We start from the raw sequence: 288,358 nt of genomic DNA, 5'->3' as shown, positions 1-288,358 counted from the left end.
TTGCCTCAAACCCTTGCAGTGTGACTTCTGCTCCCACCTCTTGAATCTGCCCACTTTGAAACTAGCAAGGACTTTTTTCTATTCATAGCCATAACCTCCCTGTAGCCTTTGTGGCTCTGATCTCACACAAATACTTTCCGTTTCTGGTTCTAATGCTCCCAACATCACCCTGTGCAGGATCCTCACTCATTCCCTGGCTTTGAATGCCACTCCAATGTGACCATGTCCTTATCTCATCTGTTTCTCTGGGCTCCACCTCTCCACTTGGATCCCAATTAAATTTCTTTTTTTAAAATTTTTTTTTATTTAAGGCAATGGGGTTAAGTGACTTGCCCAAGGTCACACAGATAGTGATTGATGTTGGATTTGAACTCAGGTCCTCCTGACTCCAGGACCTGTACTCTATCCACTGCACCACCTAGCTACCCCCAATTAAATTTCAAACTTCTCCCTCATCCCCCATCCTGAATTGGTCTGTGGCTCCTCCTCCCCACCCCCCCCACCCCAATTCTTCTTGTCTCTTGTTTAAAATCTTTGGATTCTTTTGGAATCTCTAGCTCACTTCTATACATGGGGATTCCACCTTAACTTTGTCTATCTATTCCCACCTCCAAAATGTAAGAGTTCACCATTTGCCCTGGTTATTACTGTAGATTATTATTACTTCCTTCTTTCCCCTTTCTGTTTCTTCCTCTCTTTCTCTCTGTTCATCTGTCTTTCTCTTTCTCTGTCTTTTTGTCTCTCTCTTCTCCCTCTCCCTCTCCCACTCCCACCCCCCTTTCCCTCTTCCCTCTTCCCTCTTTCTCCTCTCTCTCTCTCTCTCTGTTTCTATGTGTGTCTCTTTGGGTCATCTCTTTCTCTCTCCTCTCCCCCCCCTCCCTATTATAAAGAATGGCTCACTGGATAGGAGAGGGGGGAGATAGGTTAAGAAACGGTGGAAAAACATTATCAGTAAAACATTTTTTTTTATGTTTTTGCAAGGCAAATGGGGTTAAGTGGCTTGCCCAAGGCCACACAGCTAGGTAATTATGAAGTGTCTGAGACCAGATTTGAACCCAGGTACTCCTGACTCCAGGGCCACCTAGCCACCCCCAAAACATTTTTGAAAATAATGACTAATGGCAAGGTTATCTAGTTTCTAGTGTCTGGGGACTCAATTACCACCCAAAGTTGCCCATCATACTTTTCAAAAGCTCCAATTGAGAAGTTTTAGGTATTTTTTACCTCATGGTAATCAGAAACTTAATTCTCTGTAAAACCACCTATTACTTTTTTTGTAGCTGATCCCCGCACCCCATCCCCCCATCTAATCCTTCTTCCATGTTTCAGCTCTCACCCTTTGTTCTCTTTTCAGTTCCTTTAATTGGGCAGCTAGGTGTTGAAGTGGATAAAACACCAGCCCTGGAGTCAGGAGGACCTGAGTTCAAATGAGACCTCAGACACTAATTACCTAGCTGTGTGCCCTTGGGCAAGCTACTTAACCCCATTGCCTTGCAAAAACTTAAAAAACCAAACAAACAAAAAAGCAAACGCAAACAACTCCTTTAATCATTTCTGGAATGATATGGTTGTTCCCCCATAGGGCTACCTCTTTCTCTCCACCAACTGCTCTGTCAATATCCTCTCAAGTAACAATAACCAACATTTATACTTATTCTAAAATTTGCAAAGTACAATATGCTATCTCATTTGATCCTTACAACAATCTTTTGAGGTAGTTGAAATTAGTATCTCCACTTTACAGATGGGGAAACTGAGGTAGAAAGAAGGAAAGTCATTGGTTCAGGGTCCCTCAGGAAGTAAATGTCTGAGGCAGGATGTGAATCCAGGTCTTCATGACGCCCAAGCCTGGCAATCTATTCACCACGTTGTTTAATTGTCCTATGGCTAGAGTTGGTCCCAATATTCTATAGCCCTGAGCTTCACCTTCACTCAATCACCAGGTGTTTTTTAGTGTAGATCCCGAAGGGAGATATTGCCAGGAAGAAATGACAAAACCCTTTCCTCGCAGAGAGCCATTGGTAAAGGAGAGACTTAGATTTGGCTCTGGTCCTTTGGTCTTTGGGGACAAACAGGCTTCTCTGAACATTGTCCCAAAGCAAATGGATTTTTCTTCTTGTCCATGGTCTGATAGAGGAGAGTTGGGAGGAGTGGAGTCCCTGCCCTCCCTGCCCAAGGAGGTCCCAAGAGTCTACTTAAAACCTTCTCTAAGACTTTGGGAACCCTGAGGGTGTGAACTGCAGCAACATCAGAAGCTTGAGTCTAGAGGACACCGGATACCCTCCCCCTTCCCCTTGCAAAGCCTTCCCACTTCCTCTCAATTTAACTTCCCACCACTACAGTTTCTACTCCTCCCCATACTCATTTCTTTGCTAAAAGCACCTTTTACTCCCACCTTTCAATTCAGTGAAATTAAACATTTCTGAAGCACCTACTGGGTGTCAGATTCAGAAAATACTGAAAAACAGTAGTAGTTCAGTGTAGGTGACTTTACTTATATGCCTTCTCCTGCCCTCCTTCCCACTTGGTTGATCATATAGTCCGTTGTTCACACATGTCCCGTATTCATCCTTCCTTGCTCCCCACCTCTATTCAGAACTTTTCTGACACACATACTCTTCTTACAAGATACACTCTCAAGGGGCTGCTAGGTGGCGTAGTGGATACAGCACCGGCCCTGGAGTCAGGAGTACCTGGGTTCAAATCCGGTCTCAGACACTTAATAATTACCTAGCTGTGCGGCCTTGGGCAAGCCACTTAACCCCGTTTGCCTTGCAAAAAAAAAACAAAACTAAAAACTAAAAAAAAAGATACACTTTCCCATGTGGATGCATTTCCACACATAAGCACTTGGGACATAGAGTGATGATGGTCAAGTGACAGCTTTCACTGCTTATCCCAAATTTTCTTCCACCACTTCCTATCTCCAAACCCCTCAGTATCTTTAACCATTGAATGGGCTGCTCCAAACAACATGCAATTGTTCTATTCAGTGGAGAGCAGAATTTTATTGTTCTGCATCATACCCCACCCTCTACACCTCCATATTCTGTGCTTATACCTCACTGGCAGTACCATTCTATATCCTTTCCTGCCTTTGGGTAGAGGTCTATTCTGACTACCTCATCTTTTTATTTCACGACTTGAGTAGGACCTTAAATGATATGTCCCCCTAGCTAGAATAGAAACTCTCTGAAGACGGAGACTTTATCTTTTACCTTACCACCAGGTAAGAAGCTTAGGTCTGGGAAACATGACCACTGAATTTGATGAGGAAACACTTCAATCAGACATTCTCACTTCCTGTCTATACAGTGTAACACTTGGGTCCCAAATACCTTTGTGATACAAAAGGGACTAGAACTACCTTGGAGGCATTTCCCTCTCTGATGTGGTCCCTGTAAGAATGTGTGGTGCCTCCTCATACACTGAGACCAATTCCCCCTCTACAAGCAGGAAATTCACAGTATTCCAGAGAAAATAAAAAGAGTTTCAAGCAAAGCTGGGAAAATGGCTCAGGGGCGGGGGCTTTAAGGATCAATAGGGGTTTGTTATGGGTGAAGAAATCACACAAGGCTCTCTGACCAATGAGAGTAAGAGAAGGCTTAAATTTCAATTCACAGGCTACTGCAAAAAGTATACAGGTTAAGTTCTTTAGCAAGGTAAAGGAAATGAGTTTTTAAGAAGATAGTAAGTTTAAGCAAAGAAGAAACAGCTACAAATTGGGCTGGCAAGAACATCAAAGACAGTTAAGAAAGGGAAAAGGGATGGGGAAATTAAACAGGAAAAAGGTAGTTGGGCTGGGATCATATGAATCCAGCAGCATGGAGAAGAGGGTGGGCAGTACTTTTATAGGGAGCCTAGCCTACCTCCTGTGCAGGGAGGACAAGGTGTGGGTCAAAAAGTGAGTGACCAGGGGCAGCTAGGTGGCATAGTGGATAGAGCACCAGCCCTGGAGTCAGGAGGACCTGAGTTCAAATCTGACCTCAGACACTTAATAATTACCTAGCTGTGTGGCCTTGGGCAAGCCACTTAACCCCATTGCCTTGCAAAAACTATAAAAAAAAAGAAGTGAGTGACCCACCTGGATATGACTGCAGTCAGGTATATTCTCTGGAAGATTAAGACCCAGACAGGTGGAAGAAGGGTAGGAGAAAGGGAATGAGGTTGCTTTCTATTATCTTAGTGAATTTATATTTAAGAAGAAATCAGAAATCCAGAAAATGCTGGACAAGCGCAGATAATAGTTCCTTAATATTATAGGAAAGACTAGACAAATATTTCTCTAATATTTCTCCTTCATCACTAGGACACCAACTATTAGTTCCAAAGATGGGTGTAGAGCCATGAATGCCAGTTATCCCCTTGGTTGAGTACCTTTACAAAAGTCTTGCTCCCAGGATGCCATTTAAAGGGAGACAGAGTTGGGAGGGTGACATTTCCTCCTCTCTCTGTCTCCTTTTTGCATGGCCACTATTTATTTCTTTGGGTCAGATCATGTCAAACCATGGAGGATTCATCTTTTTTTAAATTTCAGACAAAGAAACCCCAGGACATCTCTTTCTCCCACTTGTTTCAATGGCCCTCAGTTCCCAGCCTTACCATCAACATATATATATATATATGCTCTTGAGATATGTAGGATCTATTTTCTTAGGGAAATGGGAAAGGAGAGAGTATCCCCAGATGTTTAACCTTAAATCATAGTTAATTTGGCTTCTTTTTCTAAGAGCTCCTTCTTTCAGAATTGATCCTTGGGTCCTTGCCATTTGATCTCAGGGCTTTCAAGTATCTTTATATTGGAAGTTCTTCCCCTGAACTGAGCAGTGAACCCCAACTAAAGTTGTTGAGCCTACTGACTTTGCTGAGTCCCTGAGTTTGCTTGACTCCAGAAATCTGGTGGTCTGGATTTTCCTTCCCCATGAAACTTTGCCTGATACCTCCTCTAGCATGTCTCTTTTTTTTATAATGACTTTTTCTCCTTTAACCTCCTATAGCACTTTGCTTTCCTCTCTCCTTAGTTTAATTAAATTAAAATTGTAATTTAATTTAAATAAATCAAGAAGCATTTATTAAGAGTCAACTCTACACAGGCATGATGCAGGAACTGGGGAAACAAAGGAAAAGAGGAATACAATCCTTTATCCCTTATCTTGCTTCAATCCAGGCTTCTACCTCACCTCCCAGCTTCCATTTCCTTTCTACTGGAACCTTGAACTCTACCCCTGGATCCGTCCTGGTCTTTTTTTCTTTATTTTGCCTAGATCCAGACCTCTACCTCTCTTTCTTTTTTTTTCAAATTAAGTATTTATTGATTTTTTTCTTTTTCTTAAATCATCATAGTTACCCCATATAGTCCTCTCCCCATCTCATAGAGCCATCCTATATAACAAATACTATTTTTGAAGAAGAAAAATATCGGCATAGCATTGAAAAGTCTGAAAATCTGTGCCATGTGTAACACCCATAGACCTCCCACCTCCATGACAAGTAAGTTGGAGGTGTCCTCTTATATCTCTTCATTAACGTCTGATTTGATCTTTGTAATTTTATTACATTTACTTTTGGGTGAGGAATTGTTTCTTCCATTTATATTGTTGCAGTTATTTTTATAGTGTTTTCTTGACTTTGCTTACTTTATTCACCTAGAGATCTTTCAATACTTTTCTGTAGTCATCACATGTATCCTTTCTTACAGCACAGGAATATTCCATTACATTCATGTACCACAATTTGTTTACCCATTCCTCAATCATTGAGCATGTATTTTGTTTCTAATTATTAGCTTTCACAAAAAGTGCTGTTATAAATGTTGGTGAACATGGATCTACCAATATATATATATATATATATATATATTATATGTTATTATATATAATGTATATTATACATATATGTATATATAAATATGTAGTGCTTCCTTAGATTATAAACACTTTGAGGATAGCTATTGCCTTGCTTATTTTGTATTTGTATTTCCTGCATTTAGTAAGCCTTAATAAATATACTGTCTGTTTCTGCCCTCAAGGAGTTAACCTATCTTGTACTAATCTCCACTGCAGCCATAGAGCTGTGCTTTCATTATCATAGGGATTCTTCTGATGATGCTCCTATATTGTCCCATCAGATATGGTTTTCGTTCACACCCTGCTACAAATCTGTCACTGGGAGTCCGCCCAACTTGTTGGGGATCTTCCTATACAAACTCAGAGATAATACAAAAAAGTAAGAAATTAGAAGTGTGTAGAAAAGAAAACTTCCTAATCCTAATCTTGGATTTTAAATTTCCCCAAATTCGTTTTGTACCCACAGTTTCATAAGTCCAGCCTGGCCCATATTCATTTGCCCTAGACAGACTTCCTAGAGCTGTTTTTAGGATTTTTATCACCTAGATGAATTTGTTGACTGGTTCTATAATTTCTGGTTTCCTCTTAGCCAATCAGGAAGCTCTTGGTGGCTTAACCATGGTTTTTTAGTGCTTTACCTATAGAACCACAAAGCTACTGTGCACTCTGAACCATAGGGACATAGACCTAGATCTGGAAGAGACCTTAAAAATCATCTCCAGGGGTTTTTAATCTGGGGTCTGTGAACATGGTTTTTTTTGCATTGAATATATCTATTTTTGTGATCATATTTGTTTTATTTTATTCATATAAAAACACAATGCTGAAAAACAAACCATATGCTTTGCCCAACTGCCCAAGGGAGGTCATGACACAAGTAAAAGTTAGGAAGCCATGATCTATCCCAATTCACCCCATTTTTACAAGTGAGGGAACTCATACCCATGGAGGGGAAGTGACTGTGCCAAAGGCACACCCAGTTCCTCTGACTTTCAATCCAATACCCTTTCCATTACATCATTCTTCCTCTGTTTTGAGCAATGTTGGTTTGGGGTGTCTTCTCAGGGAAACTGCTAGGAAGGACCATTTTTGCATACCTAGGAGTTTTGCTCTATAATTGGAAAAGCAAGCAAGCACCAACACAAATTCACTAATCACTTTCTAGTTACCCTGTTTGGCCAGGAAGAAGCAATCTCAGAACAATGGAGAAAAATGTTCTGACTCCAGACTGAGCCCATATTTCAGTAGAGGTTCTGGGAGTGTGTTCTCCTGTAGAACTAGGAGAACTAAGAGAGTTAGTTTTTAAAAAAAATTTTTTTAAAGAAAAGAAGCCTGGTATTTGAGTATGATCCCATATAATCAAGAGGCAAAGAGAAATGGGTCAGGCTCTAAATGACTCAAAACCCTCCTATTCTCTTCCTTTCCCCCGTCACTCCAAAGTCCCCCCAGGAGGGGCAAAGGTCTCTGGGCCTCACAAGCTTGTGTACTGGGTCCTGATGGATCTATACCACACTGCCTTATACCTGCATTGCTATTATATCAGGTGTTATTAAAGTTATTACTAAAATGCCACAGCTTTCATATACTGTTTTCTCAATTCATACATATTAACTAGTTTCTCCATCAAGAGATGAAAGCATCTTCTGCTGCTTCATTGTAGCATAGAGAACCTGAGATCCTGGAGGGCTATGCTGGAAGAGGGCAAGCCCTGATATGCAGGGAAACTGAGTCACAGAAAAAGGAAAATTATAGAGGTTCCCAGAGGAACTATGAAGTTCAGTTCTAGGCACCCAAAGTCCTTGCCTTAGAGCCAACAATAGCAATGATATTTTACTATTCCCTGGACAATTTTTTACATCTCTAGTCTCCAAAGCTATTTTCACTGTCCACCATGCCTCCAATAACCTCCTGGCTCCCTTGACTTTCTTCTTCTTCTTCTTCTTCTTCTTCTTCTTCTTCTTCTTCTTCTTCTTCTTCTTCTTCTTCTTCTTTTTTGGCAAGGTAATGGGGTTAAGTGGCTTGCCCAAAACCACACAGCTAGGTAATTATGAAGTGTCTGAATTAAAATTTGAACTCTGGGACTCCTGGACCAGTGATCTATCCACTGCACCACCTAGCTGCCCCTCCCTTGGCTTCTTTTAAGAAGCAACTAAAATCTCACAGGCAACAAGAAGTCCTTTTAGAACCCCCAGTGCCTTCTGCCTTTTCATTTTCTCCACTTAATCCCATATACATTCTGTTTGTACATAATTACTTGCATGTTGTCTCACACATTAGACTGTGAGTTTCTGGAGTTTCAGGACTGTCTTTTGCCTTTCTTTGTATCTTAGTTTAGCACAGTGCCTAACTTGATTGACTGAAATGACTTGCCCAGGATCACACAGCTAATAAGTATCTGAGGTAGGATTTGAGCTCTGGTCTTCTGCCCACTGAGCCTCATAGCTGCCTCTAGGTCAGTCACTTCATCTTGGGCTGGACTGGCTTATGGTTAAGATCTCTTTCATCTCTAAACCCTAGGATGCTCTGACATCTCCATCTGATATCTATCTGAAAGAAGCTGTGAGTCTATATACTATTAGTCACAAGAGGGCAGCACACCCCTGGTTTAATCTCAACACAGATCCCATAACGAGGTCTCCCTCGTCTTTTCCCAGGCAGACAGACACAAAGGGCAGAGATGGATAATGGTCTGCCACCTTCCTCAAAGAAGCCCCTTATTGGAAGGTTGGACACTGGGTGGGGACATCCATCAGCCTGGATCTCATGGAAATATCTACTGATATGTGGGAAGGTCACAGTCTCTGGGGTGGGTTGGGGGGGGCAGGTGGGGGTAGGAGATCCAGGATTGTCCACTCCACCACCCCCAATCGATCAGTTAGAATGCATTTATTAAACTACTACTTCAGCACTAACTGTACTGTTCCCATGTTTGCTCAGGGAAGATAACATGTACAATATGTAAATATAAAAATGCATATAGATACATAAAATATAGATATATACAACTATATATTTACTCCTGTATGTACACACATGCATAAACACAATTATACTATATTATCTATTATATTTAGCCACCCATATACTTATATATATATTTATTTATATATCTTTATAAATTTATTTATTTATAAATCTAAGGACACAGGTTAACTCAGTGATAGAACATGAGTCTTAGAGATAGAAAGTCCTAAGCCCAAATCTTGCCTCGTATACTTACTAGTTATGTTATTCTGGGCAAATCGTTTACTCTCTGCTTGCCTCAGTTTCTTCATTTGTAAAATAGGGATAATAATAGAATGTTGAAGTTTAAATGAGATAACATAGATTAAATATTTTTGCAAGAGATTAGCATTTGAGGAAAGCTCTGAAAAAAAGCCAGAATTCTAAGAGGTGGAGCTGGGGAGGGAGTGAATTCTGGGCTTGGGAGAGCAGTTGGAAGGTGAAGAGGATAGAGATGAAATGTGATGCTTGAAGAGCAAGTAGGCCCATTACCTGGCCCCTGGAGTGTGCAAAAGGAGATTTATGTGTAACAAACCTGAAAGATGTAGAATGGAACCAGATTGTGAAAGTTTTGAAGTGCCAAACACTGGAATTAGAAGGTTGAGCAAGGGAGTGACTTGATTAGAATGGTGCTTTAGGAATATCCCTCTGGCTGTTGAATCCTGCAAGGCAAGGATGGAGCATCAGGGATCAGATCTCTGGCACTAGCCCCTCTTCCTCTTTCTTTTTTCCTCCATTTTTCCTCAAAGGGACACATACTTCATTGACCTCCAGGGTGAGGAGAGAGAGGGCCCCCTGGGACAAATGCTCCACCCATTCTAATTCCTGCTGTTCAAGCCCTGGTCTTGGGCATAGTGCTTTTACCTGTCCTGGGTAAAGCCTGGTTCTGTGACCCCTGTCTCCCTTTTTTGTGCCTCGCATCCTATCCCTCACAGAATTTCAGGGTTGAAAGAAGCCAAGTAGGGCAGCTAGGTGGCAGAGTAGATAGAGCACCAGCCCTGGAGTCAGGGGGACCTGAGTTCAAATGCAGCCTCAGACACTTAATAATTGCCTTCCGCAAGTCATTTAACCTCATTGCCTTAAACCCCTCATTTGATGGAAACTTAGAGACCAAGGACATGACTCACCCAAAGCCCCCAAGGTTTCAGTGGCAGAGCCAGGATTCATCCTCAGGCCTTCTAAGTCAGAACTCAGAGTTCTTTCACACAAAACTGGCCCCTCTACTTGAACAGATCACCCCCAACAAGTGGTTAGCCAGTCTTCAGTGGAGATCCCTGCACCCAGGCAATCATCTCCTTGGCATTTTCCAAGAATTCCCTTCCTTACTCCCTAGTCCGGGGAAAATGACTAATTCATATGCTAGCCCTGTGATTTATAATAAAGCTGTATCCTTTTCATTTTTAAATTTTTAAATTAAATTAAATTAAATTTATTTTATTTTTAATTTTTTTTTTTGTCCTTCAATTTCAAAGAAGACCACAACATCAGGGAGGTGATGCCATAACAAGCACATGAATTGGATTTGAGTGTGTGTGTGTATGTGAGACTGTGCTAAGTTGTGAGCCTCATTTTCTCCTTTGGAGCTATCTGGGTCCAGTGGCCAGAGAGGAATCCAGATAGGACTGGAGATGACTCTGGATGTTAGGCAATCAGGGTTAAGTAACTTGCCCAAGGTCACCCAGCTAGTAAGTGTCAGAAACTGGATTTGAACTCCCATCCTTCTGATTCTAAGGCCAGTGTTTTCTATCCACTGTGCTATCAGCTCTCTGATTTAACTCACCAGATGACCATGGGCAAGTCTCTTTCCCTCTCTGTCAAATGGGGCAAGGGTTGGACCTGATGGTCTGGATTGTCCCTGCAGGCTCTAACATTCTTAGAGTCTGTAATCAGTTCCCTTCCCTGAGCTGGGAAGGACTAAAGGTGCTCCCCTTCTCAGGGGTCTTTAGGTTCAAGGGCCTTTTGTAGAGACAGCTTCCTCTCTGTGACATTCTGATGATATTCTTTACCTTGCCACATCACACCAGGGTTGGTGGCTATTTACTTGGCTATACCTTTGAACCCAGAGCTTCTTATCTCACCCGTTCTTTTCTGGGAAACTGAGGCATGGGGACTAGGTACAAGGTATTTTGGAGAATTCTCCCCCAAAGGAGAGGTCTCTGATCATTCCACACTCTTTGCCCCATGGAAGGGGAGAGAGCCATTATGGATGTGAAGTAGATAGAATTGTGTGTAGCACCTCTCCTCTCTGGGTCTCTTTTCTCCATCTCTAAGAAGGAGGAAGGTCTGTTCCAGATGTTCCAGGCTTGACCTAGTTCTACTGGATTTGTGAGAATGTAAGTGGTTTAGATTTCCTGGTCTGTGCTGGCATGCATTTCCCATACATGAGATTGCAGAGATTCCCTCAAGTCAGAACACGTATATATGGGCAGAGGAAGGACATAGGCCTGGCATCTGATGCTAGATCTGGTTTCGAATCCTCTCTCTGCTCTTCATGTGGTACTGGAAGATTGGCTTACCTAATCTGAGTCTCAGCTTCCTTATTGGTAATACAAGAGGGCTGAACTCCAGGGATTCCTAAATCCCAAGGTCAAAATAGTATGATTTTCACCCTCTCTTCATCTGCTAGGGAAAAAAATGATCTGGACATGTATGAGCCTCTACCCTTCCCATTCTCCCCTCAGGAAGCCATTCCACATTTCTTCCTACAAGGTCTTGTTCTCAGCTATTTACTACCCTTCCCCTAGAAAGTCCCTACTCAGGATTGGAGCAGCAAGTGGGTCGAGTGTAGATCCAAGTTGATCCCACCACTCTCTGATACTCCTTCTTCTCGCTCAGACCTTGATGCTCTCTTTCCTCCTTCCCAATTAGACCTTGCATGAGGAGAGGTTCCCAGATCAGTCATTGACCCCCTGAGAATCCCAGGCATAGGCAACCCTTCAGCATCCTCTACTTGCATCATCCTTTGTCTTCTGCCCCAGAAATGAAAGGATCTGTCCCCAAGGGATCTTGGGCTTAGTCTCTGAGAGGTGGGCCCCAGAAGAGGACACCCTGAAGGCAGTCTCACATGTCCTAGCTCCAGATACTCAGGGCTCCAGGGTTCCTCCTAATTGTCAGGGTCCTAGCATCCTGAGAACACCTGCTTTCAGCTGCCTCCATTGCCTGCCAAGGAGACAGCTCCTTAATCAATCTCAGCAGGTGTGACCCCCTAGGGGCTGCAGGGGAAGGGGGTGGAGAGGGGCCTCCTCTGAGATCTGGATAGGGGAGGCCCCCAGAACAGAGCCCCACCTCTCCCCAGGGTGTTCTGGGCTGGCTGGGGCACCTTCCAAGGGAAGGGAAGATGTACCTTCTTTTTAGCAGGAAGTTTGACAGAAGCTAAAGTCTGAGAAGGCTCAAATGGGTGGTGTTGATGCCTCTTTTATTTGACTGGAACCTGTTCTTTCATGCTGAAGAGAGTTCCCAGTGGGGAAACTCCCACCAAATGAAACCATTCCCTGTTTTCCAAGACTTAGCACAGTGCCCCCAAAACAGTAGGTGCTTAATAAATGTGTATTGACTGACTGCTTTAGGACTTACAGTCTTAGAGAGTTGTTGGAGACACTGTGAGCAACTTACCTAGTATGAGTCAGAGGTAGAATGCAGAATTTGAACTCCAGTCTTCCTCGTTCCAAGACCAGCTCTTTATCCATTATGTCACATTGTCTCTGGATGATTCTTACCACTTGATGGTTTAGGATGATGTTTTTATACACATTAAGGTTTCCAAAACTCTTTACACATATTATTTCATTTTTGTTAAGTAGTTCCAATAGCTACTAAATAAATCTCCCAGTTTGATGGGGGGGGACTAAAGCTCAGGAAGTCTGATGACTTATTTGTGGTCACAGAGATTGCTAAGTATCTTAGGGAAGGCTTCAAGTGCATCTTGGTAATCATTTGGTACTGTTATGAGTTTCCTCAGTTTCAGATTGGTGGTGATGAGTGGACTTTTCAGATTCCTTACTGTTCTCAATCCTATGACTTGGGACCTTGGGATTTAGGGCTGGGAAGGATCTCTTTGATCATCTCATTTGATAGTCATGGATGCTGAGAGAGTTTTCTATTCATTTGTTCTGGATCACATAGGTAATGAGCAGCAGACCCCAGATTTAAGCTCTTGACTCCAGATACTGAGTCCTTCCCCCAATACCACAGCTGGACTTTCAAACTCTAGAGTACTTGCCAATGAATGGGGAATGGTCTGAGATCATCTTGAAATTCTACTCTATTCCACTCAATAAAAACTGCTTCAGAAATATTCCCTGAGCCATACTAGGGTAAGTCCATGTTCTAAGGTCTAAGAAACCTGGTCTTTGCCCTCTTGGAGCCTCCCTTCTAGCTGGGAAGACAAGAAAGGAATACCAATGATCATAATAGCAGGCAGAATGTGGTGACAGCAAGAATGAGGGATGAGGAAGAGGAGGGAAGAATCACAACTTTTGGGAGAATAACAGAAGAAATAATGGGAAAGGAATGAGCATTTATTAAATGTCAACATGTACCAGCCACTATGCCAAGTCCTTTACAAATATTATCTCATTTGATGATAATTTGAGCTAGACCTTGAAAGACATTTAGGACCTTGCCAGACAGAGATGAAGGTGGGTATTCCAGGCAAGGGACATTTTTTTTAAAATCTTATAAATATTTTATTTGATTTCCATTTACATATAATGGTAGTTTCTACCAATCATTTTTTTGCAAGGTTTTTGAATTTTACAATTTTCCCCAGTCTGTCCCCTCCCTCCTCCCTCCCCCCAACAGAAGGCAATCTGGTATATAGTTTTTACATTGTTTCTATGATATGCATAGATCAAAACTGAATGTATTGAGAGAAAAAAATAGATCCAAAAGGAAGAAAAATTAGAGATAGCAAAATTATGTTATACATAAAACAACTTTTTTAAAAATTGAAGTTAATAATCTTTGGTCTTTGTTTAAGCTCCACAGTTCCTTCTCTGGATACCAATGGTATTCTCCATCATAGATCCAAGGGAAATATTTTGAATGAAGACAAGCAGATAGGAAAGTACAGGAGGTGTTTATGAGGCAGGAGGGTCTCCAGTTTGCTTGGAATATGAAATATGTTTCAGAGACGAAAAGGACAGAAAACTGGAAAAAGTAGATTGGAGCAAGATTATAGAAAGCCTTGATCACCAGACTGAGGAAATTGGACTTTACCTCATAGATCTTGGGGAGTCATGGGAGGTTCCTGAGCAGAGGAGTAGCATCCTAAAAAAATGAGACATTTATATAGTGACTTAAGACATTTATATAAGTGATTTACAAAATACTTTTTAAATGTGTGAAGTAGATACTTTAGATATGACATGATCAGTCTTGTCATGAGAAATATTTACCTGGCCACAGGTGATTAGCTGGAAAGAAACTGAAGATAAGACCAATGAGGGGGTTGTTCCTCTAAACTAAGCAAGAAAAAAAAAAGGACCTGGCTGAGGTAGTGACCATGGGAATGAAGAGGGAGATGGAGTTGAGAGGTAGGGTAGAAACAGAACCCAAGATTTGGCAGTTGTAGAGGCTGAGGAAGAGGGAAGAGGCAAGCTTGGGTGAATAGAAAGATAGAGGGGCCATCTACCAAAATGAGGAAGTCGAGAAGTGTGCCTGGTTTTAAAAGGAAATCAGTATTTCAGATATATCCATTTTGAGGTATTGATTGGATATCCAAGAGATGACATCCAGTAAGCAGTTGGAAATGAAGTTCTTGGGTTGAAGGAGAGGTCAAGCAGAGCCAGAACTAACCCTGGAGGAATGGGGCTTTGGCCTAGGGAAACAACATCCAGGAGCAGCTGTTTCCTCTCTGTATGTTCTAAGGTCTAAGAAACCTGGTCTCTGCCCTCTTGGAGCTTCCCTTCTAGCTGGGAAGACAAGAAAGGAATACCAATGATCATAATTAGGGAAGCTATGAAGCTCTGATCCACAGACTCTCCTCCAGGCTCATTCTAATCAATGAGTCAATAAACATTTACTACATGTTAACCCCTTTGCTAAGCAGTGGAGCTACAAAGAAAGGCAGAAAGAGAGAGAGAGAGAGAGAGAGAGAGAGAGAGAGAGAGAGAGAGAGAGAGAGAGAGAGAGAGAGAGAGAGAGAGAAAGAACTTTGAATGGGGGAGATAGCATGGAAATAGCCAAGTACAAACAGAGAGGGTGGCAGGTAATGGGAAAGGGGAACAAAATAAGCAGCTGGGGAGACTGATATAAGGTCTTTTGTAAAAGAGAGGATCTTTTTTTTTTTGCAAGGCAATGGGGGAGGGGTGTTAAGTGATTTGCTCAAGGTCACACAGCTAGGTAATTATTAAGTATATGAGGTTAGATTTGAACTCAGGTCCTCCTGACTCCAGGGCTGGTGCTCTATCCTCTGTGCCACCTAGTTGCCCTGAAAGATAGGATCTTGAAAAGAGTCAAGGAATCTGAGAGGCAGAGGGGAGAAAGCAACCCAGACTGGATTGGTGGGAGTACAGAATTGAGGATGTTTAGGTGGCCAGCCTGGGAGGACTGGGACGACGGTGTTGTCTTCAGTAAAAGGTAAGTTATGAGGGAAGGTTTAGATAGAAAGATAACAAGTTCAGTTTTGGACATGTTGAGTTTAAGATGTCTTCAGTTGAATCACTGGTAATGATCCAAGGGGAGGGCAGTTTCCTGTTAACTGAAGTCAGAATGTCCATTACACAGGGAACCAATGGAGGCATCGATCATAGATGGCTTTCTTCAAGGGGTTGAGCTGAGAAGAGGGGAGAGATATGCAATAATAGCCACAGCGGTAGATGGTCGGTCGAATCAAATGAAGATTGTTTTTAAGGAACAATGGAGGAAAGGAGGAAAGGGGCCAGTAGAAAAACAAGAAGAGAAGACAGAGAGAGAAAGGATAAAATGGAAGACCATGGAGAAATCAGGAGGGGATAGGATCAAGAATAGAAGTAGAAGTCAGTCAATCAACAATCATTTTTTTCTCTTTTTTAAAATTTATTTATTCTTATTTTTGTACAAATGATTTTTTTATACATTACTAAAAAATTCTTGTTTAAGAGTAAACATAATATCCCCTCTCCCCCCCAAAATATAGACCTGCATGAGCGATAAAGGAAAGAGAAAAAAATTAAAATTAATAATTATAATAATAATAGGGGCAGTCAGATGGCACAGTGGATGGAGCACCAGCAACAATCCTTTCTTAAGCACCTACTATGTGGGGGTTTAAGAAGAGTAGTTTGCTTTTGCAAGAAGGGCTACCTCTGCTTCTGAGACGAGTTAAGAAGGAGACAATGGAACTGAAAGACATTTAACTGATGTGAAACAAAGTAGGGAGAGATTTGGTATCTTCCAGTTTGAAATCAGCTACTTTTTGCTCACTACGATCCCCTCCAACTCTGGTTCCATTCTCATCCCATGTCCACAAGCTCATGTAGAGGTTCACATTCATATGCTGACACACACACACAGATCGATTATCAAACAGGCACATACAAATTCACATGCACAGATTCACATGAAGAGAAGATCTACTTTCTGAGGCTCTATTTCCAGAGGAGAGGAAATGTGATCATTCTCTGAACTAGAACACGCTTCCTTCTTCTTCCTGTACTTTAGAGGACTTAGGTTCTTCTTCTTCTTCTTCTTCTTCTTCTTCTTCTTCTTCTTCTTCTTCTTCTTCTTCTTCTTCTTCTTCTTCTTCTTCTTCTTCTTCTCCCCTCCTCCCCCCCCTTCTCCTTCTCCTCCTCCTTCTTCTTCTTTCTTGGTGGGGCAATGGGGTTAAGTGACTTGCCCAAGGTCACACAATAATTATTAAGTGTCTGAGTTAAAATATGAATTTAGGTCCTCCTGACTCCAGGGCCAGTGCTCTATCCACTGTGCCACCTAGCTGCCCTACTTGGCTTCTTTCAAGGCTTGGTTAAGGAGCCACCTCTTCCATGAAGCCTTCTCTGATGCCCCCTCCCCCAGGTTTTAGTTCTCTCACCCTATCTTATACTGATCATAGATAGATTCAAAGATTTAGATCTGGAAAGGATTGTAGGGAGTTTTGTTTTTATTTTTAGATTTTTGCAAGGCAAATGGAGTTAAGTGGCTTGCCCAAGGCCACACAGCCAGGTAATTATTAAGTGTCTTGAGGCTGGATTTGAACTCCTGACTCCAAGGCTGGTGCTCTATCCACTGCCCCACCTAGTCACCCCTGTAGGGAGTTTTTTAATCCAGCATTCTCATTCTACAGAGGAGGTCCTATAGATCGCTAATGTATTTGGTAATTTTTTATTTTATGCCTTGTGGACTGTAAACTCCCTGAAATGGGGGAAGATTTCATTTTTGTCTTTATATCTTCAGTGCTTAGAACAATGCTGGAAATTAAGAAGGCTCTTAATAACTACCTGTTGAATTGAACTGTATTATTTAATTACTTCAGTGGATGGGCACTCTCTCCAGCAATGAAGTCCTACTTTTCTCCACACTTTCTCAACCTATGTGAGTCTGATCCATGGCTTCCAGAATACTCCTGAGAGTAACTGCCTAGAAAGACCTTTTTTGAAAAGCACACTTTTTAAATGCATCTGTTAATCTTTGCTCTCACCAATTAATGAGCCTAATTTTTTTGACCCTATATTTCCTGGATGATATTTTCAAGGACATATCTTTGAATGTCATCATTGGCAATATGCTGCATTCTACCTTAAACCCACCATGCTCTTCTCTTTTGCCTTTTGGGTTGCTTAACTTTCTGTGAAAACAAAGACAACAAATGAATCTTCCTCCTTCACGTCCTCTCTCCTTCTCTTCTTCCCTCCCTCCCTTCCTTCTTTCTTCTCCTTTCCTTCCCTTTCTCTGCTCTCCTCTCTTCCTCTCTCCCTTCATCCTTCCCTCTCTCCTCCTTCCCCTCCTCCCTCTTTTTCCTAGCTCTTTCTTCCTTCTTTCATTCCTTCCTTCCTTCTTCCTTCCTCCTCCCTCCCTTTCTTTTTTCCTTCCTTCCTTCCTTTCTTCCCTCCCTCCCTCCCTCTCCCTTCCTTCCTCCTTTTCTCTATTCCCTTCCTTTCTCCCTCCCTTCCTCCCTTCTTTCCTTCCTTCTTTCCTTCCTTTCTTTCTCCCCTTGCCCCTCCTCCCTTCTTCCCTCCCTTTCTCTCTCTCCTTTCTTTCCTCCCTTTCTTTCTTCCTCCTTCCCTCCCTTTCTTTCTCTCCCTCTCTTCCTCCATCCCTTCCTTCCTTCCTTCCTTCCTTCCTTCCTTCCTTCCTTCCTCCCTCCCTCCCTCCCTCCCTTCCTTCCTTCCTTCCTTCCTCCCTTCCTCCCTTCTTTCCTTCCTTTCTTTCTCCCCTTGCCCCTCCTCCCTTCTTCCCTCCCTTTCTCTCTCTCCTTTCTTTCCTCCCTTTCTTTCTTCCTCCTTCCCTCCCTCTCTTTCTCTCCCTCTCTTCCTCCATTCCTTCCTTCCTTCCTTCCTTCTTTTCCTCCTTCCTTCTTCCTTCTCCTTCCTTTCCTATTGTTTTATCTAAGAAGACTTTACTGAGGCCTCCTATGTGCCAGACTCATCAATGAATGAGAAGTGTCTGCTCTTTAGAGCTAGCTAATAAGTCTGGTTGAGCAGACACTAACAATATCAAGCTATATTTACCTCAGAATTTCCCAAGGTTTACAATATACTTTTCTCATAGTCCTATGGGGGCGGGAGGGGGAGGGGGAGACATGAGCACACCCCATCATCCAGATGAGAAACAGAGAAGTGAACTCCCCAAAGACAAAGCTGGCAGATGCAGGTTTGAGGCTAGCTTTTCTGACTCAAAGACTATTGTTTTTTCTACTGCATCATATTGGGGAAAATTAGAACAAAATTCAAGGCATGAAATGATTTGGTACTAGAATGCTGGTTCTGCAAAAGGGGAGCATCAGGGTGGGTGGGTGTGAGCAGGGAAGGCTTCGCAGAGGAGATGATTTTCAGCTGGGGCATGAAGGATGCTTGGCAAAACGTCTTGTATATAGGCACCTAATAAATGTTTATTGGGATTCTCTTACCTACTAGAATGCACAAGGACAAGGGGGTCTGCTTTATTCACATTTAAACTAACTTCATTTTCCAAATATTTTGTTGATATAGCCAGTGGTACATTGGATACATTAAAGGACCTTCAGCCAAGAACACTTGAATTTAAATCCTGTCTCGATACAGTCTCCTAGCTATGTGATCCTGGACAAGTCAATCATTCTTAGCCTTAGTTTCTTCCTGGGATAATAACATCGATGAACTTGTAAGCAATCAGATGAGATTATATACGTTAGACACTTCACAAATCTTCAAGTGTTATGTAAGTGTTAGCTATTATTATCTTGTCTTTTATTTTTTTTTAATTTTATTCATTTAAGGCAATGGGATTAAGTGACTTGCCCAGGATCACACAGCTAGGCAATTATTAAGTGTCTGAGGTTAGATTTGAACTCAGGCTCTCCTGACTCCAGGGTCAGTGCTCTATCCACTGGGCCACCTAGCTGCCCCTATTTTTTAAATTAAATGAAATTTGTGTTACATCTTAAGTTTCAAATTGTCCTTTCCTCCTTCCCAACCAAACACTAAAGAAGACCATCATTTGATACAGATGCATAAATGTATGTAAAACCATGCAATGCAAACTTCTGTTTATCAGTTCTTTCTCTGGAGGCAGAAAACATCTTCTTTCATGGGTCTTTTGTGGTTGATCTGAATATCTTTAATACTCAGAATAACTTCGTCATTCACAGTTATTCTTTGAACAATATTGTTACTGTATACAACATTCTCTTAATTGTGCTTATTTCACTCTTTGTTCTTTCATAAAAGTCTTTCCATATTTTTCTAAGATCAACTTTATCATTTCTTATAGCACAGTAATTTTCTATCACAATTATATACCACAACTTATTTTGCCATTCCCCAACTGTGGTTCAGTGAATAGAGCACTGGTCCTGGAGTCAGGAGGACAGGAATTTGAATCTAGTCTGACACTTGTCACTTATTAGCTGTGTGACTTTGGGCAAGTCACTTAACCCTGATTGCCTCAAATCCAGGGTCATCTCCAGTTGTTATGCTTCATACTGGCCATTGGATCCAGATGACTCTGGAGAAGAAAGTGAGACTGGTGACTTAGTACAGTGCCCCTCACTCAAAACCAAGTCACCTACTTGTCATGGCATCACCTCCCTGATGTCATGGTCTTCTTTGAGAATGAAGGACAAACACCCACGATTCTCTGCCACTATAAAGAGAGCCGCTATAAATAATTTAGAACATTTAGCTTCCTTTCCTTCCCCTCCTGTCTCGTTGGAAAAGAGACCTAATAGTGTTATTAAAGGGTATACACAATTTTATAACTCTTTGGTGTCATTTCAGTTTGCTTTCCAAAATGGTTGATCAGTTTACAGTACTATCAGCAATTTATTTAGTGCCTCAATTTTTCCCCCACAAACATTTGTAAATTTACCCCTCTATCATTTTAGCTAATCTGATAGATGAGAGTTGATATATTAAATTTGTTTTAATTTGTATTTCTCTAATCAATAATGATTTAGAGAATTGTTTCATATGTCTCTATATAGCATTGATTTCTTCATTCAAAAGCTGCCTGTTCATGTTCTTTGACCTTTTATCAATTGGAGAAATTCCTATAAATTCAACAACATTCTCCATATATTTAAGATTTGAGAAATTTATCTGAGAAACTGTCTATCAAAAATTTGTCTTTTATATTACAGTCATTTCGATCCCTTGGACTGAATCTCTCACATGAGAAACAAGATCAATCAAGCAAAAATATTCCATTGTGATTGAATCTGACACTGTATATAACACATCCTGTCCTAAACTTCACTCCCTTCCTCCTCCAGCTTCTGTATAGAGTCCAAGGAGGCATGTTTCATTATCTATTCTCTTGACTTTCACGGGGACATGCCATCTCCTATCTCTGCTTTTGTACACAAGGCTCTCACATTCCTCACAATTTCCTCATCCTCTCCTCAACCTCATACAGAATCCCCTACTTCCAGATTCAGCAAAGATACTGCCTTCAACATGAAGCTCTCCTGACCTTTCCCCTTCCCAAGCCCACTCTGCATTTTTTTGCATGTTGCGTAGTTTCTGTATATCTTTATATATATTCATGTTGTCTCTCCTTTTAGAATATAAGCTCCTCAAGGGCAGCACTCCTAGCATTTAAGGACAGTACCATACATGTTAGGGACTTACTAGTTGCTTATGGATTAATCTGTTAGTGGGAAGGGGCAGGCTGATCAAAAGACTGGATCAAGTAATCTCCCAAACCATTTGATGAAATTACGAATTGTAAAAGGAAGTAACTGAAAAGGAAGCATGTCAGAACAAGTGAATTGATGCAGGTCTAGGGCTGTCTTCATGGTCTCTGCACCAATTTCTTTGGTCACTGGCTCTGCTTCCATTCTATAGCTTGCTCTGATTTCTTGCCTTTCTTCCTCCCCCTCCACTGAAGGCAACCTCTTCTCTCAACTCATTTCTACCCTGCTTCTCCCTCCCTCTCCCCTCTCCATATACCTTGTGTATCCTGAGAACAATGATAAAATCTCATGTATATGTAGTATTTTCTCCTTTCTTTAATACTTACTTCTTCCATCTAGTATTGAAGCAAGATCCTTACAGTTATCCCAAAAAATAAGTGAAGATAGGTATTATCAGTCTCATTTTACTGAAGAGGACATCTGAGAAGTGAAGAGACTCATCCAAGTTAGACGACAATGCCTGTTTTTTTGTATGCAAGGCAAATGGGGTTAAGTGGCTTGCCCAAGGCCACACAGCTAAATACTTATTAAGTGTCTAAGGTCAGATTGGAACTCAGGTCCTCCTGACTCCAGGGCCAGTGCACTATCCACCGCACCACCTAGCCACCCCTTCAGTCAGAGGACAATGGAACCTTTATTGGTTCAGACTTCCCTGATCTCCTGGGTAGCTGGGCTTTTGAGATGATAAATAAGAGTAGGGAACTTTGAACTAAAGATTATGAGAGTTGTCATTCTACATGAAGGGATGAACTCATCAATGAGGAGTAATAGCAATGATAGTCAACAGATTACAGTTGTGCTTCACATCCTTAGACTATTAGGTGAGATCAAAGTAGACTTCTCAAGTTGGAGTAAGCTTTCTATGGGAGAATATGGATATATAACATAGCAGGAGCAGCTGTGGATAGTCACCATGTGCCTCACTGGAAGGAATGACCACTTGGGTAATCTGAGGGAATGCAGACAAATCAATCTAAGAAGTATATGAGTTATAGGGGCTAGAGACCGGACTTGTTCTTTCATTGATGGAACTGGTGAATTTTCTCATAAGTTCTCTCCCAGAAGAGGAAAAGTGCTCTGTAGTCTTAATACAATTTATAGTCTTAGAGAATTAATGAGACATGATTTGATTTACCCAGGGTCACACAGTGAATATGTGTCACACTTGAGTTGGCTCTCTATCTTACCATTTGAAGAAAGATGATGGTGATGTCAATAAATCAACAAGCATATATTAAACACCTGCTGTGTACTAAATAACATGGGCAGAAAGACCAAATGAAAGCAGTCCATGCTCTTAAGAGACTTGCATTCTATTGGGAAAAAGCAAAATATATATAAACAGAGATTTATGGTAATTTGGGGAGAATGAGAAGATTAGGAAAGGCCTCAAATTGGAGGTGGTGTTGGGGGATACCCCCAAATACCCTTGGAAGAGTCCAGATATCCTCCTTCAGTTCCCAGCGCTAATGTAGGGGCAGAGAGAAGGTTCTTCTTAGGAAGGATATGCTAGCTAACTAGAGTATATGCTCACAGACCAGCCAGGTGTGGATTTGCATGTATGTACATGTTATCGTGTGTGCTATGTGGCCCGGCCAGATGTGTGGGCTGCTTAGACATCTGTGGTCATGACTTGGCTGTCTTAAAGGCTTGTTGACTTGCAAGGATTTGAATTTGACCAGGTGTATATGGCTGTGTGTGTGTGTGGGGGGGTGCTACCTCCTAACACAGTGAGACCTGGGTTGTGTGGATGTTTTCTCCCAAGTCTGCCCTTGGGGCCAGGAGCCAGCTTGCGTGCCTTGGAGTCAGTGTTGCCGTGAGAAGGCCAAATCTCCCCTCCCTGCAGAGATTAGAATTTCCTTCCAGGTTGGGGGTGGGAGGCTGGGTGGGGGAGCCCTCCTGCACCTGCCCCACCCTGAACCCAGACTGTTGGTATTCGGGTGCGTGTGTGCGTGCGAGGCTCTGTGATAAAGCCAAAGAATCTGTCACAGCTTAGAGGCATCCAAAGCGGACAGCTCCCACGGAGGAACTCCGCCCACCTGCCTTTCCCACCAGTGCTACCCTCTCCTGGACAGCTCCCATGGGGGGGCCTTGGGGGACCAGCCCAGCCGAGTCAGGAGGCCTGCTGGGACTTTACCTTTCTGTTCAGAAGGGTCAGTCAGCCCTGGTCCTTCTTTCAGAAGGTGCTGGTTGAGGGCAGACTAGGGAGGAAACATCTCTGGGTGTGCCCTTGGTTCTTGGGAAGACTGGGCAGGGCTGAGTTCGGTGGGATCTTTCTGTCCCCAAACTTTTCTCGAGCACATCCACACCCTGAGATAGTCCTTTGTCACCCTGAATGTTGTCCTCATGTGCCTAGGTCTGTGTTCTGCACTCTGAAGGGATTCCAAGAAAGGAATAGACACAGTGCTGCTCTCAAGGACAAGTCTAGGTTAAAATCCGTATGATGTAGCACAAGTCTGGAATTTGATGAGAATATAAACTGCTAGAGGGCAGGAAGTGTTCCATTTTTGTTTTTGAATTCCTAACATCTAGCTTGATATGCAATGGGCTTTTTTTTACATTTAGAAAGATTTTATTTATTTTGAATTTTACAATTTTCCCCCAATCTTGCTTCCCCACCCCCCACAGAAGGCAATTTGTCAGTCTTTACATTGTTTCCATGGTATACATCGATCTCAGTTGAATGTGATGAGAGAGAAATCAAATCCCTGAGGAAGAAAAATAAAGTATAAGAGATAGAAAAATTATATAAGATAACTGTTTTTTAAAAAATTAAAGGTAAGGTCTTTATTGAAACTACACTTCTTTCTCTGAATACAGATGGTATTCTCCATCACAGAAACCCCCAAATTGTGCTTAATTGTTGCACTGATGGAGTGAGCAAGTCCATTAAGGTTGATCATCACCCCTATGTTACAAGGCTCCTAATAAAAACTAATTGACTTGAAGTGATAGAAGCAGGTGATAAGCCCTAAGCTCCCCCGACCACTACATGGGGAAAGCTGCCTGTGTCTCCATCATTCCCATCCAACAGACTCTAGACTCAGTCTTTTTCTTATCTGCCAGGTGAGAGGGCTTTACTTTACCATAACTTCTCTTCTAATGAGTTTTCTCTGATGCCTTATACCCCAGTGTCTGGATCCAGAGATTAAGGGAGGGTACCATGAAGGGGGAGAAGGTTCTAAGTCATTCAAGGACAGCTTTCTCTTCTCCCTGGGGTCCCAAAGCTTTGAAAGACAGAGCAGATGCCTGCCCCCAAGACCCTCCGGAGTGTGATGTGAGAAGCTGGAGGCAGGCTCTTCTGCCCAGAGATCTCCCCATGACCTACCAGAGAGCCTGGCATGATTCCCCCATCAGACTTGTCATCCTTGGGGTTGGCTATGCCCTTAACAGGTTCTTCTGCATGACAGTAACACCCCAGGAAGAGAGACTCACTTAGTCCAGTCACTTGAAGGGAGGAGAAAGCTTATCAGACACTTTATTCTGTCAATAACAATTACAAAATAATATTTAAAAAACCCAAACTTGGATCCATAATTTCCTATTCACAAGATTTCCGCCTTTACCAATGGAGATAAGTGCCAGCTTTTCCACTTTGAGTCACAGAGGTTATGGGGGATTAAGTGAAAGGATTCACTCAGGGTCACACAACCAGTGTGTCCCAGAGACAAGACTTTTGAACCCATGTCTTCCTGATTCCAAGCCAACTATACTTTCTAATCCAAGCTACCTCTGTATAATAGTGATAGTATTTTATATAATAAAATATAAACCATATACATGTATGATATATATATGTATATATATATATATATATATATATATATATATATAGTACACATATATTCAGGGTATCCCCAAAGACTTTTGGGACACATTTGTTTCTATTTATGTATTTATTTGAGTAAAGAAACAAGTCTTTATGTAGTATTTGCCATGCCTTTTTATACTGTTCTAGAAACTGGGAAAACAAATGAAAAGAATGAAACAATTCCTACTGCCAAGGAGCAAATAGGAATATTTGCAGAATAAAAATAAAAAGAATAAAGCCTCTGGGAGGAAGATGGTGGCAGGAGAATGGGAAAGGTTATGTGGTGCCTATATAAGCTAGTAAAGCTTAAAACTGCCCTAAGTCTTTTGGGACACCCCATGTGCATGTATGTGCATGTATGTGCATGCATATGCATGCGTGCAGGTGTGGATGGATGACTGGCCAGATCTCCTTTAACATGTCTCTCTTATTTGATCTTTGGTTCTTGGGAAGGCAGGGGCAGGGCTGAGGGCAGTGGGATCCATCTGTTGCTAGACTTTCTTCTGAAAGGGTCCACAGTTTGAAGTGGGCGTGGGGGTCCTATGGAGCCAGTCCTGGCTTGGACACTGTGAGGGAATCCAGAGGAACTGAGGAAGAGGACGATCCTGAGAAGTAGGTGTTAGTGTTATTTGCGGTTTCATAGATGGGGAAACTGAGGCTGCCATTGGAAGGGGAAGCAGGAAGGCAGAGCCCAAGGCCACTGAAGTCGGGGTATCAGGGTCCATGCAGGAGGGGGAGGATGGACTTGGGGCGCTCAGAGGCGAACCCCGAGGCAAGGCCACCCTCTCCAGCCTTTGATCCAGGGCGTCCCGCAGTCCACGATCCTGCCTTGGCACGGGCCCCTCAGCGGGCACGGGCACCCCGCCTTGCTGACCAGCCCAGGCTCCCCGGCTGCCTGAGGGGGCGGGGGTGGGGGCCCCTCCAGCCGCCCCTGACCCTTGGCCCAGAGGGGGCGGGGGAGGTGGAGGTGCCGGTTGGGGCCCCACCCAGCTCTGGCCCGGGGATGGGTTTCCGGCAGTTCTCACGCGATGGGGACCGGGGAGGGGCTGGGGGGGCTCCTCATTGTTCACTGGCACGCCAACTCTCACCCACCCTCCCCTTCCCCCCACTCCTGCTCCCTGGCCTCCTTCCAGCCCTTCCAGACTGTGGAGGTTGTGGGGGAGCAATGGGGCAATGGAAGATGGCCTGAGCAGGGGAGCGAGTCAATCCCCTCCCCCCAAGGGTAGGGTGAGGGGTCCTAGGCCTTGAGGTCCAGGCCGATGGGGGGAGGGAACCCGGAGAAGAGGACCTCGGCATTCCTGGTGGGCTGGATGAGAAGGAAACTTGGAGGTCAGCTCAAGGTGAGCTCTGGGAGCTTCGAGTAATAATAATAATGATAGCAACAAACATAATATTTATACCAGACTTGAAGGTTAGCAAAATAATCCATTAGTGAATTGGATCCTAGGGACAACCCTCTGAGGTAGGCACTTAAGTATTTTGCCCATTTTCCTGATAAGTAGTAAATCAAGGCTTCCTGAATGTCTGACTTGAGGTCACACAGGGAAGGACAAGCTCAATGTACTTTACTTGCTGATACGCACTAATAATATTAACTAAGATGGCAACAATGATAATAACGATGATGATGATGAAGCAACATGAAAGAAGTGCCTGGCCTAATTGAGAGAGAGCCAAGAAGACTACTGGGTTCAAGCCTAGCCTCTAATATTTATTGGCTGGGCAACCATGGGTATTTAATCACTTCAACTCCCAACACTCCAGGCTAGACAGCTCTAAGACTGTAAGAGAGAGTGGCAGCCTGCATTGTTGGAGGGAACTTCCTCACCTGGGTGTTCCCTAGATCTATGAAACCACAAGATCTTGAAGGTTTACACTCTGTAAACAGCTTTGGGAATATGAGTCTAATTTCCTCCATTTTATAGATGAAGAAACTAAGGTGGGTGAGAAAGGTTAAATGAATTGTTCCAGGGTTACAATATACTGTCAGCAAGAGGCAGAGGAAGGAATCAAATTCAGGGTTGGCTTGATTCCAAGTCTCTGGAGTCTTCTGAAAATCAGAGTGCCACAAAAACAGAATCATGGGCAGACCCACATGGACAAATGCACACACAGATCCACCTGACTCCACCTAGTCAAACTTTGGTTCAGCCTTTCATTTGCTACCTAGTCCTTGCCCCCAAGACTTTTTAGAGGAGAAGGTAGTCTGGACTGGGATTCATTGGGTTATTTCATCCTTTCAGTCATTTCTGACTTCATTTCATTTTGGGAATTTCTTGGCAGAGACAAAGGAATAGTTTATCATTTCCTTCTCCAGTTCATTTTATAGATGAGGAAACTGAGACAAACAGGGTTAAGTGACTAAGTAAGGCCAGATTTAAACTCAAATCTTCCTATTATTCACTTGCCACTAGCTTCCCCTTCACTGGGCTGATAAGGATCATTCTATTTCATTGCAGATCGACTTTGGCCTAACTTAGAAATCACAGAGAGTTACCATGATCAAGAGAACAGGATCACATAGTATGTGAGACAGAATTTGAACCCAGATCTTCCTGACTGCTTACATTGCCTCTCAGAACCATCCATTTTTTTTTTTGTTTAATACTATCTTATTAATATCTATGTTCTTGTGGACATGGCCCCCAGCAGTTTGAGAGTCTGAAGTAATTCTCCTACCTCTCTGTTAGCCCAAATATCCCTGGGAACACTGGCCTTGAGGACCCTCCTTCCCTCCTCCCTAGTTTCTGATGTAGCCACCCCAAGTTTTTCTTTCCCTTTCCGAACCATAGGACTAGAGGGCATTTTTGGAATTGTCCAGTTCAACCCCACATTGTATGATTAAAAATAGCTTACATTTCTAGGGCAACTTGGGAATTTACAAACCACTTTTCCTCCAAGTAGATGGTCACTTCTCTTTCGCCATCTCTAGGGCTCACTCTCTCTCCAAGGCAAGTTTTTCTGGTTTCTTAGGGATAATGTTATTTGATCCGTTCCTTAATCCCCTTGCCCCTTCTAGTCTCTCTACCTGTTTTTCTACTCTATCTCCCTGGGAATATTTAGTGACAGTTAATACTAATTCCCTGATTGTAGTCTGTGGAGGTGAAAGGTCAGGTAGGATAGAATTCATCTGAGAATGACTGGGAACATATGAACAGGAAGATAATGATCTCCCTGGATCTCTGGTAGGAAAAGTCTCCTGAGATGGATAGATTATTCACTGAATGGAATGGGGAGTGGGGAGAGCCAGGTATTAGGGTTCTTCTCTTTTCTGTGATCTTAACAGTTCTGTGGCAGTTCAGGGGTAGTTAAGTGATGCAGAGGTTAGAGCACTGGTCTTGGAGTCAGGAAGATGGGAGTTCGAAACCATCCTCAGAAACTTGACATTTGCTACCTGTGTGACCTTGGGAAAATTACTTAACCCTGAAAGCCTCTTATCCACAGTCATCTTCAGTTGTCCTGATTCATATCTGGTCAATGGAACTAGATGGCTCTGGAGGAGGCAGTGAGGCTGGTGACGTAGCACAGTTCCCCTTCACTCAAATCTAATTCGGCTGCTTGTCATGGTATCACCTCCCTGATGTCATGGTCCTCTTAGAGAATGAAGGACAGACAGAGGAAATGAATAGGCAGTTTTCAAATGAAGAAATTAAAGCTGTATATAATCATATGGAAAAATGCTCCAAATCATTGCTGATTAGAGAAATACAAATTAAAACAACTATGAGGTATCACCACACACCTATTAGATTGGCTGAGATGACAAACAGGGAAAACAATGTTAGAGAGGTTGTGGGAGGATTGGGACATTGATGCACTGATGGCGGAGTTGTGAATGGTTCCAACCATTCTGAGGAGCAATATGGAGCTATGCACAAAGAGCAATAAAGCTGATCATACTCTTTGACCCAGCAATGCCCATACTAGACCTATATCCAGAAGAAATCATAAAAAATGGGAAAAGTCCATAGGTTCCAAAATATTCATAGCAGTTCTTTTTGTAGTGGTAAAGAATTGGAAATTGAGGGGATGCCCATCAATTGGGGAATGGCTGAACTAGTTATAGTATATGAATGTTATGGAATACTGTTGTTCTAGAAGAAACCATCAATAGTCAGACTCTAGAGAAGCATGTAATGACTTACAGGATCTGATGCTGAGCGAAGGGAGCAGAACCAAGAGAACATCATACACATTAACAACATCTTTGTGAGTTGATCAACTTTGTTGACTGCAGCTCCTCTCAGAAGTTCTTAGAGCTGGGACAGCCCTGGGAGACCTGTTGAACAATGCCATCCTTATCCAAATGAAGAAAAACAAAACAAAACAAAAAACAAACGACAGAATCTGAATGAATACTATGTTAACTTTTTAAAAGTTTCTCTTATGTTTTTCCTTCCTATCCATGATTTTCTTTCTTTTCTCTTAGCCCTAAATCTTCATACAGAAAATAACTTATTTGTAAACATGTTAAACACAAATGTACATGTAAAGTGTTCACTAGACTGTTCACCACTGAGGGGAGGGGGTGGGAAAGGAGGGTAGAAGGAAACTATGTAACTTTTAAATATGCATGTGAACGAATGTTGAAAAACTTTCATAGCATGTAACTGGAAAAGTAAAATTTCAATTAGAAAAAAACAAACAAAAAAGAATGAAGGACAAAAACATCACAGCCAACAGTTCTGTGACTGTTTTTTTTTTTTATCTCTTCTGTCTTTCAAGACTTTATCAGTTCCTTTCTCCTTTACTAACTCGTAACTCTTCTTTGAGGCATATTTTTCTCATACAAGAATTGTTATCTTTCCACTCACCTGCTCAAGAGCTTTCTTCATCAGCTCCCTATTACTTACAGGATAAAGGTTAAACTCCTGAGCAAGGTCCTCCACAACTGGCCCTAACCTACATCTCCAGCTGCATTTCTCCTTCTTTCCCCACACCTCTACCTGGCTGATCTCCTCTTTGTGTCCTGCACACAATAGGTTCATTTTATTTTATTTTTTAAAATCTATGAAAATCTATCTCCTCTCTTCCCATCCATACAAAAGAGGTGGGGTGGGGAAGCCCTTTTACAAACATATATATATAAACACAAATTCTTGCATTCACCATGTCCCCCAAAGAAGTTTTAATCTGTTGAGTAGACATTTAAAAGAGATAATTTCCACCTTCACTCTCTTTTCTCTGGGAATTTCCTTCTCTCCTACCACCTCACAGGACCAGGGGGGGAGGAGAACAAAGTCCCACCTACAGTGTCACAACCACCCCTACCCCTTCACTAGTTCTTGGCCCCAGGATCAGAAGCTTGTCAGTCCAGGTTAAAGATTGGCCAGATATTCGTGAGAAGCCCGCTGACTGGGAATCTGGTGTCTTCTGTTCAAATAAACATGATGAGACAAAATATACATGTCAAGATAGGGGATGCTTGGGGGCGGGGAGGGCTCCCATGGAAAAACTGAATGATTAATGAGCAATTTTCCTCAAGGAAGAGTCAGGGAGCTCCTGAGGGCACAATGCCCCCAAATATTCAGCTGTTTCACTTCTGCCCATGGAAAATGTTTTCTTTTAGGTTTATTCTGATACTGGTTTCTCTAGGAAGGGCTTTGTCTCTTCCAGCATCAAAGTAGCAGTTACCTATAGGTGGGAGCCTGTGTCTTCCTTCTACCCCCACCCAAAACACACGGAATTCTTTAAAGGGTCAAACTGTGCCTCTACAGACAAAACATTGTAGGATCATTATGCTTTGTCCTCTCCACCGCCCCCCCCCCCCCCGCCCCCAGCTGTGTTTCTCTCTGGATAGATCTTGGGGCCTGCCAAGCATGGTTGCTCTTGGGGAAGAGTTCTCTTTCCCACATACGCATGGGGTGCTTCACCTACAGGATTCACAAACATATCTTTTCTGGATTCTTCTAGTTTCCACCTATCCATAATTATTGGGTTGAGTAATTCCCAGACTTCAGTTAGCTTGACAATTCTTCCTTTATCCTGGAAGCACCTCTAGACCTGAGCATTTTCAGGGCCTGTGGATTACATTACTTCATTCAGCTCACTTAAGTCACTTTTTGCTTGAGGCAGCTGATGGTAAAAATGGAAAGAGGATTATACCCTAAGATAGGAATAGAATAAATATAATATATAATATATATAATATAATATAATAAATATAACACAATATAACATAATAATATAACATAATATAATATAATACAATATAACAAAATATAATACAATAAATATAACAACATATATATAATATAATGTAACATAATATAATATAATAATTACTTATATATTACTATATAATGGAAAGTAATAGGAAAGCAGGACTCTTTTTTACAGAAATCTACTCACAGCTCAAATTTGCTGACATGTCTAAGTTCTGGGGTTTTTTGTGGGTTTTTTTTTTTTTGCAAGGCAATGGGGTTAAAGTGGCTTGCCCAAGGCCACACAGCTAGGTAATTATTAAGTGTTTGAGATCGGATTTGAACCTGACTCCAGGACCGGTGCTTTAACCACTGTGCCACCTAGCCGCCCCCTAAGTTCTAGAAAGTAAGGGACAAGCTGTTACTCTGTCACCCATCCCCTCCTGTCTATGGTACTAATTTCTGAATCTTTTCTTGCTGCTTTCCAAAGATGAATGTCATCTGATTTCTGCTGTCTCTAGATGCCTGAAGGAAATTCTTCTCCTCTTTTTCCTCCCCTCAGCTCCCCTCCCCTCATTTCTCCTTTCTCTCCTCCCCTTCCCTTTCCTTTCCTTCCTTCTCCTTCCATCCCTTTTGTCTTCTCCTGTTATTCTCTCCTTTCCTTTTCTTTTTAATAAGAATACAGATGAAGAAAATAATTAATACAATAAATTATGAGTAAACATTTCCCCCAGAGAGGACTGGGAAGGATCTGGCAATGAAGGAAGAGGCTTAAGGGTTGGAGGTGAAGGTGGTCATCTCTCCTTGAGGTTATAGTCTTCATCCTGTTCATGATTTTTAAAGATTTAATATTATTACGCTACATGACTCATCAATGCAATATTCGATTTAAAAATATAATTGATGACCTCTTTAAATCCTGTGCACTTAAGATATTATATATTTTTCAAGAGATACTCTCCAACCATTCTCAAAAGCAATCCTACACATTAAGACTATGTTTTATTAGCAAGAAAAGGCAATGTATAGTCCCATTACTCATTGACAATGGGACTCCTTAACTGAGTTTTGGTTCAGAGAAGTACCACTACAAAGCAGTAAATGTCCCTTCTTTTACTTCTACCTCCCATTTAGCAAATAAAATTAAAAAAAAAGAAAGTTAAAAAGAAAAGCAACTCTCAACACACAATTGCTTAGTCTAGCAAAACAAATTCCCTCATTGGCTGTTCCTGAAAACCCATGTCTCTCTCTGTATTTTTAGGTCATCACATCTCTTTCAGAAGGTTAGTGGCACATTTTACTGCCATTCTTTTGGACTCATGGCTTATCATGACATTGATCAGTTTTAGTCTCTCAAAGTCTTTGTCCTTATATAAATTATTTTCCTAGTTCTGCTTACTTTGGTCTATGTCATATCATATTGGCCCTCCCAGTGTCCTCTGAAACTGTTTATTTTATAACTTCTTATAGTGTAATAAGATTCTATTATCTTTATATACCATAATTTGTTTAAAGATTCCCCAATAAGAGAATATTCCTTTAGCTTCTAATTTTTGGCTTCCTCAAAAAGAGCTACTATAAATATTTTTGGACATAAAAATCCTTTTATTCCTTCTTTAGATATTGACCTGCTATATAGGGTTATAAACAATAAAATACTATATAAATATTAATTTGATGATTCCTAAGAGTTCCAAATTACATTTCAGCAATCATTATAAATTTAGAATCAAAAATGTCAGGAGAAATTAAAGATGGAGCATGTTAGAGCTAAAAGGAATCTTAGAAAGTAGAATGTTAGGCAATTTTGACAAATAGCCATTATACTAGAAGATCAATGATGAAGCATGTTACACACCTCCTGATAGACAGGGTATGGCTTTAAGATGCTCAAAGAGGAAGACATTTTTGGACAGGAATTTGTTTTACTTAACTAGACATTTCTCTCCCCTCTCCCCTCTCCCCTCTCCCCTCTCCCCTCTCCCCTCTCTCCTCTCTCCTCTCCATTTTTCTTCTCTTCTCTTCCTTCAACTCCCCTCCCCTCAATTCCCTTTCCCTCATTTCCCCTTCCTCTACCCTTTTCTTTCTTTCCCACTTCTGTTTTCTTTCTTTTCCTTTCCTCCCCTTCCTTTTCTATACATTCTCTTTTTTCCCCTTCTTGTTCTCTCCTCTTATCCTCCCCTTTCCTTTTCCTTTTAATAGGATATACAGATATAATATAATGCTAATTGAATATAATTGCTAATTGAAAAAATAAAGAATGTAGAGTGTTAGCATTGGGAGGACCTTTAGTCTAACCTTTTCACTTTTACAAAAGAAAAAACTGAGGTCCAGAGGAAAAGTGACTTGTATAAGGTTATACAATGAATTAGTATCAACCAATGAATAGATGAATGGGTAGGTGAAAGAATAAATGAATGAATGAAAATGCATTTATTAAGTGCTTACTGTGTGGGAAACATAAGTGATACAGAAATAAAAGCTAGCTAGCCCCTGCTCTCAAGGAATTCACAATCTGCATGGGAGACAAGACATATAGGAGATTTCAGCACAAGTCAAATGGAAAGCTCCCTAACTTGCAGCAGCTGGGAAGATAGTGATGTCTCCTTTTTAATATTATTTCCACTGATAGCATCATATCTATTTTTGATGTTGAAACATTTGAGAATGCCAGGGACCTTGATGTTGAGAACTATCTCTGGTAGTTGTGATTGCTGAGAAGGAATAGGCTGTGGAGTTGATTCTCTAGATGATGGCTTTAGGGACTAAGTCTGTGGGGTGTGTGCAGAGGAGGAGAGGCCAAGGCTTGCTGCTGTTCCTCTGGTTTACGTGATGGGGTAGTTGGTCTGTAGTGCATGTTAGTGGGGGTTAGAATAGCCTCCTTCAAGAGAGAATAGAATAAATGGGGGTGGGGGAAAGAGGAATGGAGAGACATATAGCTAGCAATAGCAATTGTGGGAAAAAAAAGAGTGAAGCAATTTCTCTGATGGACTTATAACAAAGAATGCTATCCATCCCAATGCCAGAGCTGATGGTGTCTGAATACAGATTGAAGCACACTCTTCCCGCCCCCCCCCCCAGCTTTATTTTTCTGGAAATTTATCTTTCTTTGTGGGGAAAGGGATTATGTTTATTTTTACAATGTGACTATTATAGTAATGAGTGTCATGGCTACAAATTTTTAACCTATACTAAGTAACTGGCTTGCTCAGTATGGGGAGTGAGATGGGAGGAAGGGAGACAATTTGGAACTCAAGGTTTTGGAAGTAAATGTTGAGATTTGCTTTTGTATGTAACTGGGGGGGGTAATGTAAAAAGAAAAGTAGATATAAGAGAATTTGAGGAAGAAAAATAAAGAGACCCAGAAAGGCTTCTTACAGGAAGTAACACTTGAGCTGGCCCTTGAAAACAACTAAAGATTCTTAGAGATACATTGAGAGGTCAATATGTTCTGTGCCAAATTTATAAAATAGCAAATAAACCTATGTAGTTAGAATGTAGAATTTTGAAAGTAATATGAAATAAGTCTGGAAAGGAAGGATGTATCTTCACTGTGAAGGACTTTTGAAAATGTTCTTTTATTATCCCTAGTTTTATATCATCTTTATTTTCAAAAGTATTCTCCCCCTCCCCTCTACCCAGAAAGTCATCTCTCATAACAATTTTTTAAAAGTGGTTAATTAAAATAATGAATATATCTATGGAAAAAAAGAGAATGGTCTCTTTCTCCATGGGTGTTACTTCTTTCCATGATATTCATGGAAACTAGACTGGAATCAGGGCCAGTAATCTAGGTAAACACATTATTCTCAATAATCTTCTGTTCAGGGTCCTTGGCAGTCTCTATTAGGGTTCGAAGGAGGTGGGATGGGGTCTGATGTGAATAGCATATACATTTGCCTGTCTCTCCCTCAGGGTTCCACACTCTGTCCACCACCCTTCATTCAGTACATTATTATTATTATTATTATTTTGCAAGGCAAATGGGGTTAAGTGGCTTGCCCAAGGCCACACAGCTAGGTAATTATTAAGTGTCTGAGAGAGAATTTGAATTCAGTTACTCCTGACTCCAGGGTTGGAGCTCTGTCTACTGTGCCACCTAGCTGCCCCCCTGTACATTATTGATTTTTATTTTTATGTTAATTTTCCATTATATATTCCAATGAAAAGGAACAAGGACCTAAGTAATATAAAACTGAATAATGAAAAATAAATTTTGACTTGACTTCCAAAGCCAAATCTATAAGATGATTTAAAAACCATAATACTTTGCCATTTCTAATCCAGAATAGCAAGGGAATTTATGTAGATGATGTCTGCTAGAATTTTTTAGTAAATCATTTGATAAAATTTTTTATGCTGTTCTTTGTACTGGAGTCAAATTGAACCAGTTTATGTAAAATTTTCAGTGTGAGCATTTACAACTCAGAAATTGTCAAATACTATGAATCACAGCTTGATTTATTGTTCTGCTGATTGTTTGAACTTAACAAAGTGATAGAGAGAATGATAATGATGCATTAAATTAAGATTAAACTTAGAAGTGTATCATTAGAAGCTCCTCTACCCTTGACTTGATGATAGTATAATTAGCTGGATTTGACTGGATCCAAAGAATAGTCAGTAATGGCTCCATGGCATCTTGGAAGGAGGTCTCCAGCAGAGTGTACCATAGATCCGGGCATGGCCTTGTATTATTTTACATTTATCTCAGTGACTTGGATAAAGGCCTATCCAATCTGCAGAAGCCCAAAGTTGGGAAACTAGTTAACAAAGTTGGTTAGCACAAAGCTAACACAGTTGATGAAGGATGGGAACATCACACCACCTGCATAAGATGAAGTTTAATAGAGATGAGTGCTGTCTTACACATGGATCCAACACCATCTTCACAAGTACAAGGTTTCAGAGGCTTGGCAAGAAAGGAACTTGTGTGCAAACAATCTGAGTGATCTTAGTGAATTACAAACTTAGGATAAGTCAACATTTGATCCCATTGTCAAATTTGAGCTGTTCTGACAAAGGTTTGATGAGCACTAAAAGTCTGTGCCCCACCTCCTTTCACTAATTAATAGATTTGAACGACAGAAGAAATGAAAATCAACTAGAGAAGCAATGTATACAACTGCCAAGGACATGACTCCTTGGCCTAGCTCCAATATGAACTCAGAGTAAACTGAGGGAGAAGAAGGAGCCTATACCTAGCTCTGGACAATGACTGCTCAGCCATTCCTGGAGCAACGAAGCCGGGCCTGGAAGTGCTCACAGCGGGCATGCTTCATGGTCAACCCATAGGTTGGAGTCATATCCACCTTCACTCCAGATGGTACACTGAATTCCATCTGATGCAGCAGGTTGGCCAAGAAGAGGAAGACTTCCCACCGGGCAATAGTCTCCCCAATGCATCGCCTCTTTCCCAGACCAAATAAGATCACCTTCTCACTTAGGACCTTGTTGATAGTGCCATCTGCACTGAGGAATCGTTCTGGCCGGAACACTGATGGGTCTCCCCAGATTTTCCTGTCACAGGAAGAGAAATGGGATCTGAGGAGATAGAACATAACCTCCAGACAGCTGTCAGAGCCTCAGATCTGGCCTGAGGTTCAGAGAATGGGGGAGCAAGGGCAATCCTGCAGGTGACCTATGAATGGGTGTCCTGCTCTGGAGACACTTTCAATTCCTCAGCCCAACAGGGACCTCAGCTCCAAGATCCAGCTTTCTGAGACCAAACCAATTGGCTCTTGACACATGTATCTTTCACATGGCCAAAAGCAGACCCCAAATTTCCCACATGATAGACAGAAACTAGAAAAGGTTTATTCAAGTGGGTCTCAGATGGTTCCTCAACTACATGCATCCTCAACTTGGCTGATAGACATAGTCAGACAAACCAAAGCCTCCCTGTCCAAACTCCACCAGTTCCAAGGAAGACTCACGGGTCATGGTTAACCTGCCACTGGTTCATGAATACACAGGTGCCCTTGGGGATGTAGAAATTGTTGAGAGTCGTGGCTCTTGTTGTGCTAAAAGGAACAAGAGAACTTCATCAGACAAGAAGATAGTGGGGTAAGGGTGGACCAGGACATGCTTCATTCCTCTACCCTTCCCTAAGTCCTGTTTGCTACAGTTCCCCAGCCTCTGTAGTGGAAAGGAAGGTCCAGACATGATTTCTCTTCTACCCCCTTCTAGTCATATCCTGGATTTCCTTCAAGTACCTTTCCTACTGCTCTTAGCCACTTTTCACAGTAGTCTGAAGGAGAAGACACTATCTCTGCCTTCAGGGAGCTCTCTATCTAGTTGGGAAAAAAGGCTCTCCTTGTGTGTCTTTGTCTCTATCTATCATCTTTCTTGTCTCTCTCTTCTTTTCCACCCTCTCTGTCTATCTCTGTTTATCTCTCTGTGTCTCTGTCTCTCTCATCTGTCTCCCTTGTCTCTCTCCCCCTTCCTCTCTCTCTCTCTCTCTCTCTCTCTCTCTCTCTCTCTCTCTCTCTCCATTTTCACCCCTTTTTTCATCCTTCCACCCTCTCTTTCTCTCCTTCAGAGTTACAAAACAAAGCTGCTATGTCCTCCCCCTTTCAGATTTCCTTCCATCTATTCTGAATATATCTACGTGTATCTATGGGTTGACCCTGAAGCATGTCCTCTGTGAGCACTTCCAGGCCCTGCTATGTTGTGGAAGGGCCCCACATCAAGGCAAGGTAGGGGATGACCAGGAGGTTCAGGTGCAGCCATGGAATCCAAACAGATAAGACCAAACTCAGCCTCTTGAAGCCCAAAGTGGTCACGGGAGCCAGAACCTTCCTCATAGGTGGTGAGAGAGTGGAGATGATGGTCTGCAGAGCAGTGGGATGAAGAATGAGAGAAAAGGGAAAATCTGTTCTGGTCTAGGGAGGTGGCAGTGAGGCCTCTATGAGGAGACCTTCTGTAAGTCTTGGTCAGGACTTGAATCAGAGAAGATGGGGGAGACACAGCAGAGGGATAGAACCCTGAACTAGGCTAGTGGCAATGGTGACAGAGAGGAGGGGATTGATGAACTAGGAATCCTGAAATACCTAATGGGTCTTACCTGTGGGGAATGGTGAAAGGGACAAAGGAGGTATGTCTGAACATCTCCAGGATAAAGGCTTCCAAGTAAGATAACCGAGGCTTGTCTGCCAGCAGAGGTCTTCGATCTCTTCCGATCACCTCATCTATACAAGAGAGGAGAGTCAGAAGGAGTAGGAAAATGCCTTTCCCCTACCCCTCTCCAACCCACCCCCAGCACCTCTCAGTAGATCATGAAGAGTTTATGGTGGTGGGCTACAGGAAACTGCATTTTGGGTGTGCAATCTAGAGACACTGAGGTTGTTTCAACCTTGGACATTTGCTATGTGACTAGAAACAAACCACAACCTCATCTCCTCACACCTTGGTCTCCTTGACTCTCTAGTCTAACTCATCCTCTCCTCAGTGGTCAAATGGATCTGCCTAACCCCCAGTTCTGACCTGTCATTCCCTAGTTAATAAACTCCACTGACTTCCTGGTGCCTCCTGGATCAAAAGAAAATTTTTTTCTGCCTTATAAAACCTGTCATAACCCTGCCTCTTCTTAACTTTCCATTCTTCCTATACCTTACTTCTTTCATATACTCTGTGATCCAGTGGCACTGGCCTTCTTCCCATTTCCTTACACATGGTGCTCCCTCTTCCAAATCAGGGCATGATCACTAGCTGTCTCCCAGGTTTGGAATTCTCTCCTTTGTCATCTCCATCTCCTGTTTCCCTGGCTTCCTTCAGGTCCCAGTTCATGCTAATGCCTCTCACTGGGGATTATTTTAAATTTATCATCTCTGTTCCCCTCTCCTCTCCTTCCTTCTCTTCCCCCTTCCTCTTCTCCCCCTCTCTTTCCTGCCTTCTCCTCTCTCTTCCCTTCTCTTCCCTTCTCTTCTTTCTTCTATCTTCTCCTCTCTTTCCTCTCTTCCCTTCCCTTCTCTTCTTTTTCTTCTTCTTCTTCTTCTTCTTCTTCTTCTTCTTCTTCTTCTTCTTCTTCTTCTTCTTCTCCTCCTCCTCCTCCTCCTTCTCCTTCTTCTCCTTCTCCTTTCTTCTCCTTCCTCCTTCTCCTTCTTCTCCTTCTCTTTCTCCTTTCTTCTCCTTCCTTCTTCTTCTTCTCCATCTTCTTCTTCTTCTTCTTCTTCTTCTTCTTCTTCTTCTCTCTGTCATCTATTATCTATCATCTGTCTATCTATCTATCTATCTATCTATCTATCTATCTATCTATCTATCATCTATCATCCATCTCTCTCTCTCTTATCTATTACTATCTATCTATTCTCTCTCTCTCTCTCTCTCTCTCTCTCTCTCTCTCTCTCTCTCTCTCTCCATCTATCCTTTTTTTTTATGCAATTATTTACATGTTGTCTTCTCCATTAGAATGGAAGTTCCTTGAGGGCAGGGACTGCTATGGTTTTTTTATGGATATGCTATGAATCTCCCAGTGATTAGCACAGTGTCTGGCACATTTTAATGCCTGTTGATTTGACCTCTACAAAATGACTTCCTTCATCAAAGGGAGACAATAGTGGGGCAGCTAGGTGGCACAGTGAGCACTGGCCCTGGAGTCAGGAGGACCTGAGTTCAAATTTGGCCTCAGACACTTAATTACCTAGATGTGTGACCTTGGGCAAGCCACTTAACCCCATTTGCCTTGTAAAAAAACAAAAGCAAACCAACAAAAAAAGGGAGACAATAACCACAGCAGTCTTCTCACAGGGTTGCGGTGACAACAATATGAAAGAGATGAGTCACGTAAAGCACTTCACAAACGTTAAGATGCTATGTCTATGGGCCAGTATCTTACTCACTTACCCAGCTCCTCCTGGATCTTCTTCTGGACTTCAGGCTTTGTCACAAGGTACAGGAGGCTCCAGGAAATGATTGTGGTGATTGTGTCAAAGCCTGGACAGAGTGGATCGGGGGGAGGGAACCATCAGAGAACGAAGTGAGCTTAGCACATGTGATCTTGGGGCTTCTTCTGCTCTCCTGGGCAATCTCCAGAGAGAGAACCCCCCATGCCCTTCAAAGGAGCCCAGAACTTAGTGAGTATCATCAGTTCCTGTCTTTCTAGTATGTTACAGGAGTCAATAATAAGGAGAGATGGAAATTAAAGGAAATTTGAGACTTCAACTTTCAGCCCTAAGACTGAAAAATAGAAAATGACAAATTTAAAGGAACTTTGAAAAAGCAGGCATTTTAGGATCTAATGGAGCTGTAAAATGGTGTTCCAAAGTTACTAAACTGTACCTTCCCTTTTGACCCAGCTATACCACTAGTAAACCTAAGCCCTAAGAAGACCAAAAAGAAGAAGGAATTAAGAACAAAAATGTTTATAGCATTTCTAGGGGTTGGTCTTCCTATTGGAGAACAGCAAAACCAATTATACTATATTATATACTGGGATAGTTTTCTGGCATAAGAAATGACAAAATGGTCAGTGTCAGAAAAAAATTGAGAAGACTTCTGATGCAGATTGAAGTGAAAGAACAATTTGCAAAATGACACTGTAGAGAAAAACAACTTTGAAAATAGCTTTGAGGGGTGGCTAGGTGGCACAGTGGAGAGCACTGGCCCTGGAGCCAGGAGTACCTGAGTTCAAATCTGACCTCAGATACTTAATAATTACCTAGCTGTGTGGCCTTGGGCAAGCTACTTAACCCCATTGCCTTGCAAAAAAACCTAAAAAAAAAAAGGAAAAAACTTTGAAACTGAAAAGCTTTAGAAATCTCCTCAATGCCATGAAAAACTCCAAGTCCCAAAGACTCACCAGCTGATAGAGACACATGATGAACTTACAATGCAGAGAGTGAATTGTATTTCCAGGCATGGCCAATGTAGCAATATGTTTTTGTGGAATACATGTTTTTATGATGAAAGTTTTTTTTGTTTTATTTTTCAGGCTTTTAAAAAATTGTTGTTCAATGGGGGATATTAAGAGGAATAGATTATACATTCATATAAAATATTTTTTTTAAAGTGAACATTTCAATGGGAGTTTATAAGCAATGATTTTTGACACCATGAATCTAGGGCAATCTCATCTGGGATACCCACGTGAAGGTTGGGATACTAAAGAAGAAAAATTATTTAATCCTAGTCAGAGTAAGGGAAAACTGACTCCTACCAGCTCCAAAGATGTCATTGATGAGATTGGTGATCAACCTCTCAGGTATATTGGTCCTCATGTTCCCCTGAGCCTTTTCCTGGATGTGTTTGAACAGAGCCCCAGTGATGCTTTGAATATTATTCTGAAAGAAAGGACAAACAAAGAGGTCATATTATAATTACTCTCTCCTCCATGAATCTCAAAGTTGGTGGCACCATTTGTCTCTCCTGGGGATTCTGGACTCAGAGGCAGTTTTGTGAACCCTACAAAAGATAATCCCCAAGGACGGACCCATTCAAGAAGAGGGTCATAGGGCAACATACCCCTAATCCAGATGAAGGGACCATATGTGTGGTCAGGAAATCCACTGGCATTTCTTTCTGCAATGTACTTGAATATAGAGATTCTGTTTCAATTCCAAGAACATAGATGAAAACTAACACTGACTTCCTCCTCTACCTCCCAAAGAAGACAATTAGCCTTTTGGATATAGAGTTTCAGTGGGTGAACAATGACCACTCACAATCACCCCTGATATGCACAGAGCAGTATATATTTCTTCAAAGCACTTTCACCTTCTATTTAATTCTCAAAATTCTCCTATACAGTAGATAGGGCAGGAATTCATAACTTCATTTTATACAGAAGAAAATTGAGGCCTAGAGAGGAGATGTGAGTTATTCTATGTCACAGAACTTGTTAGTAGGAAGGAAGATAAACATGAAGAAGTAACCATATGGGACTTGATAAAGTTAAACTATTCATTACTCTACAGGATGATGATATAATAACACCTAAGAAATTTATCAACAGGGCAGTGAAAAGTGTCTACACAATAGACAAAGAGTTAACATATAAACAAAAAAGTTTACATATGGATGGGAACTCTTTTTGTGATAGCAAAGAATGGAAAAGCAAGGAGAAGCTCTCCACTGGGGAGTGACTGAACAGGCTGTGGTTTATGATTGTGATGGAGAAGTGTTGAGCTATAAGAAATGACAAGGGGGTAGCTCAGAAAAAAACATGGCAAGGTCTCTATGAATTGGTGCAAAGTGAAATGAGAAAAACTGGGAAATTATTATACATAGTAACAACAATATTGGAATGATGACCAATTGTGAAAAAGGTGCTTACTCTGATCAGTAAAATGATTCATGATTAAAAAAATGTTCTTTACCTCCAGAGAAAGAAATGATGAACTCTGAGAGCAAATTGAAGTATATTTTTTTCTTTCTTTTTTTTGGAAATATAGTTAATATAGAAATGTTTTATATGATTTCTCATGTATAATTGGTATCATATTGCCTGTCTTCTTAGTGGGTGTGGTAGGGAGTGGGAGGGTGGGAGAAAATTTGGAATTCAAAATTTAAAAAGAAAAGAATGTTTAAAATAAATAAAATGATTTAAAAAAAAGAGAAATGGTCCTGGGACCAGGATGCTAATTAGCTGTGTGAACTTGGATATATGTCTGTTCCTTTCCCTAAGCCTCAGTTTCTTCTTCTGCAAAAATGAGGAGCTTGGACTAAATGATTTCAAAATACCTTTCTATGCCAGAGGATTCGTGATGAAACATATTACCCACCTTTGACAGAGAGCTGATGGGTTTAGAGTATAGACTAAAACACATTCTTTTTTTTTTCTTTCTGGACATAGCCAGTATGAGAATTTGTTTTGCTTGACTATGCATGTTTGTCACTGGGGTTCTATTTTTTTTCTCTATAAGAAGAGGGAAGGACAGAAGGCAGATTCTCACTTTATAAAAATTAATCAATTTTATTAGTTTACATTAATTTTAAAAGAAATAAAAGAATGTTCATGTGGGAAAGCAGTTACCAGAACCACAACACACTTGTATGGTCTAAGTCGCTAGCATGAGATTTTGATTCTATGACTCAATTTCAGATCTCTTGACTCCCATCCCAAAACTTTTTCAGGATTATCTGTTACCTTCATCTTTCTTATTTCAGAGCTTTGCTTCTATTCTCATGCTAATAGAGAAATCCTTCGATTTAGAGTCAGGGAAGCTGTGTTGGGATCTGAGCTCTGCTCCTATTTGTGTAACCAAAGCAAGTCATTCAGATTCTTTAGACCTCTCTTTACTCTCTTGCAGGAAAAAAAGAGATAATGATATTTATTTCACAGGGTTGTGAAGGTCATTTAAGAAATGTAAACTCACTAATAGGTGATGACTAATATTCTAACTCTTTTGTAAAGAGCTTTACAGAGTTATTTCATTTGATCCTCACAATAACCCTGAAAAGTAGGTGCTTTTATTATATCCATTTTCCCAACTGCACAGCTAAGTGGTCTCCAAGGCTAGATTTGAACTCAGGTCTTCCTGACTTCACTGCTCATACCCACTATGTCATCTAGGCTAAAAGTAAGAAGTCCTACACTCTGAGATTAAGGAGTGAGGGTGCATTTACCTGATCAAAGTCCCTGTAGTGTTCTTGGACGGTTTTCTGCATGAATTTTAAGAATCTCTGGTTGAAATCCTTGAACCTTTGCAACTTGGGATTTGGAAAGTAGCGAAGGATGGGGAAGAAGTCAACAGGATTGCCTGAGGAGGCAGTCTCAACAAATTCATGACTCTTGGTAATGATATTCAGCAGTTCTTGGTTCTCATGGGCACTGCGCTGGCCAAAACACATGGCGCCTATGACGTTGGCCACAGATTCCACCACATGATCATAGGGGTCAAAGCGTCCTGTCCCATCCATCAGTTCTTGGAATTTTTGGATCAAACATTCAGCCTCCTTCTTCACATGCTCCTCCAGGTAACAGGAGGAAGAGGATGGGGAAGAGGACACAGAGAAGGCCTTCAGAGCATTCTGGGCCAGCTTTTTTCGAGCTGCCCATACTTCCCCTGAGTCAGCACCAAAAGCCATGGACTCGCCATCCGCAATTAAGGAGAAGTTGTAGAGGTCAGGTCGACCTTTGAAGTCATCCCCTTGCTTCACCAGGGCCTGCCGGATAGTTTCGAGGCCACTCAGCACAAGCACTGGGGTGGAGCCAATCTGAATCTGCATCACATCCCCATACTTCTCTCTCAGTTGGGTCAGAGCCAAGTGAGGATTCTTCCCCAGAGTCAAGATGTTGCCAATCAGAGGCCAAGCCCAGGGTCCAGGTGGGCTCTTGAGTCCTTTGGGGACCCTGTGAGTATAAGACTCAATGATGCAGAAGATCAGGCAGAAGACAACAAAAGCCAAGAGAAGCTCTGTAATAGAGACGAAAGCCACCATCTTCACTGTCTAAATGGAAATAAAAAGAAAGAGGTCAAAGTGAGTTTTGAGGGAGTCAAGAATGGGAGTAGGACTCTCCAGGAGACCACTCAGTTTATGGAACAGTTTATGGAAAGAGCTGCACCTTGGATCTCCAAAGACATATTGGTCCCTCAAAATAATAGTGAATCCTTTCCAGTATTGAGAGATGAGACTCTGGGAGTGTGGGAGAATTGACTCCTATGTACAACTAAAAATAGGATGGACAGGATGAATTTTCTCTAAGGTTCATATTATCTTTAGCTCAGAACCTCTGCTTCCCAAAATAAGGGCCCAGACCTGAACTAATATCAGGCAAGAGGGTCCTGGAACAAATAGGAGATGACTTTTAATCCTGCTCTTGTTGGAGGGTTTCCAGCTTCATGGGTAAGTGGAGGTCTTCAGATGCCACCTCTCCCTTCCATTTCATGGATATAGGCAAATCATGGAATATTAGATTTGGAAGGGGATTGAAAAATAAGCTAGCCCATAGGTTCTTAGCCTTTTGGGACTCTTAGACCCCCCTGGGAGTCTGATGAAATCTTTGAGTTTGTTCTCCAAATAATAGTTTAAATATTTGAAGGAAGTGTTAAATTTCTGTTCAGAGTTGGTGAAAATAAAGATATATCTTTTTTTTTTAACCAAATTCACAACCCCCTGCACTTTATCCACAGGTACATGAATTTCAGTGATCTAGTCCAATTCTCTTATTTTCTAGAGGAGGAAACTGAGGTCCAGACAGGCACAGCAATTTGCTCAGTTATCACAATGAATTAGTGGCACCATCAGAAGCAGAATCCAGGTCTCAGTACTCTTGGTATTCACATACAAACATACCCAAGAGCACAGCACATACACATAGCACATATCCAGGGTCCTTGTCTGCCTACACTGGTAGAACCACCAGTATCCCTTGTGATGGGGGTTTTAGAAGGGAAGGGTACCCAGAGCTTGAAAAGTACTGAAGGAAGTTACCTGCAGATCTGAGTACCTAGAGATGTCTGGGATTGGAATCAGCTGCTTTGGAGTCTCCTCAGCCAGCAAGTGAACATGGACCATCTCTTTTTATGTAACTCCTCCTTCTGAAAATTGGCCCTGAAAAGCCCATCAGGTGATCAGAAAAACCTTTCCAGTCAAATTGAAAGGATTTGAACTTGGACGTGAGCCCTTAGCTCCTCCCTGAAAACAGAGTTCCAGTATAGGTACTGGGGCAAGGTCCAGGGGCAGAGAGGGATATTGAGTTGGAGACTAGGGAATCCTTTTGCTTCTCTGGGTCTAAATTGGAGTAAACTCCAAAAACACTGAGCCAAAGGTAAGTGTGGCTACCTTGGAGAAGGAAATGGAATCACAAGCTAACACAAGCTATTTATTAAGCTCCTGTTGACTTCAGGGGAAAACATAAAGGAAAGTATGACATTCTCTCCCCTCAAGAGACTTACAATAAGTTCTTAACATTTTTTCCTAAGTTATGGCTCCCTTTGGCAGTGTGATGAAGCCTAAGGATCCCTTCTCAGAATGATGATTTAAAAATTTTTATATTTAATATTTTCCAATTATAGGTAAAAACAATTTTTAACATTTATTTTTAAAAATTTTCCTTCCCCTTTCCCCCTTCTAGAGAAGGCAAACACATTGATATAGATAATACATGTGAAGTCATGCAAAATATATTCCCATGTCAGTCATGTTGGGGAAAAAAAAAAACAGACAAAAAACAAGCCAAAAAAAAAATCCCAAGACAAATAAAGTTAAAAAAATAAAACAATGCTTTAATCTGCATTCGGACTCCATCGGTTCTTTCTCTGGATCTAAATAGCATTTTTCATTCTAAGTCCTTCCAAATTGTCTTTGATCACTACTCACTTCACTTTACATCAGTTCCTATATCTTTCCAGGTTTTTTTGAAACATTAATCACTTTTTTAGAGACCAATCATATACCACAACTCCATCAACAGAACATTCTTCTAATTTTCCCACATCTTTACCAAAATTTATGATTTCCCTTTTCTGTCATATTAGCCAATCTGATAGGTATGAGGTGGTACCTCAAAATTGTTCTAATTTGCATTTCTCTAATCAGTAGGGATTTAGAGTATTTTTTCATATGACTCTAGATAGCTTCTATTTCTTCTTTTGAAAACTGCCTGCTCATATCTTTTGATCAGTTGGAGAATGATTTATTTCCTTATAGATTTGACTCATTTCTTTACATATTTGAGAAATCAGATCTTTTTCAGAAAAATTGCTATAAAAATGTTTTCTCAGTTTTCTGCTTTCCTTCTAATCTTGATTGTATTGAATTTGTTAGTGTAAAACCTTTTAAATGTTGTGCAGTCACAAGTATCCATTTTACTTCCCGTAGTGTTCTCTGTATCTTTTGTCATAAACACTTCCCTAATTTATAGATTCACCAGGTATGATATTCCCTGATTCTCTAATTTGCTTATGCTATCTCCCTTTATATCCAAATCATATACTCATTGAGATCTCATCTTGATATATAGTATGAAATGTTGATTTATATGCAGTTGTTCTGATAATTACTGCTTTGTAATACAATTTAAGACTTGGTACTGGTAGGTCACTTTTCTTCACATTTTTTCCCAACTAATTCACTTGATATTCTTGATCTTTTGCTCTGCCAGATGAATTTTGTTATTATTTCTTCTAGTTCTATAAATAATTTTTAGTAGTTTGGTATGAGACTGAAGAGTAATTAAGATGAAATTGTCATTTTTGTTATATTGGCTCAGTCAACCCATGAGTAATAAATATTTCTCCTGATATTTAGATCTGACTTCATTTTGTGAAAAGTGTTTTGTGAATGTGATCAAATAGTTCCTGAGTTTGTCTTGACAGGTAAATGCTCAAATATTTTATATTGCTTACAATTATTTTATTTTATTTTTTACTTTTTTTGGTAAGACAGTGGGGGATTAAGTGACTTGTTCTAGGTCACACAGCTAAGTAATTATTAAATGTCTGAGCTCAGATTTGAAACTCAGGTCCTCCTGACTCCAGGGCCAGTGCTCTATCCACTGTGTTACTTAGCTGCCCCTAGCTATTTTAAATGAAATTGCTCTTTCTATTTCTTCCTGCTGGACTTCATTGGGAGATATAGAAATACTGATGATTGATGTGGATTTATTTTATATCCTGCAACTTTGCTGAAGCTATTATTTCAACATGATTTTTAGCTGATTCTGTGTGACTAAGTATATTATCTGCAAAGAAAGACCCTTTTCTTTCTTCATTTCCTCTTCTAATTCCTTTTAATTTGTTTTTTCTTCTCTAATTGCTATAGTGCAATATTTTCTGGTACAATATTGGGTAATAGTGGTGATAACCGACATCCTTCTTCACCCCTGATATTACTGGCAAAGCTTCTAGCTTATTGCCATTAAAGATAATGCTTATTGATGATTTTAGATAGATAATACTTATCATTTTAAGGAAAGTTCTATTTATTTTTTTTTAATTTAATTTTTTTTTTATTTAAGGCAATGGGGTTAAGTGATTTGCCCAAGGTCATATAGCAAAGAACTATTAAGTGTCTGAAGCTGAATTTGAACTCAGGTCCTTCTGACTCCAGGACCGGTGCTCTATCCATTGTGCCAACTAGCTGCCCCAGTTCTATTTGCTTCTATGCTTTAACAATTTTTAAATAGTAATGAGTGTTGTATTTTGTCAAAAGATTTTTTTTGCATTTAAGGAAATTAGTCTATAGTTTTCTTTCCCTGTTTTGATATGTGTATCATAAAAGATATTTGATAGGAGTCTTTTGCCAGTTTTTTTCAAATAGTTTATATAGCTTTAGAATTAATTATTATTTGAATGTTTGGTAGATTTTACTTGTGATACTCCTGGTCCTGAGTTTTTTGGTTCTTAGGGAGTTCATAAATGGTTTATTCAATTTGTTTTTCTGAGGTTTTTCTAAGGTTATTTAAATATCTTTTTCTGTTAATTTGAGCTATTTAATTTTTTAAAAATATGTATCCATTGTAGTTAGGTTGTCAGATTTATTGACATATCATTAGGCAAAATAGCTCCTAATAATTCACTTTTTCATTTTTGATATTGGTAATTTGGTTTTCCTCTTTTTAAAATCAAATTAACTGGGGCAGCTAGGTGGCACAGTGGACAGAGCACCAGCCCTGAAGTCAGGAGTATTTGAGTTCAAATCTGGCCTCAGAAACTTAATAATTACCTAGCTGTGTGGCCTTGGGCAAGCCACTCGCAAATACCTTAAAAAAACCAAATTAACCAATGATTAATTTATTTTATTGTTCCCCATCCCATTAAACCAGTGCCTAATTTTACTTATTAGTTCAATTGTTTTCTTACTTTAAATTTTTTAAATCTTTTCTTTGATTTTCAAGGTTTCCAATTTGATGTGTAATTGGGGGTTTTACATTTGTTCTTCTAATTTTTCTTTTTTTTGTTGTTGTATGCCCAATTCATTGATCTGCTCTTCTCTATTTTATTGATGTTTGTATTTAGACATACAAAATTTTGTATGTACTGCTTTGGCTGCATTCCATAAATTTTGATGTTGCCCAATTGTTATCATTCTCTTTGATGAAATTGTTGATTGTTTTAATGATTCATACTTTTGCCCCACTCATTCTTTAGGATTAGATGCAGTTTGCAATTAATTTTTAACCTATGTTTTCATGGCACTTTATTGAATGTAACATTATTATATTATGATCTTTAAAGAATGCCCTCAACATTCCTGCTTTCTGCTTTTGACTGTGAAGTTTTGATGCCCTGATACATGGTAAATTTTTGTGTAGGTGCCATGGAGCAAAAGAAAAGAACATATTCCTTTCTATTCCCATCCAATTTTCGTCAGAGGTTTATTATTTCTAATTTTTCTAAAATTCTGTTCATCTCCTTAACTTATTTATTTTTGTCTTAGATTTATGTAGTTCTGAGAGGGGACAGTTGAGATCCACATTAGTATAGCTTTATTGTCCATTTCCTCCTGTAATTCATGCAAATTTAAGAATGCTATACAATTTGGTGCATATATATATATATATATATATATATATATATATATAGTATTGTTATTACTTCATTGTCTATGTTACCTCTTAGCAAAGTATATTTTCCCTACTTATTTCTTTTAATTAAATCGTGCTTTGTTTAAGATTATGATTGCTAAACCTACTTTTTTATATCAGTTGAAACATAAAAGAACCTACTCAAGTCCCTTATTTTTATTCTGTGTATGTCTCTCTGTTTCAAGTGTGTTTGTTGAAAACAATATATTGTCAAATTCTGGTTTTTAATCCACTCTGCTATCTTCTTCCACTTTATGGGTGAGTTCTTCCCATTCATATTCATTGTTATGATTACTGAGTATTTCCCTTTAACGTATTTTTCCCCATTTATCCTTCTCTGTCTCTCTGTCTCTCTCTGTCTCTCTGTCTGTCTGTCTGTCTGTCTCTCTCTCTCTCTCTGTTTCTCTCTCTGTCTCTCTCAGTTTCTCTCTGTCTCTTTCTGTCTCTGCCTCTCTGTCTCTTTCTCTCTTTCTGTCTCTGTCTCTCTGTCTCTCTCCTTTTACCCTGTCTCCCCTCAAAAGTCTGTTTTGCTTCTAATCACCACTTTCCCCATAACACTCTCCCTTCTATCATTTTCCCTATTTCTTCTTCCCTCCCCCCCACTTTCCTATAGGACAAGATATATTTCTTTACCCAAGTGAGTATGTTATTCCCTCTTTTTAGCCAATTCTGATAAGAGTAAGATTCAAGTATTATCCTCCACTCCCCATCTTCCCCTTCACTGTAAAAGTTCTTCCCTTTGTGTCTCTTTCATACAAGATAATTTTACCCCATGACCTCTCCTTTCACCCTCCTCTCTGTACATCTCTCTCATTCAGTTTTATTTTTTGGCAATCATTCCATCATAGTCAACTCATATCAGTGCCCTCTACATATATACTCTTTCAAGCTGTCCTTATATTAAGTTCTTTGGAGTTATAAGTATTACCTTCCCATATAGAATGTAAATCGCTATTGAATCCCTAATGATTACTCTTTTTTACCTTTTTATGTTTTTCTTGAATCATGTGCTTGAATGCCAGATTTTCATTTTAGCTCAGAAATGTTTGGAAGTCCTTTATTTCATTAATATACATTTTTTTCCTGAAGGATTATACACAGATTTGCTGGGAAGGTTATTCACGGTTGTAATTCCAACTCCTTTGCTTTGCAGAATATGACATTCCAAGACCTCCAATTCTTTTTTTTTTTTTTAGGTTTTTGCAAGGCAAACGAGGTTAAATGGCTTGCCCAAGGCCACACAGCTAGGTAATTATTAAGTGTCTGGGACTGGATTTGAACCCAGGTACTCCTGACTCCAGGGCTGGTGCTTTATCCACTGCGCCACCTAGCTGCCACAAGACCTCCAATTCTTTAACATGGAAGCTACTAAATCTTGTGTTATTCTGACTGTGATACTATGGTATTTGGAATATTCCTTTCTGGCTGCTTGCAATATTTTCTCCTTGACCCGGGAGCTCTGAGGGTTGCCTACAATATTCCCGAAAGTTTTCATTTTGGGGCTCTCTTTCAGGAGGTGATTGGCGTATTCTTTCAATTTTTATTTTACCCTCTGATTCTACAGTATCAGAGCGGTTTTCTTTAATAATTTATTGAAATGTGATATCTAGGTCTTCCTTTGATCCTAGTATTCAGGAAGACCAATAATTCTTTTTTTTTTAATTTTAAAGATTTTATTTATTTTGAGTTTTACAATTTTTCCCCCTAATCTTACTCCCCTCCCACAGAAGGCAATTTGTCAGTCTTTACATTGTTTCTATGTTGTACATTGATCCAAATTGAGTGTGATGAGAGAGAAATCATATCCTTAAGGAAGAAACATAAAGTATAAGAGATAGCAAGCTCAGACAATAAGATATCAGGTTTTTTCCCCTAAATTAAAGTTAATAGTCCTTGAAGACTAATAATTCTTAAGTTATCTCTCCTCTCAGACACCTTCTATTTACTATCTGTGTGACCTTGGTCAAGTCACTTAACCCCATTGCCCCACAAAAAAAAAAGGAAAGCAGAAAGATGGGAAATTTTTACAACCAGTGTCTCTGATTAAAGTCTTTTAATATATAAAGGACCCAGTCAAATTTATAAGAATATAAATTGTTCCCCAATTAAAAAAATCAAAGGATACAAACCGGCAGATTTCAGGTGTAGAAATTAAAACTATCTATAGTCATATGAAAAAGTGCTCTAAATCACTGTTGATTAGAGAAATACAAATTAAAATAACTATGAAGTACCACCTCATATCTATCAGATTGACCAATATGACAGAAAAGGAAAAATGATAAATATTGGTGAAGATGTGGAAAAATTGAGACACTAATGCAATTGTTGGTGGAATTGTAAAGTGAGGCAACCATTCTGGAGAACAATTTGGAAGTATACCTAAAGGGCAATGAAACTGTGCATACCCTTTGATCCAACAATAGGATTACAAAAGGCAAATATTTCCCAAAGATATCATTAAAAATGGAAAATGAATCTACATGTACAAAAATATTTATAGTTGAAGGACTCCATCAATTGGGGAATGGATGAACAAGTTGAGTTAAATGAATGTAATAGAATACTAGTACGCTATAAGAAATTATGAATAGGTAGATTTTAGAAAATCTGGAAAGATTTGCATGAACTGATGCCAAGTAAAGTGAATAGAATCAGTATAATATTGTACAGAGTAACAGTAATGTTGTATGATGATCAATTATAAGTGACTTAGTCCTTCTCAGCAGTACAGTGATCCAAGATAATTCCAAAAGACTCATGATGGAAAATGTTAACCATATCCAGAGAATGAACTATGGAGTCTGAATGCAAATCAAAGCATGCTATTTTTCACCTTTTTTGTTTTTTGTTTTTCATTGCTTTTCCCCTTTGTTCTGTTTCTTCTTTCATAACATGAGTACTATGGAATTATGTTTATGATTGCATATGCATTCCTAATATTAGATTGCTTGCCATCTTGGGAAGGGGAGACAGGCAAAAGGGAGGAAAAAAATATTTGGAACTCAAAATTTTATAAAAAATGAATGTTGACAGAGTGGCTAGGTGGCACAGTGGGTAGAGCACCAGCCCTGGAGTCAGGAGTACCTGAGTTCAAATCCAGCCTCAGACACTTAATAATTACCTAGCTGTGTGGACTTGGGCAAGCCACTTAACCTCATTTGCCTTGCAAAAAAAATGAATGTTGAAAACTATTTTTACATGTAATTGGAAAAAATTACTATTTTCAATTTCAATTCACTATTCAAATTCACTATTTCTTTGATAACTTTTTCAGATTGTTTCTCCACTGAGATAATTCATATTTTCTTCTATCTTTTTAATTTTTTTTGACTTTTTAAAAGTTGTTTCTTGATTTCTTGCGGAGAGTCATTAGCATTCACCTGCCTGATTCTAAGTTTTTTAAGCAATATTTTCTCTTGTGAGATTTTGACCCTCCTTTATCATTTGACCAATTCTACTTTTTAAGGAGTTTTTCTTCAATGAATTTTTGTGCCTCTTTTACAATCCGACTAATTCTTTTTAAGGTGTTATTTTCTTCAGCATTTTTTTATCCTCCTTTATAAAGCTGTTGACTTTTCCCCAACATTTTCTTGCATCATTCTCATTTCTTTTCCTATTTCTTCCTCCACCTTTGCTATTTGATTTTTTTTTTTTAGGTTTTTGTCTGAGACCAGATTTGAACCCAGGTACTCCTGACTCCAAGGCTGGTGCTTTATCCGCTATGCCACCTAGCTGCACCCTTTGCTATTTGATTTTGAAAATCCTTTTTGAGTTCTTCTAGGAATTTTTTTAGGTCTATGCCCAATTAACATTTTTCTTTGAAACTTTAAATATAGTTATTTCTTCTACAGCATAACTTTTCCCTCCTTGGTTCTGATATATCACAGGTCAGCATAATAAATTAAATTGGAGTTTTCTGAGAATTCTGTGAAAGCTGCAAATGAAATTTGAAGACCAGTTGTCAACACAAAAGGTTTATAAACTCAAAAAATGCATAAACTATATGTATAGCTGCCAGGGGCCAAGAAGCCCCATGTCAGGAACTAAGATAAGATAAACGAGCATTGCGAAACCTCAAACAAATTCCAGGAAAGGGGCCTCACCCTCCGTTATCAAGAACAACCTGACCACAAAATATCCCTTCTCACAGTCCAAGGCACACCAACTCCACCCCCAAGCTAACTTCCTTGTTCCTTCTCTACAGTATATAAGCATGTACTTTTTTCAATAAACTCAGACCTTATCCACCACCCTTGGGTCTCACTCTCCTTATTCTCACCCATTCCTTTTCAGGCTGGGTCCTCCTCGACACCCCACCTTGCTGTCCTGCAGGTCGGGGCAAGTGGCGCCCAACATGGGGCCCGAGGCACGGACTCTTGCCAGGCAGACCCTGTGAAGAAGAATCATCGCGACTCCCTCTGATCGCTCCGGAGAGCCCCACGAACAGGTAAGTGACGCCTGCCTCATTCCTTTCTCATGGGTTCCAAGCTGTCTAAAGAACAGGTCTTTATACGGGACCTCAAACTGGCACTTAAGGACAGGGGAGTTAAAGTAAAGAAAAAGGATCTTGTTAGATTCTTCCTTTTTATAGATGAAGTATGCCCGTGGTTTCTGGTAACGGGACGTGAGATCCACCCAGGCAAATGGCAGAAAGTAGGAAGAGATCTTAATCAGAAATTGAAAATAGAAGGACCCGATGCCGTCCCTGTTACAGCCTTTTCTTACTGGGGTCTTATAAGAGACATAGTGGAAAGCACCACCGGGGACCCCACAAAACAACAGCTTCTTTCAGTTGCAGAGTCCTGCCTCTGCCCTCTTTCGCATACAGCCTCTATAAAGTCTTTGAAAGAAGAGGAAGCGAAACCTCCTAAAACTCCATCTAGATCTCCCTCAGTAGTTATTGAGATCCCCCCAAGCAAATCCCTCTATCCTCCTCTCCCTTCTGAGATAACACCAGCAGAGGAGCCCATAATCTGCCCAGTATTTACAAGAAATAAGAATCTCCGGTCCAGGTCCAGAGACAGACCCAGATTCAGAGCCTCTAGACCCAGGCGATGAGGCAGAACTTGAAGAAGAAGCCGCTAGATATAATAATCCAGACTGGCCCCTAGCTTCCGCTCCCCCTCCATACCTAACCGCCCCTGCCTTCCTGCCCCTGGGTCCTAATATGACCACACTCACTGAGGCACGGGAGCAACTATCCGCTCAAGTAAAAGAACTCCGTGAGGTTTTAGACCTCCAAACGCAATATGTGCAGGTCTCCGGTGAGTTGTCTGCCCTACAGGATTCATTACAAAGGTCCCTTAAAATCCCCCTCTTAAAAAACCAGTTTAATTCAAAAACCAGAAGTGAAAGCAAAACAAAACAGAGACACTCTAAGGTGGGAGCTGCCACGAATCATAAAAAACAGATGGCGTTCCCCGTCATGACAAGATCCCGCCAAGATGGTAGTGATCCAGGTACAGGGGATATTGAGCCCCCCCGAGTCCTCTCATAGTGAGGAGGAAGAGGAAGAGGAAGACAAGAAAGGGGAGGATGAGGGAGAAGAAGCAGATAGTCAAGGGAGGCAAAAATCACAGGAATACAGAAAAATCCATTTCAAGACTCTGAAAGACCTACATGCAGCCGTTAAGGCTTATGGGCCTAATGCCCCCTTCACTCTCTCTGTGCTGGAAGCCATATCTCGTGGGGGATATCTTTTACCCTCTGAATGGCTCAGAGTCGTCCAGGCAGTACTTACACGGGGACAGTTCCTCACCTGGAAGGCTGACTTTTTTGACCGCTGTCAAACTACTGCCACGGCCAATCTCAAGGCCTCAGAGCATGCTACTGCAAAGTGGTCATACAAAAAACTCACAGGGCAGGGCAAGTACGCTAGTGAAACCCGGCAGTGCCGTCTCCTGATCGGACTGCTTGCTCAGACAGCTAGTGCTGCCATTTCTGCCTGGCGGGCCCTTCCCAACACTGGCTCCCCTTTTGCACCCCTCAATAAAATCGTCCAAGGAAACCAGGAGGAATTCTCAGAATATGTAAGCAGGCTCCTGGAAGCCACAGAGAGGACCTTAGGGCAGGAAGCGGCTGATGACCAGCTTGTTAGACGCTTAGCCTACGAGAATGCCAATGCCACTTGCCACTCCATTTTACGGGGAAAATGGAGAGACAAAACCTTGGACGAAATGATAAGAATCTGTAGAGACATAGACCCCCTTAAATCAAAAATGTCGCAGGCAGTTCATTTAGCTGTTGGGGCAGCCCTTCAGCACTCTGACCAATCTAAGACCTGTTTTTGGTGTGGCCAGGAAGGCCACTTTGCCCGCCAATGCCCAACTACCATCACCAACACAGGAGGTTTTTACCAAAAACCTAATCAACCACAGACCCTCTGTCCCAGATGTAGGAAAGGAAAGCACTGGGCCAACACCTGTCGATCCACCACCGACACTGAAGGCCAACCCATTGTCCCGTTTTCGGGAAACGCAAGAGGGGCCAGCCCCGGGCCCCTCAAACAACCCCCAACCCGCAAGCCTCGGGGAACAGCTTGCCCGCCTGCCATTACGCAGAGCCACCACAGGGAGTGCAGGGGTGGACTTGTGTTCCTCCTCCTGTACAATATTAAACCCAGAGGATGGTCCCAGTACGATCCCCACTGGCGTCTATGGGCCCCCCCCCCAGGGATTCTTTTTTCTTATCATTGGCCGCGCCTCCTCCACCTTGGGCGGCCTTATCATCCACCCCTCTCTTGTAGACAATGACTATACGGGAGAAATTAGAATAATCGCATCTGCTCTTAATAATCCCATTACTATTCAGAAAGGACAACGCCTTGCCCAAGCACTCCTGCTCCCTCTGCAAACCCAATATCCAGCAGTTACACAAAGGAGGGGATCTTCCAACCCAGGGTCTTCAGATGTTTATTGGGCTCAAACCATTTCACGGGAATGCCCTACACTTAAATTGACCATTCAGGGCCGGATCTTTTCCGGCATACTAGATTCTGGGGCGGACTCCACAGTCCTCTCCAAAGAAAGTTGGCCGCCCTCCTGGCCCCTTCAGCCCTCTATGACCCACCTACAAGGAATAGGACAATCTCAAAATAACCTACAAAGTTCTCAATGGCTCCCCTGGAAAGATGAGGAAGGAAATGTAGGTACTGTTCGACCCTATGTAGTCCCTGGACTCCCTGTTAATCTCTGGGGAAGAGACATTCTCTCCCAAATGGGAGTCATTATGTTCAGCCCTAATTTTACAGTAACCAGCCAGATGCTTGCTCAAGGATTTCTCCCTGGACAAGGCCTTGGAAAAGAAAAGCAAGGCCAACCGCTCCTGTTGTGTCATATGTATTCCAGGCTAAGAGCTATGAAGGGTTAACACAGAAATAGTTATGTGCTTTAACGAGCAAGATGTGCTTCAGAGCTTAGACAAGGGAGTAGCTGCATGTGTGAGCTAGGAGGTACATTCCCAGGCCCAGATAGATAGCACATTCTGAGATAATTACCTTCTGCACTTTGTTTATCAAGTCACTGTTTGGTTCTCAAAACAATCTTCTCTCTGTTTAGCAAAACACTGTTTGGTTCTCAAAACAATCACCTAAGACATACACAAGGATATGCATGTGAAAAAAATGCTTGCTAAAATGCTTATGTAATTGGTTACGTAAATGTAGAGTATAAAAGTATGTATCCTGTGATCAATAAAGGAACCAGCTTATGCGTCATATTGATGTTGGCCTGGCTTCCCTCCTCCGGACTCGGCATATGGTGACCCTGACGTGTGAGGAAGTGAGTCGAATGGGGAGAAGACATCCCAGTTTGAGTTGGTAGGGAAGTGCTTGACACCCCCTCACTCAGCGCTAGAAGAAAAGCGGACTTGGCCAAGGCTGACCAGTGAGTCAGGTATTTTGGGATGGGAATGGCTGCATCAGCCACGGAGCGCACTGCGTTCAATACCTTAGAGGATTTATCAAAAAAATATGACCTGCCTGTTAAGAGGCCAGAAATTTCCTGGGTATTACACTGGGGAAGAGACAAGGGCATAATTACTAAGACTGATGAACTCTTCTCCTTGGAAAAATGGGATGAGCTGGGGAAAAGCTTATGGGAAGCAGTCCAAACTAAGAACAAGGAAGCCCAGAGACTGGCAGAACCGTATGGTACGCTGTGTAAAATTATGCAAAGAGTCCATGGGGAAGCTCAGGTCACGGCTGCTGTGTCATTGCTCTTTGAGGGGTATAAGAAACTTATAGATGATCCCCTTGATCCCCATGGTCATAATAAAGGACCTGATTCCCCCCTGTGATGACGATGGAACTTTGTGGGCCTGTCCCGCTGTGACTGATGCTGAGAGAATAGCTCTTGGAGGAAGTTCGGATGATATGCCTCCCATGGCAGAAAAAGACTTACTTAACCCTCTCCTGCTTTCTCCCTCTTCTGGGGGAGAGACTCTTTGTGCAACACCCAGTGCTCCTGCTTTAGATACACCTATGGAAATAGATCCAACCTCCGTTCCTTTGCCCCTTGATGAGGAGGAGGTGACTAATACAAACCCTTATGCTGAAATATTGGAAGAATTGCGCCGTATTGATGAGCACTCCTCCAAAAAAGAAAGGAGGGAGGCATATGATAGGGCTATTAAGGCAGTTAAAAATGGACTTGTGGCACTGGAGGGAAAGCAAGAGGCTGCACAAAGTGCAGAGGGAGAGGTGCCTAATAGACCGGTGGACTACAAGTCTATTACAGATGTTGAACAGGATCCCCAGATCCTGAATGATAAGAGACTAGCCTGGGATGGTATCAGGCAAGGAATCATTTCTATGGAAGAGGCTAAGAATTGGCTAGAGTCAAAATATGGTATTTTTGGAAGGTGGACCACAGAAGAAAAAAGGGTAATGGGAATAGCTTCAGAGGCTGAGAGTAAAGGCTTAGACTATTACAGAAAGGAAGATTTAAGACACACACAAGACAAGATGAAAGGATGTTTTCAGGAAAAGAAGGAACCACCCCCTCAAAGGGATCCTTCTTATGACTTTTCTAAACGGTGGCATGCTGTGTTAGAAAATGCCACCTTAACAGGGGAATCTATCCATTATCCCGGTGTCTTATCCAGTAATAGTGAGGAATGGCAATCAGAGGCAATGGGAACCTCTAGACTGGAAGCTTGTGGCTGGTATACAGAAATCTGTACTGCAGTATGGATCAAAAAACAAGCTTGTACAGAACCAGGTTTCTGCCCTCCTTTCTCACTCACACTTTGTGCCGACAGACACTAAAACCTTGATGGAGCTCATTCTAACACCCACAGAATATATGTTGTTTCTTGCAAAGTGGCAAGAACGTTTGGAAATGAAACAAGCTGAAAATTCGCAATTGCCAAATGGGGACCCCCTGCAGCTAGCTACTATTGATATGCTTACGGGACGGGGGCCCTTTGCTGACCCCCAAACACAAGCTCGTCTGCATGAAAGAATTTTGCAGCAATCACAGAAATGTGCTCTGGCCACTTTTCGAGCGCTCCCACAATTAGGCTCCCCCTCTTTGCCGTATACAAAAGTACTTCAAAAGCCAGACGAGCTGTTCATGCAGTTCGTAGACCAGCTAAAGGAAGCTGTTGATCTTTCCCCTAACATTCCCCCTGAAATGAAAGCTTTGATGATTAAGGAACTTTCAGTACAAAATGCCAATACAAACTGTAAAAAACTTATTGCTCCCCTGGGGCCCTCTGCAACGTTAGTGCAGATGATAGAAGCCTGTTCTGGGGAGAGACTTCTTTGGGAAGAGGAGAAAGCGAAAGTACATGGTGCTGCTCTCGCCGGGGCTTTACAGCTGCAGAGGGGGAATGGACAGAATAACGGAGTTTGCTATCACTGCAATCAAAAAGGACATGAAAAGGAACTGCCCTAAAAGGCGAGGGGGACCCCCGAGAAATGGTGATGGTCCAGGACTGTTTGCTGGCACATGCAACAAGTGTGAAAAGATTGGACACAAAGCGTCTATATGCCGTTCAAAGTTCCACAAGGATGGCAGCCCCCTCAATCAGGAGGGAAACAGCTGGCCCCGCGGACCTGTGGGTGCGGGCAACAAATACCCACGGGCACTGGCTGCCTCAAGGACCTCCGCTCAGCCACAAGAGGATCAGCTGGAATCGACCTGGCAGTGGCCAAGGATATCATCATAAACTCCTCAGAGGTACAATTAATACCTACGGGGGTGAAAGGCCCCTTAGGTAATGGACTTGCAGCATTGTTGATAGGGCTATCTTCTGCGTCAAAAATGGGAATTTTTGTGTTACCTGGTTGCATTGATGCTGATTATACTGGGGAAATCTTGATAATGCTACACGTCTTTGCTCCCCCTGTCTCCATTAAGGCGGGGACTAAGATTGCTCAATTGATTCCTTTTGTTCCCTGCGTACCATCCCCAGGGGGAGGCAAGAGAACGGGAGGTTTTGGCTCCACTACACCGCTTACTGTGGCTTTTGCAGAAAAAATGACCATAGCCCAACCTACCCGGCAAGTAGACTTTGTAGGGAAGGATGGCACCTCAATAACATCCACGGCTAAGTTAGATACCGGGTCTGATGCTACTATCATACCTGATCATACCTGGCCACCTCATTGGCCCACCCACCAGGTAGCTGCGGTGCAAGGGATAGGGGGAACGACCTCCCCACAAACCACCTGCCAGTCTGTAGATCTGATCGAGGTGCGCGATGGGGAAGGGCATGTTGCTCTTGTTCGCCCATATGTGTTGTCGACCTCTCTCTGGTTACTGGGGAGGGACACCCTGGCACAGTGGGGTGCGTATCTTGCCACGGCACCCCCTTTCCCCTAGCGGCCTCTGCTATCTCTGGCTCCTGGCCCACATTGAAATTGACTTGGAAAACTCAGACTCCCGTATGGGTCTAGCAGTGGCCGCTTCCGAAAGAGAAGCTGGAAGCCTTACAACAATTGATTCAGGAACAACTGGGAGCGGGGCACATATGCCCCTCCACCAGCCCTTGGAACACCCTGGTGTTCTGCATCCGTAAGAAATCCGGCAAATGGAGACTCTTACAGGATTTAAGAGCAGTGAACAATGTGATGGAGCCCATGGGGGCATTACAACCGGGCATGTCCAACCCGTCTATGCTGCCACAAAACTGGATATTAACTGTGGTTGACTTGAAAGACTGCTTTTTCACGATTCCCCTAGCTGAAGAAGATTGCAAACACTTTGCCTTTTCTATTCCCACCATAAATCGTGGGGCACCTATGCGACGGTACGAGTGGGTCGTGCTCCCACAAGGAATGAAAAATTCCCCTACAATTTGTCAATGGTTCGTGGATCTTGCGTTACTAGAATGGAAACAGAGATACCAGGAGGCCATAGTCTATCATTACATGGATGATATCCTGATCTGCACCCCGCAACCCCTGCCTCCAGTCACTTTTCAAGATCTTGAAAAAACCCTGTCATTTTATGGGCTCATCATTGCCCCAGAAAAAATTCAGACTGCTCCCCCATGGAACTATTTAGGACTTCAAATAATGGCAGAACGAATTTATCCCCAGAAAGTCTCTATTAGAAGAAATGTTAAGATTGTAAATGATTTGCAACACCTCTTGGGCGACATCCAGTGGTTAAGGACATTTGCTGGCATTTCAGTGGTTACACTGAAATGTTACAGCCTTTGTATACCTTACTCCAGGGGAAAAAGACCGTCACAGAACCATGTGACTTGTCCCTGGAAGCTAAAGAAGCCTTGGACAAAATAGAGGAGAAAATCTCCTCGGCTTTCCTTGATCACTTTGATGAACATTGTCCGATCCATCTGTATGTTTATCATAAAATAGATGCCTTGGCTATAATAATTGGGCAGCAAAAAGAAGGGTCATTCGCTATTTTGGAGTGGGTTTTTCCCACTACCCCGCGCCGGACCACAACGCCTTTGTTTGATTTTCTGGGACTCTTGATCTTGAAAGCCTGCCACCGTGTGCATGTTCTGGCGGCATTGGACCCTGTTGTGTTACATTTGCATGTCGAAAACATGCAAGAAGACTTCCTGCAGGAGATTATGCTGCAGCATCCCATCTTTGCCACCGCCGTGCATGACCTGCCCATTTCTCCTCATTTCCCTGCTAACCCTATTTTCTCCACTGCTCTGCCTCTCCAATATAGAAAGCTGTGTCAGGACCATCCAATTACGGATACCCTGACTGTATTTACTGATGCTAGTCATAAGACTCAAACTTATGGGTACGCTTACAAGGGAGGGGAGGATTGGGTGATTCAGACTTATACGGGAAATGGGTCCGCCCAGCTTTTGGAGCTACTGGCTGTGGTGCAAGTATTTGAAACATTCTCTACTCAGCTGTTGAATGCAGTCTGTGATTCCTCCTATGTTGTTGGCATCCTAACCCGCTTACCTTATGCTCTCCTCAAAGAACAGATACGGTCTTCTGTCTCCCCAGCCTTCTTCAAACTGCAAGGACTTTTGCACCTCAGAAACCACCCTTACTGGTGTACACACGTCCGGAGCCACACCTTCCTGCCAGGACCATTTACTGAAAGAAACAATGTCATTGATCATGCTGTAGGCCACCCTATGACAGCTGTAGCCGCTGTACAGACTTTACATCAGCAGGCTCTTGCCTCACATTCATTTTTTCATCAATCCGCCAAAGCTTTAACACAGACCTTCAACCTGCCCCTGGCGCAGACGAGAATGATTGTTGCTTCTTGCCCTGACTGCAGTAAAACAACCCCTCTGCAAAAGGGCGGAACCAATCCCGGAGGATTGGAACCCCGCCAGATATGGCAGACCGATGTCACTGATTTTCCACCTTTTGGGAAACTGAGGCACATACATGTGACAATTGACACTTGCTCAAAGGCGATATGGGTCACAGCTGCACCCTCTACTAACTCTAAACACTCTATCCGACACTGGCTGCAAGCTTTTGCAGCCCTGGGCATTCCCCAGAGTATCAAAACTGATAATGCCCCCAGCTATACCTCCCAGAGAGTATCTCATTTTTTCCAGTTGTGGGGTATTGACCACAAATTAGGCACCCCTTATAATTCCACGGGACAGGCAGTAATTGAGAGGGCTCATCAGGATGTTAAGAAATATTTAGCCTTGTTTTTTAAAGAAAAGGGGGAGGTTGGGGGATCACCGCATAACATAGTGAGTAAAGCAATTTATGTTTTGAACTGGCTTAACCCTAAGCATTCCATCTCAGATAACAAGCCCCTTTATTTTCACTTTTCAAAGAATGTGGCACACTTTGCCGATATTGACATTTCTGTCTCTGTTTTTGATCCTAAGACTGCCCAATGGGACAATTTCTATCGGTTACTAACCTGGAGACGAGGGTATGCTTGTGTTGTTTCAGGTTCATCAAAACCACAGTGGGTTCCCGCGAAGTGGGTGAAACCTCACCTGAAAAATGATACTTCTTCTGCTGGTGCTTGCATCCTGCCCTGACACGGCGCTTGTGACTCATCTGATTCCTAAGTATCTACAGCATCAAGAAAATATGTGGCTTTCACTGGCTAATGCTACAGGACAGCAACAAATGTGTATATCCCTGAAATCAGCTGGTGATCCCTTCAAGACATGCTTCATAGGGATCCCCCCAGACCCAGAGAACATCAAACAGAGACTGAAAGGGCACTATGGACAGTTAAAGGAAATATGTAGGAGTTTTCATCAGTATAGTTCTTGTGCATATATGTGTGATAAACAGCAAGATTATACCTGGCCATCCCTGAAAAATAGTTGTAGATTAAGAGCTATCCTGGAGGCTTTAAATAAACCAACTACACAGGAACCACAGGAAATAAATCTCTTATGAAGTGTCCCCCCTGGAATAAAAGAGAATATCACTTATCTCCCACATTGTAGTCTTGTGAGCTCCCCACAACTTTATAATGCTACAGGAGTTTTTGTATTTGGAGGTTTAGACTATTTTAAAGAAAACGCGCCTTGGGATTCCCCTAAGTGGGAACGATTCACTAATGTATCAGGTCATTTTCATTATTGGAATTTATCTAAAACAGATTGGGGGCCCCTTAAGGTACAAATTGAGGGAGCGAAGTCATTACCCCCTGGAGTATTCTTGATATGTGAAGACAAGGCATACAGTTCTATCCCATAGTGTCCTATAGGAGGACCTTGTTACCTAGGCCAATTAGCACTAGTGTCCACACCATACCTTAATTTCTCCAGAAGCCCTAGGAAAACAAGGAGCATTCCCCTGGCTTCCAACTGTAATAAAAATGTTAAATTTCTATCAGTATCAGAAACAGTAGCTGCATCCTTTTTCACACCAGGGGTAATGGTATCTATTAATTATAATACCTTGCATGTTGGGCAAAAGCTCAGGCTGACATTACATCCATGGCTTTAATGGATATAATTACGGAAGTACAGAGCATTCACAAGGCTACACTACAAAATAGAGCTGCAGTAGATTTCTTGCTTTTATTACATAATCATGGTTGTGAGGAATTTGAAGGCATGTGTTGCTTTAATATTTCAGATAATAGTGCTTCAGGCTATGCTAAAATCAAAAAGTTACAAGAAAATCTTGATAAAATAACTGTACATGAAGATTTCTTTAAGGATTGGTTAAAATCTTTAGGATTACCTGCTTGGCTTTTGGCAATTGTTAAACCTATAATTGTAATTTGCTTTATACTTGTTATATTCTTGTTGTTTGGACCATGCATCCTTTTGTGTTGTCAGAGATCTCTAACAAACATGCTCTCCCAGGCCTTTAAATGAAAAGGGGGAGATGTTGTGTCATATGTATTCCAGGCTAAGAGCTATGAAGGGTTAACACAGAAATAGTTATGTGCTTTAACAAGCAAGATGTGCTTCAGAGCTTAGACAAGGGAGTAGCTGCATGTGTGAGCTAGGAGGTACATTCCCAGGCCCAGATAGATAGCACATTCTGAGATAATTACCTTCTGCACTTTGTTTATCAAGTCACTGTTTGGTTCTCAAAACAATCTTCTCTCTGTTTAGCAAAACACTGTTTGGTTCTCAAAACAATCACCTAAGACATACACAAGGATATGCATGTGAAAAAAATGCTTGCTAAAATGCTTATGTAATTGGTTACGTAAATGTAGAGTATAAAAGTATGTATCCTGTGATCAATAAAGGAACCAGCTTATGCGTGATATTGATGTCGGCCTGGCTTCCCTCCTCCGGACTCCGCATGCTCCCTTTGCAAATTACAGGAAAAACAGGGCACTTGGGATTAGGGTTTGAAAACCATTTTTTATAAGGGCCACTGGTCCCCCTGCACTACAGGCGGAAAAAATATCATGGAAAGACGACCATCCCGTCTGGATTGACCAGTGGCCCCTTCCTAAGGCTAAATTGGATGCAGCCTTTAGATTAGTGCAGGAACAACTAGATGCAGGACACATCGAACCTTCTGTGTCCCCCTGGAACACTCCCATTTTTGTCATCCGAAAACGCTCAGGTAAATGGCGACTTTTACATGACCTCAGAGCGGTTAATAAAACAATGATCCTCATGGGGGCAATGCAACCTGGTCTTCCCTCGCCTGTAGCCATCCCTGAAGGTTTTACCAAGGTAGTTATTGACCTCAAAGATTATTTTTTCTCAATCCCTCTCCATCCCGCTGACTGCAAACGCTTTGCCTTTAGCCTACCCATCACCAATTGCCGTGGCCCATTCCCACGCTTTCAATGGAAAGTCTTACCCCAGGGCATGACCAATAGCCCTACACTCTGCCAAAAGTACGTAGCCCAGACTATTGACCCCTTTAGGATGCAATATCCCTCACTCTATATCATCCATTATATGGATGATATCCTCCTTGCGGGACCTACAGAAAAAGAATTGGTGACTATCTCTCAGAAATTTATAGAGGCACTAGAAAAAAGAGGACTCCGGATCTCCCCGGAAAAAAGTTCAGACCCGACCCCCCCCAGTTATTTCTTGGATTTGAACTTTTCACTAACAAAATCTTGACCCAGAAAGCCCATATTCGTATTGATCATTTGAATTCCCTCAATGATTTTCAGAAATTACTAGGAGACATCAATTGGCTCCGACCCTATTTAAAACTAACAACAGGGGAACTAAAGCCATTATTTGACATCTTAAAGGGAGACCCGGAGCCCACCTCCCCACGCTCCTTGACACCAGAAGCCCGCTCAGCCCTGATGCTAGTCGAGCAAGCCATAAAGAACCAACGTATAGGATATTACAGCCCTGAAAAGCCTCTCTGGCTTTTGCTCTTTCCCACAAATCTCTCTCCCACTGGCCTGCTTTGGCAAAATCATCCGCTTTTCTGGATACACATGCCAGCCACCCCCACCAAAATTCTCCCATCATACCCACACCTCACCGCTGACCTCCTTAAAGGAGGAAGAGAAGCTGCAGTAAGACTCTTTGGCAAAGAACCTGATCACATCATTTGCCCATACACAGCATCACAAATAAATTGGCTCCTATTAAACGATGATGACTGGGCTATGAGCTGTATCTCATTCCCGGGGGTCATAGACAATCACTAACCCCCTGACAAACTTATTCAGTTCCTGCAAATAACACTTGTAGTCTTCGCCAAAATAACTAAAAGGGCACCCCTCAAGGAGGCCCATCTCATCTTCACAGATGGCTCAGCATCTGGGAAAGCCACAGTGAGCGTAAATGGGAAGATCACCTCCCTCACCTTCCCATACACCTCAGCACAACTTGTAGAGCTTGCTGCAATCATCTGGGCTTTTGAGGCAGTCCCTGATCCTTTAAATCTGTACACAGATAGTGCCTACATTGCCCACTCGGTACCCCTTTTAGAAATTGTCCCTATATACGACCATCTACCAATGCCTCCCCTCTCTTTGCCAAGTTACAGTCACTCATACTTTCAAGAAGTCAACCCTTTTTCATTGGTCACATTCGCGCCCATTCCGATCTTCTGGGCCCCTTATCGAAAGGAAATGCACAAGTAGACCGTGTGACCCAGGAAGTCCTAGCAGCACTTTCTCTGAATCTCCTAGAGGCAGCAACGCAGGCTCATAAGCTACACCACCTAAACTCACAGACGCTCAGGCTCAAGTATAATATAACCAGGGAACAAGCAAGACAAATTGTTAAGCAGTGTCCAGGGTGTCTTGTCCTACTCCCAGAGCCACACCTCGGCGTCAACCCCCGGGGGTTGGTTCCTGGTGAAGTCTGGCAGATGGATGTCACCCACTATGTGCCTTTTGGAAAGCTTAAGTACATCCATGTTTCTGTCGACACCTTCAGTAGGTTTATTTTTGCCACCCCCCAGAGCGGTGAAGCTACCCGCCATGTTATTAACCATGTTCTGGCCGCCTTGGCCACACTCCCCAACCCTAAGATTATTAAAACAGACAATGGCCCCAGGTATGCAAGCGCCTCCTTCCGTAACTTCTGTCAGAGTCTAGGTATCAAACATATTACAGGAATTCCCTACAACCCTCAAGGACAGGGCATTGTAGAAAGAGCCCACCAAATGCTCAAGAATATGATTACCAAGCTGCAAAGAGGTTCGGAGGCGCTCTACCCCAAGGCCAATAATGCCAAAGCCATTCTTAACCATGCCCTCTTTGTCCTAAATTTCCTCTCCCTTGATGCTACTACCAAATCAGCAGCCGATCGCCTTTGGCATCCCACTACCGAACACAACTATGCACAGGCTATGTGGAGAGATCCCATCTCCAACAAATGGCAAGGACCTGACCCAGTCCTTATCTGGGGTAAAGGACATGCCTGTATTTATGATTCATCAGCTCAAAATGCTAGATGGCTACCCGAGCGTCTAGTGAAATTACATAATCCACCCAGGGAACCCCCTGAGAAATCTCCCTCTGTGCTCTCTTGTAGATAAAAGATCTAGCATGAAGGCACTCGTCCTGTGCCTGCTCCTTCCGCTGTCCTGCTCATACCAACTACTTAACTACACTTGGACAGCCGAAGACGCTCAAGGATTCCGCATCTGGAGTACCTCGAAAGTTGACTCCATGACACCCTGGCTTCCCCTGTACCCAGATCTTTGTCGATTATCCGAATGGGACAGTGGATGGGACGCAGTATGGGGGTCCGATGATCGCATGACAGGCTGTGGCTCTCAAGATAGAAAGGAGAGGCTTGGGACCCTCTCCTTTTATGTTTGCCTGGGATACCATCGCTCATCAGCCCCACAATGCGGTAGAACGGAGGACTTCTATTATAAAGAATGGGATTGTGAGACGACAGGAACTGGGTACTGGATCACGAACTCAAAATCAGATTTCATTTCCGTAACTACCAACTATACTACCCGCATTTGTAACTCATATAGATGTGACCCCCTGTCCCTCCCCTCTTGCAAAAAGAATCAATGGTGTAACCCCCTAAAAATCCAGTTCACGACAGAAGGTAAAAGGGCGTCTGGATGGGGGAAAGGATACACCTGGGGACTCAGATTGTAGAAGGAAGGATATGATGAGGGTCTAATATTTACCATAAAGCTCACTCAAACCATCCCCACACCCCCCCCCAACCGGTGGCCATTGGGCCTAATGCTAACATCTATAATACCAGACCCTTGGACCAACCTACTCCTAGCACCCCCGTCTCCCTCGACACCGTCCCCTATAGACCCACCCTCCCTGCTAGCAATCCCTCTACTGCCCATACCATACTTACTCTCATTAATGCCTCTGTACAAGCTTTGACCCAGATACAGAATTCTGGAGGAATGCTGGATCTGCTATTCCCCTTCCCCGCCCTTCTATGAAGGTATTGCTCAATTTGGGAATATCACACACTCCAACAAAACAGATGATCTCAGATGGGGCACTGGGAAATCCCAAGGCCTCACTCTTGCAAAAATCTCCGGTCAGGGAAATTGTCTCCTTGGCCCACAAATGCTCCCCCCTCTTCAGCTAGACACAGTATGTAACCAAAGTACCCTTATTAATACTTCCTATAGATATGCTGTAGCCCCTCCTGATACCTATCTTGCCTGCTCGTCAGGACTAACCACCTTTGTGGACACCAAACAATTCCTTGAGAAAAAGGACTATTGTGTCCTTGTCTCTCTTTTTCCTCACCTAACTGTCCACTACCTGGAGAAATTCCTCCAATTTTGGGAACATGGAAGAGGTACCCTTATCAGAGAAAAAAGAGAACCCCTGACAGCAGTTACACTCGTGGTCCTGATTGGACTTGGGTTTGTTGGCTCTGGTACAGGTATTGCCTCCTTAGTCTCCTCCAATGCACAGTACACCCAGCTTAGCACCGCTATTGATAAGGATCTCTCAGAACTTCAAGCAGGTTTAGAACACCTGAAAGACTCTGTCGCCTCTTTAGCTGAAGTGGTGTTACAGAATAGACACGGCCTTGACTTATTGTTTTTACAACAGGGGGGACTCTGTGTGGCACTCAAAGAAGAGTGTTGCTTCTACAAAGACAAACTTGGCCTGGTAGAAGACAGTCTGCAGAAGGTTAAAGACAGCCTGGAAAGGCGCAAGAGGGAGAGAGAGCAGAAGAAGGCATGGTATAAAAATTGGTTTTCCACATCCCCCTGGCTCTCTACTCTGCTCCCAAGCCTTCTAGGCCCGTTAATTGGCTTCCTAATTCTAATTTCTTTTGGACCATGGGCCTTCAGAAGACTGACCAACTTTATCAAATCCCAAATTGACTCAGCCCTTGGAAAACCAGTTTCGGTCTTATATCACCAATTGAAAAGCCAAGGGTCCTGTGAGGACCTCCAAATGGAACCCTTGAGGTTCGCTGCTCTTACACCTCGCCCACCTTGGTATGCGCGCATCTGCCCAAGGAAAGGCACCACCCAAGACTAAACCCCCTAAGGGCTTCAGTGATACCCAATGACGGGATTTAGTGCGACTCCATGACTTGGGAACATCAGATCCTACAGGAGATAACAAGGACCTCGCTAAGGTCCCCTCCTGGTCACGGATACCAAGCATGAAAAACAAGTTGCACAGCCTAAGACAGGGATCCTGCCCATAAATTTAAAACAAAAAAGGGGGACATGCCAGGGGCCAAGAAGCCCCATGTCAGGAACTAAGATAAGATAAACAAGCATTGTGAAACCTCAAACAAATTCCAGGAAAGGGGCCTCACCCTCCGTTATCAAGAACAACCTGACCGCAGAATATCCCTTCTCACAGGCCAAGGCATGCCAACTCCACCCCCAAGCTAACTTCCTTGTTCCTTCTCTACAGTATATAAGCATGTACTTTTTTCAGTAAACTCAGACCTTATCCACCACCCTTGGGTCTCACTCTCCTTATTCTCACCCATTCCTTTTCAGGCTGGGTCCTCCTTGACACCCCACCTTGCTGTCCCGCGGGTCGGGGCATATAGCATTTCATCATTAGGTATTGTAAATATCTCATTAAAAAAAGAAAAAAAAACATCAGATCTCTTCTCTGGTATGAAGGAAGGGTCAAGAATTTTTCTTGGATCCTCCAGATTGCATGGGGTACTATACCTCTAATCCCCACCATGTTGAAGAGATAACTATAACTTGAATTGTCATCTTCTTTTGAGATTTTGTCTTAATTTTCCCTTTCAACATGGTAACTTTTCATGGTTAGATTTTTCTTTTGTTGTTTGCTCATTTTCTACCCTACTTCTTGACATAGCTTTATGTTAAATTTGGACCTGCTTCTGGGTTAAATGAGACACTGTCCCAAGCTTCAGGTGTTTCTTGTTTGTTTTTTTCAGGACTAGTCCAGGGGGGTCTATAGATTTTTAATTGTTTCAAGATGGTATGACCTAAGGAAAGGTAAAGTCATTGCTTTCCTGACCTAAACTCTTTGGTCTATGAAAGACCATAAGCATTCTTCTCCACTCTCCAGTCATTGAACATTTAGCAAAAGGAGGTTTATTTTGTCCTAACACAGCAATGATAGGCAACCAGGATACAGGGACTCCTAGCTCCTCTGGGTGCAGCTCTTGTTGCCTTTAGATCAGGCAAGATAAAGTCATTCTCCTGTGCTTCAGAAATCTACCAGTCTGAGAGGCCCACATACTCCTCTCTACTCTGGACCTGGGCCAGGCCCCTTCCCCTAGGACTACAAGCTCTAGTGAGCTAGTGTTCTCTTATCTCTGGACTGTGACTCAGAGCTTCATTTAGGAAATGTGACAGTCCTGCATCCAGTGCCAGAAAAGAAATTTTTGACCAGTTGCACAACTCCCTTATTCATAGAGTTCAGAGCTCTCAAAGCTGCTGGCACTCCAGAATTTGATATGAGGGGAATTTTGGAGTGCTCAGGTGAATCCCTGCTTTTGCTCCACCATTTTGGCTCCAGATGACTAGGATAATGGTTTTAAGTGCATAAACTAAATACATAAGATTACCAAAGAAACAATGATATTGAAAAAAAAAGATGTATTTTGTTCTTACCAAGTTCATGGATACTCTGATATCTATCTATGGATCTCTTGAAAGTCTATGACCCTTAGGTGAAGAGCCCCTGATCTAATACAAGGAAGAATATAATAAAAGTGAAAATAAGATACTAAGAGCTTTGTTAAGAAAAGGGAGGGAAATCACATTTGAGTTTCAGGAGATGATAGTACTTAATTAGGTCTTGAAGGATGAATAGGATTACAAAAGGCAAAGGCAGATCATGGAGAATTTGGAAGGCATGGGGAAGTAGAAATTAAGAAATCGAATGAAAAAGGCTTGTACTCGAGCCAAACAAGGCCTGGCTTGGGTATCAGGAGAGATGGGCTTTAGTCTCAGAAGACCTAAATTCCCTCTCAGTTGTGTCACCTTGGGCAATTAACTTCCTCTCAACATAAGCTTCCTCAATGGAAGACTAAGACTTCCAACAAGAACAAAGGTGTCTTGTCCAAAGAGGACCAAGCTTTCCCTTCTAGCTCTTCTTCTTGGAACTAGAAAGCATCTTACAAGTTATGGAGACCAATCCCTTCAACTTTATGAAGGAGAAAAAAAACAAAGCTTGTTATTTTGCCCAGGATCTCACTGGGCTATTAAGGTTCAAGTGAGATTTTAGTCTTAGTCTGCTAGATTCTACACTGTAGTTGCTTCCTAGCAGAAAAAAATGTTTTTAACTTGTACTTTACTTTTTAAAATAAAAAGCATTTCTTTTCTCCCCCTTTCATCTTCCCCCCCTCCAAAAAAAAAGGGAAAACAAATCCTTTGTAAGAACTATGCATAATCAGGCAAAACAAATCTTTTCATTAGCTGTGTCCAAAAATTTTCAGTGGAGAATCTCAAGTTTTGATCCAATTTTCAGTCTTATGATCCTATAGCCTCACCTTGTTCTGCCTTCTGGCTTCTTGAATCATCATTTGCTTCCCTTTTCTATTTGGGTAGGGAAGACCTTCCAGAATAGACAATATATAGCTGGAGGCTGTCTCAAGGAGACTCCCCAAGTCTCACTGGCTGGACTCTGTCCTGAAGAAGGATACTGACAACCAAGGAAAGCCAGAGAAGGGTGATGGGGAAGATGAGGGCCTCGAAATCATGCCACATAAAGACTAGCTAATGGAAGGAAACACAAGAGGGACATCAGAATTGATTTATAAATACTAGAAGACATACATAGAAGAAGACTTTCATTTTAGCCCCAGAGCACAGAACTTAGAGTGAAATAATAGAAAGTATAGGAAAATAGATTTCTCTCTAACAATCAGAGCTATCTGACACGAAAACCAGAATTCTGGGTGCCCAAACCTCCCTTCTCATCTGGGAACTTTGCTTCATAATTCATGGGGAAAAGAGAGGCCACTTGGATGTTACTCTTTCCTCCCTCATCCCTTGCCCACTCAATGAGGTGGCCCTTCTCCATAGCCAAGGGAAACCACTACATGCATAAGCAATCCTATCCCATCCTGAATTCCATAAAAAATTGCTTCCTCTGTTATGCCCATTCTCTTACTAATCTTCATCCTGTCTACTGGTTGTTCCCCTGCTTCCTCTAAATAGCCTTATGTCTCATCCCTCCTTAAAAGCAAAAACAATAACAAAAACACCATCAGTAGATCTAACTATTCCCATTAGCTATCATCCTATATATCTCCTTTCTTTTGTGGCGAAATTTCTTGAGAAAGTTATCTATGATTGGTGCCTACATTTTCTCCTCCCTCACTCTCTTCCAAACAGTTTGTAGGTTAAAGTTTTCAATTTCATAATTCAAATCAAAGTTTTCAAAATTACTCAATGAGCTATTAATCACCAACTCTACTGGTCTTTTCCAAATCCTTATCATTCTTCACCTCTCTGCAGCCTTTAACACTGTTAATTACCTTCTTTACTTTGATAGTCTCCCCTATCTAGGTTTTAGTTACTGATCTCTCCTGGAACATAGAATAGGTAGAGGGAGTAAAGTTTAAGCAAACTGAGAAGGAAGAAAGGCCAGGTGGTGAAGAGATTTGAAAAAAAGAAGATTTTGTATTCAAAGAGAACAGGAAGCTACTGGAGAGGTTCTGGGTGGACTGCTTCTCCTCAGGCTTCTTGGCTGAAGCTTCAACCAGGTGGCATTGATTCCTCATGAGTTTTCCTTAAGGGTGTCCTTGGATCTCTGCTTTTCTGCCTTTATATTAACTCCCTTGGTGATCTCATCAGCTCCCATGGATTTAATATGTCCGTGAAATCTAGTTATTCTGTCCTAGCCTCTGGTCTTTAAACATCATCAACATCATCGATATCTCAAACTGAATGTCCCATGGAAATCCAAAATTCAATCTGTCCTATCTTTTTTCCAAAACCCTTCCTTTTCCAAATTTCCCCGTTTCTGTAGAACACAACCACAGTAGTTACAATAGATTCACAACCCTAGTAGCACTCTCATTCATCCCATGTATCTGATCTGTTATGGATGAATCTTGTTTCTACGCTAACAACATTTTTTCTTTTTTAAAAAATTCGAATATTTTATTTATTTGCTTTTTCAACTACAAGCAATGGTAATTGTTACCAATCATTTTTTGCAAGGTTTTGAGTTTTCCAATTTTTCTCCCTCCCTCTCTTCCCTCCCCCCTCCCCTGACAGAAAGCAATCTGATTTAAGTTCTATATTTATAAATATGCTAAACATCTATCAATATTGAACATGTTGTGAAAGAATCAGATCCAAATGGAAGAAAGAAAACGTTAAAGAGAAAAAAAATGACACAACACATAAGACAACTTTTAAAGATTGAAAATAATAAGCTTTGGTCTTCCTTTAAAGCTCATAGTTCCCTCTCTGGATATGGATGGTATTCTTCATCACAAAGTCTTTTAGAATTGTCTTTGATTATTGTGCTACTGAGAGCAAGTTCATCAAGGTTGATCATTACTCCATGTAGTTGTTAAGATGTACAATGTTCTTCTGGTTCTGCTCACTTCACTCAGCATCAATTCATGCAAGTCTTTCCAGGCTTTTCTGGATTTCATCCCTCATGATTTCTTTTCTTTTTTTTTTTTTAGGTTTTTTGCAAGGCAAATGGGGTTAAGTGGCTTGCCCAAGGCCACACAGCTAGGTAATTATTAAATGTCTGAGACCGGATTTGAACCCAGGTATTCCTGACTCCAAGGCCAGTGCTTTATCCACTACACCACCTAGATGCCCCTCCCTCATGATTTCTTAAAGAACAATAGTGTTCTATCACATACCTACCTATACCACAATTTGTTCAGCCATTCCCCAACTGATGGGCATTCCCCTCAATTTTCAATTCTTTGCCACCTCCAAAAGAGTTGCTGTGAATATTTTTGTACATGTGGGATTTTTACCCTTTTCCATGATCTCTTCAGGATACAGATACAGTAGTGGTCTTGCTGGATCAAAGCATAATTGCTCTCCAGAAAGGTTGGATCAGTTCTCAACTCCACCAACAATGCATTAGTGTCCCAGTTTTCTCACATCCCCTCCAACATCCTCACACCATTTTTCATAGAAATATGTCCTGTCCATTCATACAACCTGTACCTTGGGAAAATCTCTCATTACCCTCCACTTGACTTATTGCAATAACCCAGGAGTTGTTCTCCCAACCTCAGTTGTCTCACCACACCAACCGTTCCACAGTGCCAAAGTGATTGACCTTTCCAGGCTTCTTAACTTTATTTCCTCCATCTACTCTTTGATATAGCCATGATAACCCACTTAGGCTTTCTCACATGTGATACTCCATTTCTAAACTCTGTTTCTTTACTGACTGTTCCCTGTCTGAGATGTCTTGGCTTCCTTGGATTCCTTTAAGAGTCAGCTTCTACTAGCTGTGTGGCCTTGGGCAAGCCACTTAACCCCTTTTGCCTTGCAAAAAAAAAAAAAAACAACCTAAAAAACAAAACAAAACAAAAAAAAAGAGTCAGCTTCTGCCAGAGGCCCTTCCTGTTCTCCTCTCTACCCCACTAATAGTATCTTCCCTCAGAGGTTACTTTTCCTGTAGATTTGTAATAAAATTTATATGCTCATAGTTGTTCTAAGATTGTCTCTCCCATTAGATTTGAGGGTGGTCATATGATTTTGCCTGTTTTGTAGTATGTAATCCTTTGATCACTGTTTCCTCTTTCTGAGGACAGCCTAACCCCATTGTCCCTAAGAATGATCTCCCTATTTTTCATTCCCACAAAACAGTTCCTTATTAGTATGCATGGTAATTAATTTCCTTAAATGATTTCTCTTTGGTGGTATCTTTCTCCTTATAAAATTGATCTCCCCTATATTTCCTCTCTTAACCCAGAATAACTAGAGGTAAGAACTCCCATTGTCCCCCCATACAAATAAATACAAACACTTCTCTCATTTAGTAATATTGAGGTTTTTCCTTTTCAGTTTGGTGTAGCCCAAAGAGGACCTGGACATATAATTGGGGGGGGGGTGGGATTTGGGTTCAGATTCTCACATAGACATATCATTTTACCTCTCAAATAAAATCTTTGTTTTTACATCTATAAAATGGTTGTAATAATAGATGTAATGTTGTTGTTTTGGTGTAAAAGGGGATTTGATACACAAGGATTAAATGAGATAATGTTCATAATATACTTTGCAATCTTTAAAATGATATATACATGTCAATTATGATTATTTCTACTATTTTATTTTATTTTCATGATATTGGGCTTTTGCCTCTCCTGGATCATCACTTTGTTGTGGTGTAGCTAAATGAAGCTATAGTTACACTGTGTAGTGTTACCCAAGACAGACAGGTCATAGTGGAGAGTTTTGACAAAAGGTGATACACTAAAGAAGGAAATGGCAAACTACTCCAAAATCTTTGCTAGGAAAACTCCATGGACAGTTGTTCAGCAGAGTCATGAAGAGTCAGACACAACTGAATGACTGAACATCAAATAACTTTATAGATCTTACTCACTCCAGATGTAAATAACTCAGTCAACAAAGAACACATCTGATAGACCTTTAATCTCTTTAATCTTCTAATGATTAATCCTTGCGTGTGAGAGGACTTCAGTGTTTATAAAACATTTTGTTATGTAATATGGACAAATTGAGTGCCAGTAACTATATCTCCCCCTCTTTGCAAATTTTATTTTCTTTGGTTTTGACTTGTGATTTCTTCTATATAGGAGACCTGGTATAGAATCTCCCTCCACTAATTGATACTACTTTCTAGATTCTCATTAGCAATTCTTTAAGTAATATGTTCTAGAATGTTTGCAGGGAGCCAAAGTCAAGTTCACCAGTCTAGATTTCAGACCATTCTCTTCAATTTTTTTTTTTTAGATTTTTCAAGGCAATGGGGTTAAGTGGCTTGCCCAAGGCCACACAGCTAGGGAATTATTAAGTGTCTGAGGCCGGATTTGAACTCAGGTACTCCTGACTCCAAGGCCAGTGCTCTTATCCACTGCGCCATCTAGCCGCCCATCTTCAATTTTTTAAAATGAGGAAAATACCATCTTTAATCCTTTTAATTATTCTTAAGAATTCTTCAAGGGGGAGCTAGGTGGCAGAGTGGATAGAGCCCTGGCCCTGGAGTCAGGAGGAGGACCTGAGTTCAAATCCTGCCTCAAACACTTAATAATTCCCTAGCTGTGTGACCTGGGGCAAGTCACTTAATCCTACTGCAAAAGCAACAACAAAAAAAAGTTCCCAGCAATGCCATTTACTCCTTCTTTTAGTAGTTCTTCTGGACCTTGTGACTTGAACACACTGAGGGCATCTTGTTAATCTCTTTCCCCTCACATATCCTGGCTTCTAGCTGCCTCTTGAGTATTTGTTCTGTCCTTTCCAATCTGAAGACAATTTTCCTTGGTAGAGAAAAAAGAGCCAAAATGCTAGTTGATCAGTTCTGCCTTCCTGTGTTCTTCCTATCCATAGGTAAAAGATCCAAGTCCTTTTTGGATCCTCTCTCCTCAGCATAATTAAAAAATCTTTTTTGTTGTCCAGAATATTCATCACCAAGTTTAGGTTCAAGCAACTGTTCTTACAGGACTAGGTCAAGATCTTGTTTCCATCCCCCATTCCCTACCTCTGTTTCCTTTCTTTACACGCTTATTTTTACTTTGTTTTATTTCCCAATAAACTTGTATTTAAGACATTTTTACAACAGCATCATTTTCCAATAGCCCCTCCAAACCACCACCCATTGAATATTCCTTTGGAACAAAGAAAAATTTGAAAAAACCCAAAAGACAAAGCCATATACTGCTACATGCAATGGCTACCTTTATTTTTGCTATTAGGGTCTATAATAGGCTTGGTAAGAGGATGATTAGGTCAAAGAATATGAACAGTTTAGTGACTCTACATAATGTTTTCCATAATGGATTAATTATTGATTTTTAATTTATCATATTTGTCAATATTATGGCTAGGAGGTAAAACTTCACAGTTATTTCATTTTGAATTATGAAGAATTTGGAATATTTTTTTCAGATGGTTGTTGATAGGTTGTATTTCTTTGGAGAACGTTTATACATATTTTTGACTACTTGCCAACAAGTTTTGATCCTATGTAAAGGTGATGTCTATTTATCTTAGATATCAGATGTTTAGCAGATATTTGATAAGAAAATATGTTCCTGATCAATAATATCTTTTAATATTCTAATTAAATAATTTTTGTTTGACAAAAAGCTTTTCAGTTGAATGAATTAAAATTGTCTTTTATCTCTTATAGTCATGCCTATTCTTTGCTTGGGTATTATTGTTAGTTCCCCTTCAGGTATTCTTCTCTAATCAGTTTTTGCTTTCAATTTTTTTAAAATTTTATTTATAAGGCAATGGAGTTAAATGACTTGCCCAAGGTCACACAGCTAGGCAATTAAATGTCTGAGATCATTAAATACCTCATATTTAACTACTTTTCATTTATTCTCAATATACTTACATGTGTACATGATTTTTCCCTGATAGAAAGTCAAGTTCTTTGAGAGAATTACTTTTGTCTTTGTATCTCCAATATCTAGAACATGGTAGGGGATTCATAATTATTTGTTGATTGATTGATATAACATATTAATAGAATAGAATTCAGATAAGAACAGAAGAGTAGAGAAATAAAGAGCAAAGCAAACAAAAACTTCTTAGAAAAAGGCATCACAAAATAATGTTACTAAAGCTAAGAGGTTGTATATGAGATGATTTTGAACTACACACTCATCAGGGTCAATGAAAGTGAAGGCCAATAGAGTGGGAAAATAAATGAATGAACAAAAGAGAGAAAGAAAAATGAATATGAAGGTACAGTCAACGAGTTTGAGATAGAACAAGCACATTTGATAGATGGTTGGAATGAAGAATTTTATGGCATGAGAAAAATAAATCAAAATTCTGGCTTTACAGAAGAAGAAATCAAATATAAATAAACAAGAAATTGATGAAGGAAAAAATAAACTCAACCATCATAATTTTAATTATAAATTGACTAAACACCACAATGAGTCAATGAGATCTAAGAATGGATAAGAAAAAGAAACCAACAATTTGGTGTATACATGGAAAATATAATATACAAGAATATATAATAATTTTACAAACAGAATTCTATGACAAACTGGAATTAAATTTACTAATATAGGTGAGCACAAATTAGTGAAAGTTATAATTATCTTATCAAATATACCATAGACAAAGAATCAATATCATTATTTACTATGACATTTTCAGGAGAGAAAAAATAACTGAATTGCAAAAAGCTAAAGATAGTAATAATTGTAGGAGCCTTTACCATTCTTCTCTCAGAGCTAGATAAATTAAACAGAGATCTAAATAAAAGGAAAATTATATTTAAACAGACTGTTGATAAAGTTTGGATAGAAAAACTTACAACATTTTCTGATTGGGAATATTTAAAGAAAATACTCTAAACATTATATCTTCACAAAAATAGAGCTGATAGCTAGAGGATAGTGGAAATTGTAAATTAATATAAAAAGTCAAGAATATTAAATACATTCTTACATACCAAAATAAGGAACACAGGCAAAAGATACAAACCTAACTGGAAATTTAATAATGATCTCATATGTCATTATGTCAAAGAAAAGAACTGTAACAACACAACAACCCTATAAAAGAAAACAATAAGATTGAGATAACATAACAAAATTTTGGAAATTGAGCTAAAATAGTTCTCAGAAATGTTCATATTTGAAAACATACATTAATAAAATAGAAAAAGGGGGATATTTTTATTAAGCACACAATTTGAAAAAAATTATAAATCAGCAAATAAGCTCAATAAAAGCACAATGAAAACAATTATCAGAAGTAGGTAAGGATGAAATGGAAAATAAAAAGACTAGAAAAATGATTTTAAAAAAATCTAAAAAGTGGTTCACTAGAAATAGTGACAAAATTTACAAATTTTAAACCTTAAAGAGAAAATCAAATTAAAAAAAAAGTAACAAAAAGAATTCCCAGCAGAAGAGAAAACTGATTCAGATAACTAGATGGCACAGTGGATAGAATGTTGCTCCTAGAGTAAGAAAGTTCAAATCTTTTAGACATTTGCTAACTATATAAACTTGGACAAGTCACTTAACTTCTGCCTGTTTCAGTTTTCTCATCTATAAAATGGGAATAATAGAACCTACTTTCCAGGATTGTTATAAGGATAAAATGAATTAATACTTATAAAATACTTTTCAAACTTTGAAACACCATATGAATAACTGTATTACCACCAGAACTATCATCACTATGATTTATAGATTAACTGTAAAGAACCTTAAAATTTTAATAGCTAAACTGTACAAATTATTCTCAATAATTGAGAAAGAAGTTTAATATACTCTATTTTTGAGACAAATATTATTTTAATATTTAAAACAGGGTGGGATAAAATAGGAAAAGAGGATTATAGATTGATTTTTCTATTGAATGACAACAACAGTTTTAAATAAAAACCAAACAAAAATACCAATAAAAAATGTTCACCATGAGACAGTTGGATCCATACTAAAAGAATATGAAGATAATTCCACTTTAGGAAAACAATCAACACAATCATATTAAAAATAAAAACAATTAAACTATTTTATATAGAAAAGATAAAGAAAAATGTCATTAATAAAACATTGTAATCATTTCTCCTAAAAGCCCTAAAAAGAATAATCATAGGAGGGTCATTTTTTAATAAATAAATATATCTTAAACCAAAAGCTGAGATCTGCAGGAGAAAAACTTTTACAAAAATTACAAAGGTAAAGCAAGAATGGTTTCTCTACCCAGCATTATTTTTCCTGATATTATTTAACATAGCTCTAGAAATACTAGCCAATCAATAGGACAAGAGAAAAAAAATTAAAAGTATAAATATATTGGATGAGAGATTACATTTCTTTTTCTTTTCTTCTTTTTCTTCTTTCTGCAAATTGGAAGATAGTTTATTTTAAAAGTGTCAATGAATCAACAAACTAATATTTCTATATTGCAATGAAGAAAACTAGAGGGGGCAATAGAAAAGGAAATTCTATTCAAAATATTTTAAAATGGCCAGTCTCTCTCCCCATTTGAAGGCTTACCTACTACATCTTCTCTCAGATTCAGCCAACAAAAAAGGTCCCTAACTGCAGGCTGAGAATTTTATATATGCTTTAGGGATTGGGTTCCTATTGACCAAGCTCCTGTTGCACTTTTTTAAAGTAGGAGACTTCAGTGTGAAAACAAAGAAGAAAAAAAAATTTATTAGGTTTAGGTTAATCCTGCCTAATTTCTGGAAATTAGAGTATGGAGGAAAGTCACAGAAATGCAAAACTGGAGTCCTTCCCTCACTCTAATTAACCAACAAATGAACTTGATGAGATTCATATAGATGTATGTGTGTATATAACACATAATTTCCATATATTAAATTGTAAATATATATATGTAATTTATACCATGTGATCTCTTTCAAGATATGAATATATTTAGATTTTTAAAAAAGCAATGTGATTGGTTGAGAGGAGAAGTCACAACTATTGAATTGTGAATAAAGTAGCAATCATAGCTTCTTTGATGAGCTCAATTCAGGGGGGACTGTTTCAGGGATATAAATTTTCATTTCTTGAGTTAAAGATTCCAAAACAAACTAAGCCTTGCTCCCTGCTCTTGGAAAGAGGGAAGAGTTTCTTCTTTTCTCTCCTCTCAACTTCCATCAATGATACATTCAACCTAGAATGAAGAGGGAGATTGACTGAGTGCAAAGCATTCAGGAGAATAAATATCCAAGGGAGAAGTCAGCTTCAAGGAATGCAATTTACCACCATCCCCATAGTGGAGAGAATTCTGACAATGAATTTCAAAAATGTACCAATCCTCAGAATTCAACAGAGAGTTACAACTAAGGGGACCTTTATGAGGATTGAACAAAGGGAGAAAAAACTTGCAAAGTGCCTGTTGTCCACATGTGTTGCCTATCTCAATGTTCAGGAGGTAGGGTGAGAGGCCCTTTTGGGGGAGAAGGAAAGATTCTTATTAAACTGTAGCAATTATCTTTTTTTCTAAAAGCTAATTAAATTGTAAAGACAAACAACTTTGAAAAACTTAAGAATTCCAATCAGCAAAATGGCCAATCACAATTCCAGAGAATGTGGGGTAAGACATGCTGCCCACTTCAAGCTAGAGAGGTAATAAATTCAGAGTACAGATTGAGGCATATTTTTTTAACATGGCTAATGTGAGAATTTGTTTTGCTAGACTATATATGTTTGTGACAAGTTTTTTTTTTCTCTCTGGTGGGAGAGGGTTAGGGGAGAGAGAGGATTTGAAGCTGAAAATAAAATTCAATTAAAAAACCAAATACTTAAAAAAAAACTAATTGGAGCTTCTGATTAACAACCAATGGAAATCACATGGAGGGGGGAGGGTGTGTGATGCATGACTGACAGTTCTAGGAAAGTCAGATCTCTGTGATTATCTGCCTAGAGCCTAAAAGCTAGCTTATTGCAAATAGGTGTTGCAAGAATGAGACTGGGTGGGGGGGGGGGGGTAGCAGTGTTACTCGAAGATGAAAGAAAGACATTTAAACTCTTATCTAAGTAACAGATATGAGGCTTTTCCTAAAAAGGATGGTTGCTCATTGGTATAGCAGCAAGACAAATTATCAAGAAAACTGGTGATGGCCTGGGATGCAGTGCAAAGATACCTTGGTATCTTTGATGTGTCAAGAAACTCTAAACACTCCACAAAGTCTGCTTCAACTGTCTTGATGAGCATTGGCACAAATTGTTCTCATATGCCCACTTGGTAAGGGGAAGTCTTCACATGCTTTGGGTAGATATCCCCTGAACTTATGGACAGGCTTGTAGCCTATCAGTTATCCTTAGCCTGGCTTAACTCTTGTGTCAAGATGATTTTACCAGGGTGTGACTGCTGCATATGCTATAAGCTTCTTGTCACCACAGGCCAGAGTTGGGTGAAGATGAACCGTTCAGAACAGGGCTCAGGGAGATGTGCTAGTCCTCCTTGAACGACTATTGAGCAAGATATGGCTATTTCTTTGCCAAAGATGGATGATATGGACCCAACAGTGGAGTTAGGTGAGACTGTGTTGGGTCAGAGGCATGGTGGTAGTTTGTAACTTCTTACTGAGAGATACTGGGGCATCTCAATTGCTCTAGTGGCTATTGCTTTTTGGTCAATCTAAAGAGATGCTGGTTTTCTTCCAGAAGCAGGAATTCAAGAGGAAAGGGAATTTCTTCCCACTTATCACACCAGACGACTATTACTCTTTTCTGGTGATTCATATGGATACAAATGATGCCAGAAAGAATTCCAAAACTCATTACTAGTAGTTTAGGAAATCTTGGGCAAGAAACTGAAGACCTCAAGACACAGGTGGTATTTTTATCACTGATGTTGATGATGAAAAGTGAGGACTTCGGAATAGAAAGGTAGATTTGGGAAGTGTACAGTTGCTTTAAATGGAGTGTGCCTGGAAGAGGATTTAGATTTCTAGACATAGTTTAAAAAATAGGAACAAGGGGTGGCTAGGTGGCACAGTGGATAAAGCACCAGCCCTGGACTCAGGAGTACCTGGGTTCAAATCCGATCTCAGACACTTAATAATTACCTAGCTGTGTGGCCTTGGGCAAGCCACTTAAGCCCATTTGCCTTGCAAAAACCTAAAAAAAAAAATAGGAATGATGGGCTCTAAACCAGGAATAAACTGTACTTTTTTTCACTTGGTAAAATATATTTTTCTAATTGTCAAGGAAACATAAGCAAAAAAGATTTCAAATGAAATAGATTCATAGAGATTAGGTACAATAAAGGAAAAAGAATAATAGCAGAGATAACCAGATATTCACAGGAGACAAAGATCTAAGAAAGGAGCAAATAAAAAAGAACACTGTCCTCATTTATCTACTTTTAAAAGGCACAAAGCATGAATAGCAAGTAAGGTGAACTAGATGTCCTACCAAATGGAAGAAAATTTGACATCATTGATATCTTTGAGAATGTGTGAGAAGAGATCTTTTTGGAAGGATGTACCTAATTCAAAAAGAATAGGGTAGGCAAAATGAGGAGGGAATTTTTTTCATTTTTAGTCATATCCAACTTTTTCTGACCCCATTTGAGGTTTTCTTGGTGAAGATATTGGAATAGTTTGCCTTCCTTCTCCAGTTTATTTTACAGAAGAGGAAACTAAGACTTATAGGGTCCCAAAGTTGGTCAGTGTCTGAGGCTAGATTTGAACTCATGTCCTCCTGACTCCAGGCCCAGCTCTCTCTATATATACCACCACCTAGCTGTTCCTTAAGAGGGAATAGAAAAGTATTATAATCGTTATAATGAAAAATATACATTTAGGCAAGGAAATCCAGGAACTAGAGGAGAAGCATAGTGGTAGACATTTGGATGAACCTAAATGGAGGCAAAAATAGAAGCCATATTGTCACTGAAATATAGCACAGAACATCTATACAAAATGATAAAGAATCCAACTAAACCTCACAAGACTTGGGGAAACTTTACTTCTCCAGACATTTGCTGGAATCTTCACTCAGGACACCTAACAATTTCTTTACTTGAAAATGATAATTTCATATTTGTAGAGCTTGTTAGACCAATGAAGGAAACTTCTAATATGGGCTTGATTTTCACCAATAGAGAATAACTCATTGATGGGATAGAAATGATGGGAATGAGGGATAAAGTTATTGCTCCATTTTAGAATTTGTGATAGAAGAAGGTTGAACATAGTCTGCCATGCACCAATACATTCAGAGTGAACAGATTTAATAGGATTCACAGGAAGGCTAGGCAGGATCCCAAGAATGAAAATTCTTTAGAGGATGCCAACCACTGAAGGATGGAGCTTTCAGGGGTGAAATTCTAAGGACAAAGAGAAAAAAATGTTGATGAGAAGCAAAAGGGAGAGTTGCCCAAAAAAGGCTGATGTGAATATACAAGGAGCTCACAGACTGTGTTACACTTTGACAAGACACCTTTAAAAGATGGAAAGCAAGGGCAGGAAACAGAGGATAAACACAAAAGCATCTTGAAATTCCGTAACAGTAGTGCCAGGTAATTAGATAGTCCAATGAATAGTGATGGGCTTGGGAGGACTCGATTCAAATCTGGTCACAAACCCTAATGATGATGAAGAATGCTATCTACTTCCTACAAAAAGGTGGTGAAATAATATGCAAAATGAGACACATATTTTTGTACATGGTCAATATGGGAATTTGTTTTGCATGATTATGTTTATTTTACTGAGGGTTTTGTTTTTCTTTGAGGTGAGGGAAGAGAGGAAATGCTCAACAAATAAAAAACAAAATTTAATCCAAAATAGAATGATATTAACAGCATTAAACTGTTTATACTGTTTATACTTTATACAATAGCATTACACAACAGCATTATACAATAGCATTATAACATGAGTTAAGATCCATGAGGAAAATCACGAACAAGAAAAGTTCATTTAAAAAAACCACACACTTTATGGGAGAGGGATTGAGAATCCAAAAGAGTGAGGACTATTGATTCAGGTCGATGGGTCAATGATAAGCACCAACAAAGATAAGGTTAGAAATGCTCCGTTTCTATTTGCTCTGATTAGAAAAGAGAAAACAAAAATTGGTAATAGCTGATATCTAAGAGAAGTAGAAAGATAGTAAAGGGTCACTTTAGCCAACCTTGAAAAGTCTGAGTCATTTGTGACAGATGCACAACATCCAGAATACTGATTCTCCGTGATCTTTGAAAGATTGTGAAGAACTACACAATACCTGCACAAACGAAAAGGATAATGCTATCTCAATTTTTTTTTTAGTTTTCAACATTTATTTTTTGTTAGGTTTTGATTCCACATTTTTCTCCCTCCCTCCCTCCTTCCTCCCCTTGACAGTGAACAATCTATTGCTATCTCAATTTTTAAAAAAAGGAAGAGAATGAAACCTCCAAACTATCAGCTTGACTTCAATCCCTGACAAAATTCTAGAAAATTGTTACAGTGATAGTTAGTGAACATCTAGAAAAGGAAGCAGTGACCACAAAGAACCTCCATGGTCTCATCAAAAGTAGCCACATACCAGACTAATCTTGCTTCTTTTTCCATGGGGACACTGCTGACCTGCTAAATCACAGGAATTCTAGGGATATAGTTTCTCCAGATTTTAGCAAAGAATTTGATATCATCCTATTTTCTTTTTTTTATGAAAAGGGGAATTTCTTGGATCATGTCTTGGGCACTCTCTCATAAAACTTCTAAACTAAGGACTCTAACTAAATTTTTGAGAGACAGAACCCACAGAGGGACCCAGTGAGGCAGTTCTCCTACTCAAGGTAACCTGGAAAAGAGCAGAAAGGCTCTGCTCCCCGGGGTTGGAGGGGCGGCCTGCCAGAGGGTTGGCCCCCCAGAGCAAAAGATAATTTAAAAATTATTGGAATACCTGAAAGTCATGATCAGGAAAAGAGCCTTGACATCATTTTCAAAGAATTACTGTAGTAAAATTGCCCTGATATCCTAGAAGCAGAGGGCAAAATAGAAATGGAGAGAATCCACAGATCCCCTGAGAAAAAGATCCCAAAAAACCAACCCCCAGGAATATTATAGCCAAGTTCCAGAACTCCCAAGTCAAAGAGAAAATATTACAAGCAGCCAGAAGGACACAATTCAAATACCATGGAGCTGCAGTCAGTATCTCACAGGACTTAACAGCAACTACATTAAAAGCTCATAGGGCTTGGAATATAATATACCAGAAGGCAAAAGAACTTAGAATGCAACCGAAAATCAACTACCCAGCAAAACTGAATGTCCTCTTCCAGGGCAAAAGATGGACTTTCAATGAACCAGGGGAATTTCAAATGTTCCTGTTGGAATGGCCAGAGCTGAACAGAAGGTTTGATCTTCAAATACAGGACTCAGGTGAAGCATAGAGATTGGAGGAGAAGGGGAAAATATGAGGGACTTAATGATGATGAACTGCATGTATTCCTGCATAGAAAAATGACACTGATAATACTCACATGAACCTTCTCAATTAACAGATCAGGTAGAAGGAGCTGTTATAGATGAAACACAGGAGAAAGCTCAATTTGAAGATAAAATATGGTGTAAAAATGGAGTCAATAGAAAAAAAGGGAAATGTAATGGGAGAAAGAAAAAGGAGAAGGGGAATAGGCCAAGATATTTCATATAATAAGATTTTTCTTTATTACAATGAGCTATTGCAATGATATGGAAGGGGAGAAGACAAGGTGGAATGAGGGAATCTTTGCTCCCATCAGAGGTGGCTAGGAGAGGAAACAGCATATATACTCAATGGGGTATGAGGCATCTGGAGTAAGAAGGGGGGGGACAGGGCAAAGGGGTGGGGATGTGAATGAAGGAGAAGAGGATGGACCATGGGGGGAGAATGGTCAGATATAACACATTTTCCTTTTTCATTTCTTGCAAGGGGCTGGGATTGGATGGCCTGTCCAGGACCGTAGGGCCAGGTGGATGCTGGGCTTAAGGGCTGGTAGGGGGTTCGGGGCCTCTTGGCCCCAGGACCAGGGATCTGACTGCTGTCCCACTCAACTACCCTATAGCAGAGTCAGAGTGAAAGGAGAGAGAAAATATAGCACATGGTAGTGGAGAAATAAGAAATGAGGGAGTTGCGATCAGCAATGGCAACGGTGGAAAAATATGGAAGTAACTTTTGTGATGGACTTATAAAGAATGTGATCTACCCGCGACAGAGTTGGTGGTGTTGGAACACAGACTGAAGCACATTTTTCATTATTATTATGTTGGTGGGGGGGGTGCAGGGCAAATGGGGCTGGGTGGCCTGCCTGGGGCTGCATAGCAGGGTGATTGTTGGGTGTTTGAGGTCGGATTTGAAGCCGGGTGCTCCTGGCTCAAGGGCCAGTGCTCTATCTGCCACCCAGCCACCCCTACTATTGTTACTATTTTATTTTATTTTAGGTCTTTTTTTCCTTTTTTTTTTTTTTTGGTTTATTCAGGGCAGTGGGGTTGGGGTGGCTTGTATGTCACACAGCTGGGTGATTGTTGGGTGTACGGGGCTGGATATAGGCTTGGGTGCTCCTGGCTCCAGGGCTGGTGCTCCATCCACTGCACCAACTGGCCATACCTACAATTATTACTATTATTTTTTTAATTTTAATTTTAATTTTTTTCTCTCCCCTTTATTGCTCAAGTGAGTCTATATTTTTTGGGGGGGTATTTTGTTTACTCTTAAACAAGAATATTTTATTAATGTATAAAAAACATTGTACAAAATGAGAATAAATAAATATTAAATTAAAAAATGAAAAGGTGAATTTTATCCCCGCAAAGTGATTTGAAAATATGGGGATACAATTGGTTACTTGTATCAAGGACACATTCTTCCCTCCACTTCAGCACAGATTCAGGATTCCCTACCACTTCTCTTCACCCACTATCACTCCATTTCCAGTGACTCCCTGGTCCCCTCCCCCAAGCAGATTGTCTCCATTGATCTGAGTTCATACTATGGAATCCTAGCCAAAGAGCTTCTCACGCAAACCTGGACAACCTTTGACCCAGGATTGGACATTCTGCTCCAAGCCAAAGGCCCTTTAATCTCCTGTCCTGGTCACAGGTGCTTAAATTCCTTTCCTCCCTTTCTTTTCCCCATCCACACACCACCCCATACCTTGAACTCTCTGACCAAAGAACTGTGGAAAAGAGAGAGAAGCAGAAGCCTAAGCCTCTGGCCTCAGGGCCATGTGTTATTGGCTCCAGATAGGTTGACTGAAGAAGTTGTTTTACCTCGAATTGTAAAGAAGAACAATGATTGGGGGGCAGTGATCCTGCAAAAGACTATACTTTAGGAGACTCTAGATGGGCCTGAGAAAGGGTTGGGTTTCTTTAAAGTTCTACCATCATCCTCAAGTACCATATGATCCTATATAAGATGAGGAATCTGGGAGGAATATGGGAGACTGGACAAAGAAGGCAAGTCCTGGAATAAGCCATAATGTAGGGTCTTGGGCTTAGGGAATCATGAGAACATAGGTATAGAACTGGAAAGGCCTTTAGAGTTCACATAATCCAACCTCTTTTGTTGTTGTTCATTTTTTTAAAAAGATTTTATTTTGAGTTTTGTCATTTTTCCCCTATTCTTGCTTCCCCCCCCCCGCCTCCACAGAAGGCATTCTGTTAGTCTTTACATTGTTTCCATGGTATATACTGATCTCAGTTGAATGTGATGAGAGAGAAAACATATCCTTAAGTAAGAAAAATAAAGTATAAGGGATAGCAAAATTACATAATAATGGTTTTTTCCCTAAATTGAAGGTAATAGTCTTTGGTCATTATTTAAAAAAAATTTGCAAGGCAATGGGGTTAAATGACTTGCCTAAGGTCACACAACTAGGTAAGTATTAATCGATCTGAGGGCGGATTTGAATTCAAGTCCTCCTGATTCCACTGTGTCATCTAGCTACCCCCATTCTTTATTTTTGAAGATAATCAATGACATCATGGGTAATGAATTGTATTTAAGTGAGGCAAAACTGCACAAAGTCAGCAGCCTCATTCTCCCTTCCAGTCACCAAAGTCTAATGGTAAGACTAATGTCAAGATAACTAGTGATGCACCTCTCAGACTGGTCAAAATGACCAGAAAGGACAATGATCATTGTTGCAAGGGTTGTGGGAAATCTGGGATACTATTACATTGCTGGTGGAGTTGTGAACTCATTCAATCTTTCTGGAGAGCAATTTGGATCTGTGTCCAAAGGGCAACAAAAATGTGCATACCCTTTGATCTAGCAATACCACTACTGGGTCTAAACCCTGAAGAGATGATGAAAAAGGGTAAAAACATCACTTGTACAAAAATATTCATAGCAGCCCTGTTTGTTGTGGCAAAGAATTGAGTGAATGTCCTTCAATTATGGAATGGCTTAGCAAACTGTGGTATATGTATGTGATGGAACACTATTGTTCTATTAGAAACCAGGAGGGATGGGAATTCAGGGAAACCTGGAGGGATTTGCATGAACTGATGCTGAATGAGATGAGCAGAACCAGAAAAACACTGTACACCCTAACAGCAACATGGGGGCGATGATTAACCTTGATAGACTTGCTCATTCCATCAGTGCAACAATCAGGGACAATTTGGGGCTGTCTGCAACGGAGAATACCATCTGTATCCAGAGAAAGAGCCTTGGAGTTTGAACAAAGACCAAAGACTATTTACCTTTAATTTAGGAAAAAACTGATATCTTATTGTCTGATCTTGTTATCTCTTATACTTTATGTTTCTTCCTTAAGGATATGATTTCTCTCATCACATTTAATTTGGATCAATGTATACCATGGAAACAATGTAAAGACTGACAAATTGCCTTCTGTGGGGGGGGGGGAGGGAGGGAAGTAAGATTAGGGGAAAAATTGTAAAACTCAAAATAAACAAAATCTTCATAATTAAAAAAAAAAGATAACTAGGAATGGCCCAGGATGCAATGGATGACCTTGGCACCTCTGATATCCAACCAAGTTTTAAGGACTTCATGGCTATTGGGACAAAGTGTTCTCTGCCCATTCTATTGAAGGAAGTCTTCACATACTTAGAAATTCCCCTATTTCCCAGAAGAGGAGGCTGAGGCTTAGAAAAGTAAAACGACTTGTTTTAAACCTCACAGCCCATACAAAATAGCATGGTATGAGGAAGTGAGGATTGGCCATAACATGAGATGGGACCAGAGATCAAATCCTTCTGACATTGCATTGGTGAACAGGGACAATTCATTTAATATCCCTTGGTCTCTGTTTTCTTTTTTATAAAATGAGGATAAGAATAACCAAATTACTTCACAGGGTGCTGGAATTCAAACAAGCTAATAAATGGAAGAATGTTTAAAAAATCAAATTTAAATAAGATCTATTGAGACTCAATTCTTCTCAATCCCAGTCTAATGAGCTGAATGTCTCCTGTACCCAGTGCAGGTCTTGCAACTGTTCAAGATGGGAAAGCCCATTTTCCTCATTGGTGTCAGTGTAAACCTCAGGCTGTTCTTTAAGCATATAAATAATTTGTGGATTTATTGAATTCTCCCAGAGCTTATATTTGGGCAGATTATTTCAATGGTTAGTCACAGTCTGAGTCTTAATTCTTGTCATAAACTAATTCCTAATTTTGTCACTAATTGATCCTAAACTTTGGCCCATCCTAAGTCATAATGCCCATTAATTCTGACCCCAGTTTCCAAAATCCATTGTCTTTATGAAACAGCCTGGTCCCCCCAATTGTATCTGCAAGTCTGGGCCTTTACAGTTGTGTAAACAAACTGAATAAAGACCATCCTGAGAAAGCAAGAAACTGGTCTGGCTATCTCTCTAAGAGAACTGCCATTTTGCTAAGGGAGAAGCCTCAATGTTTTATATGTCTCAATCATATCTAATAACATAAAATATCAAGTCAAAGTAGGAAACAGTTGTCTTGCTGGTAATTGGATCCTTGTCAGTTCTGACATAGAACAGACCTTATGGTAGTAATCAGTGACACCTTTATGCACTATTGTGTAACCTGATTGGTTGGCTGCCAAAATTTTACGACCCTTTGTGAGATTTCTATAAATACTTTTTCCTTATTAAGCTCTTGGCATCTTTTGTGATATCATTCATTCATGGGCTCAGCAAGATCCTAAAGATAAACTTTTTGATTTTTCTTTTTTAGCCAAAGGAAATCATAATTAACAATAGACAGACAGACAGATGGGACAGATGGAACAGATAGATGATAGATGGACAGGCAGACAGAAAGACAGATACACAAATAGACAGAAAGGTAGGTAGGCAGGTAGATAGGACAGATAGCTAGCTAGCTAGCTAGACATAGACAGATTGATAGTTTGTGCAACCAGGTGGTGCAGTGGGTAGAGCCCTGGCTTTGGAATCAGAAGGATGGGAGTTCGAATGTGGCCTCAGACACTTGCCACTTACTAGCTGTGTGACCTTGGGCAAGTCACTTAACTCTGATTGCCCTTAATCCAGGGCCATCTCCAGTCGTTCTGATTCCTATTTGGCCACTGGACAAAGATGGTTCTGGAGGAGAAAGTGATGCTGATGACTTAGCACAGCCCCCCCCCCACTCAAGTCATGGCATCATCTCCCTGATGTCATGGTTTTATTATAAATGATAGATTGGGGGCAGCTAGGTGGTGCAGTAGATAGAGCACCAGCCCTGGAGTCAGGAGTCAGGAGGACCTGAGTTCAAATTTGACCTCAGACAGTTAATAATTGCCCAGCTGTGTGACCTTGGTCAAGTCACTTAAGTCCATTGCCCGGCAAAAGCTGAAACAAATGATTGATTGATAGATGGGCAGACAGATCGATAGACAGTACAGTCAGCAGCCAGATAGTAGGCATGGCTAGATCGGACAGGCAGATGGGGAGGGACTTACATCCCAGTGTGGCTGTTGCTTGCATGTGTGACCCGCACTTATGGCATATGCGTCAGCAAGCACTTATGAAGCGCTTACTGTATACCAAACCCTGCTATTGCCTGTGCCCGGTCTCCCTGGATGCCAGTACGTTTAGGAGGCCCCTCCGCCGCTCCCCGGGCAGCCCCTGCCCCGGCCTTCCTGGAAATTCTTCGCAACTTGCTGACCTGGCCCTTTAAGAGCGGCCTGCCCGCCCCTCCCCCGCCCTCCTCCCCTCCCTCCTCCTCCTCCCTCTTCCTCCTCCCCCTCCCCTTGCGTGACCAGGTGGCCGGTGCCCGCCCTCGCCGCGGCTTCTCACGCAACTTGGCCTCGCGCGTGCCAGAGGTCGGGCCGGCCACCGCGGGGCACGGGGGCAGGGGCGCGCCTTTCCAGCGGTCTGCCGCCAAGATGCCCACGGCGTGCGTGTGCACGTGTGTGCGTGTTTGTGTGTGTATGCGCGTGTGTATGTGTGCGTGTGTGTGCATGTGTGTGCGTGTTTGTGTGTGCATGTGTGCGCGTGTGTGTGCATGTGTGCGTGTTTGTGTGTGTGTGTGGCTATGTGTGTGCATGTATGCGTGCGTTTGTGTGTGCGTGTGTGTCTGTGTGTGTGCGCGCCCCAGCTCTGGGGGGCTCCCCGAGGTCTTTGGGGCGAGGTGTCCTAGAGGGGCCCCGTCCGCCCCGCCAGCTCTTCCCGCTTGGAGATCCTTCCCGACTCCCTCACGCCCCCTCCCCAGGTGCTGCTTGTCCCCCAAACACAGAAAAATCAGCTTTTTTTTTTTACCAATGTGTTGTGAGAATTTCTATTCGGGAAATGTCGGCCCGGCCGTCCCCGGGCCCTGCCCAGACCCCGGGTGCTCTTGGACGTGGAGACCTGCGTCCACCCGAGGGGGCCCCTCCGGGTGAGGGGCCCCGAGAGGAGAGTGCCCCAGAGTTGCCTTAGCAGAAGGGGCAGACTGCAGGGGCTCTAAGAGGGGGGCAGCGTCGGCCTGGCGGGGGTGCCCACCCAGCGCAGGGGTCACGGGGAGCCAGCTCCTTTGCCCTCCTTCCTCCCCACCCCCCAGGCTGTCTGACTCCGGGGTCGGGGGTCCCGGGTCCGGATGAAGCTCTCAGGCGAGCCTGCGCGCGCTGGAAGCCGAGCCATGCTCCGGTCGTTTCTGGGGGGCGCCCCCTCCCGCTCTGGCCCGGGGGCTCGCGACGTGGAAGGGAGCAGCCTCGGCCCACGAAGAGCCCACTGTGCGCCTAAGCCCGTCGCATCTGCCCCGTACCTGGGGGTCCTCGTGGCTGGGCGAGGGGCCGGGCGGCGAGGGTGGTGCTGATGGACAGGGACAGAGGCGCTCCTTGGGGAGCGCTGGGGAAAGGATCCCCAGAGATCAGCACCTCCCGCTTCACCCTAAAACTCAAGAAATGTGAGGGCGATGCTTCCACCGTACCCCAGGTTGCACTGCCACCCCGCACCCCCCGAAAACTTGGAGGTCTACCTACACTTGAGGGTTCATTCTTAGTAAGGGGACCCAAGAGAAGGGGATCCTGAGAGTGCCCGACCCCTGCCCTGGAACCAGGGCGCCCCCTAGTGAGAGAGGATGCCCCCCTGCCCCCTGCCAATAATTCTAGAGGGATGCCCAACATCCCTGTTCTCCAACTCGGGGTACAGACGCCTCTCAGCCGACCCCCAGCAGCTCGCCCCGCCCCGTCAGAGGGCGTAGCCGAAACGTAGCCGATCGCCCCAGCCAATGAGGATGAGGCGGGGTGCATATAAAGTTTTGTTGCACGCTCCCTTCTGCACATCTTCTAAAGAGGTGACTGCTTCTTGGCATCCTTCGGTCAAGACTGAGGAGATCGAGCCCTCGGGCATACACTTCTCCGATTCTCAGCCCAGGCTGACCCCCGTCAGGCCCAGGTAAGTGCTGGGGTCCTCCCCACTTTCCCTCAACAATGCCAGAAAACAGCTCTCTGATTCATCATTGCAGGGCACCCAAGACTGGGAGTCATCAGATTTTAGAGCAGGAACTGCTCTAAGAGAAAAGAGAAGAAAAGCAAGTTTTCACACAGGTCAAATGACTTATCCAAGGTCATTCAGGTAGTCCCATTGGGCCAGAGTCAAAACATGGCTGTCCTGACTCACAGTCCCATTCTCCTATAACTCTAAAAGACAGGGTTTTGCAGTAAATCTACAGATAATAGAGTGGAAAGAATACTAGATTGGAATCTAGTGAGGTTGGGGATTGAATTGGGGGTGGGGGGGAATGAATCCTAGCTTTGCCCTTCACCAGCTTCCATGATCCTGGGCAAGGGCATCAGTTTTTCTTAGACTCAGTTTCATTATCTGTAAAATGGAGGTGATAATACCTACATTACTTATTTCACAGGGTTATTGTGAGAAATGGATTTTCATAAGCCTTAGAGCTCCATATACATGGGATATTATTACATCATTATTATCAATCAACATGGATTAAATGCCTACTGTGCCAGGCATGTGTCTCAGGCCTCCAAGGTACCCATTCCAGCTGTGGCACAGCCTCCAAGGATCTCTGAGGGATAATCCTGTGTTTTTTTTCCTAGTCCCTCTGTTCTTTAATTGGCTGAGGATAAGGATACACTGGGAGTTCTGCCTTTCCCAAGTGTTAACTTAAAAGAGGGTAGGGGTGGCTAGGTGGTACAGTGGATAGAGCACTGGCCCTGGAGTCAGGAGTACCTGAGTTCAAATCCTGTCTCAGACACTTAATAATTACCTAACTGTATGGCCTTGGGCAAGCCACTTAACCCCATTGCCTTGCAAAAACCTAAAGAAAAAGCAAAAGCAAAAACTTAAAAGAGGGTAGAGGAGCTGGAAGAATCACATCTGCCAGATTATACCTTCTTATCCCTCTTTTTTTTTTAAATCAACATTATTTTCCTGGTCTAAGCTGACAGTATAATGTATTACAGTAGTTAGGGACACTGTTTTAAAGGGAAGCCTTAACTAGTTAGAGCACATTAAAAGGCATATATTTGGTTTGGTGAGGGATCTCAAGTCTATTTTATAAGGATCAAGTGATTGTCTAGTCCAATCTCCTCTCTTTCCCTGATATTGTCATATATTGAACAGTATCTTCAGGCAGTTGAGGGGATGTCATGTAAAAGAGATTAGACTTCTGTTTGACCGAAGAAGACAGAAGTAGAAATGATGATGTATATGGAGGTTGCAGAGGCAGATTTAAATGATGTTAAAAAAAATTTTTTTCTAACAATGGAGCTGTCCAAATGCAGAATATGCTGCCTCAGAAAGGAGCCTCCATTCCACCCTACTCTATAACTGTGGGTCTTTAAATAGAGAGCTATATGACAATATCAGGGAAAGAGAGGGGATTCCATTTAGGTACCTATGGGACATTTGAGCATCCTTCCAACTTTGAGATTTCATGAGTCTTTGTAGTGTAACAAAATCCTCTAGAGTAGGAGTAATGAAACTTAAATTCTAGTCTCATCTTGGCCACTAAATAATTTAGAGAGTCCCTGGCTTTCTCTGAACCTCAGTTTCCCATACCAGTAAAAACGAAGCAGTTGAGGGGAAGCTAGGTGGTACAGTGGATAGAGCACCAGCCCTGGAGTCAGAAGTACCTGAGTTCAGATCCAGGCTCAGACCCTTAATAACTTAATAACAAGCCTAGCTGTGTTGCCTTGGGCAAGCCACTTAACCCTATTGCCATGCAAAAAAAAACAAAAACCAACTAAAAGAAAAAAAGAAAAAATGAAGCAGTTGGATTCAATTATCTAACATTCAACTTCATTTAACTTCAATAAGATATCAGGCTAAATAAGTGTGTGCATGTGGGTGCTGATCTTACTATCCTCAGAGCTAGTTACATATAGTAACATTCATAAAAATGAAAAAATTCATAAAAATGAAAACATCCCAACTCTTAAAGATGTTACCAATCTATTTCAAAAAAGAAATTACATGCTTTAGAGTAAAGGTGATGAAGACTTGATGCTTTAGAGAAGAACTCACCAGTGTCTATACTTATTCCCATATACTGGGTTTAACCATGACCTTTAGTGGATTGTTGTTATTCAGTCATATCATTCACACCCAACTCTTTGTGACCCTATTTGAGGTTTTCTTGGCAAAGTATTGGAGTGGTTTGCCCTTGCTGAGGCAAAATTCTGAGCTTAGAAATTTCTTCCAAAAAAAAAAAAGATTGGCTGTTATCTGCCATGCCTAGTCTGAGTAGGATCTTAGAGGCTTTCTCTAACACAATTCCTTGGCCATCCTATTCTCAACCAGCATCTTAACTTTTGGGAAAGAGTTAGGGGTTTTTCACTGGTCACTGAACTCTTTGGGTTAGTCCTATGACTTAAGATCATCTGTGTCTTAAAGTCAGATGCCATGTTCCTAAGAATCCATTGTGTCTCCTTTTCTTCCTACCATGATGGAAAAACTGAAAGGGATGGCATACCTATGGTCTAGGGGGGCCACTGAGCCAGATCTAGAAACTAAGTGAGGCTAGGAGGTTTCCCAACTTCTCAAATGGTGCTGTTTCTACAACATTCTACAACAAATGAATCTTCTGCTTGCAAGTAGGCCAGATACTCAGACAGATTCCCAGGGCTGTGTGCAAAACTGGCTGTCTTCTGATGTCTGCCTCTTTGTTGTTGCTCCTGAGAGCCTGGTAGCTGTACTGGCATTCACTTCTGTTGAGTTTTTTCTTAAAGTAGCACCCTTTGTCCAGAATTCCAAGCAGGAATTTGCTTGCAGCTTCAATCAGCAGAAAACTTTTAGTGGATTCCCTTTCCTTTGGTGACTGGTTGATAGAGTAATATCTTTTTTTTTTTTTTAGATTTTTGCAAGGCAAACAGGGTTAAGTGGCTTGCCCAAGGCCACACAGCTAGGTAATTATTAAGTGTCTGAGACCGGATTTGAACCCAGGTACTCCTGACTCCAGGGCTGGTGCTCTATCCACTACGCCACCTAGCCGCCCCTAATTAATTATAAGATGGTTTTTTTTTTTTTGTTAGGTTTCTGCAAGGCAAATGGGGTTAAGTGGTTTGCCCAAGGCCACACAGCTAGGTATTTATTAAGTGTCTGAGACCGGATTTGAACCCAGGTACTCCTGACTCCAAGGCCAGTGCTTTATCTATTAAACCACCTAGCCACCCCTGATAGAGTAATATCTTATCATTCACTCATTTATTTAAGCAAACTATGGACTGGATTTCTCCACCCAAGGGATTGACTCATCTTTTATTTTTTTTAATGAGCTCATCAGATCATCCTCTTTCACCATCTTTTCCCCATATTTCCACCCTGACCCCACTAAAAGGGAGCTAGCCACAGATTTTGTATTGTGCTTTACATGCTGTATGACAAGGATCATGGCCCAGTTTCAAAGTTTTGGTAAATGCAATGGCCCCCATTTCAATAGAATTGAAGAAAACTGAGTGCAGCTACGTGATGTAGTAGATAGAGCACTGGCCCTGGAGTCAGCAGTACCTGAGTTCAAATCCTGTCTCAGACACTTAATAATAACCTAGCTGTGTAGCCTTGAGCAAGCCACTTAACCCCATTTGCCTTGCAAAAACCTAAAAAAAAAAAGCTGGCTAGTTCAGCTCTTAATTTCTCTTGGTATACCCTCATTCTGCTCTTACTAGGGTAGTACACAGTACAGAATAGGTCCTTAGGAAACATTTATCATTTAATCGAGCTACTCTCCCTTTTACAGATTGGACTTTAAACAGAAGTGCATATAACTCGGGGTTGTATCTGAGCAGACTTTCCCCAAGGGATCAGGAGTTCAGACTCTTATTCTGTCTCTAAGATATCTCCAGAATAGATTGTTGTTTTTCAGTCATATCAATCACATCCAACTCTTTGGAGACCCCATTAGGGGTTTTCTTGGAAAATATATTGGAGTGGTTTGCTCTTTCTTTTTTCCAGTTCATTTTACAGATGAGGAAACTGAGGCAAATAGGGTCATAAAGTTTGCAAGTATCTGAGGTCAAATTCAAACCCAGAACAATGAGTCATCTTGATTCCAGGTCTGGCACTCTACCTGCCTCGCCATCTAGCTGCCCCCTAGGAGAGATCACATGGGACATTTTGTGTTCCTAACTTCCACAAGTCTCAATATCCCAGGACAGGTTGTTTAATGCTTGTTTTCAGATTTTGGTGATGAGAAAGGTCTCATTTCTTTCCTGACTAAAACTTTGTAGGGATAAGGAAACTGCTTCCCACCTAACCCCCTAGCTATTCCCAAGAGGGCAGGCTACTGGGGCAAGTATCCTGAGGCTGAGGGGAAGACATGTCCTCACATTGAGGAAAAGGTCTCTTGTGTGTTCCCCTGCTTGTTATCCCATTTCCTATTATCTGCTACAGCATCTGCCTTGATGCTATCTCTTAACTGAATTGGAGCAATCAAAGCTGACTGATTTAAGTTCTGGGTTCCTGAATGCAAAATCCTTAGAGTCTCTGAGTCCAGTAAATTTTGAAGTCTTTCATGTGGACCCAGCTCTGTATCTTGTTATTCTGCCAAAGAAATAAGGAGAGAATGGGGGGAGGAGGTGGGGGAAGAGGCAGAGGGGGAGGGGGAGGGGGAGGAGGAAAGTGAGAGGAAAAAGGAGAAGGGGAGATATAAAGGAGGGAGAGAAGGCAAGTCAGAGGCAGAAGGCAGAAGAGGAGGGAGGAAGGGCGGACAGGGGAAGAGGAAAAGGGGGAAAAAAGAACACAGTCTCTTGACCTGGTTAGAGAGAGAGAAAGAGACAAGGCACATATGTGGGAAAATACGTGGGAAAGGTAGAAGACAGTTCCAACCCAGTGGTCAGTTGCTTCAGGAGCCCTAGGTTCCAAGCTTGTTTCTGCTCCTAATTTGTTATGGGATTTGAAACAAGTCAAGTATCTCTAGGACTTTATTTCCTGTTCTATAGGTAGAAGGTCCCTTCCATTTTTGTCATTCTGGGATCCTAAGTGCCAAAATAAATGATGCTATAGTCAGTCAGGAAGGGGTCAGATCTTCTAGGTAGACATTATCAGGGAGGCTTGAATTTGGATTAGGAAGAAAGGAATGAGGATATTTGGGAAGAAGGAAGAGCATGAGCAAAAGAAGGCAGTGTGGACCAGTGGACAGAGCCACAATTTCTAGTCAGAAGACCTGGGGTTTTAAGCCCCAGTTTTGCTACTAACTCAATGGATAATCTTGAACTTGCCTGGTCTTGGTTTCTTCATCTGTAAATGATGGAATTGGACCAGACGAGCTTTAACTTTCCTGCAAGCTGTAAAATTCTATATTCCAAGACTTCTGAGAAGGTGCAGAGGGAGAGGGTGGAAGGAGCCTGGCTTAAGCAGTGGAGCCACTAATTTCAAGTCATCTAAGAAGTCAAGCCCATGGACCTCCCAAGGGGGCAGAGACCACTTGGGCAACTTTTCATCCTCTAAGGGTCACAGGCTGCTTTGGCATTCTGAGGAACCTTCACTGCTTCTGATATAATCTCTACTTCCATTTTTTTTTTTTATTGAGGGAAGCTCAGCAGTAGAAGAGAGTGAAGAGGAAGGGGACTACAGAAATCAAAAGACTTTCCACAATTTCTTTCCTTTGTCACCTTGGAGGGATAGGCCTCAATATTCCTTAGTCCTTGTTCCATGTTCCATACAGTCCTTCTTTATCTGAAGGAATGACAAGTCAGTATCACTCCCTCTGACTTAGCCCCTTTTTCCTATCACTGTTCATCATTGAGTTCATACCATTAGATACCTCCTGAGCCCTCCCCCAGTTCACCATTTACATTGATTTTTCCTACTGCCTTTGTTTCAACAGCTACAGTTTTTGCTAAACACCAAAGATGATGACAAGTGTACTTTCCATGCTGGCATTCCCCAAAGCCTTCACTGTCACAGAGTTCCTTATAGCTTCTACTGTTTTCTGCCTGGTCTTCTGGATAATTGGATCTTACTCTCAAAGGGTCCCCAAAGGACTCAAGAGCCCACCTGGACCCTGGGCTTGGCCTCTGATTGGCAACATCTTGACTCTGGGGAAGAATCCTCATTTGGCTCTGACCCAACTGAGAGAGAAGTATGGGGATGTGATGCAGATTCAGATTGGCTCCACCCCAGTGCTTGTGCTGAGTGGCCTTGACACTATCCGACAGGCCCTGGTGAAGCAAGGGGATGACTTCAAAGGTCGACCTGACCTCTACAGCTTCTCCTTAATTGCAGATGGCGAGTCCATGACTTTTGGTGCTGACTCAGGGGAAGTATGGGCAGCTCGAAAAAAGCTGGCCCAGAATGCTCTGAAGGCCTTCTCTGTGTCCTCCTCTCCATCATCTTCCTCCTGCTACCTGGAGGAGCATGTGAACAAGGAGGCTGAATACTTGATCCATAAGTTCCAGGAGCAGAAGGGACCGTTTGATCCCTTCAGATACATAGTGGTTTCTGTGGCCAATGTTATCTGTGCCATCTGCTTCGGAAAGCGCTATGACCATGAAGATAAAGAACTATTGGATGTTGTCACTCTGAATACTAAGTTTAGCGAGGTTGCTGCCTCTGGGAATCCCGCTGATTTTATCCCTGTACTCCAATACCTTCCCAGCAGCAAAATGGCAGCCTTCCGGGACGTGAATAAGAGAGCGACTAACTTTACTGAAAAGTTGGTGAAAGAACATTACAAGAGGTTTGAAAAGGTACCAAAGGGGAGCTGGGCTGACCTCAAATTTAGCTGGGAGGAAATAGGAATAGAGTATCTTATGAAGTGTGTATGGGAAGGAGGTGATGGGGGTGGTGACAATAAGGAAGTAGTAAAGTCCCTAAGAAACAGACTAGGCTAGATCTTTACCATCTTTTCTGACTTTCCAAGATTTGGGAATAATGTCAAAGAAAGTTCAGAGGGCAGACTATGTCTATAGAAGCTATAGAGTGTAAATATATTTCTACAATAATGCTTTTTCCCTCTGTGATTTCTACCACCATGTCTCTGAGATCAGCTAGTCCAATATCTTCACTTCCCAGAGAAACTAACAAGTTCAGAGAAGGAATTTGATTTGATCAAATCCACACAGAAAATCAAGGGTAGATCTGGGGTTTCCCATATCATTGCCTTGGAATCCTCTTTTCAGAACTTCAGGAAAAAGGCAAATTTTCACTCGAGTGAATTTATGTTTCTACCTCTACCTCTCCAATTCAACTCAAAAAGTGTTGAACATCTTACCTATGGGAGAGATCAGCACTTGAACTCCCTTCCCTATTCCCAGTTCAGAGGACCTGGCTAGCATTCCCAAGGAGCAGTGATTATGTTTCCTGGTGGAGGAGCTCTTATTGACCTTCCCTCTGTCATTGGGAGCCTGAGAGTTTGGGTCAGCCAGTTGAGCCAAGCAGTGAATGTCTATTGAGCACTCTGGGGAATTTCAAGAGGTAGAAGCCTTAGTCTTTGCTATGTTTGAGTGCACATATAGTCTGGTTGCAGAGAAAAGACTAGCAATTAATATCAAGTATTCTTGGGTAGAGCATCAGCCCTGGAGTCAGGAGGGTCTAAGTAAGTACAAAGATGGCCTCAGACACTTATTAGCTTTGTGACCCTGGACAAGTCACTTAACCCTGATTATCTCTTTTTAAAAAAAATTAGGTATTTTTACATACAGCCATATGAGTGCATCCTAGAAGAATTTGGAAAAGGACAAGATTGTTGAAGGCTCAGAGAGATGAGAGAAAGTGTTCTAGAAGTAGTAGGAACTTTCTTGGACTTGGGAGGATAGGTAGGATTTAGTTAGGAAAGGAATATACATTTCTTTTTTTTTGTTTGTTTTTGCAAGGCAAATGGGGTTAAGTGGCTTGCCCAAGGCCACACAGCTAGGTCATTATTAAGTGTTTGAGACTGGATTTGAACCCAGGTACTGCTGACTCCAGGGCTGGTGCTTTATCCACTACGCCACCTAGCCGCCCCCAGGAATATACATTTCAGGGAGGGAGGCTAGCTTGAGAGAAGGTTCAGAAATGAGAAGGAAAGGAGAGGAGCAAATTGGTCAGAGCAGCAGCTGGATGCTTGCCATCTTGTTTACCCTAACTCTCCAGCCTTGTCTCACTAGGGCTGCATCCGGGACATCACAGATAGCTTAATTGAACATTGCCAGGAAAAGAAGTTGGATGAGAATGCCAATGTCCTGCTTTCAGAAAAGAAGACTGTCAACATTGTCTTGGACCTTTTTGGAGCTGGTAAGAGACTCCTTCCATCCTGCCTCCACATGGCCAGTCCCACTGCAACCTTAGTCACAGCTGGGAGGTTGACCAGGATTTCCTTTGGTTCCTCCCCTCCTCTGAGATGTCAGGCACTGTCCTTCACAGTCATCTATGACTCCTTTATCCCATATTTCTTTCTACCCTCTTCTCTATCAGAACATACCTGTGTTTTCTATCTTTCCTGACCTACTTTTAACTGATCCCTAGCTAGAAAAGATCTGGTAGACTGGGTCATCCTAAGGTGCTCATGTCTGATAAGTACTTCATTTGTTCCCTCCTCCTAGAGGTATGTACTTATATTTGATCTAGAGAAACAAAGCCCCAATGGTGAAATTCCAGGCAGGTCAGGTTGGAAATATTTGGAGGATAAAAGAATTCTTTCTGGTATTCTTAAAAGCATATATATAGTATTGGCAGCCCACTTGTCTATGGATAAAGCTGGTCTTTCCCAGGGTCCATAGAACTTCCAGCCTTGCTATTTTTCAAGACTTCCAAATCTGAATTTAGAGGAAAACCAGTCATCTTAATATCAGATTCAGCCATGGCTTTCAGTATATGCCTATAGTCATCAAGACACCCTTATTTAGGGATAAGTTCTGCCCCAGCAAAGTCCTAGGGGAGTTTTGTCTCATACCTTTGGGCCTCAGGGATCATGGAGCAAAATTTTCCCCACAAAGTCTTCTTGAGATCTTGCCATGGGAACTAATTAAGAGATATATGACATCCAACAAGGATCTGAAGATGGCAGACTTTTGTTGTTCCATACTTGGGAGGCCCTTTAGATAACCAGTGCCAGTTCTACCATGAAGTACCAGTGACACAAGACAAGTCCCTTAGTCTCTGTGGGCCTCAATTTTCTCCTCTATAAAATGAGAATAAGGACTATTCTCCTTATGTCATAGGAGTGTAGTAATAATCTAAGGGCCTAACACTGGTGTAAGCCTTTGGAAAGATTATACCATATCACCCAAAAATGGAACTAAGTGTCTGAAGCACTGGCCTTGGGGTCAGGAGACAGAGTTCAAACCTTGTTTTAGACACAATTAACTAATCTCTCTCAGGCCCAGTTTACTTATGTATAAAATAGGGGAAATCCTAACACAGTGTAAGGCACCACAAGCTAATATATGTAAAACTTTGAAGCTCTATGGATGGTGGCTATAATTCTTGTGACTATTATTTCCCTTCTGCTCTATCCAGGCTTTGACACCATCACCACAGCTATTTCCTGGAATCTCATGTACCTTGTGGCAAATCCTGAGGTGCAGAAGAAGGTTCAGGAGGAGCTGGGTAGGTGCTATGGGGGGCAAAGCCTTCCTTGACTCTGTCTAGGGAGCCCCTCAGGACCCAAAGGGAGTTTTGCCCCTTTGACTCTCCTTTGTTCTGCAGACACAGTGATTGGCAGAGATCGGTGGCCCAAGCTCTCTGACAAACCTCAGCTGCCCTATATGGAGGCCTTTATCCTGGAAACCTTCAGACACTCTTCCTTCCTCCCCTTTACCATCCCACACAGGTGAGACCTTGTAAATTAGAGGATGGGCTAGTCACTCCCAAGTTTCACATTCTCCTTAGTATCTAGAAGTCACCAGGAACAAGACAAAAAGAGGCCACTGTGGGAAGAGGGGGATTATGGGAGGAGAATCATTTCCCATCCATAAGTCTAAATGTTTCTGGGACAGAATGAGGGAGGTCAGAGAAGTGGGTGCCATGACCTATGTTCCCTGAGTCATTATCAAGGGGAGAGGAACAGTGGTAATGGCAGTCAGGGGTGTCTGCAAAGAGAAGCAGTGAGGAGCCATAGGAACATACCCATGTCACCTCCCCAACTACCTCTTGAGTCTAATAAGAGGTTTCTTGCCCCATTCAGCACCACCAGAGACACAACTTTGAACAATTTCTACATTCCCAAGGGATGCTGTGTCTTTGTGAACCAATGGCAGATTAACCATGACCAGTAAGTGAATCCTGGGACCTGATTGGGGTATTGGTGGAGAGCCTTGGGCCTGTCAAATGATTATCATCATCAGTAAGGTATAAAGTTAAGGACCTCCTCAGTGCAAAGTCTCCTGGGTCACCCTTAAGAGGTTAGGCCTTGAACCTGGAGTCTAGACTGGGTCAACCCCCCCCAACCCCCCCCCCAGAAAAGAGCTTACGGGGTGGGTACCCACTCACAAGCGTAGCCCTTGCTTCCCAGTTCCACAGATCTCAGTCTGGCTCTATATCTCTCAAACCCTTGTTTGGAGGCCCTGCCCTATCTCCCAAATTCCCATTTCATCTGTTGTTCCTCCAGGAAAATATGGGGGGACCCATCAGTATTCCGACCAGAGCGATTCCTCAGTGCAGATGGCACCATCAACAGGGCCCTGAGTGAGAAGGTGATCACATTTGGCCTGGGGAAAAGGAAGTGCATTGGAGAGACTATTGCCCGGTGGGAAGTCTTCCTCTTCTTGTCCATCCTGCTGCATCAGATGGAGTTCACTGTTCCCTCTGGAGTGAAGGTAGACCTGACCCCAACCTATGGATTGACCATGAAACATGCCAGCTGTGAACACTTTCAGGCTAAGCTACGTTCTTAGGAGGACTGAAGGCTCCGGATATTATGTTGTCATTTTCCCTAGCCTGCCCCAATGGACAAGAGGGAGACTTCAGGCTGAAGCCGATGAATACTTGCCCAGTTCCTGATGTCCCTTAGAGAGAGGTTGTTCACCCTGCAATCCCTGACTTTTCCTCCTGAATCCCAGGATCCTACCCTCTCTAGTGGGGATTAGGATTCCCACTAATAGAATGCTTTTATGCTGTTCTTTGCTTTAAGAGGCCTGGTTGGGGATGGGAGAGTCCCTGGACCTCTGAAAACTTCAGGCAAGGTCTTTGAGATATGAGAGAAGACATGGGACCAGTCATCAGAATTGGCCCATTCCATCAGAGTTTGAGCAGATTTGTAGGCCCTTTTGTAGACAAATCAAGATGGGTCCAACAAAGACATCTGCCAGGTTGGAACTCGGTAGACAAAGCATGCCTATGTATGGGTCAATCCTAGCTTCAGAAAAATGCTCTATATCACCACAAGCTTGAGCAAGTCATGGGCAGCACCTTTCTTACAGTAGCATGGGTCCAGTAAGCTCCTACAAGACCAGTTTAGGTCATATTGGTCCAGTGAGCTCCTCGGGGAGGACCATCTTTCTTCCACCTTCACCATAAGCACTTGTCTTTTGGTGACTCTTAGACATTTCTCTGAAGAGCAAGTGATTGAGAGGTACTAATAAGAAGTTGGAAGAGTGAGAATAGAAGGTCCAGGGCCCTGTGACCATGTCATCTTTTTGGGTCAAGCCCTCAGAATCTTAGTATTAACATACTGCATATTGTTTGGGAAAGGACCATTGGTACAATGGAAGGATTTGACTTTTTTCCCATTGGGTCCCAGAATGGAAGTTACAAGGAGGTGAATTTCAATTTAATATAAGGAAGAGCTTCCATATGATCAGGAATAGCCCAAAGTGGAATGTTCTAGCTCAGGCAATTGGGAGCACACCGTAACTGATGGTTAGATGACCAATTGGTAGAAATATTGAAGTGGGGATTCCTGCTCAGGTATGAATTGGACTGGATGACTTTTCAGCCCTAAGAGTCTATGGTGGAGAAAAGAGTAACTCCAACATCTATATGATTTATGTTACCCGTTCATGTAATAATAAAGATGCATCCAGAAACACTGAAGCAGAAGTTTGTAAACCTCAGCCTTAAACATGTAGTCCTTTGAGTTTATCACTATGTTTCAGTTCCTGCACTGGCAGGGTTTGAAATAAAGAGAGAATTTTTCACTCTGAACTTATAGGGAGCTTATAGTTTTACGGTGGACAGAAGACCTATGCACGTGAAGCAGTTAAGATAACAATCTGTTATTTGACTGTGTGGTGTACAGTGGCTGCTGAGAGAGAACAATGACAGATAATACAGTATATCACCATTTTATAAACAAACTACATTCTTAAAGTTTTCATCAATAACAACAATAACCAACATTTTAAGGTTTGTACAGCACTCTCCCCACAATCCTCTAAGGTAGGAAATAGGAGGGAAAACCTAGTTATCTCTTGCCTGTGATCCTTAGACATCTCTTAGGCAAGATTCAAATCCAGATCTTCTGATGCTTAGTCCAATGTCCCATCCCATTCTACAACACTGCCTCACGAAAGACGTTTCCATTCAAACAATCTGAGGTATGTGGGTACCCAGCCCTCATAAGCCTATTTAGCCCATAATATACCCGAAGAATAATGGTGATAATAATGATAAGTATAATCTGACCTAGAAAGGACTGTCATTCTACAGATGAGAATCCCACAATATACAAAGAATCCCACAATATACTCCAAGAGTCAGCATTAACCCCTATTCCCCTCCCCCCCTTTTCCCTTGAGTATTTAAGTGAAAGGAAAGGGAGCATAAGAGAAAATCTTTTAAATTTCTGTTCTTTCCATTACTACTACCACTGAAATCCCTTAGAGAATCTTTCCTGGATTGCATAAATTCTTCAAAGATAAATGAGTGTGGGACTGAGAGGGAGAGCACTTCAATTCACCAAAACAATAATCATCAAAACTACTTAGTATGGCCTAAAAACCATACATATGGACCACTTATTTCACTTTTTGCTATACCATAGGTGGTTTTCAAGCAGTTTCCTCCTCTATCCTACCACAAAGTAGAATAAAACCACATATTTACAAATGCCTAAAGTCAAATTCTTTTATATTTAAGAAGAAAATCAGACTCAGGATGTCTTCAGCATTTCATCTTGGAAGTGGATGGTAGGGCTCTCAGATTAGGAATAGAGTAAGAGATGGGATGGGATTGAGGATGTTGCTAAATGAAACTAGTATTGGGCTGGAGAACAAGTGCCATTGGAGGAGGTGGAAGCCTTGAAGACAGAATGAAGAATTACATATTCATGAGATTTAAAGATGAAAGGAGTCTTGATCATTTATTCCTCAGGGTTTGGACCATTGGGGTAATGGACCTCTTTGGAAGTCTGATGAAGTGACTGAACTCTTCAGAACTGTGCTTATCAGTGTGTAACATATTAGATTACACAGAAAGTTAATGATATTGAAATATTTATCTGCATATTTTAAAAATAAGCACAATAAATAAACAATAAACACAAGTTTCCAACATTCACTGAAATCTTTTCATAGACCCCTATGGGGTCCATGAATTCCAGGTTAAGAATCCCTGATCTGGTCATTCCCTTTATTTTATAGACTCAAGTCTCATAGATTTAAGGTCAGAAGGGACATCAAGTTCAATTCCTTCATTTTATGCTCAAATAAGTAAAGTGACTTGCCTAACATCACCGAGTTAGGTACTAGCAGAGCCAGGATCTGATCTGGGATCTTCTGAAACCAAATTTAGTCCTCTTTCTACCAAGAGGGAAATTTCCTTTTCTTCTTTCCTTTTCTTATTACTACACCCTGTGGTAATGTTAGAGACTGGTTGGGTTGGAGGCTGAGGCCCTTACCTTTGGTAAGAGACAGAAAAGAATAGTCATCTGGATTGACTATTCTAGGAAGAGAATCTTTGTAAAAAAATATTCCTAAATTGGAGACTAGTAATCTTTGATTGGACTTCTATAGTTAAAGGCTATCTTGTAAGGTTGGGAGCCTACGTACTTGTAGGACTCTGAGTTCAGAGATTGAGAACCAGAATTATCTTTCAAGGTCATTAAGTGCAATCCCTTCATTTACAGAAGATGTCCAGAGAAGCTATTTTTTCTCCCAAAATAATCCAGTAGTAAATGGGTCTTCCTGAATTTAGTTCCAGGGGATTATGTACACCCCTTACAGGCCACCTTCATCTTACTGACCTTCCTCTGGGGGCTTCAGCTAACTAGGAATCAACTGCTGAATGATAATATATGGCTTACCAGCATCACCCTGTATTTTTAGAGCTGAAAGGGTTAAGAATAGAATAAGAGTGTATGCACCAGCACCATGGTACAGATGAGGAAACCAGTGAAGCTGAGAGTGCTTCAGGGACTTGCTTAGTCACATCATTAACAAGTGAAATAGAAAAGATTCCAATTTAATTTGAACCCAGGTCTTCTCACCCCAAAACTCTGACATCACCCTGGTCGAATAGCAAGTGACAAAGCACTTCTAAAGTGTGTCCATTCCCTATAAAGAGAAAGACCCCCAAGAACAACTGGCTGGATTGGAAGGGGAGATCATTTGGAGACCCCACCCCTGCCCTTGGCAGCTAGGTAGCACAATCGCTATTGTGCTTAGATTTCAGTGAAAGTAGAAGATGTAGAAGGATGTATAAGAAGAACTCAGCAAAACCTGAGTTCAAATTCAGATTCAGACACAAGGTAGCTATTGACCCTGAGCAAGTCACTTAATCCCTATTTGCCTCAGTACTTCATCTGTAAAATAAGGCCATAACGGAGAAGGAAATAACAAGCCACTTCATTGTCTTTGCCAAGAAGAACCCAGGGAAAAAAGTTCATGGGGATACAAAGAGTCAAACATGGTTAAGTAACCCAAAAGCAATAATCAAACATACCTATTTCTTAGAAGACAGTCAAACAAGGTCATTATGTCATCTATGTCAGTGAAGTGGGGAAGGAGCCCTGAGATCTGGAGGTTTTGAGCCCTTTGTAACCCTGGATAACTGGAGTAGTAGGTAGTATGCTGTACTTGGTCTCAGAAAAACCATGGGTCCACTTTCATATTAGTTACTTACCAGGTATTTGAGGGAAGCTAGGTGGTTCAGAGAATAGAACACCAGACCCAAAATCAGGAGAACCTAATTAAAATCTGGTTTCAGATACTAGCTGTAAGATTCTGGGCAAGTCACTTAACACTGTTTGTCTTAGTTTCTTAGCTTTCAAATGAGTTGGAGAAGGAAATGGCAAACTACTCCAATATCTTTCCCAAGAAAATCCCAAACAGGGTCACAAAGAGCCAGATACACCTGAAATGAATGAACCACAAAGTTGTTTTTCCCTGGAAGGTCATATAATTTCTTTGTTTCATCATCTGTAAAATGAGGTTAAATTTGATGACTTCTAAGGCCTTTTCCAATTCATGATTCTTTTCTGGAGCCCTGTAATTATAAGAATTGTCTGCTGTGGTCCACATATAGTCCTACGGGGAGGCAGGAAGCTGGATGAGATGACTTTTCCAAGGCCCTTCCAATCTCTTTAGCTCTGGCTCTAGCTTAAGTCCCAGTTCCAACCCACTGGAAAACTCAAAGTGACCCAATGTTTATAGCTATGGCCTGTTCTATCTGAACTTGGAAAAGTCCTGGAACCCATTCAATTTGATCTTTCTTACATCTAGAAAATTTTATTTAGTGAACAGTTGCTGAAAATGTAAAGCAGAAACTATAAAACATGACTTTGAAGTTGGCCCTGACCCAGGAATCAATCTGAGCAAGCCACCCTTTCCATCAACACCTGGATTGCCTCATAGGTGGGAACAATGACCTGTCTACACAGTCAGAGGCTCAACTAGCTAAGGACACTAGAGCATCATACATAGGGGTCAGGTTGACTGAAGATTTTACTTGAATCATGATCAGAGGTACAAGTCTCCCACCTGCTACCTGTTTCTTATTATTATACTTTGAGCATCTTAATATTCCTTATCATATGGTTAACAAACCAAAAAATCACGAGTTAGGAGTTCAAATTTATACAGGAGTTTTAACAAGATGGTTTCCACCTAATAAACTCAAGAAAAGGGCAGTGAAAGTATTGTCCTTATTTCACAAAAAAGCAAAACTATCGGCTAGGTGGTGCAGTGGATAAAGCACTAGCCCTGGAGTCAGGAGTGCCTGGGTTCAAATCTGGTCTCAGACACTTAATAATGACCTAGCAGTGTGGCCTTGGGCAAGTCACTTAACCCTGTTTGCCTTGCAAAAAAAAAAATCATGAAGAAAGGACAACTAGCTCAGGAGAGACTTTTTGACTATACCAGGACTCAAAAACCAAGTATTTTGACTCTGAGTCTAGTGTTTTCTGTTGCCACCAGCATTAACTACTAATCAACTTCTACCAGTGGTCACATAAGCCCAGGAATGCCACCACCTTGCAGATCACTGATCTTACTTCCAGCAGTTTCCAAAGTCTGGCAGCAGCTTCTAGGGAGATACAAATTGGTATCTATAGCCCTCACTTCTACAGCCAACAAAACTACTGATGGACTCCCAAAACAAAGCTCTCAAGACCAAAATTCCTTGACATGTTGGAGGTTCAGGATCAGGAAAAGATAAATTTTTTTTTTATCAGTGGCAATGATATGAAAGATCTGCTTTTTTAGAGTACCCCCTTAGAGTGCTTTTCCAATTACTTGCAGCTGAGATTTACTGGTAAAGACAATCTTGCATTTCTTTTTTATATCTCTAGCACTTAGCCAGGGTTTTGCATATATTAAGGGATAATAAAGGCTTTTCCATTCATTCATTCATTCACTACATCTCATCACTGCCACCAAAAAACAGTTGAATCCTCGCATTCAACCTAGGGGAAAACTCCCTTATACAGACTAAACTATCCAACAATGTGATATGAACATATACTGTCTTTGGAGCCTGGTAGGAGAGAAAAGTTTGCTTGCTGGAAAACAGGCAGTTAATCTGAAATTTAGCCTTTAGGAATTCTGCTTCTATTTGTTCTAGGACTCAGGCTAAAGTGCTGGGTGTGAGCTCCCTGTTTTACCCTCTGCCCTCAGGCCAGGAACAGATAATAGCTTATATTTATATAGGCATGATGGACTGCTATCTATCTATCTATCTATCTATCTCATTATTATTATGTCTTTCAATCTTTACAACCACACAGTAAAGTAGGGCTTGCAGGATTATTATCTCCATTTTACAGATTAAAAAACTGAAACTCAGAGAAGACAGACCTGACCACAATCACTTGCCTTATAAGTATCTCCTCTCAGGGTCTCAATTTCCCCACCTCTAAAGTGAAGAAGTATGATTAAATGACCTCTAAGATGCCTTTGAATGATAAATTATCCCTTTCACATCAAGGGGCTGGTGCCCCTGTGATCTGGAAAATCCATGTAAAATATGCTGGTATTATACAATACTATACACCTATTTTATGCACTTGAGTCTTTATAAACTTTTTCTGTCATCTTCTGAACTTCAATTATTGTCTGTAGCTGCTGCAAAACTCTCCCAAATTCCCATTTTATATATTTTGCCAAACTCCAATATATTGAAACCTTGATGACTGAAGTCAAGATATAGAAGATATAACTATTGTGATTCTATTATTTTAAACCCAATTTTTCTGATGCTATATAAGGTGCCCTCTGTATTATGTTATCTTAGAAAAGACTGGATTTTTAGACAGAAAACCTTGCTTCAACCCTTCTACTACTTCTACTAGCTGCAAATTCAGTAGTTGATGAATGAGTCATGTGACCTTGGTAAATTACTTCATTTAGTCTCAGTTTCATTATCTGTAAAATGGGGGCAGCTAGGTGGCACAGTGGTTGGAGCAATGGTCTTGGATTCAGGATGATGGGAGTTCGAATCCAGCCTCAGACACTTGCCACTTACTAGCTGTATGATCTTGGGCATGTTACTTAACCCTGATTGCCTCACATCCAGCGTCATGTCCAATCTTCCTGATTCATATATGGCCACTGAATCCATATGGCTCTGGAGGAGAAAGTGAGACTGGTGACTTAGCACAGCATTCCTTCTCACTCAAATCCAATTCATGTGCTTGTCATGGCATACCCATTTGCTGTCGTAGTCTTTTGTAAAAGGAAGAATTAGATTTGCGAAGATTTCCTGGTCTGAACAGGGTCTTGGTATTGGTCTATCAACTGAGCAAGAAGCATTTATGAAGGATTTACTATGGATCAGCTATACTGCTAAGAACAGAGTAATACACACACAAAAAAGGTCAAAACATGGCCTTTCTCTCCAAGAAGCACTGAAGGAGACAACATTCAAATAACTATGTATAAATAATATGCACACACATGTATGATACATATACATACATACATATAGTGTAAATGGAGGGTTATCTCAAAGAGAAGGCACTAGAAGTGGAGGGTGGGTGGTTGGAAACACCTCCTGTAGAATAAGGGACTTAAACTAAGTCTTTAAGGAAGCTGTGGAAACCAGGAGACTATGGTAGAGTGAGTGAGCAAGCATTAGAGGCCTGCCAGGGAACAGCTGGCACAAATGGATGAGCTAGATGAAGTGTTCTGTGTTAAGGAACAGCAGGTTGAATCCTAAAGTTCTTAAAGGGGGTAAAGCACACTACAATGATGAAGGCAGAAAGGGATCAGGATGTGATGAACTCTCAGTGCTAAACAGTGAATTTTATATTTGATCTTGGATGTTATAACTATCAGGAGCCATTGGAGTTTACTGAGTATTGGGGTGACTTCAGGAAATTCACTTTGGCAGTTGAATGGAGTTTGGATTGGAGTGGAGAGAAATTTGAGGCAGGGAAATCAATGAGATTGTCATGTTTCAGGAGAAATGATGAGTGCTTGTCCCAGGTGGGTAGCTGTGAGTGAAAAGAAGGGGACATTTATAAGTGATGTTGTGAAGGTAAAAATGAAAAGAAAAAGTGACTAGATATGTGGATTGGGTAACAGTGAGGAGTCAAGGATGATTGAAAGGATAATGGTTCCTTTGAAAAAATGAAAGGAAATTTGGGAATTGAAAAAAAGGGTATGTTCTGTTATAGAATGTCAAGATACTTAAAAGGACATTGAATCTGGGATTTCCAAGAAAGTTGCTGAGGGAGGACTCAAGTTCTGGAGAGAGATTAGAACTGAATGTATAAATCTAAAATTCATCATATTTAGATGATAATTGAACCCATAGGAGTTGATGAAATCTCCAAGAAAGATGATTCAAAAAGAAGAGGGCCTAGAACAGAGTGTTAGGAGTTTATGCCTAATTAGTGGGCAGGATCAGAATGAAGAACCAGCAAAGGAGACCAAGAAGAAGTAGTTGGAAAGAAATATTAAGAGTCAGGAAGGAGAGAAGGAGAGAAGGAGAGGGGAGGGGAGGGGAGAGAGAGAGAGAGAGAGAGAGAGAGAGAGAGAGAGGGAACTGGGGAAAAGAGAATATCCTGGAAGACATGGTGATCAAAAGTGTTAAAGACTACAGAGATGCCAAGAAGGATCAATATTGAGAAAAGACCATTAGATTTAACTAATCAGAGATCATTGGTAATTTTGACTTGAAAGTTGAAATCCAAAGCCAGATTTGCAGGGGTTTAGAATGATGCAAAAGAAGTAGAGATACTGAGTGCAAATGGCTTTCTCAAGGACTTTAACTGAGAAAAGAGCTACAGGACAATAGTTACCATGAATGGCTAGATCAAACAAGGGTTTTTTTTTTTAATGGATGGGAGGGTACTTGGAGATGTTTGGAAAGATTCAGTAGATGAGAAGAAATTAAAGATTACAAGAGAAAGTAGAGGTAATTTGCTGGAGAGTTGGGGATGGGAATAGGATCAAGGTTGCATGTTGGAGGAGCTACCTTTCTCAAGAATAGATATCCCTTCATTTGAGCCATAGGTAAAGGAGAAGATAGAGGGAGGTGATGTCTGAGTGAGGTGAGGAGAGATCTTGGCAAATGGCCCAAATTTCTCCATTGAAATGTGAATTGAAGTCCTAAAGAGAGAAGGGAGGGGGAAAGGTACTATGAGAGGACAAAGGAGGAATGAAAAGGCTTGGACTAATCCCTATAGCTCTGGTCCTAGCCTAGGCCACCACTTATTTTTTCTGCTACATTTATATAAAAACCAGACAGACTCAGGGTTTAAGGAAGTGACAAACTTGTTTTGACTAATGGGAAACCTGGACAGAAAGAAAGATTTCAAGATGACCAGGGAGAAGGAGGAAAAAAAGAATGAGGAAGAAACCTAGGGAAAGAAGAAGAGGAAAGGAAGAAAGTCCTTTTTTTGTTCTTCCCATTCTGTGGCTTCATGGTGGGGCCTGCCTGGGAGCTTAGACCTCCCTGGGCTTCATGGTCTTCATTCCATTGCGTGTCTAGGTGTAGTAGGAATGTAGAACCATGTAAGTTTTTAGGGGCACCAAAATGTCAACAAGCATAGTCTGGTGAAAATCCTGTGGAGACCCAGAAATGTGCTTCACCAGTAGGGGTAGGGCTAGGTGGTGAGTGGGGCAGGTTAACCCTGACAAGGGACCCAACTGGCCTATCCTCAATAAGAGTATTTTTTTTAAGGTTTTTACAAGGTCAATGGGGTTAAGTGGCTCGCCCAAGGCCACACAGCTAGGTAATTAAGTGTTTGAGGTCAGAGTTGAACTCAGGTACTCCTGACTCCAGGGCCGGTGCTCTATCCACTGTACCACCTAGCCACCCCAATAAGAGTATTTTCAATGAAAAGGTCAAAGATTTGGGGATGGTTGTTGGAGATTAAAGTTATGGAAGAGAGGATGAGAGCATAAGTAACCAGAGGAAGTGGCTGCAGAGCATTGGATTTGGAGTTAAAAGACTGCTTTATTTTCCTACTTCTTCACTCTATGATCTAGGGTGTTTTCCAGAACCTCATCTTCCTCATGTATAAAATGGATGTTTTGAACTAAATTTATTCCTTAAGGACTAGTAAGTCTCTGATTCCTCTCTGCCTCTGCCTTTCTAAATCATGGCTTTTAAAAACCGAAATAAGTCCGTGATGTCCTTGGTTCACCTCTCAAAAGATGCTAGGAGGAAATAAATTGACTAGAAGCTTGGGGGAGGATATAAATAAGTTCAAAATGGCTATTATAGTCAATCTTCAATAAACTATGTGTGGATTATTGATGCCATTTTTTTTCATTAAAGAATATTGAAAGGATCATTAACATTTATATAACCCAATGTCCTTTTGTTACAAAGGGGGATGACAAGGCCCAAATTTGCATACAGGTCTTCTGACTCCAAGCCTACCTCTCTTGTAAGGATGAAATGAAAAAGGAACTATGTGTCTTTCACCTATTGACCATCAGTCAACATTTATTTAGATCATACTATATACAACGTATAACATAACATGCATCGCAATAAGATTTGGGGAAGATGGGGCAGCTAGGTGGCACAGTGGATAGAGCACCTGCCCTGGAGTCAGGAGGACCTGAGCTCAAATGTGACCTCAGACACTTGATAATTACCTAGCTGTGTGGCCTTGGGCGAGCCACTTAACCCCATTCATTGACTTGCAAAAAACAAAGAAAAGATTTGGGGAAGATATCTCAGAGACTCTCTGACTTCCTGGAATATTCTGTCTCAAGTGTCTCTGGATCCATAAGCATCTCTCTCATTAGTATACATTGTTGCTTCTCTTAGCTAGTCAGTCCAGCCAGGAGTCCGTGCAAAATGCCCCCTGCTTTATGGGCAGCCTGGTTCAGAAGTATGAAATACAGTCTGGATTCAAGAAGCAGCAGATAGGATTAAGCAAGTGCTTCAGCAAGAATATGGAGGTAACAAGGATTAAAGATATTATATTAAGAATGGGAAGAAGCTTAGAGATCAATTAGTCAAAACCATCTGCTTTATAAATTAGGAGACAGAGGCCCCCAAATAAGGGCTAAAGATGGCTATCTAACATATACTATTCAATACACTATTTCATATTCTAAATTATATTTATGTAAAATGTGGTGATTGATTTTGGCCTAATGAAAATAGGCAGTGTGAATTCAATAATGTGACCACTATATAGCATTCATTATTTGCACTAATTCTGACTTGGCTGGGGTTGTAGTTGGTGGTAGAGCCAGGTCTAGATCTAGGGTTGTTCTGTCACTCAGTTGTGTCCAACTTCTTGTAATCCCATTGGGTTTTCCTGGCAAAGATACTGAGGTGGAACTGAGGCAAACAGGGTTAAGTGATTTGTCCAAGGTCACGCAGCTAGGAGTATCGGAGGCTAGATTTGAACTCATGAAGATAAGTCTTCCTGATTCTAGTCTCAGTGCTCTGTGCAGTATGGGATCACTGAGCTGCCCAGGACCTAGTAAAAGCAGAGTTCTCACAGAATAGTAAAGAACTCATGTACTCACACATCTGCTTTTCTTAATGGTCTTTATGATGTTTTTCTGAAGGGCTGGTTCATTAAAAAATCAGGAGGTTAGGAGGAAAGGTAGCATATCAATTTCTTTGAAAACTAAATAGGGTGTGTAAGTTAGGGTATAGATGGGGAGTGCTTGGGATTTGTCCTTTTTCCATTTTTCATAGGAAAGTTTAGAAAGGGCAGCTAGGTGGATAGAGTACTTGGACTGAAATCGGGAAGACCCAAGTTCAAAACTGACCCCAGATTCTTACTGTGTGACCCTGGTCAAGTCATTTAACCCTGTTTGCTTCAATTTTCTTATCAGTTGGAGAAGGAAATGGCAAACCACTCCAGTTTCTTTGCCAAGAAAACCCCAATTGGGGTCAGCCATAATTAGAATTAGAATGACTGAAAAATGCTTCAACAATAACAAAAGTATAAGGAGGAGGGATCCAGGCTTTAGACAATGACCAATGACTTAGCATTTTGAGGAGAGATCCAGCACAACTTGTGGGAAAAAATGTTAATTTACCCATGAGAAGATTTTTTTGGTATTCTCATACATTTGAATGCACTAATTACAGCTATACTGGCTATACCCTGTTCTTTTACATACAAGATTCTATTTTATGCTACATCTTTTCACTGGTTGACTTTCCTCTTTGTCATTTCTACCATTCCATTACAGAACAGAGAGGAAAGACAGCAAGTTTTAATTACAAGACCATAGTTTGGACAACATAGTGTAAGAACCTATTCGTCCATCTCAACTTTGTGAGAAAACCCATTGTCCTAAAGAATATGAATAAGGCCAACAAGCTGCTAATTAAAACATATTAAATGTAATTAGTTCTATACCAAAGGAGATTATTAATAACTTGAGAAAAAAATCTCCATACCATAGATCATTCAAACCTGAGAGAATAAAAGAAAACAAAAAACCCCAAACCCAGTAATGAGTCCAGAAATCGCCTCTATTTGACTTTTGTACATTTTTTGACTTGAAAAAGCTGGCAAGGGACTTGCTTTTCTAATTAAATATTTACATAGAACTATAATCTCATGAATATTGTTTTTCCCTTCATCAGAAATCTATTCAGACTTTCTGATGCTGTGTTAATTCTTGCTCAGGTCTTTCAATATGTCCTCAAGAACACTATTTCCACAAATATATATGTGAGGTTTCTGAATAAACATTAAACCTTTGACCTTTTTAACTTCCTAATCTTAGAGGCAGCTAGGTAGTATAATGATAAAATACCAGCCTGAAATCTGGAGAACCTCAATTCAAATCTGGTCTCAAACACTCAAAATTGGCCTCAAAATGACTGGGCAAGTCATTTAACTTCGATTACCTTTAAAAAATAATTTCCTAATTCTGAACCATATTTTTCCAACATTTTTTCATGCCATCCTTTTGCTCACCTCCATATTTGAAATCATCAGGTATACTAATTATGTTATTTAATAAATATCATTATAGTAAAATGAGTCTATATGTCTTAAGCAAACACCTCATAGGTAAGACTGAAAATGCCCCCAAGCACTCTGAAGCTATAAGGAGAAGTCAATCTCAAATGAAAAACAATGCCACAAATAATCCTTAAAAGAATAAACCCCATGTGGATAAAGCTAAGAATTTGAGTGATTCTCATGTATCCAGGGACCTGAAATGGTTTGTGTATCTATTAAAAGGAAGAACAAATTCACAAGTGATTTTTGTGTATGGAGGTGTCAGGGCATCATCATCTGGTCAATATGTGTTTTTCATCAACTATATTCTTTAAATATGGACGGTTAGACCAGCCTCTTTCTCTTTACTATGAAAAACAGAATCAATTGAATAAACAAATGAAAATTAATGAAAAGGAATTTAGTATCCATTTGCTATGTTCCCAAGCACATTGCTCAGTAATGAGGATAAAAGACAATCCTTATTCTAAAAAAGAATAAAAATATGTCTTCTCTGGGCATTTGGAGAAATTTTTGAAATTTGAAATTTGCCATTAAGAGAAATTTTTCTTTCTTTTAGCATTTTTTTGCAGCGCCTTCCTCCAGGATATAGGCAAATGCTTTAAGCCCTTTGCTCTAACCATTCACATAATCTCAATGACCATTAATCAGATCACAAAGATCACAGAATAGAGATCTGTATCTATGATGGAATCTTCTACAATTTTGCTGCATGTGTGAGATAATTTGCTTGAGCAGTTTTCAAGACTTTTTTTTACACTATTACATCAAATGCTTCTTTAAAAAAATCAGTAAACAGACAAATATGGTACTTGTGCCTATGTCAGGAAGAAATAAAGCAGAGAAAGAAAATTATAGTCTAGTTTCAGTTATGAATATTGAATATGAATATTAAATAAAATCCCCTCAAAAAGACAATGATATTATCAAAAAATAATTCACTATGACCAACTGGATCAGGAATGCAAGGTTTAACATTAGGAAAACAACATAATTATTCATACAAACAACAAAAAATTACAAAAACATAAGATTATGCAGATGCAGGAACAGCCAGCCTTTGACAAAATATCACTATTTACAGTCATTCCTTTCTTAGGAATTCATTCTCCTTAGGAACAATGAAGGCATTTTTTTGTTTCACTTCTTGATGGCGTTATGGAGTGGCAAGCTATACAATCAATCAAGTCCATGATTGAACTTTGTCTTTAAAAAGACACATTTTTTAAGGAAGCAGTTGATAGGGATTTTCTTTAAGGAGTCAAAAAGCAATGCAATAACCAACCATAATATCAGAGGACTGATGATGAAACATGCTGCCTTTCTCCTGTCAGAGAGGGATTGGACTGGAGATGCAAAATAAGGCATGCATACGTGGTCAATATAGGATCTTCATTTTATTTTTGGGGGGCTTCACTGAATATTTGATATAAGGCTGTTTTTTTCTTTTTAAATTTAGAGATGTGTGTGAGAGGGGAGCTAGGGTTGACTTAAGGTAAGGAAAGCAAAAAAAAAATGGAAAATGGAGGAAGAAAGGGAGGAAGAACATAAGTCTATTGAAGCATACATTTTAAAGATGAATAGAAGGCCTATCAGTATAGCTTTGAAAGTTGTTTGCTTCACCTATTATTATTATTATTATATTATCAATTTTATTAAATATAAAATATAACAAATTTCTAGAAGAAAAATTTATTAGCGATTTAATAGGATTATAGCTCTTAATTATATCTAAAAAGAAAAGCCATCTGTACACAATAGAGTTTCATAATTTCATGTGTAATTCCTTTTTATTTTAATATATAAAAGGAAATGTACATTTTACTATTGGTTAAATTAAAAAATAAAATAAGCAACTAAGATAAAATATTAAAAGCACAAATTTAAAATCAAGAGATAACACTGTTTAGAATAAATCAACCCAACATGTCTTCCAGCAAAGCATAAAAAGTAAGGATGTTCCCTTTCCTTGCTAATAAAGAAAAACTAGTTCTAGTAATAAGATAAATAAGTGTAACTAGTGATATATATATATATATATATATATATATATATGAAATATAATTTTGAACAGAAGACATGGTAGTATACATAAAATTCCAGAGAAATCAGCAAAGAAGCAAAGTGAGAGAATTACTACCTTCAATATGCTAGCTAAAAACAGAATAAATCTACAAAGAAATTATGATCTTTATATACAGTATTGACAAAACCTGGAGAGAATTTTATTCCAAACAACTAAAAAATTTCTTAAAATATATAGGCATTAACTTATATTGGGTTAAACGATATAATATATATGTATATACATAATGAAATACACCTGCAAAGCATTCTTTACAGGAATAAAAGTATAATAGAAGCTTTATCAGAAGCTCCACAACCATCTGAGTTCCCCTGTCTCATTTAATCTAATTACAGTATATAAAGGAAAGGTAATAACAGGGGTAGGAGCAATGTTTATTTTATCCAATCTGGGCTGGTTTCCATTTAAGAGGCCAGGGAATCATTCTTGTACTTTGATTGACCAGTAGCTTAGCATGGTTTATTCATTTGACTTTTTAGCCCTCTGAGGAATAAAATGCTCAGAATGAGGGGTCCTGAAGTAGTGTTGGTAGAATTCCAATTGTCTTTCGGGGACAGCTTGCTGAATGCTGTGTTGAACAAAGTTGTAGAATAGTTCTTTATTTGAATTAGGGATAGTATTCTTTTTAATTCTATCACAAATAAAGTTTTTATTGCATTTTATTGTCCAAGATTACATTATATTCTAATCCTAAACCTGAATCATTGAACTGACTTGAGTTAGAAGTGCAGAATAGATATCATTGTTTTAATTCGTCCCCATTCAGACTTTTGTAGATAAGCAGATTTAAAGGGTGCTGGAAGTTGTCCAATCATACCTTGTTATAAGGCAACACGAAAGATTCATACTACTTTCCTCCTTTAGGACAAATGAAGGGGCAGCTAGGTGGTGCAGTGGATAGAGCACCGGCCCTGGAGTCAGGAGTACCTGAGTTCAAATCCAACCTCAGACACTTAGTAATTGCTTAGCTGTGTGGCCTTGGGCAAGCCACTTGACCCCATTGCCTTGCAAAAAAACCTGAAAAAAAAAAAAGGACAAATGAAGAAATCTCTTGTTCCACTTACTAGAATCATGAAATAGCCAACTGAAGGATCCACCATGTCCTTGGTGGCCTTTAAAAAGCAAGATATACTCTCTAAGGAGGCTGTTGAGAGGAAAGTCATCTCTCACAGCTAGGAAGAGAGCCAGCCATGTTGGAAGTACTGACTCCTGATACTTATTCCTTTCCTCCATCTTCTCCATATTCATTATAGTACTTCTTACAGATAAGTGACATTCCTGTATTCATGTACCATAATAACTTATTTAGCCATTCCCCAATCATGGAAATTAAGTAACTGCTTAACATCAAAAGTGAAGGCACTGGTGAGCTCTCATGAGCTACAGAAAAATGGACCTGCAGAAGGAAAAAGCCAAACATGATAGATCTACCACTGGTTATTGAGAATATATAGAAATACATTTGTTGTCCTGCTGATTCAGTTCAATTTAATGAACATTTTGAAAGCACATACTATGAAAGGCAATGAGGTAGAGAGGTAGGTGGAGAGCTGGCCAGATGTAGTTGAGTTCAACTTCTTTATCTGACTCTGGGGTGTATGGGGTGTTCAGGGAGGACTAGCACCTCTGGTCAAAGGGTTGCTTATCTACCTTTAGTGTCCATCTAATTCACCCAAATCTCACCTGTGGTTCCAAGATGCTGGAGCATGAGCTGTGGCCACAACTTGGTAAACTGTCTCATCAGATGGACTAAATCAGGTTGAGGGTAACCCACAGGTCTCAAACCCACCTGCATGTTTGGGGGACATCTTTCCCAAGCATGTGAAGACACCTGCTGGAAAAATGGACCAATAAGAACAATTTGTTCCAAAGACCATGAAATCAACTGAATTGTGGATCACTTAGACTTGATCAGACATCACATACACCAGAGTCATCCACTGCATTCCTAGGAATTGTCAGTCACCTTTGTTCTGCCACTGGCCTTCAATGACTCAGGAAGAGAGAGTGAGGCTTTGTGCAACTCTGCCTCACTTAAATCCAATTCACATACGAGTCATCATTCCGTGATGTCACTAGTTGTCTTTGAAATGAAGGACAAACAACAATAACAAACAACACCCACAATCTGACACATTTTGTCTGACTGATCCTAGGCAAGCCACTTGCATTTCTTTGGTCTGGGCTTCTCTCAAGGACTGTAATTGGCTGGTATGCATTGGTAGAAGGAATTTCCTACACTAAAGAAACTAAAGGTGCAATTAAACAGAAGCATGCGCGCGCGCGCACACACACACACACACACACACAAGAAAACATTCCATGTAAGGTACTAAATGAAATAGTTCTTATTCTCAAAAAGCTTACTTTCTCTTAAGTGTATGTTGCTTTGTATGTGTGCTGGGGACCAAGTGAGCCAGGCAGAACTTCTACAAAGGAAGTCTGTAAAGTCAGTTGTGAGCAACAGAAAGGAAGTTGGTGAGGCTTGAGCTGAGTTGTGGGAGGAAGAGTAATTCAAGCAATCCAAGGTGGCCCTGGAAGGAAGTTATCAATTCTAAGAGTTGAGGTGGGGAGGAAATGGATTTCAGGCACACAGGGCAGTCTGTGCAAAGGCAAGAGATACTGTAAGTGCAATATTGAGTTCAGGGACCTGAATGGGCCAGTTTGGCTCAGATAGAGCACAGGAAGGGAAGTAATATGAAACAAATCTAGAAAGATAGATACTCATTTAATATCCACTATGGCCAGACACTTTGTATTTTATCCTAGGGATAATAGGGGATCACTGGCAGGTCTAAAGCATGGGAGTGATATGGCCAGTCTGAGACAACATGATGTCTAAGCTGGAGACCCAAGGATAAAGAGGTACTTGGTTAACTTGTATTGTTTCTCTTTTCAGGTGGGTGTGAAGAGAGGAGGGGGGGATCTTATGGAGGGGAAACCCCACAATGGTACCTCATTCTCATTCCTTTTACTTTAACTTGGTTCCTGTTTTTTAAATAGTATTTTATTTTTCCAATTACATGTAAAGACAATTTTTAATGCTCATTTTTTAAATAAAATTTTGAGCTCCAAATTTTCTTCCTCTCTAATCTCCCCTCTCCCTAAGATGGTAAGCAACTTGATATAGGTTTATGTGTACACACACACACACACACACACACACACACACACCATAAAATCATGTAAAACCCATTAAATTCAATTCACTTGCATGTCATGGCATTACCTCCTTGATGCCATGGCCTTCTTCAAGAATGAAGGACAACATTTCCATATTGGTCATATTGTGAAAGAAGAAATAGTTTACAAAAGGAATAACCACAAAAAATAAAGTAAAAATAATATGCTTCAATCTGCATTCAGATTCCATCAGTTCTTTCTCTAGATGTGGATAATATTTTTTATCATAATTCTTTTGGAATTGTCTTAGATCGTTGCTTTGCCAATCATAGTAGACTGCTGGTTCTCTTGGTTCTCCTCATTTCACTTTGTTTCAGTTCATCCATGTCTATCCAGGTTTTTCTGAAATCTGCTTGCTCATCATTTCCTAATATCACAATAGTATTCCATTACATTCATATACCATAACTTGTTCAGCCATTTCCTCAATTGATTTCTAGTTCTTTACCACAACAAAAAAGGTCTGCATATTTTGCATATTTAATATAATCAAAATTATCCATTTTATATCCTGTAACATTTGTTTATAATTTCTTATTTGGTCATAAATATTTTCCTTCACAGATCTGACAGGTAAACTATTCCTCGATTTTCTATTTTACTTAAGGTATCAACCTTTATTTATAAATCATGTACCCAATTTGATCATCCCTGTTTTTGGAACTGTAAACTATAACCCACAAAGAATCAGTGTAAAGCTGGTCCAAGGTCAGGTTATCTGTAATGCTTGGATTACAGATTACCAGATTGATGCTTTGTCCAGCTGAGGTGCTGTTAAGGCTGAGATCACTGTTCCTGCAAGTTTTAAATGCTAGTTTCCAGGTCAGAGGCATGTAAATCATCAGCATGGGAGACTCAAAGTCTGCACGCAGTTCCCTAGACTTGCTTGAGACCTTGGATTCTTCAGGATTCGTGAACTCTTTAAGCCCCAGGATAGGTCTAAAAAGGCCCAGCCGTAGAAATATCATGTGTGAAAGAGAAGAGGCAAGCTGAACAAAGCAGGACTCCATTCTCACTGCAGGGCTGACATATGGAATCCTGGAGCTGGGAAGCCTCTGGAGATCAGCCAGCTCAGCTCCTCCTGACTCCTAAGAGGGACACACCACAACCTTGCTGCTATTTATTCAGTCTAGTGTTTGCATGGTGAAGGCGATCTTCCTCCAATTTTAAGTCAGTTTTTTCTTGTTCAGCCTTCTGTGATACAAAGAAATGAAGATGAGTTCCTGAACGTTATCATTAACTAACCAATAAATCTCTTGATTAAGTTCCTACTGTGTGCCAAGGATGGTGTAGTGGATAGAGAGCCAGTCTCAAAACAACTGGGTTCAAATTCTGTTTCTGACACATACTGGTTGTGTGACCTTGACGCTAGACAAGTGGGGTCAAACTAAAATTGAAGCAGGAAAATACTAAACTATATTGAATGGTCCTTGTAGGCCATATATTTAATTTTGAAATGCCATATTATCCATGTTTAAGAGTATTTTTTTTTGTTAAATATTACTCATTACATTTAATCTGGTTCAGGTCCATTCAAGAGTGTGGTAAGCCCTGCATGTTTAAGTTCTCTGATGTAGGCACTTTTAGGGTACAGGGACTAGAGTTTGCACCACTAGAGTTTCTTCAATAAACAGAGTAGCAGGTGTTGACAGGATGACCTGAATTCAAATCCAACCTGAGACACTTTATTTGACTTTGGGCAAGTCACCTAACCTATGTTTGCTTTGTTTTATATTCAATTGTAAAAATAGGAATAAATAGTAGCACCAACCTCCCTGGGTCATTTAAATGAGACAAATATTTGTAAAGAATATACAGCACAGTGCCTAGCATATAGTATGCATATATACAAATATGTATATATGTATGTAAATGTACACATATAGGATATACAAACACAATTAACCTAAGTGTATGTGAGGAAATGTAGAATGTAGTGAATGGGTTGGGCTTTGAGGAACCTGGAGATATGGGAGGTCTAGGAATATATTCATGAGGAATGACTTGGTGACAAGAGATAGGACAGCCTGCAGGAGGAAACAGTAAGGTGTTGTTGTTTTTTTTTTTGTTGGACTATAGGGTTTCTAAGGAGGAAACATGGGTGACAAAGCTGGAAAGAGACTGGAGCCAGGTTATGGCCAGGAAGAGATATGGCTAAGAGGGAGTCATGGGAAAGACTGTCTTCTCTGTTATAGGTGAAAGGTGAAAGAACCTTGGGTTATGGATGAAACAGGGTTATTAAGACCTTGGGGAATACTTTATTTTGTAATTCTCCAATATACTTATCATGTAATACTATGAATTATTTGCATCTTACATTGTACTACACTTTTAAGTTCTTTAAAAGTAGGGAGCTGATATTAGCTACACTTTGAATCCTCCTAGTTCCTAAGTTGCTTTGCCCACTAGATAGAATGAATGAATGTTGTGTTCAGGCTGTGATGGGAGAAAGCAGGAAGGACTCTAGAGTGTTGTAGTTCTACGACAAAACACAAAGGAAGAATCTAAGAGTTCAGGTTATTCTTGTCTCCTTTTCACTCTATTTTCCTTTTAAAAAGTTTTATTGATTCTCTTTTCTTTTTAGAAAATGTTATTGCTTCTTCCCAAGGACTCCCTGTGCATCCAGTCAATAACAAATAAGTACAACCAAACAAAGATAGCTAGATGGTTCAATGGATGGGGCACTAGAATCAGGAAGGCCTGAGTTCAAATCAGGTCTCAGACATTATTAGCTGTGTGATCCTGGGCAAGTCACACCCTATTTATCTCAGTTTCCTTTTCTATAAAATGAGCTGGAGAAGGAAATAGCACTCCAATATTTTTGCCAAGAAAACCCCATGGACACCATTGACTTGCTATGGTCTATGGAGTCCGAAGAGTCTGACATGACTGAAAACAATAAAAACCAAGCAAAATGAATCAATACATTGACCACAACTGAAAATGTATGCTCAATTCTGCACCTGTTATTTACTGCCTCCTTTTGATGAGTAGAGAGAGAGGCTTCACCAATCGAGATTGTTATTATTTTCATCAGTTTCAAAATCTTTAAACATTGTTTTCCTTTACATTATTGTGATCCCAAAGTAAATTGTTCTGGTTGTATTGATTTTGCTCTGTATGCACTGTCTCTTCCCTTACTCCCTGTCCCTCACTTTTCTCACCTTTTGAATTTACTGGTCTCTTTCCAGACAACTCTCTCCAAAAACAATGGCACTACTCCCGATGTTTGCCCAATTTCAGGCTTGGGGATTAGCATATTTCTATCCTTTTACTTACACTCATTCCATTCCAAGGATTTGCTACACCTCTTCCTGGCCAAATGGACATACTCAGTTCCCCATCCTCTACTTAATGGTCCTTTAAAGCTATTCACTCATCCCTGCTTTCCCAATGTTCTACTTAGGATCTGCTGCCCCTTTCTTAAGATTCCTGAAATCTAGCTCCATAATTAATGTTTCCTTTCATTCTAAGCCTTTTGTCATTCCCTTTAACTTTCTGAAACAAAGTACTCTTTTGATAGCATTGTTTCACCACCTAATACTGACTACACCGTCTCTCATATTCAACTCAATGGCCCTAGTGGAGAAGTTGACTGGACTTCTTGCTCTCCTTTACCATTTCCCTTAAAAACCTTAACTAAACAACCTCTTCTTTCAAGTTCATAATATACAATTATTACCCAAACCATTTTCTGATGACTGTTAACTATAACCTCAGGCCATTTTCCTTCCTTTTTCTGTGAATTCAATGCTTGACTTACAACCTTTCTTTGCTCCTCATCTCCTACTCTCAAACTAGGGGATTTCAATATGCATTCTGATTGTCCCTCTAATTTCCTAACTTTCCAAGTTCCTCCATTTTCTTTATCCCAATGACCTACATCTATGCACAGAAATAATCATACCCTTGATGCTGCCATCCCCCTCAAGTGTTCTACTTGTGTTCACGAATATGGAAATCCTTTATCTGATCATAATATTCTATCATTCTATCTTTCATGCTTTACAGCCCTTAACCTAGTACATTATTTTCATCATAGCCTCCATTCCTTCTGCCCTGTTGTTTTTAGCTAGTTAGCCTGTGCTGGATATACTCTCCTCTCTTCTCTACTCAATTCCTTGCTGTATCAACTCAAATATATTAATCAAGTTTACTTTCTATTCCTTGAACTCTTTATTCTAATGCTGATCATGCCTTACCAGGCCTCAACCCTGGATTACTCTCATTATCTGCCTCCTTAGCTATTTACTTCCTGCTGAATGGGCTGATGGAAATCACTAAACCAAACTGATTGAGTCTAACACAAATTTAGGTTATCTAACCTTAAATGGGTCTTCATTGCAGTAAGGCAAATATTCCATTCTTTTCAGACCTTTAGAATGGTTGCTTCATATCTTCTGGTTTTTAACCCAGTCTCCCATAATCCTCTAATACTCCCTCCTCCCACAATATCTTGTCTCATAATTTGATGAAAAACCTGAGATGTTTGCTGAAAGCACCCCCTTTTATATTTCACATCACTCAAATGTTTTCCTCCACTAGCCAAGGCAAACCCTTTGAATATACCCTTGATTGCATCACCTCCTGAATTCTCTAAAAAATTACCTCTACTATCCTCCCCATTCCAATGTTCAACCTCTCCCTATTTCTCTGCTGCCAACACCCTCCTTTTCTCCCACATTCTTAAAAAAAGGTCTCATTTGATCTGATCATCCATGCTTATATAATTCCTTCCTACTCAGTCTACAATAGCTGTCTTCTCTTTATAATTTCAAATTCAACCACTGCATTCAATAATCACCTGCCTAGAAAGTTACCAAGGATTTCTCAACTGCGTTCCCCCCTTTTTTTTTTATCCTTCAGTGGGTGGGGTTTTTTTTTAATATTTTCAGCTACTGGTCTGGAGTGGTTCCTCTTTCACTAGAGAGCTATAGAACTCTTTTAACTAGCACAAAGACCCTACATTTAGGATCAAGAGAGGGTTTTTTCCTTCAGAGCTTCAGGTAAAAGATGAAAAAGCTTGTTTATCCTATTAATCAATTGTCTCTTAGCTTTCCTATTAACTAATCTAGTACACATCTTGTAGATATCTCAAATTCAACAAAGCCAACACAGAATTCATCCTCCTAACTCTACAACTACTGACTTTTGCCCCTTCTCTCTACTCAGTCATACTCCTAGTGCAGGCATCATCATCTCTAGCAATAGTTTACTAATTCAATAGCTTACAATGGTTCAAGTCACTCCCACTCCTTTCTGGACTCTGCTCAACTGCCAATGGGATTTTTCTAACATAAAGGGGAGGCCACATCATCCTCTTGTTCAATAAGTTCCAGTTGTTCCCTGTTACCTGCAGGATCAATTCTAAAACCCTTTGTTTGCCATTTAAAGTTCTTTATAATCGGGCTATTTGCCGTTTACATATTTCACATTTTTTTTGTATTTTTTTATTCTCATTTTGTACAAATTTTTTTTTACATTAATAAAATATTATTGTTTAAGAGTAAACGAAATACCCCTCCCCCCATAAATGTAGACTTGCTTGAGCGATAAAGTAAAGGGGAGAGAAAAAAATTAAAATTAAAAAAATAAATAGTAATACTTGTAAGTATGGCCAGGTGGCACAATGGACCAAGCACCAGACCTGGAGCCATGAGCACCCGAGCCCACATCCAGCCCCGTAGACCCAACAATCACCCAGCCGTGTGATATGCAAGCCACCCGATCCCCACTGCTCTGCAAAAACCAAAAAAGAAGGAAAAAAAAGACCCAAAATAAAATAAAATAAAATAGTAATAATAGTAGGGGTGGCTAGGTGGCGGACAGAGCACTGGCCCTTGAGCCAGGAGCACCCAGGTCCAAATCCGGCCTCAGACACGATCACCCTGCCATGCGTCTCCAGGCAGGCCACCCAGCCCCATTGGCTCTGCACCCTCTCCCAAATAATAATAATAATAAAAAATGTGCTTCAGCCTTTGTTCCAACACCAACAACTCTGTCATGGGTGGATCGCATTCTTTATGGTAAGTCCATCGCAAAAGTTACTTCCATATTTTTCCAGCGTTGCCATTGCTGATTGCAACTCCCCCCTTTCTTATTTCTCCACTACCATGTACTATATTTTCTCTCTCCTTTCACTCTGACTCTGCTGTAGGGTCGCTGAGTGGCACAGCAGACAGATCCCTGGTCCTGGGGCCAAGAGGCCCTGAGCCCCCATACCACCCCTTAGGCCTAGCATCCACCTGGCCCTATGGTCCTGGACAGGTCTTCCAATCCCAGCTCCTTGCAAGAAGTAAAAAAGAAAATGTTATATCTGACCACTTTCCCCCCATGGGCCATCCTCTCTTCCTTTATTCACATCCCCACCCCCTTCCCCCTGCTCCCCCCCTTCTTACTCCAGATGTCTATACCCCATTGAGTATATATGCTGTTTCCTCTCCTAGTCACCTTTGATGAGAGCAAAGGTTCCCTCATTCCCCCTTGCCTCCCCCCTTCCATATCATTGCAATAGCTCATTGTAATAAAGAAAAATCTTATTATATGAAATATCTTGGCCTATTTCCCCCTTTCCTTTTTCTTTCTCCCATCACATTTCCCTTTTTTTCTATTGACTCCATTTTTACACCATATTTTATCTTTGAATTCAGCTTTCTCCTGTGCTTCAACTACAAAAGCTCCCTCTACCTGCTCTATTAACTAAAAAGGTTCATATGAGTATTATCAGTGTCATTTTTCTATGCAGGAATACATGCAGTTCATCTTCATTAAGTCCCTCGTATTTTCCCCTTCTCCTCCACTCTCTATGCTTCACCTGAGTCCTGCATCCGAAGATCAAACCTTCTCTTCAGCTCTGGCCATTCCAAACAGGAACATTTGAAATTCCCCTGGTTCATTGAAAGTCCATCTTTTTCCCTGGAAGAGGACATTCAGCCTTGCTGGGTAGTTCATTCTTGGCTGCATTCTAAGCTCTTTTGCCTTCCGGTATATTATATTCCAAGCCCTCCAAGCTTCCAATGTAGTTTCTGCTAAGTCCTGTGTGATCCTGACTGCAGCTCCACGATATTTGAACTGTGTCCTTCTGGCTGCTTGTAATATTTTCTCTTTGACTTGGGAGTTCTGGAATTTGGCTATAATATTCCTAGGAGTTGGTTTTTTGGGATCTCTTTCTCGGGGGGATCGGTGGCTTCTCTCCATTTCTATTTTGCTCTCTGCTTCTAGAATATCAGGGCAATTTTACTGTAGTAATTCTTTGAAAATGATGTCAAGGCTCTTTTCCTGATCATGACTTTCAGGTATTCCAATAATTTTTAAATTATCTTTCCTAAATCTGTTTTCCATATCAGTTGTTTTTTCAATGAGATATTCTACATTTTCTTCTAATTTTTCATTTTTTTGGTTTTGAAGTATTGATTTCTGATTTCTGGTAAATTCATCAATCTCCCTGAATTCTATTCTTTGTCTGAAGGATTTGTTCTCCTCAGAGAGTTTTTCCATCTGGCCAATTTTGCTTTTTAAAGCATTCTCCTCAATCACTTTTTGAACTGTTTTATCCATTTGACCTAAGCTAGTTTTTAGCATGCTATTTTCTTCAGCATTTTTTTGGATTTCCTTGACTAAGCTGCTGATGTCATTTTCATGTTTTTCCTGCATCTCTCTCCTTTCTTTTCCCAGTTTTTCTTCTAACTCCCTCATCTGATTTTCAAAGTCTTTTTTGAGCTCTGTCATAGCCTGAGCCCAATTTCTGTTTTTCTTGGAGTCTTTAGATGCAGGAGCTTGTGCTTCCCCATCTTCAGACTGAGTATTTTGATCCTTCCTGGGCTCATATGCAAAATATTTCTCAATGGTCTTCCTCTTATTTCTCTGCTTGCTCATTTTCCCAGCCTGGGTCTGGTTTTGGGATGCTTCCTGAGCTTTTGGGACACTCCCACAAGGGTCTGTGAATGACCATAAGCACCCCCCTCTGCCATGGGGCTGAGGTGGGGGGGGCTGCTGTTCTGTGGGGGGGCCTAGACTGCAATCAGGTTCTGAATGTGGTCAGAGCCCCAGAGTCCTGTTCCAGGGGCAGAGGACAGAGCTCTGCAGTCTCTCTCTCTTCACTCCCCTCCCTTAGCTCAATGGGCTCATGCCCTGGGGGTGCTGCTTACCTGCTCTGCATGCTTCTGTTTCCTGGATCTGGGCTGGGGTGGCCACTCTGCTTGCTGTGTGCCCTGAGGGCTGAGCTCCACATGCTCACTCTGGCAGAGGTCCCACGCTGTTCCCCCACTTTGTGCTTGGTGCTCCCCGGGGTGTAGCTCAGGAGACTCCCCTGCTGCTGTGAGCTGGGGCTCCCAGTGCCCTGGAGCTGCCTCCAGGAGGCTGAAGTTCTTTCACTCTGGCGCACCACCCTTCTGGCGGGCGCCCCTCCAACCCCAGGGAGCAGAGCCTTTCTGCTCTTTTCCAGGTTACCTTGAGTAGGAGAACTGCCTCACTGGGTCCCTCTGTGGGTTCTGTCTCTCGAAAGTTTAGAGTCCTTAGCTTATGAGTTTTATCAGAGAGCGCCTAAGACCTGATCCTTTCTTGTCACCATCTTGGCTCCACCCCCCCCCCATATTTCACATTTTCTATGACCCAGCTATACTCAAATATACTCCTTCCTTTGTGAGTTTGCACTTCCAAGATGAAATGAGGAAACAAAGATGTGAGCATTCAAGTACATCAACTGATTAAGCAATGCATTCCAATTGTAAAACAAAACTGAACCAGTCACCTTTCTCAGCTTTGGCAACTGGACCCCCAAAACAGAGAGACAGACTTTGCCATTAATCAAAAAAAAGATCAAGAAAGAAAAACAATTGACTGACAAAGATGGCGGGAGAATCCAGGCACTGTGCTAAGATCTCCTGGATTTCCCTTAGAACTAATATGAACCAAGCATCTTAACAGAATTCAAATCCAAAAAACTTTGAGAAGAACAAAGGAGATGAACATCTACCAACAAAGTCTGTCTCAGGGGAACGTGGGTGAGCCTGGGACAGGGAGCAGAGAGCCAGTGCAGGGGCGGTGGGGTGATATCAGGACTGACCTCAGAACAGCCATGCAAGCTTTGTAATTAGGCAGGAGAGAGCTAAAGGAAGGTTGGAGGGTGAGTTCCAGCTCAGCAGGAGGGAGAACTCCAGCAAGGCTAGACATCAAAGCCGTCAGCTCTGCTGGTCTGGAAGACCAGGGCCCAGGCCTCAGCCCCTGAGTTTCCATTGAGCCCACCCCGCCCCCATCCCTGTGAGAGAGAGGGGCTCTTCCCAGAACCAATCAGAAGCAACTTTCCTCCCCCCCCCACTCCCACCCCAGGTGTGAATAATAAAAGTAACTACATAGCCTGAGGGCCCAGCCCACTTTGTTCCTGGATAATTCAGACCCTTCTGCTCCCCCCACCCCTCCAAGCATTCCTGAAAGCTAAATTATACTTTCTTCCTCACCTATATTTTATTCAGGGGAACACTGAAGAGCCCAGAGTCAAAGATGGCAAGTTCTCTCTTTATTTCACAGAAAACAAATGCTTAAATACCCCTCCTTGTCCCTGTTTTCCCCCCAACTCTTTAAGTAGCCAATCAAGCAGGTGTTTACTCCCTCAGGCTAGAACTGCCCTACAATGTTGCAACAGTCTCTTACAGGCAACAAATTAAGGTCAGAGAGGAAAGCCTCTAGTATCCCTAGCGGCCAGCCCACCTGGAATTACTAAATCCAGTCAGTAAAACCTCTAGGGTTTTCAAAACCGTCTGTGAACCAGCCCCTCCCCTAACACAAGATCCTAGGAAAATGAAGAAAAGCCAAAGAAAGGGGGGGCCTTTGAAAACTACCTCAAAGGCAAAGACCTCAAATCAGAGAGAGCTAGAACTTCTGAGAATATGAGTTGGTCTCCAGCCCAGAAAGATTTCTTAGAAGAGATCAGATAGTTTAAAAATCAATTGAAAAAATTGGGAAAAGACACCCAAGAGAAAATACTTTACAAGAGAAAATTAGCATCTCACAACAAGAAAATAATTCTCTCAAAACCACTTTGGACAAATGGAAAACTCCTTCAAAAATAGAACTGACCAACTGGTGTTACAAAAGGTAAATGAAGAAAATTCTTCTCTAAAAAAAAGAATGGAATATGTGGAAACTAATGACTTTATGAGACAACAAGAATTTGTTAAACAAAACCAAAAAATCAAAAAAATAGAATATGTAAAATACCTCATCAGCAAACCTACTGACCTACAGAATAGATCCAGAAGAGATAACTTAAGAATCACTGGGTTTCCTGAACACACTGAGGATAAAAAAAAAAAAAGCCAGGACTCCATATTTCAAGATCTTTTGAAGGAAAATTGCCCTGATATCATGGAATCAGAGAGAAAAACAGTTATTGAAAGAACACATTGATCCCCTCATGAAAGGGATCCCAAAATGAACACCAAGGAATATTGTGGCCAAATTTTATAAATATCAGATAAAAGAGAAAATCCTGCAAGCAGCCAGAAAGAAACAAAGAACCACAATAAGGATTACACAGGACCTGGCTGTGTAATCAACATTAAGGGATTAAAGGGCCTAGAATGCAATATTGTGAAGAGCAAGGGAGCTTGGAAAGCAGCCAAGAATTCACTATCCTGCAAAACTGAGCCTTCTCTTCCAGGGGCAAAGATGGACATTAAATAAAATAGGAGCCTTCCAACTTTTCCTGACAAAAAGACCAGAGCTAAATAGAAAATTTGGACTTCAAACAGGAGACTCAAAAGACACATGAAAAAGTAAAAAAGGGAAAAGAAAAAAATTGCTATACAATAAGATGAAACTGGCTATATCCCCACCTGGAGAAAGATTCTCATAAATCTTGAGAATTGTAACTCTATTTAGAGAGAATATACTCAGCCAGAAGTGATGGACACTCATGACTTGTCTGGTACTCAGAATAATTTTAAAACAATATCTCCTTTGAGAGGTGGGGGGAGGGACAGAAAAAAGATAGGAGGACAGAGGAGATTGGATGGGGCAAATCACATTTCATGAAGAGGTACAAAGGACATATTGCAATAGAAGGGAAGAAGGGAGGAGGTGAAAACCACCTGAATCTTTTTCTCATCAGATTTGACTCAAAGAAGGACTAACATAGAAACACTAAGTTAAGAAACTTATTAACTTTTCAAATATTAAAAGGGGAAAGGGGAAGGGGGAGGAAAGAGGGTACTAACATAAGGAAGGGAAGGAAGAAGGGGCAAAGAAAGGGGAAAGATAGGGGAGGGGTGGATATAAGGGGGCAAACACTGAAAGAGGTGGTATTCAGAAGTAAAATACTGAGGAATATGGATAAAGTAAAAAAGGGCTAAAAATACAGAGGGAAAAAAAACATGGAGGGCAATAAAGAGTCAGTAATTGTAACTCTGAATGTGAATGGGATGAATGAACTCTCCCATAAAATATAAGCAAATAGCAGAGTGGATTAAAAAGAAGAATCTTATAATATGCTGCTTACAAGAAACTCATTTGAAGAAGAGAGATACATATAGAGTAAAAGTAAAAGGTTGGAGCAGAATATATTTTGCTTTAGCCAAAGTGAAAAAGGCAGGGGTAGCAATCCTTATCTCAGATAAGGCAGCTGCTACAATAGATTTCATTAAAAGAGATAAGGAAGGAAACTTCTTTAAGGAAAACTATCTTCTCAAAAGGTACCATAGACAATGAAGCAATTTCAACACTAAATATGTATGCATCAAATGGTATAGCATCCAAATTCTTAGAGAAGAAGCTGAGATCTCAACCTCCCTCTCTCAGATTTAGATAAATCTAATAATAAAATAAACAAGAAGGAAGTTAAGGAGGTAAATAGAATGTTAGAAAATCTAGACATGGAGAAGATTGAATGGGGATAGAAAGGAATATCTTTTTCCCCCCACAGTACATGGCACTTACATAAAAATTGACCACAAACTAGGGCATAAAAACCCTATAATTAAATGCAGAATGGCAGAAATAGTGAATACTTCCTTCTCAGATCATAATGCGATAAAAATCACGTGCAATAAAAAGCCATGAAGAGACAGACCAAAAACTAAATGGAAACTAAATAACCTCATTTTAAAGAATGAGTGGATCAAACAACAATTTAGAGAATGATTTCATCCTTGATAATGACAATAATAAGACAACATACCAAAACTTATGGGATATATCGAAGGCAGTTATTAAGGGATATAGTATAACTTTAACTGCTTACATGAATAAATTAGAGAAAGAGGAAATCAATGAACTAAGCATGCAACTAAAAAAATTAGAGAAAGAACAAATCAAAAACCCCCAATTACATAACAAACTAAAATTTCTAAAAATTAAAGAAGAAATTAATAAAATTGAAAGCAAAGAAACTATTGAACTAATTAATAAAAACAAGGGGCAGTTAGTTGGCTCAGTGGATAGAGCACTCCCCTGGAGTCAGGAGTACTGGAGTTCAAATGTGGCCTCAGACACTTAATTCTTGCCTAGCCAATAGCCAAGTCACGTTGCCCCATTGCCTTAAATAAATTTTAAAAAAGAAATGAGATTTCAAAAAAAAGTAAATAAAAACTAAGAGTTGGTTTTATAAAAAAACAAAAAACTGATAAACCTCTGGTTAATTTGATAAAAAAAAAAAAAAAAACAAATTGCTGGAACCATAAATGAAAAAGTTGAACTCACCATCAATAAGGAGGAAATTAAAGTAATAATTTGGAATTATTTTGCCCAATGGTATGCCACTAAATTTGATAATCTAAGTGAAATGGATGAATATTTATGAAAATATAAGTTGCTCAGGTTAAATGAAAAGGAAATTAAATGCCTAAAAAACCCTGTCTCAGAAAAAGAAATTCAACAAGCTATCACTGAACTCCCTAAGAAAAAATCTCCAGGGCCAGATGGATTTACAAGTGAATTCTATCAAGCATTTAAGGAACAATTGGTTCCAATTCTACATAAACTCTTTGGAAAAATAGATGAAGACAGAATTCTACCTAACTCCTTCTATGACACCAATATGGTGCTAGTACCTAGACCAGGGAGAATCAAAACAGAGAAAGAAAATTATAGACCAATTTCTCAATGAATATGGATGCAAAAATCTTAAATAAAATCTTATCAAAGTGATTAAAGCAGGTTATCACTAGGACAATACACTATGCCCAACAGGATTTATCCCAGGAATTCAGGGTTGGTTCAATATTAGGAAAACTGTTAGTATAATTGACTATATCAATAACAAACCTAACAGAAACCATATGATTGTCTCAATAGATGCTGAAAAAGTCTTTGAAAAAATACAACACCCATTCCTACTAAAAACACTGTTGGGAAAATTGGAAGTTAGTATGGCAGAAACTTGGATTAGACCAACATCTCACACCCTATATCAAGAAAAGATCAAAATGGGTACAGGATTTAGACATAAAAGACAATATTATAAGCAAACTAAGAGATAAAGGAATAGTTTACTTGTGTAATCTATGGAAAGGGAAGCAGTTTATGACCAAGGAAGAGATGGAGAACATCATTAAAAACAAATTAGAAAATTTTGATTACATTAAATTACAAAGCTTTTGCGCAAACAAAACTACTGGAATTAGGATCAAAAGAAATGTAGTAAATTGGGAAACAATTTTTACAACTAGTAAAAGGATTCATTTCTAAAATATATAGAAAACTGAGTCAAATTTATAAAAAAAAAAGCCATTCCTCAATTGACAAATGGTCAAAGGATATGCAAAGGCAATTTACAGATGAGGAAATCAAAGCTAGTCATAGTCATAAGAAAAACTGCTCTAAATCATTACTGATTAGAGAAATGCAAATTAAAGCAGCTCTGAGGTACCATCTCACACCTATCTGATTGGCCAATATTATCAGAAAGGACAGTGTCCGATGTTGGAAGGATGTGGGAAATCTGGGACACTAATACATTATTGGTGGAGCTGGGAACTCTTCCAACCTTTCTAGAGAGCAATCTGGAATTATGCCCAAAAGGCAATAAAAAATGTGTACATCCTTTGATCCACTACTGGGTCTATACTCTGAAGAGATCATGCAAAAGAGTAAAAACATCACTTGTACAAAAATATTCATAGCAGCCCTGTTTATGGTAGCAAAGAATTGGAAATCAAGTGAATGTCCATCAATTGGGGAATGGCTGAACAAACTGTGGTATATGTATGTTATGGAACACTATTGTTCTATTAGAAACCAGGAGGGATGAGATTTCAGAGAAGCCTGGAAAGACCTGCATGAACTGATGATGAGGGAGATGAGCAGAACCAGAAGAACACTGTACACCTTAACAGCAACATGGGGGTGATGATTAACCTTGATGGAATTGCTCATTCCATCAATGCAATAAGTAGAAGCATTTTAGAGCACCTGTGACGGAGAATACCATTTGTACCCAGATAAAGAACCGTGGAGTTTAAACCTTCAATTTTTCTTATTAAAAAATGTCTTATATACTATATAATTTTGTTATCTCTATTCTCCTCCATGATTTCTCTCCCAACACATTCAATTTTGATCAATGGAAACATTGCATGGAAGCAATGTAAAGATTACCAGACTGTCTTCTGTGGGGGAATGTGGGAGGGAAGGGAAGATGGAAGAAAGACTGTAAAGTTCAAAACCTTACAGAAAAGGATGGGTAGAAACTACTATTGTATATAATTGGAAAACAAATAAAATATTAAGTATGAGAAAAGAAAAATAATCAGGAGACAAAATTGAGTAATCTGATTTTTAATTGGAGGAACGATTACGGGCTTTCCAAGTTAGGAGGGGGAAAGTGAACAGATGTGATTCCCTGAAATCAGAATAAGTATCCACTCCCTACAAGTATTTATGAATAATAAAAGGAACATGGAAACAAATAACTGACTGACCTGCAACAGTCCAGTTTTCAGATAAGACAGATGAGATGTATAATTATGAGAAAATATCTTGCATCAATGTTTAGATCCCATTATGCTTCTGGTTAGCTTAACTGAGTTCTTTAGTTAAAGGTCTCTAAGAAATAGGTAGCAGTAGTCTAGCTTCCCAGCTATGCAGAGTTAAGGTTGAAATAATGCAAGGTTTTTCTCCCAATTCCCTCAATTGAATAACTGGACCAGACTCATAGGAACTCAACTGGCTCCAGGACCAAGTCACAAGGTAGAATCTGGGTGGTTCACTCAATTCCTCTTCAACTCACTTTGATCAACTCTCTATGTATTTTATATATCTCTAGTCACTTACATGTTGTCTCCCCCATTCGAATGTCTGCTCCGAGAGAGTGAGGATTATTTATTCATTAATTTTGCCTATTTTAGTATTTTTAGAGCTTAGCACATTGCCTGTTGACTGCATCATAAGGTGATGCTATACAGCAAGGTGTCAAACTCACAGCAGAACCAGATTTAAAGGTAAACTGGGAAATATTTAACAAAATAAAATCACAGCATAGATACTGTTTGTTGTTTTTTGAAGTCAATATACAGCCAGTAGTATCTGTTTCAATTTGGGTTTGATACTACTGCTGCAGAGAGACTACCAGATGAAACAGAAGATCTGGGTTTGAATCCTGTGCCCATAAGCAAGTTACTTTCCATTTCTTGGCTTTCCTTAGCTTTCTTGCCTGTATAATGAGATGATTGGATTAGATGACCTCTACAGTATTTTCCAACTCTAAAACTGTTCTTATAATTTCTTTTTTCTTTAAATCCTATAATACTATGATTCCTCAAGCCAGTTAAGTCAGTAGTCTTCTATTGATATAGATTGTTGCTGTTGTTCAGTCAGGACCAACTGAACTTTGTCACTTCTTTGTGTCTTCATTTGGGGTTTTCTTGGTTAAGATACTGGAGTGGTTTCCATTTCCTGCTCCATAATATAGGGAAAATAAAGCGAACAGGGTCAAATGACAGGTTTGGTCATGCAAGTGAAAGTACCCGAGGCTGGATTTGAACTTAGGAAGATGAGTCTTTTGATAATAGCACATAAACCCAAGATATAAAATATCTATTCTTAGATTAGTCTTGAAGTCTTGCAAATATGTGATGTCTGACCAAGATCTAGTAGGCCTCATAACTGTTGCATGTAGGTGGGTCATATTAGTGGAAACAATATGGTAGCAGAGAACCCCTAAATTCTAACTTAAGTTTTTGTTTTGTTCTTTTTAAGGCAGATATATTTACTTAAAAGTGAATTCATGACAATTCAGGAACTTGTATCTTTGACATTTAAATCCTCCATAACATGGCTCCAGACTACCTCCCCAAAGTTCATTATGCCTTTGTAGTCTAATTTAAACTAGTCTATTTGCTATTTCCAGGACATGTATTCCATCTCTTGCTTTGGTGCATATGTCCAGGCTGAGCCCCATGCTTAAGAAATCTAGCTCACTTCATCCTCTTGGAATGTCTTGCTCCCTTCAGTTCAAGTAGAACTTCCTTCAAGAGGCTTTCCCCATCTTGCTCTGTTAACAGCTTTCCACCAAAATTATTATGGATTTCTGTGTATGTGTCATTTGTTTCATGTTGCACTTCTCCAAATAGTCTGTGAGTTCCCTGAGGCTGGTCCAGTTCATTTTTGGTTTTGTATCCCAGAATCTAATAGTGCCTGGCATGGACACTTAATTTTTGTTGAACTGAATTGCAAGTTTTAAATTGTATGTGAAATTTCAGGGAGAGACACATCTATATGCCAACCTTGCAGGAGAATATCTATTACCTAAGGCAAAGAGGATGGGTGGTGTGTGCCAGTCTTCTGAAGGGATTAATTACAGAGAAGGCTTTGGGGGAACAGCTATCCATAGGAACATGGGGTTGGAAGGAAGCACTAAGGCTGTCTATTTTAAATTATTTTTACAGATGAGAAAATTCAAGTCCTGGAAACTGAAATGATTTGCTCATGGTCACAACAGCAGTATCAGAAACAAAACTTGAACCCAGGCCCTCTGACTCAAAAGCCAGAGTTCTTTCCACTATATCACACTGCTTCCTATGTTTATCAGTGACTTTGATAATGGTATAGTTGGCATGTGTAGGAAATTTACAGAGGTACGAGGCTAGGAGGGATAGCTAACAATGAATGGTCAGAGTCAGAATTCAAAAAGTTCTTAAAATAAATGTAATAGGAACAGATCTAAGTTGAAAATGTTTTGGAGATACCTTGTGTCCAGATCTAGGATCCAACAAATAGATTATACCTCAAATTTGGCATAACCATAATCCTTTTCATCCTAGAATGATCTCACCCTCTGGCAAATTGCTTTGCATAAGAACAGAATCAGGTGTTACTCTAAGTTATTTAGCTCCCCTTATTTCCTAAGGCTGTCCATCATATGTTTACAGTCCTTTTCCTTGTCACAGACTCTCCTGTTCCCATCACAGAAGTCTGGATCTGGAGGGTGGCGTTGACCCCCAAGACTTGAGACAAGAACAGTTCCCAAGGGACCCAAGAACAGCTATATTGTCTCAACTAAAGCTAATCTTGAGAACTATTTTAATTTCTAAGAAATGATTATATCATGGACCAATCATGAATATAAGACCTGCCTTTAATCCAGCATATTAATCCCTCTTTCTTGTGGCAGGAAAGGGGGCTTCTTTCTGGTGACATCCTGACTTTCCTGTCTCTAGCCTGCTTTGCTTCAGCTCCAGCCACCCCTAGGTTAAAGACCAGTTCAGTCCAGTTGACAGGTTCAAAAATCAATTTCACAAACACAAGATAGGAAAAGACATGACTAGAGAGAATCTGTCTGGGAAGGATCTGAGGGCTTTGGTGGACTGAAAGCCCAATGTCACTGACCAGTGGACTAGCACCCTGAACTAATGGAGACACATGGAGATGAGTCTGATTAGATTGTGTCTGCAAAACTGGCACCACATTATAGGATGGACAATAAGTCAAATAATGTCTGAAGTGACTTTAAGTTCTAATGAATTAAAAGGTTTAAAAGAGTTTCTGACTAATTTAATCATTTTATTAATAAGGCCAGTAGATTATTAATAAAAGGTTGGTCATTTAGCCATCTCTCTTAGATCAAAGACCCCTCATGGGGATGGGTTCACAGTATATATACCCTTTGAAGAATAGGTGTTCCTAAGAGATGCCAAATATAATGGAAGGTGGGGGCTATATTAAAATGAAGGTCAGGGGTATGTGACAGGTCACTCAAATCTTGGTCAAAGAGACATCAATTTCCCTATCACCTGTCTTGATAATAGGGAGAATCAATCTTTCCCCAGACCTACCAGAGCAAACACAATGAACAAGAATACATTACCTATTAGCTTAAACTTAGAATTTCTTTTACTTTCTGATTACAGCTTGGTCTGAGTAAATCTCTAAAAGAGATCAACAGCACTGGTTGGTTTCTGGATGAGTAAGTGGAAAAGGGGGAGGGAACCCTGGTTCAAAGACAATAATTATGTTAAATATGAAATATTCATTTCTCAGAGTCATTCCATATAGTGTAATGATCAACTTGGAAAAAACTGGCTACTTTGCTCAGTACAATGATCCAAGAAACTTTCAAAGGACTCATGATGAAAAATACAATCTACCTCCAGAAAGAGATGATGAACTCTAAGGCAAATTGAAGTACAATTCTTTGCTTTTTTTTCCCCTCCTTATGTGATAAGGCTATGGAAAGGTTTGCATGATTTCATGCATATTAGTGATTGCCCTCTCAGTGAATGGTAGAGGGGGTGGAATCTGGAACTCAAAATTAAAAAAAAAAGAATTTTTAAAATAATAAATTAAAAAATCTTTTTAAAAAGGGTCATGCCATATGATGATATACTGAAGGGGTGTTTAGATTATAAAAGTCGAAAGGGGGCATGATGTCTCTCTTGTAGTACTGGAAGGGTATGTCTCAGAGAATAAGAATTTGAGCTTTCTTTTTCCTAAAAGGCAGAATGAGGAGTGGTAGGTAGAAATTGCCAAGAGGTAAATTAAGGCAAATGTAAAGAAAATTTTCCTCACCATTAAGGCTATCCAAAAAGACATAAGGAAGGAGAGAATAGTTTGCCTGGGAAGGGAATGTCTTCCTCTTCATTGGAAATCTTCAAGCACAGGTTTAAGAACTACTTATTAGACCTGATGTAAAGGACACCCTTGGTCAGGAGGGGGTTGGATCACATGGCATCTGTGACATATCCAACATGAGGTAAGGAAAGACATCAGTGAGGTTTTAGAGAAGAGAGGGAAATGGTTTATTCATTTCTCCTGAGAATGAATAGGGGAGAAGGAACCCCCGTTTCCTCCTAGATGGGTAGTCAAGGCTTAACTACAAGTGATTAAGCTTTTTGGAAAACTTGAATGAAAAGCCTCTCTGTGCCTAGATAGAGAAACAAAAACCTGAAAACCCCCAATCTTCATAATTTCCTTTTAGACTTTTTTTTTAGGTTTTTGCAAGGCAATGGGATTAAGTGACTTGCCCAAGGCCACACAGCTAGGTAGTTATTAAGTGTCTGAGGCTGGATTTGAACTCAGGTACTCCTGACTCCAGGGCCAGTGCTCAATCTACTGCACCACCTAGCTGCCCCCTTTAGACTCTTATTTAATAAAGAGTGTCTATCCTGAAGAAGGAGGAATAGAGAAAATGGCCAAAAATACCTGGGTATCCCTGACGTTCAGAATTAGCAGAGTTTCTCAGACTAATTCTTCAAACTGACAAATTGAATGTTGCTTTCTATAGATTAAGATCATATCCTAATAGGAAGCAAAAGAGCTTGAAACCACCAGAGTATAAGGTCACCTTATTCATGTTGTTATCTTTTACTGTTCCAGTTATGTCTGACTATCCATAATTCCACTGGGGGCTTTTGTGGCAAAGACAGTGGGGTGGTTTACTATTTCCAGTTCATTTCATAGAGGAGGAAACTGAGGTGAATAGGGTTAAGTGACTTGCTCAGATTTGAACTAATGAAGATGAAATCTTCCTGATTCTGCCTTGAACCACCTAGCTGCCTTCACTTGTTCATCAGCTCTTTAGAATTGCCTGTAACAAAGCAATGGTTGGAAGCAGGGATGGCACAGATGGCAAAATAGCAGGCTTTGAGTATGTCAAGGGCTGTTATGCTTGGTTCCAGAGGATGCAACTAGAAGCCGTGAGCACACATGCATTTCATCTAATTCTAAATTTATATAGAACTATATCAATCTCTCTCTCTCTCTCTCTGTATGTATATACACAAACACATTTATTATCTATGTCTATATCTGTATATATACCCAAACACATACACATTTATATATCTATATATCTGTCTGCTTATATATATATACAAACACTAAATATAGAATTATATCTATTTATATATGTCTTTATATATACACATTTATATATCTGTCTGCTTATATGTAAATATATATACAAACAATAAATATAGAACTATATATCTATTTACATATGTCTATATACACACACATATATATGTCTGCTTATATATATAAACACTAAATATAGAACTATGTATTTATAGGTCTCTATATACACATACACATTTATATATCTGTCTCATATATAAACACTATAGAACTATACATCTATTTATATATGTCTATATACACACATACACATTTATCTATGTCTGCTTATATATAAATGTATATACAAACACTAAATATAGAACTATATATCTATATGTGTCTATATATATACACATTTATATATCTGCTTATATATACAAACACTATAGAACTATACATCTATTTATATATGTCTATAACACACATACACATTTATCTATGTCTGCTTATATATAAATGTATACACAAACACTAAATATAGAACTATATATTATATATGTCTACATACACACATTTACACATCTGTCTGCTTATATACATATATACAAACACTATAGAACTATATATCTATTTCTGTATTTCTATTTATACACATACACACACATTTACATAGGTATATATTTATATCTCTGTCTATAGACACAAACACATATATGTACATCCATCCATATTATATAATGTATACATATATATATATATCTTTTGATATTCGCAAAACCTCCTTACCATTAACATCAGAAGAGGGCTCAGCGGCCCCTCGGCCTGCGGACCAGGCCTGGCCCTCTACCCCGCCTCCTCCCCTCCCCCATCACCGATTCCAACGCTCAGCTCCAGACCCCACGCGCGCGAGGTGACCGCCTCTGCTCCCGCCCCCACGTCCACGCTGGGAGGTTCCCGCGCCCACCGGATGGAGGCGGGAACTGAGGCCGGGCGGGGCGGAGCCCCAGCGCGCCAGACCCCGCCCCTCCGGCGGCCGTTGGGCCCGGTTGCCCCGGCGACGCGGCGGACGTGACGGCGCGACGTCGACGTGAGGACGGCGGGACACTTCCGGCCGGCGGCGGGCGGCGGCGGTGCTGGGGTCCGTAAGTGTGTGGGGCGGCGCGGAGGCAGCGGCCCCCGCCGCTCGCCCTCCCTTCCGCCCTCCCTCCCTCCCTGCCCCGCGGGCCCCCCACCCCACTCCGGCTCGGCCCGGTCGGGCCCGGCCCGGCGCGGCGGCCGGATCTCCGGGGCGGACGGGCCGCGCGGGAGCCACCGACCGCCCCGACCCAAAGCTTCCTCCCGCCCGCGGCTTCGGGGCGGGGGAGGGGCTCGGCGCCCGGGCCTGGGGCTCCGCGCTGCCTCTGGCCCCGGGCCCGGGGGGGGGGGGGCCCTCTCGGAGCGGCTGTGCCCCTCCTCCCCCGCGAGGGAGGGGCCGCAGAGTCTCCGCCTCCCCACCCCGCCGCCCGGGCCCCCGTGGGCTGAGCAGCGATGCGGGGGGGCTCCGGCAGCCGGAGACGCTCCGGGGCCTCCCCTCCCCTCCCCCACGGCCTCCCCTCGCACGCAGGCGGCCATGGCTCCTTGCCCCCAGGCTCAGCCCAGTGAGGCGGGGCCGGACGCGGACCTAGGAGGCCAGAAGGACTGGGAGCAGCTGTGCTGGTGGGGGAGGGCCGGGGCCGCTCCTTGGGCTGCCCCCTGACCTGGTGCTGACAGAGCAGCTCCAAAGTTTGACTCGGATCTAAGATCCTTGTTTGGCTTCTTGGTGGGTTCTGTGCATCACTCCACACTCCGCTCAGTAGTGAAATAGTTTATTCCCATCACGAGAGGGAGTTCCAGCTTTCTTGGGGAACTTTCCCGGATAGTGAAGTTATGGCTAAACTTAGGGTGCAGGTAGTGACTGGTAGGAATTGGGCGAGTTTGGGCTGGACAAGGGGCCCTTTAATTTTCCATTTCACCTGCTCTGGTTCCACTCCGTAAACCAGAAGAGTGTAGATAGCTGTAGGGTCTATTGTCACATGAAATTTGAAGCATGCTATGTGAAGTGGGGTGGCCCTCATTCTCCCTCATTCTTGTTTTATAAGAAGGGGAACTTGTAAGTTCCTTAAAGAAATTTTTTGTAAGGTTTCTGCAAGGCAGTGGGGTTAAGTGGCTTGCCAAAGACCACACAGCTACGTAATTATGAAGTGTTTGAGGCTGGATTTGATGAACTCAGGTACTCCTGACTCCAGGGCCAGTGCTCTGTCCACTGTGCCACCTAGCCGCACCAAGTTAGTCCCTTAATAGGGAGTCTCTCAATTTGAATTGAAATTGACTGTTCCTCTTTGGGGAAAAGTTGTAACTATGGTCTTTAGAGTTTGGGGAGTGCGATTTAAAAGTAGATAGGTGGCTTAAACTCTCTGAACCTTTGATCTTCACAGTTGTAACTAAGACCCTTAAGAGGTTTGGAAATGGGACTTACAGTATAGGAAGAAACTCTGAACCTTTGATCCACACTCTAAATCTATCAGAAGCAGTTATCAGCCCATTTTGTATAGAATTCCTAATAAACTGTTCAAGAATAGATTATGATATAGATTTTACAGTTTATGAATCCATGAAACCTGAAGTAATGAAGTTCACTGTCATCTTTCACTTAGAATCTAGAGAAACACATTTTGAAATGAGTGGAAAATGCATGACTTCTCCAAAGAAGACCACTATGTGCTCTATATCACATATATGTATATTATATACATATATATGCACACACACACACACACACATATATATGCACACACACACACACACACACATATATATATGTATATATAATAGGAGCAAGTCTCTGTATAGTCCTTAGTAATTCAAGATAGCTCTGCTTATTCAGTTCAGTAAACCTGAAATCAAGACAGTGAAGCAATTCCTACTCTCAATAAGCTCACATTCTACCTTACAGCATACATACAAAGAAGTACAGTAGAAAATTGAAGAGACAAGACAATCCTGGGAACGAGATAACTTCAGGAGGAAGTGGGATGTGAACTGGGTCTTGGAGAAAGCCAAATTCTGATGCAGTAGATGCACAGAAGAAGAGAGAAGGCCCGTGGGAGCAAGGTGTGAAGGGGCATAAATGCGTAGCAGAGTTTGTGCTTTTTCTCTTTGGGCAGTGGGAGCCCCTGACGGTTTTAGAGCTCGAAAGCCACATAGACAATTGTGCTACCTGTGATGAAGAAACTAGTTTGTGACTTGTAAGTCCTTTACACAAGGAGCCTGGGCATCCATGCTCAGGTCCTGTCCCTTCCCCAGTTTGCAGGTTCTATTACTGTTATAACATGTTTCATTTCAGCAATTACTGCAGCTAAGAAGTAGGCTTAGGACTGAGTACTTTGTTGCCATGAAGTTGTGTTTTAGATTGGAAAGGAATGTGACTGCTTTGTAATAAACAACAAAGTATTCCTGTGCTCTTGGGTTTCACCAGTGGATACAATGTTGCAGGATTCAGGGTGGAGTTCCTTGCTGTGTCCAGTTTGTACTCAGATCCGCTTGTGACTAGATCTTAGCCTTAGTCTCTCCTGTGCATGCTTTATAATAGGCTAATGGTCTCTGTCCCTCTACTTGTGTGTATTTCTCCTTGTAATAATGCTTTACCAAAGAACATGGACCCAGCTTTTGTATTTTCTACCTCTAAGTTTGCTCGTGTTTTTCCCTCTCCTTCCTTGGAATTTGACCCTCCCCAGTCTACTTCATCTTCAAGCTGAAATCCCTCACTCTCTCTTCAATTCATAGGACCCTTTATTCCTGATTCCTCTAGTATTTACAGTTAATGCCATTCCTATAATATGTGACTTAGAGGGAGTGTTCTGTGATGTTGTGATTGGTGTGTGTCCTAATCCCCCAATATCACCAGCAGCTGGCATAGGAGCCAGGAGGCAGAGATAGGCCCTTCTGTGACTGGGGAATAGAGCAGAAAGGTGCTTTCCTGAACAGACTATTGAGATCCATCAACTTCTGTGGAGCCCATGTTTCTTACCTAGGGTAGTAGGGTTAGAGGGGACAACTATTTGTTTGGGGAAAAAAAGACAAAAATTAGATGTTTTAATGAGGACTTTATTATGTACAGTTAGCTCCCTTAAAAATATGGAGGGACCCATTATGTTAAAAGTTAATTTTTGCCCAGGGTCCAGCCTTCCTAGAATATGACTTAATCTTTTGATTTGTTTCTTCTATGTTATAGTGATCTCATATCAGAATCATGGCTTCAGATTGGCTGGGAAGCATTGTATCCATCAACTGTGGGGACAGCTTGGGAGTCTATCAGGGAAGAGTTTCAGCAGTAGATCAGGTCAGCCAGACCATCTCTTTGACCCGGCCTTTCCACAATGGGGTGAAGTGTTTAGTGCCAGAAGTCACCTTCAGGTGAGTATCTTTACAAGTCTACTCTTCTGCCTCCCTTTCTTGGTCACCACAGTGAACCATAGGACTTGGGTCTAGATTTTATTTTTGTTTGGTGTTTCCTAACATGACTACTGCCCTTGGATTGCTTCTGTGCCAGAGATTATTCAATTCAACAAATGCTTATTAAGGACCTCCTTGGGACAAGAGCTTTCATTGTGCTCTCTTCTTGTACTGTATTCAAGTAGTGCTCAGGATTTGCCACTAAGCCTGGTTTTCATATATGTGATATGACTGAAATGTTAACTAGCAGTGTGTTGTTTAACTTTTGGCCATCTTTATTTTTTTCTCATTGTTTTTTTCTTTCCATCTCTTGGACCTGTTAAATGTTGTCAACCTTTTCTTTTCTGGATATGGTTCTTTATTGATTTTTTGGGTGAAATTTCTTCCATTTGCATAGTTAAACACATTTTAAATATGTGGACTGTTGCTCCAGTTTTTCTCCAAAGACCAGTGTGTTAAAGCCAAGAATTGTCATTCTACCTGAGAATTTTATATCTTTTATGAAGAACTGTACTACTGCCTATTTTCTGTTAACATCATATTAATAAAAGTGAAGTGATGTAGTTAAAATACGTTTACTTAGTAGACTGTTTTGGTTGGTAGGTTTAAAGTTAGTATATTTCAAAAATTTTCTTTCCCATTTGCATTCTACCATTTTTCCTTTGTTTTTCTAGTTGAGTGGACTTTTTCTAGATTGTGTGAAGTGTAGAAAAAAAGATTAAGGGACTTGGATTTGCACCCTGACTTCACCACTTGCTCTCTGATCTGTGCCCTGATCTGTAAATTGGGAGTACCTTACTTTACCGATATTTTAACTTAGCAAGAATTGATTGTTTAGCATGGGGTCCCTGGCACACAGTGCTATGCAATAACCACTGCAGGTATTCACTTAGACTGTTTGTACCTGATCTGTGGGAGAGCATCCCCAGCTCATTTAGGACTTACGTGCCACAGTCAAACACACTGTAACTTGTCTCTGACACAGTGATGTAGTTTTGATCTTCTTCATTGATGGAGGATAAGATTCGAACCAATTTTGCAAGTATCTATTAAATATCTACTGTGCTATTCTGCTATTTTGGGGAATACCAAGACAGAAAGATACACAGTGTAAATAGAAAATTGAAGAGGCAAAGTTAGGGAGTGAGATTGGAGCTGAATTTTGAAAATCCAGAAAAGCCAGGAGAGAGAGAGAGAGCAGAGCCAGAAAAGTGATGATAGAACCTTGCAAGTTGCCCATGTTTTGGAGGGCAGGAGGAACAGGGACCCACAAAGGAGACCTGGAAGAGAGCATAGCATTTCAGCCTCGTAATAAAATAGAAGAGAAAGGAGCTGGAGGAGAAGGGAGAAGGTTTTAGTGACTTTCTTGAAAAGGACCATGATATCAGGAGAGTATGACAGGAGACAATGAAATAAATTGCCACTTATCAGCTTGGTCTTAGTTGAAGTTAGTGTCCATTTAGAATGGACTTGGTGGTTACTTAGAGTCTGGTTCTTCTCAGGGGTAAAAGAGTAAAAGTAGTTTTCACTTAGGGTTATGGATTGACAGGTTAGGAATAACACAAAGGGATTGGGCCATTCTAGGGCTGTTGAGGGTGTCCTGTAAGGTTGCCAGAAGGCCAGGCCTGTTGCTGTAAGGGAACTAAGCCAGGGATAGAGATAGTGACCTGGGAGAAGGAGAAGGTACAGGAGAACTGGACCCAGAGGGTGGAGCCAGAAGAGAAGTCTTAGAGTTTCTCGTCTTTGTGATTAAGCCCTTTCAAATAGTGGTGAAATTTAGTGTGTAGGAGTCACTGGGGGTGTCAGGGTGCAGAAGAAGGTTCCTCACTTCCATGAAAAGCCAAGCATGTGAAGGACCATCCCTAAAATGATGGAAGAATGGACAGAGGCTCACTGTATGAAGGGGCAAAAAGCCAAGCCAAGCTCCAGAAGAGAAAATCTGTGGTGGGGGGAGGTGCTTATGATATGAGACTCAGGAAAGAAGCAGAATAACCAGAGAATAGCAAACTTTCATGCATCCTCATAACAAGCTTGTGAGGAGAGGCTGTAATTGTCCCCATTTTACAGATGAAGAAACTGTAGCTGAAAATGGGGTAAAGCTACTTGACCAGACTAGTGATGTCTGACATTTGATATGTATTCAATCCATCCTGACTCCAAGACTTGCTTTCTATCCACTACCCTACTTCAGTATGGTGATATCTCAGGAGCTTGAAGTGTGCTCAGACACACACACACACACACACACACACACCCTAGTAGTCTAATATTTGTCTTTTCCTGATGCTGATGTTGGAGGGCTCAATGAGAGCAAGACATAGAGAGCGATGGAATGTTAGGAGATTTGGGGTAGGTAAAGAAATGGTTGATCAGGGAAGTGGAACTCTTATAGGTAAAGGCCATCCTCTTGTGTAGTAGAGGAGGGAGCAGTAGGAAGAGTGGTGATAGGTAGGAACCTGAGGAATTTTGAGATTAGAGACTAGGAAGGATCATCTGCATGAATGCTGAAGTCCTTTGGTAAAAGGGCGGCAACTGGGGAGGAATTGAAGATGGCCAGCCAAGTAAGGAGTTCCCTGCAGAAGGAGGTTCAGTGACCTGGGGAACTGGAATACAGTAGCCACTATCATCTTGATTGAGTGCCCAATTTTGGTACCATGAACCTCAAAGGAGGAAAGGTTTCTGAGGAATGATGTAACCACTTCTATAAAGTTTGTTGTAATTTTTCATTTTTGAATTTTCTTAATTGGTCAAGAATTCCCATGTAGTTGAATGACATTTACTTTCCATAGATCTCTAAATTAGATGTTGCCACCCATGTACCTCTTTACATTTTGCTGGAGTGTGACTGGCACAAGAATTATGGCTATGCCCATTAGCACCTCTTCGCTTTTTTCTGATAAATGATCTCAAGGTGGTTTTTGTTTTAGCTTTTATTTTTTTCAGTTTGGATTTATTGGAACTAACCTGCAAGGCAGAAGGATAGAACTGTTTATGTAATACACATGTATTTATTTTAACAAGTAAAGGAATTTGAACCAGAATGCAGGAGAAAACATTTGAAAACTGACATTCAGTCATGGTACTGAGATCCTTTTTACACATAAGGGAGTATCCCTGTACACTAGTTTTTTTAGGGGATTTTTGTCTTTGTATACATTTTTATGGTTGAACCTTTCCCCCACCTTGAGAACTCAAAATATATATTTTAATTTATTTTTTTATATTCATTAATGTTTGTGAATATGGTATAACCTTTAAAAAAGATAGTTTGTCTTTAGTAATTTGTATTAAGGGATGCTCATTACATTATTAAATGTTCTTTTTATTTATCATCCCTTTTTTAAATTGAATTTTATATTATTTTCCCAGTTACATGCAGTGGTAGTTTTTCAACATTCATCCATTTGTAAATTTATGAGTTCCATCTTTTTCTACCACCCTTCTCCCTTCCATGGCAGCAAACACTCTGGTGAAAGATGAACATGAACATTCATGTTTAACATATTTACATATTAGTCATACTGTGAAAGAAGAATTAGAATTGGAGGGGAAATAACCATGAGAAAGAAAGGAAAAACATAAGAAAAGTTTTTTAAAAGTAAATATAGTATGTTTTACTCTGCATTCTGACACCATAGTTTTTTCTCTGAATGTGGATGGTATTTTGGTCTCAGACTTGTTCTTGATTACTGACCTGCTGAGAGGAGCCGCTTCCGGCAAACGGGGTTAAGTGGCTTGCCCAAGGCCACACAGCTAGGTACTTATTGTCTGAGACCGGATTTGAACCCAGGTACTCCTGATTCCAGGGCTGGTGCTTTATCCACTGTGCCACCTAGCTGCCCCTGTCCTTCATTTTTGAAGAAGACCATGACATCAGGGAGGTGATGCTATGACAAGCACATGAATTGGATTTGAATGAGGGTGCTCTGCTAAGTCACCAGCTTCATTTTCTCCTCCAAGGTCTTCTGGGTCCAGTAGCCAGATAGGATTCAGGACAAATGGAGATGACTCTAGATGCTAGGCAATCAGAGTTAAGTGACTTGCCCAGGGTCACACAGCAATAAATGTCTGAGGCTAGACTCAGAAGAGCCCCAATGTTGTTATTTATGTGTACAATTTTCTCTTAGTTCTGCTCCCTTCACTTAGCATCAGTTCATGCAAGTTTTTCCATGCTTTTCTAAAGTCTGACTGCTCATGATTTCTTTTATTTAGTCATCCTTAAAACAAAATGTTGTACTAGCTTTTGGAAAGTCAGAATGGCTTTCATCTCCAGTATCATCCTCATCCTCTATCAATCAGGCCCTTCTGGGGCCTCGTATATCTTTTTTATTCTGTGTGTACCCCTGGATATTAAAAATTAGGCTTTGTGTGATAGAAGTCTCTGTGTGTGGTGTTAGAGGTCTTTTGGATCACACAGTGGGCTCGCTGAGGATACTGTTACAGAGCTCTTATCACAATCACTATGCTGCTTCTGCTCCCAGAATTTGTGTAGATGGGAGTTAGAAAATGGAACTCTGAAGGAAGTGAGGGTGCAGTCTATAGCCTCCAAATATGAAAATGATTTGTTTTTCTTTGCTCATAATGCTTACCTTTCCTGTTTATACAGTGTTATCCCACAAGATTTTTGGTTTTGAGATTGGGATTCATTTTGTCTATTTCAGGGCAGGTGATATTACAGAATTGAAAATTCTGGAGATCCCAGGTTCTGGGGACAGCCAGCAGTATGGAGACCCACAGCAGACAGAATTAGGCCTCCCTGGTGTCAGCTGTCAGGTGGGAATTCATCAGAATGGCACAGGCAAACTGCTCAAGAAGTCCATGTCCTCCAGTGCCCCACAGAATATCCCCAAAAGAGCAGAGATGAAGACCCAGGATGTTGCCATTTCACCACAACAGCCATGCTCCAAGAGCTATGTGGACAGGCACATGGAATCTTTGAATCAGTCCAGAAGTTTCCGTCGTCGACACAACTCTTGTAAGTAGTATTCTCTTGGCATGTTCTTTTTAACTTGATGACTGGGCTGTGAAGTCTTTGCAAACCCTTCCTCTAAAAGAAGACTTTTATCACAGTAGGAAGAACTTCACAAAGCCTTGATGGATTCTTTTGCTTCAGCTCTCCTTCTTATTTCCTCACCTTCTTTCAAGATTTTAAGGGAAGAGGAGTCAGCTGTAACTTACGTATCCTCCACCTTGTTCCCTCCTGCCTTCCCTGAAGTTCACTCAATGTCAAGGGCTGAAGATCACTTATAGTGACAGTCTGGTTTGACTCCCTTGTTTTACAGATGAAGATTAGGATCCAAAGTAGCATGGCACAGAACTGGTCTGGAGCTTAAGCTTCAGATTCACCACCTCCTTTGCCCTTTCCATATGCCCAGGAGATCAAACTTGTCTGGAAATTTAAGCTTTTTGTGTTTTACATTGATGAGCATTGCAAATAAATGGTCCCAGAGCCTTGACATGTCTTCTTTGGCTGTCAGTTAATGGAACTGCAGGGATGACATTTGTATCAGTAATTACATTGGGAGATGTCCAGCTAGTACAGGGACAGCATGGGGCTTGAGTTTGGAATCTGATTGTATTAATGAGTGAACTCCTGGGGAGGAAAACCTCTCCACCCAAGCAGACAGCACCTCCTCTGCACTAGATAGTCTTTGAGCATTGCCTTCAACCTTAGTAGCTTTTCATCCTGTGTTGACCTAGAACAGTGGAGTGGAAATGGGAATAGCAATACTTGTACTTCTACCTGTTGTGTGGAAAAATATGAACAGCACTGGGTGAGATGGTGTGGGTCAGTGGTACAGTACTTGACTTGATGTCAGGAAGACTTGGGTTTGAATCTCTCTTCTGATAGTTTCTGGGTGACCCAGATCACTTAAGTCACTTAACCTCTCTGAGACTCAATTTCCTCACCTGCAAAATTAAGACAATAATAGAATTTGTATCACAAACTTGTGAGGGTTAAATGAAGTAATGTATATAGAGCATTTTGTAAATTATCCATCAATGTCTAACTAAATGTGAGTTAGTAGGAGGTATGGTTGATTGATTGGTTCTTGTCCATCATCAAAGAAGATCGAACTTTTTATCTAGTAGGTGTAGGTAAAGACCGATTGGCTGCCTTGTCCAACTTCCACGTTACTATAGCCCAGAAAGAAGAACAACGAGTGCTTGGTAGTTGCATGCTTTAGGAATTCAATTTGTTCTTGTTGTTGTTTAGTCATATCAGTCTTGTCCAACTTTATGTGACCCCATTTAGAGTGTCTTTGGCAAAGATTCTGGAGTCGTTTGCTATTTCCTTCTCCAACTCATTTTACAGATGAAGAGACTGAGGCAAAAAAGACTTAAATGACTTGCCCAGGGTCACACAGCTAGTAAGTGTCTGAGGCCAGATTTGAACTCATGGATTCCAAGATCAGTGCTCTCTCTATTCACTGAACCTTCTAACTGCCCTGTTATTTAGTTTGTCTTCAGTTACAAATTGCTTTTCTTTTATTGGTTGTGAAAAAAATTTAAAGACATCTTTTATTTCTCATGAGAATTCTTGAATTTTTCTCATAGGACAGGTCATTTTATTTTGGTATTTTTGTACTTAGGATATGATAGAGAATATTCTACTAATTTTAAGTAATGTACAACATTATAAATGAGCCAAATTAAGGTATTCTCTGCTAAAATGAAGAATTTCATTTAGTTGGGCCCTTATTGGACACTATCATAATAAATAAATGGTCCTGGAGAATAATTATGGTTTTTAATCTTGTCTTGATATAGACCTTTAGTGATTTGTTAAGATGGAGTATTGTACAAAGATCCCAGACTCTTCCTCAAGAGACTTGATCTAAGGATCCAGCCTCTCTGAAGCTAGCTGTCTGAACATGGGCATGTCACTTTCCTCTTCCAGCAGCTTCTGGCATTTAGAATGAACAGTCTTTGTCGTCCTTTCCTCCCAGGCTGATATAAGTGCTTGGTCAGATGTTTTCAGGACCACTAGCAGTTAGCTGCAGTGGCTCTATTACACCTCTCTCACCCAGCCCATTAGCATAGACTTGGAGGTGAGATGGCACCCTCGGAGGTTTAATGTGAGCCTCTTCAAAGAAGCTCATCTTTAAAACTTAGAATGAGCCAAGAGAATGTTAACAGAATTTTACTGAACTGGTCTCTGACCTAGGGGAAATAGCAAACCAGAGATAAAGTACCAGTATTCTAGTAGAGATTTAATTAATTGCTTTCATTTTAAGGAACAGATTTGCAAATTGGGATTCCCCTGATTAGAACTCCACCTTGCTATAGTGAAGGCAGAGATTATACATGAATCATAAGTCAGAAGGGAAGGGGAAAGTGGATCACAAAAAAATTATTTTGGGGGCTTGAGTGGTTTTCTCTGGTAAGTTGGAGGACAATACAACAGTTCTTAGTGATTGTTTCTTAGGCACAGCAAATTTTTTTGGGAGGAGGGTGATTACCCCTCCTCAGGGCATAGAACCAGGATTCCATGATGGGAACAAGTTTTGCAATTTTTTATTTACTTCACTTAACACAAGTAAACACTGTTCTGTGAAAGAATGCAGACTTATAAGGGGCTGATCAATTAAGGCTGTATTATACTCGCTTAGTTTCAAGCCAGAGTCTGCTGGGAAAATGGATCTCTAAAACTAAACTATTAATAAATTCATTACACATATATTGATCAATGTGAAATTCATAATTCTCTTTCAATATCACCTCCTTTTGGCCAGTAAGGGTGGGGAGATCCTTGAAGGCCAATGATTTTGATTTTAATTTATCTAATAGATTGGTATAGATTTAGTGTTTAATTTATAAAATTTCTTGATTATGGAAATTTTCTATAAAAGGGATAGTTATTCTCTAACAAGGGAAAAACTCCATTAGGTCTGTTTGATTTAGGCATGAACCAATTTATGTAGTCACTGTATTAAAGGCAAGGCTCAAGATTCACCAGGTGGGAAATTTTCCTTTTCCAGAAAGGAAATAGCACAATGGGGAAATAGAGTCAGGAAGATCTTATCTAGGCTGTGTCTTCAGTCATCCCCAGAGATTTAGACTGCCAAATATGTCATTTTCTGTTACTGACTTTTTGATCAATCAGACAACTGAACCAGTAATCAAAACAAAATAAATTGCAGTCCCAGGAATTTTTATAATAGCTAGCAAAATGTCACCACAGCTTAAAGCTTGAATATTTTTAGGCATTTAAGGAAGAAAAAAAGCTGCTACTTCCATGAACACAAACTGGGAGAGCAGTAGCAAGGAGAAATAAAAGACTTAGTTTCTTTTTTCTTTTTTTTTCTTTTGCAAGGCAGTGGGGTTAAGTGGCTTGCCAAAGGCCACACAGCTAGGTAATTATTAAGTGTCTGAGACCGAATTTGAACTCAGGTACTCCTGACTCCAGTGCCAGTGCTCTATCTGTGCCACCTAGCCACCCCAAGGCTTAGTTTCTAGAGGGAGTAACTGCGAACCTTAACCTACATCTGATTCTTAGATCTGTGCTCTTCTGCTGTTGTTGTCTCAGTCCAGGGGTCTTGGGAATAGCAGTCCCCCTCAGTTGCCAGCTGCTTCAGACCCTGTTTGATTTTCAAGATCAGGTCATTTGTGAGTTCCACAATCCAAGAAGGTGTTACTGCCCTTTTGGGGTGATTCAGGTGGACCAAGACTTTACTCAGAGTTTGGCAGCAGTGGAGGTAATGGGCAGGACCTCAAAGGGAACTTGCTACTATGGCTCCAGAAAGTGCTTTCAGAGATATTTTTTTTCTAGTAGGCCCAGGCACTGGGTTGCTCCAAAAGATTAATTTCTTATTTCAATAGTAAATGGATATTTAAATGTATATATGTTAATAGATGTAAAACTTTGCATGGCCCTCCCCATCAGCAGGTTGACTTAGGGCCTAGGAGGAACCATGAAACAGGGTAAATTGAGGTGAGTTACTTCATTGATCTCTTATGTAGACACATAGGACCTTAGAACTAGAAGAGTCCTTGAAGATCATTTTTCCCAACCCTTTCATTTTACAGGAATCTCAGTCCCAGAAAAATGGAGTTGCGCATTAGTAAATGAACCAGATTTTGAACCTAAGTGATCTGACTTCCTTGGCAGGTGCTCTTTTCCATGTACTGTGTTGCCTGCTCAAAGAAGGCTTCACATAAACAAGTTCCTGGCTTCTTTACTTGCGTTGAAGTGACAGAACTGAAGGTACAAAGAGCCCAAGTATTGAACCAATCTCATCTGTTATTTCTTAATCTAACTGAAGATAATTACCCAGTGAATTAGTTGAATAAAGATTTAAGGGACTGAAATATAGGACTCTTTTATCTATAGAGTTTGATAAAGGGAAGCCTTGCTTATGGGCAGGAATTGCTTTAATCTTTGCTTCCTTTTGCTCCTAATTTATAATTAAGGAGAGAGTTAAAAAGTTTTATACCCCCCATGAATTAAAGGGATACTAATTGTCACCTTATTTTAGTGTGATTTTCTGTGTAACAGTGGAGCTCCTGTTGGGCTCTTTTCTTTTAGCCTTCCTGGAACTAAAGTTGATTTTTTTCAGAGGTTCCCCAATTTTATGAACTTCTTAACTCCTTTGGATTTGCTTCAGGTTAAACAAACAAGAATCTTAGCAGTGGGAATCTAAGAAGGTGGAAGTGAGGAAGTCTAGTGAGTAATATCCCAGATGTTACCAGACATTTCTCATGAAAACTATCATGACTGAGTTTAAAATAGTGGCCACTTGACCTTCAGATGCTTTCTCCATGTTAAGCCTAGGACAAAGTTCCCCTTTATAATCTTAGTGTGACAGAAATCAATAAACAACCACTAACAGCTAGGGTTACACAACAATGGGTTACATATACCCCTGGCAGTGGGGCCATTGCTGCTAATGGTTGACAGGGAAAGCCTGGTAAGGGATGGGTACAGGAAGACTAGTACTCCACAGATCTCCACTGCCTAATTCCTATAATAGAAAGGTGCTCTGGAAAGCACTGTGTAAAAGCACTTTTCTTATTCTGCGGCATCCAGCCAAACTGGTACAGAGCTAGGCATCATTCTGTTTAATTGGCCTAATATAGGGACATCAGCCAAGCCAGAACTGTCCAGTGATTTGTTAAGTTATGAGGAAGTGAAGAATGAGATGAAAACATTTGCCATTATCTTTTTTTTAATTCCATTGATCTTTCTTTTAGTGATCTCTGACACCTCATCGTTTTTCACCTCTCCAATTTCTACCTCTCCAATATCGTTTCTTGTTTTTGGCAAAATTTCTGAGATAGCTGTCTTTCCTAAGAGTTTAAATCTTGACTTCTGAGGGAGGTTGGGATGGCTGAGGACCTATAAGGATGTAGCTCCATATTTGGGATATAGGGAAGTTTTGTTTCCTGAGCCCTAAATGGAAACCACTTCTGGCCTGAGTATCTTTGGGAACCCATTTAAAGGTCTCTTTCGAATCCTAGGTTGAATTTTGTTTTGTTTTTTAATTTATTGCTGGGACAAAGCTTTGGCTTTGGGAGGAAAACTTGTCAGCTATCCTGCCTACAATTGTTTTCATAGTGCTCTGTCCTGCAAAGCTAGGGCAACCTGATTGCCCAGAGTTTGTTTTTCTGAACCAATTAGCCAGCTTCCTTCAGGGTATTGGAAGCCTTTGTTTGGTTTGGAGGAATAGCTAATCATTGGTTATGTTAAAAAGAGCAATATTTATTGATTATGGACTAAACTTTTGGTACTAGTAAGGCTCAGGAGTTCCAGTTTATTACTTGAAGTTTTCTCACGGTTTTGAGGAGACTGGTTGGCCAAAGAGAATTTAGGTTTGTTCATTTTTATCTAATTATATATTTGATTTGCACAATTGTTCTTTATGATCTTTATCCTCTTCTTTCTCTATCATCTCCTTAGGAGCATGATTGCTTATTCTATGATCCCATAGTTTCAGTTTTCACTTATACATGGCAACTTCCCAGAGCACCTTTCCACTTGTGTCCCTCTATTTCAGTTCATTTCATTTCAGCATTTATTAAACCCTTTCTACTTCCCAGACTCTGCATTCATCTCTATTGTTTTTCTCAAGATGTCCTTGTTTCTAGTTCATGTTTAATATGGCCAAACTCTGCCTGTTTTCTCAGACTTATATTCTTCATCTTCTCCTTAGTTGGTGTTGATAGCCCTTAGCTCCCATATCATTTCTTAAGCACAATTTTTTACTTGACTCCCCCTCCCCCCAAGAGATTAAGGCTATTTGCTTTTTCTTCTTTTTTACAACTTTTGAGGCGATATGCTTTTCTTTCTCTTTCACATCTGTTTCTATTCATTCATTCCATAGATGTTTATTGAATGTCTATAATATTTAAGATGCTGTGAAGTACTCTAAAGCTGTACATGATATAGTTCTTACTTAGCTTACAGTCCAGTAGGAAAGATAGAACATATAGATGAATAACTACAACATAAGGCAAATAAGTAGTATAAATGATGGGAAACTTCTATGCTTTCTTCTTCAGCTGGAAACATTTATTTCCAGGGCTGGGTTGGTAGGATCAAATGAGACCAGATTTGGAAAGTGCTTATTCCAGGTTCTGGCACATAGGAGGCAAGAAATAAATAAATACTTGTTTCCTTCAGAATCTAGGAGCACATTATTTCAGGAGAAATTATTTTATTTCATAAACATTTATTATGCATTTACTGTGTACTAGGCTAGGAATGAGGTGGTCTGGAGTTTAGATGAGATGGGGTTCCTGGAGAATTCAGCTCAATTTAAGAAACTGTGGGAAGTTTCTTTAGAAAAAATTATGGGCAGTTTGTTACTGTGATGGAGTCTAATTTAGAATGAAGGTTGGTGAAAGTGTAATTGTAGGACAAATACAGATATAAATACTAAAAAGTGGATTTATTGCCTGGCTGCAATTAAAGGAGACTTTCAAATCACCATAGGTTGCAGAGTCTAAAGCAAGCGAGAAAGTCTAAGCTCTGGACCAAGAACTATCTTAATAAAAGTGGAATATTTGGTCTATGGTATCGAGAATATATTTCTAGATTCCTAGTAATCATGACATGTCAGTCTGTATCCATGACAATATTTTTTTTGCAAGATATGGGGTTAAATGACTTGCTCATGATCACACATCTAGGTAATGATTAAGTGTCTGAGGTCAGATTTGAACTCAGGTCCTCCTGGCTCCAGGGCCTTTGCTCTATCCACTGCACCACCTAACTGCTCCCAGACAATATTTTTAAAGCTATTTAAGTTAAGAGTTTTTTAAAAAGAAAAACAAGAATCAGTCTATCCTTATATAATATAAATAGTTTGAATATTAAAATACAAATTATACAGCGTAGGCATAAATGCCCACAGAGAGTTGAGGTGACTGAAGCCTAAAGAGAGGAATGCTAAGGCAGAGTCACACAGCTCATTTGGATACAGCTGGGATTAGAGCAAGGGTTTCCTGACTTGAGTCTTATTTCTTCTATCTGTCTCCTCTGTTTCGGGTTTAATGGGCTAATTTCAACCTTTTATGATTTGAGTTGACAATAATATAACTTGTGAAATGTTTAATTTGTTTTCTGGGTTTATTGAACCATTGTTACCATTACAAAACTGCCCCTGGACTTCTTCAGAGGAAGTTGGGCTTTAAAAAACATGACAGAGCAAACATTGCTGAATGTTTTTTGTGATGAGCGTTTTTTTCAGGGTCAGACAGAGTCCTCATTGAATGATGTGACTGGAAAGTGGCCCAGTCTTGGCACCAGATGTTCTGTCTCTCCAGGTTTTCTCTTATCTCCTGTTCTCCCCCCCCCCCCCCAACCACTTGGGGCCCAGTTCAGGGTACCAGGAACACACCCCTGTCTGCCAACAGTTGGGTATTGGTTCAGCTGTAGAAGCCTAGATTGGGTTTGTGTTGGCTGAGTGCTTAAGGCCACAGAGACAGTGGGGGCTTGCTGGTCTCTAGCTTATAGGACCAGGGGCTTCTGGGTTTGTCTCTCTTAGGTCAAACTGCTTTAGGCTGCTCAGCCTATGGAATCACATATGGTCTTAGTAGTATTCCTTTCATTCTGTAGTCATTTATTGAACCCTCATGAGGGTGAACTTTCTGCTTCAATCTCTTCAACAGACAGGGATAGTGGGGACATGCTCTTGGCTCTTAGAGTGCTTGGCGAGATCTGCTGCTTTCCTTTCAGCTCAGAATCCAGTATGGCATGGACTTACTTCTCAGTGGTTTTGGTTCCCTCACAGCTTGTTTTCTTGGCATCAGACCATGCACCCTGCATTGAGACTTGCTGGAAATGGATTTGACTTTAATGAAGTCCAGTAGTCATTGCTTTACTTCTTCTGTCATCATGGTCAGGTGTATTCTTTCCAGGAGCATAAACCTGATCTCAGACTTGCTATTCTATACCATTTTTCTGTAAGGGGCAGATGTCTAAATGTATGTTGTTAATTTATTCATTTTTTTCATACTTTGTGATTTACAAGTCCCTTTTACTTAAATTATTTAATTTACTCTTTCCTACAACTCTAATGTAGGTAGCCAGGTATGATTATCTCCTTTTACAAATATTGATGGCTTTTTGTCTTCAGCTGCTTGAGAACAATGGATACACTGACTCAATGTGGCTTTCTGACCCTCTCATTCTCTCAGAAATTCCATCCTCTCTCTATTATTGCTTGTATAATAGGTGAGCAAGTTCAGACCCTTGTAAAACTTGGATAATCACTTATAACTTCCTGGGACTGTGCTCCAGCTACTGTTCCATCCTTCAGTAATTGTGAGATGTCTCAGGTCTCCCAAGTGCTGGGAGAGGCATGACCCATTCAGGAATTTGTAAACAGATTAAGGAGTGAACAAACTTGGGAAGCATTCAAATACCTCAGATTATTTTAAAACCTATTTATTTAAACTAGCAACTTGGATCAGAATAAGAAATTTCAGAATGAGGGGATAAGGATGCTGTTTTGAGTTTTGAGTGATTTCTCATCCCTATGAAATTAGTCAAACAAGGACTAATTTCAGGCAGTTAGATTTTTCAAGAAACAAGCTTTATGTAGTAGTGGGAAGCTTTAGGAACACCCTCTCCTACCACTATGTCCAAACCCTATTATCTTTGTAATAGAATAGGTACTTTGGGAGGTCTGTTGTTTTGGTTCCTCCGGCTTACCAGAAATACTTTTAATACCATTGTTGTTGTTCATTTGTTTCAGTTGTACTCTCATTTGGGAATTTCTTGGCAAAGATACTAGAGTGGTTTGCCATTTCCATCTCCAGTCTCATTTTACTGATGAGACAAATACTGATGAGACAAATAGGGTGAATTGACTTAACCAGGATCACACAGCTAGTAAGTCTCTGAGATCAGATTTGAACTCAGGAGGACTCATCTTCATGACTCCAGGCTGGCACTCTATCCACTGTGCCACCTAATTTCCTCATTTGAACATTATTGGTATGTTATTTTCAAATTAGTGATGATTTAGGGGGACATTGTACCTTCTATGAGAAATGTATTGGCTAATTTAGGATAATATACAATACAATTTACTGATTCCTTAAGCTTAAGTCAGATGACTAACTGTTGTAAAAGATCCAGGCTTGTATAGCAAGCACTTGCACCAGAGGCAGTCTTCAAATCAGATGTCTCGTAGTCTTAAAGTCAGCACATCCCCATCTGAACTTTTATTTTCCTTTTAGTCCCTTCCCTCTCTTCCTGACTTTTCTCTTAGTGTTGAGGGTACCACCACACTCAAAGTCATCCAAAATTGCAAATTGAGGTTGTTTCTCTATTCTACCATATTGCCATGACTAATCTGTTGTCAAATTCTGTCAGTTCTACAGCTGCATAGCATCTTCTCTGCTCTGTCAGGGATAACCTCTGGTGCAGGCCTAGGGGGATCTGGCTACCTCTGGTGCCTTCTTTGTTCCAGTCAGTCTTCTACCCAGCTGTCAAATCCATTTTCTTAAAAGGAAAGGTCTCACCCCATGACTCCCCACATTCAAACAGTTCCAGCAACTCTACTATTTTTAAAATCCTTCGTAACTTAATCCTACCTGTTCTCTTTGTCAGACTGCAGCCCAGAGACACTGACCTCACATAGGACACTAATTTTCTTGTCTTCCAGGCATTTGCAACAGTTTGCCTTCCAAGCTTGAAATAATCCCTCTCCTCATTTCTGGCTGTTTCCCTAATGCACTTAATACACTTTTTTATTGATCATCTTCAATTTTTTTTGTTTATATCTTGTTTTCATGTTGTTTTCCCCATAGACTATGAACTCCTAGGGATCAGGAACTGTTTGAGCAAGTGCTTGGTTAATGATGGTCCTTTTTCTTTTTAAAGGTTTTTGCAAGGCAAATGGGGGCAAGTGGCTTTCCCAAGGCCACACAGCTAGGTAATTATTAAGTGTCTGAAGCCAGATTTGAATTCAGGTACTCCTGACTCCAGGGCTGGTGTTTTATCCACTGTGCCACCTAGCTGCCCCCATTGTGGTCCTTAATCAGTGTTTGTTGACTTGAATTGCTATTGGAGGAAAAGATGAGAATTTTAGTATTTTAGCTTTTGACGCCATTGAACTTTGAAGACAGTTCAGACAAGTGCCTTACTGGCATATAGGAGAGGTTAATATCAATTTATTTTTCCCTTATAATGATCTTTTCCCCCCAGTTTCATTGCAATAGGGAATTGGTGAGGAATTTCCTTCTACCAATGCAGATTGTCCTAGAGAGTTCTCTAAGTAATGTGAGGTTAAATGGCAGGAACAGGAGCCTACACCTTTCCAAATCCCTGGTCATCTCCATTATACCCCCTCATGTCTGTTAGAGTGAAAAATAACAGCATCTCATATACATGGGACTCTAATTAAAGAGAATCTTAGAGTAGAAAGGGATTCCCAAGATCTTCTAACCTGACATCCCACCCTGGGATAGGTCTCCCCTTTACAATACTCTTGCAGGTTCACCATCCCTATTTTAGATCTCTTTATTTCATAAGGTTTTTCATTTCCATTGTTGGTCAGTCCTAATAGAAAGTGCCTCCTTATGGTGAACTAAAATTGAACTCTATATCAATTCTAATCATTGTTCCTATTTGGTTTTTGGCAAGTATGGGGAGGAGGGAAGATTTTGTTATTATATAGAGTAAGTCTCATTTCCCACATGGCAGCTCTTCAAATAATTGTTCCCTTTTCTGGTCTGACAGTCTCAGTTTTTCCAACCATTCCAAGTAAAACATAGGTTGGTTCCCCCTTTGGCAGCCTCAGTCATTCCCCCTCTGTATATAATCATTTTGATAAAATCCTTCTTCAGATGTAGAACACATGACTAAATGCTTGGTTCTGAAAATGGTGTGATAAGCACAGTACAGCAAAATTATTATTATTTTACTGTTTCTAGATGCTATATTTCTTTGAATTCAACCCCATGTTGCTGCCACATATCTTCAGGACATACTAAGCACACCAGCTATTCCTTGAGTTAGGAAATGCCTTAATGGTGAATTCTTTTTCTGGCACTGTTGACTTGTCACCAGTTTTATATTATTATTTAAGATTGGTCCTAAATATAGGCACTCTCTAGCTTACTACAGTTGTGTTCTAAAGAATTCTTTATAAATTGATGAATGTGGAAACTGTTACAGTGTTTAAGATCAAAGCTCACTTGACCCATTGTATGTCAACAAAATAATTCTAATAGTTCTATTGAACAAGACACAATAGTCATATTTCTACTACATTTGCTGTAGAAAATGTTTTTTTCAGTTATATCCAGGAAATCCTGATTGTTTCTCTTTTTCCTCTCCTGCCTTTGCAGTGGGGGGGATAGGGAAGTGGGGCTTCTGAGTCCCAGGAAGAAGTTCTCGTTGAAAGAAATGGATACCTGAGTTTAAATCCGGCCCCAGACACTTAATAATTGCCTAGCTGTGTGTCCTTGGGCAAGCCACTTAACCCCATTGCCTTGCAAAAAACTAAAAAAAAAAATGGATACTTAGGTTCTTATATTTAGATATGGAATGGATCTCAGAGATCATCTGGTGCAGCTTGTTCACTTCACAGAGAAGAAACTAAGACTTAGAGGGGAAAAGAAATTTGTCTAAGATCTCTAGGGCTGGACTTGGAAACCAGGACCTTTGACTCCAAAGGAAGTGCACTTACTATGTACAGGGTGTCCACTGCCATGACACTATTTGTACTAAAGTTTGTTGGAATGTTGGGAACATTGTGCTTGATTGTGTTTTACCATTGAAGCTGTAGCTCAAACATTTACATAGGTAATGATTAGAATAATTAAATACTATGGTTTAAAAATTATTCTAATCATTACCTGAGAGCTCTTCCCTGGCCCCATTTTAATGTACTCCCTGAGCTTCTGTAGTTAGATAGTAAAACAAGCAGGAAAACAAAACAAACAGGACACCCAGAGAAGAATGTCAATTCCAAATGGGTCACAAGTTGATCCGAGTGAGTCTGAGACCCAGAGTTTTAAGTACCTTGGACAGTAGGTTCCCCGCTGTTCTTATTTAGATTAAACCTAAGGGACTCAGCTTATTCACTTTGTGATGGAAAGGTAGTTACCCTATAAAAATGTTTTTTGTCTGTTGAGAAGAGACCAGATACAATCACTGCTATCCCTTCAGGGATCAGAATAGTTCTTGAGCTCTTTCACCCTCCTTCTTGATCTTGATTAGACTCTCCCCACTTCTCCTTCAAGTGACCTATCTCCCTGTATCCAGTCTCTCCAACTCCAGGCCACCTTCCACAAAGCTGCCAGAATCATGTCAGCTCTCTGCTCAAGAAGTGAGCTCTTAACCTCTTAACCTCTCGGATAAAACATAAATTCCCTTATTTGGCATTTAAAACCCTTCACAATTTGATTCTGGCCTAACTTTGCAGGCTTCTTTCCTCATTATACCCCCTTATTCTGCCTCCCAACCAATTTGGCCCACTAGGTGTTCCCCATTTACTGTGCTCCATATTCCATGTCCACTCCTTTGCCCAAGCCAATCCCTATGCCTTGAATGCCTCCCTTCCTCATTTCAACTTCTTAAAATATTTGAATTCCTTCAAAGCTTAGCTGAAGCTCCTACCAGAAGCCAAGTCAGGTTCTCTCCTTTGCCTCTGTTACCTTTGGGAATGATTTGTATCTTCTTAGCATATATTTTGGTTGTAATTTCCTGTATCTGTATACTTGCAGTTTTTCTCCCAATAGAATATCAACTCCCCGAGAGAGGAGTTGTATTCTCAGTTCTTAGCACAGGGCCTAGAATTTAATCAGCACTTAATAAATGATGTTGAATGAATGATTGAATAAAGATAATGTGGAATAGGAATAGTCTGTCACTGGAGGAGGTTGCTCCTCTGACCAGTAGTGGGGTGTGAGTGACTTCTCTGTGTGATATGGCAGCCAGCGGGGGAGAGTGCCTGCCCTCTGTTCTGGGCACCAAAAATGTGGGCAGCTGTGCACAAACTGGAAGGTATCCTGGGAAAGCATTTTGGGGGGCCTTGAGATCATGGTGGTGATTGCTCATATTTGGAAGGAAAAGTCAGGTGGGAGATTTAAGTTTTTGAAAGACAGTCATCTCATAGTTGAGCTGTTTGGCTCCAGAGGTCAAAACTAGGAGCAGTGATAATGAAAGAATACTTTTATTTCCCATTTTGTTACTCAGTTACTGTTGCCTTGGCTTCCTCTTCTAAGAGCTACATCTATCTGCAAAGAAGCCTGCAAAGTTAGGCCAGAATCAAATTGTGAAGGTTTTAAATGCCAAATAAGGGAATTTATGTTTTATCCGAGAGGTTAAGAGGTTAAGAGCTCACTTCTTGAGCAGAGAGCTGACATGATTCTGGCAGCTTTGTGGAAGGTGGCCTGGAGTTGGAGAGACTGGATACAGGGAGATAGGTCACTTGAAGGAGAAGTGGGGAGAGTCTAATCAAGATCAAGAAGGAGGGTGAAAGAGCTCAAGAACTATTCTGATCCCTGAAGGGATAGCAGTGATTGTATCTGGTCTCTGCTCAACAGACAAAAAGCATTTTTATAGGGTAACTACCTTTCCATCACAAAGTTATAGAGACCTTCTTGGACTTGGCTATCCAGATAGTTCTTGGTTTATGTAAGTGAACCATTCTGCAGACCTCTAAAGTAAAGAGATTTTTATGTTACACAAATTTGCTTACAGATGTGGAGAAGGGTGGGAGGTGGGAAGGGGGTCCATGGGCATAGATAGAGAAGCAAGAGCAGGAGGAGGCATGCTTGTGGCAGGGGCCAACTATATGGGGGTGTTCCCAGAACACACTGGAGGCAAACATAGGACTCAGACACAGACAGAAGAGGGCTGGTGACATGGGGGGAGAGGGGGAGAAGGAACAATGCATGAAGTACCCAAGACTGGACCCAAGTTGGAGTAATAGGGCAATGTTCTTCCAGCATTGGAGATCTCAAACCAAGCTAGGGGCATCAGCCATGACTGTTTCTCCTATGTCCATTCTTCTGCTTTTACTTGGAGGAGTTTTTGGGTTAGGTGGTGAGGGAGAGACCATGAACTATTGAACCAAGGAGAAGGAGTGAAGAAAGAGAGCATAGTACTGTACAGTAAGGGTTGATTTTTTTTTTTTTTGGAATGTGGATTTTTCAGAATTTCTTAAATAAAGTCAAATATGCATAATGTAAATTTTATGTAAAGTGAGAACTGTCTGTAGCAACTGTTCCTGGCTAGATTTTTCTTGGATCCATTTGTTTGGTTTTTTGGTTCTTGTAAGGCAATGGGGTTAAGTGACTTGTCCAAGGTCACACAGCTATTAAGTGTCTAAGACCCAATTTGAACTCAGGTCTTCCTGATGCCAGGGTGCTCTACCCACTGCACAACCTAGCTGCATTTGTGCAAAAGATGCCAAAGTTTAAGGGAAAGGCTAGAAGACAATCTGACCAATTAGCCACTTGGATTTTATGGTTTTTGTTTTCCTTCAAGGGTCATCTAGCAGTCGACATCCAAATCAAGCTACTCCAAAGAAAAGTGGCATAAAGAATGGCCAGATGAAGAATAAAGATGATGAATGTTTTGGGGATGACATTGAAGAGATCCCAGACACAGATTTTGACTTTGAAGGGAATCTGGCCCTTTTTGACAAAGCAGCTGTATTTGAAGAGATTGACACTTATGAGAGAAGGAGTGGGACACGCTCCCGGGGCACCCCAAATGAAAGACCTACTCGGTACCGTCATGATGAAAACATATTAGAATCTGAACCTATTGTCTACCGGCGGATCATGGTCCCTCAGAATACCAGCAAAGAATTCTGTACAGGTGAGTCAATCACTTCCTCCCTCTACTGCTCAGTTTTGGTTCCTTGACTTCCTGGATTTTGTTGAGGAACTTCTTTGGTGTATATGAAACAGTAAGCTATTTATGTGAAAACTTAGAGGATGGACCAGATCTTTCAAAGTATCCTATTCCTGCGAGGTAATTTATATAGAAAGAGGTTTTGTGGTATATTCATTTATTCTTTTCAAGTTATCAGGGTATTATGTAGTATTCTCATAATGAAAACAAAAATGATATTTGTGGTTTACAAATGCTTTTCATAGATGTAGGATTTTAGCATTTAGAACTAGAAAAAGCCGTAGAGGCCACTTAATCTCTTTATTTTACGGAGGAGCAAATTAATCCTCTAAAATTTCATTTGATCATCATGACAGCCCTGGGTAATATTTTGTTAAATGTTATTATTCTCATGTTTCTCCTCACAAGAACCCTCTGAGGTGTTGATTATTTACATTATCCCCACTGAGATAAGGAAGTTGAGGCTGAGAGAAATGTATTGATTGTCTCACAATCACAAAGATAAGAAGTAGCAGAGCTGGGACTTGAATCTAGTGCTTTTAACTGAATCTGATGGAAGTTCACCCACTATCCCATGGTTGCCTTGTGCTGATTCAAGAAAATTCTTCTAATTATATTCCTGGGATAGCTTGCCTGGAAGAGTTGGCTTACTCTTTATTGTAGCCCTTATTAATTCCCAGAACGTTAGAGAATGAAGGTTTCCCAGTTATCCTGAAGGGGAGGCCAGGTGGCTGTCAGCTTGGGCTGTTCTGACTCTGTCCAGGCCTGGAAAGACTTGAGGGCATTAGGGGTGCCTGGCTTACTGAGTAGGGGCTTGTCCTCAGACTGCTTGTACAGGGATGTGGGGAATTTTTGATAAATAACTACCATATTGAAATATTCCAAGAGTAATGATGTTAGTGAAAAAGTTTGGTTTAGGGAAAATTTTATGAACCAAAAATGTGTCCAAAATAAAGTTTTCTTTATGAAAAGCTTATTTATATGCACATACATAGTAATTTCTAGAATTTATTTCCTTTTGATCCGAACAAAGGGAATGGGAAGATTTACTGAAAACCATAGAGTATGGGGACAAAAAAAGAGTTGGAAACTACTTTGTTAGGAAGAGTGTTGGCTCAGTATAAGGGAGGTGACATTTTTCCTTTCTTAACCAAAATAGAAGTGGGAACTTGAGAGCTATAGGTCCTAGTCCTAAATCCCTTACTCCTTTTAATGAAGATTTGAAATACCAAGTGTTCTTGTTTCAAGGGAGTAACAGTGTTGTAGTGGGAAAATAGCTGTGAGGGGCACCTTGGAAGCTTGAGGCAAATGTTAGTACATCTAGGGATGGGAGAGCTAGGAAATTGTGGGGTTGGGAGCTGTTCCATAGTGAAAAGAAGGCTCCAACTGGTGCTCTGTAGGTACTGAAAAGTTACTTGAATTTCCCTCCCAGGCTTTTCATGTGACTTGCCTAATGAACATGTAATGATTCTTCTCTCCTTCTGGCTGGCTTTGGTTTAACTTCCTCCTTTTGTTCTCCACCACATAATATAGGATCCTTGTTTTTTTTAATAGCTGTAGGTAGCTAAATTGATAAAATCTGGGTGTCCCTGCACTCTGACTTTTTTTTTTTAAGGTTTTTGCAAGGCAGATGGGGTTAAGTGGCTTGCCCAAGGCCACACAGCTAGGTAATTATTAAGTGTCTGAGACTGGATTTGAACCCAGGTACTCCTGACTCCAAGGCCAGTGCTTTATCCACTGCGCCACCTAGCCACCCCAAGTATTGCACTCTGACTTTTGACAGCTCTTCCCTCTGTGCCAAGATGGGAGGGAGTCAGCAAGTTTTCTTTCCCTAGCCTCTCCTTCCTGCTCTGGTCACCTGGAAGAATCTGGGGCAAGTTTTCCCCAAGCAGCTCTTTAATTTTATTTTATTTAAGACAATTATTTAAGGCAAGCAAGTACTTTATTTCAAGAATAGTTATTCAGGTATAGGTAATACCTTTAAAACTAACCATACTTTCCTACCTTCCTCCCTCCCTCATTTATCTGTTACATTGGAATTTTTCAGGATTATGATTATTTTTTAACTCTTTAAGTTACTATGCTAGGTATCTTTTTCTTTAAAATTGATTCCCCCCTCCCAAAGGTATGACTAAAGTATTGCTTTTCTTTTCAGTTGATTTTGGGGGGAGATGGGGAAACTTGAATATTTGAGACATGGAAGTGAGGGGGATTAGATGAACAGAATGTATGTGACAGGACTTGGAGTTTGGCCAAGAACACCTGTGTTAATAATACACATCGTACTCTTGAATGAATTGTCACGCAAATTTTAATGCTTCCAGTTCTTGAAAGTTTGCCTTTATAGACAGTTTCACTGGGAGATTATCTTGGTACTTCTGACCAGTAGAAAAATAGTCTTCTGGGTATAGAAACTTGGGGTGAGGTGGGGACTGTAATCAGGCAGTAGGAAAATAAGTAATTATTGAAACAAAGTTATGAAGAAAACAACTTTGAAAGACGAGAAAAAACACTGCTCAGTGCATTGACCAACAATAGAGGACTCTCAACAGAGAAATGATAAATTCAAGATGCACAGTAAGACACATGTTGGACACCACCAGCATAGGAATTTGTTTTGCTTTCTTTAAAACAATGGGGGGCATGGGGATGGTGTTAAGCAGAATAGGCTAGCAAAAAAGGGGGGATGTGGGTCATTGAGGAGTCTACACAAAAAAGAGAACAGACTGGTCAGAAAGAAGCAGTCAGAACAGCTTGGACAGCTACAGGTTGAAATTATTGTATACCTAAAAGAAAAGCAAGCTCTACATAATCTAGATCTGCAGTTTCATGTGTGGCCCTATTCTGCACTAAATGTCCACTTTAATATGACTTTTATAGTTGAGTCATCTTGGCTTTTGTCCTGCCACTGAATTTTAATGACCCTGAAAGAAAGAGTGAGACTGGAGGACTTTGTGCAACTCTATCTCACTTGAATCCAGTTAACACACAAGTCAAGATAATCACCCATAATGCCATTCATCCTCTTTGAAAACAAAGGATGAACAACAGCATTATGCTCATAATCATAACCACACAGTTTAGTAGTGTATATTGGAATTCAAGATATATTCTTAAAGTGGAGAGAAAACAAAACTATCAGAGAGACAGCATATAGAGTAGAAAGACTACTGAATTTGGGGAATTTGGAGCTGGGTTTGAATTTTCACTCTACTACATACTTGCGCAACCTTTGAGTGGTTAGATTAGATCTTTTTTGTGATCCCTTTAAGCTGTGTTGGAACTTGTGGATCTTTCTCAGGATAGTGTTTTTAAATGTATACAATGAAATATATTATTTATATATATATATATACATATATAATTACAAAGGAAATCAATTACATTGAAATACAGTTATCAAAATATTTTTTTAAAAATTTGTGAACTCCAGGTTGAGTCCTTCTAGCTCTAAATCTGTGATTCTTTGAGATTGCTACTTATACTAATACTTCAGGAACTGGGAATGTTATTGAGTAAGTGTGAATATTCCTTTCCCCAATGTAAATAGTAATCCTTCTCTAGAAAACTTGGGAGAATTGCTGTAGCAGAAAAGTTCATCATCCTGGAGACATCCTCTGGACCTCAAGAAGCAGATGTGTCATCCCTCACTGGTCCCAACTTGACATCTTTCCAGCTTGGTAGAGATTGGCACAGCTGGTACTTTTCTGGTATGGGCTTCAATGACCCATGGTGAGGGGCAGCCAGATGATGAAGTGGAGAGAACACTGGCCCTGGAGTCAGGAGGACCTGAGTTCAAATTCAGCCTCAAATGCTTATGAGTTATTAGAACCTCAGTAAGTCAAACCTCAGTGCCAAAAAGAGAAAAAGAAAATCACTGCCTTATACTACAATGGCTATTGGAGGAACGCTTTAGTAAACAAGGCAAACAGGGCTTGTACCTTCGAAAACTGAAGATCTAGGGATGTTCTGAAAAATAATGATCTAGAACTATTAGGTAAAAAATTTCTTAAATTTTTTTAAAGTTCTTTTTCCGTTCAAGTAAAGACATTTTATTCGTTGTTTTCTTTTTACCATAATATTTGAAGAGAGTGGTCTATAGGCCTCATTTAAGTTTTCTATAAATCAGATTTTGGGAAATGTATATAACCCTATATTGTTCTCTTTCTATAACTCCTTTATGTATAACCTTGTATTGTTGTTCTCTCTCTTCACCTCCTATGTTGCCTCCTCCTTTATAGCAAAGCCCCTGAAGGTGGGCCTAATGCAGATATGTCCTAGTCCTTCTTTTCTCTTTTCACTTTTGTAGACCTCATTAACTACCCTCGAATTACTTGTCATCTATATGTGTGACTCAGAAGTCATTGTCATTCCCCTTGCCCCTCATCCCTCCTCTCTTCTAGCCATTCTGTCTAAGGCACCTCCATCTTTCCATTCTCCTGGGTTCCCAGCCTCAGCATCAGCCAGTCACCTGCCAGGTCTCACCCTTTCCCACATCTCTCACATCAACCCCCCCCCCCCCCCTTCTCTTCAGCTTATTTCAGACCCCAGTTGCCCCTTACCCAGATCCTTGCAAGAACCTGGTCTCCCTGCTTCATATTTTTTCTTACTCTAGCCCAGTCTAAAGCACACAACTGACCTCCTGGGTGTCCTCTGGTCAATCCACCTCAGTGGTTTCCATTCCTTTTTTAAAATCCATCACAGCCTGACACCAGACCATCTTTCCAGCTTCCCAGACCATGTCCTTGCACTGTCTGACCAGCATGCTGTGATCACACTGTCCTTTGCCCCTGCCTCATATAGCCCTTCTCTCAGAGGGAGCTCTCAGGGGCTTTTCCTGATTCCTTCAGCTACCAGTGCTTCCTCACCCCCACCCTACTTCAGATGTGTATGTGTGTTTATTCACTTACTTTTTATATGTACTTGTAAGCTCTTTGTGTGCCGATGGTATTGTCGTTGTTCACAAGCTGGCATTCTTTCCACTGGTGTCCTCACTTCTCACACAGTTGGTGCTTCATTAATACCTGTTGATCAGTTGATACCAAAATGGTCGTTGTTTTCTAAGTCTGTCATTTTATGTTATCTTTCTGATAGACCAGGGCCAAGACTGCCTTCTTATACCATAAGCAGCTAAGATGGAATGCTGGACCTGGAGTCAGGAGGACTCCTCTTGCTGAGCTCAAATCTGGCCTCAGCATTTACTATCTGGATGACTCTGGGCAAATCACTTCACCCTGTGTGTCTCATTTTCCTCATCTGTAAAATTAATTGCAATATCTTTGCTAGGAAAACTCCAAATTGGGATCAGGAAGGTTCAGACATGACTGAAATTATTAAACATCCACAAATGTGAATATTTATTGACTGGTCATATGTATTTGGATTGTCCAAAATTTAAGGACTTAGCCCAAGCCCAATGAAATGATTCTGCATAAAAACAGAAATGAGTTGGGGGTCAGAATAAGCTGTGCTTTTTCCCTAGGCTAGTCTAAGTAGAACTTTAATGAGGAGGAGTAAGATCTATTTGTTGCTTAGCATGTGCAAAGTGCTGGGGACACAAATAGAAAAATAAGACCATCCCTGTTCCCATTCAGCTGGAGGAAACAGCCTATTGGGAATGTTTTCAGGTACACATCAGAGGAGGACCAGTAAACCTTGACGAGGTAGCAGCAGAGCAAATGGGAATTCCACTGTTGAGAGCCTATCAGCTCTTAAGCTGAAGGTGTTGAAGAATTTGGTGGCCAGACTCATGGCTCTTGAGGGGGCTGGGGCTGTTGCCTGGTTGCATCTCCACAGGATTGCTTCTTGGCCTAGTGATTGAAGCAGCTGGGCTAGAAAGAATGCCCCTGGGCTCAGGGTCTGGAGCTGTCCTCATTAGGCTCAGAGAGAAGATGCTGGTCAAGGCCTGCTGCCTTTTGCCTGTCCTTCAGGGAATTGCAGTTCCACCTAGGTTGTTGTTGGTGCACTCAATCCCATAGCAGAATAGAAAACTCTATAACCTTGGAATAATTTTGTCTTCAGGACCCTCTGCATTCTAATCATGTCCTTTGGAATTAAATACTCTAGGGTGCCATCTAGGATTGGTCTAGCTTCTATTGTGGCCTATACTGGCTTGTATGGTGCTTCCTGGTGGGCAGCTGGCCAAATGAGACTGGTGGGATGGAGAGGGCAGGGTGAGGATCGTAAAAAGAAACCGAAGAAGCTGAACTGAAAAGAGAAGCTGTGAGAAGGCTCAACCTCATTCTGGGATGGAGGAAAAGGCAGGAGAAAGGTTGCCTGCAGGATTGACCCTGGTAGGGAGAGGGGTAATAATTGGTCATGCGTAGTAGCCAGCTGGAAGAGGGTGTGCTGCAAGTCACTAAGGTGTTTGACTCATACTGGGGGAATGATCTGCACAGGTTAAACTGTTTATAAAAGTCTGTTTGGAATGGAGTGCATTGAGGAAATGTTTGTGATATCCTGGGGTTAATCAGATCTCCAGAAAGGCTGTGAGAGTCATGGAGGGGTTATAATTCTATTGTCTTTGTTTCTCAGGCAGCTGTAAAATATCTGTTAATATTAACAGAAGCCACGGGACCTACTTTGATTTCAGAAACATTAAAATGAATATCCATTGGAATTCCAACCCAAACATAATTAGGCTTAGTTAGTCCTAGGCTCTTTTATTGTTTCAGTGGGATTATTATGATAAATTGTGCCTACAAGACCCTTGATTCCTGACACCGTCATTGTCAATCTCACTCCCCTGGCCTGATTGAGAAAAGCCAGTCTGACCAGTTGGACCTTGCGTGTGGGATTGGAACAGAAACAGTTTGGGTGCTTGAAAATTCCTGTCAAGGAGCAAATAGGGTAAGGTCTTTGTGAGCCTACCATACTGTGGGGAGGTGTTGGCCTTATCTTTCTCTAGGCTACACAAGCATGCCCCCACCCCGGGCTCCCTGTTGGTTAATAGTAGCATTTTAAGTAAACACAGATGATTGACTTGGTGACAGGCATGCACCTTGTAGCTGTAGAATCCATTTGGGGGGAGTACCTTCCCTAGGGCAGAGGAAGGAGCACACAGCCAATAGCAGGTCTCAGAATCAGCTTTGAACTTCAAGATCCTCTTGAAGGTCTTTGGCCACCAGAGGGGGCAGGGATTCTTGTGGGGACAGTGCACCTTCCAGAACTATGGAACTCTGGCCTGCCCCAGTGATAGAGCTTGGACCCCTACCCTATTTCCATTCCACCAGAACAGATAAATGAGGGAAGACATGAATGGAGCAGAGTGAAGCTGAACCTTGCGTGACTTCACAGGAAAAGACACACAAGGTACGTGACTTGTCTGACAGGTTTAGAGGTCACCTTGTGACTCGGAGCAGAGCATTCGTTCAGCTTTTTCACACAGCCTTCAACATTTACTAATTAGTCCTGATAATGTGTTACATTCGTGCACATATAGGGCCTGCTGTAAAAGGGTGATTTTAATTAGCTGTTCACATGCAAGGTTGGGCTACACCTGCTGTACCTCTAATGGCAGCTTTAGCAGAGAGACTAGATTATTTGGCTATCTTGGAAAGTAAAGGTGAAAATTACAATATCGGTCTTCTCAGACTTGTCTTTTTCTATCCTAAAGCCAGTTGAAATTGAAGATTTTCCCTATCCCTTTGCTTACTGTGATTGTCCAGTAAATGTTGAGAGGCTAGGAATTGGATGCTAAGGTTCACCCTGACCAAGAACTTCCCTAGAAAAAGCCCCTTTTTGGAGTCAGTTCCCAGATAATTATTGTCCTTCTGCTGTGTGTCCCACCCTTTGTTAGATTACAGGTGAAGAGTAGGAAGCCAATGGAAAGAAGGGTCTGACTTCCACCACCCTTTTCCCCTGTGGGTTTTATGTACACATCTTTGTGCAAGTCTACTGTGAAGGAGCTTCACAAAGACCTGTACTTGAAGCCTACAAAATGCAGGCTGAAGACATTCCTCTGGTTTATCTGTTCAAGCTTGTTTATTCAAGTGTTGTCAATCACTTGCACCATCATAGGTCACTGCTTTATCCAGGCATATATGTCTTTTGCTCTTCCAGATTTAGCTTTATTTTTAATTTGAACCTAAACACTAAAAATCTGACCATTTCTAGATACAAAGTAGAACAGAAAAGGAGATACATGTGGAGCTCTGAATCTCCAAATGCATGTGGCTTACTTTTTTTTAAATGTGTGATAAATTCAGCATGTTATTTCCAAAGCTGACCTGTTTATCTAATTCCTTTTGAACTTTTCTTCATGAATTTTTTAAAAAGATATTTTAGGTGACTTAACCCTGATTGCCTCCACCTCCCGAAAAAAATATATTTCATGACTTATTTTTTTTTTAATTTATTTTCTTTCTTCCTTTTCTGGGCAACTTTATGATTAGGTCTCATTTCTTCACAAATATCCTTTCCCACTGAATTGTAACAAATAAACAGATGGGCAAAACAAATCCATACATTTTCCATGCACAGAAATATAGGTCTCATTCTGCCCCAAACCATTTTCTTTTCTGTCAGGACGGTAGCTTTGCCATCAGCCTCCAAAGTTGGAGGGTCAGGAGATACCCTGACCAGTCTTTCCAGATTTAGGCCAGTGAGGTTGTTGAGAGAGAACTGGACTTAGAATCGAGGAAGACGTGAGTTTGAGTCCTGCCACAGGATTCTATTAGCTATATGACCCTGGGCAAGTCACTTTATCTCTTTCTTCCTCGTTTAATTATTTGTAAAATGGGGTTAATGATAGCACCTGCTTCCCAGAGTTGTTCTGAGGGTCTGAGTTAACTACGTCAAGTGCTCTGTTAATCTGAGAGTGCTGTAGAAACTTGTTAGTGTTATTTCAAAATTGTTTTTCCCTACAATGTTGTTCTTACTGTACAAACAAATCTCACTTCATTCTATATGAGTTAATACAAGCCTTCCTCACTTTTTTGAAGTCATCCCCTTTTTCATCTCTCATATACTCTATTACATTATTATATACACCTTATGTGTTGTTTATTCAGTTATTCTCTAGTAGATGGGTTTCCCTTTGTTTCCAATTCTTCAACACTACAGAAAAAAGAGCGACTGTGTATATTGTTCTGCATAGGACATATAGTTCTCATTCTTTGATCTCTTTGGAAGTATTACCTAGAAGTGATATTACTAGGTCAAAGCGTTCTAATCCAGTTGAGTAATTTTGGGGACATAATTTCAGGATGCTTTCCAGAATGATTGTACCAATTATAGTTCTACCAACAGTGTACCAGTATGCTTGTCTTCCCACAACTTCTCCATCAATTGTCATTTTCTTTTTTGTGATTTTTGCCAATTTGATAGATAAGAAGTAGAACCTTAGAATTATTTTAATTTGTCTAATTATTATTTGGAGCCTATAGATTGCTTGAATTTCTCCTTTGAGAACAAGCTGTTTATTTTCTCTGACCATTTATTAGGGAATGGCTGTCATTTTTGTAACTGTATTATACAGTCTGTGTGTGTATAGAAAGATATCAACTCTTTATTAGAGAAATATGCTTCAAAGATTTGAAGTAGTTGATTGTTTTATTTCAAATTTTAGCTACATCAATTTTGTTGGTTAAAAAACTTTTCCACTTTGTGTAATCACAGTTATTCTTGGCAATGTCTTTTTGTGCTCTTTGCACATACTCCTTGTGATATGATGCTCTTAGTTCTTTTAGCTGCCTCAGAGAAGATGTCAGTTATTCCACTGCTTTATGAATCATCTCCATTGTAACTCTTCTGCAGTCATGGTGCCCCTTGATTGCAGGCATACTGTATCATAAGGAAAATATTGGCAACAATTTGAGACTTTGGTGGCTTTCAGTAACTTACAATTGCTGAAAGTTCTTTATAGTTTCCCCAATTGGATACAATCTTTTACCACCTCCTATTCAATTGTGGACCCAGCAAAATATATGTAATATTGGACTCCTAATGGGTTGTCTGTTCAACTCATTTGAATAATTTGCACAATATTCTTCATTCACTAGGTTTTTCTGTTGTGTATCTCTTTTGTTTCAATATGGATCTCATTGGAAAGTGCTAGTGCTCCTACAACCAATAAAGTCTGCAAAATGCCTGCTACTAGTAAGTGTATTTGTACCATCTTTCTTTTGATGAACTTGGGGCAGGTCATCTTCATTATATTGTTGAAGATTTTTGGTGATCATTACTAGGTGTCAAAAGCAAGTCACTGAACAAAGTTTTCTCCATATTTCTGTCATGGAATAGTATATGATAATGTATGCTACAAGATGGCTTATTATAGCAGAGTCTTGCATTTTGCTTTATAGCCTCAACTGCTTCTTTGTAATCTGCAAATAAGAGAGGTAGAGAATGGTGGATTATTTTCCTGTTTGCACTTTTTATTGATGATGTGGTATTGTTGTAGAAAATTGTCTGTGAAAGCTTTTATTTTCTTCCCTTGTTTTCATCAAGAATATGCCATATATTCATAGACTATCCAAAAGAAGATTTTATCGAGATGAGAGTAGACAAATGACTTGTCTGATTGTTGCAGATGTCTTCTCAGTCTAAATTTTTCGAGTAATAGTATCTTTTTGAATCTGCTTCTTTTTTAAATTTATATTTATTTTTGTGCAAATGATTTTTTATATATTATTTAAATATTCTTGTTTAAGAATAAACATAATACCCCCTCCTCCAAAATATAGACCCTTATGAGCAATAAAGGAAAGAGGAAAAAATTAAAATTAAAAATGATGATGATGATGATGATGATGATGGGGCAGCTAAATGGCACATTGGACAGAGCACTGGCCCTGTAGTCAGGTGCACCCAAGCCAAAATATGGCCCCAGACACCCAACAATCACCCAGCTATGTGACCCTGGGCAAGCCACCCAACCCCATCCGCCCCCCAACCCCCCCAAAAAAAATAATGATGATGATGATAAATGTGCTTCAGTCTGTGTTCCAGCACCACCACCTCTGTCGTGGGTGGATCACATTCTTTAGGATAAGTCCATCACAAAAGCTACTTCCATAATTTTCCACTGTGCCCATTGTTGATTGCAATTCCCTCCATTCATACTTCCCCACTACTATATACTATATTTTCTCTTTCCTTTCACTCTGTCCCTCTTATAAAATGTGCTGCAGGGTAGCTGTGTGGCACAGCAGACTAATCACTGGCCCTGAAGCCAAGAGACCCCGAGCCCACATAACCTGGCCCTGTGATACCAGACAGGCCATCCAATCCCAGCACCTTGCAAGAAGTAAAAAAGAAAATGTGTTATATCTGACCACTCTTCCCCGCGGTCCACCCTCTCCTCCATCACTCACATCTCCCCCCATCCCCCTGTCCCCCTTCTCTCCTTATTCTAGATGTCTATACCCTCTCCTAGCCACCTCTGGTGAGAGCGAAGGTTCCCTCATTCCCCCTCGCCTTCCCCCCTTCCATATCATTGCAATAGCTCATTGTAATTAAAAAATATATCTTTATTATATGAAATATCTTAGTCTATTCTATCTCTTCCTCTTACTTCCATTACATTTCCCTTTTAGCCATTGACTCCATTTTTCAATATATTATACCTTCAAACTCAGCTCTCTCCTGTGCTTCATCCAGAAAAGCTCCTCTTTCTTCCTGCTCTAGTAAATAGGAAGTTTCCTATGAATATTATCAGTATCATTTTTCTGTGCTGGAATACATGTAGCTCATCATCAATAAGTGCCTCATATTTTACCCTTCTCTTCTGCTCTCTACGCTTCACCTGAGTCCTGTACCTGAAGATGAAACTTTCTTTTCAGCTTTGGCCATTCCATCAGGAACATTTGAAATTCCTCTGGTACATTGAAAGTCCATCTTTTTCCCTGGAAGAGGATGTTCAGTTTTGCTGGGTAGTTGATTCTCAGTTGCATTCCGAGCTCTTCAGTCTTCCAGAATATTATATTTCAAGCCCTACAAGCCTTTAATGTAGTTGCTGCTAAGTCCTGTGTGATCCTGACTTTAGCTGCACGATATTTGAATTGTGTCCTTCTGGCTGCTTGTAATATTTTCTCTTTGACTTGGGAGTTCTGGAACTTGGCTATAATATTCCTGGGTTGTTTTTTTTTTTTTTTAATCTCTTTCCAGGGAAGATCGGTGGATTCTCTCCATTTCTATTTTGCCCTCAGCTTCTAGGATATCTGGGCAATTTTCCTGTAAGAATTCTTTAAAAATGATGTCAAGGCTCTTTTCCTGATCATGACTTTCAGGTATCCCAATAATTTTTAAATTATATTTCCTGAATCTGTTTTCCAGATCAGTTGTTTTTCAATGAGATGTTTCACATTTTCTTCTAATTTTTCATTCTTTTGGTTTTGGAGTATTGTGTTCTGACTTCTCATAAAGTCAGCAGCTTCCTTCATCTCCATTCTAGCTGAAGGATTTGTTTTCCTCAGAGAGCTTTCTTACCTCTTTTTCCATCTGGCCAATTCTGCTTTTTAAAGCATTCTTCTCCTCAATAACTTTTTGAACTGTTTTATCCATTTGGCCTATGCTGGTTTTTAACATGTTATTTTCTTCAGTATTTTTTTTGGATTTCCTTGACTAAACTGCTGACTTCTTTTTCATGTTTTTCCTGCATCTCTCCCATTTCTTTTCCCATTTTTTTTCTATCTCCCTTACTTGATTTTCAAAGTCTTTTTTGCGCTCTGTCATAGCCTGAGCCCAATTTCGATTTTTCTTGGAGTCCAGGAACTTGGACTTCTCATCTTCTGACTATTTTGATCTTTCTTGGGATAATAGGCAAAGTATTTCTCAATGGTCTTCCTCTTTTTTCTTTGTTTACTTTGTTTCTTTGTTTACTTTGTTTACTCCAGTTTTGGGGTACTTCCTGAGCTTTTGAGTATTATTGGGACACACACACACACACACACACACACACACACACACACACACACACACACACACACAAGGATCTCAATGTGTAAAGCTCTGTCTTTCCTCCTGGTCTGTGAATGACCACAAGTGTACCCCTCTGCCATGGGGCTGAGGGGGGTGGGGGTGGGCCCTGGTGTTCTCTGGGGGGCCTAGACTGTGATCAGGATCTGAATGTGGTCAGAGCCCCAGAGTCCTGTTCCAGGGACAGAGGACAGACCTTGGAAGTCTCTGCCTACTCACCTACCTAGGCTGAGCACTCAAGCCTGGGGGCACCTGCTTACTGACTCAGCCTGCTTCCTGTTCCTGGATCTGGGCTGCCATGGCCATGCTGCTTGCTGAATGCCCTGAGGGCTGGCAGAGCACACCCCCGCTGATCTTCCAAGTTGTGCCTGGTGCTCCCCAAGTGTAGGTCAGGGAAACTGCCCCCGCTGCTGTGAGTCATGCCTCCCAGCACCCAGGGGCTGCCTCTGGGAGGCTGAAGTTCCTTCACTCTGGCGGCCACCCCCTCTAAACCTGTGGAGCCGAGCCTTTCTGCTATTTTCCAGTCTGGAGACCTGGTCTGGAGACCTGCCTCACTGGATCCCTCTGTGGGTTCTGTCTCTTGAAAATTTAGTTAAGAGTCCTTATTTTATAAGTTTTGAGAAAGAGTACCTAAGAGAGGATCTTCTCCTGTCGCCATCTTGGCTCTGCCCCTGAATCTGGTTTTCTTTAAGATAGCTTGATAATGGATCTCCAAGTAGTCTTACAATGGTTATCTTATGCTAATATAGTTTTGGTTGGTCCAATTTTCTGAATAACAGTTTGGAAATGTGCAAGAAAAGAAACCATTTGGCCCTTAGACCCAGTTCTTATATCTTCTCTAAGGAGTTCAAAGACAGAAACAAGGTTCTACTAAATGCAAATAGTGGCAATGAATTGGAAACAAATGGAAACAAAAATTGATTGTCTGGAGAATGACTGAACACTGTGGGATAGATATATAATGGAATATTGTTTTTCTATAAGAATCAGAATAGGAGGAATTCAGAGAAGCATGGGAAGATTTCTAGGAACCAATGCTATGAAATAAATAGAATCAGAAGAACCATAGGTACTCATACAAAGCACCTAAGATAATTTAAACAACAAAAAACGTCCCTAACAAGGATGTTGGAATAATTTAACAACCAATAAAGGTCCTAGAGCAGTCCTAGAGCACTTTTAAGTGAAGGAAAGGACTGAAAAGAGAATATTGCATACGTTGTTAGAGACCATTTTCCCTTTGTTATGAAGGAAGGTTCACTTGGGAGGTTGGGGGGTTAAACTATTTCTAAAAATAATGGTTATGTAATAAAAATAAGAATCAGTTTTGTAAATTATGTTGCTTTGAGCTTGAATTTCTCTTGTATCTGTTAATGTCCCACTACTTTTGCCAACCTCCTAGGTGCTAGTGCCACCAATTAATAAGTAGTTTTCAGATAGGGAAGTTCCATTGTCACTGTTGATTAAAATAGATCCCCATAGAAATGCCGGTTGATCTGTTCCATTTAATGCTTGTTTGTTGTATTAATAGTTTAATTTACAAATGAATATCACACTGATGAGATCATACATCCATTAAGTAATAGTGAAGTCTCTATTTGTTTCATTAATCTATATGCTGTAATGGCTTTTTGACTATTGCTCTGCTGACCATCAGCCAGGTCTGATATTTTAAAAAATTGTATTGGTCTCTAGTGGAATATGATCAGGCAATTAAAGTAACTTATGAAACCTGATTTAAGTCTGCTAGTTACTTTCCTTTCTTGGTTGCTCAAAGTCCTGGAATAAAAATTGGATACAGTTGTATGAAATATCTAGAAATTAGACCACATATTTTGTGTTATCACTCTTGACTTTGGTATTTAGGAAAGTCTGGGTCAGGTTTTTTGATGGCTGTTTTCTGATGTTTTAAAATAAAAAGGCGGTGAGGGGATCCTCAATTTCCTGTCATCTCTCTCCCCCCTTCCCCCTCCTCTTATATATTTCAGCCACCTGGAAGGTGATGATTGACTTTCTCTTCAGTGTGCTCCCACACTCTTTAAGCATTATTCAGGCTATTCATAATTTCAGATTTTTTCACCCTCCCAACCCCAGGCTCCCTGTTGATCCTTCCAACTCTGCACCTGAAATCCAATTCTGCCCTAGACTCATCGTATGACTGTGAGCAAGTCCCTTAACTTCTCTAGGCCTTGGTTTCTTCCTCTTTAAAATAGAGGTAGTTAGAGCATCTATCTCCCAGAGTTACGAGGAACAAATGAGAGAATATTTAAATACTTACCTCTGTCAAATTCTGGGAATAAAAAGAAAGGCAAGGACATGGTCCTTACCCTCAAGAAACTTATTCCAGTGAGGAAGACAATATGCAAATATTATATCCACACAAGATAATAGCGTAAATGAAAGGTAATCTGAGATGGAAGGCACTAGCCATGGAGACAGACTGGGAAGACGGTGAGATTTGAGAGATAATTTTTTCAATAATTTTTGTAAATTATATTTTTTCTAATATTACTTTTTTCTTCCTCACTGCATTACCTCACTGAAAGAAAATCTTTGTGACAAATATGCATAATCAAGCAAAACAAATTTTTCTGTTGACCATGCTTAGAAGAACATCTACTACTCCTTTTAAAGACCATTTCAAGTGGCATCTCCTTCATGAAGTCTTTCCTAATTCCCATTCATCCAGTTTCATCATTTTATAATCTTATAGATTTATAATATTCTAACCTATGTATTTGTGTATATGGACTAAACACCACCCTGCCCCCCTTCTCTCCTGAAAAGTGGTTGATTGATTTATAATTTATCTTTTTAGCTTGCCAGAATGTAACAGTACTTCTCACTGTGGGCCCATAAGTTTGTGGAATAAATGGTTGAAATTAATGTTTTGCTGTTAGAGTAACAGGAATACCATCCTGCTGTTCTCTACACATTTATTTCCATTTCTTCTAGAGAAAAGTTATTCGGTATTTCCTTTTGAATAGCTAAGTTAAATTCTGAATCTAATCTGCACTCACCTAAGAAAATCAGGATGAAAAATTGCTTGAAACCCCAGCTCAGTTTCTAATTAGGTAAAGAAAAACTATATGAATCAAGACATGGAAGAGTGAGGGGGGGAAAGGAACAAAAGATCTGGCATTGCCATTAAGTGGCAAAGGGAAAATATTTGAGCATCTACTAATGCTTCTATCCCTAAGGACCTTTTGACAGTTTAAGAAAGTCCCAGAAAAGAATTAGGAGCGACTGTGTTTGTCATTTCTGTCCCACACTGTCAAGCTGGATTTATCTTAATTTCTCATTGGAAAAGTTGGTCTTCACTTTTGATGTCAGACGTGTGTCCTAACAGCTTTGCCATGGAAGTTGTTAGGATAGACATCTCTATGGTGAATTTGAGTATGAAGTGGTGATTCATTGAGATCTTGAATTCCTCATGGCCTTATATTTATTAATCTTTGGTCTGTACTAGAGTTGGAATCAGAAAACTCGAGTCTTATGTCTGCTACTTACTGTATGGCAGGGAACAAAGCTGGTCATCTCCTAGTATCACTACTGGTCCTCTAGAGAAAAAGGAGGATTGTACTTGTATCTCAGGTCACTGGGAGGAAAGGGCCTTGGAAACCTCAAGTCATATTTTAGTCTAACTAGGCTGAACTTCTTTCTAAATCAGACTTGTCTAAGACATTTGTATTCACACTTGTTTTTGAGGTGCTTCAGAAGGGAACAAGTTGAAAATGAAGTCAGTGTCCAGGATGAGTTGGAATAAATGTTAAAAAGAGATCCTTCTAAGTGTATAGATCTATATGGCTGCACTTTGTTATCATTTTTCAGAAGATACCTCCTGTGTATGTGTAAATATAGCTATATCTAAGCCTCAGCTTTTTAAGAGATCTTATTTAGGGACTGGTCTGTATTTGAACCACTAAGTTGTAATTCTCAATTACATTTACTTTAGTAACCAAAGCTGAAAAGTCAATTAATCCTACTTTAGTTTCTCGAGCTTTCAGGCATTATCAAAACATAATTTTTTTCAGGACTCAGAAGATGAGAATGCCCATGTTGGACCCTTTGGCCTTAATTCATTTCTTTCTCCTTTCTCTCTACTTCTCTTCTGATTCAGACTCTGGGCTTGTTGTCCCGAGTGTCTCCTATGAGCTGCACAAGAAGCTGTTATCAGTAGCTGAGAAACATGGTCTGACACTGGAACGGAGGCTGGAGATGACTGGTGTTTGTGCCAGCCAAATGGCCCTGACCCTGCTGGGAGGACCCAACAGGTGAGTCTGTGTTTATTTTGAACCTAGGGGGCTAGGGTAAGAATGGGGCTTGAGGTTTGGAGATCAAGTTTAACCACCATATAGTGCCTTACACAGAAGAGATATTCATACTTAACAGTGTCCTACTGGGTGCTTAAAATAAATAGCTATCCACTTTGCAGCTGGGAGATTAGTTTGGTTCCTCCATATTTCTGGTGATCAGAGTTGCTTTTCCTTTACAGTATTCCCAAGACCCTTCCTCTTGTCTCCTCTCACCTTACCTCTCCATCACCCAGTAAATCTATGGCCCCAAGGCCTTGCTTTGCATAGCTGGAAGTTCTGTTTGTGAACTTGTCCCAAGTTAATCTCCCAGGATTCCCCAACATAATGCCCATTGGGCTTGGGTACATCTATCCTTCCTGTCCTAAGCAGAAGGTCAGTCAGGTGGGTTTAGCTGTAAACTGCTTTTTCTTCCTGTCACAAGCAACAATCCTGTTCCTAAGGATTCATGAATGAAATCACTTACCTTGGGGGAGGATGCCAGCTTTTTCAGAGAAAGCTCCTAAGCTCAGAATCTTAACATAAAAGCAATTCTCTTCCCTTTGGAGAGTCCAAGAGGTATCTGCTGAGCTACTTCAAAAGCCTAAGCCTCACCCAGGCACATTCTCTCACTGCAAAACAGAATCTAAGCTCTATTTAGACCTTGAATCCTTACTTGAGGATCTGTGAGATCTTTACTCTTGTTCCACTGTTATCTGAGGCCTAAAGAAACATAAGCTTCTCAGTGCTCTCTGATGACATGCTCCTTTTAGAAGGTGCTTGACTATCCCCAGTAATTCCTCCCTGAGGTACTGTAGTCACTGCTCTGAACCTCCTGAAAAGGGGAGCAGGACCATCAGATGAGGAGCTGGAAGATCTGGTCTTGGGCAGGCTCTTCTCATTGGCTATCATTTCTCTTCATTGCTTAAATGAAGGGATTGGACTGGGTGGTCTCTTGAGGTTCCTTTCAGCTCTTAGCCTGGGATCCCATGACCAAATGAACATTTTCTGATCTCAAGGCCTAAAAGGGCATTTGTTGAAAATCCCTGACCTATGACCTTTATATAGATGCATCTCGGTTTTTATATAAGTTGTAGAAATAAGTTGGGATAGCTCGGGTTTTCTCCTCCCCATTCCTGTCAAGGTGATGATGATTTTTGTGGAGGTGAGACAATACACATGGGACAAACACTCAATGGAGTGACGTTGACTGCAAATGATAAAGAGTCAGAGCGATCACGCTGGGTATGGAAGACTTCCTGAAGGAGGTAGGAAGGGCAGGTTGAGTTAAGGGCATTCCAAATGTCATGACAAGAAGGTTTTGATTGAATATGGCCTGAGCAAGGACAATGAGATGACCTAGATGGGGCCATCTTGTGTGCTGAGGAGTGGAAAGGCTAGAGAAGTAAGGGGTCACCAGGAAATGAAGAACAAGGCAGAGGCTTTGGACTTGCTACCATAAGCAGTTAGGGAGCCATTGAGGGTTCTTGAGATGGCAAGAATGTTAGAGTTGTTGGTCTGGATGGTGCAACATCTAATCTGGGTAAACGGGAATGCCTGTCTGTTAGTCTAGGTGTGTTTAGCAAGCATAAATGTGGCCAGCTGCAAATATGTGGAGAAGCAGCCTACTAAGGAGATGCAGGTGGAAGACTGTTCCTTCTTCAGGATGCTTGACTGGGTGGCTTGGTCTGTCGAACTGCTAGCTTATATCCTCCCACCATCCTTTCTTTTCAGACTGAATCCCAAGAATGTCCATCAAAGGCCTACAGTAGCCCTCCTTTGTGGTCCCCATGTGAAGGGGGCTCAGGGCATAAGCTGTGGGAGACATCTTGCTAACCATGATGTCCACGTCATCCTCTTCCTGCCCAATTTTGTCAAGATGTTAGAGTCTATCACTAATGAACTGACTCTCTTCTGCAAGACACAGGGCCAGCAGGTGTCCAGTCTCAAAGGTGAGTGAGAACATTGGAGCCCAGGCTGGGCAGCACTGAGGTTGGTAAGCTTCCCATTCTCCTCCCTGCCTTGGGCCCTTGGCCTGGCTCTACCTCTTATTCACCAGGTGATCTCAGAGCCTTTGCTGGAAAGGGAAGCCAGGGCTAATTAGTCGACTTGTACAACTGTCTTTTTCCATCTTGTGCTGCCATCTGGTGGCAGCAAGCAGAGATGCTGGTAATTAGAAAATGAGCCAGTTCTTCTAGTGTGGTGGGGGTGGAAGATGCCTTCATCCCCAGGCCAGCCACTGCTGGCTGGGAAGTTGTGTCTCCAGTGAGAACATAAGGCCTCCTTCCCAGGCCGATGTGAGAGCTTTACAGGAGGTAGCAGTGAACAATGGAGGAGGCAGTGAGTTGGGAGTCACCCTTGGGTTTGAATGACTGCTTTGATGCTTAAAAGCTAATCTGAGTCTCGGTTTCTTTATAAGCTGAAGGATATCCATGAACTTTTAAAAAATATTTTGAGAACTGCTTTTCAGGAGAATTGATTTCTTTTGTAATTTTATATGTCTTGTTTTATGCTTTTAAAAACATTATTTTGGGGGCGGCTAGGTGGCGTAGTGGATAAAGCACTGGCCTTGGAGTCAGGAGTACCTGGGTTCAAATCCAGTCTCAGACACTTAATAATTACCTAGCTGTGTGGCCTTGGGCAAGCCACTTAACCCCATTTGCCTTGCAAAAACCTAAAAAAAAAATTTTTTTTAAGAAAGTGTCCATAGGTTTCACCAGACATTGCCAACTGCACAAAATGATTCAGAAGTTCCAGCTGAGGGGATTTCTTGAGTTTTTTTTTCATTTCTTTGATTTTCCTTCCAGTTCTAGGTCCTAAGACCCAAGTTGAAATTCCAGCCTCAGCATTTATTAAATCTGGTCTTAGAGAAGCTGCTGTTGTCTTATTTTCTTAGTTGCAGAAAGGGAGTAACAACCCTTTTGCTATGAGGAAAAGGTCTCGTAAAGCTCTTAACACTTTATCCATCTAAGTCGGGCTGCTATTAGACAGTGGGAGTTTAATAGGATCCAGTGTCTTGGCAGTCAGTACCAGGAATCCCCTGGGTCACCTCTGGCCTCAGACACAGTCTAGGTGATTGTTGTCTGCCTCAGTTTCTTCATCTGTAAAAAGGGGAGACTAATGGCACTTCCCAAGATTGTTCTGACAAAAGGAGGTGATCTTTCTTAAGGATTTTAGCGATCTTGAAGCACAATAAAAATATTACTGTAACTGCCGGTGGTGGTGGTAGTGGAAACAATATCATCTTTGACCAGCCATCTCTCTTGGTATTGTGTATTCCACTGGTCAGAGCTGGAAGCAAGATTTAGGCTTAACAGCAGAGCTAGGGGGAGACTTTAGCCTCCCTATGTGTTCAGAATGGTGACTTGGAGGCCATTGTCCTCCAGAGAAAAGCCTGGAAGGTCAGCTCACTTTTATGGAGCATCTGAAAGTCAATACTGTAAGCAGAGCTTTTACACCAGAAGAAATTCTAATTCTGCCTCAGTGAGGCAACAGTGTGTTTTGATTATAAGTAAGACTTGAAGTCTAAACCATTTAGTTCCACCTAATACTTCTCCATATCCCATTATATCAATCTTATTTAGATCATCTCTTATGACCTCTTTATTTTATAAATGAGGAAGAGATTAAAGACCTTGCCCAAGGTCCCATAGCTGCTGCATACACGTCCTCTTTCTATCCCACTGCCTTCCCAAGGTCCCTTTGATAGCTGGGTACCCCCAAGTCTAGAAAGTCTGTCTAGAAACAAAGCTCTTGGTGGTTGCTTGTTCTTGGCATAAGGGCCACCATCCACAATAAAAATGTGGGGAAGAAGCCCTAGGATTGTGTGATAGGTGTTAACAGATGCTGCAGGTGCCCCCACAGGCTGGGTTTGATGGCTAGAGCTAGACTCTACTTTTTTCACTTGCAGATCTCCCCAGCAGCCCTGTGGACCTGGTGATCAACTGCCTGGATTGTCACGAGAATGCCTTCCTTCGAGACCAACCCTGGTACAAAGCAGCTGTGGACTGGGCCAATCAGAACCGGGCTCCCGTCCTCAGCATAGACCCCCCAATGTGCGAGGCTGAGCTGGGCATCGATGCCAAGTGGTCCCTGGCCCTGGGCCTGCCCCTACCCCTTGGTGAGCGGGCAGGGCGTGTTTACCTATGTGATATCGGCATCCCTCAGCAGGTATTCCAGGAGGTGGGCATCAACTACCGCTCACCCTTTGGCTGCAAATTCGTCATCCCACTGCACTCAACGTAGAGGCCATGGGCCAGCAGGAGAGTCCCTGGACGGTCCAGAGGCTCTGGAGCCAGATGCTGACAGTTAAGAGAAGGCCTTAAGGATGTGAAGCTCCATGGATAGTATTGTGTTGTTTTGTTTTGTTTTGTTTCCTTTAAAGTTTGTTTCTTCTGCAAGAAACAACATATTTGAAACTGAAGAGTACCTGCCCTTTGAAGGGGAGAGACATCTTTAAATAAGACTGTCCCCTTTGAGCCAAGGGTGGGGCAGGGGCAGCATGGAGTGCCAGACGTGCCGCCCAGGGCCCACCTTTTCTGGCTAGGTGACCTGTTTCTCAGTGGAGGATTTTTGTTTACAGACACAGGCAGCTGTTGGACTGGGTCTGAGGTCTGCAGCCGCCAGACCTGAAACAGGCAGGGCATCCCCAGCAATTTTTTGTTTTCCTTTTTCTCTTCTGGCTTTCCCTCTGCTCCCCCCCCCCCTAAGCAGCCCCTCCCTCTAATCATGTCAGATATACTGGGGTGCTGGGATCATTTTCCTTTGGCTTTACTGGTTATAATGGTAGCCAGAGTTGAGTTTTCTTTCTTGCCAACCCTCCAGCCTGAATCCCATGGCCTGGGCCGAGCTGGTGTCCAGGAGGAGCCTGGCCAGGTCTTTGTCTGCTCTACTGGTGGTTTGGAGTTCATTTTTTCATTTTGCCTTTGATCTGACCCAGGTGCCCAGGAGACATTTTTTTCCCTCAAGGGACTGGTCCCATCTTTTACTTTTTTCTCCCCAAACCACCTCTTGGGGAAGGGGGTGTCATGTGTCCTATCAGGCTGATGTTTCCTGTGTTTGCTTTGACCCCTTTGATTCTCTCCTGTTTTCATCATGGGTAGACCCACCTTGTCTGCAGTACCCCTCCTGCCCCCCCCAGTGCTTATGGGTTCCATAGACTGTGCCATCATTGTTCCCAATGGAACCATTTCCCTGGGGCTCTTTTCCCACCTGCCATGTTGGATGGGTAGTGGATGGGTGAGGCCTAGTCTCATTTCCCCAGCAGGTCTTCATGCATATGTAGAGAAAGGGGCATAGTTCTTATTCAGTATTGGGAGTTCCCCTGTGGGAAACTTGGTGCTGAGCCTCTCCTGAGGTTCCTGTTTTGATTCCACTGCAGGGAGATGTATTCCTAGGGGGCCCAAGGACAGTTTAGGCTGGTGGTGAAAACCACTATTCATTCCTAATCTCAATTCTTGAGCTTTTCTTTCCTAAATTTGCCAGGTTGCCTGCTCTTCAGCCTCTGCCTCCCTGAGGCCTCTCTTGGGGTAAATACAGCAGCTCTTTTATCCAAGAGAAGGGACATAAGCCCTCACAATGAGGGGGAGGATCAGGAGCCACTTAAGCTATTCCAACTTTACCTTTGTCAGGTGGTCTTTCCCCTGGTATCCAGGGCCTGCCTGGTGTGACCTGGCTGTCCAGGCCCAGTCTCTCTGGCCATTTCAGACCAGCCTCTTGTTGAGACCTCAGAGGTGCCAAAATAGAAGTATTGTTTCAGCTTAAGAATTCTGCTGGGGATGATGGCCTCTTGCCTTCTTTGCAGGGTTTACTAAGGATCAGGGAGGCCCCAGGCCCATCTTGACACCAGCCTGTGAGCTCTCCCACCCCCTCCCATCCTGACCCAGAAGCTGGGGGAAAAGTCCCAAAGAGCTTGATATTTGGTGCCTTTGGAGGGGAAGGAGATTTCACAGAGCCAGACAGACGCAGTTGTCATTTTGGCCCAAGCTCCACTTTTCGGTATTCAGGGTAGGCAGTTCCCCTCTGGTCTTTTTAAGTCCCTAGGCTATACTATGGGCAGAGTAGGGGCCTTAGTATAGATTGTGAAAAGTTTTTATCTCTTTCCTGTAAGACCCAAGGGGTAATGATACTCTGACAGGGAGAGGCCCTCTCCCTGCAAATGGCACTAATGGAGACAGGACTGTGAGCCTGGTCTCTTCCTTCCCTTCCTGGTAAGGGTATCCTGCTCAGGGTTCCAGAGTTCCTCCCCCTGCCCTAACTCCTAATTGTGGAACGGCAAACCCAGTTTCCACATGGCCTATCCCCGTCTGAGGTGGAAGAAGGGTGCCTGCTCAGAAGCTTCAAGGCTGGTACAGCCCCCTCCCAGGAGATGCTTCAGCTGTTGAATTCATGAGAATTGAAAGTCTGGGTTTCTGTTACAAACGTGGAACGTTTTTCTAGGATCATGTTGAAATTTGCAGATGGGTAGCCCTTGCAAGGGCCTAGATAGACAATTAGATGAGCTACCCTGGGAAGGAAGAGGTTTGGTTTGAGGAGGAAGGAGGAACAACTCCTGACTGCTTACTCTTCCTACTAAGGAAAAGTGGGGAGTCTGACCCCCATTGGTGCTCAGTCAGAAAGCTGAGGTGGAGATTCCCAGGACCAAGGTGGCTTCCTGGGATGGGGAGAGGGAGTGGGGGACAACCTTGTTTTCTTAAAGGCAGGTTGAGGAATATATTCGTTTCCTTATTCCTCCTCTGTCCTGCTTAGGTTGTCACCTGCCATCATTTGTGTTAAAAGGAGAGTAGCCCTTTTCTCTCCTTTTGCCCCGAGAGAATCTGCCTGTTAGAAACAAAAGCTGGTCCCTCAGAGGCCTTTCTTCCTCTCCCTCGGGCAGTTGAAGGAAGGCTGTTGGATTCTGCCACCTGGCCTCGGGCCCTTACCACGAGCTTTTGGGGGGTGGAGAGCGAGGAGATCTTGCAAAACTGTTGAGACTATCACTAGTGCAGCTGTTGAGATGGGGGTAGGGGATGACAAAAAAAAAACCAGCACTAAAATAAAGCTGAATTGACTGAGCCTGGGAGCTGGTTGTATGTGTGGTGTTCTCTGCTGGGGTCCCACCCCCCCACCCTCTCTGGTGAAGCAAAGAGCCCCACCTGACCATGACCAGGAACTAACTGGTCTGTGGGACCCAGCAAGTCCTGCTGCCCATTTCAATGGGGCTTGAGAAAAGTGGGTAGGGAAACTTTGAGGATATCTAGTATATTTCTTTCAAGACCTGATCCATTCTCAGGAGCTCCCAGGCAGTCAACCACATAACATGAGGATTCTTTGCCACAAAAGACCATGCAGAGCTCCTGGGCCCTCTGCTCCAGTCCTCCAGGAGAAGAGTTTCCTCTTTTGATATTCCACTGCTTCCCAAGCCGGCCCCTTCCTGGCTGGGCAGCTCTCTGCTATGGGGAGTTTTCCCTTATCTCAAGCTGAAGCATGCACCCCATATTCTCAGTTCTGCCCCTGGGGCCAAAGCAAGTCCACAAGGCACAGCTGGGACACCCCAGAGGAGTGATACAGGACTGGGCCCCTTTGAGCCAGAAGGGATCTTAGGAGGAGAGACTCCAGTTCTCTTTCCATTAGGCGCTTTGCTAAGAAGCTATTATGATCTATAAATTGTCCCAAGTTTTGGATTAGAAAGAGAACTGCAGCGAGCAACCACATTGATTCCAAGGGCCGCTCTGGAAGAATTTCATCTTCTGTAGACATGGAAGAAAAGATAGGAGGCAGAGAGACCTCAGGGTGCCAGTGTAACCCTGGCCTCTGGGAAATGGGAGGGGCGGGGGGGGGGAGTCAAGCCTCAAAAGTCCTAGATAGAACATTGAGCCCCCCAAAACAGACACATGTACAAGGAAGTTATCAAACAGTAAGAAACACTTTATTTAACTTTACAACATATAAATATCTTGGGTCAAATCTGTGCTTTCTGGTAAGCTTTGCTCTTCCTCCCCTCTGGGGCTCGGCAAGCATGAGGAAGCCCTGATGACAAAGGATGGAGGGGAGGTACAGACATCCCCATGGGCCCCAGGCCCCCTCCCTTAGTTGCCCCCCCCATCCCTAGGCCGAGTGGCCGGACACCTGTCATCTGCTCAGGTTTCGGCTACATCGGAAGGTCCTCTCCTCAGGTGTCAGGCCAGCAAAGAATGGATGGAGCAGGGCTTCAGCCAGTGTGATCCTCTGGGCAGGATCAAACTCTAACATCCTCCTCATCAGGTCAAATAGCTGGACGTGCTCTAGGGAGTCGTGGAGCATGTAACTCTGAGGGTAGGGCAGAGAAGGATCGACCTAGCATCAGCACCTTGTTCCTCCAGAGCAGCAAGCCGACCTCCCCTGCCGACCCTTGGAAGTCCCACCCATTCATTCTAATGTGAGGGAGGTGTGGGGATGTGTCCCCAGTCGCCCGGTAAGGGAACTGGAAAACCAGGCTGGCAACCAGAGCTTCCTGGGCGGGCCTGCCCCACAGCCACACCACTCACCCTCAGAGGTTTGCAGTTCTCTTTCACGTATCTGCCGTCAGAGGTGTTCTCATCCCAAACCAGGCCTCCCTTATAGAAGTATTTCTGTTTCCTGCAATGTAACAAATGACAAGGTTTAAGGATGGTGCAGAGCTTGTCACTTGTGAGGGGCCATGGACATCATCTCAGTGACATGCCCATAGGCTTGGAGGTGGGGCCCCACTTGACCAAACTCTCAGCAGGGCTTCCCACTAGCTCAGGTGACCTGGAAAAAGGAAGAGGGGTGGGATCACAAGGCTCCCCAGAGGAGCCAAGGCCAGAGTGGCTCCCTTTGCTGCCTGGAGCCAGAAGGTATTAAAGAGGAAATGGGGGTCGGCAGAAGGGCCCTTCCTTAGTGACATGAAGAAGAATGTTTGTTCTGACACCTTACAAAACAGATATAATTCAAGAGAGCTGGGGCAGGAGAAGACTGATTGAGAGGCTCAGTGGCAACATTTTCACTCAAAGCCCTAGTCTGGAAGGTCCAGGGGATCAGGATGCCCACATCCAACCCTTCAGGAAAGGCCACTGCTCGGTAGAGAGGGGAGTACAGGAAGACTGCAAAATGGCACGGTTTAGCCTGAAAGGATCCAAACATGATCACCCTTGTTCCCTAGGGATCCCATGGCCTTCACACAACCTGGTTTTACTAAGAAGATGAAAACCAGTAGGGATAACAAGTGATGTGGATACAACAAAACCAACTCTACAATACAAGATGGAAAGTGTGATGACTGTTCTGAGTGTCAGAGAGGGAGCCCTGGTCATACAGCCTGGGCCAGGGCTGGGACTCAAACCCCAGTCTCTTGGCTCATTAAAACATCTACTTGTCATTCCTGAGACCTGGCAAATTCTTACCTGGTTCGATGGATCATGTGAGAGGGGATGGGCCCCAGAATCTTCTCCATCATTACCAGGTGTTCCCGGTTTTCATGGGTCTGGGGGGAGGGGATATCAGAGCAGAAAAGTGTGAGGTTAGTTCCAGGTCTTACTCCCTCCTTCCCTCTTCCTTCCCCAAAGGCAGTGAAAGAAATGAACTTATTGCCAGCCCCTCTCCCTTTTAGAAAGGGCATCTGCCAGAGTGATGGAGTGAAAACGCTTCTTGTACTACTGTGCTACAGAACCCCCAATCCCTCTGACCCCCAAACCTAGTCTGACATTCAAAGACTCCTGACAATCCATGAATGACCCAGGAGAGCAGGAAGGCCTTTTGATGAAGACCACCAACAAACAACATTGCTAGGACCAATGAGATGGAATCAGATCCAAGTCGAATCTTTCCTCCAGACTTCCCTGTTTCTGTCCCAGACATCATCTTTCCCAGTTCGCCAAACTCTGACACCCTTCAAGATGTTCCACTAACCTCTAGTGCCTTCTCCATTTCCTTTTTTCAATAGGGTTACTGTCCTGGAAGATCATGGACGTGCCAGAGACCTTACAACCTAGATCTCAGTCAAACATCTACATTCTCCTGCCAGACTCAACACTTGGACCCAAGGAGTAGTGGTGGACCATTAGTCAATCGGGAAAGCATTTTAAGAGCATATTCAAAGCCCTGTCCTAGGCAACATTTTGATCAGCAACCTGGATGAAGCAGGTCATGGAAGGACCTTTCAAGATCATTGAGTCCAAGCCCCTTGCTTTATGTTTAAGGATAATGAGGCCTAGAGTTAGGTGACTTATCCAAGATCACACAACTGGCAGAACTAGGATCTAAAACTAGATCCCAAGTCTCCAAACCCAGCTCTCTTCCCGCCTGCATGTTCAAACTTCAGGAAAGCCTAGATAATGTCCCAAATAGCAGAATTGGAATTCAGAAATTCAAAAAGGGGGCCAAAAACCAACCAGAGAAAATTCAAAAAAGATTAAATTTAAAAATCCTGCACTTATTAAAAATAAATTAGTTATATAAGTATAGGCAGTCATATTAAAAACAATTTTTGAAACAAGCCAACAATGAGAACTCCTCGAAAAACAAATGGCAGTTCAAGCTGGCCCCAGTAGAGGGCCAGAACAGAGGGACTATTATATCATCCTTGGGCTACATCTAGAGGACCACATTTATAGAAGAGACCTCAGGAGGATGAACAAAAGCTCAAGGGCTCAAATTATGTTCAAGGAAAAATGGGCAGAGGAACTGAGGATACCAAACATGGAGGGGACAGATAGGTGTAGGGCTGTCCATTAGGGAAATCCATTTATTCTGTGTGAACTAGGTGCTCTGTTCTGGAAGTCAACCAAGGACAGACTTTGGGTCAGCATCAGGAAAAGTTTCCTAATCTGTTGTCCCAGTGGAACAAGTGGCAAAGGGGAAGTGGGGCATTTAACCTGACCCATTTGGAACCCTGCTGAGGAGACCCTGGCACCCAGTGCTCAACAGTCCAAGAGAGTCTTGTTTTACCAACTCTAGGCTCTCCTTACACACAGACTAATCTTCCATAAGGACCCCCTCCATCAGACCACCCCTACTGATGTCAGCCACCACAGTAGCTCAGGCCTGCCCAGTCTGAACCCAATAGGTGTTCTGGCCTGGTCAGGACTGCCTCTCTCTTCAGCAGGTCCTGCTGGTCATCTACCCTGGCCAGTTGCCATCTTACTTCTCTATTCCAGAAAGCAATAATGAATTATCCACTCTGCCCCGAGTGGTTTCCAATACTCTGCTGTCTCCACTGATGCTTGTGCCCTTGGGTGGGAGGACACACCAGGAGGCCCCAGGGGGGTGACCTGGGTCACTCAGGTTTTTCTCTACTAGGAATCCCTTGCCTATCAGAACCCTCCCCTCCTCCAAGCCTACTTCCTGGGGTGGGGGTGGGCATGTATTGATCCCCTGCTATGTACCAGGCCCTGTGCCCAGTGTCCCCCAGGAAGCCTTCCCAGGGTCCCTCTGTTAATCTTCCTGTTCTGTGAAAATCTCTTCTGATTCCCTGTAGCCCCTGACCATCTGAATGACATGGTATCTTTAAGAGGGACATAGGTCTGGACACACCAGATGCCAATAGATGTCTGATGGTTGACAGACTGTGACCAGCAGTGAGTGGGCAGGGGAAAGTCACAGGCAGAGGTCCTAGAGGATACCTGGAAGAGCGTGAAGCCCCGATAGTACTCAAAGAGAATGCAGCCGATGCTCCAGACGTCACATGGCTGTGCCCAGCCCAGCTCTGAAATGACAGGAAGAGACACCATGAGACGCAGGCCCTCCAGCCCCTGGAGCTTCCTGGGGGGGTGTGGGTGTACCCCCAGAGTCACTGACACCCTCCTGTATGACGGGTGAATAGAGCAAGGCCCGGACGGCCCTGGCCTCATGGTGGAGCCCCAGTTTCAGGCTCATCCCACCACATCTGGTGCTTGTACGTTTGTCTGGTCTTCTACAAGACCCTGAGCCCCAGGAGCAGACCTAGTCCAGATCAGGCTTCTCCCTGTGTCAGCACCACCCCTGGTGATGCTCCTGTCCCATGCTCCCCCCACTTCCTTCCCGGCCCCTCCAGGAAGCCCACAGTTTTTTCATCTCCTAGAACCGAACAGGAAATTCACAAAAGAAACATTCCCCCATCACGACTGTCAGCAGAGCCAGGCAGACTCCAAAGCCCCCCGAGGGCCCTGCCTGGTCCAGGTGGCCCCTTTGCGGCGGGGCCTCAGACCTAACTCCCATTTCAGGTTGTTCTCAGAGTTGAGGGCCTGTCCTCTGCTTCCCTTCTGTCCGGCTTTTGCTTGGAGGTGGGCAGAGACAAGTCCATGCCACTGTTCTGCGCATCTTCACAAAAAGCGCATCCAAAGAGATTCTGACTTTTCTGAAATGGCCTTGGCTCATGGGCAGCAGGGTGACCACACGGAGCCTGATCGGGTTCTTTGTTTGGGGTTTTGCCCAATAGTCCACAAAACTGCTGCCACTGGAACGACGTAAATGGATGGGTGGGTGTCTCCCACTATTACTGGGACATCCACCCTGATGCTGGGCAGCCCGTCCGAACCAATGCACGCACGCTCGCCTCCTGCCATCTCCACCCACCCCATCTCCCACAACGCCAGGGTGGCCAGGGAAGCGGGAGTCCTAGGGCCACTCACCCAGGATCACCTCAGGCGGGCGATAGTGGCGGGTGGCCACGATGGTGGTGTGGTGTTCATGGTCAAAGGTGGCGCTGCCAAAGTCAGCGACGCGGATGCTGGTATTCTTCACGGACTTCTCCTCACAGCTCTGGGAGGCACAGACCCCACCGTCAGGGGCCTCCTTCAGCCCCTGGAGCACATCGCCCGTCCTCTGCCACCCTTCCCTGCTCCCTGAGGCTGTCTTGTTCCCCTACTGTACCTTGTTCTCATTGTACAGGGTATCAAAGTCAGAATTCACAAACAAGATGTTCTCAGGCTTGAGGTCAGTGTGGGTCAGCTGGTTTTCATGCAGAACTGAGGAGGGGTCACAGAAGAGGGGAAGAAGAAATGGAGACAGCATGAGAAAAGGGAAGGCATGGGTGAGCGGGCAAAGGAGCCCACACCCTTCCCTTCCTTTGGGGCTGCTCCCCCTCCCTTGCCATCTTGGCACGCGTGTCCCGTGTTTCTAGGATGTCAAAGAAATTTGAGTCCACAGGAGTTAAAAAGATGGCAGTTGGTCCCTCCCGATTCCTTCCTAAGGCTTTGAAGTCAGCCTTAGGCAGGGGATCCCAACAATCACCCTCACCACCAGGCCCTCCCCACTTCAGACTGGGCTACCATTCACAATGCACTTCACTGCAGCCTGGACCACTCTCATTTTCCTTGGCCAGCTTTCACTTGCCACACCAGATAGAAGCCTTCAAAGTCCCTCTGTAAGCAGGCCTCACCTGACCTCTGTCCAGCCTAAGGGTCATCTGTGCTCAGACCCATCTCTCTCCCTTGGCTTGGGCTGTTCCCTTCATCTGAAAAGCCCTTCTGACTTTCTTCTCGGTCCTACTCCTCTGAGATCCCATTCAAGCTATAGTTCTTCCAGGAAGTTTCCCTGACTCCTCCAACCTCTTCACCACAAAAGCAATGTTTGATCACCCACTTGCTAGTATGTTAGGGGTTGTCTCTCAAGTTCCCTAGTGACCAAGAGCTACCTCCCCGGGGCTCTCTGCCCCTCTTGTACCTAACAACCATAAAGCCCAGAGATGCTCACAGTCGGACTGATGCCAGGTGGGGGCACAGACAAGAAATGGTGGCAACCTCCTGGGCAACGCTTCTGTCTTCAAGACTTCCCAGGCTAATAAGGCCAGGTTATCCCAAGTCTAGCTTGGTTCTGTTCCCTGAAGGTTCTGACCCTCAGATATCAGTGATGTTTAAATTGTGGCCAGGAGCAATGATAGCAAGAAGAGCTTTTGATAACCATCTAATTCTGTTTTCTGGGTTGCTGTAAGGTTACCAATGCTCAGTAAATATGGGATTTTTCTCACTATTCTTTGTAGGGTGTGCTACAACAGCTTAAAAAGTCCCTTTTGACCCAACAGGTCTATATTCTGAGGCTGGGTCATTCACTGGGATCCCAAAGGCTGGACCCAGGGGCAGGAACCCACTTACATCGTAAGGCATGGCAGAGCTGGTACGCCATGTGCCGGACATGAGGCAGAGGGTAGGGCTGGAAGTTGTTCTCCTTAAGGAACTCAAAAGTGTTCTTGCCCAGGAGCTCAAAGGCAATGCACATGTGGCCATGGAAGTTGAACCAGTCAGACATGAGAACACAAAGGCTGGGGAGAGAGGGGAGAGCACATTCATCAGGGACACTCCTGCCCAGCCCGCCTTCCCTTGGGGGTCTAAGTCCCCTCCAAGCCAGGAGAGCAGACCAGAAAGCTAGGACCCCCAATGTGAGCCAAAAGCATCCATATTCACTGACCAAAGTTTATGCTCTAACCACATGGGGTTTCCCTAAAATCCAAAGTTTCGAATTAGTTGCCACTTTGGTATGTTTTCCCATCCTCACTATAATTCAATGAAAAGAGGGATGATGAGTAGTCTCTCCTCCAGTCCACAAAATTCAGTGCCTTGGCCAAGAATACAGAATGGCAATGAAGTTGGGATTAGAATCCAAGTGCTCTGACCAAGACAGAACTCATTCTAAGCAGCCTCCTACCCAATGCTTATGGTACATCCCTTGGGCCAGTATGTGCCTTTATTTCTACAAAAGTTTCTCTCTTTCACCACCCCCAGCCCCATCTCACATAAGCCCAAGAAGAGAATTTGCTGGCAACACTCAGAACCAAGGAAGACTCTGGAGGCCCCTGTCTGGGTCAAGGATTCCTGGTGCAGGTCTATGAGGACTTTTGGCAAAGGGACAGGATTCATGGTTAGTGCCCGATAAATTAGATTAAAGGAGCTGCCTGTCCCTGGCCCTCCCTCCTTCCCAGTCTTTAAGAGACACTCACAATTTGTTCTCTTTATCCTTCTCCTTGATTTTCTTCAGCACGTTGATTTCCAGCCGGGCCGCCTCCCGGTACTTTCCCACATTTCGGATGATCTTCAGGGCGACCTGTGACTTGCCTCTGTGGACACAGTGAGGGGTCAGGGTCTAGGCCTCATCCTCCCCCTCCCTTCCCCCACCCCACTCCCAGCTCCAGGATGATCTCTTGGCTCCATGTGCTCCACTGCCTGGATGAGGTATCAGAGGTCTGGCTCTTCTCTGAACCCAACAAACTCTTCCAAACTGATGTCCTCAGTCTTCCCCAGCCCTGCCCCGCTATCACGTGACCCTCCCATGGAATCCCAATTCGACAGCAAGGAGTTGCCACAGTAGCTCACTCCAGCCTCAGTCTTGTCTCCCTCGCACCAAACCTTTAGATCTTTCTTCACCTGCCCAGCCTAAAGTTAAATTATTAAGAAATTACAATCAGAAGAAGCAGCTGAGCCAGCTTCTTCAGAAGTCTCGCCCATAGCTCTCAGGCACTGGCTAATCCTGCCTTGCAAACAATTATCCCAAGAGTCTGCTCCTCCCCCTACAGGCCCAAGTCAAAGGGGCCTTACAGTTCTCTAGTCTTTGCTAGGGAGTTCTGGTTCTGGCTAAGGCACTAGGGTCAGCAGTCATCACTGGGCAGGTTCTTTTCTCTCTGTCCCAAATCAGAGAGAACCTAGTCTAGGTGAGGGTATGCAAACTGGATTCAGCTGGAAGATATAAAACCGAGTACTGGTCTCATCATTTAGGAGCTGGAGACCCCTGGGCCTCAAGCTCCTCTCTCTGAGCCTCAGTTTTCTTAGCATTAATTGCTCTGTGACTTCCCCCATGCAACTAAGCTCCTGGAATTCTTGCTCCTCACCTGCCCACTCAGCTCAGACAAGATCCTGCTAAGAGCAGGTCTAAGTTTTCTTCCAGCTTTGGGTTTGGACCAGAAAGGGCCAACTAATTCAACTTTGCAAATGAAGGAAATATAGTTAAATAGATTCAGATTGTTCCTGGACTCTCCTCTGCAAGCAGGACATTCAAGATACACTTGACTAGAGAGATGAGGACTAAGCTGAAGTGCATAGGCACATGTGCACACGTAAGTGTGTGAGTGAGTGTGTCTATGTGAGTGTGAGAGAAACAGGGAGAGAGGACTTGAATTTTGTCATCTTTTCATTACTAGATCATCTGTCAAAAACAGAAAAATATGGTAGAAAAAGCCATGGATTTGGAGTCAGAGAACCTGAGTTCCAATACTGACTGGCTCACTCAACATCAAATGATATTGTTAAGTTACTTAACATTTCTTATTAAACAGGACATTTAATGTCTAATTCCTTGCTTGTCAAATGAGTAGACTTGGAAGAAAGGTACCTTCTTGTTAGGTCCCTACAATCAGGTGACTACATTAAGACCACCCAAAGTCTCTGCCGCTTATTAAATGGGAGACTTTGGCCAAGTCATTTCACTCCTGTGAAATTATAGGATAAAAAGAGGACATTTGGCACTGTGTGATTTAAGACTCCTTATGGCCAGCCATGGGGACTGAGAAAGCGAACATCAAACTTCTCCTTTAGCCCCTACTGGGGCATAGCATCAAAGGGGCGGGGGGGAAGATAAGCCAGGCTTTGGACTGGGATGACTTTCCTCCTTGAGACCTTCCTCTGTCCATGTGCTGAGCAGAGGCACAAGGGTGGCTGGGTCTGCGAACTAGGCCCCTGGACGGGACTGACAGGAGGGCCTGGCCTTGAATAACCACTTAGCAGATCATTCTCAGGCCCAGGCTATGATATCTCACACTAGGGTGCCCAAGGGCACACCACTGAAATAACCAAGTGGATGGGTTGGAGAAGGTCTCCAAGGTCACTTTAGATCAATGATTCTAAGAGGTCCTTGAGATGATACCTTCCTCCCAATGCAGAAATAGCTTCTATAGGATTTCTTACCTTTGGTGTGAGTTGCTCAAACATGGTCTAATGTATAGTGGTATAAGGTTCTAAAGTCAAGGGCTGGGATTGAATCCCCCTCTGTCATTTACTAGGTCTGTGTCCTGGGCCTCATCGTGATGCCCTAACAGAGCCTACTTCAGAGGGCTAGTGTGAAAATCAGGCATGATTTCAAGGAGAGGCATTATCACGAGAACTCAACCTCAGGGAGGTAGTTGGAGCCGGCTGCCGGGATCCAAGGACCCCACCCCGGTTCTCTCCCTCTGGGGCCTTAATTGGGCTCATTTCCACTAAGACTGAAGGGTGGCAGGGACTTCGGCCTCATGGTTACTACTGGCTTGTTTGCATTAAGGCCTTGGCTCCAATAGTGGAACTAGTCCTCTGTACTCTCCCTTCTATGTGAGCCTGCACTTCAGTTCCCCAAAGGGAAGCTTCCCCTGAAGCTCAACTGTTAAAGGAAAAGAACAGGAGGAAGGAGGAAGCATCACCAAGGGTCAAAGGACTGATAAAGGAGCAAGGGAGGTAAAGAGGAACTCCGGGGCCTGCAGCAGAATGCCCATCTGACCTTTACTATCCATGACCAGAGGGTTCACTAGCAGCATGTAGAGTGGGAGCCTCCATCATCAGTGAGGCCATCACTAGTTAACAAGACCACAGAGATAACTCTATTGTGGCCCAATTCAAAGAGCCATTTCTGAACTCTTAAATTTCTCGGGATTTGCTCCCAGCTGTGCCAAACTGGCACTTTCTTATACCAGGGCTGAATGAGAAGTTTGCTTCTTGTGGCCCTGATTCCAAGTACAGTCTGATTCTGCCATGTGGCATCTCCCAGGGAAGCCAGGAGAGATCACATCATTTTGGGGGTCCATGAAGTGGGGGGAGGGGCAAAGGAAACCAAGAATAAATCAACACCTGGCAGTAACAACATCTAATAAGCCTGAAAAAAAACCAGCTTCAGGTACTACTTTTTGTAAAAAAGTAAAAATTTAACTTTGAGCACTGGTCTGTTATTTCTCCAGGCTTTGGACAGCTACTGCTACCAGAAGTCTTCCTGCTAAGACACTCTTTAGATTGGGTAGCTTCTGGCAAGACTACTATGGCCTGGGGAGGGAGGGAGGAGGGAGGCCCCAAAGGCCACCTGGGCAGGAAGCCAGAGGAGACAAGGCAGACTCAGCATACCAGAGGGCCAACACTAGGGATGCAGTAAAGCCTGGACATGCTCCACCCCCACTACCCAACAGATGGGAGCCTCTGTATCTACAGGGCCCACCTTGTGGACCAGGCATCCAATCTGTGACCCAAGAGCCACACACAGTCTCCCTACTGAAACCTAATTCCAATTCCAGGCTTCCCCACTTTCCCTGGGCCCAGAGAGAGAGACATTGGCTTACCTGGCATGGTCCAGACACTCCACAACTTTGCCAAAGGTGCCTTCTCCAAGGCTTCCCACGATCTCATCTAGAAGAGAAAAGAAGAGAAGCCTAAGGATCCTGAGTTGAAAGGGCTGGAGGCTCCTGTAAGATCACAGCATTCAATTCCCAAAAACAAAAAAGGTTTCTCTCTCACTGCTACACTCGTTAAAAACAGAAGTTGCTAGTGTCTGCTTCATTCAGGCAATTACTGGTCGGCCCGCTAGCGAGCCACAAGCACTAGAGGCCCCTCCAGGACAACCGGAGAGGTCTTGTCTAACAGGGGGGTAAGAAAGTAGAGAGGTAAAGTTTTACGAAAGGTGGCTGTACATCGCTCTTGGAGCCAATCGCCGATCCGGCACACCAGGTGGCCCTCCTTGTCATCTTCCACACTCCTGCTGCTGCGCTTACTGCTCTGTTGGCTTCTCTGCGAGGACCGCCCCCCGAAACGAAACGCCATCCGACCAATTGCATGGTGGGCGGTTCCGATTGACAGATGGAGGCGTCGGTCAAAGGCAGAGGCGGCGGAGACGGTGAGGAGACAGGCGGCCGGTGGTTGGTTGGTTGGTTGGATTTTCCAGATCCCAGCATTTCATAAGGCACACAGCATATATAACGATAGGGATATTGCAAGGGACACGTCAAGACACAAACTGACTTCAAAAACAGAAAAGTAAAAAACAGCTACAGGTATGTAAAGAAAACTGGCATTAACTCTAAGGTGGGCGCCGCAGCCGACGGAGAAGAGAGCCCGGCCTGTGCTCCTGGCAGGCCGGTGGCGGGGTGGCCACGGCCCAGGGCTCCCACCACCACGCCTCCTCCCACCACGTCCCACCAGCTTTGCAATGGGAGACCAGGCGGCGCCCCGTGGCGAGGAGCACTCGGAGAGCGACGTGAGAGAGGCGCGGGCGTGGGGACGCCTCAAGCTGGAGGAGGGTCCGCCTAACCAGAAGCAGAGACCCACCCGTCGGCCAGCGGGGCAGGGGAGGGGAGTCTTCAGCTATGGAGGTGTCCTTTGGGTTCCCCTTCCTGCCTGGCACCTGCCCTACTTGCCTGCCTGCAAGGGGTCCCCACACCTGCCCTACCTACCTGCCTGCCAAGGGTCCCCAACCAAGAGCTCTGCTACCAAGTACTGCCAATACAGGCCCTTCCTCCAAAGCTACACTACGGTGGACTGACTTCAGTGGGGCTCCAAGGCCACACTCTACCTCTGCCACCACGAGACCATGTCTCAAAAGCAACCCTAATCCTCCTGTGTCCAACCAGAGGCCTCCGAATGCCAGGCTGACCCATACTGGTCCTGCTCCCAAGGACAGAAGAAGCCACTGGACTCACAGTCACACTCACAGGTCACTGACTCCCCGTGCTGCTGTGGGTCAAAGGTGCAGGGCCATCCCTGATCCCCGCCCCACAACTGAAGGAAGGGAAAGGGAGGAACATGTGTGATGGGAAGAGCAGAAATGAAGCCGCAGACCCTAGAGACTGCCCTTGAGTAGAATACCAGCCAGGCCCTAAGACCACACAAGGAGAAATCCTCACTGAGTATAAGACACACAAGTGCACGCACACACAACACACACGGTGACTCGGTATTTCTTACACTTTACACGTGAGGCAGAGAAGAACCTTCATTCCCTCCACTAAAACAATTGCTTCTCAAAGCACTTACTAAATGGGGAGAAATGGATTGAGAAGGAGGAGGAGGAGGAGGAATAAAAGGGAAAGGAGGAAGGAAGAAGAAGAGAAAAGGAGCCAGCCCTGAAGTCATTTCATTCAAGATTCTTGACTTGCTGGGGCTCTACGACACTTTATTTTGCCACCAGCAGAGGTGATAAAATGATCTATTCTAGTCAATCCTAGTAGTCTTTGCTGTCAAATCATTTATTTTTGCAAATTATTTCTAAGCCATGTGATCTGCCCCCTCCCCCCTCAATGATACTTTCAAACCCCAGCATGATTCCAATAAATGCTACTTCTTGCTCATTTAAAAGAGGCAAGAGCAGAAGAAACTCTCCTGGGGATTAAAGTCGGGGGGCGTACTGCCCAACTGTCATGGCTGCAGAGACAACCAAATCCTTGTCCATACATGGAGAAAGTTCCTGGCTCTCAGGTACCAACATTCTCCGTCTTGAAGGATTGGGGCTTAGGAAAAGGGGACGATTTTGTGGAGTGGAGGCAACAATCAGGCCCGAGGATAGCTGAGATAGAAACCAAATAGATCCCATTCAACATCTGGGAGGAAAGGAAAGGAGAAACAACTCCAGATACTCTGTCTGCTGATGCTGACCCAGATCACAAAAAGCCTTCCCGGTCTGATTTCACTAGGCACCACCAATGCCCAGGACAGAACTCAGAGACAGAGACAGGCCCAGGTGTCAAAGAGGGTGCCGGAGCCAGAGATCGCGACAGGTGCCGCTGCTGCTGCCGCCCATCAAGAAGTCTGAAGTATCAGGCTCACACCTGCTATGCCGGTGGAGGACCACACACAAACAGGACACACAGAAGGGTTCAGAGGTACTCACCCAGGTCAAATACACCTGAAAGGAGGCTAAAGAAAGGTGAGGGCACCAAACAATGGCCAGCTCGCTCTGGCCACTACTCACCGAGGAGGCGCTGCTACAAGACCTGGTGCGGCGTTTGCGGCAGTGATGGGGGTGCTTGCGGGTACGATGCTGGTCCCTCTCCCGTGACCTTCGACGATGGTGTGAGCGGGCTGAGTAATAATCCTCTCCAAAGGACGGACTTCGCTCCTCAAACCTATAGTTGTCACTGTCCCGACGTTCCCGGTATCTCCTTTGGTAGGGCAGGCGGTCATGGCTGTATGATGGGGAAAAGTCCAGGTGAGCAAAGTACAACCAGGGGGTACTGCCAGGGGTCCAGGGAAACAAATGCTTCAAATGGTCTGAAATATAGCTAGCTTTTACTTAGCTCTTGCTGTCCACTTGTGTGAAATGGGGTCAGTGCTAAATAGGTCTCTACAGACTAAGGCTAATCCAGGAGAAAGCATTAAGTAATGCCTACAAATGAGGCAGCTTCCTTGGGCCCACCAAACATAGGGAAGTTTCCTTGCTTAGCCAGAAATGTGTGTCCTGCTCACTGCAGAGGCTGAGATACTTAGGATTAGACTTGCAGCTACTGCCCATCAATGTAATTCCCATGCAAAACACAGAAAAGGCAACGGTATAGATCCTTGGGAGAAACAGGCAGAGACTAGACAAAAGGACAAACAGGTGTGATTCCATCATCATCCACCTGTCAGAAAATGAGGGAAGGGGGTCTATCTAGAACTGGTTGGACAAAACTGGACCAAGGATGCCTTCTGAGTTCTCCTAGAAGGAGGGTGTTCTAACATCCACAGAGAGGGAAGAGAACCAAAGGGCAGGAGAAACAATCTATCAAATGAAGAAGGAAATGTACCCCCAAGAAGAGAAAAAAGAGATAATTGGTCAAAAAAACAAGAAAAAAATTTCTAAAAGAAATATAAACCATCAGCAACCATATGAAAGAAAGCTCAGAGCATGAATAAGAGAAATACAAACAACAACTTGGAGGGTTTGCCTCAGCCCCAAATGGGGTGGGATCCTGGCCCTAATAGGAGGGATCAAACAGCAAACTAACAAAGATGAAAAGATGGAGACTGCTGATCAAGTGTGAGTGTGGGAAGATGAGTGTATACCACACACTTTCAGTACAATTGGGGGTTGCTCTGACCTTTCTGAAAAAGAAATTGGAATTGATGAAAAAAACCACTGGCTAAGATGGCAGAGCAGCAGAAGGTGGGCATCTGATATGCCCCTATGACTCCTCCAAAGAGATCTAGGTAAGACAAAATCCTGATGGAGCTCAGAAAGAACAGCCAGCTTAGAGTCAAGAGCTGATGCATCAAGCTCTTCATTGTAAGAAAAGGTTGGGTCTCAGAGCCAGCACAGAGGTGCAGGAAGAAGAGCACCTTGCTAGTCCTGCAGCTCCCCAGACCTGGGAAGGTCATTCCAGGTAGAAGCAGCCACAGGTTCTGGGATGAGGACAGAATGAGATGTGTCACAGACCCCCAAAAGCAGAGTGGGGTCTCACAGTCCATCCTCCAGCCTAGTCTAAAACCTGTAGGGATTAGAGAGGACAGGAATCCCAGACCAAAAGAGAGCCTCTAGCTGGGGCATTCCAGCTCTCTGATATGAGTGAGTCCAAAGAGTGCCCCAGATGTGGCAAATCCTCAGGGGAAATTCTGAGAACCAAACTCTGGTCAAGTGGTCAGAAATCAGGTATTGCCCTGGATCAGACCCCTCTGGGCATACTGAACCTAGCAGGTCCCCAGCAGGAAAATTCATCCCCAGCTGGAATATAACACAACACTCAAAGCCCCCAAGAAAGTAGCAACAGGACCAACCCAGAAATTTCCTCTAGCAGAGCATGGAGTCTAGTCCTAATAAAGTCCAAAGTCAAGTAAAAAAAAAAGATGGAAAAATAAGCAAACAAAAAAAAAAAAGAGTCTCTCCATATAAAACTATTCTAGTGACAGGGACTCTCAAGACACAGATCAAGAAGAAAAAGAATGACTCCAAAACAGCTACAAGCACAACTTGGAAGAAAAATAGAGTTTGTACAAGGGTTCAACTAAAATTCCTGGGAAAGAAGCAAAAGGTTTTTTTTAACGAGTTAAAAATGTTTTTATAGATGAATTGAGAAGAAAAAATTTAAAAAGAAATAAGGTACAAAAACCTTGCTCAAGCAATAAACCCTTGGAAATCAGAATGAACTAAATACAAGCTAAAAACTCCATCAGACAACAAGAAATATTAAATCAAAATCAAAAGACTGAAAAATAGAGAAAAATGTAAGGTATTAAATAAAAATATAAATTAACTGGAAAACAGATCAAGAAGAGATAATTTAAAGAATCACTGGTCTACCTGAAAGTCTTAATAAAAAAATAGACATAATATTTTTAAAAATCATAAACTACTGTCCAGATCTCTTAGAATCAAAAGGCAATGTAGAAAAGGATCCATCAAGATCCCAAAAGCACCCCCCTAAAACCTCCCAGAAATATCACAGCCAAAATTCAGAGTTTCTAGATCAATCAAAAAATTCAAGTAGACAGAAAGAAAGAATTTAAGGTTCAAGGAGCCCCAGTCAGGTCCACACAAGATTCAGCAGCTGTCACTATAAAGAAGCAGAGAGCTTAGAATACATATTCCATAAGGCAAAGTATCTGGTCAAAAAAAAAAATGACCCAGAAAACTGAGCCTAATGCTACTGAGAGAAGTGAACTTGAATGAAACAGGACTTCAATCCTAGTGAAATAAACAGAGCTGTACTCTTAAGTATAAACAGAGAAGTCAAGAGATATCTAAGAGTGTGCATAAATGAATAATTCTATGGGATAAACAAGGATAAAATGAATACCTTCAAATATGCAGAGATGATACATGCATCTCCTCAGAACCCTATCATTATCAGAAGTCATAAGGGAGTCTAATTAGACAAATAGCCTGGGAGTGGTTTTGCTATGTTCTAATGATCCTCAAAGAAGCATGGAAAGAGTGAGAAAGAGGAATACATTAGGGAAGGAAAGGGAGAGGAAAGATGGGAAAAGTTGTATCATTTCATGAGGTATACAACTAAAAGTCGAACAAGAAGGAAGAGGTGGGGAAGGGAAACATTTGAACTTCATTACCTTCTGAACTGATTAAAGGAGTAATTGAAAAGACATGCACTCATAGAACTGAGTTAAAGAAATACATTTTGCTAAACAGAAAAAGTGGAGGAAAAAGAGAGAAAGGAGGTGAAGGAATATGAGGAATGGTAGATTAGATGAGGGATTAGTCCTAAGAAAAATAAACTCTCACTCAGGATGTAAAATTATTTACAGTAGTTCTTTTTTGTGGTACAAGAGAACTGGAAACTGAGGAGGCTCCTATCAATTGAGGAAGGCTAAACAAGCTATGCCATATAAATGTAATAGAGTGCTACTACTGTGCTATAAGAAATGATGAAGAGGAGGTCTCAATAGGAACTGATGTAGAGTGAAGTAAGCAGAGCCACAAGAGCTATTTTTCTAATATCAACAATATTGTAAGACAATTAACTGAAAGACTTATGACTCTGATCAGCTTAATGACTCACTATGATTCTGGGTGTGAGGGACGCAACAATGCAGACTGAAACTTACTTTTTTAAACATGATCAATGCAGGAATTTATTTATTTACTTTATATATATATTTGTAACAGGTTGATTTTTCTTTTTTCCTCAGGTGGAGAAAGAGGGATTGGCAAGGAAGTTGCAGGGAGAGAAGATACATTTTAGCTGATTGAAAAAATAAAAATTAATTTTTTAAGGAATCAAGAAGGGAGGGAGAAGGAAGGGAAAATGGATTTTTTGTTCATTGAAAAAAATTAAACTGATTTTTTTTTTTGGAAAAACAAAAACAAAACTATCTGATAGAAAGAGACCCTTTTGCTGGCAATATACCCCAAGGATGTTAAAGACATATACTAGGCAATAAGAGAGACCCTATAATAAAGGAAAATGTTCATTACAGCATTTTTGTTTGTGTGACTGCAAAAGACTATAAACAAACCCCACCAAAAGTCCATGGACTGAAGAATGGATGAAAAAATTGTGGTAAGGGAACACATATTGGAATGTTATGAAATATTAAAAAATATATAAAAGTGAAAAATTTAGAGAAGACTTTTCTGAACTGATGTAAAATTAAGGGAACTGGGAAACAACACAGATAATAAGAACTACCAAGACTATTAAAATAAAAGTTAATACTTAGTAATTATGATGAGTATTCTTGGATCACTAAAGGAGAAAAGAAAAAATGCACCTTTCCTCTTGTACTTGGAGAAGAGAATCCAACAAGTTAGCTTGTGCTTTATTGTTTCTCTTTGTTATAAAAGGGATTGAAGGTGGACTGGGGGTTAGCCTAAAACAACCGTGATATAAAAACAAAAGGTATCAATAACACTTTAAAAACTGTACAAAACAGGGAACCATCTTGTAATAGTGAGCCTAAACAGAAAGAGATAGCTTTTAAAATTGAGTAACACCTTGTTTTTTTTATGTATCTGTCAGAGATTTATTGCAACAAAGAATTAAAACAGAGGGCGGGAGGGGGGAGGCAGCTCTGCAGATGCTGCAGAGCCAGAAGGGAAGGTTTTCAGACCCTTCTTCAGGGCTGAGCTTTCCCCTCTCTCTGGTTTGTTCTTTCCACTTGGGCAGTCATACTCACTGTGGATGTTACTTTCCTGGCTCTGCTCATTTGTCTGAATCTTCTGCTTGCTTCCCTGAACTTTTCACACCCTTCCTAATACAAAGTAATACTCCAGTCTATTAATGCATTACAATGTCCATTCCCAGTTCTCTTAGCACAGAACTGCTAGGACTATCTGGATGAAGAGTGCTCCATTCTTTCTGTTTTTCACCTCCTTGATTATGGGCCTAGCAGCTCAAGATCAGAGGAAGGGACGTTGTCCTCACTTCCAGAAGAGATGGACCTACTGATGGCTCCATCAACAGAATGTATTGGTGTTCCTGTATTTCTGAAGTTCCTCCAACAAGGATATTTCAGTCTTTTATCTTCTTGGCCAATTTGCTGAGTATGAGGTGTAAATTGTTTTGAATTGCATTTCCTCTATCAGTAAAATGAAGTAATTTTGCACATCTTTTAATAACAGGCAATTTTTGTCTTAAGAACTCTTTATTCTTATCCTTTAGCAATCAGGAATGGCTCCAGGTCTTACATATTTGTGTTAATTCCCCACATAAACATTACATGGGGATATCAAATATTAGTAAGAGCTGTTTTTCCCCCAATCAACAATTTACTTTCTTACCTTACATTGATTTGCACAAAATTTTTTCAAATTCAAGTATTCAAAATTATCTGTTTTATCTTTTTTGTGATTTTTTTCTCTATTCCTTATTTGGTTAAGAACTTTTCCCCTAGTCATAATGAGCAAACAAAATTGAGGCATTAAATGATAATTTAGGGGAGGGAAAAAAAAGGAAGGAAAAGAAAAATGGCAACAAAATGGAGTCACAGCAGGAAACCTGTTCCTCCAAGGGAATCAAAGGGCAGTAGGACAAGATCTGGAAACTAAGGATGAGGCACCTTAATTCCCCACAGAATGAAAAAAAAGGGCCAGTGGAAGAGCTGAACAAGAATGAATGTAGCAGGGAGGTAGGAAGGCAAATCAAAAGTCCTCCTGAGGGCGGCTAGGTGGTACAGTGAATGAAGCACTGGCCCCGGAGTCAGGAGTACCTGAGTTCAAATCTGACCTCAGACACTTACTAATTAACCAGCTGTGTGGCCTTGGGCAAGCCACTGAACCCCATTGCCTTGCAAAAAAAAAACCCTAAAAAAAAAGTCTTGGGGTGGCTAGGTGGTGTAGTGGATAAAGCACTGGCCTTGGGGTCAGGAGTACCTGGGTTCAAATCCGGTCTCAGACACTTAATAATTACCTAGCTGTGTGGCCTTGGGCAAGCCACTTAACCCCCATTTGCCTCGCAAAAACCTAAAAAAAAAAAAAAAAAGTCTTCCTGAGACACTGTTTCCCACTTCAGGGCTAAGAGCACACCATTCTACCTGCCCTTCTCCTTCCTAACTGGCTCTCACCTTCTGGATCGAGATCTTCTTGGGGGAAATGGTTCCCTTCGAGACGGGTATCGAAGTCTCCCCTCATGTTCACGGCTGTAAGACCTCCTCCTCTTCCATCTGTGACTTAGGTAAGAGTCCTGCTCAGGGGAGCGGTATCTTTTACAGTGATGCATCTAGGACAGAAGAGAGAGACTTGATAGAAATGCTGAAACATGCTAACAGGGGTAGCCGACTTCAGGGACTGGGTTCCCAGCATATTCAAAGTGGAGTCTGGGAAACTGATCATGTCAGGGGGAATACTAAAGAGGGGGGCTATTGTTCTAGCTTTGAGAACAAGTTCTCCTCTCCCAAACATGGTTATTAATCAAGGAAAAAAACTGAGGTTGTTCCCAACAAACAGGTCAAACCTATATACAGCAGCTAAAGAGTAACACTTTTCTGCTGAAGAACAAATAGAATTCTTCCATGTAAGTCTGGTAGCAGATACCAACAACCTAGGACTGAAGACCTCCTATTCTGACTTGGGAAGGTGGTTAATAGGGTAAACAGGTTCTGTGGCTCTGGTTCTATTCCAGGAATAAGAGGCATATTCCAAGTAGCCCCTTGTATTTGGAGAGGTAGATAAATGACAGGTATTGCCTAGTAAGATCCTTAGAAAGCAAGGAGATGGAAGTACATTACTGATGATGCTGGGGAAACAACAAGTTGTTCATTTCCCTGCATTAATTCTCTAATGCCCCAAAACCAGAGTCAGCAAAAGGAGGTTATAAGAGGGGGAAAAAGGACAGAAACAATGACAAATCTTGAATTAATGATGAAGAAAGATGAAGACAAGAACACTTTCTGACCTAGGCACCTCAGGGTAGGAAGGTGACCAGACAACTAGGCCTACTGCCTTTCCGTAGCCCTGATCCTAGTGATCTTTCCCACTATTCCTTCTCCATAAGGTGCCTACAGACTGCTCTGGAGAGCCAATCCAGTTACATGGTTATTATCTCCAGCACCTCATTCTACCTTCATGGCTTGGAAGCACTGGGTATCCCAAACTGTGCCAACCAGAATGGCTCCTTAGTTCCAAACTGAACGCCAAAACTCTAGCCCCATCTACCTTCAAATTCTGCCTAGCAGAGGAAGAGGTCTGCAATCTCTTTGTCTGAGTGTGAAGGAACAGCAGGACAGAATAGTCAGATTAAAAATCAGGCCCCCAACTTGCTTCACCCCAAGGTAAAGTCCCTGGTTGATAGAGTACTGTGAACTCTACAATAATGAAAACACTGCATGTGAAAAAAAAAAAAAGAGATGGACTCCAGAAGTGCTCACCATTCCTCCAGTTCCAAAGCACCAGCTGTGGAGGCCCACTCATGGAACATGCCTTTTTGCTAGCTTGATGGGCATCCAATTTTGAGTCACTCTATCCACACCTCTCCCATAACCCTTACTCCTTTTCCGCACCACTCAAGGAGAACCACCCTTCACTTGGCTGGGCAGTTCTGGACTCACTGCATTGCTTACTAAATAGAGCAGAGAATAAATGAAGCTCTGGCCTGGTGACTGCTCACATTTCTCATATGACTGAGAAAAAGTAACTGTATCTCAGCATGCCCACTGACAGTTTCCCATCCCCTTCACAATTCCCACCTTATGAGACTGCAGAAGTTCTTACAAAGCAGAGCTACCGAGAGATAAATCTTCCATAAAGGCCTTGCAAGCAACTTCAGATTGAATTTGGGTTAATACTTTATGTTTAAAAAGCCTTTTAAGATTGCTGACTAATGCTACATTAGTTTCCTATAATTATCCCCAAGACTAAGCACCCAAGCTGGGAAATAAAAACATGTATCTAATAGCCACCAAAAATGTTTCACTGAGACTGGAGTGGAGGCCAGGCCTGATTCAACCTGACTTTTTAATGCAGGTTCTTTCTCATCCTCAATCACATGATTTATGAAGGAATCTGCTTTGGGCCAAAGATTATTTCCCGAGTCTCTAACATCATCCATATGTTAATGTACAGGTAGATTTTTAGAGTAGTTTTTTAGTGTTTTTAAAAATCTGATTTCACTGATATGGGTAATCCTGATAATCTATACTGATCATAACCCTTTTTAGCAAGGTGCTGAGGGTTCCCTCTTAGCCCTTGCCAAAGACTATTTGCCACTCTTCGGCTACCCTGGTGACAAGCCTCTACACATTTAACTAGGTTGGTCCTTAGAAAGAAAGTTGGTCCCTGGCCTTGTCCCTAAAGGCTGTCCAACTGAGGAAGATGTTGCCAGAGTTTGGGTTTCATGAGCACAACTTTGAAGGCCCTAGATCACCTCTAGGCCACAGCAAGCTATCAGAGCAGTCCTGGAATGATGATGATGATGATATAATCTGCATTTCTATGCACTTTAAGGTTTGCAAAGTGCTTGACAAAATTCACCTCATTTTATCCTCAACCCTGGGAGATAAAGTGCTATAATGATTCCTATATTACTGATGAGGAATATGAGGCTGAGGTGAAAGACCCAGAGGCACAAATGTAGTGACTGAGGCAGAGTTGGAATTCCAGTCTTACTGCCTCCAAACCCAGGACTCTAACCACTGAACCACCTAGCTGCCTCCTAGATGGAGCTTTTACAGAAATATTTCTTGGAGAGTCCAAGATGACATACTGCTATCCAGTTTTATTCCTAAATGTCTGATGGTTTCCAGTAACAACGGATTATGTTAAATTAAGCATGGATACTATATTGCTTCAAATCTAAGCCACATTTCCCCCCAATCTAATTGGCTTATAATATGTGGCTTGTAATAATATTGTTAGTTCCATACATATAGCTTAAACCTTCCTGGTCTCCCAGATGGCCTGAAGAGCTAGAGGAGTCTGCAATGGATGAAAACTCCCACTTGCAGGCCAGCCCTGACTCCCTCAGAGAGAGGAAGTCTTACTGAAAAGCTCAAAGACTCTCTTTCCCTTCTCCCCATTGCCCCGGCAAGACAGGATCACTGGTAGGAGATCCCATCTCTCCAAAGATAGGGCAATTTGTCCCATAGCTGCTGCTCTCAACTGCCAAGGAGGCTCCATGGAACTCAATGTCACAGAATGAAAAGTGGATGGAGAGAAACCATATGGCAATACTATAATGGAGCCTATTAGCTTCCCTTTGGCAACATGCACAGAGATACACAGATACACATACATACATACATACATACATACCCACACACACCCCCTGCCAAAATCTTATCAAGTATTCAGTTTCCAAAAGGGACTAATAATGGAAAATAATTATGCAAATTCATGCATATAATTATATGTATAAACAAGAATATATGTTTTTAAGTGTGTGTGGATGTATATTTCTTTCAAAGAGACTTCATTTTAGAAGTGAAATCTATATTTAGGAGCAGCCTTGTTCAGACCAAAAGAGAACTTTAAAACTCACTTCCAAATGATTTAGGTGGGAAGTTACCCACCTGACATGAAAGATTTCACCTTCCTCCAAAAATCTGTAAGCCCTAAAACCCATTTCCCGGCTCACTTACTCCTCAAGAGGGCTCAACAAGGCCCAACAGATTAAAACTCCCAAGTTTCTGAACTGAGCCACGGAATAGAACAGCTTCGAAAAGCAGTCAGTTTCAAACCTGCTCTAGTTTTCCTACTGCATGCTGAGAAATGGGAAAAAAAATCAAACCAAGTCCAGATGCCACGCTGCTAAGATGCCAGCTGTCTGTTCAGAGGTACTAAGGGCACAGCCTCCTTGTCATTTTTTAACATGTTGTTGGCAGTGGGAAAACTGGGCCAACAAGAACATCCAGCCCAGCCTTGCCTGGCACCTGTCCTCTCCCTGGATCCCAACCAATCCAGTACCCCAGTTATTCCGGAAGGCTGCTGCTGCCACCACTGCTGCAACTTCATCCCCTACCACCTCTCAAATTGACACCATAGAGGTTGAAAATTTTTCTTTTCAAGGGCATTGGAAACCGGGCCAGAGGGAAGGAAGGTGGAAGGCAGCCAATTCTGCCTTGCCAGAGGGGTTGTCTCTCTCAAGTCCTAGCCCGGCTGAATGGGGGGGGGGGTGTCAAACCACACATCCAAAGGTAAGAAAAGTCTCAAAGATAAAGATCGAGGGTGTCCGCACAGTCAGCTAGAAAACACCAGGCCGCACTCAGAGGCTCCGGTATCTCTTTCGTTTTCAGGACTGGAGCGATCACAACAAAACCCCTGGGCTCGGGGCACAGCTGGGGCACAGCTGCGGATACTCAGGGCCCTTGAGGGCCTCCCCGGCCCCGCTGGCCGAGGCACCTCCGCTGGGGCGCTGCCCCCCAGCCTCGGTTTCCACGGGGCGCCGCTGGGGGTCTGGCCCGGACACACCCGGCCGGGGGCTCCAGCCCGACCTTGGGGCGTCTATTTCGGGGGTGAAATCGATCAGGGGATACTGACGAGGGGCGGGGCGGGGCAGCGTTCTGCCGGCGGGGGGCGGGGGGCGAAGGGCCGCGCTTTGGGGGGCTTCGGAAAGTAGGGCTCTCCGGGGGGGGGCTCGGAGGCGGGCACCGGGAGAAAGCAAGGGAGCCCCGAGGCTGGCAGCTCCGAGAAGCGGGCAGGGCAGGACGGAGACTAAAGAGAAGGGCGAGCGCCCCAGGGGCAGGGGCAGGGGCTGGGGCTGGGGCAGGGGCAGGGGCAGGGGCAGGGGCTGGGGCAGGGGCAGGGGCTGGGGCTGGGGCTGGGGCAGGGGCTGGGGCAGGGGCAGGGGCAGGGGCAGGGGCAGGGGCAGGGGCAGGGGCTGGGGCAGGGGCTGGGGCAGGGGCTGGGGCAGGGGCAGGGGCAGGGGCTGGGGCTGGGGCAGGGGCAGGGGCAGGGGCTGGGGCAGGGGCTAGGGCAGGGGCAGGGGCAGGGGCAGGGGCTGGGGCAGGGGCTGGGGCAGGGGCTGGGGCAGAGGCTGGGGCAGGGGCTGGGGCAGGGGCAGAGGCAGGGGCAGGGGCTGGGGCAGGGGCAGGGGCAGGGGCAGGCGGCTGTACAGCCAGAGGCACTCCCGGGCGGGACATCTTTGAGGGAGAATCCTTAGAATCTGAGCGCGGGGCGAGAGGCCTGGGGAGGGTTTGGGCTTTAAGGGCAGGTGGGATTTTGACTGTATGGGGGGCTAAGGGAGAAGAAAGGAATGAGGAGTTAACGGCAGACGGGAGGGGACAGACGGGGGGGGTAGGAGCTTGGGGAATTTCTGGGGGAGGCCTGAAGGGCTAAGGTATGGGGGGCTTAAGGGCGGGGGGGAGAGCTTGAGGGGCGATTCCAAGAGCAGGGAAGACTCGAGAAAAAGGGGAATGGGGAGACAAGCTGGGCCGGGGCGGGTCCCCAGGGGGCGGGGGCGACTTGAAGGGGGTGGGGTCTGTAGGGCGGCGGACAGCACTTTAAGGGCAGCCGAGGGTCCGGGTCTCCCGCCGCCGCCAGGCCCGAGCCCAGGCCCCCGCGGGAGGGTCGGGCCGGGGTGGGGCCGAAGAGCCCAATAGGGGTTGGCGGGGTCAGGGGTGAGAGGTCAGGGAGGAATGAGGGAGGGCGCCCGGAGGGGGAGGAGCCGCCCTCGCGGCCGCCCGCCGTCCCCGCCCGCACCCCCCGCACCGAGCCGGAGGAAGGAGCGAGGGGAGGCAGGGGGCGGCGATGACGGCGGGGGGGGGTCTCACCGTCTCTCGGGCGCTCCAGCTCCAGCTAGGCCCCGCTCCCAGCTCCTGGCGCCTCTTCCGCTTCCGGCTCCGGGCTGCGGCCTCCGCCCGCGGCGGCCCCGCCCCGCCCCTCCCCTGAGCTCCCCTCCCCCCTCCGCAGCCGCGGCCCCGCCCCTTCCCGCCCGCCCCACGTGTCGGCGCCGCGGCCCCGCCCCTTCCCGCCCGCCCCACGTGCCGCCGCCGCGGCCCCGCCCCTTCCGGCCGCGGCCCGGCACGCCCCCCTCCCGCCCGGCCCGGCCCGGCCCCGCCGCTGCCCGCCTGGGCGCCAAGGGGCGACGTGCCCGGACCGGACCTGCCGCTCCCGCCCCGGGTGCCCCCGGAGCCCGACTGCCTGAGGCTCCCCCGGCCGAGCCCGGCCCCGGAGACTAAGGAGCCCCCCTCCCAGCCTGGCAGGAGCGCCCGCGCCCCCCACTGGCGGTCGGCTCCCCGCAGGGACGGGGGCTCACTCCCTGGCGAGGGGCCTCAGGGCAGCCGATCAGTGACCGCCCCCCGCCAAGGGGGACACTTGGGGGCCCTAGCGGCTCCCCTCCCCCGTCACCTCCGCCGCCCCGGACCAGTTCCGCTCAGTTCTTGGGTGGCCCCGCCACTCCCCCCAAGACAGTGAGGCAGGGCACCGGAGCGCCTGGAGTTCCACCAAGGATCCCCACTCGGATCTCCACGACCGAAGAGTGGTTAAATGGTCCCTGGCAGAGCTGGCCGGGCGTGTAGGCCAGCCTGCCGGGGGCACCACCACAGCCTTGCCCTAACCCACGCCATAAACCAGCCTTTACCCCGTGCCCACTTTCAGATGCTGCGCTGTCCTACCAATGAGAATTAGCCCCTCTCTCACTGCCCCTTTAGTCGATCTCATCCCGAAGGATGCAGTCGGGCCTAGGAACCACAACCACCTTGTCCAGTTAGGTGGCTGGGCATAAGAAAGGACTGAAAACACCGACCTTGCCAGGTGCCCCCATCTGGAGCTGAGCTGGGGTAGAAGGGAAGAAGGATGTTTCCCCTAGTCCAGAAGAGGAGGTGAAAGGAAAAAAGAAATATTAGAAACTACTCTGACCTTGAAGCTGATGTAAAGCCTCAGCCCCAAGAAGCTAAATCCCACTTTCCTCTGCCGTCAAAGCCAGTGTCCTCTTACCACTGCCAAAGCAGATAGCTGTGTGCTAACTAGAGCCAGTCACCCCTTCATGGAGCCTCAGCTGCTGTCCGGGAAATGGGATTCTGTGTCTGACTGACTCTTCAAATAGGCTTCAAAATGTCAGGGCTTTTGAAAACACCACATGCCATACTAGCCAAGCCCTGGGTGATTATTCCGTCTTGAGTCACCAGCCTATAGTCTCAGCATGTTGGAGTAAATGAGTGCCTATGTGTATCTCCCTTTGGGAGGCCATCTGCCCTCATCTCTGACTCTAGCATCCTTCAGTGCTCAGCTCAGGTCACCTCCTTTATTTTGATCCTTCTAGTTGGGTAATTTCCTCCCCAAAATTAGTTTTTATGGATGGAGATACTTGTTTTGCACTCTTGCATGGGGCAAGGGCTTTACTTTGTTGAGATGATACATCAACTCCTCATGATTCTTCATGTGTCACAGCAACTGGGGGTTATGCTAATGAGGAATTGGTACTGAGTATCACGAGAGGACAGGGTCTTCTGGAGGGACTGAAGAGGAGAAGAAAGACTTCTGTTTTCCCTGTTACCCATGTATTTTCCTGTGTTCTGATACCTTGAAATACTTTATGATGGAGTTGAATCCTTCCCAGGGAAGAATTTCATCAGAATGATTTTCTGCAAATAAATACTAAAATCCTAGGGATCAGAAGACCTAGATTTGAACCTTCATTCCACCACTAACTAGGTTCATATCCTTGGTCAAACCAGTTTCCTCATCTATAAAATGTATGTAATAATCCTTGCTCTGTCTATTTAAAGATTCATTGTCCCTTTGTTTTTTCTTATGAATAGGCATTTATTTTTTCTCCCTTCCATCCCCACCCATTGAACAATAAAGAAAAAAAAAACATTTGTGACACATATGCATAGTTTAAACAAATTTCCACATTGGAGCCACGAACAAAAATGTCTGTCTTCTACATTTGAAGTTCATTCCTTTCTCTGGCAAAAGGTGGACAGTAGGTTCCTTTCTCTGGAAATGTGTTGTTACTGCATGGTCAGAGTTCTTAAGGCTATTTTCTAAGGATAGAAGGTTTGAAATGTTGCCAAGTTGCAAGTCCTATACATCCCACTCATCAGCAATAGCATTATTTTTCTTGTCATGAAAAAATTTGAATTTGGGTTCCTGTACTCAGGGTTATAAATAGATTTAGTCCCTTCTCTTAGGAGACTAACAAGACTGAAACAGTGGGCTAGCACCCTTTCAGATGAGACCTGCCAAGTCTTGATTAATTCACCATCTTTCAGAGGATGTTTTAATGGTTAGGGGACAAGCAGGTAAGGGTGTTGGATTACACTCCCCTTGCCCAAAACTGCCTCTTCAATATGAAGTATGAAGCCAAAGGGGGCAGCCAGAAGTCACTCTTGGAGAACATTCCACAAATCAACAAGTATTAAGTAACTAATATTCCCCTATCACTGTTTGGGGCTAGGAATATGGAGATAAAGAAATGGAGCTGCTGGATAGTTGGTGGTGTCCTTAGAAATGGAGAAGTTTGGAAGAAGGATGATTTAGGGAGTAATCTATAATGAACTCCATTTTTGGACACATAGAGTTTGAAATAGTGATGGGTCATCGAGCTATGGTCATCCTACAGTTCATAGATTGGGGGCAGCTAGTTGGTGCAGTGAGTAGAGCTCCCACCCTGAAGTCAGGAGAACCCTGAGTTCAAATTTGTCTCTTAACCCTGATTGCTTTGCAACCAGGGTCATCTCTAGTCATCCTGATTTATCCAGCCATTGGACCCAGATAGCTCCAGGGGAGAAAGTGAGGTTGGTGACTTAGCACAGCTCCCCCTCACTCAAATCCAGTTCACATGCTTGTCATGGCATCACACCCTGATGTCCTGTCTTCTTCAAAACCGAAGGCCAAATATTATCAGGTGTACAGTTGAAAGAAACCCTTAGACATCATTTAATCCAATACCCCCCTGCCCCCTGCCATTGTATAGATGAAAGAAACTGCATTCCATGCAGTTAAATTAATATGCCCAAGGTCACATCATGCAGATAGTAAGTGTAAGAGGTTGGATTTTAATATATCTTTTGACTCTAGAGTCAATGTGCTCTCCACTGTGCCATTCTTCCTTCCCCCTATAGTTGGCAATGTGGAACTGGGGCTCAGGAGAGAATGATGGCTGAATAAAGAGATCTGAGAATTATCTATATGGAGATAATAATTGAACCCATGGGAGCTGATGAGGTCACTGAGAGAAAGTATAGAGAAGGAAGAGAGCTGAAGGCAAATCCTTCAGGGACACTAAGAGCTTGTCGGTGGCAGATGGATGATGGTACAACAAACGCGATTAAGAGGAAGCCCAAAGACAGGTAGGAGAAAACAAATACAGAGCAGTCCCCCAAAAGCCAGGAAAGAAAGATAATTCAGGAGGAGAGAGAGGGAATAGGAGGGATTGTGTCAAAAGCTGCAGAGGTCAAATAAAGTGAGAACTAGAGTCAGGATTTAAAAGATCATTGGTATGACTAACAACATAAATGTAAAGAACAACCCAAAAGATTCCTGTAATACTGTGACCAATAATGTTTCAGAAAAAAATGATGAAAAAATTCCTACCCTCCTCTTCCTTTGGAGAGGTGAAGGACCAAACTAGATTCCCATATTGCTTAAGTTTGATGAACTACTTTTTTTTCCTTTTTTACTCTTTGTTATAAAACATGACTCTTTGGAGAGGGGAGGAAGAGGGACATATTTGGAAATGAAGATGATGCTTTAAAAAATAAATACCAACAAAGAAATCTTTAAAGATTAATTTTAGTTGAGGGGTGGGATCTGAAGTCAGATTATAAGAGTTTTGACAAGTGACTGGGAAAATAAAAAAATAATTGCAGCAAAGAATATAACACTCGTTCTTGGAGTTTGCCTTTGAAAGGGAGGAGAGATAGAGGAAGAAGGTTTGAGAGGATTATACAATCGTGATAAAATTTTAAGGATGGGGCAGGGGGACCTGGATATCTTTATAGGTGATTGGGAAGGGGCCAGAGAATGAGAGAGAGGGAATGATCAAGGTGGCAAGTTACTTATGGAGACATGAATGGAAGGAACCAAGAACAAAAGTAAAGGAGCCCTCTACTTCTCAGGAGAGAATGGGGAATGGGATAGAGGGGTTTTGAAGCATTGATTGGGAAGAAAGAAGTTGTGGCTAGAGGGTGGGTTCTTTGCAGAGAAGAGAGAAAAGAGGAATGGTACTGGGGATTTGAGAAAAGAAAAGAAAGTTCAGAATAGTTGCTGTGATGAGCTTTAGAAAGAGACAATCATGAAAGAATAAAATAATTCATTTTAAATTAAATTCATTAAAATAGGTGGGATACAGTAAAGAATAGATAATAAAAATTTGTAATAGACCTGGGTGACACAAGTATGAGTAGAGAAGATGAATGATGGTCATGGTAACCTGAGGGTAGAGTCACTCAAGATGTAATTGGCACTGGAACAAAGGGTCTCACAGGGAAAGGATAGGATCATGGGACTGTAGATTTAGAGTTAGAAGGGGCCTTAGAAGTCTGAAGGAACTGAGAGTCAGATGAGCTAAATGATGTTTAAAGTCAACAAGAATAAAGATTTGAGCCCAGAACCTCTGACTCCAAATCCAGGATTCTTGAATCTATAACTATATCTATATCTATATCTATATCTATATCTATATCTATATCTATATCTATTTATATACATATGTGTATACACACACACACACACACACACACACACATATGAATGAGAGGCAGTAAGGCATTGCAAATGACTCACTGATCTCAAAGTCAGAAAGACCTAATCAAGTCACACAAACTTTGGGCATGTCATTTAACTTCCCAGGGATATGTTGGCCATATGTGGCCATATCACTGTGTGACTAAAATCTGATTAAAATTCAATTGAGAAAATAATTAACAAAATGAAGAAAAATAGAATAAAACTTTGATAATGTTAGATTTTTAAAACTAAGTCTATATGTGGTCTGCAGGGATCCTTCACTATAGATCGGTGTCCTCTGGTTCTATTTGAATTTGACATCACTGGTCTCTGCAATTCTTTAAAAGCTTCAGTTGATATAATGAATGAAGCAACAACAGAAAATAAGCATTTGTTAAATGCTCACTAAATGTTCATACTGTAAGTCCTGGGGATGCAATAAAATCAAAACTAGTCTTTAGTATCAGGGAGATGACTTTCTAATGGGAGAAGACAACACACAAGAAAGAGCTATAAAACTGGGCGGGGGGGGGGGGGGGGGGGAGGCAACCAAGAGGGAAGCCAGGTGATGAAGTTTAGAGTCCAATGCTCAGCCAGGAGAAGAATGAAATATGGCAAGACCCGAGACTTAAAAACCTCAGAAGAAATTCACTAGTGGGCCAAGGGGACTAGAATGACAGAGAACGGCTCTAGGACGAGAAGGCAACTGTCTTAGGACAATGTTCAAAGAGTCAGAAACACAGCAAAAAAGAAGAGGAAAAACTTTATTAAGAGCTTATTATGAGTTAGATGCTAGGTATTAGGAACATAAATAAAAAAGCAAAAGTCCTTTCCTTCAACTAGAGACAACATGAATAGGAAATTTCAGTTTAAGTGTCTAATGGTTCTTAGGGCATGGCAACAAAGCAAGTGGTAATGCATTTACTATTGTTTCCACTGATAAAACTACTCTCTCCAGGTCTTAAATACATTATGGTACCAACAGCTTTGGTAATAGAAAATTTCTTTTGTTGGTATTGAGTAGCTATTGAGGAGAAAGGGATTGCAGCACCAGCAAGAGTAGTTGCTAGAAGACATAGAGAAGTTCACAGAATGTAAAAATGGATAATTATGATCATATTATTAAAATGTATTTGCATAAACAAAACCAATGCAATTAAAATTAGAAGAAAAGTATGAAACTGAAAGAAAAAAATCTTTTGCAAAAAGTTTCTCTAATAAAGGTCTCATTTCTAAAATAGAGAGGGAATTGAGTTAAATTTATAAAAATAATTGATAAATGATTAAAGAGGGAGGTTTCAGAGGCAGAAATTAAAGCTATTAATTAGTTATATGAAAAATGCTCTAAATTGCTAATTGTTAGAGAAATGCATATCAAAACAACTCTGAAGTATCATCTTATAGTCATCGTATTGATTAAGATGACAGGACAGGAAAATGGCAAGTAATGGAGAAGTTTTAGTACACTCATACAAAGTTGGTGTATCTGTGAACTGGTCCAATCACTCTGGCAAATGGTTTGGAATTTTGTACAAAAGATTACTAATTGTACATGCCCTTTGATTCAGAAATACCTCCACTAGAACTGTATCCCAAAGAGATAAAAGAAACACAAAAAGGATCCATATGTACAAAATATTCATAGTTGCTCTTTTGTAGTGGCAAAATATTTGACCTGAGGGGATACCCATCAATTGGGAATGGTTAAACAAGCTATAATATATGAATATAATGGAATACTCTTGTGCTGCAAAAAACAATGAAGGGGATGGTTTTAGAAAAACTTGGGAAGACTTATGAGAACTCTTATGGAATGAAATGAGAGAACCAGAACAATTTGTACAGTAACAGCAGCATTGTAGAGATAATTGACTACGAAAGACTTAGGAATTCTGGTAAACACAATAACCAATCACCAGGACTCATGATGAAATGTGCTATTCACCTCCAGATAGAATACTGATCAACTCAAAGTGCAGATGAAGTATATTTTCTCCTCCTTATTGGTTTGTTTATTTTTTTCTTTCCTTCTTTTTGAACATAGCTAATGAGGAAATTTGTTTTGCACAATTATATATATATATATATATATAATATATATACATATATATATATATTTGTAATGGGTTTGTTTTACTTGCCTTTCTATTGGGTGATGGAGGGAAAGAATTTGAAACTACAAAAAGGAAGGAGAAGAAGAAAAAAGACAGGCTACATCTAATTAATTGTTCTTTTCTGGGATGAGAATTGTGAGTAGGCTGGGTTGCTGCTATTCTTGGGTTCTTGGGCTCTTGGGCTGCCTCCATAAAGTCTGAGGGGAGATGTTAGTTAAAGTGATGGTCTTATTTCCATGCCATAGACTGCATCTTATCTCTCTCTTAGGGTAAAACTGGCTTGCCAGTTGGTGTGGGAGAAGATGACAACCCACATTAGTATAGGCAATTTCTGGACCTAGGAGTTCCCTACCAGTCAGTAAACATTTATGAAAGGTTTGCTCTGAGCCAGGAACTAAGTTAAATCCTAAAGATCAAAAGAAAGGCAAACATGTGCAAAAAAAATAGGAACAAAAAGAATATTCTAGTGCTAAGAGGACAGTAATCTCTAAGGGAAGTAGCTGGGGAGGGAGGTGGGCAAGAACTGTAGAAACAGAGAGATAAGTACAAGTACTTATGACAAAAGAAATAGTACTAGAGAGGGGGGTACTTGGAGAAGGGATGGCCTTGGCAAGAAAAAGGCCACCTTTTCATGTGCTGGGCAAAGGAGAGAGATGAGGGGAAAATGTCTAAATAATGTGAGATTAGGAGACAGGGAAAAGAGGGAACTCTTGGGGAATGACCTACATTTTTGTTTTCAAATCCTATGCTTATTCAGTTGGATTGAAGAACTAAAATGTACAACTTTATATGTGTTATGATTCTATATCACCTGAAGGCTTACCAAGTGCTTGCCTCTTAGAGATAAGTGAAATAATACCAGTGTAATTATCCCATTTTCTGTTGGAAAAAAAAATCCCAAACTTGACTCTGAATATATTTGCTTGGTTGGAGTCACATATCTACTGAGTATTAAAAATGAGATATGAACCCAGGTCTCCTGAGGCTAATTTTCTCCCGTATTGGGGGAGATGTGACTAGAGAACTGGTTATATAAAAAAAAAAACCCAGTCTCAGTGGAACTGAGGCACAATGAGCGCCAACATTGGAGCTCCCAAAGCTAATGTATTTTTCAGCAGCACTAATATGAGCTTGGCATTCCAAATAAAAAAGGATAGAGTCCTTGTACTCCATTACATTCTACCCTTTTCAGAATACATATGGAGACTATGATTAATTTGGATTATCACATTTTAGAAAAGACATTGGGAAACTGGAGAGATCATCCCAAAAACCACAACCAAGATTTATGAGGGCATTAGAAATCATGCCATGTGAGGACCAGATGAAAGAACTGGAATGTTTAACTCAAAGAAGAAAAGCTTTGGGAGGGGCATGATAATCATTTTCAATTATTTAATAAGTTGTCTTGTAGAAGATAGATTGAACTCATTCTTCTTGGCCCAAGAGGGTAGAACAAAGTACATGATTAGAAGCTTCAAAGAGAAATATTTAAGTACAATAAAAAGAATAACTTCCTAATCATTAGAACTGTCTCAGAAGGTAGTGAGTTTGCTACTGATGAAAACTAGGCCAGTAAGTGAAACAGTCAATAAACTGCCTACTATGTGCCAGAAGTTGTTTGAAGAAATAAATGATTTCAGCTTGGATAGGGTTGATGGTCCCTGGGGTTCTTCCCAACTCTATGATCCTATGACTCTTCTTTTAAAGATTTCTCAGGGATTTTGTCACACTGCTCTGTTAGTTGTCCTATCTCTCTGATTATTATTTTTCAGTCTTCTTTGTCAATCATTATCCATGTTATTCTCCCCTCCCCCCCAATCGTGGTGGGTTCCAAAACCTGAATTCTCATCTCTTCTTTCTCTTTGTGACCTCATCAGCTTCCACAGTCTCAATTATCTTCTCTCTGAAAATGAGTCCCTATATAGCTAGTCCCTGTCTCTCTATTGACCTTTAATTTCCCCATCACCAAATACCCAATAGATATTTCGAACAGAATGTTCTATAGGCAACTCAAACTTAACATGTCCAAAACAAAATTCATTATCTTTCCTCCCCAGACCTACCTTTCTTCTAAATGTCTTTATCTCTCTGGAGGACACCACCAGCCTTCTGTGAGACAGCTAGTTTCATTAGTTGTCTTTGAGAATTAAGGACAAACAGCAGCAACACCAGGTTACATAAAAGATAGTTTGCTGGACTTGGAGTTAGAAGTTCATATCCTGTCTTAGATCCTAACTGTGTGACCTTGGGCAAGTTACTTAACTCTTCTTGGCCTCAGTTTGACAGGGTTATGGTTAGGTTCAAATAAGACAAGACCTACAAAGTGATTATCCAACCTAAGAGTGTTATATAAATATTAGCTACTATTGCTATTTGTCCAGATTCACAAGCTCACTCATCTTTATCTATTGCCTCTCTCTCAGCTCAACTCATATCCAATTAGTTGCTAAATGTTTCATTTTTAGGAAGTTGTTTTTTTCCCCAACACCAAACCTAAATTTAATCTTTTGTAAATTGTGCCCCATCTCTCCTAGCTTTGCCCTTTGGGCTCAAGGGAAACAAATTTAATCCCTCTGAGATGGCAGCAGCCCTTGAAGATAGATGTCATATCCCTTGAACCATTTCTTCTCCAGCTTAAAGGTCATGGTGGAGAAGGGTTTTGGCATATGATTCTTGTAGAATATGACTCTGCTATAAGAAATAATGGCAAGAAGGATATATATATATATATATATACATATATATATATATATATATATATGTATATAACAACATGGAAACCTTACATGAACTGATATAAAGTGAAGCAGAACTTGGAAAAGAATAGATACAAGGGCTAGGACAATGTAAACAGAAAGAGCAGCTGAGGCAGGTAATGGAAATCAAATGCTGTAAAGTTATGTTTGGTCCCAAAAGAATAGATATTACAAACCACATCCTTATCTCCAAGTTCACAAGGGTCAGGAATCATGGGTGAATATAATGTCAGATTTTTTTCAATATATTGACTAGCTTTTCTAAGATTTCTTTCTTCCTTTTCTTCTCTCTCTCTCTCTCTCTCTCTCTCTCTCTCTTCCTTCCTTCCATTCTTTCTTTCCTTGTCTCTTTATGAAGGGAGAAAGACGACTCTGAGAAAGGGAAGGGGAAAGAACAGAGGAGGAAATCCAGTTGATATAAAAACAAAAGATATCAAAAATATATTTTTTAAAAACATGCAAGAGGAACATGAAAGGAATGATGCATTCTCCTCTCTCTCTCTCCCTCCTTCCTTCTCTATTATACTTACTCCCTAGGTTCAGGAAAGAGTTCAACAGAAGGGTTGAACAGAGGTAATTACTGTTCAGCCCCATTCTTTCTGCAATTTGAAAGGATGTGGTGGCAGCTGTTTTCTCTCTCCCAGTCCTTGGAGTTTCCTTTCCCAGAATCCTTTCCTTCTACTGTTGCCCTCCTCTCTCCCAGCACCAATGTATGCCTCAAATTTAAGGAGATTTGTTACCTTATATAGAGGGTATACAACAGTCTCTAGGTGAAATTATTTCCTAGAACATTAAATTGAGGTCTTAGAAATTATATAAGCCAATCCCCCAGTGTTCTGTATGCATTCACTAAGCATTTACCAAAAGTCAGTTCTGAGCCGGTCCCTGTATTAGGCTCTAAGGATGAGAAGACAGAAACATTCTCTCTGCCTACATTCTCTTGAGAACGGTGAGGGGAATGCCATCTCCAAGGGAGAAGTAAAAAAAAAAAAAGTCATTTCCAGGGGTAAGGGGTAGAGATGGGAAAGCACTACTAGTAATTGAGGCAACAGAGTAGGCTTCTGAAGGCAGTGGCCCTTAGGCAGAGTCCTCATGGAAGCTACGGATTCTAAGAGGTGACAGAGACTGCCTTCCAGGCATGGGGTAACATGGGGTTACAAAAGCACCCAAGTGGGTGGGGACAGGATGGTTGGTCTGAGCAAATTAGGTCAGTTCGCCTGGAACAACAAATATATGAAGCAAAGTACTGTGCACTGAGCCTGCCAAGGCAAGCTGGAGCCAGATTATGAAAGGCTTCAAATATCAACCCAGCAAGTTTGCATTTTCTCCCAGAAGCACTCAGGTTTCTTGAACAGGGTTTGACAGAATCAGATCTATTGCAGTGTTAGGAATATCATTTTGGCAGCTCAGCAGAGTGGGTTGCAACAAGGAGAGACTGGAGGAAGGGATTCCAATTGGAAATCATTACAATAGTCTAGATGAGAGAGGAAAGCCCTGAGGGCGGTAGCCAGGTGAATGTAAAGGGAAGACGAGTCTCACGGTTACAGGTGCAAATGGGGAAACTGAAGCTCAATTGAGGAAGGAACTTTCTTCAAACACTTGTACGAGGCAGGTCTCCTGGTCTTTCCACCAAATCATGAGTATCTTTGAGGAGATAGCCTCAGGTTTCTGACCTAATAGGCCATCCTTACAGCCAGTTAATTCCCAGTGACTAAAGAAAGTCCTAGCGATGGAGTCCAGAGACCTGATTTCTAATTCTGGCTCTGCCACGACGTCCCCATGTGACCTTAGGTAAGTTAGTCGATCTCTTTGGGTCTCAGGTTTCTTCTCTGCAAAATGAGGGGTCTGGAATTCAGGACTTCTCTAACCCTCTATAACCTGTGATTCTGGGAACCCCCTTGTTGTATTGTCATCATTGTTCTGATTCATCCTACAGCATCCTGGCCCCTCACAGCTTCCACTAATTGCTTCTAATTCTGCCTTTGAGAGAGACTAAGTAGAAAAAGTTCAAACCCTTTTCCATATTGAAAGCCCTTCAAATGCAAAGACAGTTATATTCCCTTAGGTCTTTCCCCAATTCCTTCAAGGAGTGACCCATCTAAAATGAATTGAAAATTCAGAATAAATCATAGGATCACATTATAATAGAAATCTGACTTGGAAAAGACTTTAGAGATAAACTCCTCAGATCTGAATGGCTGTCCACAGGTTCACAAGTGGTAGTAGCAAAAAAGGAATTTGGACACAGGATGTGACTGAATCCTTGCAACTTTTTAATTCTCAGGCAAAGTGTAACTCTCTCAGCCCACTCCCAAATCTTGCCTCTGATCAGGGCCACACTAGCCTCCTTCACAGTGTGACTTTGGCAAGCACTAGTGGCAATAAAAATAGCTCTATCATGTCAACGATTCAGGCTGTGGGAGGGCAGGACGTACTACTCCTGGGCTTTTTGTGTCCTTCTCTTTTTCTTCCTCCTCCTCCCAGATCCCTCCCCCCTCTGCTATGGTTTCACCATCCCAAAGGGAGAGGACAGTTTACATGAAGCTTGTTGCCTGGGGTTACTATGGCTCCTTGAATGTCGGTGCATTGTGAGAGCTGGGAGGACTCAGGGGTTTCCACTCTGAGAGACCTGAACCCTCTAGCCCCAAGGAGCTAAATTCAGGAGAAGGTAAGCCTATATTCATGCCACTCTCTTGCCTACCTATTCTCAGCCCTGGCACAGTGCTGAACAATTACTAGAAGCTTATGGGCAAGACCCCAAAACTTAAGAAATTCATTAGTGACTCCAATTCCAAATGAACTTTTCTCCTAGTCATCTCAATATAGCAAGTAATATACTCTTTGTTAAGATATAAAGACCCTCACTCCCATAATGCTTCCCTAAAAGAGATAGTGTCATCCTAGGCTTCATAGAGAAAGTCACTGAATCCAGGCCATGGGAGGCCATGGTCCCATTGTCCTTTGCCCTGGTCAGAGTGCACCCAATTATTGGATTCAGCTCTAGGCCCCACATTTTAGGAAGGGCATTCAAGCTGCAGCAGGCCCAGGACAGGGCAGGAAAGATGGTGAGACCCAGCCCTTTAAAGGTCAATTTAAAGGAACTAGAAATATTTACCCTGAAGAAGAAAAGATTCAGGTGGAATCTGATAGAACTCCCTTCCTCTATTTGAAGTGATGTCATATGGAAAAGGCTGAAAGGGAATGGAGGTAGATTGAGACTCAGTATGAGAGAATGCAATGAATTGCCTTGGGTGGTAGTGAGTTCCTCAGCCCTGGAGATCTTGAAGCAAAGGTGGGGTGAGCATTTGTTGGATATATGGTAAAAAGGCCTTGGAAGTCCTTCCCAATCTTGAGATTCTGTGATTCAAATAGCACTTCTGTTGGTCTAATATGTCCCTGAGATTTCAGTTTCATTCCTTCAGACATTTAAAATTCCCCTTTGCAAATCAAATACTTTTAAAGGGATGATAGCTTAAGTCCTAATCAGTCAGTAGCTCAGAAGGGAATGACAAGAACAGAAGCCTGCGTAAAGTGAAACCCATAATGGGGGTGGGGAAGGCTGCCTTCCACATTTCTCCCCAGCCTGGGATCCCCTTGCCACAGAAAGGAACTTGTCATCCATAAGGACAGGCTCAGCTTTAGGGTTTACAAGACCCGCTGGTAGGGGAGCCTAGGAATTTCCTGAGTCATACTAAGAGTTCAGTGACTAATAACTCACTTTTAATAGTGCTTCAAACTTTACAAAGTCCCTGTTGTTGCTCAGTCATTTCAGTCACATCCAAACTCTTCGTGACCCCATTTGGGATTCTCTAGGCAATAACACTGGAGTGGCTTGCCATTTCCTTCTCCAACTCATTTTACAGATGAGGAAACTGAGGGAAGAAGGGTTAGGTGACTTATCCAAGGTTATACAGCTAGTAACTCCAGCTGAGGCTGGATTTGAACTCAGATCTGCCTCACTCCAGACTCCAGACTCACTGCCCTACAAAGTTTTTGCCTTATAGAAAACCTGTTGGACAGGTTTATAACAAGGAATAATATTCCCATTTTTTTTTTCAGATAAAGAACTGAGGCTCAGAGAGGTTGTGATTTTTCCAAGTTAGCATAGTGTTGAGTGTGGGCTATAAACCCGGATTTCCTGAGACCAAGACCAATACTCTTTTGAGACATTACAATAATTGATGTCAAATGATCTCAAAGCCTCTACTGAGAGCAGAGCTGAGTGCTGAGGTTGGGAAGGTGAGGGAGGAGAGAAGTACAGGTCTAGTGGTCCTGAACAGAGTGAAGAAAATGCCAAAGATGCAGGAACAAGAAAGGGAAATGGGGGTGAGGCAGAAGCTCAGTTCCCAGGTCCTCCTCTTTCCCCCCATTAAGCCCATTGCCTTCTGATTCCCAAGCAAGGATCTAGATTCTCTCATGTCCTTGTGCAGCTGGAATCTGGTTTTTCTCTATGGACTCTTGGGAGGGTGAACTTTGAAGTGATTTCCTGGCTGCTGGAGCTGACCACCCTCCACATTTTTAGTTTTCCCCCTACCCCACTCCTCTCCCCTCCCACATATACACTCAAATCAGAGCTTTTGTCCTGGGGACAGATGTGCCAGAGAAAAGGGTCAAGTATGACCTTTCCTGGGGATCTTGGCATCTCAGGGGCTTCAGGGAAGAAGTCCTAAGGGTCAGTGCCATTTGAGGTACCAGACTGCTGAGGTGGGAAGGAATGTCTTGTAATGAAAAACACCCTATACCGCAAGGGATCTAGGTTCAATACTCAACTCTGTCAGTCACTGCCTGGGTTACCTTGAAAGCAAGTAACCTTCCTGAGCCTCAGTTTCCTGATCTGTTCAATCAGAGGTTCAAAATAACCAGCCTCTGAGGTCTCTTCTGGTTCTAGATTGTGATTCTAATTCCCCCAGCCCACTCTGAGCTTGGTTCCCTTTCAAATGCATGATCCTCCCAAGGTCTAATAGGCTTGATGGAATGCAGGGGCTGGGGATAGTGGGGAAGGATGGATCCCTGAGTCTTTGCATATCACCCCAGTTAAGCAGCTAACTGTTTCACTTACATGGAAGCCTAGCTGACTGTCTAGCTTCCTTTCCACTGCCTCTATGAGAGATGGAAGAAAGGAAAGGAAGGGAACAGACATTTATTAAGTGCCTACTACAAACCAGCTACCACACTAAGTATATTACAAATATCATCTCAGTTGATCTTCACAACAGTCCTGGGAGGAAAGTGCTGATAAGATCCCCATTTTATTATTGAGAAAACTGAGACAGAGGTTAAATGACTTAGCCAAGGCTTACAGGTACTATGATGTGTGAGGTAGGATTTGAACTCAGGTCTTTCTGATTCTAGATCATCTCTATCTTCCAAGGGCGATTTTCTCTAAATATTGATCCCAGACCTTTCATTTTTTTTCTCCAAAGATTAGGATCTTAGATCTAGGCTATTTAGCCTCCTCCTAGCCCCATCCCTTTTCCTATAGGACCAAAAAGACATGTAGCCAAAGAACACAAACTACTTTATTTTATTGAGATTTTATTTTATTTTTCCAATTAAAGTTTTTCAACATTCATCTACATGCATATGCATATTTTTAAGTTATATAATTTCCTTCCCTTCTCCCTTCCCATCCCCCCTCAGCAGGGAACAGACTGGTGATTATTGTACATACACATTTTTACTTAACATGTTTACAAATTAGTTATTTTTTTAATGAGGAATTAGGATTAAAGGAAAAGAAAGAAAACCATGATATAGGAAAGAAAAACATAAGAAAAAATTTTTAAAAAGTGAATGTAGGGCAGCTAGGTGGCATAGTGGATAAAGCACCAGCCCTGGAGTCAGGAGTACCTGGGTTCAAATGCAGTCTCAGACACTTAATAATTACCTAGCTGTGTGGCCTTGGGCAAGCCACTTAACCCCATCTGCCTTGCAAAAGCCTAAAAAAAAAAAATGAATGTAGTGTGCATTCAGATTCTGTAGGGTTTTTTGTTTGTTTTTTTCTCCTCTTCATTTGGGTGTGATAGCATTGTCCATAACAGGTTTCCCAGGTCTTCTAACTCTCTGAACTGCTGAGAGGAATTGCATCCATCAAGGTTAATCGGTTTACAATATTGTTGTTAATGTGTACAAAGTTCTTTTGGTTCTGCTCTCTTCTCTCAGCATCAGTTCTTGTAATTCTTCCCATGCTTCTCTAGAGTCCAACCATTTATGATTTCTTATAGAACAACAGTACTCCATAACATTCATACACCATAACTTGTTCAGCCATCCCCAATTGATAGGCATCCCCTCACTTTCCAATTCTTTGCAACTACAAAAAAAACTGCTCTGAACATCTGTGGGACTTTTTCTATTTTTTATGATTTCTTCTGGATATAGGTCTAGTATTGGCATTGCTGAGCATGATCAATTTTGTTGCTCTCTGGGCATATTAATGTCCAGAATGGTTAGATCAGTTCACAACTCCACTAACAATGCATTAATGTTCCAGTCCTCCCATAACTTCTCCAACACTGATTGTTTTCCCTTTCTGTCATCCTAGCCAATCTGATAGGTATGAGGTGGAACCCTCATAGTCACTTTAATTTTCATTTCTCTAATCAGTAATTATTTGGGCATTTTTTTCTTTTGATTATATATAACTTTAATTTATTCATTTGAAAACTGCCAGTTTATATATCCTTTGAACATTTATCAATTTGGGAATGACTTGAAATCTTATAAATTTGATGCAATTCTCTATATATTTTAGAAATGAGACCTTTAGCAGAACTCCCTAGCTGTGAAAATTGTTTCCCAGTTTTCTATTTTCTTTCTGATCTTGGCAGCATTGGTTTTATTTGTGCAAAAGCCTTTTAATTTAATATAGTCAAAATCATCCATTTTGCAATTTATAATATACTCTATTTCTTGCTTGGTCATAAATTTCTCCCCTTTCCAAAGATCTGACAGATAAAGTATTTCTTCAGCTGTTAAATGATCTATGGTATCATCCTTTGTGTCTAAATCCTGTACCCCTTTTGACCTTATTTTGGTTTTTGGATGTGAGATATGGGTCTATGTCTATTTTTTGCCATACTATTTTTCAGTTTTCCTAACAATTTTTGTCAAATAATGAGTTCTTATCCCAGAAACCAATGTCTTTGGGTTTGTCAAACAGTAGGTTACTGTAGTCCTTTACTACTGTTTCTTTTCAACCATTCCTAATCCACTGAATCCATTACTCTATTTCTTAACCAGCATCAGGAAGTTTTTACAACTGTTTCATAATAGTTTTAGAACTGGTAGAGCTAGGCTACCTTCCTTTACATTTTTTTCATTGATTCTCTTGATATTCTTGACCTTTTGTTGCTCCATATAAATTTTGTTAGTATTTTTTCTGGCTCAGTAAAATCGTTATTTGGTAGTTTGGTATGGCACTATATAAGTAATTTAATTTGGGTAGAATTGCCATTTTTATTTTATTAGCTCAACCTAACCATGAGCAATTGACATTTTTTCAATTGTTTAGATCTGACTTTGTGTGAAAAGTGATTTAAAATTGTATTCATACAGTTTCTGGATTAATTTTGGGAGATAGATTCCCAAGTATTTAATGTTGTCTGTAGTTACTTTAAATTGAATGTCTCTATCTCTTGCTCTTGGGCTTTCTGAACTAAATTACTTTAACCCCCACCCCCATAGGCTGCAAGGTGGAGGAAGGGAAGCTCAAATCCCAGGACATACACTTTATACAAAAAAATTATAACTAAGGTGATACAACAGTGATCTTGTCCCAGGACACCAATATTTGGAGGGTGCTGATTACACAGACACTTCTTCAATAATGAGGAAAGAACTAAACTTCATGCCATATGTATATAGAACAATTCATTACCATCAGAAACATGTAAACAGATGACTGCCTCTGGGTGAGTTACTCTATGGCTAGGCTTCATTCTGCCCCCCCCATCCAAACCCCATCAGTCTTTGAGGAATTTTCCACCCTAGTAACCTTTCATCCTGGAATCTCTACTTCCCTTTAATCATTGACTTGAGGGCATACTTTGTGCTGCTTGCCCCTGTCCCCCAAATAAATTGATCCAGGTCTCCCAGTATAAGAATAGTGTCACATCCCTAAGTTAACTGCTCAGCTGGAAGCATTGCAAAGCCGGGGGATCAGTATAGAGTAATAGAAAATCATTAGATCTAGACTCAAGCCCTAACTTTCATAATCCCTAGCTGGGTGACCCTGGACAAATCATTTAACCTTTGTGAGCAAAAGGGGGATAAAAATAACTTGAATCACCTCCCTCACAGGTTTGTTGTGAGAAAACTTTTTTGCAAATCTTAAAAAATACTAGAAAAAATGGGAACTGGCTTCACTTCAAATTTCCCTGATTAATGCCCCAGATTAGTTGAGTTTTTTGGTAAGCAAGTATTTGGGGCCATTCTGTTCTCACCTTACAGCTGAATGCTGACCTATTTCTTTTCTCTCTTTTAAAAAAGATGCCTTTGGCTTTTACATCATAATTGTTTGTGAGTTGATTTCCCTCCCCTCACCTCTACTTCCTCCAAGGTCAAGGGGAAAGCAGTTAAGCAAAACTGACATCAGTTATGACCACATCTAACATTTTATATATAACCTATAACCTCAGTCCCCTACCTTTCCATTGAAAGGAGGGAGATACATTCCCTCATTATTTTTCTGGGACCAAGACTAGTCTTCACAATAACATGTCTTTCTTTTATTGTCCCTTTTATTTACCATTGTAATGATCAATGTGTTTTCCTGGCTCTTCAGATCTCATTCCAAATCAGTTCATACAAATCTTCTCATGCTTCTTTGCATTGTTCACATTCCTTATTTCCTGTGATGCAGTGTTATTTCCCATTCACAAACCACAATTTGTTCAATGATAACAATGAAAGCTGGCATTTCTATAATGCTTTAAGGTTTACTAAGTACTTTAGCAATATTCTCTTTCTAATTCCCCAATCTATATACACCAAGTTTTGTTTGCAGTTCATCACTACTACAAAAGTAGCCCAGTTACTTTGTCCCTGGGGAATCATTGCTCCTTGATTCCAGATGAATACTATTCTCCTCACAGTCACTTGAACCCAGACTTGGTTCTGGGTTTCACAAAAACTCCCTTAACTGGTCCCTCCTGTGTTCTGGGGACACAGTTCCTGTTCAGCATCTTTGAGGGATCCCTGACCTCCAAGCTTTTGCTTTTTAATCATCTTCACCAACTCCATGGTTTTCATCAATGCCTAAGTTTCAGAATTCTCACCCAAACTCCCATTTGTTATCTGAGGTTTGAAATCACCACTCCTGCATCCCCATGCTCTCAGGAAGCATCTTTTCTCTGGCTCAGATCTCCTGGCCCCTTGTCTCCTCTCAGACACACATTTATCTGTCCCTGGCACACATCTGAGAAGTGACTTAGCATAGTGGGTAGAGAGGCAGCCTTGGCGCCAGAAGGGTCTGGAGGCAAGTGCTGCCTTCAATTTGCTTGTTTGTACTGAGTTATTTATCTCCCCAACTTGGACCATGAACTCCTTGAGAGCTTGGGCTCTTTTTGACCTTTTTAAATCCCCAGACTTAGGATAATTGGCACATAGTAGGAGCTCAATAAATGTTTATTGACTGACTGTGCCAGGCAGCTCTCCAAGACTGTTGTTGCAAAGCAATTGCTGATCTGCATGGGCAGAGAGAGTTTCCTCATGGGAAGCTCCTTCTGCCAATGAACTCACAGGACTGGTTGGAAGACAAAGTTGGCACATGGCCACCTCAAGAGACTCAGCCTTACAATACACATGGGACTGGGCTGGGAGGGGGAATGGGTATGTTCCTTTCAGTTAACCTAGCCATCAACTCACTCAGAGTGGGCTTTATTTTTGTTTTTCTCATGGCAGGTTTGAAGGTGCCTGAATTGGGTCCGGATCAGATATCCGTGGGCACCTCCCACGCTCCTCTTCTGGCTTCCCCTGCAGCATGTCCTTCCAAGGCTGGGCCACCTATCCCAGCCTGTCCTCCCGTTACAGTAGGGATGGCAGTTTTCTCCAAGGCTTGGCCAAGGGCCCTTCATTCCTGGGGAGGCAGCAGGGTCGCCGAAGGGCAAGGTCAATGGAGATGCCCAGAGGCCACTCCAAGGTCTGCCTATCTTCCAGGGACTCTTTTAGGGTAGAAATGAGGGCTGGGTTTCCAGAGCTACTAAGGGCTGCCTATAAGGTGCAGTGGGAGGTGGCTTCCTAGCCCAGAAATTGTCTTTCCCCACTGACCTGCCATTCATCCCATTGGATGAATGCTTTGCCTTCTCTGATCCCGTTGCACTGTTTACTATCCCCATAAGAGCCTTGAAACCACAGGAAGAGGTAGGAAACTACAGGACTTCCCAGTTTTGCCATCACTGGGCTGATCTTGTCTCTACCATTGGCCCTTATAACTAATCCCAGCAGCCCTGACATTCCCTCTCTCTCCTCTCTACTCTTGTTAGCACTTAATCATACTTTCCAGGAGATAGAAATCCCAACCAACCATTTCGGGATCCCTGAACTGATCCTAACCTCAGACCTATCATGTTCCTTTCCCTAAGGGGATCCTATGTCTGAGGTTTAAGAGATTCAAAAGTCCTGGGTTCTAGTTCTGCCTCTGATTTGCTATATGAGGAAAAATAAACTACTTAAAACTCTGGTCCCTAGTTTCCTCATCTATGAAATTCCTTCCTGAATCACTCAGAAGTATATTTGTAAGGACTGTGATGATAATGTTTATAAGTATTAATGATACTTGGCTTTCTTCCTCTTACACAGGGTCCTCTGAGGGCTTTTGGATTTCTGGATTCTGGGCAACCTTCCTGCCTAAAGTGCTCCCATAGTCCCAGGTCCCTAGACAGACCACAATCCCCAAACCTCTTGAGAGGGATCCATTCCCCTGAGTCCAGGTGAGTGCTATCAAAGGAACTATGGGTAGAGGAAGGAAAGGCAAGGAGACCCAAACCCAGAAGTCCTTCCCCCTCCTCTCGGGCATTGGTTCCTTTTCTCATTTACCTCCTTTCTCTTCAATAGCACATCATCCTATGCTCCTACTGGCAAAGACTCAAACCCATTCATCAATCGTCGGGCTTCTCTTCCCCACCTTCTGGACTGGACAAGCAGTGGGGTCAACAATAGGGCCCTGATCCTCCAGGGCTGGAAATCAGAACAGGGCCTTCAGTCATCTTTGTTAGAGAGTGTTCAGCAGCCAGTTGAGCTCGTGGGCTGCCACCAGACAGTTCAGGGGACCCTGAGGGAGCAGGCACAGGAGATCCAAAGGCAGGAGAAGGCTCTGGAGCTAAGCCAAATGAAGTGTGAGCTGCTTGACCTGAGGCAGAAGGTACAATTCCACAATATATGTCTCCTGTGTTCTCCTCAAGAGGAAAGGGGATGGATGGGATAGGGAATCTGTCCTACCTGCCCCGGCCCTCTCATGACTTAGGTTTCTGACCTGAGTCAAAGGCCCAGGTCCTCTAAGAGGTATCCATGCTATGGAGAAGACTGGGTGAATAGACCAAAGGAGGTGAGATGCAAGGAAGGGGAGGTAGGAAGAACTTTCTGCTGTCATCACTTGAGGCTTCAAGAGAGTGTCTTTTAACAATAATCCCTCCTGTTTGCTTCTTGTTTTTCCAAAGTATTTTCTCATCCATCCTCTCAGACAATCCTTATGATAGTCAGCAAAGCAAACAATTGTTTCATTTCAGATGAGGAAACTGAGTCCATCTGGTTCAGGGAATTCTTAACTTTTTGTATGTCATGGTCCTATTTTGACAGAATCGTTTAAAAATATTTGAAGAAAATGCTCAATTTCAATTTGAGGTTAGTGAAAATAAAGATGTCAGTTTTTTCCCTCTAGACTTACTAACATCCATAGAGTCCATAAACCATAGTTTAAGAACCCGTGATCTAATCTAACCCCCATCAATAGATTAAGAAATTGAAAAACAAAGTTAGAAATTGGGCCTCAAAGAAGTTGAATGTCTTACTCAGAGTAACACAGCTAATAAGTATCAGCGGCAGAATCAGTATGCAGTGCAGTGGGAGCAGGAAGACTAGAACTTGGTTCTTGAGCCTAATCCATTACTCTTCTCATCCTTCCTCTTTGAATGAGAGCTTCAGGATCTCCAGCCATGAGAGCTGGGCTGAATTCTCCAAGGAAAATTTCAAAACCCTCATCCTCAGGCAACCATGGAGGGTCCAGATTCTTTCTAGTCAGCACATTGTTCATCTTGGTTCTAAAGTCTGCCTCCTTCCCAACCCACTGGTTTTTATTTTGCTTTTTATTTGTCTTACTTTTTCAAAATGTTGGTTTTTCTTGCTTGTACCACCTTGCTCCACTTTCCTGCAGCCAAAGTGATCTAAGTGGCTCTAATGAATCCAAGTCTTTCCTGGCTAGTTTTATAGGCACTTCCTTGAGTTCAGGCCAAGGGGAAGAATTCTCCTTCTTTTTCCTAGTTCCACCCCCCAACCAAAGCATTGAGCTTTCCTTGGAATATATAGTGCATCTCTGGAATACTATGTCCAATTCAGGGTGATGTGTGAAAAGAAAAACATTCACCATTGGCCAACTGAAGTGTTCACATGAGAGAACCTAGATACCATGGTATACTGGGAAAAAATGGAGGTCACTGGAGATTCTTTATGGAACCATGAGAACCAGGATTGTGAGGGCAATGAAGTCATAGTCAGGAGTGACTCTCACCTCACATGACTTATGTGACCCTGGCAAGCTATTGGAGTGCTCTGAGAAGACAATAATATTCATCCTACTTACCTCACAGGATTGAGAACTATGTGAAGTATTTCTTCCAACTCCATTTCCAATACTTGGCAAATGTTATAATTCTAGCTACTTTTATTCAAGGATTTTTGAAATATTGTTGTATAGAAAAAGGATCATATATATTCTATGTAACTCCAACAGGCAGGGTTAGGATCAACAGGTGTAAGTTAGAAATCCAAGCAAATGATCGATACCTTAAGAGGTAGTGAGCAAGACAGTCAAGGAAGGAGTCTGGACAACTTGTCATTAGAGAGACTGTTGAAAGAACAAGGCCTCTGTAATTTGTAGAATTTCTGAGTTCTATGAAATCCCAAGGTCCATCCTGAACTTCACCCCAAATGCACTTAACAATATTCCTAATAAAAAGTTCTTCAGACCTCCATTGGAGACCTTCAGTGAACAGGGAGCTTACTACCTGTAGTACTTGCCACTTTGGGTCATCCTTAAGAATTTTTTCTTTCCCAAAATCTTCATCTTGGCATCCTCCACTGATTGTTCCTTATTGTGCTCTCTGGGGTCAAAACAGAACAAATTTAATCTTTCTTTCATATTATAATCCATTAAATACTTAGAGACTTCCATCCTAGCTTTCCTGGGAAAGCTATTCTTGACCAGGCTAATCACCCCATTTCTTTCAACCAATCCTCAGATGGCTCATACTACTGCTTGTCTTCCTCTGTGCACTATCCAATGACATTCTCTCACCCTTCCTAAAATTTTGGTGCCATGATTGAAAAAGAAGAGACTTGGCACAGAAAGTGGGGGAGGTGTAGGGGATGAGAGTGGGTAAGCATTCCAGTTTAATTAAATTACACAATTTCTGAGGAATTGCATTAGAATAAATGAGTAAGGGAAGGTGAGTATGTATATCAAAAGGCTGGAAATGTAGAATGGAAAAACAATATAGAGGTCCTATAATGTCACATAAGAGTTTGAATTTTTCTCAAGAAGCAACAGGGAACCATTGAGGAGTATTGAGCAAGTAGTAACTTAACCAAGACTATGCATAAAAAAAATTAGACTAACTGCTCCTTGAAGGACGAATTTAAGGAGAAAGACAATACAGTCAGAAGGCTTATTGTGTATCATGGTAAAGACGGAGATTTGGGTTTGAATTCAGTGTCAGAGGGTTACTAGCTGCAGAATCATAGGCAAGACATTGAACTTCTCAAAAGTTCAGGTTCCTCACCTGCTAAAAATAGAGGATAATAGTCTACTACTGCCTCATTGGGTTGTTGTGAAAAAAGTAGCCTGTAGGCCTTAAAGTACTTCATGACTGTGAGTCTAGGAGTTGGAGCAGACAGAGATGGCAACATGTCCTGGGTGGTGGCACAGGAATAAAGAGAGAGGGAGCCAAAAGAAGAGACTCTGAGGAAGTGGGAGCAACATGATTTAGCCATGAGTGGGGAGAGGGAGAAGCAGAGCATAGCCCTTCTACCTATGATCTACAGGTCAGCTGCCAACTGCTTGTTTGGAATCACTCTCTGGTCAGTTCACAAACTTCTATTTTTTTCCTTTTTGAATCCTATCCCACCCAGAGCATCCATGGTAATGAAAGGGAATATTTACTTAAAATAAAATAAAGGACTCAGAATTAAAGTAAGCAGGAGACATTCTTGGTACTTATACCCCATGCCTGCATGTCCCCCAACCCAAATATCTAGAAGTTCCAATCTTATTTCTACTGAATTCTCCTTACCCTGCTACATACCAACACCCCCCCCCCATCTATAACCCAAAGGAACAGGACTCAGTTGATTACATGGTGGGGGGGGAGGAAAGGGGTGGGCAAAGTACAGGTCATCATTGGCAGCAGTAGCTTCTTGGTACACTTCCTATCACAGTCTAGCAGATGCCAACATCTTCATCTCTTGCTGCCTAGGGAACACCCATCTAGAAGGTGAGGGCATTTCTACACTGCCTGTTGCCATTGAGTTTACTGTTTCCTCCCTTTGTGCTGTAGCTAGGGCATCCCCACTGTGGTTCCAGTTCTGCTGGTCCTGCCTACACTATAGTTTTGTCTAAATGCTACCACCACATTCCCCCCCTCTCTTTGCCAACTCACTCTCCACTGCAGTTTGTTCAGAATTTATAATCTTTATAATCACCTGTACTCAGGTGTCACCGCCCTCTGAGCCCATGCTAACCCTCAAGGACTTAAGGTCCAGAACGCTATCTAATCACCTTGTATCTCTGGCCCCAAAGCAATGTGGAAACATAGCTGTCCTGTCTTCTTGAATTAAGGATAGTCCACTTCCAAAGATTTTGAACCTGGTTCACAGGAACTGTGAAGTCAGAATAGGATCATGGTTTTAGTGGGAAAGATAAAAAAGCTTGTTTTAGTACAAACTAAACTGTGGATGCCATTTAGGTTGAGAGGTCAAAGGGGAAGGTTATAGATTCAAACTGAAAAGGATCTTAAAAATCATTTAGTCCCACACTCTCATTTTATGGATGAGATCCTGAGGTGTAGATTTGTTAAGTGATTTTCCTAAAATCTTAGAAATTTTAGTTGAGGGCAGAACTAGACATAGATTTGGGAAATATTTGGATAGAGGTGGTACCTGAAGGCATGGGAGTGAGTGAGATTGCCATGGAAAAGTATGAATAGATCAAAGAACAGAGCCAAGGAAAGGACCTTGGAGAATATCATTTTTAAAAGTATGGGAAGAAGATGAGTAACCAATGGAGGCAAAGAAGGGTTATCTAGGAAGAAAAATATGAGGAGAATATGATTTTTTAAAACAGAAAGATGTGACAATATTAAAAAAAGAGGGTTTGGCTGACTGGATCCAAATTTGCAGATAGATTAAAAAGGAAGAGGAGTGGGAAAAGGTCATTGTATTTAAATTTGCTTCTTTTTGGCAGCTTTTCTCCTTTAGCTGAGAATTCTGAAATTTGGCTACAATATTCCTTGGGGTTTTTATTTTGGGATCTCTTTTTGGGAGTGATAGATGAATTCTTTCAAGGACTATTTTATCTTCTTATTCTTATCTTCTTATTGCCCTAATATATTAAGGCAATTTTCCATATTAGGGCATGATATTTTCCAGGCTCTTTTTCTAATCATGGTTTTCAGGTAGACCAATAATTCATAAATTATCTCTTCTGGAACTATTTTCCACATTGTACATTTTTCTCAAGAGGTACTTTACATTTTTTTCTATTTTTTTCATTTTGTTTTATGGATCTAGGAGTCACTAGTTTCTATCTGTCCAATTTCAGGATTTTATCTTCTCTGGTTAACCTTTGTGTTTCCTTTTCAAACTGATTAATTTTACTTTTAGAGAAGTTGATTTCTTTTTCCATTTGACCAATTTTACTTTTAAAATTATTGTTTTTCAGTCAATTTTTCATAATTCTGCATGTCTCATTTCTTTCCTCCATTTTTCTTCTTCCTCTCTTATTTGGTTTTTGAAATCCTTTTTTGAGTGTTTTCAAGAAGTATTTTTGGATTTGAGACCAAGTCAAAAACCCCTTTGAGGATTCACATGTAGGCATTTTGTCCCAGCTTTCCTCTTCTGAGGTGGCATATTTTATCATCCCTATCAGAATAGCAGCTTTTTTATGATTATTCTTTTTTTAGTTTTTTGCTCATTTTGATAGTTAAGCTTTGCTCCAGGAACAAAGGGGATACAGTGTCAAGCTTTTTGTAGTGGTCTAGTCCTGGGCATACCTCTTGCTTATGGCATTTCAGGTGCTAGCAGTTTTTGGGTAGCCCAACCTAGTCCTGCCTATTGCACCGAGATCCTGGGCTTGAACTTTGTCTTCTGAGCTGGGGTTGGGACCCTCATTGCTGATCTTCTTGCATCACTGGCTTGCTGACCCTAGACCTGAGTTGTGCTGTGGCTAAGAGCCTCCAGGTGGCTTTCCAACTCTCCCACCTATGCTGTTATATTTCCCTTTTATCCACATGAGACAGACCTTTTCTCAAGTTTCTTCACAACATCTTGAGTTAAGAACTTGTTTCATTTTGGGTTTTGATTTTATTTTTTGTGGATTCTGTTGTTTTAGGGTCTGTTTAGAAGCTTCATTTAAAGTTGTTTTTGGAAAAGCTCCAGAAGCTTCATGCTACTTGGCTCTGCCCTGTGAAGTTTGGAAAAGGTCTTTGTATTTAGAGAGTCATTTCAGTAGATTAGAAGGAAGATGGCCAGTAAGATAAAAGAGGAAGCTTTGAACAAAATTATTGCTATCTTTTGTTTTTATATCATCTTAATTTCCAAGTATATCCCTATCCCCACCCAGAGAGCCATGCCCTGTAACAAAAAAATAAGAGAAAGACTCCCCCCCCTCCAAAAAGCAATTCAATAAAACACAACTGATTCTGACAGAATATGCACTGCTCCACACCCATGGTACCCCATCTCTGCAAAGAATTCTTCCCTAAAGATCCAGATGTATTGTAAGCACAGACATGTTGGTACTGAGTATTATGTTGGCATGGAGATCCTGCCTTTGGCTGTTAGATATCTGATGGGGGAGAATAGACTTTGCCTTCATGAACCTGTGATTGTGTGGAAAAACAAAACAGAACTCTTGAAACAAAATCCCTTGTTAATTTGATTGAGCAAACACTAATTAAGCATTTGTGCTCTGCAAGGTGCTGTCCTAGGTTCTGAGAATTCAAAGAACAATAATGAAATGCTGTAATTCCTGCCCTCAAAGAACTTAAATTCTTTAGGGACTATGCCCACAAATAGAGTCTGAGGGAGATTGAGGAGTAAGAGAGAGCATTAATAAGCTGGGCAGTGGGGCAGCTAAGTGATGCAGTGAATAAAGCACTGGCCCAGGATTCAGGAGGACCCGAGTTCAAATCCAACCTCAGATACTTAATAATTGCCTAGCTGTGTGACCTTGGGCAAGCCACTTAACCCCATTGCCTCAAATCAATAAAAATTTTTAAAAATAAGCTGGGCAGGAAAGTTAAGGAAGGCTTCACAGAGGAGCAGTTGGCAAGCATTCTTAGAGATGAGCAGGGACAAAGTCATGTGGTGGCTACAGCAACCTTTGGTTCTGGTTTCATGAAGTATCATTCTTCTTCCTGCACTTTGTGATTCAGCCAAAATGGGCTCCTTGATAGTCCTCACAGAGCCCTTGATCCCTTCCCTTGGCATTAGCCAAGAAATGCTTATTCCCTCCCCTTCTTCCCATCCCCATCCCTGGGACACTCTCCCTCCTTACCTTTGCTTTTCTCCCTCATTCTCATTCAAGCTCACTTCCAGACTAGCTTCTGCACAAAGGCTTTTTTTTTTTAGATTTTGCAAGGCAAATGGGGTTAAGTGGCTTGCCCAAGGCCACACAGCTAGGTAATTATTAAGTGTCTGAGGTCGGATTTGAACTCAGGTACTCCTGACTCCAGGGCCAGTGCTCCATCCACTGCGCCACCTAGCCACCCCCACAAAGCCTTTCTTAATGCCCCTAGTTACCCCCCTTCTTTAAACAACTTCTTTTCTTCTATCGCTACCTCTATATGTGCTCCTTGACTTCACTGGCAGGTCTCCTTGAGAGCTGAGGCTGCCTTATTTTTGCCTTGGTATCTATCCTCAGTTACTAGCACAGTGCTCAACAAAGAGCAGAAACTTACTATGTGCTTGTTAAATTGATCATTTGGTGCAGATGGATACCAGGCTAGATCTGAAGAGATCCTGGGTTCAAATTCTACCTTTTTTACTTACCACCTCTAGGACCTTGGACAAATCACACAGCCTTTCTTCTTCTTTGTCTCCTCATAGGAAAAAGGAGGGAGCTGGATTTAATGATGATAAAGATTTGTTCCAGTTTTGAATGTGACCCTATCATTCTATGAATACATTTCAGGAAAAGGGAATAGTTTATGCAAATGCATGGAGATGAGAAATTGACTATCAAGTTTAGAGAGAATTAATAATCCTGTTTAGCTGGAATACAGAATTCATGAAAGCTAATAATGTGAAATAAGACTATAAAAGTCGATGGGAGTCACATTATGGAGAGCTCTAAATATTAAGCTAAAAATTTATACTTTTTACTAAAATCGCAGGGAGTCATTAAAGGTTCTTGAGTAGTGGAGTAACATGGACAGAACTGTTATAAAGAGGTTGTTCTGGTAGCTTGTGGAAGATGAATTATAAAGAGAAAGATTAGAAGGAAGGCCAATTAGGAGGCTATTTAAGTAGTCTAGGTGAGAGGTTAAGAATTAAAGCAGTAAATCTGCAAATGAAGAGAAGGGACAGATACCAGACACAACTTAGAATCTGATTTGATATAGGGAAGGAAAAAAAAGTGGAAAGAGTTAAAAAGAGAAACTGGGAAACTGGGAAGAGGTGTCTTTACCAGAGATGGACAAATTTAGAGGACTGACGGTTTAGGGTATGAAGATATTGAATATTCTGAGTTTGAGATGCCTGTGCGACATCTTCTAGATTAGAGGAATTGATGTAGGACAGAGAGAGAGAGACACAGAGACACAAAGAGAGTCAGAGACAGAAACAGAGACAGACAGAAATGAGGAGAGAGAGAGAGAGAGAGAGAGAGAGAGAGAGAGAGAGAGAGATTAAGGGTGAATAAAATTCTAGATCTGAGTCATCAGCATAGAGTTAATATTTGGAATCATCACCAGGAAAGAAATTACAGAGGGGGAGAGAAGAATATCCAGGACAGAACTCTCTTGGTAAGCAGGGGATGAATTAAGTTTCAGAAAGGGAGAGAGGCAGTTAAGAGAAAAACCAGGAAAGAGTTATGTCACAAAAGTCAAGGTAAGAGAGAGAGAGTGTTCAGGAGCAATGGGTAGTCAACTATCAGAAGTTTCAAGGGAGTCAAGGATGATGAAGACTGCAAAAAACCTTTTGAATTTAGTAATTAAAAGATGATTGGCCAATTTAGAGTAAAATTTGGTAATCAGATTGCCAAGGACTGAGAAGTGAATAGGAAATTAAGAAATGAAGATCAGTTTGGCATTGAAAGGGAAGAGAAACAAAAGAAACTAGCTTGGGAACAGCTAGGTGGTGCAGTAGATAGAGCACCGGTCCTGGAGTCAGGAAGACCTGAGTTCAAATCTATCTCAGACATGTAATAATTACCTAGCTGTGTGAACTTGGGCAAGTCACTTAACCCCACTACCTTGCAAAAAAGAAAAGAAAAGAAACCAGCTTGAAGGAAGGGCAAGGGGGAGGCAGCTTGAAAGCTAATTATAAAATTTTCAGTATAAGCATTTACATCTTGGACATCAGCTCATGCTACAAATCAGAGCTTGATTTGTTGTTTTATTGATTATCTAGACTTGAGAAAGTGTTGGAGAAAATATTAATAATTCAGGTTCCACTTAAAAATCTGGCCTGGATACATTTTTTCCCCTCAGAGATCTGATTGTTAAACATTTACTAGCATACTATTGGCTTGAGGATCAAGATAAAAGTGGTGAGCATGTGTATAGGCAGGGACTAGGAAGAGATATAAGATGAGAGAGGGATTGCAATCAATGTGGCAAGCCCCTGGATGGGACAGGAGGGAGGGCTGATTCTTATCCTCACTGTCATCTATCTAGATCTGATCTGAGACATTGTTAGAGGAACCATGGAGGCTTTCTAGTCTAACCCCATCATTTTAGAGATGAGAAAACTGAGACCCCAGGAGTTGAAATGACTTGCCCAAAGTCTTATAAATCAGGAATTTCCTGGGTAGGATTTGAACCCAGGCTCTCTACATACATATTCAGTCTTCACATGATTTTCCCTCACTTCTCTGGGCTCTGTCAACAAATTTCCCTTTAATTCAATTGAAGTAGGGGCAGTGTTAAAAAGTCTTTGCTAAGAAACTAAAGGGGAAAAGACACTAAAATAAAATTGAAGCAGAGAGGCCCTAGACTTCTGTGAGGGAAGGGAAAATGTTCTCTGAGTCAAACCTGTCTGCCTTTGTCTCCAGAATGACATTCTTACCATCACTCCATTGGGATCAGTAGCTATGATTCCTCCTCAGGTCTAGCCCAGACTTATTCTCATCCTGGGTGAATCTCAGCTTCTACAGCTCTGACCCACATCTCAGATTAACCAAAGTCCTTGCACTGACTGAAATCACTGCCCAGCTTTTAAGGCCTCAAGTCTCCCAGATTTCCAGAGATTCAGAGAAGAAAGGGACCTTAGCAGTCAACTTAAGCAACCTCAGCTACTCAGTATTCCTTCTACTTCAAATTCAACAAAGGGTCATGCTGCCTTTGATTGAAGAGTCCAGGAAGAGTGATTACATGACATCCCAAGGCTGCCTGTTTGGCCTCTTGGAAATTGCTGGAACCCAACAGGAGGGGGAGAGAGAGAGAGAGAGAGAGAGAGAGAGAGAGAGGTTGTGATAGGCTTTCTCCTATGCTCCAGTATTTTGACTTCTACTCAAGGACTGTGACATCCATGCCTGGACCTTCCCCCACCATGAGTCCTCTCCTTTCTTGGGACCCACCTTTACCCTTACCCTTAGAAGGGGCATAGGCTAAATCCTCTGGGGGGGGGTAGACTACCTCTCAGTCAACATGACAGACTGTCCTCTGTACCTTCCAATGGTCCGTGGTCCCCTGTTCATCCTCCACTTTCATTGCCTCCCCCTTCTGGGGCCCAACAGAACCAAGTCTGATTACCTTTTCCATTTGACAAGACTTTGAGTATTACTACTCTCTCCAACTTTCTAAATGTACTTTTCTGGGATTTAATCTCTGCTCTTTCCATACCTGCTAGTCCCAGTTTCTATTAGTTTAGTTTGGATCAGTTCTCAGCCCAATTGGAGTATTGCAAAAATTGATCCTTGGGTTCAATGAACACCTCTGACCCAAGGGTCCCACTGTAAGCTCTATCCTCTCACCAATTTCCAAATTGATTTCCAGACTGGCTTCATGTCCCTCCCCAGCTATATTCCAGTAATTGGCACCTATGGTAAGAGCTCTTGCCACTGAAGAAGGGTGCTGTCAGTATACCTGTTTGATCTGCACCCAATTCTACTTAGCTCTTGGGAGTCCCTTGTCCCAGGTGGAGATGCTTCCCCCAGGTTTGGAATAATTTAAATCCCTAAATCCTACACTAGAGGACCAGGGGAAAGGGAACAGATCTAGGCAGGTGAAAGAGTTTGGGAAGGGGGCAGGGACTATGTCTTCAAGCTTCATCTGGTATACCATGAATGGAAAGTCCGCATTGCACACTTGTGAAATTTGGAAATGTACCCCTGGGTAACCAGAATGAGATACCTCCAAATCATATCTGGAAGTCATCCTTTGTAGGGCATTGGGCAGCCCCAGAGGGCATTTTCAAGGGTTCTTGATTTCCTGCCATGTCAGGGATCTAAGTCAGGGGCTAAGAGGAAGGAAAGGGGTAAATCCCTGTTCAGGAAACAGATCTCTTCTTGGTTCCTTCCACCTCTCTTCTTGTGGCAGCAGATGGAAAGCTCCCTTGTTCGCCTTGAGTGGGAGAGAAAAGAACTAGAAAAGTCCAGACGACAAGAGCAGCAGCAGGACAGAGAGCTACATAACAAGTGAGGAGGGTGTGATTGGAAGGTTGGGAGGACTGAGGGAAAAGGTTGGGTGATGGGTGGTGGGAGGCAAGGACCCTCCTCCCTTCCCCCCCACTCTCTTCTCCAGAATCCTGCATCTGCAGGCAGAAGTGATGAAAGCCAAATTGTGTTTGGACAGAATGAGCCAGCGACCATTGTTTGTGGAGGACCCCAAGGTGAGGAGAGCCAGAAGGAAACTTGAAGGCCCAGCTCCTCCTTCGACCCCAGGGAAGCCTGCACATGACCCCTGAGTCTAGTGGGCAGAGGGTAGCAAGAAACTGGAAGGGGAAGGGGGTAGGTGGAAGGATGGGGAAATGACAATTCAACCACAAGCTTTACTGAGTTACCCCAAGTGCCTTAATCTGGACATGGGGGAGACAGAAGAAAAAGAACTGTCTTTAACTCAATTCATATTTTATTTGAGGGAAGAAGAGTCAAAAAATAATTAAGTGATTAAAGAATAGGGGATCAGGGCAGCTAGGTAGCACAGTGGATAGAGCACTGGTTCTGGAGTCTGGAGGATCTGGGTTCAAATGGAGCCTAGCTGTGTGACCTTAGACAAATGACTTAATCCTATTGCCTAAAATAAAATTTAAAAATAAATTTAAAAAAGTATAGGGGATGGTATAAACTCAGAAAAGTTATGAAAAATTATGATTAAAGACTAGGGGGTTGTATAAACTCAAGGGTCTGTGTGGGTCATTAAGGTTTATGTGCTATATAGGAAGTCAGAGCAAGGAGACTGGAGGAGTCAGGAAAGGTTTCTTAGAAAAGGTGGGCCTTGAAGGATTTGGAAGAGAGAAGAGAAGACTTCCATAGGGCCACAGCAAAGAAAAAGATTCAGAAGGAAAGAGCAGTCATTAACTAGCAATTTTTTACTAGGGGCAAAATCCACCTGAAGCAGGCAATGTGAAATATACCCTTAGGTAACTTTTTTTTTTATTAGGCAAATGGGGTTAAGTGGCTTGCCCAAGGCCACACAGCTAGGTAATTATTAAGTGTCTGAGACCGGATTTGAGCCCAGGTACTCCTGACTCCAGGGCCGGTGCTTTATCCACTAAGCCACCTAGCCGACCCCCTTAGGTAACTTTTTGAGAGAAGTTCAATTATGAGTGGTGGAGACCTTAGGATCCAACCTGGGGAACAGTGAAGTTAGCTTGGCACAGCATAGGCTCTTGGTGATTGGGGTTGAAAGAGGAAGTAGGGCCATGTGTGAAGTAAATTCTTAGAAAGAGAAGAAATGGATTTGTGAGGCCATTTTCTTGGTATAGAGAACTCTGCCTATCAATACAGATTGACACCTTTTGATTGGAGAGAGTGGCCACCATTTCTCAAAGGTTAATTGACCTGCCCAGGATCACATAGCCAGTATGTGTTTAAGATGGGACTTGAACCAATACCTTCATGGACTTGTGTCCCATTCTAGTTATGACTCTGGAAGCAAGCATGGACTATGTGGGAGAGAAAATGAAGAGAAAATGAAGTGACTGGAGCAGGGACTATTTATTGAGGAGTGATGGTATAGGGGTATGGACAAAGAATGCCCTTGAAATCTAGGCAAGAAATCAGAGACTGGACAAATCAGAAGACTAGGTTGAATTCTGGAAAACTCTTTGTGTTGTTAAGTTAGCTTTAGGAACATAGGAACCTTGGGATGGCTCAAGAACACTTTGAAGGATGATGTCTTTTAACTAGTTGCTCTCTGTATGCTCTGAGCAGAAGTCCAGGCTCAGACTAGAAGGTCAAAGGGCTGACACCAACGCCAAGCTCCAGACATTGCTCACCGACCAGGACTCCATCCTTCAGGTACTATGGGGTGATAGAGATACTCACTCCCCACCCCACCACCAGTTCAGCTTATCTAGTCCAGCTAGTTTCTCTTTGGAAAATCACTATTGGGAACTCCAGTGGGAGGATGTGGAGGACTTTAGTGAGCAGATGCCTACTTAAGGATTGGAGATATCAGTAGGAAGCGAGGCCCTCCGAAGAGATATTTAAGATAATGACCCCAAAATAAGTCTATCTGGTCAATGAAGATCAGGGTTCTTTTTTTTTTGCTTTTATTTTTTTAATTTCATGCAAAGATAGTTTTCAGCATTCATCTTTTTGTAAGTTGTTGAGTTCCACATTATTCTTCCTCCTTCCCTTTCTTTCCCTCTTCCCATAAGTAACTAATATATAGATTCCACATGTATAAACTCAAATATATTTCCACATTAGTCACATTGTCAAATATAGTTCCACATTATGTCATGTTGTGAAAGGAGAATCAGAATTAAAGGGGGAAAACATGAAAAAAAATGAAAAAGCCATAAAACAAGTTTTAAAAAGTGAAAATAGTCTGCTTCAGTCTGCATTTAGACTTCATAGTTTTTTCCTCTGGATATAAAGGCATTTTCCATCACAAGTCTTTGGAATTGTCCTTGATCACTGAACTGCCGAGAGGAGCTGAGTTCATCATAGTTGATCATCATACATTTCTGTTAATGTGTACAATATTCTCCTGGTTTTGCTCACTTTGATCTGCATCACTTCATGCAATTGACCAGAGGTTCTTAACCTTGGATCCATAACCTTGTTTTTAAAAAATGTTTTTATAATTGCATTTTAATAAAATCAATCTTCTCTGTGATCCTGTGTATTTTTATGCTTTTGAGAAAATTGTTCTGAGAAGGCCTCCAAAGGTAACATCAGACTACCAAAACAAGTCTATGATACAAAAAGGGATAAAAACCTCTGGGACAGAGGGATGCTGATGGCCTTAAAGGATGGTTTTTATTTCCAGGGGAAGCCAAGGTTGGATGATCGAGGATGGGAGCTGAGTTCTAATGCCAAGGATACTCTAGAGGGCCAGGAGGAAGGACTACTCAGGGGCCCAAAGACCTCTACTCTACAGGAGCTCCAGGATATGATCCTTCTTCAAGAAGAGTTGGTGATCATTAAAGAGGTAACTTTGGCTTGGCTCCCTCTTCCTGGGTCACTTCTACCTGTCCTGACCTTTCTTGGAACACAGCCTTCTGAGTATTCAGTTTGAATTTTAAAATCTTATAGCCAGAGCAGACCTTGGAGAGCAGCTGATTCAATTCTCTCAGGAGGCAGGTGGAGATGAAGAGTGGGAGGAGATGTACAGATGTTTCTTCAAAGTCTCACAGTAAATTAGCAGCAGAGCCAGAAGTAGGCCTCCAGCTCTCGGAAAGGCAGCCCAGCACTCTTTGCACTGGAGGGGAAAGAAGGGGGAAAAAATGGGATGTTTCAGTCTTCTTCTCCCAGGAGGATGGCTCAGAGGGATCCTGATTACAGAGGGGAAGATAATGAGGAGGCTTTACAGAGCACATTGGGATTTTGTGCATTTCCTTCACATACACATCTAGTTTTGTGGCAATCATGGTGAAGTGAGGTCAGATTCTCAGCAGGTTCTGCAAACGATGCTCATCTATCTCAGAATGAACCAACCACAAAAACCTACTTCCAGGCTCTGCCCCTTAACCCATGCTGCTTTGCTAAGGTCTGCCTAAATTCAATTAGAAAAACCATATATTAAGTGTCTATTTACGAACTGATTGATCAAGAAACACTAATTAAATGCCTAACAACAATTCCTATTCTCATTGAGCTTATATTCTAATGGAGACAACAGGAAGTAGATATAAGTTATGTGTGGTTAATTTATGCATATATGTTAACATATGGTTGCATATAATTAATAATTGCAAATATATTCAAGAATTCAATGCAATTCTGGATATATAAAGACCAAAAAAAATTCTAGACATAGTCCTTACCCTTAGGGAGCTCATCTTTTACTTAATAAATCTTTGGAAGACCCTTGACCCTCATAATCACCTAAATTTGTCCTCTTCACATGCTGAGCCCCAGTTCTGCCTTCAAATTCATCTCCTTCAGGATGCCTTTCTTGATTAGCAACCCCCTGCCCATACATACCCACAGAGTTAACTAGTTCAGCAACAGCATCTTCTCCTTATTCTTGTATATAGCTCCCTGCAGCTGGAATTAGGTGAAACTTTACATGTGTATCCATAAGCCCCTATCATATAGGCAGGCAGCTAGGTCATTCAGTGGATTGAGTGCTTGGACTGGAGTCAAGAACCGAGTGAGTTCAAATGTGGTCTTAGAAACTTAGTAATTGCATGACCCTAAGGGCAAGTCACTTAGCCTCTCCTGGCCTTAATTCACTGGAGAAGGAAATGGCAGGGCAGCTAGGTGGCACAGTGGATAGAGCACTGGCCCTGGAGGCAGGAGGACCTGAGTTCAAATTTGACCTCAGACACTTAATAATTACCTAGTTGTGTGACCTTGGGCAAGCCACTTAACCCCATTGCCTTAAATAAATAAAAATAAAATAAAAAAGAAGGAAATGGCAAGCCACTATAGCATCTTTGCCAAGAAAACCTCATAGATAGTATTGATGTGCTATAGTCCATGAGATCACAGAGAGTCAGACATGACTAAATGCTTAAATAACACTGTGTGGGGTTGTTTCTATCTCCTTCATGTTACCCTTTTTTCCTCATAAGAAGGGAGACATTTGAGGACAAGAGTTCTGAGTCCTTCTGAGTCCTCCTTTGAGGAGGATCCATATTTCACTAAATTTGTGACCATTGGACAGAGATGCATCCAAGTTTGTCCTTGGTGGCTTTATTTTTAGGGCAGGAGAATCTGAACCTGTACCTGTGGTTTTTTTAGTGTTGAGATCTCCCAGCATGGAAACTCCCTCCACCAAAGTAAGATACCAAATTCTCTGTCCTTAGATAGAAAATAATTTACCTAATAAGGTGCCATAACCAATATGTGGACAGAAGAAAGATTCAAACCTGAGGCTAAGACCATCTCTGTTTACTATATTGTGTTGTCCATGGCATTTAACGTAATATAATGATTAATGATCAAGACTAATATTCTAGGGCCTTCCCTCCATCAGTGCAATTCCACAGTCCTAGAAGCTTGAGTGAGCTTAAGGGACTGAGCACAGTGGCAAGCTAATTCTCAGGTTCTACTTCCTGACTCCTGCCCCAGTATTCTATGCCCATTTTACTATGTTTCTCTAATGAAATAACGTCAACAATAACCCCACATTAAAGATGTCATATAATGCCTAATCACATCATGGAGATGATCTTGGGGGTCTCAAAAGTCAGAAAGCAGGGAGCACACTCTGGATGGTCCTACCAAGCAGGAAGAACTTGGAATACAGATTTGGTGACTGACTCAACATCTCTTGTCCAAGAAATAACCAACCAGCCAATCACTCAACTGATTGTGCCAGGCCTATTATGTGACAGATCCTGCATAAGGTGGGCATGGGTAAAATTAGTGAGAGTCCATTCCCAATGCTTTGGGGAATGGCCAACAGTTCTTGGGATGGGTATGGGGTCTTCATTAGGTGAATGAGCAGCTCTCCTTAGAGCTAGGCCAGAGCCGCCAGCAACTGAGGACCTGTCTAGACCAGCTCTACCAGCTGCAGGAAGAAAAGAAGATTTCTCATAGCTGGCTCCAAGTCCTGGAGACTGAGAGAGTCCAGCTGGTGGGAGAGAATTTGGTACTGCTGTCTGTACTCCAGGAGCAACAGGGAAGCAGTGAGCTCAGACCAGCTTCCTGGAAGAATAGTGAGACCAGTGGGTAAGTGACTCTCTCCCTTCAGGGATCTCAAAGCCCTTTGTTGCTATGTCCCAAGCATCCCCAACCTCAGTTGATTCAAGAAGCAAGAGAAAGTATCACCATCACAGAAGAGAGACCCAATGAAAGAAAAGAGAGAGCCTTGGGGATAAAATAAGAGAAAGGATCCAATTTAGTGAACCCTAATCAAGACACTTTCTCCTTCTTGAAGCCCCTCAGAGCCTTCCAATGACCAAATGTTGTTGGCTTATTTAGTAAATGGCCCAGGTAAATGCTATCCAATGAAGCACTGCAGATCTATTTTAAAAGTATCCCATTTCAATGGGGAGAGGAGGCATGTTTCAAGATAGCAGGGTAGAAAAAGGGTTAATTTAGGCAAGCATAATAACACCAGGATCTCTGAGGAGAAGGCTCCCAGGGCTTCCAGGAAAGAGGCACATGAACAGCTTCAAAAAACAACAAAGATGAACTGATATGAAAGGAGAGAGAGTAGGTCTCATGCTTTGAGACATACCTAGAGGACTTGCTTCCCCAGACAACCTCAGCAGAAAGAGTTGACAACTCCCCAGCAAGAGTCAGAGGAGGAAAGATGGTGCCCCAAGACCCATGAGGAGGTGGTTCAGTATTGGAAAGCACGCTGGTACCAGGTGGCAAATGAATTGAGATCCAAGGAGGAGGAACTAGAAATGATCCAGAGACAGAGGAAAGGCTGGTCATGCAAGGTGAGCTTTCCCAACACACCCTTTATGGCCCTTCCACCCAGCACCACTTTCTCTAAGATTCCCCCTTTCTTCCATACCCAGAATCCCTTTGTGTTCTTATTTTGCCTATTGGGACTTATTCTTTCTCTCCTATGAATGAACACCCATTCATTCCCATGTCCATGCCATGAATCTGCCTAAAGGTGTCAACCCAATGATCTTGGGACCTTCCTCACTTTCTCAAAAATAATAAAATATCATTTTCTTATTTTTATGTCACCTTCATTTCCAAATATATCCCTATCTCTATTAGACATTCCTTGTAACCAAGAATAAAAAAATGACAAGAAAAAAAAAGAAAAACAGCTTAGCAAAACTAAGAAACATATCAACCCCATGTGACAGCATAAGCAATATTCTACATCTGTAGTCTTCCACCTCCTAAAAAAGGGAAGGAGGTGTATTTTTACCAGGTCAATGTTGATCATTCAAAATTGTTCCTCAATTTCTCTTGCCATAACAAAGATGCCTATGGAACAGATGGGCTACCCATTGAATATTCTTTGCTTTCCTCATGTAATTGGTTCATTTTCTTTACAAAACATAGATTTTGTGGCACAAATCTTACAATCAACTCCCTCTTAGTCTGAACATTTTCACGGACGTTTGACCTCAATTGTTCAGAGACTATAGCAGTTTAGGATTCCAATACCATCCTAAACAGATTTATATTGTACATACAAATGAAAACCCACTTTTGGGCACAGTGCCAATCAGACTTTTAAATATTTTCTACTACCCACCTCATTGGCCATTATTAAGAACTCTCTTATACTCTCAATAACTCTTTATCCTGCCATAGCCATTTTTCTTTTCTAATTTCCTCTCTTCTCTTTTCCAGATCCCCTGGGTCCAAGAGCTTCTTGCAGGGGAAGAGGAAAATCCAACTGAGTTGAAAGAACTAATGGGCAGGTAAGTGACCTCTGGACCTCAATGATTGTTTGGTTCTTTGGGAATGGGATGAGAGGAGTTATTTGAGAACTGTTTGGGAGGAAGAGTAGCGATAGCCTTCCTCACTGTGGTTCACTGATGGAAGGAATAGTCCTCACATTGGTTACTGGTGCTCCATGAACCTTAAGACCTAGAATTATGGTTGAGGTTGCCCTAGAAGAAGAAGAAGGTAAGGAGTCCAAAGTGAAGGGGAGAGGAAAAAAGACTCAGGGAGAGAAAAGAAAGCTTAATGTGTGAAACTGATCCTTTTTTCAGGGCAAAGGAAACCAGTGAAGTGAAAGGGACCCAGCTGATGAAGATGTTTCAGCATCTTTCTTCTGGGGAAGTGAGAAAGAGGACAATTCTTCTGCCTCTCCTTCGGCCTCCCACATGTCCATTCTTGCTCTGCTCGTCTTTCCTCTCTATTTTACTTCTGCTTCTATTTTTCTGTCTCTGTATGTGCCTTTCTTTGTCTTCCTTCACTTTTATTTCATTATCTAACAGCCCTCACTGAGGGAAAATTTGTCATTTGTCTCTTACTCTATTAATTTCTGATTTTCTCTCTGGCCAGTATGTTTTCCTCTGTATCAGGATCTCTTGAAACTACTGTTAAGCATCTACCTCTGTGACATTCCCTTTCTCATGAGAGTCCAGGCCAGAATTCCCACCAGGAACCAGTGTTGAATGATTTGTAGGGGTAGAGGTGGAGGTAGAAACCCCTGGGTTCAGGGTGAAGAAGAAAAGATTCAGAAGAAAAAGAATCAGCCTCATCTTTTCCTACCTTCCTCCTGATTTCTCCCAGGACTCAAGTTTCCTGACAGAGAAGATGGAAAGTCAGAGAGATCTCCAGTAAGTATGACCTAAAGGATAAGGTGAGTAATAATGGGGAGAAAAGAAAGGAGAGTCCTGGAGAATTTGGGTTGCTACAAACAAGGGCCCCAAAGGAGACTGAAACTATCTCAGAAATGGGAAGGGGAAAATGATGAACCTTCTTTAGAAGCACAATCCCTAGGCTTCTCACATGCATAAACCTTATTCTCTCTTCTCCCTCACCCTCTATTCTGTTATAGAAGGAAGATAAAAATACTGGAGCAGGAGAATGCTCAGATGGCATTGGTGATCCAGAGGTGGAAGGTGCAGATGGGGACACAGTTTGGGATTCTACCTCCACCTTCCTTTAGGGTTTGAAGGGATCAGAGGCTGTGGGAAGGATCTGGATGCTAATGGCTAGTAAAGGGATGCTGCCACTTCCTAGGATCTACCCTCTGATCCCTTCCCTTCTTCCCAGATCTCACTCCTCCATGATCCCATACTGATGGCCATGCACAAGTCCAGGGTTTGAGAATTCCCTCTTTCTAGCTTAGGAGAACTGAGCCTTCTCAGGTTCTTGGTCCTTTATGATCTCAACCCACCAACCCTGCCACTGATTGATCCTCCCTTCACTTCAAGCAGCTAGAGAAGGACCTAATGCTTTGGTTTGGATCTGACCCTGCAGAACAAACTTCAGGGGCAGTACCCTCCAAGAGGGCAAAACTAGGTCCAGGACCCTGCCCTCCAGGGGCCTTGAAGTGATTGGAAGCAGTGCCCCAACGACTCATGATAAAAGTCCACAGAGAATGCCTGTGTCACAACGACTCATGATAAAAGTCCACAGAGAATGCCTGTGTCTGATTGTGTGGAGGGTACTCTGAAGCCTTTGAGGGCTGTTATGTCACACTCATCCTCAGCCTTAGGAGATCATGAGGGAAGCCTAATAGAGAAAATTCCTAGCTGTATGATAAGGTGGGTAGAAGATAAATCTTGGAGTCAATGAGATCTAAGTTGCATTGTGGATATAGATACATACTGGCTGTGTGACTATGGGCAAGTCCCTTAACTTCTCAGTGGCCCCAGCAAATCCTCTATGGCTCTAAGTTTCAGACTAATGGCTGATCTGCAGTAATGAATTCCCCTCAGGAATTCCCTTTAAATAGTTGAAATTGCAGATCTAAATAAAGGGAAAAAAAAAGAGAAAGAAAACATATTCAAGTCCTTTTGAGCCTAAAAGGGTAGGGAGAGTCCCCTTGGGCATCCTTCCCTTCAGCCTCTCCAGGTCAGGCTCTAGTCCCTGCTCAGTGAAGTCATGAGGTCACCCACCCAGCAACATCCTTCTCTCTCATCAGTGCCAGTCCGAAGCAGAACCCCAGAGACCCCTCCAAGAACAGCAAGGATCTTCATCAGGAAGGTAAGTTTTCCTTTCCCATTGTGTTTGAGCTAGTCCCCTCTAACTGACCTAAAGTAAACCTACACGCTTTCCACTGTCTATATGTCCTATAGCAGGCATTCCCAGGAAGTGAAGCACCAGGGCTGGGGGGGGGGGGTAGTTCCATAATGATCTGTCCTGGAAGGAATCCATCTGGAGCATTGTGTTGGGTTCTGGGTGACATGGTTTAGGAAGGACATTGGTAAATTAGAGATGGTCCAGAAAAAGGCACCTATGAAGGCAAAGCCTTGAGTTCATGTCCAAATGAGCATCAATAGAAGGAACTGGGAACGTTTGACCTGGAGAAGATTCAGGAAGCAATGACAGCTGCCTTTTCTGCTTGGTCCCATAAGGCAGAATCAAGAACAATGAGCAGAAGTTAAAAAGAGCCAATTTTAGATTTGAGGTCAGGACAATTTTCCTAAAAATCCAAACTGTCCATAAAGAAGGGTGAGCAGATGCCAGGTTCCTTCTTTACTGGCTATCTGTAGGTAAAGGCTGGGTGGCTACTTGTCAGGTATGGAGTAGATAGGATTCGTGCTCCGTCCTGGCTTGGCCTAGATTGTGGTAGAGACACCTTCTAACTCTAGGAATAAGACTCATCAGCCCAACTCTTTTGCATGCAAGACTCTAGTTTTCCTGCTTCTTCCCTCCTGGCCCCATTGACCACACATATTAGTGCATCCTCAGAAGTTCTAGAATAAACTCCCCTTTGTTTCTCAGTCTGTTCCCCTCTTTGGTCTTCAGTTCTCTCTTCTGTAAAATAGGAAAAATAACATTTGCCCTAACCACCTCACATGAGTTATTGGGGAGTCAAATGAAAGTTCTTGTGGAAAAAATAAAACTATTTAGAGACAATGATTACAGTAATCATTGAAAAATAGGAGAGGGGAGGGGGGGTCTCTATTCATTCCTCCTCCTGCTCCTGGTCCCCCGCCTACCAACCATAACCATACTGTTCTGACAACATAGATCAGAGATTTAGCCCAAAGGACATCTAGCCCCAAACCTCTCCTTTTTCAGATGAGGAAACTGAGCACACAGAGAATATGTGGCTTGACTAAGGTTACACAGATAGTAAGGGACAGATCTGGGGCTTGAAACTGCTGACTTCACAGCCCTCCCCTTTTCTGTTGTATGTCCCACTCTGCCTCATTAGGCATTTGAAGTTCTGCCCTTCAGGTGGCCCACACTAGACATAACAGGACTAGAGAAGCATGGTATCAGACCCTTAATAAATGGATTTGTAGAGCATCTCCTCTGTCTTCAACAAAGCGAAGGGCAAACAACAATTGGCTAGGCAGGCATCATGTGTGATGTTTAACCCTAGGTCAGCCTTTTCTGCTACCAGCCCCCTCCTAGCAACCCCCCCCACTCTCCTCCCCTCCATCCATCGCATCTGCAGCTACTGAAGCTATAAAAGTCATTCCACCATCAATCAGGAATGATGGTCCCTAAATCAATTGTTTGGATTATGTGCATAACCCGCTATCTCCACCAGGGGGCAGGTGGTAGCCATGGGACGCCAATTGAATGCTATTAACCAACAGGTGAAGTCAACTCCCACAATACGGGGTTAGACTTGAATGGACCCTAGAGGTCATCCTGTCCACACCCTTCATTTTGCAGATAAGGAAACCGAGGCATTTTGAAGGATGAAGTCACTTTTCCTAGACAATAAATAAAAGAGGCAGGATTTGCCCCTGGTAGGTCAGCCAGTATCTTTTTTGGCACTGACTGGTTGGACATCCCAGATGCGGAGCAGGGAGGCACCCAGAGTCCAACCCTCCTCATTTCAAGATGATGAAACTGAGGCCAAGGGAGATTGTGATCAACGGGACTTGAACCAAGGAACTCTAGATCCAGGCTCCTTTCTACATACCTGGGATTCTTAACACAAGATCTATGAACTTAGAGAGATTTGGGGGGGGGTCACAAATCTGGTTGGAAAACCATTTACCCTTTGTCTTCACTACTTTTGCTTTCCTTTGTTATACTCTGGGGGTTTTTTATGTTGTTAAAAATATGATTCTGAGGAAGAGTCCAGCAGCTTCTCCGGATACTGCCCAAGGGGTCTGGGACACTGGAAAGGTGAAGACTGTCTCCCCTCTACCTCTTTCCCTTCCTTATACTCTCTGAGCCTTACAGAGCACTTGTCATAGATGATTTCATCTGCTCCTCTCATGCTCTAAGGGAGTTCAAAACCCCATTTTACAGAGGAGGAAAATGATAAGATATAATAATGGGGAGGGATCTCAAGGACCCTCTAGTCTGACCCATCCCTGAACAAAAATGCTCTCATTATCACACCAGATGAGTCATCCTCCAGCCTTGCTTGAAGCCCTCTGGTGGAAAGGCAGATATGACCTCTTAAGGTCACCCATTCCACTTTGGGATTCCACTCAAATCCAGGGGTTTTAACTTTTTGTGTGTTAAGGACCCCTTTGGTAGCCTGGTCAAGCTTAGGGACTCCTTTCCTGAATCATCTTGTTATATATATATATATATATATATATATATATATATATATATATAGTTAAATACGCAGAATTATTAAGAAAAACCAACTAGATTGAAATAGCTAACCAAAATTTTTTTAAAGTTCACGGACCCTAGTTTAAGGATCCTTGCTTAATTGTTAGAAAGTTTTCCCTGACATGAAGTCTAAATTTGTTTCCTTGTTGCCTCTACTCATTGCTCTCTAAGTCTTAGTCTTCTAATCTGTAAAATGAGGCAGTTAAGGCTGAATAATTCTAAACTCCCTTCTCTTGTTATTGTTGCTTAATTGTTTCAGTTGTGCCTGACTCTTTGTAATCCTATTTGGGGTTTTCTTGGCCAAGTTGCTGGAATGGTTTTGTCATTTCCTTCTCCAGCTCATTTTACAGATGAGTAAACTGAGACAAATAGAGTTAAGCTATGATACTGTCAGAAGTGTCTGAGACTGGATTTGAACTCAGATCTTGACTCCAGGTCTAGTACTCTATTCACTATGGTGCCACCTAGCTGCCCCTTCCTTCTCTGGTATTCAGTGATTTCACTGGTTTTCTCAGCTATGAGCTCATTAGGGGTCTGCTTCCCATTTCCCTCGTATACACACTGGGTTTGTTTAGGGAGATGGAGAAGAATGGATCACCCAAATCACTCCCAGCTCAGATGATTCCACTGGGTTCCAGTGGGAGAAAGTCACTACAGTCTTGTTGCCCTCTCAGCCCTCAGGTGCCAGAGATGCTCCAACCATTTCAGAGAGACGCCCAAGGGGGTCAGGAAGCAGGAGCTCCTGGGCCCTTGTCAGAAGTAGAAATCTTAAGACAGGAGCTGCAGAAGGAGAGAACCTTGGGACAGGAGAGAGAACAAAGACTTCAGAGCCTCACTTCAGTAAGGGATCCTGCCTAAACTACTAACTCAGCCCCAGTCCACAAGATGTTTTTTCTAGGTGTATTACTGGTTCTCACCTAGTCTATCTCCTTCCCTCCCCCCACCTCACCAGTCTCTATTCCCTGCCTTTAGAAGACATTCCTGGGAATGGCTGGGGATGGAAGGGTCGAGAACTGTGTCCCTCTCCTTCCCTCTCCTCCCAGCCCAGCCCTAAAACAGGAGGACTTCTTTACAGGAGGTGCAGGACCTGAAACAGAGGAAGCCAGAAGAACACAAGGTAGGGTCCTGGGTCCTTGAGAGTGAGAGGACATCTTGTCCTGAGCCCTCCTCCCAGCAAGCACTATACTTAACTGGTCATCCCTTTGAGGAGTCTTGATGCAGTTGGGTCAAACCTAAACAATCTGTCAAGGAGGACCCACTTGATGGTCCTAGAATCAGGACCTTGGGCAGTGGAAGTCTCTGTTTTAGAGGTCTTGGTCCATAGCTACCATGATGGTGGGTCACAGAGATGAATTCTGGGGTCTCCCCTGAGGGAAGGAGCCAAGACCCAAGACCTTTTCCAATCTCAAATCCCTGAATCTCTGCATCTTGGACAATGTAGGTTCTACCAACTACCTTTTATTCCAAAATCAAACTCAACCCATTTTCACTGTGGCCAGCCCCATTCTCAACTATACTTGTTGGAGACTAGAAGAGATAAAGTGTTTTTTTTCCCAGGAAGCTCCCAATCTGGTTTCGGAGTCAAGGTTTACAAATGGACCAATTAGAAAACGATTCACATCTGGAAATGGATTATATTCTGTAGGATTTGAAATGCAATCTCATTTAAAGCTAAAAAGGACCTTAATGGCTTCTGGTTCAAGCACTTTCAATTTACAGATGAGGAAACTAAGGCCCAGAGGGATCAAGTAATTTACTCCAAGTCACACAGCTAGTAGGTGTCATGGACAAGATTTGAACTCAGGTTTTCTGACTTCATATCCTGCACTTTCCACTGACCCGTGATACTTTTCCAAGAAGCTAAGAGATTCCCATCCCAATAGTCAAACCCAAGATTCTTAACCATTTGGAAATAGGAGAGCACCAAAGGTTCCCACAGTTCAGTCAAAGTTGGATCAATCAGAGGAGACATCCCAAGGGAATCAGGAGGTAGACCCAGTGATACCCAAAAGGCCACCCTGCCCCACAAAATCTCTTCTATCAGTGTTTGAGATCCTGGCAGAACCACCATTAGTTAGAGTTGGTCCTACCTGAGTCAGCTTATCCCCAGGCCTCATCCTCTTATGTCTGTCCCTAGGCTTCTCTGCTCATAGCTCAGGACTCTGGACAGCAAGGGTTGGAGACTGCTGAGAATCAGGTACGTTCAGTTCTACTTGCCACCTCCATGCTCTTGCATTTCCAAAGACTCTCTTCAGAGCTGGACAACTTCCTCCCAAGGGACAGTCTCCATGGAGTCCCAGACTTTGGGGAGGGATGGCTGGGCCGGGGGGCCCTTCATGAGACCCAGGTGAGGTGACTGGACAATTGACATGGAGTGGCAACAGTTAGGAAAGAGCTAAGGGAGCTGCCATGTTGAATGATTGACCAAAAAACCTCAAAGCTCTACCTTGGTCCAATCCTGTCCTTGGTTCTGAAGTCACTCCTCCTCTGCTCCTTCCATGAAGATGTGCCCCAGAGACAATGCAGTGAAGTGCTTTTGGAATCCCAGGGCCTGGGTTTGAATCCCGGCTCTTTCAATCATCTGGGCTTCTCTAAGGGGCAAATTACTAAATCCTCTGAGCATTCTTTTCTCCTCTATAAAACAGAGATGCTTGAATGTACAGGCAAAGGTTGCAGGGGTGATAGGAAGTCTCTCTTTCCTCTCAAAGTGCCTTGTCAGAGCCGGGAAGCAGGGGCTTGGCTACATTGCTCCTGGAGTAGGTCATTTTCCATGTGTGGTTATCTTGATTTCTACACCTCAAGCCAATAAGTCTTTCCAGGGACCTTCAGGGTTACCAGTGATATGCGGGAGATGGGAAATGGAGAAGCCTCAGATCTTGTCCTTGGGAAAACTTTTAGTCTGGTTGGAGAGACCCATGCAGGAGCCGATGAGAGAACAGTCCTGCTGCCCATGTGAATATGAATGCCCATGAAAAATATGAACAGAGTAACTATTGCCCCCACACACACAATTTTCATAGAGCTTTAGAGTTTTTAAAGTGTTTTTCATCTCCTTTCTTTTTTGATCTTCCTCACAACCCTACAGTATGGGTGCTCTTACCGCTCCCATTTTCCAGGTGAGATCACTGAGAATCAATGAGACTAACTTTCCTTCACTCACACAGCTAGCTATTGTGTTAGAGGTGGGATTTAAACCCATATATGCTTTTTTTTTAGGTTTTTTTTTTTTTGTAAGGCAAACAGGGTTAAGTGGTTTGCCCAAGGCCACACAGCTAGGTAATTATTAAGTGTCTGAGACCAGATTTGAACCCAGGTACTCCTGACTCCAGGGCCAGTGCTTTATCCATAAACCCATATATTCTTGACCTGAAATCCAATCCATATCAAAATGTCTTAACATTCCAAAGAGTTGGGAGAATGTAATTTTTGGAGGGCATCAGGAAAAGAGCAGAGGATTGAAAATGGGATACGATCAAAGCAGGATTCCTGGAAAATAGGTGTGACTGAACTGGCTGGGGTCTGTTGAGAGAGAAGCAGGCATTCCAGTCAGTGGACAGATCTAAGGTGTGACCTTGTAAAAGATTAGGTGGAAGGACACTGGGAGAAGTCTGGCCTATATACAGTGGGATGTGTGTTAGAGAGATCAGGAGGGCCCAGGGGTTGTCCATCTGAACAGAGTGTCCATTTTACAGATGAGGAAAATAAAGTCTGAAGAGGAGAAAAGACATCTCCCGGGGGAAGGCCTGGCATGGCAAGAAGCAATAGTGCGAGGCAAAGGGAGGTAGACCTGAAGGCTAAGTGTTCACTTGCTCATGGGCTCTAGAGGGTCCCTGGCCCTCTTGTTCATCTTCCCCTCCTCCCTCTCTCTAGCTCAGAAAGGAAAACCAGAGGCTGGAGCTCCTCGTATCATCTCTGCAACAGAAGCTGGAGGAGAAGTAAGAACCTGGGGCCACTGGCTCTTTCCAGGAGTGAGGAGAAGAAAGACCAGACCAAATGATGAGACAAAATGGGCTTCAGATGATCTTCCCCAACCGGCCACCCAAGGCCTGCCCCTGCCTAGCAGACCCTCCCTCCTTCCTCCCCTCCCTCTCTCAGCAGAGCCTTCCAAGGGGGAGAATGTGCTAAACCGCTAAGCTGCTTCTGCCCAAGAGAGCAGTGACTTCTGGTCTTCCCTCCTCTCCCAAGTAGTATCAGGACATGGAAGTCCAGGGCAGGGCCTTCTAGGCCTTCCCAGGAGGGCTCAGACAACCTTTCCTGGCACTGAGTCACGAGTGACGGGAACTTATTGCTTCCTGGGGCAATTGGGAGTAATTTCAAAACTATTAGAAACATGTTGAAATTTTTTTAACTTTTAGCTAAAATCTGCCTCCTGGCTTCTATCCACCAGCTGTAATTGCCCTCAATTGAGAGAGCCAGGCTTCAGAAATTTGAAGGTAGCTGTTCTATCATAGGACCCACCCTGAGAAGGACCTCAAAGATCGTTGAATCCAATCCCTCCGTTTTAAAGATGGAGAAACTGAGATCCAGAGAGGATAAAGAATTTTGTCTTAGGTTCCAATTGGCCATAGGTAGAAGTGGCAGGATTGGAGTCCTCTGACCCAATACTTATTCCCTTCGGTTTGTCTTCTCAACATTAAACAACGACACTTCTTTTAACTGATCCCCAAAGGCATGGAAACCATGACTGTCAGCAGCCCATATCTTCCTATCCTCCCCATTGAGTCAGAGTCAGACACACACCCATTGACACCTGCCCATAGCCAGACACCCATGCTACAGACAGACACACTCTTTAATACACCCACATACACACACACACACACACACACACACACACACACACACACACACAGCCTCTGTGTCCCTGGGACACAGCCCCAAAACAGGCCCAATCTCTTTCCTGGCAGAGCCAGGGGCCTAGGGTAGGGGAACAGAGGGCTGCCCACTATGACCAGTCAATTGTCAGCTTCCTCACCAATCTGAGGTAAGGCTGGGAAGGTATTTTCATCTTTCTAGAGCCAAGGGTAGAGAAGGAAGTAAGAGTGGGGAGGTGATTAGATGGTCAGAGAGCTAATGCTCTGATCAGTCCTCATCATGAAAACAGGTTAGACACTGTGATAGAGACAAAGAGACCCAGAGACTCAGTCCCTGCCCTGGGAGAGATAAGGGGGAGTCTACTGATCTTGGGAAGCTGCAGAACAGGCATCACCCTCTCCCTGCCCCCAAGCCCTCACTTGTCTCTTGAGAAAGGAAAGGGTATTTTCCAGCCAAGTTGGCAAGTCCTGAATGCCCCTGGGTGGGGATGGGCATGGGGGTGCCAGGTATAGAGAAGGACCTGTCTGCCTTCCCCCTGAGCCTAGAGCAAACCGGCTCTGGGCAGCTTCACCTTAGAGGCATTAACGCAGTTGGCAGCAGGTGGGGGAGGAGGAAGGACGGACCTGGGCCAGAGGGGCCAGCTTCCTGAAAGCCTGGGCTCACATCCTTCTTCACACCTGATCTGATGAGACAGCTCATTCAGCCCCAATGCAAGGAATCCAAACTGCTCCAGTTCTCAGGTCCAGCATCCCCTCCAAAGGGCCCCCATGCTCCCAGACACCCCCAAGTTGGTTCAGGGTTGGCGGGTGATTTCTAGTTCAATCTCATGTAAAGAAGTCGGATCCTTCCTTTACAGCCCTTTGTCATCCATACTGACCCCTGAACTTAGGCATGGATTGATCTTTAACCTTGGCCCTTAGTCAACCCAGTCAGTTTTCAGAGATTTATTCACAAGGGTTAGGGACCTGGAGTGGGCATGTGGTGGACTTCTCCTTGGACAGCTCCAGAGCCTGCTTGTGGGGGGCGGGGAACTGGAATCATGCTCAGCTCTCCCTCCACCTAGGTGGACTCAGAGGTTTAGGGTTGGACAGAACCTTAGAGGTCACTTGATTTTACAGAGAAGGAAAATGAAGCCCAGGCTAAGGGGTCTTGTGAACAGTTGCCACTGAAAGCAGTAGGTCTAAGGGTGGGTGGGTGCCTGGGGTCAGGGATACATCTGTGGGTGGTGATCACTAATCTGGGCCTCAAGTTCTTCAAGAAATGCTAGAGCTGATCTCTGAGGTTCAGTCACCCCACTGGTGATGATAATTAGGGTCACCTGATGTGGCTCCTGATGTACTGGTTCCTTAGCTATTCTTCAGTTTTCATTTGGAGACCCTGATAGCAAGGAAGGTTTTTTCCCAAAGAGATTGGGCAATTGGAATTCTAAATGAAAATTTTTGTCCACAGGGAGCAAACCCTGAAGGAGCTCCGGATCCCAAGGGCGTCTGAGCAGGGGGAGACAGGGATGACACCCTCCTCCCTTCTTAAGGTAGCTTCCAAGGATGCAGCTATTGGGAAGGAAGCAGGGCTGGGGACTGGAGCTGGATGGGGGTGGAGGGGTGGGGGACCTGACCAAGGACATGGGAGTGGGGACAAGCTTCCCCAGGTAGGAAAGGGGGGCTTTTCAAAGGCATGGATTGATCTTGGGTCCAAGGCTCAAATCCCTTAGTAAGTGGAAAGTGACCAAAAGTGGTGCCAACAAGGTGGTCCTCTTCCCTAGAAATTGCCTCTTCACTCCCCGGGGGCCTTTAGTCAGGTGGCCCCAGAAGAGCTGAAGAGGGGACCCCGAGCTGGCTGGGAGGGGGTTCCCCAGGGCCACTGCACTCACTGTAATGCCTTCTTGGAACAACTGGACAAAGTGCTTCAAGGTGAGTTCCCCCTGATTTCCACCTGGGGCTGGGGGGCAAAGACTGGGCCCACTTTCAGCATGATGCCTGAACAGAGTTTTATTAGAAAAGGTTTGTAGTCTTATAGAACCATAACAAGTTAGAGCCAGAAAGGATCAGCTGCTTTTTAAGAAAACTGAGGCCCAGAAGGACTGTGACTTCCAGAGAGGCTGAGAACCCTGATTCTTGAGTTACTAAAGGGCCCTAGATCTTCCTGTCTTACAGATGCTTTGCAAACATCTATGTGATTTTTGCTTCCCATTCTCTTTACTCCTTTCAAGATAACTCAGGATCCTTGTTTCTCTGAGGGTGTGGAGCTCCCCTTCCCTGAGCTAAGTCCCCCTCATCAAGGCTGGGGTGAGGAACAGGGGTGACTAGGAGGGACTGGGAGCTTCTAACTTTGGGCCCTGGGGTGTCTCCAGGTTGGGAAGCATCTTCAAAGCCAACAGAGGAGAAACCACAGGTACTGGAGCAGCTCCAGAAAGTCTTGGAGGTGAGTGAGCTCTGTCTTCTTCCCCTGCCCACCTCCCTCCATATTTTCAGAGCACAAGGCTTCCTCCATCCAGACCAAGGAAGGCCTCAAATTCTTCCTTCCAGGATCCGGGGATGGACCAGAGATAGAATTGGCCGGAACAGCATGAAATAGGAAGGGACTGGCAGGGCTCTCAAGTGCTTTTGGTGGTCCCAGCACCCACCCCCTCCCCAGGATATGGATGGGTGGAGCAATGGATAGCACACCAATGGACTTGGAGTCAGGCTAGGCCTGAGCTCAAATCCCTTCCTGAGACACTTGTTACTGCTAATAATAATAATCATGGGATCTTCTACAAGTGCTGGCTCATCTGATCCTCACAATAATCCTATGATTTCAGTGCTATGAGCCCCATTTTACAGATAAGAAAACTAAAACTGGGGAGTTAAACGTCTTGCCCTGGGACACCTAGTTAGTAGAGTTTGAGGGAGAATTTGAACTCAGATTTCCTGACTCCAAGACACTCTAACCTTTTTACCACCTGGTTGCCTCATGGGACCATGGTCAGGTCATTTCTTCTCCCTTAGCTTCAGTTTTGCCATCTGTAAAATGAAGGGGTAGGAGAGGGGGTGGATCCATTGTTCTCTGAGGACCCTTCCAGCTCTAAATCTGTGATCATGTGATCCAAGGGCCCCAACAAGCAAGCCCCGAAGGGGGGCCGAGCTCCCCGGAGTGACCTGAGGGACATGGAGCGAGTTAAACAGCAGCATCGGCTGGTGACGGAGCAGGTATGGGGCAGGCCTGCTTGGAGATGGAGGTGGGGGATTGAGGAAGGAGGCAAAGGGGCCAATACATAGAGATGACTTTCTCTAGGAGGGACGTGAAAGCTCCAACTGGCCTCCCCTGCTGGAGTGTCTATAAGACATAATCTAAGTAGCATCCCCAAGGACCTGATAGAGTGTCTGATATGCCCCCCATTAGAGCTTAAGTCTTCTCACTGCCCTTCCAGGCTCAGCCCCTCTCAGCCTACAAAGGAGAAAATCAGACATATTTGCCTCTGTGCTGTGGGGGACTGAAAGACAGCCAGCCCAGAAAGGAATCAGAAACCAAGTCACCCACTCTTCCTCTGCCCAACCCCCTGCCCTGGTCAGAAATCTTGGATGCTTATAGAGTGTCTTCTTTGGTTGGAGAACTCAGAGATGGACTTGGAGAACATCCTCATCATCACCCCCCCCCACACACACACACACACTCTCTCTTTCAGCTTTCTCATTCATCTCTATCCTTTTCTTACAAATCAGTTGCAGGATCTGTTTGGGGAGAGACGAGAAAGGACTGGCAGGACTGGGCAGCCCCCCAGGGAGTGGCCCGAGGGCAGTTCTGGGGATCAGGGGACCAAGAAGCCCCAGTAGAACCGGTAAGAACCAGTTAGTCTCCCTGATCCCCCCAAGTCCCACCCCAAACCCAATCATCCATGCTCCCACCAGGTCCCCAGCTCTGCCCCACATACTACTTTAATACGGGTCTGAGGCTATTCCCAAATCCACAGCTCCATTTTCTAAGACCTCCAAGATGGATGACTTTTCACTTAGTGGTTTTACTTGGAAGAGATGGGAACTTAGAAAAATAAAGGTTTAATCCAATTTGAATCAACAAGTCATTGACTACACCATATAGAGGATTTTGAGCCAAAAGGGACCTTCCCTCTCAAGTCCCAGAATTGGGAAATGGAATACATACGTAGTGATTGTTCACCTGATCTCATCAGAACCTCTTGACAGTCCTTGGGGTGAGTCCCACAAGAGCTGTTATTTCCATTTTACTGGGAATACTCAGAAAACTGAGGCCTGGAGGGAATAAGGGACTTCAGGGTCGGAAAGAGGTCCAGATCCTTGCTCTCTCCTTGAATGATCATGGAAGAGTGATAGGACTTCCCTGAGTCTCAGCTCACCTGTAAACTGGTGGTCTCTAAGGTAAATGACTCCAAGGGTAGAAAGCAGTTTTGTTGCTTGTCTCAGAGCCCTAAAACTAGAGGATAAAGGTATGGTGCCCAATCTGGGTGAGTCTAATGGGGGAGACAACAAGCAAGCAAATCTATACAAAATAAATGGGCATTATTTAAGAGAGGAAATTCAGAGGAGTTAAGAGGTTTTGGGAAAGGCTTCCTATAGAAGGTGAACTTTTAATTGTAACATGAAGGAAGCAAGAGGCAGAGATGAGGAGGGAGAGAGTTCCAGGCCTGGGGGACAACCAGGAGGCCAGTGTCACTAAAACGAAGAGCATGTGGAAGGGAACAAGGTATAAGAAGACTGGAAAATTGGCAGGAAGCCCATTATTAAGGGCTTCAAATGCCAAAGAAGCATTTTGTATTTGATCCTGGAGGCAATAGGGAGCCACTGGAGGTTATAGAACAGGGAGTGACAGTTCTGTGTTTAAGAAAATTACTTGGAGCGGCTAGGTGGCGTAGTGGATAAAGCTCCAGACTTGGACTCAGGAGTACCTGGGTTCAAATCCGGTCTCAGACACTTAATAATTACCTAGCTGTGTGGCCTTGGGCAAGCCACTTAACCCTGTTTGCCTTGCAAAAAAAAATTACTTTAGTGGCTGAATGGCAGATGAAGTGGGGACAGACTTAGGGCAAACAGACCAAGCACTAGCTATTACAACAGTCCAGTGTGAATGATGAGGGTCTGCACTAGAGTGGGGGCAGGGTCTGAGGAGAGGATGGGGCATTGACCCTGGCAACAAATTAGATATGGGGCGGGGTAATATCAGATATGGGTATCCCTGGGACACTCAGGACTAAATGGATATGCAAAGGGGCTGGGGGACGTTCCCCTCCAGGGGACCAACCTGCTCCTGTCCCTGGAGAACTCCCACTCTTCTGCAGCTTGTGGCAGGGGACTGATTCCCAACCCTCTGCTTCTCTCCTTGGCTTCTCTCCTAGGGCCTAAGGGCCCTACTCCATAGGCAGAAAGTGTTCCAGGCTAATCAACAGCTAGACAAGAGGAGGGGTCCATCACTAAAACACCTCTGAGGTTCCATCCAATTTTGAGGCAAAAAAGAGTGTCTTTAGGAAGGTCTCCTAATATCATAGAGAAGTGGGAGGCTGATGGGAAGGGGGCTCTTGTTCAGATGGACACTGGGGACACAGGTTAGATATAGCAAGAAGGTTAGACCTCAGCTCTGGAGGTTCACTGGAATACTAAAACTATTTTTGTGAGCCTCTTTCTGTTCCAAATTAGCCCCTTCCCTAGTTCCTTCCCCTTCTCCTCCCTTTCCCCTTCTTCCCCTTCCCTTCCCCTGATTAAGTTCATGGACCTTGGATTAAGAACTCTTCTGTGTTCCCTTCCCCAAAGGGATATGCTTTCTAAGCCTCAGACCTCTCTTTGGGGTGAAACCATCTCAGGCCTAAGCTCATAAGAAAGATGATTGGGGAAGAGGCAATTGAGGGGGGAGATGGGGTTCTCCAGGTTTCCTAGAATCAGCCAGGTGGTGAAGGCTAGGCCTGCTTGGTGACATTCCCACTCCCATTCTCCCTGCAGCTAAACTGAGGTTCTACTGGCAAACCTGGAACCCTTCAACTCTCCTCAGCCGCAGTGGCTGTTGTAGAAAGGACTCTGTTTGATTCTTTCCTGGCGCCAAGACAGATGGCACCTGACTGGCCAAAGACCTGGAGGGACCTTACCGGAATAGTCTGGAGTGGAACTGGAAGACACTGGCCATGAATTGGCTCAGGAATCTGACTGGTTGTTTCAGATCACTTCAGTTTGCCATGGCTCTAGATCTTCCCCTGAAATGGCCCAAGGACCCTTTGCCTTCAGCCCCACAGCCTTTTCCCTATGGAAATAACAATATCTATTTGCAAACCATCTTAATATTTACCAAGCACTTTCTTCACTACAACTTTGATGGGGAGATGAAATTCCCATTTTACAGACAAGGAAATGGAGGTAGAGGTTAAGGAACTCACCAAGGGCCACACAGCTAGTAAGTGTCTGAGGCAGGATTGGAATTCAGATCATCTGATCCCAAGACCAGACCTCCTTCCATGATTCCTTGCTTCTTTTGATCTTCTGGCTCAAAGATCAAAGAAAATAAATTGGGAGCTGGAAGAGAGGGACCTCCACTACACCTATCTCCTTATTTTGCAGCTGAGGAGGTCAGTGACTGGTCCAAGGTCTAATAGGAGGTGGGATTAGAGGCCTGCTCATCTAAGTCCAACTTTGCTCTACAAGCCACTGACCAACTGAACAACAAACAATTATGAAGTGCCTGCTGTGCCAGTCATTTGTGAGATACTAGAGAAATCATTCCTGCCCTCAAGAAGCTTCCATTCTAGAGGAAAGATAACAGGGACAGTAACAGGAACATCTTCTCCATCCCTGAGCCTGTTGGGCCCCCTGGATTCCAGTACCCTTACTGCTTGGTCCCTTCTGCTGCTGATTCCATGTCAAGATAGCCATTTCTGATAGTGCTCCCCCTTCCCTTATGCCATCCCAGCCACCCTGGATTTCACAAAGGAAAGAGATGATCAATTCAGGAGAATACTTCAGGGTCAGGTGTTTGGAAAGGTTCACCTGAACTGATCGACATGAAGGAAATGTCCTCAAAAGCTACAATGATGGAAATGGAAAGCACCACCAAAATGAAACAATGTGATCCTGGTATTTATAAGCAGAAAAGGAAAAGCTGTAGAGGAAGGGGACGTTGGGGGTGGGATGATTGCAGATACTGTTACACTCAGGCGAGATGTTGCTTAATTTCTGGAAAGGTTTTTTAAAATAGTATATTTTGTGGGGGAGGGGGAGAGTACAAATAGTTCCCCAGATGGGAGCAGAAAAGGGATTTATGTAGAAATGAAGGTAATGCAAAATCAAAAGTTATGAATTAAAAAATGTTTAAGATATCAATGAACTAAGTCTTCATGGTTCAACCAGGTGGTCTCATCCTTTTTGGTTGTCTCTCTGTTTGGTCATTTCCCAGTTGATGACTATTCTCCCAGTTCCCAGTTCTTTGCTACCATAAAAAGAACTGCTATTAGTATTTTAATACATATTTGTCCCTTTCTTCTTTTATCTCTCTGGGGTGAAGCCTTAATAGTACTGATATCTCTGGATCAAGGGGTATACAGAGTTTAATAGCTTTGGGGCATTGCTTTCCGGAATGGCTAGGTCACCAAGCTCGCCAAGAGTATATTAATGTACCTGTTTTTCCATATCTCTTACCGCATTTGCGCATTTGCCATTTTCTTTTGTTTTCAGTCAGCTTTAATTTTGAAATTTCAATGAGAAGTTTGTGGTCTTCCAAGCAGCCCTGTGATCTTATAAACAGGTTCCCCTGAATGAGAATTTGAACAGAAGTAGCTAAAGAGTGTTCTGTGACTGAAAGAGAAGGGAAACCAGTCATGAATCAAATCTGAGATGGTTCTCTGGCACCCTGAAAACATAGAAAGACTCAGAGGAAAGACTGAGATTCAGGCAAACCTTCTAGGGAGGATTTGTCGAAAGATAGGAGTCAGATTCTCAGGAATTAAGTATTAAGTAACTAAATATCTCTTTTCCTTTGTCCAAAGCAGTGGTGTGTGTGTGTGTGTGTGTGTGTGTGTGTGTGTGTGTGTGTGTGTGTGTGTGTGAGAAAGGACTTCGCATACTCAGGTTATGTTGTTTTGTCTCCCCTAGAAAATAGATTGATTTCCCCCAACACTCATTCACTCTTCAAATATTACCAAAGACGTTCCTTTTCATAATGACCATTTCTTCCCTGACTGACAGCACTCAGTACAGAGCCACCTAGGCTTGGATGCAGCTGTTTGATGCAAAGTATAGAGAACCTGGACCTGGAATCAGGAAGACCTGAGTTCAAATGCTGTCTGTGATACTTTCTAGTTATATGGTGCATCAGGAACTATAACTTGAACCAAGATGGCAGGGTACAGGCAGCAATCCAGTTGAGTTCTTCCACTTTGGAATGGTAGAGCCAACAAAAGGTCAGAGGGAAGCATTTTTACATCCTAAGACAACTTAGGGGTTAGGACCAGCTGGGACACACACAGTGGCAGCATCATGACTGCAGTAGCAATCCAAAGATGTTATGGGGATAGTCTGGACAACTGGTCAGAAAAAAAGTACAGGGGACCCCTTTGCTGGCCTTGGGCACAGCTGGTGCTTATTGGTAACTCTATTTCCCATGAGCAGTTCTGGGTCACAGTTCTAGGGACCAGAGGAGCACTAGTGCAAGGGAACAGGGGTCTTCTTGGGTAAAGAAGCACAGAACTGGACATCAGTGATCATACATCTCCCTAGATCACATCATCTTGGAAGCACAAGAAATTTTCAGAATTAGCCCTAAAAACAGTAGCATAAAATAGCCTGAAACTTGAAACTTCCCACTCTAAAGTGAGTAGAGCCCAATTTTATAATAAAGTTCAAAGTAAAGAAATAGGCTGGAAAAATGAGCATCAAAAAAGGAATGACCATAAAAAGTTAAAACAAATCCAAGACATAAACTCAGAAAAAAGATAAAAATGTGAAAAATAACTACAAGCAAAGACTCAAAGAAAAATGCTAATTGGACCCATGGTCAGCAAGAATTCCTGGAAGGATTAAAAGTGGGAGAGGAAAATTAGGAAAAGAAATGAGAATGATACAAGAAAAGTACAAAAAGAGAATTAACAGCTTGGTAAAAGAGGCACAAAAATATAGAATTAAATTACTCTTTTAAAAATAGAATTGATAATGGTTAAAAGAGGCATAAAAATTCACTGAAGAACTCCTTAAAAAGCAGAATAGGCCATATGGAAAAAGAGATGCAAAGCAGAAAGCAGTACTGAAGAAAATAATTCCTTAAAAATTAGAATTGGGAAAGTAGAAACTAATGATCAAGAAAACAATAAAACAGAGTCAAAAAATATGAAATATCTTATTGGAATAATAACTGACCTGGAAAATAGATCAAGGAGAGATAATTTAATAATTATTGGATTACCTGAAAATCATACTTTAAAAAAGAGCCTAGACCTCATATTTCAATAAATTCTAGAGGAAAGAATTTTTTAAAGTGAAAAAATATGAAGTATGTTTTTGGAAAAACAACTGACCTGAAAAATAAATCAAGGAGAGATAATTTGAGACATTTCAAAAAATTATAAAGGATAACTGTCTTGATATCTTACTTCTAGTTTTATGAGGCTGAGTAAATCATTTAACCTCAGTTTGCTCATCTGTAAAATGGATATGATAAGGAAGCATATAAAAGCATTTTGTAAACAAAATCCCATTTCTTAAAAATGCTAGTTATTACCTTTATTATTAGTTCAAAAGCCTAGCTGAGCTTTGAGTACTGAAAACTGCAGGAGGTGTGTTAAGCCTCAGGCTTTTCCACATGTCATTCACTTCTCTTAAACCCGAATGTTCTTTAGGGATTGAAACAGCAGGGAAAAACAGGCCCTTTCTCAAATATAGACAGTCTAGGCAACTTCACAAGATTTCACATGGATGTGGTATTATTAAGGCCCCAGAATCAAGAAGAATACAATTGTCTATTACATTCCAGGGACTTTTCTCAGTGATTTATAAACAATTCTAGTAGGTAAGTACTTTTACAGTTAAGGAAACTGAGGCAGTCAGAAATTAGGTGACTCACCCAGGGGTCTTCTTAGTTCCAGGTGAAATTCTCTTTTGTCTTGATTTTTTTTAGTGTATAGCAATGGTGTTAAGTGATTTGTTCAAGATCAGACAGTATCATCTATCTGAACTTGAGACTGAACTTGAATCAAGTCCTGACTCCAGGGCTGGTTATTTATCCACTGCACCACCTAATTGCCCTAGGTCCATTTCTCTATCCAGTATATTACCTAGTGAGAGTTCATTTCTTCTTTTCGATGTTTTTGTACTTTTGTAAGACAGTGGGGTTAAATGACTTGTGCGGGGGTCCAGCCTCCGTGGGGTCCTCCTGACAGGAGGGATAGAGTACGTGAAATGAGTTGAGTCAACAAGTGGGTATAGGCAGGAGCAGGTTGACTGACTGTCAGCTGCTTAGATTTATTTTTATAGTCTTAGAATCAATATGAAACAAGCAAACTAAAATCATTTCCTTGGTTACAAAAGTGTACAATTTTCATCATTAATCACATAGTTCATATGGTTACAAGTTTGATCATGTAGTGGTTACAAGTGTGATTATCAATCATGTAGTTAATTTTCTTGTCCCTGCTCAGACCGTGATGACCTCAACCTGCCTGTTGCCTAGTTTGTTGCTGCATAGTAAAGTTATTAATTAAATAGAACTTTCCTTATAATAATCTTTGATATAATTTGTTTAATGGAATGCTGCTATGTTTTTGTACTGCATATGTAATGTTTTTCGATATGCTCCCTTGACAACCTATAGTGAGGGTAGTTATGTTTGCCCACCTGTCCCTTGACTCCAATAACCAATTTTCCTTTCAGCTCTTGTTGGTAGATGCCACAGTTTCTATGACTTTTTATTCTTTCCCAATAAACTAAGGCTGTTAGAGTTCACATATCGGTTACCAATACTAACTATTCTCTCACCATCTTTATCATATATTCCTGTGTACGATAAGGGGGGGGCAAAACTGTTAATTTCCCTGAAATTCTATCTGACCCATCTTGTATCTGGTTTCCCTGTATATATTCTGACATCTCCCTGGAACTCCCAGTGCTGTATCTTCCAAAGATTTCATAATGCTGAAGCCTTTTGTATGTCTCAGGGAGAGGCAGTCCTGTTAAATTTGGACAGAGTTCACAATCTGTTTTATTCAAGGAATTTCTCTGGAATCCTTCCTTTATAGTCATTCCACTATTAGGATGAGTAAGTTTTGCAATCAATAATAGACCTATAAATATGGGTATACATGGAATCCCTATATGTATTGAAGAAGGAAATGTTGTTCCATCAGGCAGTGTGACCGCCTTGAGTCTTCTTTCTGTGACTGTGTCAAACAGCTTAGAGACCCTGGCTCCCAACCGACTTGTCCAAGGTCATACAGTTACTTAGTATCAAGTGTCTGAGACTGAATTTGAACTCAGGTCCTCCTGACTCCAGGGCTGGTGCTCTATCCACTGTGCCATCTAGATGCTCCACCAGCATCCATTTCTACCCCATGCTAGACAAGAGGTTGGTGGTGCAGAGGAAAGAGCATTGTCCTTTGAATCAAGAGCATGAGAGTTCAAATCTAACCTCAAACACTTGCCACTTACTAGCTGTGTGACCTTGGGCAAGTCATTTAACCTGATTACCACACATCCAGACTGAGATCCAGGCAAACCTTCTAGGGAGGATTTTTCAAAAAGACAAGAGTCAGTACTAAGTAGCTAAATATCTCTTTTCCCTTCTGTCCAAATTAGTGGGGTGTGTGTGTGTATGTGTGTGTGTGTGTGTGTGTGTGTGTGTGTGTGTGTGTGTGTGTGTGCCATCTCCAGTCATCCTGATTCCTATCTGGCCACTGGTGACTTGGCACAGCCCTTCTCACTCAAATCCAATTCATGTGCTTGTCATGGCATCACATCCTGATTTCATGATCTTTGAGAATGAAGGACAAACATCAAGTCTGCAAACCTCCAGGAATGGGAAAGCCATTTCCTCTGAAGGCAGCTTGCTCCACTTTTGGACTGCCATAGCGGTTAGGAAGTTTCCCCAGAAGATGAGCTTAAATCTGTCTGTGAAGTGTCTAATACTACCCTTTGGGCAATAGAGAAAAACTAATCCTTCCCTAGGCTTCCAAGTACTATACTTGAGAATAGGAGTTTTAGGGATTAGCCAACGGAAGAAGGCAAACTGATTAGTCTGAAACAATGAAGATGGAAGGTACCCAGGGAATTTCAGGATGGAATATGGAAATTAGGGATTGACTCATAATTCACGTTTTGAGATTTTTGAAATGGTTTTAGATTTACAATTATTTAGTTAATCACTATGTACCAGTTATGCTAATGCTGGAGATACAAAGAAAGACAAAAAAACATAATCCCTGTCTTCATGGAGTTCCATCTCATGTGAGAGACAGCACCTAAGTAACTAGGTACATGCAAAGTTATACAGAATAGATGGAAAGTAGGGGGAAGGAAGGAAGAGGATAAGACAGAAGCAAGGGAACCCAGAAAGACTGCTTGCAGAAGGTTGGGTTTATAAAGAATTTAAATTGTATCTCATCATTTACAAAATGATTTCCCCAAAATCATCTTGTGAAGTCTCTAAATTAAGAAACTCTGCCCCCCCCCAGTTCCTTAATCCTCTTGCCCAGAGAGTTGATTATATACAATCAATTCATCATGAAGGATCTATTGAGGACCTTATAGGTGCTTCCCACTGGATTCTTAGCTCCAGTGAGATAGGCGAAATAGGGCAGAAAATAATTCCATTATACAGATGAAACAACTGAGGCAGTCCATCTATGCTCCTCTATTTTTTTCTCCCTTGATATACTTCTGGTCAGCTCTTCCTGCCAGGGGACTTCTTCAGCATCAACTATTTCTTGTCCTAGATCCAGAAGCTGCTGCCATGGGGGAATCTGGTTTGCCTGGACAGAGGGGGTGCCACTGTGTAATTTCCTGGAGGCTCTGCTGGCACATGTCCCACCAATGTGCACGCCCAGCTGCTGAGGCTTCTGGACCGATTCGAACCCAGCCCAGGATGAGGTTTCGGGTCAGGAGATAGCTCTAGGGATGAGTAGAGGAGGCAAGATTAGGGAGACCTGCTCTGGCACCTGCTCCTATTCACTCTTTGAATCCTTGATCCTTAAGTCACTTTGTTTTTTCACCCAGAGGAGTGAGAGAGAGGGAGAGATGTGCAGGAAGCTATAATGACATCTCACAGGTATCTGGCACAAGTATTTATCTGCATTCCAGAGGAGTTTCCCATCATTCCCAACAGTTCACCCGAGCATCTTCCCGTGGGATCCTTACCCATCCCCAGTCAGCTATTAGCAGCTTCCATTTATCCCATTTGAGGACATTGACTCCCAGAGATTGCTTAAGATTGCCATGGCTAAATTTGAGATTTGGATGTCAGAAAACACCAAGTTTTCTCACTAGTCTACACATATCCTGTCTCTTAAAGAAAAGATTTTGATCTTTTTGATACCATGGTTCCCTTTGGCTATCTAGTCAAATTATTCTCCTCTGAATAATATTTTAAATACCTAAAATAAAATACCTAGAATTACAATGGAAAAGAATTATATGGAATCTAAGTTCAGACCCCTTCCTGGAGAGAGCTTGCTGGGCAGTAGGAGACCCTATTTTCAGGAAGGATCCCAAACTCTGGTCAAGAGATGTCTGGACTCTGAAAATGGAGCAGCCTCCCCTAGAACTCACTGCCTGTCCCTACCTGCATGACAGTGAACTGGAGGAAGAGGTTCTGCTCCTGAAGGTCTCCAGCAGGGAGGCTGAAAAGGAATGGAGCGTTCCATACTGGGCTGCTCCCCAGGACCACCTGAGTCTCCCGGGAGTCCAGTAACTGGCCAGCCTGGTACAGGTCAATCACCACCGAGTGCTCTGAGGAGAAGGGTGGAGAACGGAGATGAAGCAGCAAAGGTGGAATGGGAAGCAACAAATGAGGACACGGATGGTTCTGGGTCTCCATCCCAGTTTTTTCTATGACCTGGGACAAACTGAGATTTTTCTCTGAGCTGCCAAGGTATTAACAGAAGCTAAAAAAAATCATAATATCTTAGAGTTAGAAGGTGCTTTAGAGGTCTACAAATCCAATCTCTCTTCTAGCAAAGAAAGCCCTCTGCAACTGCCTGGACAAGTGATCATTTAACCTCTATTTGACTACTTTCAGTGACAGAGAGCTCGCTCCCTCCCCAGGACAAGTTGCTCCTTCATTGAGTGAGTTTAAGTGTTAGAAAATTCTTATTATGCACCAAAACCAACCTCATGGTTGTGAATTCCACTCAGTCGTAGCCTCCTCAAGGCCAACAGAGCAAATTTTCTCTCTCATCAACACAGTCCTTTAGTAGACTTTCAACTGAAGGACCATACTCAGTAACTTCAGACATCTCTCCCTTTCAAAAGCTCTGGTTTTCAGAATCTAGGTCAGAAACCCCCTAAAAAATAAGCTGTTAACTCTGGGAAAGGGGAAATTTGAGGCAGTACTTCTCCTAGCAATCTTAGCAATTTTAGGGTTGAAAGATTATTTAGAGATCCAAGGGGTCTATTTATTTATTGATTTTTATACTAGGAATCCTTCTCCGAATGATGTTCTAAAGTAAAGGCAGGGGAGGGGTTGAGGTCAATTAATTCATGACCCTTTCTTTGCCACCCTGGCCCATAGGTCCTCCCGACCCTCCCATCCTTAGTTTCTCCATACCCCGGTATCCTGGTAGTCGACTCAAACTGCGCAAGTGTTCTGCTTTGCGGACCATCACTTTGATGCGATTGGCTGTAGCCTGATACTGAAGAAGGAGGAAGAGCTGGCCACAGCACCCCATCCAGGGAACTCTGAGGCCTGGAGCCAGGAGGTCCTGGGAGATACGACTCTGTAAGAGGCATAGAATCTTCTATTCATATGGCAAGGGTAGTCCCCTTGACAGTAGGCATTCCCCTCTAAGCCCAGCCTTGCCCCTGCTTTAGGCAATCTCACTACCAATCTTAAACTTTGCAGTCCTACCTTAGGCCCTATAACCACTCTCTCTCCCTGCCTCTTACTCCACAGTCCCTTCTGGCAAAGTCTGCCTCTTCATTCCATAGCCTTCATTCCAACTAAGTCCTTAACTTCCCCCTTTTCTTCCAAAGTCACACCCCCCATATCCCATGACCCTCCTCCTTTGGAAACAGTGATGAAAGTCTCTATGGTAGAAGAGATTGTGAGGAAGCTGTGAACCACCTAAACAGAGGGAGAGTGCAGTGTCCATGGAGTCATCCTTCTCATGGTGGGTGAGATGAAAGTTCTCAGTGGACAGGGTGAGTGGAAGTGAATGCATAGTAAATGTGACCATAGGTGAGCCATATATGAGATGGGGAGTGGAGAGTAGCTCTGGATCTACTCTGGAAATGCTTTTTCTAGGACTTGGCAAGGGGAGGTAGGCTGATAGGAATGGGGTGGCTACTAAGGCTAGGGAAGGAATGATAAGTATGGAATGGTGAATACCAAAAGTGGTAGCCCATGGACAGAAGGAGGTCTAATCAGGAGCAAGTACCATATGGGGTAGAGACCAGAAATGACCAAATCAGAGATGAGTGGGGCATAAGTACCAATGAGAGGGGAAAGGCGACAAATTAGAATGCCAGAGGTGGAGCAGAGATAGGAGCCAAGAACCAGCGATGTTGAAGGTGAACATTAGGGATGGAGGTGAGGACCATAAATGGGTACTTAGGATGAATACCAGGATAGAGTGGAATTCCAGGTATGGTATCATAAATCAGGGTATCAGTGATGGGTGGGGAGTGAGCACTGGTAACGGGGAAGGGGGGAAGATCTGAATGCCCAAAGTGCTAGCAATGGATGACTACCAGGGATAGTGGGGGTGAATACCAAGAACGAGAGCATCAGTGTTGAGTGAGGAGGAATACCTGCAGTGTAGAAAGGGAGGGATTTTGAAATATCAAAGCCAGAAGTAAGTTCTAGGAATGGGGTTAAGGGATAGAAAAGTAATAGGGTTACTGTGAGCAAGTCTATGGCAACAGAGGCAATCTCCCAAGAATGGAAGGTGACTCCAAAATGGTTCAAAGGTGTCCAAGGCTCATTGTTCTTTCTTCTATTCCACTGGGTTCCTTCCGCGTCAAGGAGCTATTGATTGACATGGCTCCCAAGACCCTGACCTTTTGCAGTTTGCTCTTGGTGGTGGACAGCTCCTGAGTGTAGCTGACCAGGCAGCTGGAGATAGAATCTGAAGCTACCTGGACACAGGGAAGGAATACTTCACCCACAAAGCTGGTTCTGAGTCCAGGGAAGTCCCGGCTGTGGACGGCCATCCTCAGAGCCACTGCCCTCACAACCTGTGGGGTGCAGCCTTGGAAGCAGAACTTCTCATGGAACTCTACAGTGGGACCAGGAGGCCGCAGGGCTGTTTTGTGGGACCCGGTCCTGCTTGGGACCAGGTGCACCTTGACATATGATCCTCGACCAGGCAGGAAACCCTGGGGCAGCTCTGATACTCGGATAACTGTCACAATCAGCTCCTCCTCCATTGGTGAATAGCCCAGGGAGAAGCTGAGGCGAGGCTGGGGGTGATGAGAGAGGCTGCGGGAGGCCGAGGTGGACCTCAGCCACCCCAGGGAGCTGGCTCTGGCAGTGGTCCCTCTCTGCTTCCTCTTACATGTGGATGAGAAATTAGAAGGTTCAAGGGGTTGTGGCGAGGGAGAGATCTGAGCCGTGGAACTCTGGGAAGGAGGTTCCCAGGCCTGGAAAGACTGGTATTGAGGCTGAACAGACACGGCCAGAGCTTCTGTAGGGGCTACAGCATCTAGGTCCAGAACCACAGCTGGGGAGGGTAGCCTGGCCCGAGGTCTCCAGGGCCAACAGAATCCACAGCCCAGAAGGAGGCTGGAGAAGAGGACAGTGCATCCAGCTCCCAGGAAGATCTGTGGGGACACTGGAAAAGACAACAGTTAGGGATACAGGGAGAGAAAGCTGGCAGGGAAAAGCCTGCCTCTCCTGCCTTCTTTGGTACCATCACCCTGTGTTCCCTCCTTTTCTCCTATCTGTTTCTGTCTCTGTCTCTGAGTCTCTCTCTCCCCTTTTCCTTCTCTGTCTCTGTCTCTCTGTCTCTGTCTCTCTCTCTCTCTGTCTCTCTCTCTGTCTCTGTCTCTCTTTCTCTCTGTCTGTCTCTCTGTCTGTGTGTGTCTCTGTCTCTCTCTCTCTGTCTCCCTCCCCCCCTCTTTCTCTCTCTGTCTCTTCCTCTCTCTCTCCCTCTGTCTCTATCTCTGTCTCTATCTTTGTCTCTGTCTCTGTCTCTCTCTCTCTCTCTCCTCATTGTCTTTCTGTCTGTCTCTCTCTGATTCTGTCTCTCTCTCTCTCTCTTCCCTCCTGCTCACCAGAGTACCCCACTTTAGTTTACCTTCCTTCCCTGGTCCCTCTCCCAATTAAAAATGCCCATTCCTGGGGTGGCTAGGTGGCACAGTGGATAAAGCACCAGCCCTGGAGTCAGGAGGACCTGAGTTCAAATTTGACCTCAGACACTTAACAATTACCTGGCTGTATGATCTTCAGCAAGTCACTTTAACCTCATTGCCTTGCAAAAACTAAAAAAAAAAAGTCCATTCCTTAGTCCTGTCTAAGGCTCAAAGATGTGAAAAAACTCCTTCCCAGGAGACAGAACTCCCCTTAAAGGAGAAATCAGGATTCCTGAGAGTCAATAGAATATTTCTAAAGAAATAAAATTCCTTTGGCATCCTATGGGACAGTTTCTGCCAGAGGGGTCCCCACCCCCCAGTATTTCTCAAATCAAACTGTGGAGTCAGTCATCTGTTTTCCTTCTAAGTAGGACATTAGACTGAGTATGAGTTTTGAAATTCATGGTCCCTACCCTAAAATGAAGAGACTAAAAATATTTGGAACAGCAAAACCCTGGAAACAAAGTAGATGTTCATTGATTGGGAAATAGCTTACAAAAGTGGCCTATAAATGTAATATATTGTTGTTTTGTCCTAAGAGATGATGAATATGAAGAGTTCAAAGACACTTGATAATTCAGATTATGGCAAGTAGAATTAAATCCATAATAAGATAAGGGAAGCTAACTCTACAAGTCAATAGAATTGTCTTCTTTGTTCTCTAGGATGGGCATGCTCTCTGGGAGGAGGAAGGAGAGATGTACAGGGGGAAATTAAGGTGATTAAAAATGAAAGATATCAGTCAAATAAATATTTTTAAAAAGGTCTCAGAATCCAGATCAAGGCAATGACCGATTTTAACAACAGAGGACTGATGTCCCTTCCTCTTGGTAGAAAGATGATGGGCTACAGGTTCAGAATGACACAGATGCTATCAGACATTGTCTGTATTTCTTGATGACAAGGCAAGGTACCAGTGGGGGGGGGGTTGGTGGTTGCTAAATGACGATAATGTAAAAAAAAAGTGATAAAATTCTTTTTAATGAAAAAAACAATAAAATGAAGGGAGTTGGACTAAATAAACTGGTCCAGGGTCACACAGCTAGTAACTGTCTGAATCTAGTTTTGATTTCCAGTCTTCCTGACTTCAGGACCAGATCTCTGTCCACACCTAGAGTCTGCCCTCCTGCTAACCAGAACACCAACCTGAGTTTCCTTCCCAACCTGCTGGCTCTAAATAAAGTGACTCCATGATCCCTGTTTTCCTCTACTTTCTCCAGTGCCTTAACCATCCATACTGGATGACTGGTAGGAGCACCTGGGGCATTGAGGCAGGACTGGAGACTTTGGAAAGCTGCCCCAGGGCACAAGATTGGGGGGTGGGGGAGCACTGGCTACAGGCCCAGAGAAAATCAGGGTTGGTGGAGTTTCAGCAGCTTTCACCTGTTTGGGGCACTTCTTCCCTCCTGCTTAGGAGGCTGAGCCAGGGCTGTCACCTGGAATCAACAGTAGGGGCTTTGTCTTGGCTGGGGTGGGGAGAGCTGAGGCCAGAGCCCTTAGCCCAAGGGGTGAAAGGGAGTCTAATGCAGAACCTGGGATGGGGAAAGGAACCTTGGCTGGGGAGGTATTTTCATGTGGTTTGCTTGTGATTTGCATTTGACTTTTAGTTCTTCGGCCTAATCTTGTCTGCCACACAGAGTGGGAGGGGTAGGGGCTGAGGGGTGAATTGAGATCATTGTGTCCGCATTCTTCTCTTCATTCCAGTTCTCTCACCCATTGCCAGCACCCCCAGGTCCTTGCCATAGGAGAGAGGCAGGGCTGGGGAAAGGACCCCAGGAAGCTCGACTTAGTTCTCAGTTCCAAGAGTTAGGGACCAGAGCTGTCAGTTGGAGCAAGTTTCCCATGAATATTCTGAGTATTCTTCAACCTTCCTCATCTCCCTTCAGATATTTAATCAAAGCCTAGGGGCCTTTGAATTAATTAAAAGGCCTTCTGTTCATAGGTAAGAAGTCAGAAGGGAGGGGACAAATAGAGGTGAGGACTTGGTCTCTCAGATCTAAAATATTTCTGTGACTATTTAGACAAGAATTAGCTCCAGAATTTCACTAGAAAGAAGAATAATTAGACAGGAAAGTAAATGGGCTGGACCAGAAGGAGAAGAGAGGATGGTGACTAGAAGGGTCATGGGGTAGATGTCTTAGGAATGGCAGTGCTTTTCCCTAAAGAGAGAGTAAAAGGGAGGCAGGGGACTAGAGGAAAGGACTTTCTGGGAAGCTATTTCCCTTTCAGTGTCTGGGTTGTAGAGGTGATGTGACTTGTCTCTTTTAGAGTGGGACTGAAAGAAAACAGGAACCTCATTGCCATTCTAGATGTGGTCTCCTAATAGTTTCTCTCACCTATTTCTGGGCTATCTTCACTTTTCACAAAATGTAGCTAGAGAAGGACATATTCCCATTTTTAAGACAGGAAAAAACTGAGTTGAAAAGAGAAACTCTTGAGCACTTTTGTGACCTTGAGTTAGTCACTTTAAAACTCTGCAGTGGATAGAGTACTAGAGTCAGGAGGACATGAGTTTAAATCTGACCTCAGACACTTAATAATTATTTAGCTGTGTGACCTTGGGCAAGTCATTTAATCCCATTGCCTTGCAAAAACAAAATCAAAAGAAGAACTCTAAGACTCAGTTTCCAGGTCTCCAAAATGGGGATAATCTGTAGAGCTGTAGTGAGAATCACATGAGAAAAACTCCAAGGAACCATCAAAATATCGATTATTTTTAACTCTAGGTATGGCAGTAAACTCAGCATTGCTGACTCTAAGGAGGTTTTGTATCTATTTATATGTTTGTGTGTGTAAATGTGTTTGTGTGACCCAGATTTCCTCACTATTAGCAGGAACAGAAAGGGGAGGGTAACTCGGAAAGAAAAGCAGCATGGAACATTAGAGTCAGGAGGGAGCTGGGTTTGAATCTTGGCTGGTGCTTCCTAGCTTTGTACCGATGAATAAACCAGGGTGTCTGTGGGCCTCTGTTTCCTCTGCTGTAAAATGGAGACATTAATACTTGTCATATAGTCACCTCTCGACAGAGAAATGGACTTGAGATGCTATGACATACACTTTCAGATGCAGCCAATAGAATACTTTGGTTTATTTAAACTATGTGTATTTGTCACAAAGTTTTATTTTCTTCCCTCTGGAGATGGGAGGGATAGGGATAGGGACAGGGTAGTAAAAAAGAAGAAAATGAAGAAAGAGAGGGTCATTGCTGTTTGCCTTATTTAATGCAAAGAGAACTGAAAGAAACAGACCAACAGGACAGCTCTGAAAGCCACTGATTGAACTTATTTATCTTGAAAAAAATTAAGATGTATATAAATGAGATCTGCTTTTTGTGTATATTTCTCTGTCTTCTAAAGAGAAATGCCATTTCATTTAGTGTTTCTAAAGTTGAGAATAAACATTTTAAAAATGGTTTTTTTTTTAAAGAAACTTTAAAAAGTGAGTTATTAGGACTCAAAAAAGTAGCTTCCAAAGCAGGAAAAGAGGAACCCTAGGAACTCTATCTCCCAGTATTAGCACTCTGTCTCCCCCCCCCACAGTTGCCCACCCTTATTTCTTCCTCCTTATCTCCCCTCCCTGATCTAGTCTTGCTCCACTTACTCCAGCCCTAGGAAATTTCTGTCCACCCTGGCCAGGTGCTGACCCCCATCCCAGGCCCACCTCAGTATTACCTGCTTCCTGTTCATGAAGGGGACTTTCAAAAGCCCGGGGAGTCCAGGGCCAGCCCCCTGCTGCAGGCATGGACACTTCTCCCAGAGTGGATTCACCGAGGCCCCACTGAGGCAAGCCTAGGGCTGCCCAGAGAGAGGTTTGGGGGGAGGGAGGGTGGTCAAGGGTGCAAGCTGCTCTGCCAAGCTGGCCTGCCAAAGTGCTCCTGAATTTCGGGTACGTTGGGCAGGAGGATAGAAGACTGCAGAGCAGGGACCCCTGGCACCAGTTTGATTCACCTCTGTGAGCTTTGAGCAGCTCAGTTCCACCCCTGGTCCGGGAGGAGGCTGGTTAGAGGTGGAGCTACCTGGGGCAAAAATGTCCCCCCTCCTCTTGTTTCCCCTGGAGTATCAGTTGTGCAAGGACTCGTCTAAGGAGCAGAGCACCAGACTCAGAAGATCTGGGCTCAAATCTCCCTCCTGCCTCTTACTACCTGGCTAAAGTTAGGCCAGGCTTTGTACTCTCCAGTCTTCATTTGCTTCTCTGTACAT

General features: G+C 42.2%; 6 protein-coding genes and 1 long non-coding RNA gene across 19 annotated transcripts; 3 read left to right on the top strand and 4 right to left on the bottom strand.

Moving 5' to 3' along the window:
- Positions 1 to 34,650: 34,650 nt before the first annotated feature.
- LOC141520837 (cytochrome P450 1A2-like) lies at positions 34,651 to 45,603 on the bottom strand. Its single transcript, XM_074232714.1, has 7 exons — positions 45,484 to 45,603; positions 43,675 to 44,499; positions 41,267 to 41,390; positions 39,955 to 40,044; positions 38,177 to 38,300; positions 37,047 to 37,133; positions 34,651 to 36,630 (listed from the first exon to the last, which is right to left on the bottom strand). Exons 1-7 carry the CDS (start codon positions 45,565 to 45,567, stop codon positions 36,333 to 36,335), a joined length of 1,632 nt encoding a protein of 543 aa, XP_074088815.1. The 5' UTR covers positions 45,568 to 45,603; the 3' UTR covers positions 34,651 to 36,332.
- A 48,096-nt stretch (positions 45,604 to 93,699) lies between these two features.
- LOC141520835 (cytochrome P450 1A1-like) lies at positions 93,700 to 106,832 on the top strand. Its single transcript, XM_074232713.1, has 7 exons — positions 93,700 to 93,800; positions 99,694 to 100,555; positions 101,954 to 102,080; positions 103,305 to 103,394; positions 103,494 to 103,617; positions 103,972 to 104,058; positions 104,395 to 106,832. Exons 2-7 carry the CDS (start codon positions 99,719 to 99,721, stop codon positions 104,678 to 104,680), a joined length of 1,551 nt encoding a protein of 516 aa, XP_074088814.1. The 5' UTR covers positions 93,700 to 93,800; positions 99,694 to 99,718; the 3' UTR covers positions 104,681 to 106,832.
- Positions 106,833 to 119,460: 12,628 nt separating this feature from the next.
- Positions 119,461 to 144,065, bottom strand: LOC141520834 (uncharacterized). 3 transcript variants are annotated; one of them, XR_012477765.1, is made up of 4 exons: positions 143,945 to 144,065; positions 122,940 to 124,087; positions 121,394 to 121,541; positions 119,461 to 120,727 (listed from the first exon to the last, which is right to left on the bottom strand). It is a non-coding gene; the product is annotated as an uncharacterized LOC141520834 (long non-coding RNA). The 3 variants fall into 3 exon arrangements; XR_012477766.1 differs by having other exon boundaries at positions 121,394 to 121,544; positions 122,940 to 123,260; positions 143,945 to 144,046; XR_012477764.1 differs by having other exon boundaries at positions 122,940 to 123,260; positions 143,945 to 144,046.
- Positions 144,066 to 144,252: 187 nt separating this feature from the next.
- EDC3 (enhancer of mRNA decapping 3) lies at positions 144,253 to 201,228 on the top strand. Of its 6 annotated transcripts, none has more exons than XM_074232729.1 (8): positions 144,253 to 144,296; positions 146,130 to 146,287; positions 147,408 to 147,589; positions 152,290 to 152,603; positions 167,580 to 167,915; positions 184,990 to 185,143; positions 186,896 to 187,113; positions 189,072 to 195,171. In XM_074232729.1, the coding sequence occupies exons 3-8, from the start codon at positions 147,426 to 147,428 to the stop codon at positions 189,404 to 189,406; spliced, it is 1,521 nt and encodes a 506-aa protein (XP_074088830.1). In that variant the 5' UTR covers positions 144,253 to 144,296; positions 146,130 to 146,287; positions 147,408 to 147,425; the 3' UTR covers positions 189,407 to 195,171. The 6 variants fall into 6 exon arrangements, with proteins under 6 accessions (XP_074088830.1, XP_074088833.1, XP_074088832.1 ...); XM_074232731.1 differs by having other exon boundaries at positions 144,280 to 144,300; XM_074232730.1 differs by lacking the exon at positions 144,253 to 144,296 and adding an exon at positions 144,633 to 144,956.
- CLK3 (CDC like kinase 3) lies at positions 193,046 to 217,776 on the bottom strand. Its single transcript, XM_074232735.1, has 13 exons — positions 217,681 to 217,776; positions 212,041 to 212,195; positions 206,018 to 206,231; positions 203,745 to 203,841; positions 203,397 to 203,463; positions 200,049 to 200,165; positions 199,207 to 199,373; positions 197,987 to 198,081; positions 197,746 to 197,875; positions 196,759 to 196,841; positions 194,542 to 194,621; positions 193,666 to 193,756; positions 193,046 to 193,447 (listed from the first exon to the last, which is right to left on the bottom strand). The coding sequence occupies exons 2-13, from the start codon at positions 212,193 to 212,195 to the stop codon at positions 193,271 to 193,273; spliced, it is 1,473 nt and encodes a 490-aa protein (XP_074088836.1). The 5' UTR covers positions 217,681 to 217,776; the 3' UTR covers positions 193,046 to 193,270.
- Positions 217,777 to 229,880: 12,104 nt separating this feature from the next.
- Positions 229,881 to 273,981, top strand: LOC141520833 (uncharacterized). 6 transcript variants are annotated; one of them, XM_074232709.1, is made up of 25 exons: positions 229,881 to 230,124; positions 237,360 to 237,597; positions 238,257 to 238,387; positions 238,512 to 238,818; positions 249,650 to 249,744; positions 249,851 to 249,938; positions 251,482 to 251,568; positions 252,548 to 252,709; positions 255,164 to 255,399; positions 255,932 to 256,118; positions 256,999 to 257,069; positions 257,364 to 257,433; positions 257,890 to 257,936; positions 258,158 to 258,221; positions 259,250 to 259,311; positions 262,539 to 262,704; positions 262,940 to 262,981; positions 264,002 to 264,061; positions 265,735 to 265,799; positions 268,129 to 268,210; positions 268,442 to 268,589; positions 269,030 to 269,100; positions 269,769 to 269,867; positions 270,381 to 270,496; positions 272,625 to 273,981. In XM_074232709.1, the coding sequence occupies exons 2-24, from the start codon at positions 237,439 to 237,441 to the stop codon at positions 270,489 to 270,491; spliced, it is 2,610 nt and encodes an 869-aa protein (XP_074088810.1). In that variant the 5' UTR covers positions 229,881 to 230,124; positions 237,360 to 237,438; the 3' UTR covers positions 270,492 to 270,496; positions 272,625 to 273,981. The 6 variants fall into 6 exon arrangements, with proteins under 6 accessions (XP_074088810.1, XP_074088811.1, XP_074088808.1 ...); XM_074232710.1 differs by having other exon boundaries at positions 249,647 to 249,744; positions 249,902 to 249,938; XM_074232707.1 differs by having other exon boundaries at positions 249,647 to 249,744.
- A 3,109-nt stretch (positions 273,982 to 277,090) lies between these two features.
- On the bottom strand, positions 277,091 to 287,994 carry LOC141523092 (synaptotagmin-4-like). The gene is made up of 5 exons (XM_074236368.1): positions 287,831 to 287,994; positions 282,867 to 283,639; positions 281,416 to 281,584; positions 280,432 to 280,598; positions 277,091 to 279,761 (listed from the first exon to the last, which is right to left on the bottom strand). Exons 1-5 carry the CDS (start codon positions 287,898 to 287,900, stop codon positions 279,567 to 279,569), a joined length of 1,374 nt encoding a protein of 457 aa, XP_074092469.1. The 5' UTR covers positions 287,901 to 287,994; the 3' UTR covers positions 277,091 to 279,566.
- Positions 287,995 to 288,358: the final 364 nt, after the last annotated feature.

Source organism: Macrotis lagotis, chromosome 4, assembly GCF_037893015.1.
Source record: "Macrotis lagotis isolate mMagLag1 chromosome 4, bilby.v1.9.chrom.fasta, whole genome shotgun sequence".
Taxonomy (NCBI): Eukaryota; Metazoa; Chordata; class Mammalia; order Peramelemorphia; family Peramelidae; genus Macrotis; species Macrotis lagotis.
The sequence above is the reverse complement of the archived record's forward strand: the minus strand, read 5'-3'. Positions and strand labels throughout refer to the sequence as shown.

Bases quoted from the DNA above. Each gene is read 5' to 3' on its own strand.
- LOC141520837 (XM_074232714.1), bottom strand. From the start codon at position 45,567: ATGGTCCATGTTCACTTGCTGGCTGAGGAGACTCCAAAGCAGCTGATT. The intron at 40,045-41,266 runs GTAGGAGTCAGT...CACTCTGTCCAG, and splicing joins CAATGACATCTTTGGAGCTG to GCTTTGACACAATCACCACA. The intron at 37,134-38,176 runs GTAAGACCCATT...TGTTCCTTTTAG, and splicing joins CCTTTCACCATTCCCCACAG to CACAACAAGAGCCACGACTC.
- LOC141520835 (XM_074232713.1), top strand. From the start codon at position 99,719: ATGATGACAAGTGTACTTTCCATGCTGGCATTCCCCAAAGCCTTCACT. The intron at 100,556-101,953 runs GTACCAAAGGGG...TTGTCTCACTAG, and splicing joins ATTACAAGAGGTTTGAAAAG to GGCTGCATCCGGGACATCAC. The intron at 103,395-103,493 runs GTAGGTGCTATG...TTTGTTCTGCAG, and splicing joins GAAGGTTCAGGAGGAGCTGG to ACACAGTGATTGGCAGAGAT.
- EDC3 (XM_074232732.1), top strand. From the start codon at position 147,426: ATGGCTTCAGATTGGCTGGGAAGCATTGTATCCATCAACTGTGGGGAC. The intron at 147,590-152,289 runs GTGAGTATCTTT...TGTCTATTTCAG, and splicing joins GTGCCAGAAGTCACCTTCAG to GGCAGGTGATATTACAGAAT. The intron at 185,144-186,895 runs GTGAGTCTGTGT...CTTTCTTTTCAG, and splicing joins CTGCTGGGAGGACCCAACAG to ACTGAATCCCAAGAATGTCC.
- CLK3 (XM_074232735.1), bottom strand. From the start codon at position 212,195: ATGCATCACTGTAAAAGATACCGCTCCCCTGAGCAGGACTCTTACCTA. The intron at 200,166-203,396 runs GTAAGCCAATGT...CTGTGTCCACAG, and splicing joins GAGTGTCTGGACCATGCCAG to AGGCAAGTCACAGGTCGCCC. The intron at 199,374-200,048 runs GTGAGTGTCTCT...CTCTCTCCCCAG, and splicing joins AAGGATAAAGAGAACAAATT to CCTTTGTGTTCTCATGTCTG.
- LOC141520833 (XM_074232707.1), top strand. From the start codon at position 237,439: ATGTCCTTCCAAGGCTGGGCCACCTATCCCAGCCTGTCCTCCCGTTAC. The intron at 249,939-251,481 runs GTGAGGAGAGCC...TGCTCTGAGCAG, and splicing joins TGTTTGTGGAGGACCCCAAG to AAGTCCAGGCTCAGACTAGA. The intron at 255,400-255,931 runs GTAAGTGACTCT...TTGCTTCCCCAG, and splicing joins AAGAATAGTGAGACCAGTGG to ACAACCTCAGCAGAAAGAGT.
- LOC141523092 (XM_074236368.1), bottom strand. From the start codon at position 287,900: ATGCCTGCAGCAGGGGGCTGGCCCTGGACTCCCCGGGCTTTTGAAAGT. The intron at 281,585-282,866 runs GTCAGGGTCTTG...TGCCTCTTACAG, and splicing joins CCAAGAGCAAACTGCAAAAG to AGTCGTATCTCCCAGGACCT. The intron at 279,762-280,431 runs GTAGGGACAGGC...ACTCATCCCTAG, and splicing joins TCCAGTTCACTGTCATGCAG to AGCTATCTCCTGACCCGAAA.